Source organism: Oncorhynchus mykiss, chromosome 22 (assembly GCF_013265735.2).
Source record: "Oncorhynchus mykiss isolate Arlee chromosome 22, USDA_OmykA_1.1, whole genome shotgun sequence".
NCBI lineage: Eukaryota > Metazoa > Chordata > Actinopteri > Salmoniformes > Salmonidae > Oncorhynchus > Oncorhynchus mykiss.
The window spans coordinates 43,272,164-43,492,085 of NC_048586.1; the positions used below are offsets into that span (position 1 = coordinate 43,272,164).

At 42.9% G+C, this 219,922-nt stretch overlaps 1 protein-coding gene across 1 annotated transcript; it reads left to right on the forward strand.

Annotated features, from left to right (window-relative positions):
* The first annotated feature begins 74,639 nt into the window (after positions 1-74,639).
* LOC110501906 (heparan-sulfate 6-O-sulfotransferase 3-B) lies at positions 74,640-214,600 on the forward strand. The gene is made up of 2 exons (XM_021579763.2): positions 74,640-76,002; positions 212,135-214,600. The coding sequence occupies exons 1-2, from the start codon at positions 75,464-75,466 to the stop codon at positions 212,868-212,870; spliced, it is 1,275 nt and encodes a 424-aa protein (XP_021435438.2). The 5' UTR covers positions 74,640-75,463; the 3' UTR covers positions 212,871-214,600.
* The last annotated feature ends 5,322 nt before the right edge of the window (positions 214,601-219,922 follow it).

A 219,922-nucleotide genomic window follows, 5' to 3' on the forward strand; every position in this document is an offset into this window, starting at 1 on the left:
ACATTTGATTGTGAGGAATTCTAAATCAGGTGAACAGAAGGATTTGAGTTCCTGTATGTTTCTTTCATCACACCATGTCACGTTAGCCATAAGGCATACGCCCCCGCCCCTCTTCTTACCAGAAAGATGTTTGTTTCTGTCTGCGCGATGCGTGGAGAAACCCGTTGGCTGCATCGCCTCGGATAGCGTCTCTCCAGTGACCCACGTTTCCGTGAAGCAAAGAACGTTACAGTCTCTGATGTCCCTCTGGAATGCTACCCTTGCTCGGATTTCATCAACCTTGTTGTCAAGAGACTGGACATTGGCAAGAAAAATGCTAGGGAGTGGTGCACGGTGTGTCCGTCTCCGGAGTCTGACCAGAAGACCGCCTCATTTCCCTCTTTTTCGGAGTCGTTTTTTTGGGTCGCTGCATGGGATCCACTCCGCTGTCCTGTTTGTAAAGCAGAACACAGGATCCGTGTCGCGAAAAACATATTCTTGGTCGTACTGATGGTGAGTTGACGCTGATCTTATATTCAGTAGTTCTTCTCGACTGTATGTAATGAAACCTAAGATGACCTGGGGTACTAATGTAAGAAATAACACGTAAAAAAACAAAAAACTGCATAGTTTCCTAGGAACGCGAAGCGAGGCGGCCATCTCTGTCGGCGCCGGAAGTAAACCGGCAGTTAACCCACTGTTCCGTCATTGAAAATAAGAATTTGTTCTTAACTGACTTGCCTAGTTAAATAAAGGTAATAAAAAACATAAAAAAATAATGGATATTATCAAACAAATCAAGCATTTATTGTGGAACTAGGATTCCTGGGAGTGCATTCTGATGAAGATCATCAAAGGTAAGGGAATATTTATAATGTGATTTCTGTATTCTGTTGACTCCAACATGGCGGAAAATGTCATTTATTTTCTGAGAGTTGTTTCAGATTATTGCATGGTTGCTTTTTCCGTAAAGTTTTTTAAAAATCTGACACAGCGGTTGTATTAACTGGCTAAGACCTCTGGGATAGTAATTGATTAACTGGCTAAGACCTCTGGGATAGTAATTGATTAACTGGCTAAGACCTCTGGGATAGTAATTGATTAACTGGCTAAGACCTCTGGGATAGTCATTGATTAACTGGCTAAGACCTCTGGGATAGTCATTGATTAACTGGCTAAGACCTCTGGGATAGTCATTGATTAACTGGCTAAGACCTCTGGGATAGTCATTGATTAGCTGGCTAAGACCTCTGGGATAGCAATTGATTAACTGGCTAAGACCTCTGGGATAGTCATTGATTAACTGGCTAAGACCTCTGGGATAGTCATTGATTAACTGGCTAAGACCTCTGGGATGTATTGACTAACTGGATCTATTCTGGACATGGCATGTGAACAGAGTATTGCAGAAGACTGGATACCCCAGAAGCCGCCATAGAAGAGAAGTGCAGGCTGCATTGTATTCATGGAAATCAAGACTGTTCTCAGGGCAGCAAGATACTATAGCTAGATACACGTTGGGGATCATTTTAGCTGACCCTAACCCCAACCCTTTTCATAACCTTGACCTAATTCTCTTAACCATGTTAATTCACCAAACTTGCCACGTTAATTCTCCTTACCTAGTGGTTAAAGCATTGGACTAGTAACCGAAAGGTTGCAATATCAAATCCCCAAGCTGACAAGATAAAACATCTGTCGTTCTGCCCTTGAACAAGGCAGTTAATCCACTGTTCCTAGGCCATCATTGAAAATAATAATTTATTCTTAACTGAATTGCCTAGTCAAATAAAATATTTTTAAAAAGTCACTTCTGCTGGTCAAAACTGGCAGATCTGCCATGAGAACAGTCTTGGTTTCCACTAATGTGATGCAGTTGAAAGTGCTGCATGCAGATTGTATTCAATATCCATACCAGGGGCAAAATCTAACTTAAATGTGATCTGATAGTGTGTAGTATAAAAACACTGAAATCATTACCATGTGTAAGCACTGTAAAAACACTGTTAAAATAATAGGTAGTAGGACAGACCAGGCATGTGTTTATCAAACCAGGCACTGTCCAAACTCATTGGATCATGCAGGGCACATTTGGTGGGAACAAATCAGGGCCTGTGCTTGGGGCAATGATGTCAGTCAAACTGTGTCGTCCTCTGTAACAGACTGCTGATGAGGGGAGTGTGTCTCTCTTTGTGGTAGGCTATCTCATGAATTGATGTGATGTATTTAGGTGAGCGGACACCTGGGGGGGATTGATTCATTACCGCTCCCATACCCTATAGTTCTGTATCTCTTTGTGACTAATTTGTTTACGGTTATAGCAGAAAAGCCACATCCCTGATTGGCAGGTGAGTGACAACCCTGATTAGAACCACCTGCTGCTCATCTGTAGTTACTTACAAATATTGTTTTGAATTAAAAGAAAATTGTACCCACACAGTGAAGACGGCTGTAAAGCCAAAACATCTGTGTACGCTATCCCTGATGCAGTAAAAACAAATTAAAACATTGAATAATGAAGTAAGCTTCGTGCGACATCCTTTTGAGTGCAAACCCATTACCACCTCTGAGTGTGTCTCTCCTCCCACACTCCATCAACAGAGAGAGCCCACAGGCTCCAGTGCATAGAATTTAACAGGGGAGAGAAAGTCTATATCTGTCTGCCCTCTCTCACACACAATACTGTAGAAACCTGTATTTTTCTCTCCCGGTCCAACAATAGTCTGCCCAACTTGTCTGTATCTCTCACAAAATAGAAGTCTTCCTATTCTCTCACACACACACACACACACACACACACACACACACACACACACACACACACACACACACACACACACACACACACACACACACACAAAAGCCTGTCTTGCAGCCCTCTACATCTCACACAAGGCTAGAGCTTGCCTCTCTCGCTCTTGCTCTCTAACGCTAAGCTTTCTCCCTCACTTCTATCTGTCCTTGTCTCATTATCATACTAGAACCACCCTCAGTTCTACTGTCTCATCATTATCATACAAGAGCCAGCACATTGCTACTGTTTCATCATTATCATACAAGAGCCAGCCTCACAGTGCTAAGTCTGTCATTATGAAGGGCTGGAGGGTTGAGGGCTGGAGGTGCGAAAGGCGAGGGGTGGACTCAAATATGATGCCAGATAATTCCATCTGCAGCGCTCCACTCCAGCAGGACCCATGATAATCAATCAAATATATTTATAAAGCCCTTTGGACATCAGCATATTTGTTTCACAAAGTGCTTTTACAGAACTACAGCCTAAATCTCCAAAGAGCAAACAATGCAGATATAGGAGCACAGTGGCTAGGAAAATCACCCAATAACTAGAAAGCCAGGAACCTAGGAAGAAACCTAGAGGAACCAGGCTCTGTGGGGTGGCCAGTCCTCTTATGCATGTGCCGGTGGAGATTATAAGAGTACATGGCCATATGGCGAGGAGTTCCCCCATTCAGCTGAAAAGGTGGCGCGGGGAATTCAGAAATATTCTTTAGAAATATTTAACTTTCACACATTAACAAGTCCAATACAGCAAATGAAAGATAAACATCTTGTTAATCTACCCATCATGTCCGATTTGTTTAATGTTTTACAGCGAAAACAACATATATTCATGTTAGACCACCACCAAATAAAAAATAAAAACACAGCCATTTTTCCCAGCTAAAGATAGAGTCACAAAAGCAGAATTAGAGATAAAATGAATCACTAACATTTTGATAATCTTAATAATCAGATGACACTCATATGACATATATAATCTTCATCAGATGACACTCATATCACATGTTACATAATACATTTATGTTTTGTTCAATAATATGCATATTTATTTCCACAAATCTCGGTTTACATTGACGCCATGTTCAGAAATGCCTCCAAAATATCCGGAGGAATTACAGAGAGCCAGATAACAGAAATACTCATCATAAACTTTGACTAAAGATACATGTTCTACATATAATTAAAGATACACTGGTTCTTAATGCAACCGCTGTGTCAGATTTTTTTTAAACGTTACAAAAAAAGCCTACCATGCAATAATCTGAGACGACGCTCAGACGTAAATATATTTCTCCGCCATGTTGGAGTCAACAGAAATACGAAATTACATCATAAATATTCCCTTACCTTTGATGATCTTTCATCAGAATGCAGTGCAAGGAGTCCTAGTTCCACAATAAATCATTGTTTTGTTCCATAATGTCCAATACTAGTGTCCAATTAGCTGTATTTGCTAGCACTTTCAGCTCACGTGCCCAAAAGCTGACGCTGGTCCAGGAGAACTCGGACGAAAACTTCAAAAAGATATATTGCAGGTCGAATAAACTGGTCAAACTAAGTAGAGAATCAATCTTCAGGATGTTATTTTCATATATATCCAATAATGTTCCAACCGGAGCATACGTTTTCATCTGCAGCCAAATGGAACGATGGTGATATCAACAGACAAATGCGCAACCAGGAAATGGCATTCTGTCGGGACAGTGACTCATTCCCCTCCAAATTCGGTCAAGTTTACACCAGAGGCTCCATTCCACGTTCTACTGATTTAGGACATCTAGTGGAAGGCGTAGGAAGAGCTAACAGATCCATTTCTTATTTGGAAGTAAAGAGGCAATGACTAAAAATTAGACCCGCATTCAGAATTTCACTTCCTGTTTGGAAGATTGCCTGCCCTATGAGTTCTGTTATACTCACAGACATAATTCAAACAGTTTTAGAAACTTCAGAGTGTTGTCTATATAATAGTAATACTAATATGCATATATTAGCAATCTAGGACAGAGGACGATGCAGTTCACTATGGGCACGCAATTCATCCAAAGTGAAAATACTGCCCCCTATCTCCAACAAGTTTAGTCCAGGTTGTTCTTCAAGATGTTCAAACGTTCAAAGATGACCAGCAGGTTCAAATAATAATCACCATGGTTATAGAGGATGCAACAGGTCAGCACCTCAGGAGTAAATGTTAGTTGGCATTTCTTGGCCGAGCATTCAGAGGGTGAGACAGCAGGAGAGAGAAAGGGAGAGTGCCTCAGTGGTCAGAGTGCCTCAGTGGTCAGTTGACAGAGCATGGAGCTTATAATGCCGGGGTAGTGGATTTGATACCTGGGACCACCCATTCGTAAAATGTATGCATGACTAAGTTGCTTTGGACAAAAGTGTCTGCTAAATATATAGTGCTCTATGTTTGTCTTGCGTTAAGGAAGTGCTAGTGTCAAACACATGTTAGTTTGCAATTTCATCAATGAAACACTGGCATTTCCCAGCCCTAGCGCCAGGTTTGGCAATTTACCTGTGTTAAATCAGCTCTTTGCGCTCAGATGGGCGGGGTGGAAATATTTGAAGTGTTTCCTTAGAAACATGATCCAAAGTGCTAATTTCAGGCAGCGCTGAGAAGGATATTTAATACCAACCAAAAGCTGGTTTTATCGGTAACGCAGTTGTTTATGTCATGAGTTTTGACAGCTGAAACGCACCCTATCCATCGGTGAGGCACACTGCCCATATGCACATGGAACAAGAGTAGCCTAATGCGCTTTTGGTGCATGTAATAACCAAGCATAGCCTCCTCTCCTCTCAGTTGAGGCAATTTCTTGTCTGCCTATTGCAAAGAAGTCAACACTGTTATTTTTTCTTCTTTTGTTTAGAATTTGATTAGAATGGTTTGTTTTCTTTTTAGGCCTTATCAATAATCAATGTAATCTTACTGATTGACAATGTTTTTTAACTTAGAACCTCATGGACTGCAAATGGGTTCAAGTGCACCAATAATTGCGATAGTGAAAATAGCAAAAATATTTCTGACACACCCTTTAACCTATAGTGCTATCACCTACGCTTAGATGTTCCATTGCATTAGGTTTGTTAAAATAGAGGCTTGAGCCTTAGAAGTACTATTGCGTTAGGTTTGTTAAAATAGAGGCCTGAGCAACTCCAGAGCTGAACTTTAACTCTCTGCATTTCACTTTCTTCTACATCCACTATATCATCACTCTACTGTGTGTGTGGGCAGTTCTATGGCTAGCAGAATTCTCTACGTCAAAGCATATTTTTGTCATGAGAAAATATATTGTTCAATAAATAAAGCCTTTATACCAGGGACTTGAACTGCATGTGACATGAATATTAAGAAAATATATAAACAACTATTTTTTTAAAGCACATTAGAAACTGAGACTTGAAAGCAACCGATATTTACAAGACACTAGTATGTTAATCAGTATGATAAACTGACAGGTTAAGTGGGTGCAGCAACACATGTCCTACTTTTTCTCAAAAGTACTCCAAACACTTCTCACAGCAAGCATTCTGTGAGGAGACCCATCACACAAGTAGGGTGTGTCAGTAACAACGGTCATCGAAATTGTAATGTTTTTTTTTTTTTTTTAAACAATTTTTTATTAATGCAACAGTTGGACAATGGCTCAAGATACTCCAGACATTTCGAAATTTTAGATTTCCTCTGTTATTGACTGAATTTTAGCACGTAAAATATTTTACTGGCACGGACTAATAATGAATGGTGTTCAGGGATTTAGGTGGGAATTCAGGCATTCAATTTATTGTTAAATTCAACTTTTTTGTTGTTAGAATGTAGTCATATATACATTTTGTTATTGTATGAGGTATTCTTTAAAACATTTTTTTTGTCAAAATAAAGAAAATGGTGTGCCTAATTTGCATAAATCCACTGGGTGTATTTACATATATTAAAATATTAACATAAAGGGGTGGGACATGGCGACAACCACCAAACACTCTGTCTACCCTACCTGCACTCACCTGCACTGTCTAGACTGCCTCATTAATTACAGTTGTTGTCACGTTGTCTTGCATAATTTAACAAGTGTGTCAAAAGCAGGATACCCTCGGATTAAAAATCCACAGCTTGGCTCTAGATTATACCTGTCTAAACATACTTTACATTGTTTGCGAGATCAGCCATAACATACCTATAATCTGAGTGTTCATTTTTGGACGTTGCTATCATTTCAGCGCATCTAATTTGTAAAATTGTCAACCTTATTAAATCATTACTATTTTAATTAATGAACACGCATCAAATAAGAGTTGTCATTCTTCTCTTTCTTGTGATGTGCCGATACCGTGAATTAAATCCCTGGCGAAGCTTTAGTGTTCTTATAGAGTCAACGGAACCACCATGTATTCCACTGAGTCAATTTTCATTGAAAAGGTTTTGTTACTAGCTACCTTTTGAATTTGGATCACAGAACGTGAGACCGCTGTATCGGTCTAGGGATCCTGGCAACCAAAAGTCTGAAGAGCTGCTTTGCTCAAGCAGCTAGCCTAGCTGCTAACTAGCTATCAAGCTAGCAAAGTTTCCTGAAAGCTTGAACACAGCCCGCGACACAGTTAGCCCTTGTGGCTGGGACCACGGATTGTCCTGGGCTGTCTAAATCCATGCTGTTTGTTGCTGTTTCCATCTGCCCTCTGCGACCTGCCTTATTTGGAACTGCGTTCAAACCACATTCGGTGGGAGTAACATAGAGGACAGTGTTTCTCTAGGCTCTCATTGTAAATAAGAATTTGTTTTTTAACTGACTTGCCTAATTCAATAAAGGTTAAATAAAAAATAAAAAAATCCCATGTGAAGATCTTTTAAATGAACAAAAAGGGTTCTACGAGCAGTTGCTGAAACAAAAGGAAAATAGCTTCAAGAGCTTTGTACAAATACTGAAGGACTCAAAGAACAAAATAATGGACGATCTGAACAGCGAGGCCCAAGACCTTAAGAACAGTTTGCAGTTCTCCCAGGGAGAGGTGGATGTCCTGAACGAGACTTGCAGCAAGATGACAACAAACTGTAAGTCCACACGAGATGACATCATCACTGTATATGACTCATTATTAACTTAGACTGGGTAAACAGATTCATCCAGGAGGAATAATGCCGTTGTGGATGGCATTACCAGTGTCTTCACAATAGAACTGGGCCGTGTCTGAGGAGAAAGAGTGAATCAAGAGTGAATCAACAACTTTCTTAACGAGGACTAGAAAGCATTTATCCAAGCCATGCAAGCTGCCAGAGAACATTGCTTACATGTGCTACGACATGTTTATTGTCCACCCTCCCTCAGCCCCACATCTCTCTCTCTCGCGCACACGCACACGCGCGCACACACACACACACATGTGACTGACTATTAACCAAACAAGGTCATGCTTTGTGTGTTTTTTGTCTTCTTCATATTATGTCTGTCTCTGATAGGCTACACAAGAAAGGGTTAAAATTAGACCATATTGATATATGTAGCCTTACATATGAGGTTTATCAAATCAATAACTTGCTAAAATCAGATAACATTAATAGTTATACACCGTAGTCTAATTATAATAACTAATGTAAGCTCCTATTTTATGTAGTTGAGCTGGTTTTCCCTGTGTTATAGGCTGAACCTTTTTTTGTTTATTGGCCATCTCTGAAACTCACTAAGATATTTCCTTTGATGATACAGCCTTAACATCATTAACTACAGTAAAGCCTATTCTTTTGGGGTGCTGCTATGGGTCACCAAGTGCTAACATTCATTATCTGGATAATATGTGTGTAAAGCTTGGTAATGTGTGTGACATTTAACAGAGAGATCTATTTTCTGGTTGACTGGTTTTCATCAAGCTGTCCACTCAAGAGGTCCGCTGTCCACTGCTCACTGTAACCAGTGCCTGTAATCTGGTTCAGGTTATTAATCAACCTACAGTGCCTTGCGAAAGTATTCGGCCCCCTTGAACTTTGCGACCTTTTGCCACATTTCAGGCTTCAAACATAAAGATATAAAACTGTATTTTTTTGTGAAGAATCAACAACAAGTGGGACACAATCATGAAGTGGAACGACATTTATTGGATATTTCAAACTTTTTTAACAAATCAAAAACTGAAAAATTGGGCGTGCAAAATTATTCAGCCCCCTTAAGTTAATACTTTGTAGCGCCACCTTTTGCTGCGATTGGGGTATGTCTCTATCAGTTTTGCACATCGGGAGACTGACATTTTTTGCAAAAAAAAAATCTTGCAAAACAGCTCGAGCTCAGTGAGGTTGGATGGAGAGCATTTGTGAACAGCAGTTTTCAGTTCTTTCTACAGATTCTCGAATTGGATTCAGGTCTGGACTTTGACTTGGCCATTCTAACACATGGATATGTTTATTTTTGAACCATTCCATTGTAGATTTTGCTTTATGTTTTGGATCATTGTCTTGTTGGAAGACAAATCTCCGTCCCAGTCTCAGGTCTTTTGCAGACTCCATCAGGTTTTCTTCCAGAATTGTCCTGTATTTGGCTCCATCCATCTTCCCATCAATTTTAACCATCTTCCCTGTCCCTGCTGAAGAAAAGCAGGCCCAAACCATGATGCTGCCACCACCATGTTTGACAGTGGGGATGGTGTGTTCAGCTGTGTTGCTTTTACGCCAAACATAACGTTTTGCATTGTTGCCAAAAAGATCAATTTTGGTTTCATCTGACCAGAGCACATTCTTCCACATGTTTGGTGTGTCTCCCAGGTGGCTTGTGGCAAGCTTTAAACGACACTTTTTATGGATATCTTTAAGAAATGGCTTTCTTCTTGCCACTCTTCCATAAAGGCCAGATTGTGCAATATACGACTGATTGTTGTCCTATGGACAGAGTCTCCCACCTCAGCTGTAGATCTCTGCAGTTCATCCAGAGTGATCATGGGCCTCTTGGCTGCATCTCTGATCAGTCTTCTCCTTGTATGAGCTGAAAGTTTAGAGGGACGGCCAGGTCTTGGTAGATTTGCAGTGGTCTGATACTCCTTCCATTTCAATATTATCGCTTGCACAGTGCTCCTTTGGGATGTTTAAAGCTTGGGAAATCTTTTTGTATCCAAATCCGGCTATAAAACTTCTTCACAACAGTATCTCGGACCTGCCTGGTGTGTTCCTTTTTCTTCATGATGCTCTCTGCGCTTTTAACGGACCTCTGAGACTATCACAGTGCAGGTGCATTTATACGGAGACTTGATTACACACAGGTGGATTGTATTTATCATCATTAGTCATTTAGGTCAACATTGGATCATTCAGAGATCCTCACTGAACTTCTGGAGAGAGTTTGCTGCACTGAAAGTAAAGGGGCTGAATAATTTTGCACGCCCAATTTTTCAGTTTTGATTTGTTAAAAAAGTTAGAAATATCCAATAAATGTCGTTCCACTTCATGATTGTGTCCCACTTGTTGTTGATTCTTCACAAAAAAATACAGTTTTATATCTTTATGTTTGAAGCCTGAAATGTGGCAAAAGGTCGCAAAGTTCAAGGGGGCCGAATACTTTCGCAAGGCACTGTACCAGGGTGTTTACAAAGAGCACAGGAACTACAGTGCACTAGGAAAGTATTCAGACCCTCTTCTATTTTTCAACATTTTGTTACGTTACAGACTTATTCTAAAATGTATTAAATATTTTTTCCCCTCACCAATCTACACACAATACATTTGAATTTACCTCAGGTGGACTCCAATCAAGTTGTAGACACATCTCATGGATGATCAATAGAAACACGATGCACTTGAGCTCAATTTCAAGTCTCATAGCAAATGGTCTGAATACTTATGTAAATAAGTTATTTCGTGTTTTTATTGTTAATACATTTTCTAAAATGCCTAAAAACCTGCTTTTGCTTTGTCATTATAGGGTATTGTGTGTAGATTACTTATGATTTGTGTTTATTTTATACATTTTAGAATGAGGCTGTGACGTAACAAAATGTTGAAATAATCAAGGGGTCTGAATCATTTCTGAATGCACTCTATATCATCCATGTATATTGATCTCATTTTAACCAATGCTGTGGAACTCTGCTTCCAAAGCTGTATTCCCATTGGATGTCCTGACCACAATATAGCGGCCATATCTAGAAAAGTCAAAGTTCCAAAGGCTAGATCTAAAATAGTGTATACGAGATCATTCAAAATGTTTTGTACTGATTCCTATGTTGAAGATACAAAAAGTATTTGTTGGTCTGATGTGTGTAATGAGGAGCATCCAGACGCTGCACCTGATGCAGTTATTGATAAGCATGCACCTATTTAGAAACAGACTTTTAGAACTGTTAAGGCCCTGTGGATCGATGAGGAATTGAAAAGCTGTATGGTGGGAAGAGAAAAAAGGAGTGGTGAATAATTATGGCTGCACCATCTGATTTGCAAACTTACTGTCAACTGAGAAAGTATAAACTACACAAAAAGAATAAGAAATTGTACTATGAAACCAAGACGAAGGACAATGTATAATACAGAAAGACTAGTTTAACTCCATCTTTCATTGAATCACATGGCTAATCTATCACAAAAACCTTTTGGTTTTGCCAATTATGTTAATCACTATTTTATTGGGAAAGTAAGGGAAAGTAAGCAAACTGTGACTCATCATATTCATGCATGAAATACCTAATAATGAAAGAAAAGCATTGTCATTTTGAATTCTGTAAAGTTAGTGTGGTTGAGGTGTAAAAATGATTGTTGTCCCTCAATAATGAGAAACCACCTGGTATTGACAACTTGGAAAGCTCCTGAGGATGGTAGTGGACAATGTTGCCACTCTTATTTGTCATATTTTGTATCTGAGTCTGGAGAAAAAAAATTGTTCTCAGCATGAGCAGATAAAATGCTATTTCTCTGTAAACAAATTAACAACAGACTTTCAGGGCACTCAACAAGTACTGCATTGACACAAATTACTGATGATTTGGTTGAAGGAAAATGCTAAGAAGAATTGTAGATTAAGAGTCATCTATCTAATAGAACACAGATGGTTTTCTTTAATGATGTAACGCCCAACGCAGGAAATGAGAAGCAGGTACAGGGAGTGAACCATTTAATATAGACAGACACACAACGGAACAGGAACAGCGTCTGGACATAAACACGACAAACAATTGTATTTATTTATTTTTTATTTTACCTTTATTTAACCAGGTAGGCAAGTTGAGAACAAGTTCTCATTTACAATTGCGACCTGGCCAAGATAAAGCAAAGCAGTTCGACAGATACAACGACACAGAGTTACACATGGAGTAAAACAAACATACAGTCAATAATACAGTATACACAAGTCTATATACAATGTGAGCAAATGAGGTGAGAAGGGAGGTAAAGGCAAAAAAAGGCCATGGTGGCAAGGTAAATACAATATAGCAAGTAAAACACTGGAATGGTAGTTTTGCAATGGAAGAATGTGCAAAGTAGAAATAAAAATAATGGGGTGCAAAGGAGCAAAATAAATAAATAAATTAAATACAGTTGGGAAAGAGGTAGTTGTTTGGGCTAAATTATAGGTGGGCTATGTACAGGTGCAGTAATCTGTGAGCTGCTCTGACAGTTGGTGCTTAAAGCTAGTGAGGGAGATAAGTGTTTCCAGTTTCAGAGATTTTTGTAGTTCGTTCCAGTCATTGGCAGCAGAGAACTGGAAAGAGAGGCGGCCAAAGAAAGAATTGGTTTTGGGGGTGACTAGAGAGATATACCTGCTGGAGCGTGTGCTATACGACTATACAATACGACTACAGGGAACAACACAGAGGAGCAGGCATATACGCAGGGGCAATCAACAATCGCTGGCCATGGCAGAACACTGACATTCCTGTCTTGCAGGAAATCACGCACAGAACGGGCAGTATGGCTGGTGGCTTTGTCATGCTGTAGGGTCATGTCAGAATGAGCCTGCAGGAAGAGTACCACATGAGGGAGGAGGATATCTTCCCAGTTACGCACAGCGTTGAGATTACATGCAATGACAACAACCTCAGTCCGATGATGCTGTGACACATGACGGACCTTCCACCTCCAAATTGATCCCACTCCATTTTATTTTTATTTAACCTTTATTGAACTATTTAACTATTTAATGACGGCCTAGGAACAGTGGGTACCTTGTCAGCTCGGGGGTTTGTACCTTGTACCTTGTCAGCTCTGGTGTTTGAACTTGCAACCTTCCGGTTACTAGTCCAACGCTCTAACCTCTAGGCTACTCTGTCGCACCATAGTACAGGCCTCAGTGTAACACTCATTCCTTCGACGATAAACGCAAGTCTAACTCGTCAGTAAAAGTTTTTTTTTGCCAGTTCTGTCTGGTCCAGTGACGGTGGGTTTGTGCCCATAGGCGACGTTGTTGCCAGTGATGTCTGGTGAGGACCTGCCTTACAACAGGCCTATAAGCCCTCAGTCTAGCCTCTCTCAGCCTATTGCAGACAGTCTGAGCACTGATGGAGGGATTGTGCGTTCCTGGTGTAACTTGCGCAGTTGTTGTTGCCATCCTGTACCTGTCTCGCAGGTGTGATGTTCGGATGTACCGATCCTGTGCAGGTGTTGTTACACGTGGTCTGCCACTGCGAGGACGATCAGCTGTCAGTCCTGTCTCCCTGTAGCGCTGTCTTAGGCGTTTCACAGTATGGACATTGCAATGTATTTCCCTGGCCACATCTGCAGTCCTCATGCCTACTTGCAGCATGCCTAAGGCACGTTCACGCAGATGAGCAGGGACCCTGGGCATTTTTGTTTTGGTGTTTTTCTGAGTCAGTAGAAAGTCCTCTTTAGTGTCCTAAGTTTTCATAACTGTGACCTTAATTGCCTAGCGTCTGTAAGCTGTTAGTGCCTTAAAAAACGTTCCACAGGTGCATGTTCATTAATTGTTTATGGTTCATTGAACAAGCATGGGAAACAGTGTTAATGAAGATCTGTAAAGTTATTTGTATTTTTACGAATTATCTTTGAAAGACAGGGTCCTGAAAAAGGGCTGTTTCTTTTTTTACTGAGTTTATATGCAGGGGCAATCAACAAAGTGAGGGAGTCCAGGTCAGTCCAATGAGCGCAGCTGCTCGTAATGATGGCAACAGGTGTGTATGATGACGGGTAGCCTGGTGCCCTCGAACATGTAAAGTGTGGTGTACTGCAGGGCAGCTCTTTTTCCCCTCTACTCTTTTCTATTTTTACAAAGCCTGTGTGTCTATGTATGCTGATTTTTTAACCCTGTACGCTTCAGCAGCCACAGCCTCCTTGCTAGCACACACTTTTTCAGTTCGGCCCACACATTTTCTATAGGATTGAGGTCAGGGCTTTGTGATGGCCACTCCAATACCTTGACTTTGTTGTCCTTGAGCCATTTTGCCACAGCTTTGGAAGTATGCTTGGGGTCATTGTCCATTTGGAAGACCCATTTGCGAGCAAGCTTTAACTGATGTCTTGAGATGTTGCTTATATCCACATCATTTTCCTACCTCATGATGCCATCTATTTTGTGAAGTGCACCAGTCCCTCCTGCAGCAAAGCACCCCCACAACATGATGCTGCCACCCCTGTGCTTCACAGTTTGTATGGTGTTCTTCAGCTTGCAAGCCTCCCCCCTTTTTCCTCCAAACATAAAGATGGTAATTATAGCTAAACAGTTATATTTTTGTTACATCAGACCAGAGGACATTTCTCCAAAAAGTATGATATTTGTCCCCATGTGCAGTTGCAAACCATAGTCTGGCTTTTTTATGGAGGATTTTGGAGCAGTGGCTTCCTCCTTGCTGAGCAGCCTTTCAGGTTATGTCGATATAGGACTCGTTTTACTGTAGATATAGATACGTTTGTACCTGTTTCCTCCAGCATCCTCACAAGGTCCTTTGCTGTGGTTTTGTGATTGATTTGCACTTTTCGCACCAAAGTACGTTCATCTCTGGAGAGAACGCATCTCCTTTCTGAGCAGTATGACAGCTGTGTGGTCCCATGGTTTTTATACTTGCGTACTATTGTTTGTACAGAAGAACGAGGTACATTTAGGCCTTTGGAAATTGCTCGCAAGGATGAACCAGACTTGTGGAGGTTTACAATTTTTTTTCTGAGGTCTTGGCTGATTTCTTTTGATTTTCCCACGATGTCAAGCAAAGAGGCACTGAGTTTGAAGGTAGGCCTTGAAATACATCCACAGGTACACCTCCAATTGACTCAAATGATGTCAATTAGCCTATCAAAAGCTTCTAAAGCCATGACATATTTTTCTGGAATTTTCCAAGCTGTTGAAAGGCACAGTCAACTTAGTGAATGTAAACCTCTGACCCACTGGAATTCTGATACAGTGAATGATGTGAAATAATCTGTCTGTAAACAATTGTTGGAAAAACTAATTGTGTCATGCACAAAGTAGATGTCCTACCCGACTTGCTAAAACTGTAGTTTGTTAACAAGAAATGTGTGTAGTGGTTGAAAAACTAGTTTTAATGACTCCAACCTAAGTGTATGTGAACTTCCAACTTCAACTGTATTTTGTGTGTATGTATTGATATGTAGGCTGTGTATGCTGTTTTTAAGTGTATGTAGTTATGTCCTTGCACTGTTCTTGTTTATTATTGTTCTATATTATGTAATGTTCATGTTTTTTGTGGACCCCTGGAAGAGAGCTGCTGCTTTTGCAAAAGCTAATGGGGATCCTAACAGCTCCCTGACAGGTCATCACAAACATTTCCACAGTCGAAACGTTAACATAACAATTTGACAGGAACAAGCAAGACTACGAAAGAGTCTCAGGAGCAAAATGAAAGCAATCATTCAAGCAAGATTTAAGTGAAAAGTGGATTTTGTATCTCTCAAACACAGGAAATAGATGGCTGAAGAAGACGGATCCTCATGAAAGAAAGCCTGCTCATTAAAACACTTCATATTTCTCTTATGAATAAAACGTGGGTTTGTCTTAGGAACCTTAGTATTTCTAACAGCAACAACAGCACAATGGTCACTTAAATCATTACAAAAAACACCAACCGCAGAATATTTATGTGGAACATTTGTCAATATCAAATCAATCAGTGTAGATTTATCTGGGCATTTAAGATTTGGGCGAGTGGGTGAGTTAATCAACTGGGACAGATTCATAGAATTACAAAACATTTTTAAATCATCAGACACCGGCTTTAACCAACACCAGTTGAGATCACCAATCAAGATCATTTCACTGTAAAGAAGTTTAGACATAAGGTGCGTCAAAGAAGAAAATGCATCACCGAGAACAGAGGGGGGTCTATAACAGCCAATCACAGTTATAGAGAGACCCTTTGAAACCTCAATATTCAAAGCAAGAAATTCCAACTGTTTACAAATAGTTTCAGACTTTGCCACACTTAAAGGGAATTTAGTTTTTACATATATAGCCTCACCCCCGCTTTTCTTAACCCGATAAGTGCGATAAACATTGTAACCACTTATATAAATATCCTTATCAAAAACAGACTTGCTGAGTCATGTTTCAGAAAATCACAAAAAATATTTTTTTTTACATCAGCATCAGTTGATTTAGCCCAAATCCTAACCCCATCAATTTTTGACAACAAGCTGCGTACATTTAAATGAAACATACCAAAACCAGATCTTGATTAAAAATCAGAGGGGGTTCGGAGACATTGCATATCATTGCCAGGGTTAGGTTACACGTTACCTGATATCAACAAAAGAAGAATAACTAGGCACCTCGGTTTAATAACCTTGCACAGCTTCTCTTTTTTAAGAGACCAACTGCAAGCAAATTCTACAAGTGAGTTTCCAGACAATACAAAACAGTAATTTAAAACCATTAGAGACTTTAGTAGTGACACAAATTCGTACTGTTCACATCATGCCACAAATACATCGGCACTTGGACGAGTGGACCGAGTGAAAAATAGCGAGTTCCTTGCAGACAAAATGTATAATGGACAGGAGAGCACATTGTCAGATGTATTCACCCAGATGTACTCACCTACGGTTTTAAAGTCATCATTGGCCTCATGGTGAAATCCCAGAGCAGTTTCCTTCCTCTCCAGCAACTGAGTTAGGAAGGACAACTGTATCTTTGTAGTGACTGCGTGTATTGATACACCATCTAAGGTGTAATTAATAACTTTACCATGCTCAAAGGGATATTCAATGTCAACTTTTTTTCTCCCATATACCATCGTTGTGACACATTGGAAAACTTACCTGGTCTTTGTGGTGGAATCTGTGTTTGAAATGCACTGCTTGACTGAGGGATCTTACAGATAATTGTATGTGTGGGGTACAAAGATGAGGTTCGGTAGTCATTAAAAAATTGTGTTAAACACTGTTAAAGCACACAGAGGGATTCCATGCAACTTATTATGTAACTTGTTTAGTAAATGTTTACTCCAGAAAGTATGTAGGCTTGCCATAACAAAGAGGATGAATACTTATTGACTCAGAACATTTCAGCTTTTCATGTTTTATTAATTTGAAAACAATTCTAAAAAACATAATTCCACTTTGACAATATGGTGTATTGTGTGTAGGCCAGTGACACAACATCTCAGTTGAATCCATTTTATATTCAGGCTGTAACACAACAACATGTGGTAAAAGACAAGGGGTGTGTATACTTTCTGAAGGCACTGTATGTGGGTAGAGTATACATACCCTGACATTGATGATTTTCTGAAGGCACTGTATGTGGGTAGAGTATACATACCCTGACATTGATGATTTTGCTATGGAAGCTGTTCAGCACAACTTTAAAGTCACCATAAACTTTAGGAGAATCAGTCTTGTCAACAATTATGGTGAAATAGTTCTAATTCAGTAGTTATAACATAGTATTCTCTAAATAGCTTCTCCCATTTACCTTCCCTCTGTAGAGTTGTACATATTGTAGTATCCATACACGTGTACCACCAGCTAACGTGTACTAGTGACTGAAGAAGCCTGCAGCCCATCCCAGTCCCAGCCAAAACCATCAATCCAGAGGGAAGAAAAAAAGAAGGACAACAACAAAGGTTATGCTCATGAAGGAAACATGATGAGAGAAAAGCATTGGAGACTGCCGACAAGGCACACATACAGACACAACAGAATAATGCGAACAGGCCATTCTGGGAACTCTGCCAGGGTCATGCTCAGACCATATTAATTCCTCCCTCTCATCCTTCAGTATCCCCTTCATTCCATTTTATTAGTTGTTACTTTCCAATCGTGCTTTCTGTGTTATCTATTGGCACATGTTTTAAAAGGAAAGCCCTGTGGTATTGATTATGTGGCCACTGGCCTTGGCTTTGATTGTTTAAGACGGCCCACTGCTCTATCCTTAACCCTTGTCCAGTGGAGAGTGTACAGGGTCTAAAGGTTGGAACATCACTGAACCAACCCACAACCATATGACCAATAGGCTGTCATGTCTCTGCAAGCCATGATGACTTCCACGCTTACTAAAGGCAGAGAATTAACCTTATCACTATGATAAATGTCTGCCCTCATTGGGCACAAAGTGCATTTTCACCCGTCGTAGAGTGCTGTACGGATTGCACTGGTCCACTGTCGCCTCTGCCTCAGTCGAGACCATTAGTGGTCTGTGGTAGGAAAAGGACCAGAGATCAATTTGTACCCCTGCTACAAGGAGAGCTGGGCATCACATTCATCGCTGTCAGGGCCAGTCCGTGCCCTGCCCTTACAATTCGCTACAGGAGAGAGCAGGCATTGAGACTAGAAGGGAAACGGCACTCCCACTCAGCTCCTTTCTCCTTTCGATACTGGGGTGCTAAGGAGCAAAAAAATAATAATAACAGTATGGGGATGAGGTAGTTAGATGGGCAATTTACAGATGGACTATGTACAGCACAGGTGCAGTGATCTGTGAGCTGCCCTGACAGCTGGTGCTTAAAGTTAGTGAGGGAGATATGAGTCTCCAGCTTCATTGATTTTTGCAATTCGTTCCAGTCATTGGCAGCAGAGAATTGGAAGGAAAGGCGGCCAAATGAGGAATTGGCTTTGGGGGTGACCAGTGAAATATACCTGCTGGAGCGCTTGCTACAGGTGGGTGCTGCTATGGTGACCAGTGAGCTGAGATAAGGCGGGGCTTTACCTAGCAAAGACTTATATGTGACCTGGAGCCAGTGGGTTTGGCGACGAATATGAAGCGAGGGCCAGCCAACGAGAGCATACATGTCGCAGTGGTGGGTAGTACATAGGGCTTTGGTGACAAAACGGATGGCACTGTGTTGGCACTGGCACTGCGTTGGAGGCTATTTTGTAAATGACATCACCGATATCAAGGATCGGTAGGATGGTCCGTTTTACGAGGGTATGTTTGGCAGCATGAGTGCAGGATGCTTTGTTGCAAAATAGGAAGCCGATTCTAGATTTACGTTTGGATTGGAAATGCTTAATGTGAGTCTGGAAAGAGAGTTTACAGTCTAACCAGACACCTAGGTATTTGTAGATGTCCACATATTTGTAAGTCAGAACCGTCCAGAGTAGTGATGCTGGACTAGCGGGTGCAGGCAGCGATTGGTTGAAGAGCATGCATTTAGTTTTACTTGCATTTAAGAGCAGTTGGAGGCAATGGAAGGGGAGTTGTATGGCATTGAAGCTCGACTCCAGGTTAGTTAACACAGTGTCCAAAGAAGGGTCAGAACTATACAGAATGGTATTGTCTGCATAGAGGTGGATCAGAGAATCACCAGCAGCAATAGCGACATCATTAATGTATACAGAGAAAATAGTCGGCCCGAGAATTGAACCCTGTGGTACCCCCATAGAGACTGCCAGAGGTCCGGACAACAGGCCCTCCGTTTTGACACGCTGAACTATCAGAGAAGTAGTTGGTGAACCAGGCGAGGCAGCCATTTGACAAACCAAGGATGTTGAGTCTGCCGATAAGAATGTGGTGAATGAAAGCCTTGGCCAGGTCTATGAATACAGCTGCACATTATTGTCTCTTATCGATGGAGGTTATGATATAATTTAGGACCATGAGCATGGCTGAGGTTCACCCATGACCAGCTCAGAAACCAGATTGCATAGCGGAGAAGGTACGGTGGGATTCGAAATGGTAGATGATCTATTTGTTAACTTGGCTTTCGAAGACCTTAGAAAGGCAGGGTAGGATAGATATAGGTCTGTAGCAGTTTGGGTCTAGTGTCTCCCCCGTTGAAGAGGGGGATGACCGCGGCAGCTTTCCAAACTTTGGGGATCTCAGATGATGCAAAAGAGAGGTTGAACAGGCTAGTAATAGGGCTTACAACAATTTTGGCTGATCATTTTAGAAAGAGAGGGTGCAGAATGTCTCGTCCTGCGGATTTGTAGAAGTCCAGATTTTGCAGCTCTTCCAGAACATCAGCTTTCTGGATTTGGGTGAAGGAGAAATGGGGAGGCTTGAGCAAGTTGTTGTGGTGAGTGCAGATCTTTGTGGAAAGGTGGAAAGCATGGACAGCCGTAGAAAAATGCTTATTTAAATTCTCAATTATCGTGGAAAGCCTTAGCTTTCCTAACTGGATGTGTATATTGGTTCCTAACTTCCCTGAAAAGTTGCATATCGCGGGGGCTATTCTATTCTAATGCGGTACGCCACAGGATGTTTTTGTGCTGGTCAAGGGCAGTCAGGTCTGGAGTGAACCACAGGCTATACATGTATCTGTTCCTGGTTCAAAATGTTTTGAATGGGGCATGCATTTTTAAGATTGTGAGGAAAGCACTTTTAAAGAATAACCAGGTATCTTCTACTGACGGAATGAGGTCAATATCCTTCCAGGATACCCGGGCCAGGTCGATAATAATAATGACGCTGCCAAGGTGAAAAATGACATCACCTTTTAGCTTACCTGGAGGACTGGGTAATCCATGTTGTTGTCGGATATAAATGCAGGGCTGGAGGCTTCCTAAATCATCCCTGTGTGAAGATGGCTGAGCAGGCAATAGCTGAGCTGGGAGACCCACTGAGCTGAACAGATCCATGGACGGAATCAGGGAATTGCCCCATCTGATTGGACTCAGTATTGTCAGTGGGTCATATAGATGGGATAAAGATTCCCCAGGATTTCCATGCACAGTACTGAGAGTTGTGTCTTGAGTGTCATCGACTTCAGAACAAATAATAGGCATGTATATCATGGGATACTAAATAAACACCCACACGGTCAGGAATATATTGTGCTGCTGATTTCGCCAGGTTTAGAGAAGATGGCATGTCTGAATCTCTCTCTCTCTCTCTCTCTCTCTCTCTCTCTCTCTCCAGCACAACTCCCTGCACTCATCAGCAGCTCCCTGCGTTACCATAGCAATGTGCTTGGTACTGTACCTCCAGCGAGCAGTTACCGAGGTAAAACACCTCTGATGTTAACGGATAATTACTGGCAGGCACTGCATGCTTTCACAGAAAATACAAACTTTTATCTTGAACAGAGTGAAATCAATACATGATATGATGAGCAAAAACTGTGATGGAAGCCTGGGAGATTCAAAGGAAAATGTACGCTCAATCAGTTGGAAAATCAAGTAAAATATTGACTCTATAGACTGAGTTTACTCTCACGCTAGAATTTGATAGATATCCTTTGACTTCCCCTTCCGTAGCTTCAAGATCCAGGCTCAAGGATTGGCTTTCAACTGAAAGTATCCATATTGACAGCACGGGTTCAAGTAACATAGAGAGAGTAATCAGAGATATATTTTCTATACCAGAGGCATAGATGTACAAAGTTCTGAAAACTGCTCTATCGACTTCAGAACAAATAATAGGCATAGCACTCAATATAATACCATTCAAATTCTTATTTGAGCCATTTTGAAGCCAAATAATTTGAGACAGATGCATCACAAATGAATAGCCTTTATTAGCTATAGACAGACAAATCATACAATTTTGAATTTTCTATGGAAGGGAGTCATTCTATAGACACAGCTGAGGATACTACTTCTATGGTATTAGTCAGCCAGAGTCTATGGTATTAGTCATCTAGAGTCTATGGTATTAGTCATCTAGAGTCTATGGTATTAGTCATCTAGAGTCTATGGTATTAGTCATCTAGAGTCTATGGTATTCATCATCTAGAGTCTATGGTATTAGTCATCTAGAGTCTATGGTATTCGTCATCTAGAGTCTATGGTATTCGTCATCTAGAGTCTATGGTATTCGTCATCTAGAGTCTATGGTATTCGTCATCTAGAGTCATCTAGAGTCTATGGTATTCGTCATCTAGAGTCTATGGTATTAGTCATCTAGAGTCTATGGTATTAGTCATCTAGAGTCTATGGTATTCGTCATCTAGAGTCTATGGTAGTAGTCATCTAGGGTCTATGGTATTAGTCATCTAGAGTCTATGGTATTAGTCATCTAGAGTCTATGGTATTAGTCATCTAGAGTCTATAGTATTCGTCAGCTTGTCCTCTATGGTATTAGTCATCTAGAGTCTATGGTATTCGTCAGCTTGTCTTCTATGGTATTTGTCAGCCAGTCTTCTCTGAAGTTATTGGGCTTGTTTGAGTGGTAAGGCTGAAGCAACCGACTGCAGGGAAAGCGAAAGGGGGTATCTAGTCAGTTGCACAACTGAGTGCATTTAACCGAAATGTGTCTTCCTCATTTAACCTAACCCTTCTGAATCAGAGATGTGTGGGGTGCTGTCTAAATCGACATCCACATTATCAGAGCCCGGGGCGCAGTTGTTGTTGGGGTTTAACTGCCTTGCTCAAGGGCAGAACGGCAGATTTTTGCACCTTTCTGCTTTGGGGATTCGAACCAGCAACCTTTCGGTTACTGGCCCAATGCTCTTAATCACTAGGCTAGAGACGAAAGTCGAGGAGTGAAGTCAGGGGAGGCGCGTCTGCCACAGCTGAAAGTCAGACACTGATGTGGTTTTCCAACAGCAAGGCTAAGTGCAACATGGCAGTGTTGCCATTGTTTGTAAAGGTTTTTATTTGTAATGTCAAAATAAACATGTTTTCAGTCCCCATATCACACACTGACAAACTGTAAATACACACTCAGTGTGAAGTGTATTAGGTACAGCTCCTCATTTACGAAAATGGTTCGCTCCTACAGAGAGTGAGTCATGTGGCCATGACATGCTATATAAAGCAGGCAGACAGGCGTCGAGGCATTCAGTTACTGTTTGATTGATTGCTAGAATGGGCAAAACGAGTGACCTAAGCCACTTTGAGCGTGGTATGATCATCTGTGCCAGGCGCGCCAGCTCTAGTGTCTCAGAAAAGGCCGGCCTCTTGGGCTTTTCATGCACGACAGTGTCTAGGGTTTACGAGAATAGTGTGACAAACAAAAACCATCCAGTCGGCGACAGTCCTGTGGGAGAAAACAGCTCGTTGATGAAACGTTGAAGGACAAGAAAGGCAAGAATCGTGCAAGCTACCAGGTGGGCCTGTTAGCCAAATAACGTCATTTGTACAAATCCACCGTATACACATGAATCCTGGCAAAGTAGCGTTCTGTTTCAGTTATGTCTTTGGCCCTGTTCGCGTGGGTCAATCAAAAACAGTCTAATGAATGACAAATAGTGCCGCCCATAATTCAGGCAAGTTTCAACTGGTGAGGAGCAACTGCAGAAAATTGAAGTCAACTGCAGTCGAAACTGCATGACCTTAGATAACATGGCTGTTGTAAACTTCCTGCAGTCGACATGTAGGCGCAAGTGAGACTATTTTTTTATCTCCATAAGGCAACACACTTTGAAAGGCCGTGTTCGAGAGAATAAAAACCGCAATGTATCATGGGTAAATTGAGTCGTGTGTTTATGATTGCAAGGGGATTCAAAAAAGGCAGTCCGCAGTCGCCTGCAGTCATTTTGATGCTCTCGAACATAGCCATTGTCTGCTAATCTTTATGCGAATAGCTTTGATTCAATCTGCCCTCTCACACAGTGGAGTCGTAAATAGTGAAGATAACATGGCAGACGATCAATACAACTAAAATATTTTCTGCATATTTAAAACTGCCATCCCAGAGACTGATCCTCACATTTCCTCCCAAGAAGATTTTTCAAAAGTGGATTTAAATTCTCAGCAGTTTAACTTGCCACAGAGCTGCTGAGGAGAGTTAGAGCTCAGACTCACACCAATAGCGTTTGCTGGCCGAGAGTACTTAGCACCTCTGAACATAATTTGCGAACCGAGTGTTTGTTTGTTTGTGTTCTCTCTCTCTCTCTCTCTCTCTCTCTCTCTCTCTCTCTCTCTCCCATATTCTCCTGAAGCCACAAATAAGGTTAATGCCCCTCAATTGCGGCAATTTGATCGAGAGAATACATTAAAATCTCTCTATTGCCACCATACCTCTATGCACTACCAAATATGTTTTTAAACAATTTGCCTTAAGAACCAGGGGAAGCCCAGAGCAATAAGGTGATGTAATTAAGCAGAGAGCATCTGTGATGCAATCTTAGAGAGTTCCTGGGTGGTCAGACACACCCACACTACAGCACAAGGACAGGAAGTTTAATTAGGATCAGAGGAGGAGGCTTACCTCTTGAGGGGCATCTCGGACAGACAGCTTGGCCCAGCAGTTCATAAACACCTGCAGTTTCACATTGACCACGTGACTAAGCACCTGCAAGAGGAGGGAAGGGAAGGGGGGGGAGACACAGCGGGGGAAACCCAGTTACCAAACAGCTAAATATACCACACTCAGCCGGTTCAGGTACACCCCGGCAGGGTGAACCTATACACTAAGTTCTACAGACAAGCTCAAAGTCTGTGATCTGTCACTACTCAGCTACTGATTACTGCCTTGAAAACCTGTTTGAAACAACATTGATCAATGAGTTTACAAGCTATATTCACCCACTCACAAAGACAACCAAAAATGTTCAATGATTTATCACTATTTATTTATTTATTTTATTTCACCTTTATTTAACCAGGTAGGCAAGTTGAGAACAAGTTCTCATTTACAATTGCGACCTGGCCAAGATAAAGCAAAGCAGTTCGACACATAAAACGACACAGAGTTACACATGGAGTAAAACAAACATACAGTCAATAATACAGTATAAACAAGTCTATATACGATGTGAGCAAATGAGGTGAGATAAGGGAGGTAAAGGCAAAAAGGCCATGGTGGCAAAGTAGATACAATATATCAAGTAAAACACTGGAATGGTAGATTTGCAATGGGAGAATGTGCAAAGTAGAAATAAAAATAATGGGGGTGCAAAGGAGCAAAATAAATAAATAAATAAAATACAGTAGGGAAAGAGGTAGTTGTTTGGGCTAATTTATAAGTGGGCTATGTACAGGTGCAGTAATCTGTGAGCTGCTCTGACAGTTGGTGCTTAAAGCTAGTGAGGGAGATAAGTGTTTCCAGTTTCAGAGATTTTTGTAGTTCGTTCCAGTCATTGGCAGCAGAGAACTGGAAGGAGAGGCGGCCAAAGAAAGAATTGGTTTTGGGGGTGACTAGAGAGATATACCTGCTGGAGCGTGTGCTACAGGTGGGAGATGCAATGGTGACCAGCGAGCTGAGATAAGGGGGGACTTTACCTAGCAGGGTCTTGTAGATGACATGGAGCCAGTGGGTTTGGCGACGAGTATGAAGCGAGGGCCAGCCAACGAGAGCGTACAGGTCGCAATGGTGGGTAGTATATGGGGCTTTGGTGACAAAACGGATTGCACTGTGATAGACTGCATCCAATTTGTTGAGTAGGGTATTGGAGGCTATTTTGTAAATGACATCGCCAAAGTAGAGGATTGGTAGGATGGTCAGTTTTACAAGGGTATGTTTGGCAGCATGAGTGAAGGATGCTTTGTTGCGAAATAGGAAGCCAATTCTAGATTTAACTTTGGATTGGAGATGTTTGATATGGGTCTGGAAGGAGAGTTTACAGTCTAACCAGACACCTAAGTATTTGTAGTTGTCCACGTATTCTAAGTCGGAGCCGTCCAGAGTAGTAATGTTGGACAGGCGGGTAGGTACAGGTAGCGATCGGTTGAAGAGCATGCATTTAGTTTTACTTGTATTTAGGAGCAATTGGAGGCCACGGAAGGAGAGGTGTATGGCATTGAAGCTTGCCTGGAGGGTTGTTAACACAGTATCCAAAGAAGGGCCAGAAGTATACAGAATGGTGTCGTCTGCATAGAGGTGGATCAGAGACTCACCAGCAGCAAGAGCGACCTCATTGATGTATACAGAGAAGAGAGTCGGTCCAAGAACTGAACCCTGTGGCACCCCCATAGAGACTGCCAGAGGTCCGGACAGCAGACCCTCCGATTTGACACGCTGAACTCTATCAGAGAAGTAGTTGGTGAACCAGGCGAGGCAATCATTTGAGAAACCAAGGCTGTCGAGTCTGCCGATGAGGATGTGGTGATTGACAGAGTCGAAAGCCTTGGCCAGATCAATGAATACGGCTGCACAGTAATGTTTCTTATCGATGGCGGTTAAGATATAATTTAGGACCTTGAGCGTGGCTGAGGTGCACCCATGACCAGCTCTGAAACCAGATTGCATAGCAGAGAAGGTATGGTGAGATTCGAAATGGTCGGTAATCTGTTTGTTGACTTGGCTTTCAAAGACCTTAGAAAGGCATGGTAGGATAGATATAGGTCTGTAGCAGTTTAGGTCAAGAGTGTCACCCCCTTTGAAGAGGGGGATGACCGCAGCTGCTTTCCAATCTTTGGGAATCTCAGACGACACGAAAGAGAGGTTGAACAGGCTAGTAATAGGGGTGGCAACAATTTTGGCAGATAATTTTATAAAGAAAGGTTCCAGATTGTCTAGCCCGGCTGATTTGTAGGGGTCCAGATTTTGCAGCTCATTTCATCACTATGATTTCAACCATCTAAAAAGCACAAAAAAAATACAATGGTTGAAATTACAATGGTACAAATTAAAAACAATGTCTGATTTTTGGTTTAGTTGTCACCCAAATGTACAGTATATCACTGCGCTTATAACCATTTAAAAGCAAAGCTAAATTCAAATGGGAATACAGCGTCAGATATTTAGTCTATTTCTATAATAGATTATAGTGTTATCACTGTGCTTCATCTAATAGAAGACCCAAATGACCTGGATTGTAGTTGAAATTACATTAAAAGTACAAGGTGCAATGGATCACTGCCATTCGAGATTCTACATAGATTATTATAGCAATTGTGAAGACCTCTACAGACCTGTGATGACCTACTGTATGCATGCTGTCTTACACTAGCTTCAACCAATTTGTCAACTTGTCGACAAGTTAATAGGCTATTTATTGTAACTCAAAAGTGATGTTAAATTGTGTTTGGTTGTCAACGCAACCAAATATCAATATTTGAAGGAGATGTATATTCTGACTGGATAGTTCCAGCTGTGCCACTGATTTAATCATTGCCACTGACTTTAATTCCAGTTTGTCTACATATGAATTATTGATATGTTGGATTCACATCTCCATCTCCACCAAAAATCAAAGGTTGCCCATTGCACTTGTACCCATATCCGAGTTGAAAATGGCAGATTTGGACACTGATAAGCGCCTAAATTGGAGTGGCTGTAAAATGCAGTGGCTGTACAGTGGCTGTACAGGCCACTGCCTAAAACGCATTGGCTGTACAGTGCTGCACATGACGTGTCTGAGCTCAGGCTCTGCTCTTCACAGCTCTGTGTGGGTTTTGACTGACAGCCGTTCTGAACTTGAGCACCACACGCGACACTAAGTATAGTTGAAGATTCTTCTTTGAGTCAAAGAAAAGTTCATTGAACTTACTTAATATCTGTGCACACTTTGGAGAGGTGGGTGGGCACTTTGGAGAGGTGTGTGGCAATGTTGGAGAGGTGGGTGGGCAATGTTCGAGAGGTGTGTGGGCACTTTGGAGAGGTGTGTGGGCACTTTGGAGAGGTGTGTGGCAACGTTGGAGAGGTGGGTGGGCAATGTTGGAGAGGTGTGTGGGCACTTTGGATAGGTGTGTGGGCACTTTGGAGAGGTGTGTGGGCACTTTGGAGAGGTGTGTGGGCACTTTGGAGAGGTGGGTGGCCACTTTGAAACAACAGTTAGACCTCTCACTCAAACCCTTGTCATTTTTGTTTTATCTTCCACCTACCCCAAATTTTCAATTTTCAGTCCAATACTAATACTTTTCCCATAACCTTTGAATTGCTACCATGGTTAATCATATGCTTTCAATTTTTCTTCTGTACAAACATTTCAGTTTAGCCCTATCAATATAGGCCAATTCCCACGAGTGTAAAGGCTTAAAGAAGAGGACCAAATCAAAACAACCTTAAAGGCACTTTAAATTAAGTTTGATTTGATTTAGTCATATTCTTTTACTTTGATTTTTGTTTGAGATGGAGACGTGAATCCAACAGTGAATCCAACATTCAACAATTATTAATTTGTAACAAACTGGAATTAAAGCCAGACTAAGTCAGTGGCACAGAAGATACACGTCCTTCAGATGTTAATATTCTGTTGCGTTGACATCAAACACAATTCAAGATCACGAAATGTCAATGCATTAGAAATCAACCAGAGATTGAAACTCTAGGCCTATTATTGTATTGACTATTTTTAGTTGAATTCTGGGTTGAATTGAAACAATAGCTGTTGACGACTTTGCAAACTCTATATAGGGCTAAATAGCATCATTAATGATATATGATTGATAGAGAGTATGGTCACATTTAATTTGCTCTGTTAAACTTACCCTTTGGAATGACTTCGAAAGCAACAGTGAATCTATTAAGTGGAGATTTCTCAACAATCATTCTCATGATACCACATTGGTAATGGTCAGTGACAAATATGGTTTAAATATCACCCTCAAAACAACAGTTTTTTCAAATCCAATGTATTTTCCACGTAGATTCCACATCATAATACGTTGATAAATTACATTGAAACAATGTTGATTCAATCAGTTTGTGCCCAATGGGAGTGTGAGTCTGGCTGACTACAGCTGGTTCTCTCCTAGTCCCAGACGTGCCTGGCTGCCTGTGAACACCACCCCATCACTAAACTGCAACACACTCTCCCGGTCTCCCCGACACAATCTCCCAGTCTCCCCGACACACTCTCCCAGTCTCCCCGACACACTCTCCCAGTCTCCCCAACACATTCTCCCAGTCTCCCCGACACCCTATCCTAGTCTCCCCAACACACTATCCCAGTCTCCCCAACACACTATCCCAATCTCCCCAACACACTATTCCAGTCTCCCCAACACACTCTATATCATATTGGCTGGCTAGATGGCTGGCTGTGTGGGTGGCTGGCTGGCTGGTTGGTTGGCTTGCTGTTCAGGCAGTGATAGATAGAATTCACAACAGTCATGTAACCGGGTTGGTTAAACAGCCCAGCTAGCCCACAGATGCAGCAGGCAAGCAGGCAGGCAGGCAGACAGGCAGGATGGCAGGCAGCTAATGTACAGAGAGCAGCAAGTGGGATTGTGTCAGTGAGTCATCATCAGTAGCATACTGAATACTCAGGCAGCTCCAAATAGCACCATACCTTCCTTTTCCCTGAGGAACTTAGAGCTTTACATCACACACTGTGCAGAAGAAATAACTGGTTAATATCAAGATGGGTATTTACACTGAACAAAAATATAAACACAACATGTAAAGTGCTGGTCCCATGTTTCATGAGCTGAAATAAAAGATACCAGAAAGATTCCATATGCACAAAAAGCGTATTTCTCTCAAATGTTTACATCCCTGTTAGTGAGCATTTCTCCTTTACCAAGATAATCCATCCACCTGACAGGCGTGGTATATTACGAAGCTGATTAAACAGCATGATCATTACACATGTGCGCCTTGTGCTGGGTACAATAAAAAAAAACTCTAAAAAAGTGCAGTTTTGTCACATAACACAATGCCACATGCAGCTGGCATGCTGACTGCAGGAATGTCCACCAGAGCTATTGCCAGATAATTGAGTGCTCATTTTTCTACCATAAGCCACCTCCAATGTCGTTTTAGAGAATTTGGCAGTACGTCCAACCAGCCTCGCAACCACAGACCACGTGTAACCACGCCAGCACAGGACCTCCACATCCGGCTTCTTCACCTGCGGGATCGTCAAAAAAAGAATTTCTGCACAAACTGTCAGAAACCCTCAGGGAAGCTCATCTGCATGCTCATAGTCCTCACCAGGTCGGCGTCGTAACTGACTTCAGTGGGCAAATGCTCACCTTCCATGGCCACTGGCATGCTGGAGAAGTGTGCTCTTCATGGATGAATCCCGGTTTCAGCTATACCGGGCAAATGGTAGACAGTGTGTATAGCTCCATATGGGTGAGCAGCTTGCTGATGTCAACGTTGTGAACAGTGTGCCCTGTGGTGGCGGTGGGGTTATGGTATGGGTAGGCATAAGCTACGGACAATGAACACAATTGCATTTTATCGATGGCAACTTGAATGCAGAGAGATACCGTGACGAGATCCTGAGGCCCATTGTCGTGCCATTCATCTGCCGCCATCATCTCATGTTTCAGAATGATAATGCACCCGTTGAGCATGTTTGGATTGATCTGGTTCGACAGTGTGTTCCAGTTCCTGCCAATACCCATTAACTTCGCACAGCCATTGAAGAGGAGTGGAACAACATTCCACAATCAACAGCCAGATCAACTATATGTCAAGGAGACGTGTCAAGCTGGTTATACGGTCACAACAGATACTGACTGGTTTTCTGATCCAGGCCCCTACCTTTTTTTAAAGGTATCAGTGACCAACAGATGCAGATCTGTATTCCCAGTCATGTGAAGCCCATAGACTTCAAATGACTGATTTCTTTGTACGAACTGTAACTTAATAAAATCTTTGAAATTATTGCATGTTGCATTTATATTTTTGTTTAAAGTAACATGAAACAGGCCTTGAAGCGTAAAGAGTTAACTCTGAATCTATACAAACACACAGTACAGGTCAAAAGTTTGGACACATCTACTCATTCAAGGGTTTTTCTTTATTTTTTACTATTTTCTACATTGTAGAATAATAGTAAAGATATCAAAACTATGAAACGACACATCTGGTTTGCGCTTAGCGGGACTATAATTTGTTTTTCAACAGGACAATGACCCTATTTGACCAAGAAGGAGATTGTTGGAGTGCCACACCAGATGACCTGGCCTCCACAATCACCCGACCTCGACCAAATTGAGATGGTTTGGGATGTAGTAACCAATAAAGTGTTAAAACAAATCATGAAATATTTTAGATTTTAGATTCTTCAAAGTAGCACTTTGACTTGATTCTCTCAACCAGCTTCACCTGAAATGCTTTCCCCACATCCTTTAAGGAGTTCCCACATATGCTGAACACTTGTTGGCTGCGTTTCCTTCACTCTGCGGTCCAACTCATCCCAAACCATCTCAATTTGGTCGAGGTCGGTGATTGTGGAGGCCAGGTCATCTGGTGTGGCACTCCAACAATCTCCTTCTTGGTCAAATAGGGTCATTGTCCTGTTGAAAAACAAATGATAGTCCCACTAAGCGCAAACCAGATGGGTTGGCGTATTGCTGCAGAGTGCTGTGGTAGCCATACTGGTTAAGTGTTCCTTGAATTCTAAATAAATCACTGACAGTGTCACCAGCAAAGTACCCCCACACCATCACACCTTCTCCTTCATGCTTGTTGGTGTGAACAACAGAGATCATCCGTTCACCTACTCTGCGTCTCTAAAGAACACGGCGGTTAGAACCAAAAATCGCAAATTTGGACTTATCAGACCAAAGAACAGATTTCCACCAGTCTAATGTCCATTGCTCGTGCTTCTTGGCCCAAGCATGTATCTTCTTCCAATCGAAGTTCTTTAGTAATGGTTTCTTTGCAGCAATTTGACCATGAAGGTTTGATTTAAGCAGTCTCCTTTGAAGAGTTGATGTTTAGATGTGTCTGTTACTTGAACTCTGTGAAGCATTTATTTGGGCTTCAATTTCTAAGTCTGGTAACTCTAATGAACTTATCATCTGCAGCAGAGGTAACTCTAGGTCTTCCTTTCCTGTGGCGGTCCTCACTTCTGGCACCGACAGAGATGGCCGCATCGCTTCGGGTTCCTAGGAAACTATGCAGTATTTTGTTTTTTTTATGTGTTATTTCTTACATTGTTACCCCATCTTAGGTTTTTATTACATATAGTCGGGAGGAACTATTGGATATAAGAGCAACATCAACTCACCAACATTACGACCAGGAATAGAACTCTCCCGAAGTGGATCCTCTGTTTTGCCCACCACCCAGGAAAATGGATCGGATCCCAGCTGGCGACCCAAAACAACGACGCCGTAGAAGGGGCAGAATGATGCATTGTCCCGAGCATACTACTCGCCAATGTCCAGTCTCTTGACAACAAGGTAGACGAAATCCGTGCAAGGGTAGCCTTCCAGAGAGACATCAGAGACTGTAACGTTCTTTGTTTCACGGAAACATGACTCACTTGAGACACGCTATCGGAGTCAGTACAGCCAGCTGGTTTCTTCACGCATCGCGCCGACAGAAACAAGCATCTTTCTGGTAAGAAGAAGGGCGGGGGTGTATGCCTTATGATTAACGAGACGTGGTGTGATCATAACAACATACAGGAACTCAAGTCCTTCTGTTCACCTGACTTAGAATGCCGACCGCATTATCTACCTAGAGAAATCTCTTCGATAATAATCACAGCTGCATATATCCCCCCCAAGCAGACACATCAATGGCCATGAACAAACTTAATTTGACACTATGTAAACTGGAAACCGCATCTCCTGTAGCTGGGGATTTTAACAAGGCTAATCTGAAAACAAGGCTCCCTAAATTCTATCAGCATATCGATTGCGCTACCAAAACCATAGATCATTATTATTACTACCAAAACCTGCAGGCTCTCCTTCACTGCAGCCGACGTGAGCAAAACATTTAAACGTGTCAACCCTCGCAAAGCTGCAGGCCCAGACGGAATCCCCAGCCACGTCCTCAGAGCATGCGCAGACCAGCTGGCTGGTGTGTTTATGGACATATTCAATCAATCCTTATCCTAAGTCTGCTGTTCCCACATGCTTCAAGAGGGCCACCATTGTTCCTGTTCCCAAGAAAGCTAAGGTAACTGAGATAAATTACTACCGCCCCGTAGCACTCACTTCCGTCATCATGAAGTGCTTTGAGAGACTAGTCAAGGACCGTATCACCTCCACCCTACCTGACACCCTAGACCCACTCCAATTTGCTTACCGCCCTAATAGGTCCAAAGACGACACAATCGCAATCACATTGCACACTGCCCTAACCCATTTGGACAAGAGGAATACCTATGTGAGAATGCTGTTCATGGACCACAGCTCACCATTTAACACCATAGGACCCTCCAAACTCGTCATCAAGCTCGTGACCCTGGGTCCTGTGCAACTGGGTCCTGGGTACTGTGCGTTCTGAGCCCTTTCCTGTACTCCCTGTTCACCCACGACTGCGTGGCCATGCACGCCTCCAACTCAATCATCAAGTTTGCGGACGACACTACAGTGGTAGGCTTGATTACCAACAACGATGAGACGGCCTACAGGGAGGAGGTGAGGGCCCTCGGAGTGTGGTGTCAGGAAAATAACCTCACACTCAACATCAACAAAACAAAGGAGATGATTGTGGACTTCAGGAAACAGCAGAAGAACCCCCCCTCTATCCACATTGACGGGACTGTAGTGGAGAGGCTAGTACGTTTTAAGTTCCTCGGCGTACACAACGGTCAGCGTTGTGAGGAAGGCGCAGCAGCGCCTCTTCAACCTCAGGAGGCTGAAGAAATTCTGCTAACCATGTGTATGTGACAAATAAAATATGATTTGATGAGAGCCATTTTCATCATAGCGATTGATGGTTTTTGCGACTGCACTTTGAGGAAACTTTTAATGTTTTTGAAATGTTCCTTATTGACTGACCTTAATGTCTCAAAGTAATGATAGACTCATTTCTCTTTGCTATTTTGAGCTGTTCTTGCCATAATATGGACTTAGGGCTATCTGTATAATAGGGCTATCTGTATACCAACACATCTTTGCCTTTCCAAACCTACCACAACACAACTGATTGGCTCAAACGCAATAAGGAAATAAGTTCCAAGGTACACCTGTTAATTGAAATGCATTCCAGGTCCTCATGAAGCTGATTGAGAGAATGCCAAGAGTTTGCAAAGCTGTAATCAAGGCAAAGGGTGGCTACTTTGAAGAATCAAATATAAAATATATTTTGATTTGTTTAACCCTTTTTTGGTCACTACATGATTCCATATGTATTATTTCACATTTTTGATGTCTTCACTATTATTCCACAATGTTGAAAATAGTCAAATTAATTTAAAAAAACTGGAATGAGTAGGTGTGTCCAAACGATTGACTGGTACTGCACATCCAGAAAGTCACATTCACGAATAATGAAATTCAAAAGAAGCATTAAAAAAGTACCTTTCAGCCAATATACAATTAAGAACATTGAGATTGTAGAGAATGAAAAATAATAACATCAGTTATCGGTTTGAAAACATTTTCTCTTCAGCCTGCAGTTACACACTTGCTGTAATGTGTGTGCTGGGAGTCGGGAATTAAGTTCAGGGAGTGAATAATTTAATAAATAAATGAAAACATAACACAAAACAAGCAACACGAACAACGCACAGCCATGAAACTGAAACAGAAACAATGACGCCTGGGGAAGGAACCAGAGAGAGTAACATATATAGAGAAGGTAATCAGAGAAGTGATAGAGTCCAGGTGAGTCTAATGACGCACAGGTGCACGTAACGATGGTGACAGGTGTGCTCCATAACAAGCAGCCTGGTGACCTAGAGGCCGGAGAGGGAGCACACGTGACACTTGCTTTTGTCTCAGGTCTTTAATAGCCTTTCTGCAAATGAAACTACACACAGAATGTCCTTGACGTAGTCACAATAAAATATGGGATGATAGACAGTGATGACATCTTCTGGGTGGGTCAGGGGGTCCACGATGGGCCACGTGGTCTTCTCCAGGAGTGTGATGGAGCACACTGGAGAGGAGAAAGAAGGAGCAGAGTCAGCACAGCAGCGTCAGCACAGCAGCGTCAGCACAGCAGCGTCAGCACAGCAGCGTCAGCACAGCAGCGTCAGTGTAACAGTATAGCTTCCGTCCCTCTCCTTGCCCCTACCTGGGCTCGAACCAGGGACCCTCTGCACACATCGACAACAGCCACCTTCGAAGCATCGTTACCCATCGCTCCTTGCAGATCAAGGGGAACAACTACTTCAAGGTCTCAGAGCGAGTGACGTCACCGTTTGAAACGCTATTAGCGCGCACCCTGCTAACTAGCTAGCCATTTCACACTGGTTACATCAGCACATCAGAGTCAGCACATCAGAGTCAGCACATCAGAGTCAGCACATCAGAGTCAGCACAGCAGAGTCAGCACATCAGAGTCAGCACATCAGAGTCAGCACATCAGAGTCAGCACAGCAGAGTCAGCACAGCAGAGTCAGCACATCAGAGTCAGCACATCAGTCAGCACATCAGAGTCAGCACATCAGAGTCAGCACATCAGAGTCAGCACATCAGAGTCAGCACATCAGAGTCAGCACAGCAGAGTCAGCACATCAGAGTCAGCACATCAGAGTCAGCACAGCAGAGTCAGCACATCAGAGTCAGCACATCAGAGTCAGCACATCAGAGTCAGCACATCAGAGTCAGCACATCAGAGTCAGCACAGCAGAGTCAGCACATCAGAGTCAGCACATCAGAGTCAGCACATCAGAGTCATCAGAGTCAGCACATCAGAGTCAGCACATCAGAGTCAGCACAGCAGTCAGCACATCAGAGTCAGCACATCAGAGTCAGCACAGCAGTCAGCACATCAGAGTCAGCACATCAGAGTCAGCACAGCAGTCAGCACATCAGAGTCAGCACATCAGAGTCAGCACATCAGAGTCATCAGAGTCAGCACATCAGAGTCAGCACAGCAGAGTCAGCACATCAGAGTCAGCACATCAGTCAGCACATCAGAGTCAGCACATCAGAGTCAGCACATCAGAGTCAGCACAGCAGAGACAGCACATCAGAGTCAGCACAGCAGCGTCAGCACAGCAGAGTCAGCACAGCAGCGTCAGCACATCAGAGTCAGCACATCAGAGTCAGCACATCAGAGTCAGCACATCAGAGTCATCAGAGTCAGCACATCAGAGTCAGCACAGCAGAGTCAGCACATCAGAGTCAGCACAGCAGAGTCAGCACATCAGAGTCAGCACATCAGTCAGCATATCAGAGTCAGCACATCAGAGTCAGCACATCAGAGTCAGCACAGCAGAGTCAGCACATCAGAGTCAGCACATCAGAGTCAGCACATCAGAGTCAGCACAGCAGAGTCAGCACATCAGAGTCAGCACATCAGAGTCAGCACATCAGTCAGCACATCAGAGTCAGCACATCAGAGTCAGCACATCAGAGTCAGCACAGCAGAGACAGCACATCAGAGTCAGCACAGCAGAGTCAGCACATCAGAGTCAGCACATCAGTCAGCACATCAGAGTCAGCACATCAGAGTCAGCACATCAGAGTCAGCACAGCAGAGACAGCACATCAGAGTCAGCACAGCAGAGTCAGCACATCAGAGTCAGCACAGCAGCGTCAGCACAGCAGCGTCAGCACAGCAGCGTCAGCACAGCAGAGTCAGCACAGCAGAGACAGCACAGCAGTCAGCACAGCAGCGTCAGCACAGCAGTCAGCACAGCAGCGTCAGCACAGCAGCGTCAGCACATCAGAGTCAGCACAGCAGAGTCAGCATAGCAGAGTCAGCACAGCAGAGTCAGCACATCATAGTCAGCACATCAGAGTCAGCACATCAGAGTCAGCACATCAGAGTCAGCACAGCAGAGACAGCACAGCAGTCAGCACAGCAGCGTCAGCACATCAGAGTCAGCACAGCAGAGTCAGCATAGCAGAGTCAGCACATCAGAGTCAGCACAGCAGAGTCAGCATAGCAGAGTCAGCACAGCAGAGTCAGCACATCATAGTCAGCACATCAGAGTCAGCACAGCAGAGTCAGCATAGCAGAGTCAGCACAGCAGAGTCAGCACATCATAGTCAGCACATCAGAGTCAGCACATCAGAGTCAGCACATCAGAGTCAGCACAGCAGAGTCAGCACATCAGAGTCAGCACATCAGTCAGGACATCAGAGTCAGCACAGCAGCGTCAGCACAGCAGCGTCAGCCCATCAGAGTCAGCACAGCAGCGTCAGCACAGCGGCGTCAGCACAGCAGAGTCAGCACAGCAGGGTCAGCACAGCATCGTCAGCACAGCACAGTCAGAACAGCATAGTCAGCACAGCACAGTCAGCACAGCACAGTCAGCACAGCACAGTCAGCACAGCACAGTCAGCACAGCACAGTCAGCACAGCACAGTCAGCACAGCAGCGTCAGCACAGCACAGTCAGCACAGCAGCGTCAGCACAGCAGCGTCAGCACAGTCAGCACAGCAGCGTCAGCACAGCAGCGTCAGCACAGTCAGCACAGCAGAGTCAGCACAGCAGAGTCAGCACAGCAGTGTCAGCACAGTCAGCACAGTCAGCACAGCAGCATCGGCACAGCACAGTCAGCACAACAGCGTCAGCACAGCAGCACAGCACAGTCAGCACAGCATAGTCAGCTCAGCAGCGTCAGAAAGACACAAGGGTTATTACATCACTTATTCATTATGCTTATTAAGGTGGTCAGAATTAGGTCCCAAATGACACCCTATTACCTTTTTAGTGCACTTTTGACAAGGGTCCATATGAGGAATAGGGTGCACTGTGTTGGTATAGGGTGCCATTTGGAACACAGACAAAGACATCTACCCTCGGTTATGACCTCAATCTGTTTTCGTGGGGGGGGGGGACGTGTCCAATGAATAAGATGGCTAGAGACAGATCCAGGAAGGAGATCACAAAACAATTTCCAAAAAAGCAGTAGTTTCTAAAGTCTTTATAGAGAGATTGTAGTTTAGAAGATAATCATACTGTGAGACTAGAAGATACGACAAGCGCTTTAGAAAATTATGATGAGTATTTTCTCTTGATAACATCTTATGGCTTTCATGGTAAAATGATACTTTGTGCAGATGGTGAAGCAGGGGGCACTGATACAGACAGTGAGTCCAAACAGAGAAAAAGAGAGAGAGAGCGATGTTAACAAACGTACTGATTTCCCTTCATTCCCATCTGCTTGATTCTAGTTTTGATTGTCCTCGGCTGTGGTGGTGAGTGTAATCTCTGTAACAAATCGAAATCCTCCACGTTGAATTACTCCTCCTTCTCAAATGGTGCCAGGCAATGTTCCCTTTAAACTGCGCGCATGAGAGGGCACGCAGCTCCCCAGGACTGCCAGGCAGAATAAATAGCAGCTTGCGCAGAGAAGCACGAGATTGAACTTCAGTCAACTTTATAGAGTTTTCCCCTGTGCTATCAACGTTTCTCTTTACTGTGGGAATTGTGATCGAATCAACGCAACATTAGCCACTTTCAATGCAACACACTGAAACAAAACGGACTACGCAATAATTAATATGCACAACTAACTATACAACAGATTGTTGTAGGCAAAATGCATCAGAATAGGATTCTATTGCATTGACAGGCAAGATTCAGGTACATACTCTAAATAGACCAGTGCGGCATAACCAGAGCTGCAGTAGGCCTCTATGTAAATAGAATGTGCCATTTACTTTGAACTGGACTGTTTTTACAGCATGAGCAGTTGTGAGTAGATGCGCTTGTTTTGAGATCAAAGCGAGAGCTGCATGTAGTGCCATGTGCACATTTTGTCCATATCCTTTGCTAGTTAGTGAGTTATTAGCCCAGTTATAGATAATTTGTACTCAGCAACGGGGGAGTGATTGCTTCCTTCAAGAGCACAAAACATTTCTAGACATCTTTGAAAAGTGAGTAACATAAAGAGCTTTTTTGTCTTATTAAAGGGGCAGTGTTGTATTTTGTGACAGGCTTGAATAAGTAGCCAATAGGCAGAGAGTAGCACAATTTGTCTGATTCTCTAAAATATGGTATGGGAATAATGATGCATTTTATTTTGGAAAGTTGTTTCTTGCATCAAACAACGCAACAAAATGTTAATTCACCTTGTCTGAAGGATAAACAGGTTAATGTCAAGCCCTGCATGTTTTGTTTTCAAAACTCTCATGGAATGTAGGCCTGCCCTACATTGAAAACCACACATTGGCTGTAATTTTAGGCTGAACGATAGAACAGCTATTTCGATGTTCAAATGTTATTGGATGCACATTATCCATTGTTTTTGATGGTAGGCCACTCTGGTAGGCCTACATTATGATCAAGTAGTCACAGTAGCCTACTTGACCACCTTGAAAACGAACTTAAGAGTGGGTACAGCCTCAGTGTTCACAGTAAACGCACAAAGAATTTTCACAACTTTCAAGTTTGCACACAGCAGACATAAAATTTGCTCAGTGATGAAAAAAATGAGGGAACATTTGGTCCCTGGATCTAGCAAGGAAAGAAGACCATTTAATTCAATGTTATGAGAGGAATGGTATACTGCTGCTCTGTATCAAAGTCCAACATGTAATGTCTAGAAACAGATACATCAGATCACATTGTTTGACTTGGACATTGTTAAAGAATGCATTTTATTAGTTTATTATTACATTTGAACGTTTTTATTGCTCTATGTGTGGCACCTCACTTTTCCAGCCTACAGTATAGAACTAAAGCAAAGGGAGATGGGTGTTTCATCTCTTCCACCTACAGTTGAAGTCGGAAGTTTACATACACCTTTGCCAAATACATTTAAACTCAGTTTTTCACAATTCCTGACATTTAATCCTAGTAAAAATGTTCTGTTTTAGGTCAGTTAGGATCACCACTTTATTGTAAGAATGTGAAATGTCAGAATAACAGTAGAGAGAATGATTTATTTCAGCTTTAATTTTTTTCATCACATCCCCAGTGGGTCAGAAGTTTACATACACTCAATTAGTATTTTGTAGCATTTCCTTTAAATTGTTTAACTCGGGTCAAATGTTTCAGGTAGCCTTCCACAATCTTCCCACACTAAGTTGGGTGAATATTGGCACATTCCTCCTGACAGAGCTGGAGTAACTGGGTCAGGTTTGTAGGCCTCCTTGCTCACACACACTTTTTCAGTTCTGGAAGTATGCTTAGGGTCATTGTCCATTTTGAGGCCCCATTTGCCTCCAAACTTTAACTTCCTGACTGACGCTTCGATATATCCACATAATTTTCCTCCCTCATGATACCATCTATTTGGTGAAGTGCAACAGTCCCTCCTGAAGCAAAGCACCCTCACAACATGATGCTGCCAACCCCGTGCTTCACGGTTGGGATGGTGTTCTTCGGCTTGTAAGTCTCCCCATCTTTCCTCCAAACATAATGATGGTCATTATGGCCAAACAGTTCTATTTTTGACCAGAGGACATTTCTCCAAAAAGTACGATCTTTGTCTCCATGTGCAGTTGCAAACCATAGTCTGGCTTTTTTATGGCGGTTTTGGAGCAGTGGCTTCTTCCTTGCTGCTGAGTGGCCTTTCAGGTTATGTCCATAAAGGACTCGTTTTACTGTGGATATAGATACTTTTGAGCCTGTTTCCTCCAGCATCTTCACAAGGTCCTTTGCTGTTATTCTGGGATTGATTTGCACTTTTAGCACCAAAGTATGTTCATCTCTAGGAGACAGAACGCGTCTCCTTCCTGAGCGGTATGACAGCTGCGTGGACCCATGGTGTTTACACTTGTGTACCATTGTTTGTACAGATGGACATGGTATCTTCAGGCGTTTGGAAATTGCTCCCAGGGATGAAACAGACTTGTAGAGGCCTTCAATCCATTTTCTGAAGTCTTGGCTGGTTTCTTTTGATTTTCCCCATGGCGTCAAGCAAAAAGGCACTGAGTTTGAAGGTACACCTCCAATTGATTCAAATTATGTTAACTAGCCTATCAGAAGCCTCTAAAGCCATGACATAATTTTCATTTTCTAAGCTGTTTAAATGCACAGTCAACTTAGTGTATGTAAACTTCTGGCCCACTGGAATTGTGATAAAGTGAATTATAAGTGAAATAACAATTTTTGGAAAAATGACTTGTGTCATGCACAAAGTAGATGTCCTAAACGACTTGCCAAAACTATAGTTTGTTAATCTCAGTGCTCGGATCCCGCTAGCGGGATCAAAATCGACAACATCCGGTGAAGCTTGAGCACACCAAATTAGACTTACAAAATTGTAATATTAAACATTCATGAACATGAATGTCTTACATAATTCAAAAAAAACTCTTGTTAATCCAACCACTTTGTCAGATTTCAATTCGGCTTTACGGTGAAAGCATACCATGCGATTGTCTGAGGACAGCGCTCCACATCAAAATACTTTTTCAACCTCCACTGGCTTCACAAAAATCACAAATGGTGCTAAAATAAATCACTTACCTTTGAAGATCTTCCTCTGTTTGCAATCCCAATGAATGTTCGTTTTGTTCGATAAAGTCCTTCTTTATATCCAAAATAGTCAGTTTAGTTGGGGCCATTGATTTCAGTAATCCACTCCCTTAATCTGCATACAAAGGAATCCAAAAACCTACCGTTAAACTTTGTCCAAACAAGTAAAACAATGTTTCTAAACAATCCTCAGGTACCCTAATATGTAAATAAATTATAATATTTCAGAAGGAAACGCTGCGCTGTTCAATAGAAAATAAAAATAATGAAGAGCGCGCCCTCATTCACACGCGCCAAAAGCCTACCTTTCCTGATGAAAACACCTTGGATAAACTACAACTACTTGTTCGTTTTTCAAGAAACAAGCCTGAAACCCTGTCTAAAGACTGTTGACATCTAGTGGAAGCCATAGGAACTGCAATCTGGAAGCTATTTTTGTATATCCCATAGGCTTGCATTGGAAAGGCCTGTGACCTTAACCTCTTAGAGCTCTAGGGGCGCTATTTCATTTTTGGATAAAAAACGTTCCCGTTTTAAGCGCGATATTTTGTCACGAAAAGATGCTCGACTATGCATATTCTTGACAGTTTTGGAAAGAAAACACTCTGAAGTTTCAGAATCTGCAAAGATTTTGTCTGTAAGTGCCCCAGAACTCATTCTACAGGCGAAACCAAGATGATGCATCACCCAGGAATTAGCAGAATTTCTGAAGCTCTGTTTTCCATTCTCTCCTTATATGGCTGTGATTGCGCAAGGAATGAGCCTACACTTTCTGTCGTTCGCCCAAGGTCTTAGCAGCATTGTGACGTATTTGTAGGCATATCATTGGAAGATTGGCCATAAGAGACTACATTTTCCGGAGGTCCGCCCGGTGTCCTTTGTCTAAATTTGTGCGTAATCTTCAGGTGCGGTCATTTTCTCCTGGGATTCAGGAGAGAAAGCATGTGTCCAAGAACGATGTATCAATGAAGAGATATGTGAAAAACACCTTGAGGCTTGATTCTAAAAAACGTTTGCCATGTTTTCAGTCGATATTATGGAGTTAATTTGGAAAAAAGTTTGCGTTTTGAGGACTGAATTTATGGATTTTTTTTGGTAGCCAAATGTGATGTATAAAACGGAGCTATTTCTAATACACAAGGAATCTTTTTGGAAAAACTGAGCATCTGCTATCTAACTGAGAGTATCCTCATTGAAAACATCAGAAGTTCTTCAAAGGTAAATGATTTTATTTGAAGGCTTTTATGTTTTTGTTAATGTTGCGCGCTGGATGCTAACGCTAATGCTAACGCTAAATGCTAACGCGAAATGCTAACTCTAGCTAGCTACTTTTACACAAATGATTGTTTTCCTATGGTTGAGAAGCATATTTTGAAAATCTGAGATGACAGTGTTGTTTACAAAAGGCTAAGCTTGAGAGATGGCATATTTATTTCATTTCATTTGCGATTTTCATAAATAGTTAACGTTGTGTTATGCTAATGAGCTTGCTGATAGATTTACACAATCCTGGATACAGGGTTTTTTTCATAGCTAAACGTGACGCAGAAAACGGAGCGATTTGTCCTAAACAAATAATCTTTCAGGAAAAACTGAACATTTGCTATCTGAGAGTCTCCTCATTGAAAACATCTGAAGTTCTTCAAAGGTAAATGATTTTTTTGAATGCTTTTCTGTTTTTTTGTGTAAATGTTGCCAGCTGAATGCTAATGCTAAATGCTACGTTAGCCATCAATACTGTTACACAAATGCTTGTTTTGCAATGGTTGAGAAGCATATTTTGAAAATCTGAGATGACAGTGTTGTTAACAAAAGGCTAAGCTTGAGAGATGGCATATTTATTTCATTTCATTTGCGATTTTCATGAATAGTTAACGTTGCGTTATGGTAATGAGCTTGAGTCTGTATTCACGAACCCGGATCCGGGATGGGGAGATCAGAAAGGTTAAAAAAAAACTTTTCTGGATGGATTTTCCTCGGGTTTTCAACTGCCATATCAACTGCCATATCAGTGCTGTTATACTCACAGACATTATTTTAACAGTTTTAGAAACTTCAGAGTGTTTTCTATCCAATGCTACAATCCTACATCCTAGCTTCTGGGCCTGAGTAACAGGCAGTTTACTTTGGGCACGTCAGTCATCCAGAAATTCAGGATACTGCCCTCTAGCCTTAAGAAGTATTAACAAGACATTAGTGGAGTGGTTGAAAAATGAGTTTTAATGACTCCAACCTAAGTGTTTGTAAACTTCAGACTGCAACTGTATATGGTCACTCTACATTCCAGAGCTGCTGCCTATACATTTTTCCTTTCTATTTTAAGAGAAGAGAGAGCACCCCCTACCCTGCAGGACTGACTGCAGAGGAATGTAAAATTATATTAATTGTTACTGCCATCTCAGGGCCTGGCCCCTTCATCCTCTGCTGCTGAGACATCAGTCCTCAGCTCTGCACTATGATAAAACACACACACACACACACACACACACACACACACACACACACACACACACACACACACACAGCAGACCTCTGTGAAACAGACGTCATGCTGACTGGACATTCTAGAGGAGTTCAGTGAAACACCAGAGAGAGAATACTCCCCTGCTACAGCAGCTTACTGTGGGATACCCCACTCATCTCATCTCCCACTGACAACACTGACAGAGCTTACCTCACCAAAACATCAATGTTCTATACTACCCCTCCAGATTGACAGTAATCCATGGTTCATATAATAATTTTTTATGTTGATTTAGTATGACTCAGTAAGTATTGCTGATCAGATACATTCCCTGGTGTATTCATGTCATTGCAGTGGACAGTAGACTGTCACTACAGCACTGGTAAAACACGTGTTACAGGGTCAGCCATAGTAGTACAGCGCCCTTGGAACAAATAAGTTTTAAGTACCTTGCTTAAGGGCACAACGTCAGATTTTTCACCTCATCAGATCAGCAATTTGAACCAGCTACCTTTTGGTTACTGGCCCAATGCTCTTACCACTACGCAGAGCAAGGACTGTAGTGTCCTGTTCACTCACCCTGCCGTTGCTGACCCACAGTCCTTTTTCCAGCATTCAGCTTCAGGACATCTCTGCAGAACACCATTGTGTTGAATTTCTTCTCAAATGCGTCCACATCCGTGCCCTGCAGTGGAGAGGGAGAAACAACACACACACTGTTAGAGGAGGACCAGGTGATATATGATCTGATAGGCCTCAAGGACATTGCTCCCATTGAAGTCCGCTCGGAACAAAGTCTGAATCAGATTGACATAAAGTATGATGCATGCCTGACTAGAAATCACTTTGTTATCAACAAATCATTGGAGTCCTGCATCACGGCAATCACTGCTACGCTTTTAAACATAAATACTGTATTTCATAGTCAGAGCGGACCGAGCTATCAGCAATGCGAATGCCGGGGGAATGAAATCTGAAGAGATTAATCAATGTGTAATTAATCTAATGCAATTTTAATTAAACATGAGCAATTTTGGCAATAACAAACCAGCAACCATAGAAAGAGTTTAAGTTTGCAGAGTCAGATTATTAGTTTCTCAAACAATGTTTTTAGCCCCCAAGGAGAACAGGTGAAATAACAAAGAGGTCAGGCCCAACTCTGTCAGCAAGTCTGTCTTGCAGCCAGTAATAACCTCATATCCCCAGCCCTCTGGATCCCAAACCCTAACCCATAAAGCCTCAACATAGAGACAGAGTAAAGCTGGGATGATAAACCAAACATTTCTTACATTGACTTCGTCTTACCGAAGCATTTTGACTATGTTGGTAATTTTTGGTGATTTTGTTACACAACATTCCTGTAGATTGTTCTAGAACCATTATTCGATCAACAGTAATAGCCTATGTATTATGTTTGAGTTTGAGTTTATTTTATTTTTACAGGGACAGTGCACATTAATCAACGTTTCAGTAAAAGTGCCGGTTTTAGCCAGCCGGCTAATTTTCAACCGCAGTCCCTGGGCAGGTTATTAAAAACAATTACAATTTAGTCAATAGCAACATAGGACAAGCAAGACGTAGCATACAGCCATAGCAACATAGAACAAAAAGCAGGAAGACAAAATTCAGAAAAGCAACAAAGTGTTTCCACACCTCACAAGCTACAGACAACAGATAACATGGAAAGCGGCAACACACAGCTAGGGACCATGTTAACAAATCTGATTGACCTTTAGCCATGTCTTCAAGTATTTTGTGAAAGTGTGATATGTGGTGCAGTTATGTGTGTCTGTTGGCAGTGTATTCCAGACAGGGGAAGCTCTCACAGAGAAAACAGATTTACTAAAGGTGCTTTTCCTTAAGGGAACTATACAGTCACCTCTCATGGCAGACCTTGCGGATCTGCTGCCATATGTTTGAGTTTTCTGTTTAACAAAAATACTGAGTGGAGTGGGAGCCAGGCCATTTAGGATCTTGAATACAAGACATGCGTTGGTGTATTGCACAAGATTTTCCCAACTCAGGAGCTTGTGCTTTCTGAGGATGTAACAGTGATGATGGCTATTGGGCTTCCTATCAAGCACTTTGAGAGCCTGTTTGTAGACAGACTGAATAGGTCTTAATGTTGTACAGCAAGCTTTGGGACCAACTAGTCAAGCAGTATGTTAAGTGGGGGAGTATCATAGATTTGAAGTACAGTTTTGCTACCTCTGTATTCAAACAATTTCATATAAATCGGAAATTAGCTAGGTTCAATTTGGTTATTTGAATTACCTTTTTCACATGCTTTTTAAAAGAGAGGTTGGAATCAAGTATGATGCCAAGGTACTTAAAATAAGATACCACCTGGAGCTTCTCCCCTGACACATAGACATCTGGCACAGTAGCATCTGTTGCCTGCTTTGTGGAGAACATGCAAACTGATTTTTTCACATTGAGATGCAAACACGAGTCACTGAGCCACTTTGTAACCTGGACCATTACAGTAGTGAGTTCTTGTGCAGCTTGTTGTTTGCTCTTTGCATGCACATATATCACTGTATCATCTGCATACATTTGAACTTCAGACCCAGTACAGACAGAAGGCAGATCATTAATGTACAGGCTGAACAGGAGGGGCCCCAGTATTGACCCTTGGGGCATGCCCACATCATAGCTAAGAGTGGACGACAGCTCATTGCTCATTCTGACACACTGAGTTCTGCCTTCAAGGTATGATTTAATCCATCTCAAGGCATCAGGAGAAAAGTTGAACTTGGACAATTTTGTGATGATAATCTCATGGTTAACAGTATCAAAAGCCTTCCTTAGGTCCAGAAACACAGCCCCAACAACGCCCCCTTTGTCCATCTTGGTCTTCACATTTTCCAGAAGAAAGCAGTTGGCCGTATCTGTGGAGTGTTTCGCTCTGAAGCCAAACTGCATGGAGTGTAATGTGAAGGGGCTGTTGTTGAGGTGGGCAATCAGTTGTTCTACTACACACTTTTCAACAACCTTTGACAACACAGGTAGTATACTAATGGGCCTGAAGTTACTCATGTCAGCAGGGTCACCTGATTTAAAGATAGCCTTTATTATGGCCGACTTCCATACCCTTGGAAACACCCCGAGACCAATAGATGTGTTGGTGACCTTAGTAATGGAGCCAATGGGTGACTCTCTGTAGTTTTTAAGAAAGGTAGAGTCCAGCCCAAACACATCTTTGGCTTTAGAGTTCTTTAGTGAGCTAATCACCTTGTTCACCTTTGACTCAGAAACCTCCCTTATGATGAAGACAGGTTGAACATAATTTACTAGCACTGAGCCCAAGAAACCAGAGAGGTTCTGTGTCAGTACCCGGACAGAGTCAATAAAGTAGGAATTGAATTGAAGGCTATTGTTATTTCGACTGCATCCAGTGTTAGATTGTTATTCACCATGATTTCTAGTCTTTTTGCAGTGTTACTATGGTCTTTCCCTGTTAACTTTTTTAGATTCTCCCATATCAGTTTAGAATTTCCCTTTGCTTTAACAATTATGTTAATAAAAAGTTTGCCTTGGCCTGTCTGATTTCTTTCATCACCTTATTTCTCAACATGGTAAACCTACTTCTGTCATGTTCTAATTTGGATCTAAGGGCTATTTTTTAGAGCATAATCTCGTTCTTTCATTAATTTCCAGATTTCTCCATTTAGCCAAGGAAGAGTGCTCTTTTGGCCAGGTTTGGATTTGATTTTCTTTAGGAAATGTTCTTTCCTGCTATGAAAGTATATGCCTGTCCCTGTTTTGCTGTCGGTTGTTGACTCTCACTGTGTGCACTGAGGAGGGAGAGATGCATTCTGAGAAGCAAAAGCATATGAACATTGCTCAAAGTGCTATTGCGGGAAAAATACAGTTTTCAAAGTGTTTCCATATATTCCACGTTGGTTCAACACTAACTTAATTGAAATGATGTGGAAACAACGTTGATTCAACCAGTGTGTGGCCAGTGGGACTACTGTTGTTCTAGTTACAGAGAGGAGGGTCACAGCTTTCTGTGAAAATATCATGAATGTTTCACCTCTTACAGGGATATTTGGGGATTTTGTTATTTAGGGTAATTTCCTACCTATCCAAAGTCAGAAGAACTCATAGGTGCAGATTGAAGGAAATTGAAGGTATCATATCGTTAGCTTAGCCCCAATTGCTGGAAATCTATGGGTATCTACCAGCCAGCTCCTCTCAAAATCAGGGAAATAGACATTATATACTCCTTCCTGCTCCAATGCATGGGAGGTCAGGACTTTGCACTCTAAGTATTCTTTACAAATATGGAACTATAATATTTGGATTATAGTTGTTTGAAAAAAAACTTGCATTTCATTCATCCACTGTGACGGTGGATGCAAGGATAGGCTGTGCGTGAATGTCAACTCAGCTGGCCAGTTTTTTCACAAGTTTGGTAGATATCAAGTAAGGAAAGTGTGAGAAGAATAGGAGAGGGGTAAGGCTTGTTTGAAAAATTAGGCTACATCCAGAAGAGGTGCGATGATGAGAAAGCGTAAGAATGTCACTGAACTTAGACCTTCGTCTCCCAAGTACACACTTTCAACTCCTGAGTACACACCTTCCTCTCCTGAATACAAACCAAGTAATCTTACCCTTAGGTCTTCGTGCTCTCTTGATAATCTTGAGGATCTCGAAATGGAGTCGGTTGGCAGTGGTGAGTGATCTGAAATTGAGCCAGACCAGGAAGAAGTGGGCCTACCTGCGTCAAAAGTTGCAGTAGAGACTTCCAATGTTTTCCCTTTGAATCCGAGAGAGACGATTTTGGACCGGTGAGCATGAGATTTTTGGAAAGATTGGAATCCTGCTTTTTTGGCCGACCCATACTTTGTGTCAAGCTGGGTAAAGGGCAAACTGGGAATGGTTACATCTGTTACATTTTCGAGAAGTGGAATTGTTTGGATCCTCTGCCCAGAGGAAACGGATGATTTGCTCTCCGGGAACAAGGCACATGTCAAAGGAGGGATCAGTAGGGTAGCATTGAGTGTAGAGGTGGATCAAATGAAACATTAAATTCCTGGTGTTTATGATGCCTGCCGTTTGGTGAGATGTAGACCCGGTGGCAATGGCGAAACTGAGAATTCCCTGTCTGTCTTGTTGAGCTTTAACACAGAGTTTATACCTGATAAGGTCAGGTTAGGTTGTATTTGTTATTCTGTGAGGGCCTATGTTCTGATTCCGCTGTGGTGCTTTAAGTGCCAAGGATTTGGACATGTTGCGGCAGTAGAAGTGAGATCCCATGATGTGAGAAATGTGCAGGAGGGCATAGTCAGAGGGAGTCTACAGTTGGGAAAGAGAAAGCACTGTGTCAACTGTGGGGGGTGGCCATGCAACTGGGGATCCGACGTGCCCTGTGAGAGAGGGACAGGTTGAGATTGCCAGAGTTCGAATGGGGCAGAAAGGTCCCTATCTTGAGGCAGTAAAGACAGTAGAGGATAAGGGTGAGTGATTCGACTGGGAGCCCCTCAGTGAGTAGCCCTGAAGAGAGAGATCCAGAGAGGATGAGTTTTAGTAAGGGTGGATTTCTTTGTGTTTATAGCCATGGTGATAGTCACGCAAGTATAAAGGATTCAGAGACAGGCGCATGAATACATCATCTGGCTTTTTAATACACCCAAAACAAACACATATACAAAACACTGGGATGTACCCAAACAAAAGAGCGAGGGTAAACCTTGTAGAACGACATGGGACGAGACCCGTAAAACACTATGCCCAAAACACGAAGCACAGGCTGAGACAACATATAGGTACTCACACGACCTTAGAACACTAATCCACAGCCCAATGGGGAAACAAAGGCCACATTTATACAAACACAATCAGTGAGGAATGGGAACCAGATGTGCATAATGACACAGTTCAGTGCAGCCTAGAAGGCCAGTGACGTCGACCTCCGGAACTGGTGAAGAGAATAGGCAGCAGTAGCGGGGGTATCCGTGACAGTGATCAACTGCACTGATGGAGCGGAAATCAAAGAAGATAGATGTGGTAGATGTAAATATTTTGCAGTGAGATTCTAGTGCAGAAGATCTACAGGAAGTTTGGAAATAAGGGGTTCCATCCTCCCAGGCCGACGGCCTGGTGTAGGATCCTTTAGAACCAAAGTAGTGGTGCGGCGGGGGTGGGTTTTTGGGGATGCTGTATAGATGCGAGGTTAGATGGTGGTGCAATTGAAGAGTTTCTAATCCCACTTTTCCAGTTTGTGATCAAAATATGCCATCCACACTCAACACAGTGTCTCGTCTGCCGGAAAGCCACACAAGGAAATAGAAGTGAGAAGAGTACATGAATGACTAACCCCACAGAAGAAGAAGAGTATATATACAGTGGGGCAGAAAAGTATTTAGTCAGCCACCAATTGTGTAAGTTCTCCCACTTAAAAAGATGAGAGAGGCCTGTAATTTTCATCATAGGTACACTTCAACCATGACAGACAAAATGAGGAAAAAAATGGAGAAAATCACATTGTAGGATTTTTTATGAATTTATTTGCAAATTATGGTGGAAAATAAGTATTTGGTCAATAACAAAAGTTTCTCAATACTTTGTTATATACCCTTTGACAGAGGTCAAACGTTTTCTGTAAGTCTTCACAAGGTTTTCACACACTGTTGCTGGTATTTTGTCCCATTCCTCCATGGAGATCTCCTCGAGAGCAGTGATGTTTTGGGGCTGTTGCTGGGCAACATGGACTTTCAACTCCCTCCAAAGATTTTCTATGGGGTTGAGATCTGGAGACTGGCTTGGCCACTCCAGGACCTTGAAATGCTTCTTACGAAACCACTCCTTCATTGCCCGTGCGGTGTGTTTGGGATCATTGTCATGCTGAAAGACCCAGCCACGTTTCATCTTCAATGCCATTGCTGATGGAAGGAGGTTTTCACTCAAAATCTCATGATACATGGCCCCATTCATTCTTTCCTTTACACGGATCAGTCGTCCTGGTCCCTTTGCAGAAAAACAGCCCCAAAGCATGAAGTTTCCACCCCCATGCTTCACAGTAGGTATGGTGTTCTTTGGATGCAACTCAGCATTCTTTGTCCTCCAAACACGACGAGTTGAGTTTTTACCAAAAAGTTATATTTTGGTTTCATCTGACCATATGACATTCTCCCAATCTTCTTCTGGATCATCCAAATGCTCTCTAGCAAACTCCAGACGGGCCTGGATATGTACTGACTTAAGCAGGGGGATACGTCTGGCCCTGCAGGATTTGAGTCCTTGGCGGCGTAGTGTGTTACTGATGGTAGGCTTTGTTACTTTGGTCCCAGCTCTCTGCAGGTCATTCACTAGGTCCCCCCGTGTGGTTCTGGGATTTTTGCTCACCGTTTGAGTTTGGAGTGTGACTGTTTGAGGTTGTGGACAGGTGTATTTTATACTGATAACAAGTTCAAACAGGTGCCATTAATACAGGTAACGAGTGGAGGACAGAGGAGCCTCTTAAAGAAGAAGTTACAGGTCTGTGAGAGCCAGAAATCTTGCTTGTTTGTAGGTGACCAAATCGTTATTTTCCACCATAATTTGCAAATAAATTCAGAAAGAATCCTACTATGTGATTTTCTGGATTTGTCTGTCATAGTTGAAGTCTACCTATGATGAAAATTACAGGCCTCATCTTTTTAAGTGGGAGAACTTACACAATTGGTGGCTGACTAACTACTTTTCTGCCCCACTGTATATATACTCTTCTTCTTCTGTGGAGTTAGTCATTCATGTACTCTTCTCACTTCTATTTCCTTGTGTGGCTTTCCGGCAGACGAGACACTGAGTTGAGTGTGGATGGCATATTTTGATCACAAACGAAATACTTTTTTGCCCCACTATATATATATATATATATATATATATATATATATATATATATATATATATATATATATATATATATATATATATATATAAAAGAGTATATTGCTTGTCCAAAGCAATATTTTTAGAACATCTGTGAAGATTGTTGACATTGCTGGAAGTATTTTCAAGCTATTAGCCAGCTAGCCCCCTGAACAAGGCAGTTAACCCACTGTTCCTAGGCCATCATTGAAAATAAGAATTTGTTCTTAACCTTTCTAGCGCAGACATTCCACTGAAAAGGCAGCGCGCGAAATTCAAAAATATTTTTCTTAAATATGTAACTTTCACACATTAACAAGTCCAATACAGCAAATGAAAGATAAACATCTTGTAAATCTACATATCATGTCCGATTTAAAAAAATGCTTTACAGCGAAAGCACAACATATGATTATGTTAGGTCATAGCCAAGTCGAAAAACACACAGACATTTTTCCAGCCAAAGAGAGCAGTCACAAAAAGCAGAAATATAGATAAAATGAATCACTAACCTTTGATGATCTTCATCAGATAACACTCATAGGACATCATGTTACAGAATACATGTATGTTGTGTTTGATAATGTGCATATTTATATCCAAAAATCTCAGTTTATATTGGCGCCTTACGTTCAGTATATGTTTTGATTACAAAACATCCGGTGATTTTGCCGAAATACTCATAATAAACATTGATACAAGAAACAAGTGTTACTCACAGAATTAAAGATACACTTCTCCTTAATGCAACCGCTGTCAGATTTAAAAAAAAAAACTTAACATAATCTGAGAACGGTGCTCAGAGCCCAAAAAAGCCAGAGGAATATCCGCAATTTTGGAGTCAACAAAGTTAGAAACAACACCATAAGTATTCACTTACCTTTGATGATCTTCTTTAGAATTCCAGGTCGACAATAAATGACTGATTTGTTCCATAAAGTTCGTAATTTATGTTCAAATAGCCACTTGTTGTTAGCGTGTTCTGCCCAGTAATCCATCTTCATGAGGCGCAGGCACATCAGACAGAAACTCGAAAAGTTCCATTACTGTCCTTTAGAAACATGTCAAACGATGTATGGAATCAATCTTTATGATGTTGTTAACATAAAACATCAATAATGTTCCAACCAGAGAATTCCTTTCTCTTCAGAAAAGCACTGGAACTAGATGTAACTCTGTCGAGAGCGCACGTCATGAGACCAAGGCACTCTGCCAGACCACTGACTCAAAGAGGTCTTATGAGCCCCTCCTTTATAGTACAATCCTCATTCAAGTTTCTAAAGACGGTTGACATCTAGTGGAAGCCGTAGGAAGTGCAACTTTATCCATATCTCAATGTATATTCGGTAGGCCAAGCTATGAACAACGACAAACCTCAGATGTCCCACTTCCTGGTTGGATTTTTCTCAGGTTTTCACCTGCCATATGAGTTCTGTTATACTCACATACATCATTCAAACAGTTTTAGAAACTTCCGAGTGTTTTCTATCCAAAAATAATAGTAATATGCATATATTAGCGTCTGGGACAGAGTAGGAGGCAGTTCACTCTGGGCACGCTATTCATCCAAAAGTGAAAATGCTGACCCCTATCCCAAAAAGGTTTTAACTGACTTGCCTAGTTAAATAAAGGTAAAATGAAAAATAAATACAAATAAAAAGTGTAGTGAGACATCGACAGACTACCATCACAAACTTCCATTGAATGATGCAGACCGATTGAAATAATTGGCTAGTTCCATGAACATACCAAACATTAGGAACACCTTCCTAATATTACATTGGCTGGATGTCCTTTGGTTGGTGGACCAAATCTTGATACACACAGAAAACTGTACACTCAGTGTAAATATCACCACCAAGGACCTCAGAAAGTTAGTAGTTTGCTCTGAACATGTTTTACCAGGGGACTATTATGAGAGGATGGAACAGACAAGCCAAGATGAAATGTGTCCTGAGGGATTCAGCATTCTACGCATGCCAGAACAAAGTGGAATGGGGGTAAGTGTGCTGATGATCTAACATTATCTGACTGATTGAATTGTAGCTAGCTGTTAACTCTGTTTATTGTCTCTGCATAATCACTTTAACTCTACCTACATGTACATATTACCTCAATTACCTCGACTAACCTGTGCCCCCCCACATTGACTCTGTACCAGTACCTCTTGTATATAGCCTCCACATTGATTCTGTACCAGTACCTCCTGTATATAGCCTCGCCACTGTCATTTTACTGCTGCTCTTTAATTATTTGTCCTTTCAAATTGAGTAGTGACATTATTTTTGTATTTATTCATCTTGAATCAAATACTTCCAACTATTTATTCAATTTCCACATCCTTCTTCAAGTGTGTTCTCCTTTGTTTATTTCAGATGAAAACCAACATTTCCTGTTTGCTTGTCCTTTACTTCTCATTCAGGTTGAGATAAGATACGTGCCCGCTGTGGACAGTCCACAAGGAACGGACTCCATGTCTACTATAGTATCACATTCAGAACCAGAATAGAGGACAAGCCTCAACCGGTTGCCGGTAAGTACTCAATGTTCTGGTTTACAGTTTAGCACTTGTTTTGTCATATTGGAATGGTAATGAAATCATTGGCCTATCCAGACAGAGCTATTCTAAAAAAAAAGGACAGGGAAATGGCCCATCTTAGATAGTTTGGTCAACATTTTTTGTCATGGGATGGTATTGCAATCATTGGCCTGTCAAGACAGATCTGTTCTAACCAAAGGACAGGTAGCCTAATTTCCCTTCCAGGATAGTTTGTTTGACTTGGGGAAAGTGTGTGGGGGGGGTGTTCTTTGGGGGATGGTGCTCCCTTTCAAGTGTGAACAGAGGCACCCTTTTACTCATGTGGCGCCTGACTATATCCACTACACCAGGGATGGGTAACTCTGGTCCTCAGGGGCTGGAGTGATGTCACACTTTCCCCCCATCTCTAGCAAACACAGCTGATTAAACTAATTGCATTCTAAACTGAACATGATTAGTTAATTATTGGAGTCAGGTGTATTGGCTGGGGCCAAAGTGTCACACCAATCAGCCCCTGAGAACTGGAGTTGCTCATCCCTGCACTAAACTAAGTAATGTACACTACTGTACATTAATCTGACCAACTGCATCCAGCCTGAGTGCAATGTAGCAAACAAATAAGTGTCCCATATGTTCATTCAAAATATATGGCAATGTCATAACAATAAAAACAGTGTATATATCAGCCCACCACTCAATGATTAAGGAATAACCTGTTGGAGTGCGTCCTAAAAAATATATATATATTTTTTTATTTATCTGTTATTTTACCAGGTATGTTGACTAAGAACACGTTCTCATTTGCCGCAACGACCTGGGGAATAATTACAGGATGAATGAGCCAATTGTAAACTTGGGTTTATTAGGTGACCGTGATGGTTTGAGGGCCAGATTTGGAATTTTGCCAGGACACCGGGGTTAACACCACTACTCTTACGATAATTGCCATGGGATCTTTAATGACCTCAGCGAGTCAGGACACCCGTTTAACGTCCTATCTGAAAGACGGCACCCTACACAGAGCAGTGTCCCCAATCACTGCCCTGGGGCATTGGGACACACCATGTGAGGATATGACAGAGCAGAGTGACATGGTGTATAGAGAGAAGGGGAGAGGGCCTAAAATTGAGCCTTGGTGACACCAGTAGTGAGAGTACGTGGTGCAGACACAGATCCTCTACCACATCACCTGCTAAGAACGGCCTGCCAGGTAGGATGCAATCCAATTGCGTGCAGAGCCTGAGACGCAGAGCCCTGAGAGGGTGGTGAGGATGCTTCATGGTGTTGAAGGCCGCAGATAGATCTAGAGATGAGAACAGAGAGTCAGCTCTGGCAGTGCGGAGAGCCTCCGTGACACAGAGAAGAGCAGTCTTGGTTGAGTGGCCCGTCTTGAAGCCTGACTGGCTAGGGTCAAGAATATTATTCTGAGAGAGATACAGAGAGAGTTGGTCAGAGACAGCACACTCAAGTGTTTTGGAAAGAGTAGAAAGAAGGGATACTGGTGTGTCATTTTTTATTTCAGAGGAATCAAGTGTTGGTTTCTTGAGGAGGGGAGCGACTCGGGACATTTTGAAGTAAGAGGGGACGCAGCCAGTGGTCAGGGATGAGTTGATGAAGGAAGTGAGGTGTGGGAGAAAGTCTCCAGAGATGGTCTGGAGAAGGGAGGAGGGGATGGGGTCGAGCGGGCAGGTTGTCGGGTGGCCGGACCTCCCTCGTTGAGGGAAGAAAGAGGTCAAGGTGTAGGGTAGTTCTGTGTGAGTGAGACCAGTGGACTCAATAGGGTGAGTGAATTTCGAGCGGATGTCATCAACCTTCGTTTCAAAGTGGTTGACAAAGTCATCTGCAGAGAGGGAGAATGGGGGGGGTGAAGAGGGAGGAGAGAAGGGTCAAAGAGGCAGAATCAGGAGACTGGAGGGAGAAGGATTTAGCAGAAGGGAGTGATGGGATAGAAATGGAGAGAGTAGCAGCGGAGAGCGAAGATTGTGACAGTACATGACCATCTGGGTAGGGGCTGAGTTGCTAAGGCTGGAGGAGAGGGAAGAAACTAAGTAGTGATCAGAGACCTGGAGAAGGATTGCAGTGAAATTTGGTCCCTGTTTTTCCTGATTCGACCATTCTGCTTGCCCTGACCCTGAGCATACCTGCCATTCTGTACCTTTCGGACTCTGCTCTTGATTACTGACCTCTGCCTGCCCTGACCCGGAGCCTACCTGCCGTTCTGTACCTTTCGGACTCTGCTCTTGATTACTGACCTCTGCCTGCCCTTGACCTGTCGTTTTCCTGCCCCCTGTTTTGTAATAAACTTTTGTTACTTCGAACTGTCTGCATCTGGGTCTTATCCTGAGGTCTGATATAGACTTCCAGTCACTGTGCTAACACTAGTTAGCATTGGCTCAATAAACAACCTCTAACGTCCTCCATACTGGACACAGAGACGTACAAATGGAATCCACAAGTTCATCTGACTCTGGGGAAGTAGATAAAGGGCCTCAATGCAAAAATCCCAGTATCCCTTTAACACAGTGTTGGGGTTAAGTGGGTTAAAATATTCCTAGAAGTCACAGAGGATGATTAGAGGGCCATGTCAACATACTGAAATGTGGAACTTTAGCAAGTCTATATTCATGTTAAAAATCAGATTTATTAAATGTTATATACTGTATATTAACCCTCATACTACCAACTGGGGTATATTTTTCATAAATTCTATTCAATTCTTCATGCCTTTGTCAATTAACTTGTTCTTAATAAATCAAAATTGTTTAGTGTTTCTGTATCAATACGGACTTTAAAAAAATTAAAGTCCTTTGGCATCATTTTGACCCCAGCCTAATTCTGCCTATAGTAATTTGATAGTTAGGATTTTTATTTGAATCTAGTTCAGATTGGTCTGCCATGTACTGTAGCACTCATGTCTATAACATGAGCTGGTCATTATGTTTAGGTAATCCTTTCTAACGCGGCTTTTTTGAAAGATATCATGTAGTAGAAGGTGCAAAGGTGTTGCTCTCCACTTTCTGGAGGACTGAGTTTTAAAATCAGTGGAATGCATGGTGGAATATGAGTATGACAGCTAAGGAGATGGAGAAAATGCTGGCGTTTGATTGCAGATACGCAGATGGAGTTGAAAACAGAAAACACCTGTCTCCGGATTACATCTTCAAATTAAGGCAACCATGGCATCTGTGACAGAGGGAGAAGCGTCCATCCATGTACTGTATAATTAAACATATTTAAATTGTTGCCAGATACAGAGTTGCAGTCACCAACAATCTATAACATAAAAACAGCCTCTGCTAGGGTGAGTAAAATGATCAGAGTGAGCTGTTCCCTTATTTGTAAGTAAGTAAGTAGCTAGCCATGGTTAGCCAGTTAGCTTGGGTGCTTGATTGCTATTGTTAGGGTCAGAACGCTCGGATCAACCCTACTCCTCGGACAGAGCGTCCAGTGTGTGCTCCGAGCGCCCCGAGAGCGAAACGCTGTGAATTTATGAACTGACAGTCTGACAACACTCTGAGTTTACAAAATGTAATAAACAAAAAAAAATTGCTACGTCATTATGGGGTATTGTGTGTAGATTGATGAGGGGAAAAAAATGTTTCATCCATTTTAGAATAAGGCTGTAACGTAACAAAAGGGGGTTAAATACTTTCTGAAAGCACTGTATCTTTAAGCATGTTCAAGTTAATTATTATGCTGTGGATGATGTATTAAACCACCGAGACACATCAAAGATGCAGACGTCCTTCTGAACTGAGCTGCAGGACAAGAAGGAAACTGCTTAGGGATGTCACCATGAGGCCATTGGTGATTTTAAAATAGCTACAGAGTTCAATGGCTGTGGTGGGAGAAAACTAAGGGTGGACCTTTAACATTGTAGTGACTCCACAATAATGACCTACATGATAGAGTGAAAAGAAGAAAAATATACAGAAGGCAAATCCAACACAACAAATCACTGAGTAACTGCCTTCTTATTTTCAATCATGGTTGTGGCTGCATCATGTTATGGGTATGCTTGACATCGGCAAAGACTAGGAAGTTTTTCAGGATGAAAAGAAATGTGATGGAGCTAAGCACAGGCAAAATCCTAGAGGAAGACCTGCTTCAGTCTATTTTACACCAGACACTGGGAGAGGTATTCACCTTTCAGCAGGACAATAACCTACAACACAAAGCCAAATCTACACTGGACTTGCTTACCAAAAAGACAGTGAATTATCCTAAGTGGTCAAGTTGTGGCAAGACTTGTATCTATGGCAAGACCTGGAAATTGCTGTCTAGCCATGATCCCTAACACTTTGACCTAGCTTGAATATTTTTTTTTAAAGAATAATGAGCAAATATTGCATAATACAGGTGTGCAAAGCTCTTATGAGACTTACCCAAGATTCACAGCTGTAATCGCTGCCAAAGGTGTTTCTAAACATGTATTGACTCAGGGGGGTGAATACTTACAGTATCGAATCAAGGTATATTAGTGTTTCATTTTCATGAATCGCCCCAAAATTAAAGATATTCCACTTTGACATTAAACAGTACTTTGTGTAGATCGTTAAAAAAAAGACAATTAAAACATGTTAATCCCACCTTGTAACACAATAGCATTTGAAGAAATCCAAGGGGCGTATAGACTTTCTATAGGCACTGTAAATATGACAAAATTCATATTTACTTCAAAATTCTAAAAACTAAATGATACTACAAACAAATGATAGAGAATCAGCTCTTTAGTGGTAATGTGGAATGCACTTTGGAAAAAAGCTGCACATAATTTAAGGGAAAGTGTATACATGCATTTTAGTTTTACAGAATATTAAATAACATTTAGTCTTTTTTATTATTCAAATAACATTATTTACATGTTTAATTATGTTGTGAGACGAATTAAGTTGATTGTTGCTCTTTCCAAAAGTGTTTTCCGAGGGTCAAAATGACCCAGCTGTTAATCCATTTATGTAAAATATGTTGGTAGTGTGCAGGTTAAAGGGCACTTCTTTTAATACAAGAGGCTTTTCAAAATGCTATTTTTAGACCACTATTTCTATTTAAAATATCAAAGGGACGCAAAAGGCACTAATTCCACTGGAACGACGCAACTATACAGAGGTTGTTGTGGATGTCGTTGAAATGACTGTGACATGAGATTTGTTTTGAGTGTATGGGTGTCCACTCACTTTATAACATGCGTGTCTCATTGATGTCTCAGTAGATTAGGTCATAATAACTGTACCTCCGTAATATGTCTCAATAGCTTGCAATGGCCAGACCTTCACAACTCTGTTAATGGTCTTTCTCTTCTTATCTGCAGTAGTGAGTGAGGTATAACCTCTGGCTGTGTTTTAGAAAACCCACAATGGAATATTTACGTGGGTATTTATCAGAGAACAACAACTGCAGCCTTTGTTTGATTGTTTCAGGCTGAGAATAAATGTGTCCCATGCAAGTTTGACATTTTAATTCCAGAAAAGTTTCTTCATAACTACTTTGTTCAACTACAGTTGAAGTCAGAAGTTTACATACGCTTTAGCCAAATACATTTAAACTCAGTTTTTCACAATTCCTGACATTTAATACTAGTAAAAAAATCCCTGTTTTAGGTCAGTTAGGATCACCACTTTATTTTAAGAATGCGAAATGTCAGCATTGCCTTTAAATTGCTTAACTTGGGTCAAATGTATCGGGTAGCCTTACACAAGCTTCCCACAATAAGTTGGGTGAATTGTGGCCCATTCCTCCTGAAAGAGCTGGTGTAACTGAGTCAGGTTTGTAGGCTTCCTTGCTCGCACATGCTTTTTCAGTTCTGCCCACAAATATCTATAGGATTGAGGTCAGGGCTTTGTGATGACCACTCCAATACCTTCACTTTGTTGTCCTTAAGCCATTTTGCCACAACTATGGAAGAATTCCTGAGCGGTATGACGGCTGTGTGGTCCCATGGTGTTTATACTTGTGTACTATTGTTTGTACAATGTGATACCTTCAGGTGTTTGGAAATTGCTCCCATGGATGAACCAGACTCATTGAGGTCTTAAAAAAAAAAAATTCTGAGGTCTTGGCTGATTTCTTTTGATTTTCCCATGATATCAAGCAAAGAGGCACTGAGTTTGAAGGTAGGCCTTGAAATACATCCACAGGTACACCTCCAATTGACTCAAATTATGTCAATTAGCCTATCAGAAGCTTCTAAAGCCATGACATCATTTTATGGAATTTTCCAAGCTGTTTAAATGCACAGTCAACTTAGTGTATGTAAGCTTTTGACCCACTGGGATTGTGATACAGTGAGTTATAATTTAAATAATCTGTCTGTAAACAATTGTTGGAAAAATGACTTGTGTCATGCACAAAGTAGATGTCCTAACCGACTTGCAAAAACTATAGTTTGTTAACAAGACATTTCTGGAGTGGTTGAAAACGAGTCTATGCAAATTTCTGACTTCAACTGTACATAGGAAACTATATTTGCATTGGTGTGGGGCAAGCCACTGCAGTGTAATTAATTTGAATTCCTGAATCAAATTGACATGACCGGTCGGTAATACTGAGCAAAAACTTTGGATTCTATTTTTTAGAATAAATTATTATTTATGCATAGCGTAACTCATTGCTCAAAACTTTTCCAGTGAAAAAACTTTCCTTTTTGTGTGCATTGTTGTGGATAAGGGGAAGGAGGAGATGTGCAGTAGAGTACAGCAGCAGAATCTCACCACGTTTCAATGCATTCAAGAGCAGTCTTCTCCCTGAGGCCTTTTCAAAATCTCCAATGATCCATGCTGTCACTCCATTAATTTCATCTTCATCTGGAGAGAAACATCCATTACTGTAGGGGGGTAAGTTGAGGTTTACATTCAGCATCACTCCGGCAAGGGAAATATAGTATTATATATAGTACAATGATGTCGCTCTTGCTGCGGGCGATTCCCTGTTCCACCTCTATGCAGATGACACCATTCTGTATACTTCTGGCCCTTCCTTGGACACTGTGCTAACTAACCTCCAAACGAGCTTCAATGCCATACAACACTCATTCTGTGGCCTCCAACTGCTCTTAAACGCTAGTAAAACCAAATGCATATTTTTCAACCTTTCGCTGCCCTCACCCGCCCGCCCGACTAGCATCACTACTGTGGACAGTTCTGACCTAGAATATGTGGACAACTATAAATACCTAGGTGTATACCACCCTCCACTGCGACCTGTATGCTCTAGTCGGCTGGCCCTCGCTACATATTCGTCGCCAGACCCACTGGCTCCAGGTTATCTATAAGTCTATGCTAGGTAAAGCTCTGCCTTATCTCAGTTCACTGGTCACGATAACAACACTCACCGGTAGCACATGTTCCAGCAGGTATATCTCACTGATCATCCCCAAAGCCAACTCCTCATTTGGCCGCCTTTCCTTCCAGTTCTCTGCTGCCAGTGACTGGAACGAGTTGCATAAATCGCTGAAGCTGGAGACTTTTATTTCCCTCACCAACTTAAAACATCAACTATTTGAGCAGCTAACCGATCGCTGCAGCTGTACATAGTCCATCTGTAAATAGCCCACCCAATCTACCTACCTCATCCCCATACTGTTTTTATTTTATTTACTTTGCTGCTCTTCTGCACACCAGTATCTCTACTTGCACATCATCATCTGCTCATTTATCACTCCAGTGTTAATCTGCTAAATTGTAATTATTCGCTCCTATGGCCTATTTATTGCCTCCCTCCTTATGCCTTTTGCACACAATGTATATAGACTTTCTTTTTTCTACTGTGTCATTGACTTGTTTATTGTGTTATTGACTTGTTTATTGTTTACTCCATGTGTAACTCTGTGTTGTTGTCTGTGTCACACTGCTTTGCTTTATCTTGGCCGGGTTGCAGTTGCAAATGAGAAGTTGTTCTCAACTAGCCTACCTGTTTAAATAAAGGTGAAATAAAATAAAATAAAAAAGACTGTATTTATTTATTTATTTTGCTCCATTGCACCCCAGTATCTCTATTTGCACATTCATCTTCTGCACATCTATCACTCCAGTGTTTAATTGGTCTATCGTAATTGCCTCGCCACTGTGGCTTATTTCATTGCCTTACCTCCCTTATCTTACCTCATTTGTACACACTTTATATATATACTTTTTTTCTACTGTATGTTACATGCTAGGAATATGGGACCAAATACTACACTTCTGACTACTTTAATAAACATATAAGTGATTTTGTCCCAATACTTTTGGTCCCCTAAAATGGGGGGACTATGTACAAACAGTGCAGTAATTTCAAAACAGTTCACCTGATATGGATGACAATACTCTCAAATGAAAGCTGACAGTCTGCACTTTAATGTCATTAGTCATTGTATCATTTAAAATAACCAAAAATAGTTTTGTAGCTCACTGAGTGTACAAAACATTAGGAACACCTTCCTAATATCGAGATGAACCCCCTTTAGCCCTCAGAATGGCCTCAATTAATTGGGGGAATGGACTCTACAAGGAGTCAAGTGTCCACCAGCGATGCTGACCCATGTTGACTCCAATGCTTCCCATAGTTGTGTCAAGTTGGCTGGGTGGTGGATCATTCTTGATACACACAGGAAACTGTTAAACGTGAAAAACCCAGCAGTTCTTGACACAAACTGTTGCACCTGGCACCTACTACCATACCCTGTTCAAAGGCACTTAAAAAATGTGTCTTGCCCATTCACCCTCTTAATGGCACACATACACAATCCATCTCTCAATTGTCTCAAGACTTAAAAATCCTAAAAAACCTGTCTTCTCCCCTTCATTTACACTGATTTGAAGTGGATTTATCAATTGACATCAATAAGGGATCATCGCTTTCACCTGGATTCACCTGGTCAGTCTATGTCATGGAAGGAGACAGGGGTTCTTAATGTTTTGTATACTCAGTATATATTCCGTACTTTGCTCGTTCTGACATTATTTTATTTATGTATTTTTGGATTACGTGTGTATTGTTTTACATTTCTGGATATTACTGCACTGTAGCTCAAAACACAGGCATTTCTGTGCACTCAACCAATTATCTTTGATTTGATGAGCTCTTCCTAAATTTTTGGTAAAATTATACATTTAGTTTATGTTTCATAGTAACATTGTTTTTGTATTAAACCGTTATTTAACTAGGCAAGTCAGTTAAGGACAAGTACCCCAGCCAAACCACTTGGGAGTCCAGTTAAGGTGACTCAACTAACCCCAGTCTTCTCTATAATGAAATTTTTTAAATATGTTGACATTTCTGACAGCAGAAAAACATCCATTGTCAAATTACCCTGAATCACTTCAAATACTCAACTACACAGTGACTCAGCCAGTCTTGCCATCAAATGAAAAGCAGCAAGAGATGAAAGTATTTCTGACAAGGGGGATCTCATCTAAAAGCTCCAGTTTGCCTTATAAGGGAATATTGTTAATCCCTTAAAAGGGTCTTGACACAGATCACCTACTAACAGTGGAAACTGGCAGTGAGAAGGGAAATTAAATCTGTCTCAAGTTTTGAGAACGAGAGAGAGAAATGAACTCAGACGACTTCCCTAAAGGGCAATTTTACACATCCCTGGACCCATACTAAGTTGTCAATATTATATCCATGTGTAAAGAGTGAAGATCCACCTGGCGAGATGAGATGTTTAAGGAACAAACTCTCCTCAGTTGTTCCCTGTCTCGTTTGAACTGATCCGCTTGGTTGGAACAAAATTGTCTACATGTTCAAGTATACTCAACCATAAAACATTACAGCATGTACACTCAGGGGGAAAAAAATAACAAATAAAACAAATTGTGAACGAAATGATTTCTTGTCACTCAACATTTTTGGTGAAAAAAATCAGTCTTGTGTATGAGAACATGGTGGTGTCCTCCCACTCATCAAAAATAATCCATCGTGTTAACAAAAGTTGTGTAAGAAGTATTAAAAGGACTGTATTGTAAACATACACATCAACAAAGGATATCAATTTGTTTGTGATACCTGGAGAAGCTGTGAGGTCCAGATATGTTCTGTCTATGCTGAGAATGAGAGGGTTGATGCGTGGTACCACGTTGGCCTGGTCCATCAGACATGTCACCATATCTGCCCTTTGAGACAGCTGGACCTGATCAGGTGAGTAAACCATATTCAGTCCATCCAGAGCCAGTTCTGGCATATTCAATAACAAAGAAAATATATTTCCACAAATAGATGAAGAATTATTGCTCTTCTTCCACAAATGGACAATAATTGGACACACATTGACATAGTATCCTTGTTCTTCTGCAAGAGTCATTAAATAAATAATTCCTACAATTCTCCCAACAGTCCAAGCTACTTTTCTTGTACAACACTGCACCGGTCTGCTCCCCCCAACACAGACCATATGTTTGATACCATTCCATTGACTCCATTCCAGACATTATTATGATCCATCCTTCCCTCAGCAGCCTCCACTGGTTTCATGAGTTATGTACATGTAGGCATCATGAACCAACCTTTAGAGGCATGTAATCAAATGTATTTTCAAACAACTGCATAATATCATATTGTTTACATTTGAATGTATACAGTGGCTTGCAAAAGTATTCACCCCCTTTGGCATTTTTCCTATTTTATTGTCTTAAAACCTAGAATTAAAATACAGTTTTTGGGGGTTTGTATAATTTGATGTACACAACATGCCTACCACATTGAAAATGCAAAATATTTTTTATTGTGAAACAGACAAACAAGACAGAAAATATTTTTTAAAACTTGAGCGTGCATAAATATTCACCCCCCCAATGCCAATATTTTGTAGAGCCACCTTATGAAGCAATTCTATTGCGGCATGTCTCTTGGCACATCTAGCCACTGGGATTTTTGCCCATTCTTCAAGGCAAAACTGCTCCAGCTCCTTCAAGTTGGTGGGCTACTGCTGGTGTACAGCAATCTATAAGTCATACCACAGATTCTCAATTGGATTGAGGCCTGGGCTTTGACTAGGCCATTCCAAGACATTTAAATGTTTCCCGTTAAACCACTCGAGTGTTGCTTTATCAATATGCTTAGGGTCATTGTCCTGCTGGAAGGTGAACCTCTGTCCCAGCTTCAATGACTGGAAGACAAATAGGTTTTCCTCAATACATTTCCCTGTATTTAGCACCATCCATCATGCCTTCAATTCTGACCAGTTTCCCAGTCCCTGCCAATGAAAAACATCTCCACAGCATGATGCTGCCACCACCATGCTTCACAGTGGGGATGGTGTTCTCAGGGTGATGGGAGGTGTTGGGTTTGCACCAGACATAGCGTTTTCCTTGATGGCAAAAAAAGCTACATTTGTCTCATCTGACCAGAGTACCTTCTTCCATATTTTTGGGGAGTCTCCCACATGCCTTTTGGCAAACACCAAACATGCTTGCTTAATAAGTTTCTTAAGCAATGGCTTTTTTCTGGACACTCTTCCGTAAAGCCCAGACCTGTGGAGTGTACGGCTTAAAATGGTCCAATGGACAGATACTTGAATCTCCGCTGTGGAGCTTTGCAACTCCTTCTGGGTTATATTTGGTCTCTTTGTTGCCTCTCTGATTAATGCCATCCTTGCCTGGTCCATGAGATTCGGTGGGCTGCCCTCTCTTGGCTTGTTTATTGTGGTGCCATATTCTTTCAATTTTTTTAATTATGGATTTAATGGTGCTCCGTGGAATGTTCAAAGTTTCAGATATTTTTTTATAACCCAACCCTGATCTGTACATCTCCACAACTTTGTCCCCAACCTGTTTTGAGACCTCCTTGGTCTTCATGGTGTCGCTTGCTTGGTGGTGCCCCTTGCTTAGTGGTGTTGCAGACTCTGGGGCCTTGAGATCATGTGACACATAGATTACACACAGGTGGACTTTATTTAACTAATTATGTGACTTCTGAAGGTAATTGGTTGCACCAGATCTTATTTAGGGGCATCATAGTAAAGGGGGTGAATACATATGCAATCACCACTTTTTCAGTTTTGAATTAGATTTAATAGATTTAGTAATTTTTTTCATTTCACTTCCCCAATTTGGACTATTTTGTGTATGTCCATTACATGAAATCAAAATACAAATCTATTTAAATTACAGGTTGTAATGCAACAAAATAGGAAAAACGCCAAGGGGGATGAATACTTTTGCAAGACACTGTATGCACCAGTGAAACATACTGTACATATCTTTATTTTGTCATCAGAATCAGAATCCTCCCCAAGAATCCTTGCAACTATGGTTTTTGGGAATTTCTTCTTGAGACATGCAGACACCGTATCGACAGATACTGTATCTCTGCACTTTGTTGTACTCTACATCTGCAAGTGCACAAAAAGGTTCAGTGAGACTTAACCATCAATCTCCTTTACATCACAGGCACTGTGGTTAACTTCCAGCCCTGCCTAGAGAGGCTGATGCCTCAGGCAAACCCTCACTCTTCTAGTCCAATATTGGCTGAGACAGCTACCATTATACAAGTGATTAACATCAAAGGTTGCATGAAGTTGCAAAAGATTGTGCTTAAATAATTCCACAATAAAGTGCTCGCTGGAAATGTCAGAGATGTAAATGCATAAGATACTCACAGAGACCATAGACATGACAGCCTGTGAATCACACTTGTCAGCGATGTAATTCAGATTCCGGAAAAATGCAACTCCATCATCCGTAATGCCATCGACTTTCACTACTGAGGACAAACACACATCCGATTCATAAATAAGCAGAAAAATACATTGTTTCAGTTTGTAGAAAAAGTATGATTCACCTTCTGGTGGAGTTGACAGGTGTGAAGATAAACGTGTAGTTCTCTGCAGCCTATAAATTAGCTGAGAGGAATATTGTGTTTGCAGAAGAGCTCTGACATTTTCACCAGCTCAATACTCCCTTCCCGAACTGGGTCCAGAAACAGCACCTGAACACAACAAAAAGGAAGTCCTATTGACTACTCTGCTAGAACAAAAAAAGTGCAAATTCACCTGACCTGGCCGCTATGCATTATACAAGACGTCCTCTAAAAACCAGAACCAACTGTTACAGTGGCTTTGTGTCACAAGCACTCCCAGCTGTCCTCTCCTCTGCTCTGCTCTGCTCTCCTCCAGGGACTCACCAGATCTGGTGGATGACTCCAGGGAACGTACCCCTGAATACTTGTGGGGCAGCTGCGGCACATAGTTAATCCTCTGAGAAAGACAATGCAAGAGGAAAGCAGGTTTAGGTTGTGAGAATGTTTCATTTGTTTTGTCTTAAACTGAGTAAAAGTGTCCTTAGGCTGACTTCAGAGTAATCAGTACAGTGAAAGCATTGGTAGAACAGCTGCATTTAATTAGAATGCAGTACTAAATACAAAAAAAAAGCAACACTCACATCAGCCAGAAATGGGGTGGCAGGTAGCCTAGCGCTTAGCACAATGGGGTGGCAGGTAGCCTAGCGCTAAGCGCAATGGGGTGGCAGGTACCTTGCGGTTTGAGAGTTAGGGTGGCAGGTAGCCTAGCGCTTAGCGCAATGGGGTGGCAAATACCTTGCGGTTTGAGAATTAGGGTGGCAGGTAGCCTAACAGTTACAGTAACAGTTAGAATGTTAGGGTGGCAGGTAGCCTAACAGTTAGAGTAACAGTTAGAATGTTAGGGTGGCAGGTAGCCTAACAGTTACAGTAACAGTTAGAATGTTCAGGTGGCAGGTAGCCTAACAGCTACAGTAACAGTTAGAATGTCAGGGTGGCAGGTAGCCTAACAGTTACAGTAACAGTTAGAATGTTCAGGTGGCAGGTAGCCTAACAGTTACAGTAACAGTTAGAATGTTCAGGTGGCAGGTAGCCTAACAGTTACAGTAACAGTTAGAATGTTCAGGTGGCAGGTATCATAACAGTTACAGTAACAGTTAGAATGTTAGGGTGGCAGGTAGCCTAACAGTTACAGTAACAGTTAGAATGTTAGGGTGGCAGGTATCCTAGCAGTTACAGTAACAGTTAGAATGTTAGGGTGGCAGGTAGCCTAACAGTTACAGTAACAGTTAGAATGTTAGGGTGGCAGGTAGCCTAACAGTTACAGTAACAGTTAGAATGTTAGGGTGGCAGGTATCCTAGCAGTTACAGTAACAGTTAGAATGTTAGGGTGGCAGGTAGCCTAACAGTTACAGTAACAGTTAGAATGTTAGGGTGGCAGGTAGCCCAACAGTTACAGTAACAGTTAGAATGTTCAGGTGGCAGGTAGCCTAGCAGTTACAGTAACAGTTAGAATGTTAGGGTGGCAGGTAGCCTAACAGTTAGAGCAATGGGGTGGCAGATAGCCTTGCGCTTAGAGCAGGGCTGCCCAACCCTCTTCCTGGAGATCTACTGTCCTGAGGGTTTTCAGTCCAACCCTAATTTAGCATATCTGATTCAGCTAGTTAAGGTCTTGTTGAGCATCTAATAAGTAGAATCAGGTGTGTTACATTAGGGTTGGACTGAAAACCACAGGACGGTAAGATCTCCAGGAGGAGGGTTAGTAACCGAAAGGTCACACGTTTGAATCCCGAGCCAACAAGTTGAAAAGTCTGTTGATGTGCCCTTGAGCAAGGCACTTAACCCTAATTGCTCCAGAGTTGCCGTTAATTGTTTTTATTTTTTTTATTTAGCCTTTATTTAACTAGGCAAGTCAGTTAAAAACAGTTATTATTTACAATGACGGCCCAGGAACAGTGGGTTAGCTGCCTTGTTCAGGGGCAGAACTAGCCCCTGAACAAACTCTAGCAAACTTTCGGTTACTGGCCCAATGCTCTAGCCACTAGGCTACCTGCCGCCCCAATAACGGAAGACCCTAGCTGTGACCCCACTCTCCAGGGTGTCTCAGGGGGAGTTGGGATATGCATTTCTTCCCCCCCGATTTAAACATGCATATTAAATATAAGCACCTACCAAATTATTATGAAATATCGGCAACCTTAATATCTTACATATCAGCAACCTACAGTTCAGCTTGTGAAAACTATTAAATACATTCAATGCTGCTGCACTTCATTCCATATTCCCCAAGGAGCAGATGATATGGTGCTGCGTTGGCTCCATCGGAGTGAATAGTGCATGTGAGGTTAACTACATGTATACAGTAGACTCCATTGTTAGGAAATAGAGAAGCAGACGCCCACTGTAGCTAAATAATCCATTACAAGCCAAACTGGCACTTTCAGCACTCTCGACTTCAGAAGGCTGAGAAACCTCCCTGAGAAGTCATGGAGCCAAACTGGCACTTTCAGCACTCCCGACTTCAGAAGGCTGAGAAACCTCCCTGAGAAGTCATAGAGCCAAACTGGCACTTTCAGCACTCCCGACTTCAGAAGGCTGAGAAACCTCCCTGAGAAGTCATGGAGCCAAACTGGCACTTTCAGCACTCCCGACTTCAGAAGGCTGAGAAACCTCCCTGAGAAGTCATAGAGCCAAACTGGCACTTTCAGCACTCCCGACTTCAGAAGGCTGAGAAACCTCCCTGAGAAGTCATAGAGCCACACTGGCATACTACTGTAACACTCCTTCCTGTCTATCTCTGCCCAGAGCAGACAAGGCAGAGGTAAACATGTGACAGACAGACTGCAAGCCTGGCTATAAAAACACAAACTACAGTATATTTAAATATATCATACCATTTGTTGTTATTTTTTTCAATGTAATTTACATAATAATATGGCAAAAGGGCCTCATATTAAATTAAAGCTGGGTGATATGGCCAAAATATCATATCACAATATTTGTCCTTTTTTTGACAGTTTAACTGTATCTGATATTTGTGAATAATACCATTTCTACAAATGCTTCATGACCCTAGGGTGGCCAGACATACATTCTACATGGTTTTAATGTTGTTGTTTACCTTTATTTAACTAGGAAAGTCAGTGAAGAACAACTTCTTAGTTACAATGACAGCCTACTGGGGAACAGTGGGTTAACTGCCTTGTTCAGGGGAACAGTGGGTTAACTGCCTTGTTCAGGGGAACAGTGGATTAACTGTCTTGTTCAGGGGAACAGTGGGTTAACTGCCTTGTTCAGGGGAACAGTGGGTTAACTGCCTTGTTCAGGGGAACAGTGGGTTAACTGTCTTGTTCAGGGGAACAGTGGGTTAACTGTCTTGTTCAGGGGAACAGTGGGTTAACTGCCTTGTTCAGGGGAACAGTGGGTTAACTGCCTTGTTCAGGGGAACAGTGGGTTAACTGCCTTGTTCAGGGGAACAGTGGGTTAACTGCCTTGTTCAGGAGAACAGTGGGTTAACTGCCTTGTTCAGGGGAACAGTGGGTTAACTGCCTTCTTTTTACCTTGTCAGCTCAGGGATTCGATCCAGCAACCTGTGTGGTTGCTGGCCTAATGCTCAAAGTATCTGTAACAGCGTGGGCAGTGCCATTGAGGCTATCTCTTAAAGTAGTCAGTTTAATTTTTCTTCATTGGCAGATTGCTCCGAACTCATAGGAATCCTCACTCAGTTGACAACTTTAAAATGGGGGAAGTCCTCAGTGGCCATGTCCATGCTAATATGGGTTATATCCATGAGGTAGGCCTGATTACCAACAACGATGAGACAGCCTACAGGGAAGAGGTGAGGGCCCTGGCAGAGTGCTGTCAAGAAAATAACCTCTCCCTCAACGTCAACAAAATTCAGAGAACAACTCACTAGTGTTAGTCAGCCGCTGGAACAGAGAACAAATCACTGGTGTTAGTCAGCCTCTGCAACAGAGAACAACTCACTGGTGTTAGTCAGCCGCTGGAACAGAGAACAACTCACTGCTGTTAGTCGAATACTATCCAAAACCTAGTATGCACTGAGAATACAAAACATTAAGGACACCTGCTCTTTCTATGAAATAAACGGACAAGTTTAATCCAGGTGAAATCTATGATCCCTTATTGATTTGTTTAATACACCTCAATTAGTGTAGTTGAAGGGGAGGAGACAGATTAAAGAAGGATTTTTAAGCCTTGAGACAATTGAGACATGGATTGTGCATGCGTGCCTTGCAGAGGGTGAATGGGCAAGACAAAATATTTAGGTGCCTTTGAACAGGGTATGGTAGTAGGTGCCAGGTGCACCGGTTTGCGTCAAGAACTGCAACGCTGCTGGGTTTTCACGCAGTTCACCCAACGTGTATCAAGAATGGTCCACCCCCCAAACGACATTCAGCCAACTTGACACAACTGTGGGAAGCATTTGAGTTATCATGGGCCAGCATCCCTGTGAAACTCTTTCGACACCTTGTAGAGTCCATTCACCGATTTAATTGAGGCTGTTCTTAGTGCAAAAGGGGATGATAAGTGCACATTTTTAGGGACTAACTGTCAGGGATCTATGGGAAGAGTAAAACATGTACAGTCACCATCAGCTTTTTCTCCCCCATACCTGGAGTTTCCAGGACAAAATGGACAAGTTCCTTAGGATGTCCACATTATATAATGAGTAAGCTAGTATCAAATATTAAGTTAACCTAGTAACTTAGTTACTTATTTCTTCACAATGCCGAGTAACTTCCCAGTCTTATTTTTGCTAGTTTAACATCAGAGTAACTTTATAATGATGTGGGTTAGACAGAAGCAGTCTAGGCGTAGTCTACTTTTGGCGATAAAACCCGTTTTTAATCTCTAAAATCTGTGGGGCCCTCAGACGGTAGTATATCTACAGCTGACTCTGTGAACATGAGCCACACCGCTGATTCAGCACTAGTGGGTTGTTGCTCATAACCGCTGTCTAAAACAAGTTACATCCTAGGATTGGATTTAAGTCTATAAACTGGGAGTACTTCGCATTTCATTTCAACAGGAATATTTATTCCTGTAGAATGTGCGAGGGGTTTGAAATAGAAAGAGTGTGAGGCGGTGTAAAGGTTTACCTTGGCTCCGCTGGAGAAATTCTGACTTAGGTATGTTACAGAGAATCAATCTTTGGTACAGACAATGGTGCAAGCAGCTGCCTGGAAGCTTAGATCTACACAATGAAACATTATTCATTTTCAGCAAAAGTTACAATTATTTTAAATTGAGCCAATTGATTATTTTTCTTGGGAATGTACATCACCTTGGCATGCCTATAGTGCTTGTTGAAAATGTTCCATGCATAAACACAAATAATCATACAGATTAAATAAAATATTATATAATATAATTATATACAATAAATAATATATTATTTGTTTGATTCAGAAGTACCCTGTGAAACTCTGTGTACTGCAAAGTCTGTACACATATCATTATCTCAATGTCAAAAATTTTCAAATAGAATATACCATGCTGTGTTGAACTGATTGGGTTATTGAGAGCTTCTTTCCCTTTTCATTTCCATTCATACAATCAAAGCCATAACACATGGGTGGTTGGAGCAACGTGACCAAGCCCGGTCCATTGATCATGTGCTTGGCAATATCTCTATTGTACATAATAACATGATTGATTGCTTTAGTAAGCTCTTTATAGTATAGTGCTATGATTTCCATTTTATTCCCATTAATCAAACTGTTACCACAGCAATCCTCACAGTCATGGATAAATAAGCCCTTTGCTAATGGGTAGGGCCATGAGTTTTTACTTTACCTTTATTTAACTAGGCAAGTCAGTTAAGAACAAATTCTTATTTTCAATGACGGCCTATGACGGCCTAGGAACAGTGGGTCAACTGCCTGTTCAGGGGCAGAACGACAGATTTGTCAGCTTGGGGGTTTGAACTTGCAACCTTCCAGTCACTAGTCCAACGCTCTAACCACTAGGCTACCCTGCCGTCTAGTTCTAGCTAGTCAGGTCATGTGGTCAGGAAAAACTTGTAGCATAAATAATGGTTGTTCCAGTACCACTTTGAAGATCCCACACTTTGAGAGGGGCCATGTCGTTGGTGCTCTCCAACAGATGCTTGCGGAGAGCCCCTAGCTGCTCCTCCAAATCTGGGTGTGATTTCCTGGGATGGAAGAAGGGAGAAGGTGATTATATTGTTCCAATCTCATTATATAAATACATTGACTTACATATACATTGACTTACGTCAATTTCCCGACGAGAAAGCCGTGGACTTCATCAATGTCATCCTGTTCACTGTTCCTTTCTGTATTGAAAAGTAATAGAGTTGCCATTAACGTTCTTCAATTAGCATCTGTTGAATGTATTTTAATACAGAATAGACATGCACAAACACACTGTTTACTTGTGTGTCATTCACAGCTTTGTATTCAGTGCTTTTTATGGCCTATTCAACACCATATCCAGACGAAAGCATATTTTGAGACTCTGGCTCCTGTAGTGGAAATAAAAAACAACGGAAATATAATCTTTACCATAAAAAACATTTGTTTTTTTGAACCAATGATCCTGATGTGTCTGGAATACCGACACCGAATAAGTGGGAAGAAAAACATTTACTTCAAGGCCTATAGGAAATCATATTTTTTCTTTGTGAGTGGACCAACCCTTTTCATTTCCATGACCCTTTGATTCTTAACATTTTCTCCACATCTCAGAGACTCTCTGAATGTGGTTTGGTGAACTCTGTGGTACATCTCTGAAAAGAACACATTAGTGGTGTTCCTCACAGTGTCAGACCATCCGTTAGTCAGGCCTCAGCTAACTTCCTCTGCTTTTTCCGTGTTCTTCTGCTGAACACTGGCAGCTAATGCAATCCATGTGCAGTACAGTCCCTGATGACTTTGTCCTCTTGTGGGTGTTAAAGCCGGCCTTCTTGCCACCCCTCCCATTCCATCTTCCCACAGGAGCTCAAGGTTGGGACCAGTGACCACGCACCGTAAAGCACGAGCTTGCTGTCCATTGTCACTTCTAAGCCTTAATACCAACAACATCCGTCTGATATTGGTTTGAAATCAGATGTTCACGTGTACAACAGCACAGCCAACCATTATGAGGTTAAGCAGTTGCTGTGTGTGAAGTAGGCCTATTTAAAAATCATTTTGACTTGGAACTAGGCTGAATTTGGTTAATATTAAGTCCCCTATAGTTAGCCCACATAATGTGATTCCTGAAACAAAATAAGTAGACTGCAATATACATATAGTTTATTTGGATAGAGAGATTCTAAAACATAGGCTGTAACACAGCAAATAACACGATTCACCAACAATGTCCTGTAGGCTATAGGCTATTTTTTCCACAAAGTGTTCTTCGTGGGAATGAATCATCCTCACTACCGATTGTCAGAACCATGAGTCAACAACTTATAGAAGACTCCATGCATCAACAATTTGCAGTAGATTGCATGCGTCAACAATTTAGAAAAGCCTTTTGTATTGTTACGCGATACCTGGGATCTGTCCATGGTGCTTGAAGTCGAAAGTGATGATGGTTCATTCCCACGAATGGTGATCCTAAAAAAATATATATATATATTTCACGTCTATATTTATTTTTTCATGAATGTATTAATATCGTGCAAACTGTGTTTCAATAGCTTTTGGCTCTCATGCAACCATATGTCAATGCATGAAACCGGCTGCATGAAGTTTGTAGCCTACAGTATTTGGATTGGACTGGATACATTTTCCCACCTTCGATTGGCTGTCGTTTTTATTTTATTATTCTAACCATTGACTTTCGTAGAACATTTTCAACGTGCTTTTGGTTAAATGTTCTTAGTATAAAATCTACTATTTGCTAATTGCCCAGCACTAAACTCACATTCCGTTCTCAATTGCTCATACGAACATCGACTTTCGGTTGTCCAGTCACTTGTGTGTGCTGACTGATCCGTAAGAGCTGAATGCGGGCTATCTGTTCTACGACTACGAGATAAGATTATGAGCCCTTTCTCCTATGCTAGCCTATAGCCAAGGTAGCCTACAATATGTGTCCACATAAATCAATAGATAGGATATGACAACGAAGAGTGCGTAACATGATCACGGAGTCTTGGATACAGCATCTTCAAGTAGTGCCTACAATATTTGAAACAAACTAAACCGCGCGATGTATGAGGACGTTTCAGGACCCATCCCATTGTAGTCGGAGCTGCAGTCACTTGCCTCATAAGGATAACGTCTGACGTTTCTCCAGTAACCTCCAGCCTACATGCATGTTTGTGGTGCTGAATTTAAACAGACGGGATTGTTTCGCGAGACGTAAATTGTCATTTTGTGGGATCAGAATGAAACATTTTGAATGGCTCGTTTCCACTTAAAATTCAAGTACGAGGGACGTTAGTATGCAGCACCGTCTGTGAAGTTCGGACAACCAACAAGGGATATGTAACCGAAATATGACATGTTTTTTGTTTGTTGCAAACCTGCCTTGTTTTAAATGATCTGCGTTGATGAATATGAATGCCGTATCCTTAAAACATTAAGGTAGGCTACATGCTTAGACCAGAATACGCTTTTTGATAGGTCTTGCCCATCAACATGTGGCACTTTGAAGGTCCGTAGACATTATTATGATGAATCAAGAAGCAACTACTGAAAGGATAATGTGTAATAATTCACACTAATATGAAAACACCTTATTGTTATAATGGATGAGAAATCCAATAAGCTGATCTTAGTTCCTATTTTAGCTGTTCTTTTTGTAATGATAGGCTATCAATATATCTGTCCAGCTGGCAGCAATTCTTGCCACTTTAATACTGGTGAAAAATTGAGAGGGGCCAGTCTACTTTCTACCCAATATCGGACAAACGAAGACTTTTACACAGAACTGGAGGATGACAGCCCACCGAAATTGCCGTCAAAATTCAACTTTACTGAACGAGACCTTCAGCGGCACGTGGATTTCAATATCAAAGGAGACGATGTGATAGTGTTTTTACACATTCAAAAGACTGGCGGAACCACGTTTGGAAGGCACTTAGTTAGGAATATTCGTTTGGAGCAGCCATGCGACTGTAAGTCAGGGCAGAAGAAATGTACATGCCACCGACCAGGCAAAGACGAGTCCTGGCTGTTCTCTCGGTTCTCTACGGGCTGGAGCTGTGGTTTGCATGCCGACTGGACAGAGCTCACCAACTGTGTACCTGTCATAATGGACAAGAAGAAAGCTCAAAAGAACAAAAGGTACTGTATAACATTCTATGTGATCTCTGTGTGTGTGTGTGTGTATACACATTTTTACTATACTCGAGAAATACCTTTACATTGACAATCACACTTTCAGTAGCATTGCCTTCGAGAGAAAAAGTGCTTCTACTTCTGCAGTTGCAGCAGAGCGTACTTACAGTTAAACAGTGAACTTCGAGACTATGAGCTGTAATGCAAAACAGATATTTTAAGTTACCTGAAACAACACTGAGTTGTTGGTGATGCTTTACAGGTCTCAGGGATAGAGACATCCAAATCAAATCCAAATGATACTTTATTGGTCACATACACATGGTTAGCAGATGATAATGCGAGTGTAGCGAAATTATGTCATTCTAGGTCCCACAGTGCAGCAATATCTAACAAATAATCTAACAATTTCCCAACTACCTAATACACACAAATCTAAAGGTATGGAATAAGAATATGTACATATAAATATATGGATGAGCGATGGCCGAGCAGCATAGGCAAGATGCGATAGATCAGTGGTCACCAACCTTTTCTGAGTCTAGATCACTTTTGCAGTCGAAAAGCAAGCTGAGATCTACTGTTCAATTTTTTTTTTTTTTTTTTACATTAACCTCACACAAACAGTTTTGTAGGAATAAGGTTTGGGCGGTAGGTTTAATACATTGTCACAGCATATTGGCTATATGAATGGCCTGACAATATTGTTAATCAGACCATGTTATATTTCAAAACTCGAGCTTTGATAACAAACTAGATCAGTTGGTTTAGCACTTGTGAGGCACTGTGGAGCATGAATTGAAATGATTAGCTTTTTTCTTTTACTGGACTGATACTACCTGCATCTAATGGTCAACGAGGTCAAATCATGATGTCAGTGATCTTCTGGTCGAAAAGTTGGTGCGACCGCTGCAATAGATGGTATAAGATACAGTATATACAGTATATACATATGAGATGAGTAATGTAAGATATGTAAACATGATTAAAGTGGCATTATTTAAAGTGACTAGTGATCCATGTATTAAAGTGGCCAATGATGTGAGTCTATGTAGGCAGCAGCCTCTCTGAGTTGGTGATTGCTTATTAACAGTCTGATGGCATTGAGATGGAAGCTGTTTTTCCAGTCTCTCGGTCTCAGCTTTGGTGCACCTGTACTGACCTCACCTACTGAATAGTAGTGGGGTGAACAGGAATTGGCTCGGCTGGTTGTTGTCCTTGATGATCTTTTTGGCCTTCTGTGACATCGGGTGCTGTAGGTGGCCTGGAGGGCAGGTAGTTTGTCCCCGGTGATGCGTTGTGCAGACCGCACCACCCTCTGGAGCGCCGCTGTGGCGCCTTCTTCACCACACTGTCGGTGTGGGTGGACCATTTCAGTTTGTCTGTGATGTGTACGCAGATTAAGTGACATTTTTCCACCTTCTCCACTATGTCCCGTCGATGTGGATAGGGGGGTGCTCTGTTGTTTCCTAAAGTTCACCATCATGTCCTTTGTTTTGTTGACATTGAGTGAGAGGTTGTTTTTCTGACATCACACTCTGAGTGCCCTCACCTCCTTCCTGTAGGCTGTCGTTGTTTGGGAATCAAGCCCACTACTATTGTGTCGTCTGCAAACTTGATGATTGAGTTGGAGGCGTGCATGGCCACGCAGTCATCGGTGAGTACAGGAGTGGGCTGAGCCTGCACCCTTGTGGGCCCCAGTGTTGAGGATCAGCGAAGTGGAGATGTTGTTTCCTACCTTCACCACCTGGGGGTGGCCCATCAGAAAGTCCAGGACCCAATTGCACAGGGCGGGGTTGAGACCCAGGGCCTCAAGCTTAATGTTGAGCTTGGAGGGTACTATGGTGTTGAATGCTGAGCTGTAGTCAATTAATAGCATTCTCACATAGGTATTCTAGATGGCGCCGACAGAGATAGTCGCCTCGCTTCAAGTCCTTTGGAAACAATGCAATATTTATTTTATTTTTTATGCATTATTGCTTACATTGTTACCCCAGGAAATCTTAAGTCTTATTACATTCAGCCAGTAAGAACTATTGGATATAAGAGCGACTTCAACTTACTAACATTACGACCAGGAATACGACTTTCCCGAAGCGGATCCTCTGTTTGGACCACCACCCAGGACAATGGACCTAATCCCAGAAGCCGACCCAAAACAACAGAGCTGCAGAAGAGGCAGACGGAGCGGCCTCCTGGTCAGGCTCCGTAGACATGCACATCGCCCACCGCTCCCGAGAATACTACTCGCCAATGTCCAGTCTCTTGACAACAAGGTAGATTAAATTCGAGCCTTCCAGAGAGACATCAGAGATTGAAACATTCTCTGTTTCACAGAATCATGGCTCTCTTGGGATATGTTGTCGGACTTCGTTTTCCACCGTTCTTCTCCATGCATCGTGCCGACAAGAGATAAACACCTCTCTGGGAAGAGGAAGGGAGGGGTGTATGCTTCATGATTAATCACTCATGGTGTAATCATAACAAAATACAGGAACTCAAGTCCTTCTGCTCACCCGACCCAGAATTCCTTACAATCAAATGCTGGCCATATTACCTCCCAAGAGAATTCTCGTAAGTTATCGTCACAGCTGTGTGCATTCCCCCTAAGCAGACACCAAGACAGCCCTCAAGGAACTTCACTGGACTCTATATTAACTGGAAACCATATATCATGAGGCTGCATTTATTGTAGCTGGGAATTTTAACAAAGCAAATTTCAGAACAAGGCTACCTAAATTCTATCAGCATATTGATTGCACAACGTGCGGTGGTAATACACTCGATCACTGCTACTCTAACTTCTGCAATGCATACAAAGCCCTCCCCACCCTCCAAATCCGACCACAACGCTATCTTGCTCCTACTATCTTAAAGGCAGAAACTCAAACAGGATGTACCAGTGACGAGAACCATTCAACACTAGTCTGACCAATCGGAATCCACGCGTCAAGATTTTTTCTATCATGCGGACTGGGATATGTTCCGGTTAGCCTCAGAGAACAACATCGATCTGTACGCTGATTCGGTGAGTAAGTTTATGAAGAAGTGCTTTGGAGATGTTGTACCCGCTGTGACTATTAGAACCTACCCTAACCAGAAATCATGGATGGCTGGCAGCATTCGCTGAAAACTGAAAGTGCGAACCATCGCTTTTAACCATGGAAAGAGGTCTGAGAATATGGCTGAATATAAACAGTGCAGTTTTTCCCTCCGCAAGGCAATCAAACAAGCGAAATGCCAGTACAGGGACAAAGAGTCACAATTCAACGGCTCAGACACGAGACATATTTGGCAGGGTCTACAGAAAATAACAGACTAAAAAGAAAACCAGCCAGTTCATGGACACCTACGTCACGCTTCTAGACAAACTAAACACCTTCTTTGGCCACTTTGAGGATAATACAGTGCCACCTTCGCAGTCCGCTAACAAGGACCCCCCCGTGTATTTGACCAAGACCATTTGATTTGATTCCTCTTGTCCAGATGGGATAGGGCAGTGTGCAGTGTGATGGCGATGGTGGACCAGTTAACCGGGAGATTTTAAATGCAGCTAGTGGCAACTCTCTGCACAGAGAGATAGTGCTGCAGAAGACAGTGGATGGATGTGATAGAAACCTAAAATATCATAAAAGTTTGGTTACAGTGATGAGTTGTGTCAGGCGGAGTGGAATGTGTAAGTCTATAAGGTGTTACCAATTAAATGGGCATCTCTGCAATAACAATTAACTGAACCATAAAATGTTGCCACTGCTAGGAATTGGCGATGCTTGCTATATGCCCAGAAGTGTTAAGTAAGTGCTTTCTGTTTGATCTGCTTGTCACTTTCCCTTGAACTCGCCTGGAAACATCACAGGGTACAAGGTAAGGAAGGGTGGGAAAAGTCACATGAAGTTCATCCGTCTTTAGTGTGAAGAGGATTCTCTCTCCTTCACCACTATGAAAAGATAGTATGGACATTGATGTAGAACATAAGGGATGTTGGCCAGTCACAAGGTTCAGAGCTTCCCTGGAGGATTCTGAACGCAGCTCTGTTTCCTCAGAAACATTTCCACCACTATCGACCTCTTGAGCTGTAGTGAACACACACAAACTGCCGTTTACACTTCTGGCTTGTCTTCAGCCAAGCCTTTCAAATCGACATCTACAGTGTAGCCTATTCATTTCGCAATTCGTGTTCAAACATGATGTGGTCAGTGTATACACAATAGAGAAACTCTTCGATTTTATATATATATATTTTTTTTCAGGGGGTGGATTACAGGAGGGTTATTCAAGAGGACTGTCTGAAAGGCATGCCAGTTCATAGTGTGGGTTGTGTGAGTTTTACCCTTTTGTCTGGTATCTGTTTCTGTGCAAACGCTCTCTATAATCTTCAAGTCAACCATGTAATCTCTAATCTAATCCATTATAGCTTCCTTTTAAGAATTGTGCCTCCACTGCTCACTGTCTGTGGCATGAATGGTAATGTGTCCTCCAGACCTGATGTTGATTTTCTTAAACAGTTCAGGGAAAATCTCACTTTAGAATTTCGTATTATTTTAACTCATTCCCAAATAATGTTGTTGACTAATCCTAAACTCGTATTTGTGGCCTAAGCATAAATTGGAGAAAAAAAAACACTTAAAAAACCCCAACCTCAAAAACTTGTATCTCAAACAAACCGTTTAAAAAATACTTGCTATTTCCTCACACATTACCAGTCAAATGTTTTAGAACACCTACTCGTTCTATGGTTTTTCTTAATTTTTTACTATTTTCTCGATTGTAGATTAATAGTGAAGGCATCAAAACTATTAAATAACACATATGGAGCCCTGTAGTAACCAAAAAAGTGTTAAACAAATCGAAATATGTGTTATATTTGACATTCTTCAAAGTAGCCACGCTTTGTCTTGATGACAGCTTTGCACACTCTTGGCATTCTCTCAACCAGCTTCATGAGGAATGCTTTTCCAACAGTCTTGAAGGAGTTCCCACATATGCTGGGCACTTGTTGGCTGCTTTTCCTTCACTCTGTGGTCCAACTCATCCCAAACCATCTCAATTGGGTTGCGGTTGGGTGATTGTGGGGGCCAAGTCATCTGATGCAGCACTCCATCACTCTCCTTCTTAGTTAAATAGCCCTTACAGAACTTGGAGGTGTGTTTTGGTCATTGTCCTGTTAAAAACAATTGATAGGCCCACTGAGCGCAAACCAGATGGGATGGCATATCGCTGTAGAATGCTGTGGTAGCCATGCTGGTTAAGTAAGTGTGGCTTGAATTCTAAATAAATCCCAGACGATGTCACTAGCAAAGCACCCCCTCACCATCACACTTCCTCCTCCATGCTTAACGGTGGGAACCACACATGCAGAGATGCAAATGCGTTCACCTACTCTGCGTCTCACAAAGACATGGAGGTTGGAACCAAAAATCTCAAATTTGGACCCATCAGACCAAAGAACAGATTTCCACCGGTCTAATGTCCATTGCTCGTGTTTTTTGGCCCAAATAAGTCTCTTCTTCTTATTGGTGTCCTTTAGTAGTGGTTTCTTTGAAGCAATTCGACCATGAAGGCCTGATTCACGCAGTCGCCTCTGAACAGTTGATGTTTAGATGTGTCTATTACTTGAACTCTGTGAAGCATTTATTTGGACTGCAATTTCTGATGCTGGTAACTCTAATGAACTTATTCTCTGCAGCAGAGGTAACTCTGGGTCTTCCTTTCCTTTGGCGATCCTCATGAAAGCCAGTTGCATCGTGACGCTTAATGGTTTTTGCGACTGGACTTGAAGAAAGTTTCAAAGTTCAAAGTTCTTGGCATTTTCCGCATTGACTGACCTTCATGTCTTAAAGTAATGATGACTGATGTTTCTCTTTCCTTATTTGAGCTGTTCTTGCCATAATATGGGATTGGTCTTTTATCAAATAGGGCTATCTTCTGTATACCACCTCTACCTTGTCACATCACAACTGATTATCTCAAACGCATTCACCTCTCTGGGATATGTGGGACGCTAGCGTCCCACCTGGCCAAAAGCCAGGGAAAATGCAGAGAGCCAAATTCAAATAAATTACTATAAAAATAGAACTTTCATTAAATCACACATGCCAAATTAGAGCTACACTTGTTGTGAATCCAGCCAACATGTCAGAATTCAAAAAGGCTTTTCGGCGAAAGCAAACGATGCTATTATCTGAGGATAGCCCCATAGTAAACAGAGAGAGAAAGCATATTTCAACCCTGCAGGCGCGACACAAAACGCATAAATAAAAATATAATTCATGCCTTACCTTTGACGAGTTACTTGTGTTGGCACTCCAATATGCCCCATAAACATCACAAATGGTCCTTTTGTTCGATTAATTCCGTCAATATATATCCAAAACGTCCATTTATTTGGCGCGTTTGATCCAGAAAAAAGCTGGTTCCAACTTGCTCATTTTGTGACTACAAAATATCTCAAAAGTTACCTGTAAACTTTGCCAAAACATTTCAAACTACTTTTGTAATACAACTTTCGGTATTTTTTGATGTAAATAATCAATAAAATTGAAGGCGGGATGATCTGTGTTCAATACAGGAAGAAAACAAACTGAAGCATGCTTTCTGGTCACGCACCTCTATCTAACAGTACACTTCAAGTGACCCTCGTTCAAGATGGCCTTACTTCTTCATTACACAAAGGAATAACCTCAACCAATTTCTAAAGACTGTTGACATCCAGTGGAAGCGATAGAAATCTGGATTCCCAATGAAAACACATTGAAAAGAGAGTGACCTCAAAAAAGAAATCTGAATGGTTTGTCCTCGAGGTTTCGCCTGCTAATAAGTTCTGTTATACTCACAGACATGATTCAAACAGTTTTAGAAACTTCAGAGTGTTTTCCATCCACATCTACTAATAATATGCATATCTTATCTTCTGGGGATGAGTAGCAGACAGTTGAATTTGGGCATGCATTTCATCCGGACGTGAATATACTGCCCCCTTTCACCAAGAAGTTAAGAAGGAAAGAAATTCCAAAAATGTACTTTTAACCAGGCACACCTGTTAATTGAATTGCATTCCAGGTGACTACCTCATGAACCTGGTTGAGAGAATGCCAACCGTGTACAAAGCTGTCCTCAAGACAAAGGGTGGCTACTTTAAAGAATCTCAAATATAAAGTATATTTTGAATTGTTTAACACTTTTGATTTCATATGTGTTATTTCATAGTTATGATGTCTTCCCTATTATTCTGCAATGTAGAAAATAGCAAAATAAAGAAAAACCCTTGAATGAGTTGGTGTGTCCAAGCTTTTGATTGCTACTGTATATATACACATACAAAGGTATCTGGACACCGCTTTCAATTAGTGAATTCAGCTTTTTCAGCCACACACGTAGGAAGTGGTACTCGTTAAGCAAGCAACCGTTGACATCCGTTGACAACGTGACATCCGTTATACATATTTGTCCACTTTAGAATCTTATGGATTGGCTACAGTGTTTTGAATAACTATTGAATTGTACAGGAAGACCATAACAATATGTACCGAATCATTCTCCAAAGCATTGAAACACCTTCTGCTGTCTTCCTGAGATTGACCTCTCCGGTCCTCTGTCATCGGATGACCTTCTGCAGGAGGCAGGCCTTTGTCTGCTAGACACAGAATGCACTCAGTCTTAATTACCAGGGCTGCTCATCTGATCTGAGGTGTGAAGATTAAAAGTACCAACACATATGGCCCCGGAGCCTCAACAATAACATGGGAAGAAGGAAACCCAACTAAAGCCTTTTCATGCACCAAACAAATACTCAGAATTTGGGTTGCAAAGGGTCGGAAACATTCCAGTAAATTTCCATGGGAAAGTTAATTTAGCTTAAATTCCTCAAAAAAGTTATAAGCTAACAGTAAACCTTTTTTTGTGGGATACACAAAAGGTAATTCTACTGTAAGTCTTGTGGCGTGTTTTGGTTAAACTATCCCCAATTCAATGGAATTTCAACCCTCTGCATTCACAGTGCATTCTTCCATCACATGTGCAGTGCACACTTCCATCACATCAGCTGATTTTCAAGATCTTGCACACTAATGAGATGCTATTGAGCCCACACTACTACCCTATCTGAGCCAAGGACTACATGCTTTCTGGTAAGTTTTTTTTAAATTTATTTTTATTTCACCTTTATTTAACCAGGTAGGCTAGTTGAGAACAAGTTCTCATTTGCAACTGCGACCTGGCCAAGATAAAGCATAGCAGTATGAGCAGACAACACAGAGTTACACATGGAGTAAACAATTAACAAGTCAATAACACAGTAGAAAACAAAGGGGGAGTCTATATACAATGTGTGCAAAAGGCATGAGGTAGGCGAATAATTACAATTTTGCAGATTAACACTGGAGTGATAAATGATCAGATGGTCATGTACAGGTAGAGATATTGGTGTGCAAAAGAGCAGAAAAGTAAATAAATAAAAACAGTATGGGGATGAGGTAGGTGAAAATGGGTGGGCTATTTACCAATAGACTATGTACAGCTGCAGCGATCGGTTAGCTGCTCAGATAGCTGATGTTTGAAGTTGGTGAGGGAAGTTGGTTTTGATTCAATACTGGGTAGTGTTAATTTATTTTATATGACATACATCATTTTTTGTTAACTAGTAAATAGTAGCCTACAGCGAAGTGTGTTTAAATAATTTTGAATTGTTAACAATTTCTGCTAGTTAGTTATGGCTACCATGTGGGTTTTAGCTTGTTTGAGCCTGCTAACTGTTTAATTAAAAAAAAAAATATATATATATATATATATATATATATATATTATAAATGAATTTGTTAAATCTAACTGCTTAACTATTTATCTTCACAAGAAATTGTATTTATTTATTTATTACTCATTTTTTTCTAATCTTTACAGGAAAATGCCACAGGCACTATCTGATGTGTGGAGACATTTCACAGCAGCTAATGTAGAAGGAAAAGCTGTGTACATTTGCAAATACTGTGTCAAATCAAATGTGAAGAAGGCAACAAAGTTGCAGAATCATCTGGCCAAGTGCATAAAGTTCCCTCGGCGCTCACAACAAGCAACCTCTGACAAAAGTCTGTCTACTTCTATATTTGAGGTGAAATTGATGAATCAGATACCTTATCAATAGCAACAGCTCATGGTCCTCCTGGAATCAGAAGTTTTTTTTGACTCAACGGAGGAACGTAGTCAGAGAAATGCTGATGAATGTCTTGCTTGAGCTGTGTATGCAACTGGTTCACCTTGCTCACAGGCAATGTGTATTGGAAGAGATTTCCCTGCATGCACACCTCCAACCAGACATGCTTTATCTACTCATTTGCTGGATGCAGAGTTCAACAAAGTTCAAGTGAATGTCAAGCAAATCATAGAGAAAGCAGATTGTATTGCAATCATTTCTGATGGATGGTTGAATGTTCGTGGGCAAGGAATAAATAACTACATCATTGGGATGGAGATGCAATATGTCAGTCGTGCCACCTGATGTAAGGGACTTTGTGGATCAGAGGCTCTTTCCCATGTTGCCTCTATCATCCTCCAAATCCCACCAACATCAGCCGCCTCAGAGCGCAACTGGTCCTTGTTTGGGAACACACACACCAAAGCACGGAACAGGCTGACCAATACAAGGGTTGAAAAATTGGTGGCTATCCGGGCAAATTGTAGGCTTTTTGAGATTGACAACGAGCCATCCTCAACAATGTTGGAAAGTGACAGTGAAGATGCGACCTCAGTCTGATGTTCAAGAGGTGGACATTGAGGAGGTCCAGGGAGAAGACATGGAAGCCTGAGAGGAAGACAACCATAGCTTTAGTTTGTAGACTATCATTTTACAGATGTATGTTGAAAATGTTTTTGGGAGATGCGATGGATCATTGGGGATCATTCAATCTTCCCTTTCTTTTGTTGTTCAGTGAAATCATCCCATGTGAAGAGTCAACTCATTTATTTAAAGTTAAATTTGTAACTAAATAGTTTTAAAAACGATTCTATTGGAAGGTTTTAATCATTTGCAATTATGTCTACTTATGATAAGATCATGTTTATGTTTCTGTCTCCAATATGATTTGGTAAATATATCCAATGCAAAAAACATCTAAATGGTATTAATATTCATTTGCATATATTTCCGTTAATTCCCATATATTCCCTTTAATTCCCACGGAAAGTTTCCACCTCTGAATATTCCCCGAAATGTGCAACCCTACTCAGAATCATATTTTTCAAGGAACTTGAAGAGACTTCACATCATTACATTATCGCTCTCCGAACAGTGCCAGATGGTGTTCTATTCAGCTGGAATGGAGCATGGTGTGATTTTCACACACCACCCCTGAAAGCTGAGAGTGTGTGAGCGCAAGGTGCTCCAGTCACCTTAGTTACTAACCAGAGAGTGAGTGAGAGTGGGAGAGTGAGAGCGAAACAGAGAGTGAGAGAAAGTGAGAGTGAGGGAGAGAAACAGAGAGAAACAGAGTGAGAGAGAGAAACAGAGAGAGAGAGAGAGAGAGAGAAACAGAGAGTGAGGGAGAAAGAGAGTGAGAGAAACAGAGAAAAAGAGAGAGTGAGAGAGAGAAACAAAGAAAAATGGAGTGAGAGAGAAAGAGTGTGAGAGAGATTGACAGAGAAACAGAGAGAGAAACAGAAAGAAACAAAAGAGAGAGAGAGAGATAAACAGAGAGAGAAACAGCGAGAAACAGAGAAAGAGAGATTGAAAAACAGAGAGAGAGAAACAGCGAGAGAAACAGCAAGAAACAGAGAGAGAAACAGCGAGAAACAGAGAAAGAGAGATTGAAAAACAGAGAGAGAGAGAAACAGCGAGAGAAACAGCGAGAAACAGAGAGAGAAACAGCGAGAAACAGAGAAAGAGAGAGATAAACAGAGAGAGAAACAGCGAGAAACAGAGAAAGAGAGATTGAAAAACAGAGAGAGAGAGAAACAGAAAGAAACAAAGAGAGAGAAACAGCGAGAAACAGAGAGAGAAAGTGAGAAACAGAGAAAGAGAGAGAGAGAAACAGAGAAAGAGAGAAACAGAAAGAAACAAAGAGAGAGAAACAGCGAAAAACAGAGAGAGAAAGTGAGAAACAGAGAAAGAGAGATAGAGAAACAGAGAGAGAGAGAAACAGAAAGAAACAAAGAGAGAGAAACAGCGAAAAACAGAGAGAGAAAGTGAGAAACAGAGAAAGAGAGAGAGAGAAACAGAGAAAGAGAGATTGAAAAACAGAGAGAGAGAGAAACAAAAGGGTGACTGTTTCTTCCACTGCTACTGATTACCCAGCAGTCTCTCTGTCCTTGCTTAGATTATTGACAACATTGCTGCAAACTTTGGCGAAATGGCAAATCAAAGCCCCGCTCTGCCAGATGACTTTGTCATGCAAAGTAACAAGGTTCATGCAGTCTCATTGATTTACCAAATGAATACAAAGTTAATTATGGTCTTTAATGATTGTTTTCATCTCATTTGATGGAATGACATTCAATGTTTGACTTTGTCAGCATCTTCATTGGCTTGTTGCAGCCTGCAGTTGTTACACACAACTATAAATGTCAGCAAGAACCATTCATTTTAAAATGAAAAACTCTGTTTAGCAGTCGTCTTGACATTTAACAAATCACTGGTTATAGCTTTGGAAAAATAAGTAGATTGACTTTCTATATCCCCATCTTAAATCTGCTTAAGATTAAATTATTACAGTGTTGGTACATTTGATATTAGCTACAGAGCTTCTTCTCATCTGTTCTCTTTTCAAAGTTTTCACATGTGATTGAGCTTAAATTTCACATGTATAACATTTAGAGTTCACATTTGCACCTCGTATACTGTATATAGCATCTTTTCACCTCATGTGGAATTGCAAGTTCACATTTGAAAGACATTAACATGTGAAAATCATATTTGCAGTTTCACATCTAAAACAATTCCACATAAATCCACGTGTAAATCTCACTTTCCCATGTGGAATTGCAAGTTCACATGATTGGTTAAAATGGTGTTATTCTCCTCACATGAAAATAAATTGCTGTAGGAAGGTTTCCACATGTCTAATTGCAATGGCTGTAATGCCATTCTGTAAAATTAAAAGTTTTTTTAGCCTAGCTGAGTATAATAATTCAAGTGTGTTAAAAATAAAAATGTCTTATTTCTGTGCCATCCACTCCACTATTACTGTAGTCGTCCATGGTGTTGCATTGATACACATGTATTACTTAACACTACCACTAGGCGAGGCATTCGGAATGTTACAGCTGCAGGCGCATGCCTCTCTTCTCCGCACGTTGGTCCGTGACTGTTGGAAGTAGTCTGGTGAAAAGAACAGAGAAGCTAGCTCTCAGTGTTTCCTTTTTTTTAAATCCTGTTTTACGGTTTATACGCGTGGTTACGTATTCAAAAGATAACATGTTTAAGTAAAACTGGGTTGAGTTTTCTGGTCATTTTGAGTGAGTGAAAAAACAAGTGAGATTGTCCCAGAGTAGCCAAGTAGCTAGCTAGCTCAGTTTTGTACGCAAGTCAATGAGAAAATGTATAACGGGAAATAAACGTGTGCGCCTGTGTGGGTATGAACAGTGTGTGTTAGTACAGTTGAGCTCCATGGTGCGTACAGCATGGTGATAAATGCGCCTGCATTTCCCCTCAACAATTTAGAAAATAATAGATTCACAACCTCACCATTTCCAGGACAATCAGAGTAATGAGCAACCTGCAGCATCAGTAATGGTCTGTTATTATTCACATGGCACAGCGATGACATGCTTCTGCCCCACTCCTGGCTGAATAATACACCACATCATATTTTATTAATTGTAGCCAATGCAGAGAGGCCTGCAATTACTGATTACACCTTACCACTTAGATCAGATCACCCAGCCATGTCTGCCTGCCCCCACCTGTCCCAGGTATCACTGAGCCATGTCTGGCAGCCTGTCCCTGGTATCACCCAGTCAAGTCTGCCTGCCTCCCCCTGTCCCCGGTATCACCCAGTCATGTCTGCCTGCCTCCCCTTGTCCCCGGTATCACCCAGTCATGTCTACATGCCTCCCCCTGTCCCCGGTATCACCCAGTCATGTCTGCCTGTCTCCCCCTGTCCCCAGTATCACCCAGTCATGTCTGCCTGTCTCCCCCTGTCCCCGGTATCACCCAGTCATGTCTGCCTGTCTCCCCCTGTCCCCGGTATCACCCAGTCATGTCTGCCTGCCTCCACTTGTCCCCCAGTGCCTGGGCCTTAGCTAGTTAGTCTTAGACATCTCCCAGCATTTTGACATGTGGGTGGGGATGGACTGTCAGGATGAAGTCGTGTTGTAGCGATACAGTAGGTTGTGTTTTTTAAAATACTACACAGTACTGTGACCTAACTTCCTGCCCAAACGGTGGTCGTTGGCCAGTGTGTTACTAATGCTCTGTCACTGAGGTAGAGCTAACCCAAATGTACTGTCGTCTCTCGTGCACATGATCAAAGCCAGGAAAACATGGTTTGTCATTAACATATTGGCAGATTAGTAAAGGCAAGAAAACATGGTTGACCATTAACATATTGGTGGATTAGTAAAGGCAAGAAAACATTGTTTGTCATTAACATATTGGTGGATTAGTAATGGTTGAGGAGTCAATAGGAAGATTTATGTAAATAAATAATTACTGTCGTAGAAGTTCAAAATGGATACATTCCCATCATTAGAAATACATTACTCTACACATTTAGAAAACACTCTTATCCAATATATGTCTTACAGGAGACATTAGGGTTAAGTGCTTTGCACAAAGAAAACCTTCTCAGATTTTGTTCAACTAGTAGGCTCAGAACGGATACCTTGCAGTTACTGGCCCAACGCTCTTCACCACTAGGCTACATGCAACCATCTACGCATGACCTAATCATCTCAGTGAAGGTGTTTTTTCTCGCAGAGATCTCCTGCTCAGTGAAACAAGAGCAACTGAAAAGGCCCCAACGATGGTCTGTCCAAACACATTACAGGAGGAGCAGCAGGCTATGGGGCCAGAAGCCCAGGGACCACAGATAAACCTGCAGAAGTAAAGTTTTACAGATTTACGGCCCTGGTCGCATCAGCAGGCATGCGATGCGAGCGTTCCCGATTATGGGATGTTTATTATGTGTGGAGCTGAGTGTGCCCTTGTGGGCCTGGTCCTCTCGGGTGTGGAGATTGCTTTTCATGTGTCATTAATCCAAGCCGTCATTGCTGGCAGGGCAGAGCTGTAATCCAGTAGGTTCCAGTGGTGGGTTTACCATTAGGCAGAAGAGACCATTGTCTCAGGCCACACATCATCAAGGGCTGGGCATAATTTAACAAAATAATAATAGTAAAATAATCATAAAATAAATATAAAAAGGTGCTTTCAGAGAAAATGTTAAGGCATTTATTTTGTAACAAACAGCTGCTGCTGACATGACACCTTCGTCGTCGAGGTGGCTTCTCCACATTTTGTTGTGTTGCACACAATACCCTATAATGACAAAGTGAAAATATATTTTTTTTTTACATTTCTGCAAATGTATTGAAAATTAAATACAGAAATACCTCATTTACATAAGTACATAAGTGTAATATTGGCTGCCGTTTTATGGCCCTCTAACCAGTTGTGCTATTGTGTGTGTTTTTTTGCATTATTTGTAAATTATTTTGAACATGATGTTTCTGCCACCTTGTCTTATAACCGAAAATAGCTTCTAGATTTCAGGACAGCAATTACACACCCCGTACTGGAGAAATACTTTTTCTTTAATGAGTCGGACGCAAAGGATTTACTTCAGACACCAGACAAGGCCCACATCCCTGTCATTCACAGGAGAAAGAGACGGAGGTAACGGGGATGAAGGTCTGGATCCGACGGCGAGTGGGTAATCTCCTTTTACCATTAGCCAACGTACAATTAATGGATAATAAAATAGACTGTGGTCACGTATATCCTACCAACGGGACATAAAAACTGTAATATCTCTTGTGTTTCACCGAGTCGTGGCGACATGAATTATATACAGCAGGCAGATTTTAGTTTTTTTCTCCGGCAGGATAGAACATCGGCCTCATTAAGACAAGGGTGGCGGTCTATGTATATTTGTAAACAACAGCTGGTAGACGATATCTAAGGTTTTGCTAACCTGAGGTAGAGTATATTCTGATAAGCTGTAGACGACACTTTTTACCAAGAGAATTTTCATCTAAATTCTTCGTAGCTGGCAATTTACCACCACAACCCGATGCTGGCACTAAGACCGCACTCAATGAGCTGTATACGGCCATAAACAAACAGGAAAACGCTCTCCGTAGCCTATGTGAATAAGACCTTTTAACCTTTTTGGGATAGGGGGCAGCATTTTCACTTTTGGATGAATAGCGTGCCCAGAGTGACCTGCCTCCTTCTCTGTCCCAGATGCTAATATATGCATATTATTTTTAGTATTGGATAGAAAACACTCTGAAGTTTCTAAAACTGTTTGAATGATGGCTATAAGTATAACAGAACTCATATGGCAGGCGAAAACCTGAGAAAAATCCAACCAGGAAGTGGGACATCTGAGGTTTGTAGTTTTTCAAAGCTTGGCCTACCGAATACAGATTGAGATATGGATGAGGTTGCACGTCCTATGGCTTCCACTAGATGTCAACCATCTTTTGAAACTTGAATAAGGATTCTACTATAAAGGAGGGGCTCATGAGACCTCTGTGTCAGTGGTCTGGCAAAGAGCCATGGTCTCATGACGCGTGCTCCCGACAGAGTTACGTTGCGTTCCAGTGCTTTTTCTGATGACAAAGTAATTCTCCGGTTGGAACATTATTGATGTTTTATGTTAAAAACATCCTAAGGATTGATTCCATACATCGTTTGACATGTTTCTAAAGGACTGTAACGGAACTTTTCGAGTTTTTGTCTGGATAAAGTGTCTGCACCTCATGAAGATGGATTACTGGGCTGACCATGCTTACAACAAGTGGCTATTTGGACATAAATGATGGAACTTTATGGAAGAAATCAGTCATTTATTGTCGAACTGGGATTCCTTGGAGTGCCTTCTTTTTGAAATCTGACACAGCGGTTGCATGAAGGAGAAGTCTATCTTTAATTCTGTGAAAAACAATATCTTTTATCAATGTTTCTTATGATTATTTCTGCAAAATCACCGGCTGTGTGTTTTTTAGCCTTGGCGGTGATCTAACATAATCATATGTTGTGCTTTAGCTGTAAAGCATTTTTGAAATCGGACACGATGGGTAGATTAACAAGATGTTTAACTTTCATTTGCTGTATTGGACTTGTTAATGTGTGAAAGTTACATATTTAAAAACAATATTTTTGAATTTCGCGCACTGCCTTTTCAGTGGAATGTTGTTGAGGGGTTCCGCTAGAAAGGTTAACATGTCAACATTCACAAGGCAGCAGGGCCAGACGGATTGCCAGGATCTCCCTCACCAACTTTAAACATCTGCTATCTGAGCAACTAACCGATCGCTGCAGCTGTAGCCCACCCAATTTACCTACCTCATCCCCATACTGTTTTTATTTATTTACTTTTCTGCTCTTTTGCACACCAGTATATCTTCCTGCACATGACCATCTGATCATTTATCACTCCAGTGTTAATCTGGTAAATTGAAATTATTTGCCTTCCTCGTCATGCCTTTTGCACACAATGTATATAGATTCTTTTTTTTCTACTGTGTTATTGACTTGTTTATTGTTTACTCCATGTGTAACTCTGTGTTGTCTGTTCACGCTGCTATGCTTTATCTTGGCCAGGTCGCAGTTGTAAATGAGAACTTGTTCTCAACTAGCCTACCTGGTTAAATAAAGGTGAAATAAAATAAGTAAATGTGTACTCCGAGCATGCACTGACCAAATGGCACGTGTCTTCACTGACATGTTCAGCCTGTCCCTGACTGAGTCTGTAATACCAACATGTTTCAAGTAGACCACCATTGTCCCTGTGCCCAAGAACACTAAGGTAACCTGCCTAAATTACTTCTGACCTGTAGCACTCACATATGTATCCATGAAGTGCTTTGAAAGGGTGGTCATGGCTCACATCAGCACCATTATCCCAGAAACCCTAGACCCACTCCAGTTTGCATATCTCCCCCAACAGATCCACAGAAAATACAATCTCTATTGCACTCAACACTGCCCTTTCCCATCTGGACAAAAGGAACACCTATGTGAGAATGCTATTCATTGACTACAGCTCAGCGTTCAACATCATAGTGCCCTGAAAGCACATCACTGAGCTAAGGACCCTGGAACTAAACACATCCCTCTGCAACTGGATCCTGGACTTCCTGACTATCCGCCGCCCCCAGGTGGTAAGGGTAGGTAAAAACACATCCGCCACGCTGATCCTCAACACAGAGGCGCCTCAGGGCTGCTTACTCAGTCCCCTCCTTTACTCCCTGTTCACTCATGACTGCATGGCAAGGCACGACTCCAACACCATCATTAAGTTTGCAGATGACACAACAGTGGTAGGACTGATCACCGACAACGATGAGACAGCCTATAGGGAGGAGGTCAGAGACCTGGCCGTGTGGTGCCAGGACAACATCTCCCTCAACGTGATCAAGACAAAGGAGATGATTGTGGACTACAGGAAAAGGAGGACGGAGCACACCCCCATTCTCGTTGATGGGACTGTAGTGGAGCAGGTCGAGAGCTTCAAGTTCCTTGGTGTCCACATCACCAACAAACTATCATGTTCCACACACACTAAGACAGTCTTGAAAAGGGCACGACAAAACCTATAGCTCCTCAGGATACTGAAAAGATTTGGAATGGGTCCTCAGATACTCAAAAGGTTCTACAGCTGCACCATCGAGAGCATCCTGACAGTTTGCATCACTGCCTGATATGGCAACTGCTCAGCCTCCGACTGCAAGGCATTACAGAGGGTAGTCCATACTGCCCAGTACATCACTGGGGCAAAGCTTCCTGCCATCCAGTACCTCTATACCAGGTGGTGTCAGAGGAAGGCCTTAAAATTGTCAAAGACTCCAGCCACCCTAGTCATAGACTGTCCCCTCTGCCGCACGGCAAGCGGTACCGGAGCACTAAGTCTAGGTCAAAATGGCTTCTTAACAGCTTCTACCCCCCAAGCCATAAGACTCCTGAACAGCTAATCAAATAGCAACCCAGACTATTTGATTTGCCCCCCCTCCCCCCACTCTTTTAAACTGCTGCTACTCTCTGTTCATTTTCTATCTAGAAAAATGTCCTGAGCCTGATAAACTACAAAATTTCCTACGAGGCATTGAACTTCCTGAGTTGACGAGCTCAGCAGTGACAGAACTAGATAGACCCATGTCAGAAGTTCTCAAAAACGCTAAAATAATGAAAGTCTCGGTTCTGATGGGCATATTACTGAATTGTTTAAAACCTTCCCGGACCATGTCACTCCAATATTAGTGTACATCCCTTGGATGTACACAGAGAGCTAACATTAATATTAGTGGAAGTGTTTTCAAATGTATTAGAAACCAGAGATCTATCTCACTGTATACTTGGAGAGAATCTCTGATCAGTGTTTTAAAGAAGGCAAAGATGCTACTGATTGTAATTTATTTTGACTTATCTCTTTGCACTGAAACAGTTACCAACTGCTCACTTCCATCTTGGCAAAGCGACTAGGATAAGTCATAACATATATTATAAACCCTGATCAAACGGGGTTCGTTGCTGGTCATCAACTGTCAGATAATATAAAAAGATGCCGAAATGTTACATCATCTGCCCAGACTCAGGGTGGGGAAAATGTGGCTCTGTCTCTGGATGCACAGAAGGCTTTTGATCAGGTATCTTATCTGTTTCAAGTGCTGCATGAATTTGGATTTGGTCCCAAGGTCATTAGATGAGTCCAAATCCTTTATTTGACTCCCCACCCTAGAGTCAGAGTAAATGGACATTTATCTGCAGCTTTCATCATTTAAAGAGGGGTCCGACAAGGATCCCCACTGAGCGCGCCCCTTTTTGACATTAGTAGTGAACCTCTTGCCCAGACGGTTAGATCCAGTACGAATATCAAAGAAATTGAAAAATATTTTTTAGAAATATGTAACTTTCACACATTAACAAGTCCAATACAGCAAATGAAAGATAAACGTCTTGTTAATCTACCCATCGTGTCCGATTTCAAAAAGGCTTTACAACGAAAGCACAACAGATGATTATTTTAGGTCAGAGCCAAGTCACAAAAACACACACAACCATTTTTCCAGCCAAAGATAGGAGTCTCAAAAAGCAGAAATATAGATAAAATTAATCACTAACCTTTGATGATCTTCATCAGATGACACTCATAGGACATCATGTTACACAATACTTGTATGTTTTGTTCGATAATGTGCATATTTATATCCAAAAATCTCAGTTTACATTGGCGTGTTACGTGCAGTAATGTTTTGCTTCCAAAACATCCGGTGGTTTTGCAGAAAGCCACATCAATTCCCAGAAATACTCATAATAATCATTGATAAAAGATACAAGTGTTATTCACAGAATTAAAGATAGACTTCTCCTTAATGCAACCGCCGTGTCAGATTTATAAAAAACTTTACGTAAAAAGCATCATCTGAGTATGGCGCTCAGAGCCCAATCCAGCCAAAGAAATATCCGCCATGTTGGGTAGTCAACAGAAGTCAGAAATAACATTATAAATATTAACTTACCTTTGATGATCTTCATCAGAATGCACTCCCAGGAATCCCAGTTCGAAAGTAAATGTTTGATTTGTTACATAAAGTCCATAATTTATGTCCAAACAGCAACATCAATAATGTTCCAACTGGAGAATTCCATTGTCTGTAGAAAAGCCATTGAGTGGCTTAGCCAGAGCTGTTTAATCAGCTTATTGATATGCCTCACCTGTCAGGTGGATTGATTATCTTGGCAAAGGAGAAGTACTCACTAACAGGGATGTAAACAAATTTGTGAAAAAACGAAATAAGCTTTTTGTGCATATGGAACATTTCTGTGTCTTTTACTTCAGCTCATGAAACATGGGACCAACACTTTACATGTTGCGTTTATATTTTTGTTCAGTATAATTAATTCAGACATTATGGGGTGTTGTTTGTCGGGCAGTGACCTAAAAAAAATATATTTAATCCATTTTAATTCAGGTTGTAACATAACAGAATGTGGAAAAAGTCAAGGTGTGTGAATACTTTCTGAAGGCACTGTAAGTGTAGGCCATGTATCTGATGCTGTCTGGCCTAAAAATAATATGGCATGTCAGCTTGTCCTCTCCCTGGGGCCTCCAATGTACGAAGTCCGCCCCTGGTTGATTTGATAGTTAAGTGTTACCTAGAGAGGGGTTGGTTACAGCAGTTGGTAAAGCAGTTGTTCACTGTCTTGTCAAAGCAAATAAAGGGAGGCAACCAAGCGTGTGATTGAATATGATTTCAGAGTAGATACATTATCGGTTCTATCAGTGTTGCAACTTGAAAACACGTTTAAAGATGATATTGTCAAGTAGTTCCAGTGTGCTCATTGTTCACATGAAATCCTATGGACTCTTCTCATATGTGTGGTGGTCATAGAAACAGGGCACTTATGCACTTATGCTTATTTGTTTGTGAGTAATGTCTCTGTGGGCCTTTAACATGTCTGTGTTATGATTCTGATAATCTCTGTTAGGATGTATAGGCTGAAACAAAGCAGATTTTCAGTACTTCAAAATCTATTATTACTTTGATGAAGATTTCCATAAGCACAGTGACGTTTTTAAAAAAAAAGCAGAAACAAGACAGAAATGTGTAGCTTGGTTTGTGACGCATTAAAAGGGTACACCAAGTTGCCTTCACGTTTTGTTGTTGTTGTTGTTGTTGTCTTGTGTGCTTTGATTAAATAGCAGAGAGCACTGATTTGAGATTACAGGCTCTGGCCCAGTACTATTAGCATTTTGGTAAATGAAAAGCTCTGCATGTTTATGGGACAGTTCTGCATATTTGATGCTATTTCCTATGAAACTGTTTAATATGAGCTCATAGTGTACCTCTAAAAGCCACTCTGAGTAATGAAAGGAGTGCAGCTTGCCAGAACAGCCAGACAGGCAAACAGCTCGTCTGCTCTGACGTTGCTGTCAAATACTTGCTGGTCCGGCAAATATGAATCTCCCAACATATGATTCAGCTCTTTTTCTCTGTTAATTATTATTATTATTTTTCTTATTTACCCTTTATATAACTAGGCAACTCAGTTTAGAACAAATTATTATTTTCAATGACAGCCTAAGAACAGTGTGTTAACTGCCTTGTTCAGGGGCAGAACAACAGATTTTTACCTTGTCAGCTCGGGGATTCGTTCTAACAACCTTTCAGTTACTGGCCCAATGCTCTAACCACTAGGCTACCTGCCGCTAATTAAGGGGGACTCCTGGACTGGACGAGAGGCTGGCCAGGACCTCTCTGCTTACTGAAGCCTCAACCCTACTGGAGATGGCTTGTAGAGTGTTCATGTCTCCCTGTTTCACTGTAGTCAGATAATGCCTTCTGCATTTATCCATGTACCAAATACACTGTTGCATTTTAATATTTTGTAGCCTTATTTTGATGATGATTGACATTTTCAGTGCTCCAGTTTTAAGACTTTCCTAACGCTCTCTGTTATTTCCTCTCATTGAGACCTCCTCTTGTAAATCCTGCAGTGCTTTTGAGGTGTGATGAGATGTAATAATTACAATAGGCCCGAACACCTAGTGGGATGATTCTCTACTTCACAGGGCATATTGTGTCTGAACACAATATAGACACTATCCACACTGTTTCTCTTGTATTTGATCAAAAGGAGATCATTGCCAGACGGGGAGAGGATGGAGGATGTGGCTGCATACTGGACAAACAGCTAAATACAGTCATCAATGTGATGTCAGTGAGTCACTGCACACATAGTGGAGTGACTCAGAGACAAGGTGCCCTGCATGTCCCCCAGAGTGAGTCAGAAACAAGGTGCCCTACATGTCCCCCAGAGTGACTCAGAGACAAGGTGCCCTGCATGTCCCCCAGAGTGACTCAGAGACAAGGTGCCCTGCATGTCCCCCAGAGTGACTCAGAGACAAGGTGCCCTGCATGTCCCCCAGAGTGACTCAGAGACAAGGTGCCCTGCATGTCCCCCAGAGTGACTCAGAGACAAGGTGCCCTGCATGACCCCCAGAGGACTTCCTGCCTGTGTGGTGGCTGAGCTCAACATTACTAACTGTAATGGCGAAAAACTGGAGATTGTGATTCTTCATTGTACACTAATGAAAATATCTTGATCTGCAGTTTCTCACAACAAAGTGCTTGGAGAATTTAGGGAAAACTGACATTAACAGCTGGAATGCTGTTGCTTAGCTTTCTTTTTCTGTCATCTTCCACACCTCAGTCTTTCTCTTACGTGTTTGTATCTCCCATTAAAAGTTTTAGTGTCACAAGCTTGCTCAATAAACTCAGTTAGTTTAGATTGTGTTAACCTCAACATAAATATAATATATTTGAAAAGCATGCAGATAACCACAGTACTGGGATAGGTAAAACCTTTAAAAGTCTAAGCCATTGGGGGGAGGTTCAACTAAACTAAAAAAAGGCCGTTACTACTATAGCCCATAGAAACACATTGAATAAAACATTCTTAAATAGCAACAAAAAACAGTTTGTACTGTATCTGGGAGATACAAGGAAGCTCAGGAAATATTTGTGTTGTTTTTTATACATATTTAACCCCAAAACTAACTCCATACTTCCATAGATGTTTTAACCGGTACCGGGTACCTTCAGATGAGTTCAGTACCGGGTACCTTCAGATGAGTCCGGTACCGGGTACCTTCAGATGAGTTCAGTACCGGGTACCTTCAGATGAGTTCAGTACCGGGTACCTTCAGATGAGTCCGGTACCTTCAGATGAGTTCAGTACCGGGTACCTTCAGATGAGTTCGGTACCTTCAGATGAGTTCAGTACCGGATACCTTCAGATGAGTCCGGTACCTTCAGATGAGTTCAGTACCGGGTACCTTCAGATGAGTTCAGTACCGGGTACCTTCAGATGAGTCCGGTACCTTCAGATGAGTTCAGTACCGGGTACCTTCAGATGAGTTCGGTACCTTCAGATGAGTTCAGTACCGGATACCTTCAGATGAGTCCGGTACCGGGTACCTTCAGATGAGTCCGGTACCGGGTACCTTCAGATGAGTTCAGTACCGGGTTCCTTCAGATGAGTTCAGTACCGGGTACCTTCAGATGAGTTCAGTACCGGGTACCTTCAGATGAGTTCAGTACCAGGTACCTTCAGATGAGTCCGGTACCTTCAGATGAGTTCAGTACCGGGTACCTTCAGATGAGTTCGGTACCTTCAGATGAGTTCAGTACCGGATACCTTCAGATGAGTCCGGTACCTTCAGATGAGTTCAGTACCGGGTACCTTCAGATGAGTTCAGTACCGGGTACCTTCAGATGAGTCCGGTACCTTCAGATGAGTTCAGTACCGGGTACCTTCAGATGAGTTCGGTACCTTCAGATGAGTTCAGTACCGGATACCTTCAGATGAGTCCGGTACCGGGTACCTTCAGATGAGTCCGGTACCGGGTACCTTCAGATGAGTTCAGTACCGGGTTCCTTCAGATGAGTTCAGTACCGGGTACCTTCAGATGAGTTCAGTACCGGGTACCTTCAGATGAGTCCGGTACCGGGTACCTTCAGATGAGTCCGGTACCGGGTACCTTCAGATGAGTTCAGTACCGGGTTCCTTCAGATGAGTTCAGTACCGGGTACCTTCAGATGAGTTCAGTACCGGGTACCTTCAGATGAGTCCGGTACCGGGTACCTTCAGATGAGTCCGGTACCTTCAGATGAGTTCAGTACCGGGTACCTTCAGATGAGTCCAGTACCGGGTACCTTCAGATGAGTTCAGTACCGGGTACCTTCAGATGAGTTCAGTACCGGGTACCTTCAGATGAGTTCAGTACCGGGTACCTTCAGATGAGTTCAGTACCGGGTACCTTCAGATGAGTTCAGTACCGGGTACCTTCAGATGAGTTCAGTACCGGGTACCTTCAGATGAGTTCAGTACCGGGTACCTTCAGATGAGTTCAGTACCGGGTACCTTCAGATGAGTCCGGTCCCTTCAGATGAGTTCAGTACCGGGTACCTTCAGATGAGTCCGGTACCTTCAGATGAGTTCAGTACCGGGTTCCTTCAGATGAGTCCGGTACCTTCAGATGAGTTCAGTACCGGGTTCCTTCAGATGAGTCCGGTACCTTCAGATGAGTTCAGTACCGGGTACCTTCAGATGTGTTCAGTACCGGGTACCTTCAGATGAGTCCGGTACCTTCAGATGAGTTCAGTACCGGGTTCCTTCAGATGAGTCCGGTACCTTAAGATGAGTTCAGTACCGGGTTCCTTCAGATGAGTCCGGTACCTTCAGATGAGTTCGGTACCGGGTACCTTCAGATGAGTCCGGTACCTTCAGATGAGTTCAGTACCGGGTTCCTTCAGATGAGTCCGGTACCTTCAGATGAGTTCGGTACCGGGTACCTTCAGATGAGTCCGGTACCAGGTACCTACAGATGAGTCCGGTACCTTCAGATGAGTCCGGTACCGGGTACCTTCAGATGAGTCCGGTACCAGGTACCTTCAGATGAGTTCGGTACCTTCAGAGTAGTTCAGTACCGGGTTCCTTCAGATGAGTCCGGTACCGGGTACCTTTAGATGAGTCCGGTACCAGGTACCTTCAGATGAGTTCGGTACCTTCAGATGAGTTCAGTACCGGGTTCCTTCAGATGAGTCCGGTACCGGGTACCTTTAGATGAGTCCGGTACCAGGTACCTTCAGATGAGTTCGGTGCCTTCAGATGAGTTCAGTACCGGGTACCTTCAGATGAGTCTGGTACCTTCAGAGGAGTTCAGTACCGGGTTCCTTCAGATGAGTCCGGTACCGGGTACCTTTAGATGAGTCCAGTACCGGGTACCTTCAGATGAGTCCGGTACCGGGTACCTTCAGATGAGTTCGGTACCTTCAGATGAGTTCAGTACTGGGTACCTTCAGATGAGTTCAGTACCGGGTACCTTCAGATGAGTTTGTTACCGGGTACCTTCAGATGAGTTCGGTACCGGGTACCTTCAGACGAGTCCTGTGGGGCTTGTGGGAGAGTCTCATCTATTCCATATAATGGTCATATTAGTTAGTAGGCCAAACGCTACAAACGTTTTCGTGAGAAGACCAAATTTTTTTTTGTCTCCTGGTCTGACAAACAGCGCTGTAGCTCTGCCTCTTCCACTTTCCACCGCAGATGCAGAATGGCATCATAGGCAGATGATGGATTGAGACCCAGCCAATGCAGCAACAACAACAACAACAAAAAAATCTGTCAGGAGTTTTATTTTTAATGTGTTCTGTAGATTGGCGCACGTCAATAGACTCTTAAGGATTTAATGGTGGAATCTTCCATTGCTGTCTACCGTGCAATTTTTTCTGTAGGATTATTCTGTACATAGGTAGCCATGTATGTGTTCAGTTTGAGTCATGTTTGAATCATGTAGAGGTGTTATTGTATGATTGCATACGTATTAGCATACTTATTATCTCACCAAACACAGTCTTAAAGACAAAGCAAACTAGATTGATTTCGCTGTTGATGTCTTCAGCCAGGGACCGACTTTCCTCTCTGCAGCCGCGTGTTGTTCCTGCTTCGTTATTTAAGTGACAGATTGACAGATCAAACAGCGACAGGGAAAATGCCAGCTCAGATACTTTGCTGTGTTATTTTTCAATTGATACCTGTAAGGCCTGATGAAAGGTTTCTGCCAGGGAAAGTCTGATTTATCAGAACAACCTGGAGAAAGGTCATCTGTCCTTATTTGGGGCGTGCTGCTGACAGATATGTTATGCTGCAGGGAGGGCAGGGGAGGAGAGGGGAGGGGAGGGGAGAGGGGCGGCCAGGGAGGAGAGGGGAGGGCCGGGGAGGGGAGGGCCTGGGGAGGAGAGAGGGGGGGCCAGGGTTGGAGAGAGGAGGGCCGGGGAGGGGGGGGCCTGGGGAGGAAAGAGGGGGGGCCAGGGTTGGAGAGAGGAGGGCCGGGGAGGGGGGGGCCTGGGGAGCGCCAGGGTTGGAGAGGGGAGGGCCGGGGAGGGGCGGGCCTGGGGAGCGCCAGGATTGGAGAGGGGAGGGCCGGGGAGGAGAGGTTAGGTGAGGGGAGGAGAGGGGATGGCCAGGGAGGAGAGGGTAGGGCTGGGGTTGGAGAGGGGAGGAGGGGGAGGGGAGGGCCGGGGAGAAGAGGAGAGGGGAGGGCCGGGGTTGGAGGGGGAGGCCCGGGGTTGGAGAGTGGAGATGAGGGGAGGGCCAGGGAGGAGAGGGGAGGGCCAGGGAGTAGACAGGGAGGAGAGGGGAGTAGAGGGGAGGTGAGGGCCGGGGAGGAGAGGAGAGGGGAAGAGAGGGGAGGCTTGTGGGGTAGGTGCTCATCTTTACTGCAGGCCCAGACCCAGGGCAGGGCTCAGCTCTGCTGCCAGGGGACTGGTTCATCCCTGTGATGTCACTGTGCCAGCCTACAGAGCACCAATCGCTGTGCTGGGTACGGATTTCAGGAACCTCTATTCCACTGCGGGGTCGATCTCTGGGGAGTGATGCTCAAGGATGTTGACAGTGATTGACAAATATGTGGAGACACTGTCAGGGCCCCTTGCAGAGGCTTTTGACAGTGCTTTTAGTGGCTCTGACTACAATCTCAAATTCTACTTTATTATGCACAGACCACCCCTCTACGACCAGATGTAATTCACAATGTTCTCTCCTCAAATTCTCCATGGCATTTTGGAAACATCCCTTTCCGTCTCTTCGTCATGAACAAGACTGGCTGCGAGAGAGGCTAGAATGATCTCACTGAACAGATTGCAGCCCAGATTGCTTCTTAGACTGCTATGTTTATAAATAGATGCTTGTCTGTGTTCCTGGTTTCATTTTCAAGATCATTTCTAATATTTGATTAACAATAGTGCACTGTATCTAATGATATGCACATATTTTTACATCCTTTTAGTTTTAGTGAAGACTCCATAGTTTTTTAACCACTCTACTTTTCGGAAAAAGTTAACACCTATTTTGATACATATGCGTTTGAGGATATAACTCTGATGCTTTCAGTTGAAATGTTTTCTCTCCAGACATTTCTCGCCTATCTTCAGAATGTCTCTTCTGTTTACAACTGGCAGTATAAGAGAGCAGAATTTGGTACTGTATACATATCATTTTGCATGTCCTAAGCTCTTCTGACTAAAGTGTAATGGCCCTATATTGCAGTATAATTGTCCTATATTGCAGTAGAATTGCCCAATATTGCAGTATTCCCCTATATTGCAGTATAATGGCCCTACATTGCAGTATGTTGGCCCTATATTGCAGTATAATGGCCCAGTACTGCAGTATTCCCCTATATTGCAGTATAATGGCCCTATATTGCAGTATAATTGTCCTATATTGCAGTATAATTGTAACGATATGCGCTGAGAGTTGGGAAGCAAGTTCAGGGAGTGAGTGTTTTAATAAATAAACAGAACATAATACAAAACAAGAACCTCGAACAACGCACAGACATGAAACAGAAACAATGACGCCTGGGGAAGGAACCAAAGGGAGTGACATATATAGGGAAGGAACCAAAGGGAGTGACATATATAGGGAAGGAACCAAAGGGAGTGACATATATAGGGAAGGAACCAAAGGGAGTGACATATTTAGGGAAGGAACCAAAGGGAGTGACATATTTAGAGAAGGAACCAAAGGGAGTGACATATATAGGGAAGGAACCAAAGGGAGTGACATATTTAGAGAAGGAACCCAAGGGAGTGACATATACAGGGAAGGAACCAAAGGGAGTGACATATATAGGGAAGGAACCAAAGGGAGTGACATATTTAGAGAAGGAACCCAAGGGAGTGACATATACAGGGAAGGAACCAAAGGGAGTGACATATATAGGGAAGGAACCAAAGGGAGTGACATATATAGGGAAGGAACCAAAGGGAGGGACATATATAGGGCAGGTAATCAGTGAAGTGAGTCCGGGTGAGTCTGAACTTGCCTACCTGGTTAAATAAAGGTGAAATAAAAAAATAAAAAATGCGCAGGTACGCGTAACGATGGTGACAGGTGTGCGCCATAACGAGCAGCCTGGTTACCTAGAGGTCCGTTAGGGAGTACACGTGACAATAATGACCCTATATTGCAGTATAATGGCCCTATAATACAGTATAATGGCCCTAAATTGCAGTATAAATCGTCTCCCAGTCCACTGTATAATAATTATGGACTGGAAATCCATCCAAACAACAGGAATGACAATAGAGAATAGAGTAACTTCTTGTGGTATCACAGAGTGGTGGTGTGGAACAAATAGCATTGTACTCCAATGTTAGCTGGGACACAGAACATAAACTTTGTCATAGGAAATGAATCCAATGTCCCTCGATGTAAGCCAGTCCTCCTGATGCGCCAGCGCGAGGACCACTAGCTACAGCTCCAAATCCAGGGATCACTCTTCACTGGAAACACACTGGTTGAATCAAAGTTGTTTCCATGTCATTTCAGAGAAATGACATTGAACCAAGGTGGAATAGAAGTTGAATGGTAATCTGTGTCCAGTGGGTCTGCTGTCATCAATCTGGGTTCTGCAGTGAATCATATACTTTTCCGCCGAGCGATTTGTGTGTTATTACATTTTCAAGCCCAGTTCCCTGTGCAGTGTCTGTAAATTCAGGGAGGATTTTGTTTGCTCTCTCTTTGCGGGCAGTAAAAGGAACTGGCCCTATTACTTCATGTATTGAAAGTGCTTGTAATGCCAAGCGTGCTTTTGAATCGTAATCAGGAACAGTCGAACGTCATTACATATCCGGGTTTGAGTGGTCCCACTTCTTCTCAGTCTGAATGATCTCCAACGGGCGATCTCATCCCTTCTGTCAAGACAGAACGGCTCACTCTGTTGTCATGCCAACAAGTTAAATATCCTATGGCACATTATGAAGATTGAGTTCCAAACAGCCAGTGAGTGCATGGCATCGGAGCAGTGTCACGTCGGCCTTGTCACTTTGCCACCGCGGCCACAGAGGCCAAGAGTCCTGAGACCCCCTTCTACCTCTGGCTGACACATTCTACAGTAATTGTGCACCCATTGAGGGCATTGTTTAATTTCTCATCCATGGGTCTGGACCTGTGTGGAGGAGTTGTAGGGAGGGCTGGGCTCCAGCCCCAGGAGCACAATGCAGGGTGCCAACATGACTAATGGGCCTCACCTGGACCCGCTATCGACTGCATAGAAATTATGCCAAAGCCATAATCTGCCCTCCAAGAATTGGTTTCATGGAAATGTGATGTAAAAAAATACAATTCTGGTGCAGCGAGGTAGAAGGTGCTGTTAAGTATCATCCAGAACGTCAAACATGTAAAATTACCAGTATTCTGACCCTGCCCGCTGTAGCCCTTCTCTCTTCAGTCTAAGGTCAATTTTCATGATGTTATTTTGGAATAGACTACCGTTTGAACTGATTGATTCTTTCTTTTTTTTTTACATGTCTTTTTATGACAAATGATTTGTTTGTTAGCTTGTTAGCTATTTCCGAGTGTATCTCAGCTTCCCAGTTAACTCACCCGTCCCTCTTAGTTTTAAGAAATCAAAGACTGAGCAGAACACACCTCCATAACTGTAATTTCTTGGGGTTCCAGTCCAGCAATATTCTGTAGGGAAGACCTTGACTGAAGTCTGCAAATGGCATTCCTAATCAGAAAATCCTTATAATAGCAAAAGCCATGTGTACACAGCCAGACTATAACAAAAGGACACGATACGTACACACTTCACCATGCTGTCAGGGTCAAAACATGATTGCATTGTGTGCTATGCGCTTCCTCTTTGAGCCTCACTGTTAACATTTCTGTGGCAATTCTCGTTTGTTTTTCTCCTGCAAGTACAAACACGGCCTCAAGTTAAATTAGCAAGCGCTGTCCAGTGGAAACAGCCAAGATATGACTGTGCCAACCAGGCTGTGCCAGTTTGATATGTAAACAGGAAATGACTGTCCCAGGCAGGCTGTGCCAGGTTGATATGTAAACAGGATATGACTGTCCCAGGCAGGCTGTGCCAGTTTGATATGTAAACAGAATATGACTGTCCCAGGCAGGCTGTGCCAGTTTGATATGTAAACAGGATATGACTGTCCCAGGCAGGCTGTGCCAGTTTGATATGTAAACAGGATATGACTGTCCCAGGCAGGCTGTGCCAGATTCACATCTGTTTCTGGACACCACAGGATCATTCTAATGGCCAGAGAGGATTTCACTTTCAGTGCCACTGTTGGTCTAACAAGCACATTACATTAATGTGCTATTATAACACTAAGTGCTGTGTAATGGCATTGTAATGGCAGTGTACTACACTAGATATTATGATTAATTGACTTTGTCCCTCTGTGAAGATAAAATACTGTGTTTAGTCTGTCCTCGCTTCAGTTAGTAGGTCTGTGTTTATGTGCGTGTGTGTGCTCAACTATAAGTGTAGTTAGGATTGGGTTGAAAAAGCCACAGCAGTAAATGGGATATTTGTTATACCTGAGGGACAATCTTTAAGCAACACCAATATCCTAAAGCTGAAAGTCGGAGATGGAGCTGAACGCTCTAAGTCTTCTCCAACGATACAATGTAGATGATTGATTTAGGTGCAGTGGACAGGGAAGGAGGGAAAGGAGGGAGAGGTTTTGGGCTGTGTTCGTTAATCATGCTACATTACCACACAGAAAACATTTATCACACCAGACCATAGGCTTCAGTCTAAAGGAAATGTTGGACCCAATCTCACAGCTCACACACAATCCTTCAGGGCCACAAAAAGGAAGGCTGGAGATCCAACCACATCCATTTATTGGATATGATGGGGAGTGCTCCCCAGAGTAGAAGAGAGCCCCTGGAAATCAGTTCATTCAGTTCTTCAGTCTTGTATATCATATTTTGAGTTTAACGTTTTTGATAGTCCCACTAAGCGCAAACCAGATGGGATGGCATATCACTGCAGAATGCTGGGGTAGCCATGCTGGTTAAGTGTGCCTTGAATTCTAAATAAATCCCGACAGTGTCACCAGCAAAGCACCCCCACACCACCTCCTCCATGCTTCACGGTGGGAACCATCCGTTCACCTACTCTGCTTCTCACAAAGATATAGCGGTTGGAACCAAAAATCATACATTTGGACTCATCAGACCAAAGGAAAGATTTCCACCGGTTTAATGTCCATTGCTCGTGCTTCTTCGTCCAAGTACTTCTCTTCTTATTATTGTTGTCATTTAGTAGTGGTTTCTTTGCAGTAACTCGACCATGAAGGCCTGATTCACGCAGTCTCCTCTGAACAGTTGATGTTGAGATGTGTCTGTTACTTGAACTCTGTAAAGCATTTATTTGGGCTGCAATTTCTGAGTCTGGTAATTCTAATGAACTTATAATTCGCAGCAGAGGTAACTCTGGGTCTTCCTTTCCTGTGGCGGTCTTCATGGGAGCCAGTTTCATCATAGCGCTTGATGGTTATTGTGACTGCACTTGAAGAAACTTGAAGAAACAAATTGACTGACCTTCATATCTTAAAGTAATGATGGACTGTCATTTCTCTTTGCCTATTAGAGCTGTTCTTGCCATAATATGGTCTTGGTATTTTACCAAATAGGGCTATTGTCACGTCGGTAACAATGATTCGGGAGACAGGCACAGAAATGCGTAATAGTTTTTTTTATTCAGCCCAAATTAATGTGTGCCGTGTAAAGGCAAGGGGACGAAGACCAAACAAACACGTAACAAAAACACAGGGTTGACACTCAAACAAAAGAGCGAGGAGTACCTTGAATAAATAACGCACACCGGACGAGACATGTAATCACCTGTGCAATCCACAAGGGCACAAAAGCCCAAACCACACAGCACAGGTACTCACACGCACCAGCGGACATAGTAACAATAATCGACCCCACCATGGTGAACAAAGGGCACATATATACAAATACAATCAGTTGAAATAGGGGCCAGGTGTGCGCAATTAAAGCTCCAGAGGGATCCGTGACACGTCCGTCCTATTTTACCTAATAGGGCTATCTTCTGTATACCCCCCCCAACCCCCCCACCTTGTAACACAACACAACTGATTGGCTCAAATGCATTAAGGAAGAAAGGAATTCCACAAATTAACTTTAAAAAAAAAAGCACAACTGTAAATTGAAATGCATTCCAGGTGACTACCTCATGAAGCTGGTTGAGAGATTGCCAAGAGTGTGCAAAGCTGTCATCAAGGCAAAGGGTGGCTACTATGAAGAATCTCAAATCTCAAATATATTTATTTTTGTTTAACACTTTTTTTTTTATTACTGCATGATTCCAAATCCCTGGAATAAGTAGGTGTGTCCAAAGTGTTGACCTGTACTGTATATTTAGGAGGTTTTGTGTTTGCAACATGCTTTCTGGAACTGGAAAGTGTTTTTTTTTTACCTGTATTTTTTGGTGTTCTTTCAAAGAATCATATACCATTGAGATGCAACGTTTTTCCTCTGTCTCCTCTAAAGTTTCACTCTACAGCAACTTTTAATGAGTTGTGTTGTGACAGGTATGAGCTAATTACCAAAGTGTCATTTTAGATCACCAGGGGGTATAATGGCCTCATAGTGCTACATGACATTGTTTTAGTGGAGCAGGGGAGCCCCCTCAGTGCTCCACGCCCCTCAGTCCCAAACATGGGCTGTGGTAATGGTTCTTGTCAGTGGGGGGATGCTTTCACTCCCTGAAATAATGGGCCTGGAGCTCAGTGGGGCCTTCCCATTGTCCTGCCGAGGAAGCTGAGCTAAAAGCCACTTAATACAGCTCAGCCAGTCATGTGAGAGGTGTTAAGCTTTTAATTGGGAGATACACACATCTTCATGCTCTTGTTTACTTTAGTGTGGGCTTGTGTGGGTTTTGAAAAATGCCAGCACTTCATCTTTGGTGGTATTGATCAAATGTCACATTGGATTGGGTGGTGGGCATACAGTTTCCTCTTGGATGAGTAGAAGGGGCCTTATGTTCTCTTCTGCGTCATACATTTATTTACTGTACATTAAGAAGAGTAAACATGTGGTGGAAATAAGGTCCAAAATGGTTGGCTTCACATTTTTTTTTTTAACTGGACGCTCTTACCCAGAGCAATCAGGGTTACGTGCCTTGCTCAAGGGCACATCAACAGAGTTTTCACACAGGGATTCGAACCAGCAACCTTTCGGTTACTGGCCCCAACACTGCTAATGTAAGGGGTGTGTACTGGCAGCAGAGAGGTGAAAAGCTGTGTTACAACGGCGCAGTTAAATAATAAAAATCACCGTAAACAAAAGAATCAATACAATGGGTTCAAAACCCGTCGCACACCAGACATAACGTGCACAAGCACTTACAATAAACAATTCCAGACAAGGACATGTGGGGAACAGAGGGTTAAATACACAACATGTAATGATGGGATTTAAACCAGGTGTGTGGGAAGACAAGACAAAACAAATGGAAAATTAAAAGTGGATCGATGACGGCTAGAAGACCGGCGACGCTGACCGCCGAAGCACCGCCCGAACAAGGAGAGGAACCAACTTCGGCGGAAGTCGTGACAGCTAGCCTACCTGCTGCCCCTAAATTTCCCAGAAACACAGAGTGGTTCATTGTGTCTAATTGGTTGATGCATTAGGGGAGGGTAATGCAGTAAGTCTCATTATCAAGGTTATTATTTTCATAAGCATAATACATATGTGGTTGTATGTATGTTGTTAATTGTCAGCATGATAATTTTCCATACTTTTTCACAAATGCTATGATGGTGATAGCTTTAAAAAGATAATGTATATTTTAAATAACTGTATGGTTGAGACTTACTGCATGGCTGAGACTTACTGCATGGTTGAGACTTACTGCATGGCTGAGACTTACTGCATGGTTGAGACTTACTGTATGGTTGAGTAACTGCATGGTTGAGACTTACTGTATGGTTGAGTAACTGCATGGTTGAGTAACTGCATGGTTGAGACTTACTGTATGGTTGAGACTTACATCATGGTTGAGACTTACTGCATGGTTGAGACTTACTGCATGGTTGATACTTACTGTATGGTTGAGACTTACTGCATGGTTGAGACTTACTGTATGGTTAAGACTTACTGTATGGTTGAGACTTACTGTATGGTTGAGACTTACTGCATGGTTGACACTTACTGTATGGTTGAGACTTACTGCATGGTTGACACTTACTGCATGGTTGAGACTTACTGTATGGTTGAGACTTACTGCATGGCTGAGACTTACTGCATGGTTGAGACTTACTGCATGGCTGAGACTTACTGCATGGTTGAGACTTACTGTATGGTTGAGTAACTGCATGGTTGAGACTTACTGTATGGTTGAGTAACTGCATGGTTGAGACTTACTGTATGGTTGAGACTTACATCATGGTTGAGACTTACTGCATGGTTGAGACTTACTGCATGGTTGATACTTACTGTATGGTTGAGACTTACTGCATGGTTGAGACTTACTGTATGGTTAAGACTTACTGTATGGTTGAGACTTACTGTATGGTTGAGACTTACTGCATGGTTGACACTTACTGTATGGTTGAGACTTACTGCATGGTTGACACTTACTGCATGGTTGAGACTTACTGCATGGTTGAGACTTACTGCATGGTTGAGACTTACTGCATGGTTGAGACTTACTGCATGGTTGAGACTTACTGCATGGTTGAGACTTACAGCATGGCTGAGACTTACAGCATAGCTGAGACTTACTGTATGGTTGAGACTTACTGTATGGTTGAGTAACTGCATTGTTGAGACTTACTGCATGGTTGAGACTTACTGCATGGTTGAGACTTACTGTGTGCTTGAGACTTACTGTATGGTTGAGTAACTGCATAGTTGAGACTTACTGTATGGTTGAGACTTACTGCATGGTTGAAACTTACTGTATGGTTGAGACTTACTGCATGGTTGAGACTTACTGCATGGTTGAGACTTACTGCATGGTTGAGAGTTACTGCATGGTTGAGACTTACTGCATGGTTGAGACTTACTGCATGGTTGAGACTTACTGCATGGTTGAGACTTACTGCATGGTTGAGACTTACTGCATGGTTGAGACTTATTGCATGGTTGAGAATTACTGCATGGTTGAGAGTTACTGTATCGTAGCTCCATGCCAAGATCCTAAGAATGTGAAGAATATTTAAAGAGACGTCAAGCCTATCGACAACATATGGACGTGTATGAAGCCCATCTGCCCTGGGCTGTCAGCGCAAAACAGGTTGAGTCCATTGGGATTCTTGGCCCAGTATAAAGCACTCTGACATTTATATTGAAACGCACAATGTCGGAGTTTTAGACAGTGTGTCTGGTCTCTCTCCCTCTCTAGTCCCCCTGTATATGTTTTATAATTGTTTAAAAGCACAGGTGTTGCACTACAAGCTCCCTTAGGTCCTTAGCACTGATGCTTGATAAGGTAACAAACAGGTGCTTGTTTATACGGGGCATTGATGAATGTGCTATGTTTTTCATGTTAGGAAGACGCACAACATCGAGGGAAGGGTAACTACCGCATGTTTTAATTGAACTGACACACTTGCAATCACGGCAAAAAAACTGTTCTCGCCGTCTGATGAGAGAAGATCAAAGTCAAACCCATCCTAACAGTTTGATGTAGTTCCCCTACGTCTCTGAATGGGTGTGTGCCTGGAAATGGGGGAGGCAAAGAAAATATTTCTGGAGTTTAACGTCACTCCACATTCGGAGGCTTCCTGTTCAGTCGGGAGTGAGGTGCTGTGACATTCCCCTCTGACTCAGAGAGTGGCAGGGTCCTCCTGAAACGTGTATGCATGGGAACAAATGGAAATGAGTGTGAGAGGTGTCCTGCATTGATGTGCGGTGGAGGGGAAGACAGTGACATTTAACTGTGTGAGGAGAAGACCAGAACTCCTCCGCCCATCTTGAGTGCACAGCTCAACAGCAACAGAGGCCTCCTCCACGTACATTCTACAAGTCTCTGTCTGGTCATTATAGAGGAGAGAGAGGACCGAAGAGAGACAGAGGACCGAGGAGAGAGAGAGGAGAGAAAGGCCCAAGAAGAGAGAGAGGACCGAGGAGAGAGAGAGAGGACCGAGGAGAGAGAGGGAGGACCAAGGAGAGAGAGGGAGGACCGAGGAGAAAGAGGACCTAGAAGAGAGGACAGAGGAGAGAGGCCCGTGGGGAGAGAGAGAACCGAGGAGCGAAAGAGAGAGAGAGGACCGAGGAGAGAGAGAGGACCCAAGGAGAGAGAGAGGAGCGAGGACTGAGGAGAGAGAGAGGACCCAAGGAGAGAGAGAGAGAGGACCGAGGAGAGGGAGAGGACCCAAGGAGAGAGAGAGAGAGAGAGGGGTCCTCTCTCTCTTCAGTCCTAAGGAGAGAGAGAGTACAGAGGAGAGAGAGAGGACCCAAGGAGAGAGAGAGAGAGGACAGAAGAGAGAGAGGGAGGACCAAGGAAAGAGAGAGAGAGAGGACCGAGGAGAGAAAGAGGTCCAAGGAGAGCGAGACTAGCGAGGAGAGATAGAGGTCCAAGGGGAGAGAGAGGACCGAGGAGAGAGAGAGGTCCAAGGGGAGAGAGAGGACCGAGGAGAGAGAGAGGTCCAAGGGGAGAGAGAGGACCGAGAAGAGGGTAAAGGAGCTACCCCAGCCTTGTCCTGCCGAAGTCGGAGGAGACAAACAGGAAAATCAATAGTCGCACTCAGGACAGCTCACTACAACTACCTCCCTCAGCACCACTGTCTGTCACAGAAAGTCCCTCAAGCAGGACGAGAACTGCTGACGAATTTCCACTGAGAACACCCTCACAGAGAGATAGAGCGAGGAAGACGAAAACAGCGGGAGTTCAGAGCAGAGAAAGAGAGTGAGAAAGTGATGTTCGGAATTAAAGAGCGAGAGATTTGACTAGGAAGAGAGATGTCTACAGAGAGACACAGTAAGAGGTGTCCACAGAAAGGTGTGTAGAGATAGAGGGGGTTGAGATATAGTGGCGGGATAGTGAAAGAGGTGGGGTAGAGATAGAGGTGGGGTAGAGATAGAGGTGTGGTAGAGATATAGAGGCAGTAGAGAGAGAGGGGGTAGAGATATAGAGGGGGTAGTGAAAGAGGTGGGGTAGCGATATAGAGAGGGTAGTGAAAGAGGTGGGGTAGAGATAGAGGAAGTAGAGATAGAGAGGGAATAGAGATATACAGGGGGTAGAGATATAGGGGGGTAGAGAGAGGGAAGTAGAGATGGAGAGGAGCGGAGGGACAGAGAGGGGGTAGAGATAGAGAGGAGAGAAGAGTTAGAGAGGAGAGTAGAGATAGAGAGGAGAGTAGAGAGGAGAGTAGAGAGAGAGAGGGGAGTAGAGATCGAGAGGAGAGAGAGAGGAGAGTAGAGATAGAGAGGAGAGTAGAGAGAGAGGAGAGTAGAGCTAGAGAGGCGAGTAGAGCTAGAGAGGAGAGTAGAGATAGAGAGGAGAGTAGAGATAGAGAGGGGTGTAGAGACAGAGAGGGGAGTAAAGAGGAGAGTAGACAGAGAGGAGAGATGGAGATAGAGAGGGGAGTAGAGATAGAAAGGAGAGAAGAGCTAGAGAGGGGAGTAGAGAGTAGAGATGGAGAGGAGAGATAGAGAGGAGAGTAGAGTAGAGATAGAGAGGAGAGTGGAGATAGAGAGGGGAGTAGAGATCGAGAGGAGAGATAGAGAGGAGAGTAGAGAGAGAGGAGAGTAGAGATAGAGAGGGGTGTAGAGACAGAGAGGGGAGTAAAGAGGAGAGTAGACAGAGAGGAGAGATAGAGATAGAGAGGAGAGTAGAGCTAGAGAGGAGAGTAGAGATAGAGAGGAGAGCTAGAGATGAAAGTAGAGATAGAGAGGAGAGTAGAGATGGAGAGGAGATATAGAGGAGAGTAGAGCTAGAGAGGAGAGTAGAGCTAGAGAGGAGAGTAGAGATAGAGATTGGATTAGAGACAGAGAGGGGTGTAGAGATAGAGATTGGATTAGAGACAGAGAGTGTAGAGACAGAGAGGGGAGGAGAGATGAGAGTAGACAGAGAGGAGAGTAGAGACAGAGAGGGGAGTAGATAGGAGAGTAGACATAGAGAGGAGAGTAGAGATAGAGAAGAGAGGAGAGGAGAGTAGAGATAGAGAGGAGAGTAGAGCTAGAGAGGAGAGTAGAGATAGAGAGGAGAGTAGATAGAGAGGGGAGTAGAGATTGAGAAGAGAGATAGAGAGGAGAGTAGAGATAGAGAGGAGAGTAGATAGAGAGGAGAGTAGAACTAGAGAGGAGAGTAGAGATAGAGAGTGGAGTAGAGACAGAGAGGGGTGTAGAGACAGAGAGGGGAGTAGAGAGGAGAGTAGACATAGAGAGGAGAGTAGAGATAGAGAGGATAGTAGAGCTAGAGAGGAGAGTAGAGAGAGAGGAGAGTAGAGCTAGAGAGGAGAGTAGAGATAGAGAGGAGAGTAGAGATAGGATTAGAGACAGAGAGGGTGTAGAGACAGAGAGGGGAGGAGAGAGGAGAGTAGACAGAGAGGAGAGTGGAGATAGAGGGGAGAGTAGAGTAGAGATAGAGAGGAGAGTGGAGATAGAGAGGGGAGTAGAGATTGAGAGGAGAGTAGAGATAGAGAGGAGAGTAGAGAGAGAGGGGAGTAGAGCTAGAGAGGCGAGTAGAGCTAGAGAGGAGAGTAGAGATAGAGAGGAGAGTAGAGATAGAGAGGGGTGTAGAGACAGAGAGGGGAGTAAAGAGGAGAGTAGACAGAGAGGAGAGGTAGAGATAGAGAGGAGAGTAGAGCTAGAGAGGAGAGTAGAGATGGAGAGGAGATATAGAGGAGAGGAGAGCTAGAGAGGAGAGTAGAGATAGAGATTGGATTAGAGACAGAGAGGGGTGTAGAGATAGAGATTGGATTAGAGACAGAGAGGGTGTAGAGACAGAGAGGGGAGGAGAGAGGAGAGTAGACAGAGAGGAGAGTAGAGATAGAGAGGAGAGTAGAGACAGAGAGGGGAGTAGATAGGAGAGTAGACAGAGAGGAGAGTAGAGACAGAGAGGGGAGTAGATAGGAGAGTAGACAGAGAGGAGAGTAGAGATAGAGAAGAGAGGAGAGGAGAGCTAGAGAGGAGAGTAGAGATAGAGAGGAGAGTAGAGCTAGAGAGGAGAGTAGAGCTAGAGAGGAGAGTAGAGATAGAGAGGAGAGTAGATAGAGAGGAGAGTAGAGCTAGAGAGGAGAGTAGAGATAGAGAGTGGAGTAGAGACAGAGAGGGGCGTAGAGACAGAGAGGGGCGCAGAGACAGAGAGGGGAGTAGAGAGGAGAGTAGACATAGAGAGGAGAGTAGAGATAGAGAGGATAGTAGAGCTAGAGAGGAGAGTAGAGAGAGAGGAGAGTAGAGCTAGAGAGGAGAGTAGAGATAGAGAGGAGAGTAGATATAGGATTAGAGACAGAGAGGGTGTAGAGACAGAGAGGGGAGGAGAGAGGAGAGTAGACAGAGAGGAGAGTGGAGATAGAGAGGAGAGTAGAGACAGAGAGGGGAGTAGAGAGGAGAGTAGACATAGAGAGGAGAGTAGAGATAGAGAGGGGTGTAGAGACAGAGAGGGGAGTAAAGAGGAGAGTAGACAGAGAGGAGAGATGGAGATAGAGAGGGGAGTAGAGATAGAGAGGAGAGAAGAGCTAGAGAGGGGAGTAGAGATAAAGAGGAGAGTAGAGATAAAGCGGGGAGTAGAGATAGAGAGTAGAGCAGAGATAGAGAGGAGAGAAGAGCTAGAGAGGGGAGTAGAGAGTAGAGATGGAGAGGAGAGATAGAGAGGAGAGTAGAGTAGAGAGAGAGGAGAGTAGAGCTAGAGAGGCAAGTAGAGCTAGAGAGGAGAGTAGAGATAGAGAGGAGAGTAGAGATAGAGAGGGGTGTAGAGACAGAGAGGGGAGTAAAGAGGAGAGTAGACAGAGAGGAGAGATAGAGATAGAGAGGGGAGTAGTGATAGAGAGGAGAGTAGAGCTAGAGAGGAGAGTAGAGATAGAGAGGAGAGCTAGAGATGAAAGTAGAGATAGAGAGGAGAGTAGAGATGGAGAGGAGATATAGAGGAGAGTAGAGCTAGAGAGGAGAGTAGAGCTAGAGAGGAGAGTAGAGATAGAGATTGGATTAGAGACAGAGAGGGGTGTAGAGATAGAGATTGGATTAGAGACAGAGAGTGTAGAGACAGAGAGGGGAGGAGAGATGAGAGTAGACAGAGAGGAGAGTAGAGACAGAGAGGGGAGTAGATAGGAGAGTAGACATAGAGAGGAGAGTAGAGATAGAGAAGAGAGGAGAGGAGAGCTAGAGAGGAGAGTAGAGCTAGTGAGGAGAGTAGAGATAGAGAGGAGAGTAGATAGAGAGGGGAGTAGAGATCGAGAAGAGAGATAGAGAGGAGAGTAGAGATAGAGAGGAGAGTAGATAGAGAGGAGAGTAGAACTAGAGAGGAGAGTAGAGATAGAGAGTGGAGTAGAGACAGCGAGGGGTGTAGAGACAGAGAGGGGAGTAGAGAGGAGAGTAGACATAGAGAGGAGAGTAGAGATAGAGAGGATAGTAGAGCTAGAGAGGAGAGTAGAGAGAGAGGAGAGTAGAGCTAGAGAGGAGAGTAGATATAGAGAGGAGAGTAGAGATAGGATTAGAGACAGAGAGGGTGTAGAGACAGAGAGGGGAGGAGAGAGGAGAGTAGACAGAGAGGAGAGTGGAGATAGAGAGGAGAGTAGAGTAGAGATAGAGAGGAGAGTGGAGATAGAGAGGGGAGTAGAGATTGAGAGGAGAGATAGAGAGGAGAGTAGAGATAGAGAGGAGAGTAGAGAGAGAGGAGAGTAGAGCTAGAGAGGCGAGTAGAGCTAGAGAGGAGAGTAGAGATAGAGAGGAGAGTAGAGATAGAGAGGGGTGTAGAGACAGAGAGGGGAGTAAAGAGGAGAGTAGAGTAGAGCTAGAGAGGAGAGTAGAGATGGAGAGGAGAGATAGAGAAGAGAGGAGAGGAGAGCTAGAGAGGAGAGTAGAGCTAGTGAGGAGAGTAGAGATAGAGAGGAGAGTAGATAGAGAGGGGAGTAGAGATCGAGAAGAGAGATAGAGAGGAGAGTAGAGATAGAGAGGAGAGTAGATAGAGAGGAGAGTAGAACTAGAGAGGAGAGTAGAGATAGAGAGTGGAGTAGAGACAGCGAGGGGTGTAGAGACAGAGAGGGGAGTAGAGAGGAGAGTAGACATAGAGAGGAGAGTAGAGATAGAGAGGATAGTAGAGCTAGAGAGGAGAGTAGAGAGAGAGGAGAGTAGAGCTAGAGAGGAGAGTAGATATAGAGAGGAGAGTAGAGATAGGATTAGAGACAGAGAGGGTGTAGAGACAGAGAGGGGAGGAGAGAGGAGAGTAGACAGAGAGGAGAGTGGAGATAGAGAGGAGAGTAGAGTAGAGATAGAGAGGAGAGTGGAGATAGAGAGGGGAGTAGAGATTGAGAGGAGAGATAGAGAGGAGAGTAGAGATAGAGAGGAGAGTAGAGAGAGAGGAGAGTAGAGCTAGAGAGGCGAGTAGAGCTAGAGAGGAGAGTAGAGATAGAGAGGAGAGTAGAGATAGAGAGGGGTGTAGAGACAGAGAGGGGAGTAAAGAGGAGAGTAGAGTAGAGCTAGAGAGGAGAGTAGAGATGGAGAGGAGATATAGAGGAGAGGAGAGCTAGAGAGGAGAGTAGAGATAGAGATTGGATTAGAGACAGAGAGGGGTGTAGAGATAGAGATTGGATTAGAGACAGAGAGGGTGTAGAGACAGAGAGGGGAGGAGAGAGGAGAGTAGACAGAGAGGAGAGTAGAGATAGAGAGGAGAGTAGAGACAGAGAGGGGAGTAGATAGGAGAGTAGACAGAGAGGAGAGTAGAGACAGAGAGGGGAGTAGATAGGAGAGTAGACAGAGAGGAGAGTAGAGATAGAGAAGAGAGGAGAGGAGAGCTAGAGAGGAGAGTAGAGATAGAGAGGAGAGTAGAGCTAGAGAGGAGAGTAGAGATAGAGAGGAGAGTAGATAGAGAGGAGAGTTGAGATAGAGAGTGGAGTAGAGACAGAGAGTGGAGTAGAGACAGAGAGGGGCGTAGAGACAGAGAGGGGTGTAGAGACAGAGAGGGGAGTAGAGAGGAGAGTAGACATAGAGAGGAGAGTAGAGATAGAGAGGATAGTAGAGCTAGAGAGAAGAGTAGAGAGAGAGGAGAGTAGAGCTAGAGAGGAGAGTAGAGATAGAGAGGAGAGTAGATATAGGATTAGAGACAGAGAGGGTGTAGAGACAGAAAGGGGAGGAGAGAGGAGAGTAGACAGAGAGGAGAGTGGAGATAGAGAGGAGAGTAGAGACAGAGAGGGGAGTAGAGAGGAGAGTAGACAGAGAGGAGAGTAGAGATAGAGAGGAGAGTAGAGATAGAGAGGAGAGTAGAGAGAGAGGAGAGTAGAGCTAGAGAGGAGAGTAGAGCTAGAGAGGAGAGTAGAGATAGAGAGGAGAGTAGAGATAGAGAGGAGAGTAGAGATAGAGAGGGGTGTAGAGACAGAGAGGGGAGTAAAGAGGAGAGTAGACAGAGAGGAGAGATAGAGAGGGGAGTAGAGATAGAGAGGAGAGTAGAGCTAGAGAGGATTGTAGAGATAGAGAGGAAAGTAGAGAGAGAGTAGAGATGGAGAGGAGAGATAGAGGAGAGTAGAGCTAGAGAGGAGAGTAGAGATAGAGATTGGATTAGAGACAGAGAGGGGTGTAGAGATAGAGATTGGATTAGAGACAGAGAGGGTAGGAGAGATGAGAGTAGACAGAGAGGAGAGTAGAGACCGAGAGGGGAGTAGATAGGAGAGTAGACATAGAGAGGAGAGGAGAGATAGAGAGGAGAGTAGAGATAGAGAAGAGAGGAGAGTAGAGCTAGAGAGGAGAGTAGAGATAGAGAGTGGAGTAGAGACAGAGAGGGGTGTAGAGACAGAGAGGGGAGTAGAGAGGAGAGTAGACATAGAGAGGAGAGTAGAGATAGAGATGATAGTAGAGCTAGAGAGGAGAGTAGAGGAGAGTAGAGCTAGAGAGGAGAGTAGAGATAGAGAGTGGAGTAGAAACAGAGGGGATTAGAGAGGAGAGTAGAGATAGAGATTGGATTAGAGACAGAGAGGGGTGTAGAGATAGAGATTGGATTAGAGACAGAGAGGGTGTAGAGACAGAGAGGGGAGGAGAGAGGATAGTAGACAGAGGAGAGTAGAGATAGAGAGGAGAGTAGAGACAGAGAGGGGAGTAGAGAGGAGAGTAGAGATAGAGAAGAGAGGAGAGGAGAGCTAGAGAGGAGAGTAGAGATATAGAGGAGAGCTAGAGAGGAGAGTAGAGATAGAGAGTGGAGTAGAGACAGATAGGGGTGTAGAGACAGAGAGGGGAGTAGAGAGGAGAGTAGACATAGAGAGGATAGTAGAGCTAGAGAGGAGAGTAGAGAGAGAGGAGAGTAGAGCTAGAGAGGAGATTAGAGATAGAGAGGAGAGTAGAGATAGAGAGTGGAGTAGAGACAGAGAGTGGAGTAGAGATCGAGAGGGGTGTAGAGACAGAGGGGATTAGAGAGGAGAGTAGAGATAGAGGGGAGAGTAGAGATAGAGAGGGGAGTAGAGATAGAGAGGGGAGTATAGATAGAGAGGAGAATAGAGATGGACAGGAGAGTAGAGATAGAGAGTGGAGTAGAGACAGAGAGGGGTGTAGAGACAGAGAGGGGAGTAGAGAGGAGAGTAGACATAGAGAGGAGAGTAGAGACAGAGAGGGGAGTAGAGATAGAGAGGAGAGTATAGATAGAGAGGAGAGTAGAGATGGACAGGAGAGATAGAGATAGAGAGGAGAGTAGAGCTAGAGAGGAGAGTAGAAATATAGAGGGGTGTAGAGACAGAAAGGGGAGTAGAGAGAGAGAGGATAGATAGAGAGGGTAGTAGAGATAGAGAGGAGAGTAGCGATAGAGAGGGGTGTAGAGACAGAGGGGATTAGAGAGAGGAGTAGAGATAGAGGGGAGTAGAGATAGAGAGGAGAGTAGAGCTAGAGAGGAGAGTAGAGCTAGAGAGGAGAGTAGATCTAGAGAGGAGTGTAGAGACAGAGAGGGGTGTAGAGACAGAAAGGGTGTAGAGACAGAGAGGGGTGTAGAGACAGAGAGGGGAGCAGAGAGAGAGAGGATAGATAGAGAGGAGAGGAGGGATAGAGAGGAGAGTAGAGCTAGAGAGGAGAGCAGAGAGAGAGACGATAGATAGAGAGGAGAGTAGAGATAGAGAGGAGAGTAGAGCTAGAGAAAAGAGTAGAGCTAGAGAGGGGAGTAGAGATAGAGAGGAGAGTAGAGACAGAGAGGGGAGTAGAGCTAGAGAGGAGAGTAGAGGTAGAGAGGAGAGTAGAGATGGATAGGAGAAATAGAGGAGAGTAGAGATAGAGAGGAGAGTAGAGATAGAGAGGAGAGTAGAGATAGAGAGGAGAGTAGAGATAGAGAGGGGAGTAGAGAGGAGATGGGAGTAGAGACAGAGAGGGGAGTAGAGACAGAGAGGGGAGTAGAGAGGAGATGGGAGTAGAGAGGAGATGGGAGTAGAGAGGAGAGGGGAGTAGAGATAGAGAGGAGAGTAGAGAGGAGAGTAGACATAGATAGGGGAGTAGAGAGGAGAGTAGACAGAGAGGGGAGTATAGATAGAGAGGGGAGTAGAGACAGAGAGGGGAGTAGAGACAGAGAGGGGAGTAGAGACAGAGAGGGGAGTAGAGATAGAGAGGTGAGTAGAGAGGAGAGGGGCGTAGAGAGGAGAGGGGAGTAGAGATAGAGAGGAGAGTAGAGATAGAGAGGAGAGTAGAGACAGGGGGGAGTAGAGATAGAGAGGAGAGTAGAGACAGAGAGGGGAGTAGAGAGGAGAGTAGACATAGATAGGGGAGTAGAGATAGAGAGGATAGATAGAGAGGAGAGTAGAGATAAAGAGGAGAGTAGAGATAGAGAGGGGAGTAGAGACAGAGAGGGGAGTAGAGACAGAGAGGGGAGTAGAGACAGAGGGTTTTAGAGACAGATAGGGGAGTAGAGATAGAGAGGTGTGTAGAGATAGAGAGGGGAGTAGAGAGAGAGGAGAGTAGATAAAGAGAGTAGAGACAGGGGGAGTGGAGATAGAGAGGGGAGTAGAAGATAGAGAGGGGAGTAGAGATAGAGAGGAGAGTAGAGACAGAGAGGGGAGTAGAAATAGAGAGGGGAGTAGAGATAGAGAGGAGAGTAGACACAGAGAGGGGAGTAGAGATAGAGAGGAGAGTAGAGATAGAGAGGAGAGTAGATATAGGATTAGAGACAGAGAGGGTGTAGAGACAGAAAGGGGAGGAGAGAGGAGAGTAGACAGAGAGGAGAGTGGAGATAGAGAGGAGAGTAGAGACAGAGAGGGGAGTAGAGAGGAGAGTAGACAGAGAGGAGAGTAGAGATAGAGAGGAGAGTAGAGAGAGAGGAGAGTAGAGCTAGAGAGGAGAGTAGAGCTAGAGAGGAGAGTAGAGATAGAGAGGAGAGTAGAGATAGAGAGGAGAGTAGAGATAGAGAGGGGTGTAGAGACAGAGAGGGGAGTAAAGAGGAGAGTAGACAGAGAGGAGAGATAGAGAGGGGAGTAGAGATAGAGAGGAGAGTAGAGCTAGAGAGGATTGTAGAGATAGAGAGGAAAGTAGAGAGAGAGGAGAGTAGAGATGGAGAGGAGAGATAGAGGAGAGTAGAGCTAGAGAGGAGAGTAGAGATAGAGATTGGATTAGAGACAGAGAGGGGTGTAGAGATAGAGATTGGATTAGAGACAGAGAGGGTAGGAGAGATGAGAGTAGACAGAGAGGAGAGTAGCGACCGAGAGGGGAGTAGATAGGAGAGTAGACATAGAGAGGAAAGGAGAGATAGAGAGGAGAGTAGAGATAGAGAAGAGAGGAGAGGAGAGCTAGAGAGGAGAGTAGAGATAGAGAGTGGAGTAGAGACAGAATGGGGTGTAGAGACAGAGAGGGGAGTAGAGAGGAGAGTAGACATAGAGAGGAGAGTAGAGATAGAGAGGATAGTAGAGCTAGAGAGGAGAGTAGAGGAGAGTAGAGCTAGAGAGGAGAGTAGAGATAGAGAGTGGAGTAGAAACAGAGGGGATTAGAGAGGAGAGTAGAGATAGAGATTGGATTAGAGACAGAGAGGGGTGTAGAGATAGAGATTGGATTAGAGACAGAGAGGGTGTAGAGACAGAGAGGGGAGGAGAGAGGAGAGTAGACAGAGGAGAGTAGAGACAGAGAGGGGAGTAGAGAGGAGAGTAGAGATAGAGAAGAGAGGAGAGGAGAGCTAGAGAGGAGAGTAGAGATATAGAGGAGAGCTAGAGAGGAGAGTAGAGATAGAGAGTGGAGTAGAGACAGATAGGGGTGTAGAGACAGAGAGGGGAGTAGAGAGGAGAGTAGACATAGAGAGGAGAGTAGAGATAGAGAGGATAGTAGAGCTAGAGAGGAGAGTAGAGAGAGAGGAGAGTAGAGCTAGAGAGGAGATTAGAGATAGAGAGGAGAGTAGAGATAGAGAGTGGAGTAGAGACAGAGAGTGGAGTAGAGATCGAGAGGGGTGTAGAGACAGAGGGGATTAGAGAGGAGAGTAGAGATAGAGGGGAGAGTAGAGATAGAGAGGGGAGTAGAGATAGAGAGGGGAGTATAGATAGAGAGTAGAATAGAGATGGACAGGAGAGTAGAGATAGAGAGTGGAGTAGAGACAGAGAGGGGTGTAGAGACAGAGAGGGGAGTAGAGAGGAGAGTAGACATAGAGAGGAGAGTAGAGACAGAGAGGGGAGTAGAGATAGAGAGGAGAGTATAGATAGAGAGGAGAGTGGAGATGGACAGGAGAGATAGAGATAGAGAGGAGAGTAGAGCTAGAGAGGAGAGTAGAAATATAGAGGGGTGTAGAGACAGAAAGGGGAGTAGAGAGAGAGAGGATAGATAGAGAGGGTAGTAGAGATAGAGAGGAGAGTAGCGATAGAGAGGGGTGTAGAGACAGAGGGGATTAGAGAGGGGAGTAGAGATAGAGAGGAGAGTAGAGCTAGAGAGGAGAGTAGAGCTAGAGAGGAGAGTAGAGCTAGAGAGGAGTGTAGAGACAGAGAGGGGTGTAGAGACAGAAAGGGTGTAGAGACAGAGAGGGGTGTAGAGACAGAGAGGGGAGCAGAGAGAGAGAGGATAGATAGAGAGGAGAGGAGGGATAGAGAGGAGAGTAGAGCTAGAGAGGAGAGCAGAGAGAGAGACGATAGATAGAGAGGAGAGTAGAGATAGAGAGGAGAGTAGAGCTAGAGAAAAGAGTAGAGCTAGAGAGGGGAGTAGAGATAGAGAGGAGAGTAGAGACAGAGAGGGGAGTAGAGCTAGAGAGGAGAGTAGAGGTAGAGAGGAGAGTAGAGATGGATAGGAGAAATAGAGGAGAGTAGAGATAGAGAGGAGAGTAGAGATAGAGAGGAGAGTAGAGATAGAGAGGAGAGTAGAGATAGAGAGGGGAGTAGAGAGGAGATGGGAGTAGAGACAGAGAGGGGAGTAGAGACAGAGAGGGGAGTAGAGAGGAGATGGGAGTAGAGAGGAGAGGGGAGTAGAGATAGAGAGGAGAGTAGAGAGGAGAGTAGACATAGATAGGGGAGTAGAGAGGAGAGTAGACAGAGAGGGGAGTATAGATAGAGAGGGGAGTAGAGACAGAGAGGGGAGTAGAGACAGAGAGGGGAGTAGAGACAGAGAGGGGAGTAGAGATAGAGAGGTGAGTAGAGAGGAGAGGGGCGTAGAGAGGAGAGGGGAGTAGAGATAGAGAGGAGAGTAGAGATAGAGAGGAGAGTAGAGACAGGGGGGAGTAGAGATAGAGAGGAGAGTAGAGACAGAGAGGGGAGTAGAGAGGAGAGTAGACATAGATAGGGGAGTAGAGATAGAGAGGATAGATAGAGAGGAGAGTAGAGATAAAGAGGAGAGTAGAGATAGAGAGGGGAGTAGAGACAGAGAGGGGAGTAGAGACAGAGAGGGGAGTAGAGACAGAGAGGGGAGTAGAGACAGAGGGTTTTAGAGACAGATAGGGGAGTAGAGATAGAGAGGAGTGTAGAGATAGAGAGGGGAGTAGAGACAGAGAGGAGAGTAGAGAAAGAGAGTAGAGACAGGGGGGAGTGGAGATAGAGAGGGGAGTAGAAGATAGAGAGGGGAGTAGAGATAGAGAGGAGAGTAGAGACAGAGAGGGGAGTAGAGATAGAGAGGGGAGTAGAGATAGAGAGGAGAGTAGACACAGAGAGGGGAGTAGAGAGGAGAGTAGAGATAGAGAGGAGAGTAGAGATAGAGAGGAGAGTAGAGATAGAGAGGGGAGTAGAGAGGAGAGTAGAGATAGAGAGGAGAGTAGAGACAGAGAGGGGAGTAGAGATAGAGAAGAGAGTAGAGATAGAGAGGGGAGTAGAGAGGGGAGTAGAGACAGAGAGGAGTGTAGAGATAGAGAGGAGAGTAGCGACAGAGAGGAGAGTAGAGACAGAGGGGAGTAGAGATAGATAGGAGAGTAGAGACAGAGATGATTAGAGAGGGGAGTAGAGATAGAGAGGGGAGTAGAGATAGAGAGGAGAGTAGATATAGAGAGTGGAGTAGAGACAGAGAGGCGTGTAGAGACAGAGAGGGGTGTAGAGACAGAGAGGGGTGTAGAGACAGAGAGGGGAGTAGAGAGGAGAGGTGACATAGATAGGGGAGCAGAGATATAGAGGGGAGTAGAGATAGAGAGTAGAGTAGATATAGAGAGGAGAGTAGAGCTAGAGAGGAGAGTAGAGATAAAGAGGAGAGTAGAGATAGAGAGGAGAGTAGAGATAGAGAGAGAGAGGATAGATAGAGACGAGAGTAGAGCTAGAGAGGAGAGTAGAGATAGAGAGGGGTGTAGAGACAGAGGGGATTAGAGAGGGGAGTAGAGATAGAGAGGGGAGTAGAGCTAGAGAGGCGAGTAGAGCTAGAGAGGAGAGTAGAGATGGATAGGAGAAATAGAGGAGAGTAGAGATAGAGAGGAGAGTAGAGATAGAGAGGAGAGTAGAGATAGAGAGGAGAGTAGAGACAGAGAGGGGAGTAGAGAGGAGAGTAGAGATAGAAAGGGGAGTTGAGACAGAGAGGGGTGTCTGTCACAATGGTCAGCGCTACAGTCAGAATATAATGCATGCCAATAACAGTGTTACACTAGCATATGTGTTATACTGGTCTTTGAGGCCTTCCATTCTTTAGGTTGTAAATGTATATAACAGTTAATAGCTGTAAGATTTTAATAATTGTGTTTTTTGAAGGGCATACATTAGCTCATTCAATACAGACATGGTTTAACTATAAACGTTCTGCTTCTACTGCTTCTCTGACATCTTCAATATTCCAACGGTTATAGCGTCGACATTCCCTCGGTTATAGCGTCGACATTCCCTCGGTTATAGCGTCGACATTCCCTCGGTTATAGCGTCGACATTCCCTCGGTTATAGCGTCGACATTCCCTCGGTTATAGCGTCGACATTCCCTCGGTTATAGCGTCAACATTCCCTCGGTTATAGCGTCAACATTCCCTCTGTAAAAGCTGTGTAACCATTGAGATAAAGGAGGAGGTACAGACAGTCAGAATCAAGTTCTTCCCGCAGTATATTTCCACAGTGTGAAGATGGAGGGGGAGCTCCCTCAGTGAAGGCTGCCAATGGTAATGAAGCCACCACTTTAAATAGGCTAGTCATTCATGATTAAGTGACGTGTCATGCACAAAAGTAATTGCCTTAATTAGCTACTGAACAGGTTTCAGGGTTAATGGGACAACAGGTTGGCAGTGAATGTAATTTACTGTTGGAACTTAATGATATCACTCTCATCTTCCCCTTATTCCTCGAAAATGTTTAATTAACAGTAGAAAAGAAACAGATCCGCTTGTTTGTTCATACATAATCAATTTCATGGCTGTCTGAACTATCCCTGACAGTGTTTTTTGTTGGGTGAGCAAGGTCCTCAGTCAGCCTCCAGAGGGAAGAGCAGACAGACAGACTAGTCTGCTGAGTTTGCCTCCTTCCAGGGTAGGGAATGCACTTCACGTTGTACCTTTGGGAAAACCTGGCATCCCTCATCTCATGTCCTGCCTGCTAGTTTACCTCACTAAGTTACTTGTGAAGAGTTGCAGCCAATCCAGTGTGTGTTCCTGTTAGACTGTGTCAGGTAGCCTAGTGGTTAGTGCTTTGGACTAGTAACTGAAAGGTTGCAAGTTCAAATCCCCGAGTTGACAAGGTAAAAAATCTGTTAAATCCACTAGGCTGTCATTGAAAATAAGAATTTGTTCTTAACTGACATGCCTAGTTAAATAAAGGTTAAAAAAATAAGCCTATGTCAGTCATTTGAGAGCAGGTCCCAGGAAGACTAGATCAATAGGCTTTGAAACATCAGGTGAGTTTAAAATGTCAAGCAATAATATTGCCATTAAAACCACAACCAACAGGGTCACCATGGTTTTATATTGAACTCCAAATCGCACAAACTTTTTTGTTAACTTCATTTTCTCACTTTGCCAGGGGCATGACTAGAGTAGAGACACTTTGCCAGGGGCATGACTAGAGTAGAGACACTTTGCCTGGGGCATGACTAGAGTAGAGACACTTTGCCTGGGGCATGACTAGAGTAGAGACACTTTGCCTGGGGCATGACTAGAGTAGAGACACTTTGCCTGGGGCATGACTAGAGTAGAGACACTTTGCCTGGGGCATGACTAGAGTAGATACACTTTGCCTGGGGCATGACTAGAGTAGAGACACTTTGCCTGGGGCATGACTAGAGTAGAGACACTTTGCCTGGGGCATGACTAGAGTAGAGACACTTTGCCTGGGGCATGACTAGAGTAGAGACACTTTGCCTGGGGCATGACTAGAGTAGAGACACTTTGCCTGGGGCATGACTAGAGTAGAGACACTTTGCCTGGGGCATGACTAGAGTAGAGACACTTTGCCTGGGGCATGACTAGAGTAGAGACACTTTGCCTGGGGCATGACTAGAGTAGAGACACTTTGCCTGGGGCATGACTAGAGTAGAGACACTTTGCCTGGGGCATGACTAGAGTAGAGACACTTTGCCTAGGGCATGACTAGAGTAGAGACACTTTGCCTGGGGCATGACTAGAGTAGAGACACTTTGCCTGGGGCATGACTAGAGTAGAGACACTTTGCCTGGGGCATGACTAGAGTAGAGACACTGATTGGAATAGTTAACACCTACGAGAAAGGTGTTTGGAAAATGAATGGGGACCATTGGTCTGACCATCTGTATCAGTTTGATCCAACTTACTTCATTATGTTCTGGAGACACAGAAACACAGCTGGGGGTATTTGATCTGCTCATTTTGGATGCATGTGTTTTGTTCTATGGTTCTGTACTTTATACGCCCAACAGACCATTTTTTCCCTATGCAGAAATATACTGTGACTTGGGCTTTCATGGTTACGCCACATCAGGTTTGGTTTTCAATAGCGGTTGTTGTGGCCATCTTAGCATATTGATGTCATCCCTCCCACACCGCCTCGAGATCGCCCTTGTGTGCTGGAGTATCATTCAAAAAGTGTTTGCTGGGATGGTTGAATCTAGGACACCGTATTTTGACAATCTCTGATATATACAGCGCAGTGCTTTTTTTCACTTTGACATTACAGTGCCTTGCGAAAGTATTCGGCCCACCTTGAACTTTGACATTATATGTTGTGTAGATCGTTGAGAAAAAAAAAGACATTCCATTGAATCCATTTTAGTCCCACTTTGTAAAACAACAACATTTAGAAAAGGTCAAGGTTTGTGAATACTTTTTGAAGATGATGAAACACTAATATACAGTATCTTGATTCAACCCCCTGAGTCAATACATGTTAGACTCACCGTTGGCAGGTATTACAGCTGTGAGTCTTTCTGGGTAAGTCTCTAAGAGCTGTGAGTCCTTCTGGGTAAGTTTTTAAGAGCAGTGAGTCTTTCTGGGTAAGTTTCTAATAGCTGTGAGTTTTTCTGGGTAAGTCTCTAAGAGCTGCGAGTCTTTCTGGGTGAGTCTCTAAGAGCTGCAAGTCTTTCTGGGTAAGTCTCTAAGAGCTGCAAGTCTTTCTGGGTAAGTCTCTGAGTTAGGAAGAACACCTATGTCTTTGTAGTGACTGGGTGTAGTGATACACCATCCAAAGTGTAATTAATAACTTTACCATGCACAAAGGGATATTCAATGTCTGCTTTTCTTTAGCCATGTTAGTTAAAAAAAAATATGTTTTTTCATGTTTTGAGGTTGGGCTTTTTAGGGAAAAAATAGAAGAATTATTGGAACCATTTCCTTGTTTGACCGCTAGGTTTTGTGGTTATATGATTCATATTGTGGTGCTCTTACTGAGGGAATTACTGAGGGAATGTTGAAGCTATGACTGAGGAAATGTTGAAGCTATGACAGGGAATGTTGAAGCTATTACTGAGGGAATGCTGATGCTATTCCTGAGGTAATTTTGATGCTATTACTGAGGTAATGTTGATGCTATGTTATAGGCTTTGGTTTTTCCCATTTATCTTTTGAGGTTAGACTTTTAGCACAACCTTTATTTTCTATGGTAGAGTAGGTCAGGGCGTGACTAGGGGGGTTAGTCTAGTTTATATTTTCTATGTGGGGTTCTAGGTTGTTTTTTCTATGTTGGGGTTTTGGTATGATTCCCAATTAGAGGCAGCTGGTAATCATTGTCTCTAATTGGGGATCATACTTAAGTTGCATTTTTCCACCTGTGGGTTATGGGATATTATTTATGTTTAGTTGCCTGTTAGCACTGCATTGTCGTCACGTTTCGTTGATTCTTTATTGTTTTTGTTTTTTTCTAAGTTTCACTGTCTAATAAATATGTGGAACTGTACGAACAGTTGGTCCGACCATTATTACAAACATCGTGACAGAATATCCCATCAAAACAGGACCAAGCAGCGTACCCAGGAGGAGAAGAGGGGGAGCACACGGAGTGGGGGGCACACGGAGTGTTCGGCGACACTGAGGGGTGAGTCAGAGACCGAGGAATATTGGGACAGATTGAGCGAAGAGTGGTTGGCGAAAGTTGAGGAGAGTGATGAGAGACAGATGTTGGTTTGGCTGGAGAGGCAAGACAGTCGTCCTGAGGAGCGTGTTAGCCGTCCGATGCCACCTGTGCCAGCTCTCCGCACTCGCTTTGAGGAGAGTGTCATCGTTCCGGTACAATGTGTGCCGGTTCTACGCACCATGTCTCCAGTGCGCCTACACAGCTCGGTACGTCCTGTGCCAGCTCCCCGCACTTGCCATGCGAAGATTGTCATCTGTCCAGGACACGTTGTGCCAGCTTTACGCTCCAGATCTCCAGTACGCCTTCACAGCCCAGTACATCCTGTGCCTGCTCCTCGCACTTGCGGTGCGAGGTGTGTCATCGAACAGGTACCATTGATGCCGGCTATAAGCACCAGGTCTCCAGTACGTCTCCACAGCCCGGTACGTCCTGTGCCTGCTCCTCACTCTCCCTCAAGTGCGTCTTCCCAGTCAGGTACGTCCTGTGCCTCCTCCCCGCACACGCCCTGAAGTGCGTGTCACTAGTCCGGTGCCACCTGTACCGGCCCCACGCATCAGGCCTCCAGTGCGCCTCCCCAGTCGAGTACGTCCTGTGCCTGCTCCTCGCGCTCGCCCTGAGGTGCGTGTCACCAGCCCGGTACCACCAGTGCCAGCCCCACACACCAGGCTTCCTGCGACGATCCCCAGTCCAGAGCCTCCGGCGACGTTTCACAGTAGCTTGTTGGCACCGCCCTCAGGGACGACCTGGAGGGCGAGTTGCATGGTGATCCGGATGGAGACGGTGGAAATCTCGCAGCATGGAAGGATCCAACACGTCCTCCACCAGAACCCAGCATCTCTCCACTGGACCATACCCCTCCCAGTCCACGAGGTACTGAAGAACCCTCGCACGACTTCTCGAATCCAATATGGAACGAATGGAGTACGCCGGGGCCCCCTTGATGTCCAGAGGGGGTGGAGGAACCTCCCGCACCTCAGACTCCTGGAGTGGGCCAGCCATCACAGGCCTGAGGAGAGACACATGAAACAAGGGGTTAATGCGGTAATCGTGGGGAAGCTGTAACCTGTAACATATCTCATTCTCTCTCCTCAGGACTTTAAATGGCCCCTCAAACCGTGGACCCAGCTACCAACAGTGCAGGCGGAGGGGCAGGTTTCGGGTTGAGAGCAAGACCCGGTCCCCCGCAGCCTCACTGGGGTGACAGTATACGCCAACTTTCTGACGCAGTACGGCGCGCTGAAGGTGGACATGGGCGGCGTCTCATGTTTCTTCCGCACGTCGGAACCAGTCGTCCACCGCAGGAGCCTCGGTCTGACTCTGATGCCACAGAGCCAGAACCCGGCTGATACCCCAATACAGACTGAAAGGGAGATGGGTTGGTGGAGGATTGGCGGAGCGAGTTCTGTGTCATCTCTGCCCAGGGCACGAACGCCTCCCACTCCCCCGGCCGGTCCTGGCAATAACACTTCAGAACCCTACTCACATCCTGGTTAACTCTCTCCACCTGCCCATTACTGTCGGGGTAAAAACCCGAGGCAAGGCTGACTAAGATCCCCAGATGTTCCATGAACGCCTTCCAGATCCTTTATGTGAACTGGGGACCCTGATCAGACACTATAAATCAAGCACCCCGTAGTGCCGGAAGACGTGTGTTAACAGGTTCTCCGCAGTTTGTAGGGACGTAGGGAGACCGGGCAAATGGAGGAGACGACAGGACTTATAAAAACGATCCACAATGACCAGGATCGTGGTGTTACCCTGTCAGGGTGGAAGATCTGTTAGGAAATCCACCGACGGGTGCGACCATGGCCGTTTTGGAACGTATAAGGGTTGTAACTTACCTCTGGGTAAGTGTCTAGGAGCCTTGCACAGGGCGCACACCGAGCAGGAGGAAACATAAACCCTCAAGTCCTTAGCTAAAGTGGGCCACCAGTACTTCCCACTAAGACAGCGCACAGTCCAACCGATCCCAGGATGACCAGAGGAGGGTGACATGTGGGCCCAATAGATCAGCCGGTCGCGGACAGCAGACGGAACGCACAGACGCCCATCTGGACACTGAGGGAAGGCGGGCTCTGTATGTGACGCCAGCTCAATGTCCGCCTCAAGCTCCCACACTACCGGCGCCACCAAACAAGAGGCGGGGAGTATGGGAGTGGGATCCATGGGCTGCTCCTCTGTGTCATACAGCCGGGACAATGCGTCTGCCTTAACGTTCTGGGAGCCTGGTCTATAATAAAGGGTAAACACAAAACGGGTGAAAAACATGGCCCACCTTGCCTGGCGAGGGTTCGGTCTCCTCGCCGCCAGGATTCCAGATTGCGGTGGGCAGTCTTGATGAGAAAATGGTGTCTAGCCCCCTCAAGACAGTGTCTCCACGCCTTCAGGGCCTTGACAACAGCCAAGAACTCCCGGTCCCCCCATGTCATAGTTTCGCTCCGCCGGGCTGAGCTTCTTCGAGAAGAAGGCACAAGCAGTGAAGTAATGGGAGCCGCTACCTGACTAAATCCCTGGATAAACCTCCGGTAGTAGTTGGCAAACCCTAAGAATCGCTGCACCTCCTTAAATTCAGATGGTAACACAACAAAATCTGGAAGTTAAGGGGTTTGAATACTTTCTGAAGACACTGTACCTGCAGAGATTATATCCAGAAGGAGCAGTGAAAGGGGAACGTATCTGCTGAACTGCAAAAATAATACTTTTGGAAGAGCTGAATGAATTCGCAAAAACCTGTCTTTATCACTCAGAGGAAAATGTTAAAAGAATGGAGGAAGATAGAGGAGGAGTGTGATAGTGCCATTAGACTGTCTCCCTTCTGGGGTTTTATGTTCTAGAACTTCCCCTTTAAGCAACTTCAGCTGTGCCGTGCCATTTGCCCAGCCACATAATTGATTCATGTTAATTACATTACATGATGTATGTGGTACTCCCCCACTGGCGTATCAATCATATTACCAATACAAACAACACGGTTGTTTATCCAACACTCGACTCAGACCACTTACAGTATTTGCCTCAGTATTCTTCACACATTCACTATCAACTTCCTGGGATGTTTTTGCGTCTGTTGGAACACAATTTCTTATTCAAATACTTCAAGTACTTTAACTGAAAGAACAATGCCTCAACCTGACAGAGAGAGGAGGAGGAGAGTAAGGAAAGCAGTCGGTGCATGTGCTTGCGTGCGTTCGGTGTAGGTGTGTGCATGTGTTTGTTTGTGTTCCTCTGTCAATCCCAAAGTGTCTGTTTTTTTACTGATAAGGACTTTGATGAAGTTTGAATAACAACGATAAAAACAGCAGCAGTAGCAGCCAACTGCTCAGATTCACTTTTTCTCCCTCTAGTCTTCTGATCAGGGTGTCAGCTCTGCCAATCCCTTCATTCATTAAACACGTCTTTCGACTCAGATTGTCAATGAAACTTTTTAGTGTCTGTGCAGTGATGCAGACAGTCAAAGCGTTTCTCATCTGTCAGACTGAGACTGAGTGAGGTTGTAGGGGATTTGTTGTAGCACCGAGGTGTCTGTTCAATTGTGCTGTTCTGTAGGAAATCATTTACAACCATTCCATGCCCTGAACTGAGGCTAATGCACGCCAGGGTAGGACATGACACTCAATTAGTATGAATAGGACATGACAGTTAATTATTATGGGTAGGACATGACACTCAATTAGTATGGGTGGGGCATGACTAGAGGTCGACCGATTCATCGGAATGGCCGATTAATTAGGGCCGATTTCATGTTTTCAGAACAATCAGAAATCTGTATTTTTGGACACCGATTTGGCCGATTTTTTTATTTACACCTTTATTTAACTAGGCAAGTCAGTTATTAAGAACACATTCTTATTTTCAATGACGGCCTCGGAACGGTGGGCTAATTGCCTTGTTCAGGAGCAGGTCGGCAGATTTTTACCTTGTCAGCTCGGGGATTCAATCTTGCAACCTTACAGTTAACTAGTCCAACGCTCTAACCACCTGCCTCTCATTGCACTCCACGAGGAGCCTGCCTGTTACGCGAATGCAGTAAGTCAAGGTAAGTTGCTAGCTAGCATTAAACTAATCTTATACAAAACAATCAATCAATCATAATCACTAGTTAACTACACATGGTTGATGATATTACTAGTTTATCTAGCGTGTCCTGCGTTGCATATAATCGATGCAGTGCCTATTCGCGAAAAAGGACTGTCATTGCTCCAACTGGTACCTAACCATAAACATCAATGCCTTTCTTAAAATCAATACACAAGTATATATTTTTAAACCTGCATATTTAGTTAATATTGCCTGCTAACATGAATTTATTTTATCTAGGTAAAAAAGCAGTTTGGGCCGCCTGGCTCGTTGCGAACTGTGTGAAGACTATTACTTCCTAACAAAGACAGTCAACTTCGCCAAACGGGGGATGATTTAACAAAAGCCCATTTGCGAAAAAAGCACAATCGTTGCACGACTGTACCTAACCATAAACACCAATGCCTTTCTTAAAATCAATACACAGAAGTATATATTTTAAACCTGCATATTTAGCTAAAAGAAATCCAGGTTACCAGGCAATATTAACCAGGTGAAATTGTGTCACTTCTCTTGCGTTCATTGCACGCATAGTCAGGGTATATGCAACAGTTTGGGCCGCCGGGCTCGTTGCGAACTAATTTGCCAGAATTTTACGTAATTATGACATAACATTGAAGGTTGTGCAATGTAACAGCCATATTTAGACTGATGGATGCCACCCGTTAGATAAAATACGGAACGGTTCCGTATTTCACTGAAATAATTAACGTTTTGTTTTCAAAATGATAGTTTCCGGATTCGACCATACTAATGACCAAAGGCTTGTATTTCTGTGTGTTATTATGTTATAATTAAGTTAATGGTTTGATATTTGATAGAGGAGTCTGACTGAGCAGTGGTAGGCAGCAGCAGGCTCATAAGCATTCATTCAAACAGCACTTTTGTGCGCTTGCCAGCAGCTCTTCGCTGTGCTTCAAGCATTGAGCTGTTTATTACTTCAAGCCTATCAACTCCAGAGATTAGGCTGGTGTAACCAATGTAAAATCACAAGCTAGTTAACAGGGTGCGCGCTAATAGCATTTCAAACGTCACTAGCTCTGAGACTTGGAGTAGTTCTTTTTGTGGAGCAATGGGTAACGATGCTTCTAGGGTGGCTGTTGTCGATGTGTTCCTGGTTCGAGCCAAGGTAGGGGCGAGGAGAGGGGCGGAAGCTATACTGTTACACTGGCAATACTAAAGTGCCTATAAGAACATCCAATAGTCAAAGGTATGTGACATACAAACGGTATAGAGAGAAATAGTCCTATAAATACTATATTAACTACAACCTAATACCTCTTAGGTTGAATATTTAAGTCTCATGTTAAAAGGATCCACCAGCTTTCATATATTCTCATGTTCTGAGCAAGGAACTTAAATGTTAGCATTTTTACATGGCACATATTGCACTTTTATTTTCTTCTTCGACACTTTGTTTTTGCATTATTTAAACCAAATTGAACTAGTTTCAAATCAAATCAAATGTATTTATATAGCCCTTCGTACATCAGCTGATATCTCAAAGTGCTGTGCAGAAACCCAGCCTAAAACCCCAAACAGCAAGCAATGCAGGTGTAGAAGCACCGTCACTATTTATTTGAGGCTAAATTGATGTTATTGATGTATTAAATTAACTTAAAATAAGTGTTCATTCAGTATTGTTGTAATTGTCATTATTTCAAATATATATATAATTTTTTTTAAATCGGCTGATTAATCTCAAAACAGGTGTAACCAATCAGACCAAACTAACAGAAACAAAAAAGGGAATCGATGGCAGGTAGTAGGCCGGCGGCGCTCGGTGGTCGTCGTCCTACTAGCTGCCATCGATTCCCTTTTTTGTTTCTGTTAGTTTGGTCTGATTGGTGACACCTGTTTTGAGTTTAGTTTTGTTTGTGGGCTATTTAAGGGCACTAGGCCCGCCGGCTATTGTGCGGGCTTGTTTTCTGTTCATGGTGTTGGACTATTTGTGGATTCTATTTTTCCGGACAGTTTAGTCCTGTTTGTTTGGACTTGTTATTTCATGCGCCCTTGTGTTTGGCATGTCCGTTTTCACTGTCTTTGGAATAAAGATCCACGTTCTGAACTAAACCTGCTCTCTGCTCCCTGACTCCTCCACCCACTACTCCTAGAAGCTTTAACAATCAGCTTTTTTTGGTCCTCTAATAATTGGTATCGACGTCGATGCAATCTCAATCACACTACACACTGCCCTAACCCATCTGGACAAGAGGAATACCTATGTGAGAATGCTGTTCATCGACTACAGCTCAGCATTTAACACCATAGTGCCCTCCGAACTCGTCATCAAGCTCGAGACCCTGGGTCTCGACCCTGCCCTGTGCAACTGGGTACTGGACTACCTGACAGGCCGCCCCCAGGTGGTGAGGGTAGGTAACAACATCTCCACCCCACTGATCCTCAACACCGGGGCCCCACAAGTGTGGGTTCTGAGCCCTCTCCTGTACTCCCTGTTCACCCACGACTGCGTGGCCATTCACGCCTCTAACTCAATCATCAAGTTTGCGGACGACACTACAGTGGTAGGCTTGATTACCAACAACGACGAGACGGCCTACAGGGAGGAGGTGAGGGCCCTCGGAGTGTGGTGTCAGGAAAATAACCTCACAACAAAACTAAGGAGATGATTGTGGACTTCAGGAAACAGCAGAGGGAACACCCCCCTATCCACATCGATGGGACAGTAGTGGAGAGGGTAGTAAGTTTTAAGTTCCTCGGCGTACACATCACAGACAAACTGAATTGGTCCACCCACACAGACAGCATCGTGAAGAAGGCGCAGCAGCGCCTCTTAAACCTCAGGAGGCTGAAGAAATTTGGCTTGTCACCAAAAGCACTCACAAACTTCTACAGATGCACAATCGAGAGCATCCTGTCGGGCTGTATCACCGCCTGGTACGGCAACTGCTCCGCCCACAACCGTAAGGCTCTCCAGAGGGTAGTGAGGTCTGCGCAATGCATCACCGGGGGCAAACTACCTGCCCTCCAGGACACCTACACCACCCAATGTCACAGGAAGGCCATAAAGATCATCAAGGACAACAACCACCCGAGCCACTGCCTGTTCACCCCGCTATCATCCAGAAGGCGAGGTCAGTACAGGTGCATCAAAGCTGGGACCGAGAGACCGAAAAACAGCTTCTATCTCAAGGCCATCAGAATGTTAAACAGCCACCACTAACATTGAGTGGCTGCTGCCAACACACTGACTCAACTCCAGCCACTTTAATAATGGGAATTGATGGAAATTGATGGAAAATATATCACTAGCCACTTTAAACAATGCTACTTAATATAATGTTTACATACCCTACATTATTCATCTCATATGCATACGTATATACTGCATCTTTATGTAATACATGTATCACTAGCCACTTTAAACTATGCCACTTTGTTTACATACCCTACATTACTCATCTCATATGTATATACTGTACTCGATACCATCTACTGCATCTTGCCTATGCCGCTCTGTGCCATCACTCATTCATATATCTTTATGTACATATTCTTTATCCCTTTACACTTGTGTGTATGAGGTAGTAGTTTTGGAATTGTTAGTTAGATTACTCGTTGGTTATTACTGCATTGTCGGAACTAGAAGCACAAGCATTTCGCTACACCCGCATTAACATCTGCTAACCATGTGTATGTGACAAATACATTTGATTTGATAATCGGTCGACCTCAAGACATGACACTCAATTAGTATGGGTAGGACTTGACACTCAATTAGTATGGACAGGACATGACACTCAATTAGTATGGGTAGGACATGACAGTTAATTAGCATGGGTAGGACTTGACAGTTAATTAGTATGGGTAGGACTTGACACTCAATTAGTATGTGTAGGTCATGACACTCAATTAGTATGGTAAGGTCATGACTATCAATTAGCATGGGTAGGGGCTAACACTCAATTTGCATTTTCTCTTTTCGCACAGAGTGAAGGATCTCTACAAATCAAAGCTGCACACAAACACAGATCTCAAATGACTGCACTTACACAGTTATTCTACCACAATCCACCGTGTTTAAAGACATTGAACTGCTTGCACGCCTGTTTCCAGTAGTTTGAGTTACATTGCTGAGAATGTCTGTGTAGCCCATCCTGGAAGGGGAGCTGAATCAGCTGATTTGGTTGGGACTGAACCTGTGCAAGGCGCTGTGGTGCTGTCAGCACGAGGGCCAGGCTCTTTGTGGCCAGCCTGCTACAGGAGAAGGCCTGAAATCCAGCAGGAAAACATGGAGGAGATCAATCACTGATTTTATCAGGTGAAGAGTGGGACCACGGGTGCTCCTTCACTCAAACTCTTAGCGGATCAGAGGAGCTGTCCAGCCTGGTTCCCTTAGAGATGCCCTGGTCTAAATGCCCCAGAGCAGCAGATGGACAAAGACAGACAGACAGATGGACAAAGACAGACAGATGGACAAAGACAGACAGATGGGCAAAGACAGACAGACAGATGGGCAAAGACAGACAGACAGACAGACAGACAGACAGACAGAGAAACAGACAGACATATGGAGGGACAGACGGCCAGACAGACATATGGAGGGACAGACAGCCAGCCAGACAGACAGACAGACATATGGAGGGACAGACGGCCAGACAGACAGACAGACAGACACGCTGCTGTAGCAATGAAACGATGAAACGCTTTACCACTACTGCCATCTGTCTGATAATGATGGTCAGATAAGCTGGGTTGTATTTCTCCACAATCTCGACGGACACACATCGTACGCATTACAGGGGGAGAGAGGGAGAGGATATGACGCAGGTTATAGGAAACACACTTAGAGCTGACAAGAGGTTCACCCTGACCCTGTCAATGTTGCTGACATACAGCTTCACTAACAAGCATCTGAAGTCTGCTCTGAAAGAAACAACACACAATAATGTTTTACTGTATACTGTACTGTCTGAAGTCAGCTGTAGATTCAGACCTCTTTACTTTCATGATCCGTCATTCAGCTTGATGAAGTTGAATGTGTGATTTATTGACAAGTAAATGTCTAATTGTGGGAGTTGGACCCAGATCTATGATAGCCTACAGCATGACGTGTTGGCGGGGAGGCAGTATGAGCTGCGTCCATCTGTGTGTCCATCTGGTATGATGGGCGGGCATGACAAAGCTAACAACGCCCGGTTATCCAGGAGGCTTCACTATGGATAACCAAGATGATAGACATAACATGACCTGACATGACATAGCACAACTTGACATAGAGTAACATTATGCCATATTAGTCCAATAACCCTGAAAGGGCCTGAATGTCACTTTACACTAGCACCAAATAACTTCTTCCTGACATCCACTAGCTCTAAGGAGAAACGTGGTGTGTTATCTGGGTTTGTTTTTAGTAAGGTATTGCTGTCTGCAGGCGATATGCTTGGATGATTAGCTCCAGTACTGTAACCTCAATCTCTATACCATATCTCCGAGGCAGAAATTCCACAATTGACTGAATGCTGGGGGGAAAGGCTTAGCAGTTTGTGAGGTATGATATTTCCTATGGTTGTTTAAGATAAGCTCACACATTATATCCATGAAGAACAGGGGTTATCTTACCCCTCTGGTATTGATCATGTATGGTTTTTAAAAAAACCCAGCATATTACATTTTGTGTGTAATAAGCTCAATGTTAAAAAAATATATATGTTTTTCCCGTCCTGAGATGAACAACATGCATATTGTAAAGCAGGATATCTCTCTGCCATCGTCGATAACAATAAGAGCTGTCAATTAGGGTTGTTCCTGGGAGGCCTGGGGAAAAGTCACAATGGCAGTTTCTTATTTTCACCGAAATGTCCCTCACATGGTCCGGAGCACAAGTTGAAACCCAATTTTTGTCACAGTAAGGGGAAAGAACAGGGAAATTTGAGCTTAATCCGTGGGAGGGAAAAGTTCCTCCGTGATGATGTCATGCCTGTCAGGAAGTGTGGGCTGTTAGCAGTGGGATATATTGGTGTAATGAGGTAACAGAGAGCAGGAGCAGAGTGAAAGTGTCCTACCACCTCAAACAGCCAATGCCACTAGGATGGCAGAGACACTGTGAAACTGTGGAGATGGAATTCAACCGGACAGCAGATGCACAAGCAGTTGTGTTGGTTATGCATTGTGTGTGTGTGCGATTTGAGCATATCAAATTTAATTTTATAGGTTACATACACATGGTTAGCAGATTAAATGCTTGTAATCCATGGATGTCTCTTCACAGTAGTTATGTTTAAATGCATGTCCACTGTGTGTGTTATACAGAACATGGCATGGATGTGTTTTGCTGGGAGGATTCATGTGTGAGCAGTGCTGTGGTCTGTGCTCATGGCTCTGCGGGAGGGTGAAGATCAACCAAGTCTCCAGAATGGTGCAGCATTATCTCTGCCTCACAGGACAACAGTGAGCAGGCAGGCATGGAATCAGACAGCGGCTTCTGCTCCACTGCCCTGCCATCCACACTACTGTAACATCCATCCACGCTCTGCTTAGCTCCATCACTCCCCATCTCAGAGATCACCCTTTAAGTATACATTTGTTATCACTTTTTAAGCCTGGCACCCATCTAGTGATTCTGATTGATGCATAGTGATGTGCCAAGCCTTTTGGGGAATCTTGAAGACAAAGTGGTTGTTTCTGGTTATGGTAGTGTTGGGGGAGCAGTGAACTACATGTAGTTCAACTAGTAATTTAACTACATTTTGCAGTAGCTTGGTGGTAGTTGAACTACATTCTAATCTTAGTGTTTTCGGTAGTTAATAACTTGTTAGCCATGTAGCAGTGTAGCTAACTACTGGAACTACACGCTACTGTTTTACCATGTAGCAGTGTAGCTAACTACTACAATTACACACTACTGTTTTACCATGTAGCAGTTTAGCTAACTACTACAATTACACACTACTGTTTTACCATGTAGCGGTGTAGCTAACTACTAGAATTACACACTACTGTTTTACCATGTAGTTAACTACTAGAATTACACACTACTGTTTTACCATGTAGCGGTGTAGCTAACTACTAGAATTACACACTACTGTTTTCCCATGTAGCGGTGTAGCTAACTACTAGAATTACACACTACTGTTTTACCATGTAGCTAACTACTAGAATTACACACTACTGTTTTACCATGTAGAGGTGTAGTTAACTACTAGAATTACACACTGCTGTTTTACCATGTAGCAGTGTAGCTAACTACTGGAACTACACACTACTGTTTTACCATGTAGCAGTGTAGCTAACTACTAGAATTATACACTACTGTTTTACCATGTAGCGGTGTAACTAACTACTAGAATTACACTACTGTTTTACCGTGTAGCGGTGTAGCTAACTACTAGAATTACACTACTGTTTTACCATGTAGCAGTGTAGCTAACTACTGGAACTACACACTACTGTTTTACCATGTAGCAGTGTAGCTAACTACTAGAATTATACACTACTGTTTTACCATGTAGCGGTGTAGCTAACTACTAGAATTACACACTACTGTTTTACCATGTAGCAGTGTAGCTGTAAAGATCATTGTTGGAAGGATTGGACCAAGGTGCAGCGTGGAAGGCGTTCATCATGTTTATTAATGTGAACCAGCAACAAAACAATAAAGAGTAACAGAACGACTGTGCAGCTTTGTAGTGCAAAAAGGCTACAATACAAAAACAAGATCCCACACACAACAGGTGGAAAAAAGGCTGCCCAAATATGATCCCCAATCAGAGACAACGATAGACAGCTGCCTCTGATTGGGAACCATACTAGGCGAACCTAGAAACGAAAAACTAGAATGCCAACCCTAGTCACACCCTGACCCAACCAAATAGAGAGGAAAAGGATCTCTAAGGTCAGGGTGTGACAGATGCTAACTACTGGAATTACAGACAACTTTTTTTTGCTACTTTAAAGAATCTCAATTATAAAATATATTTTGATTTGTTTATCACATTTTTTTGTTTACTACATGATTCCATATGTGTTTTTTCATAGTTTTGATGTCTTCCCTATTTTTCTACAATGTAGAATAATAGTTAGAAATAAAATACACAAAAACCCTGGAATGAGTAGGTGTGTCCAAACGTTTGATTGGTACAGTATACATTTTTTTCTCATTCAAAATGGACCATTATGATGGAAGCCTGGAGGCTGTTCTAGACGTGAAGAATATTTAAATTTCTCTAGGGATAGCCTAATATTGTCTTTCAGTTCAAAGGACATCCAAATAACATCAACAAGAACAATCAATTAATTAACTGACGTATTTGGCAGTTTATCAATTCAGTTGCGCAATATCATCCAATTTATCAATTGATTGGCACAACATCTTCTTTCAAAACAGAAGTCGGCACTGTGAAAGTTTATACATGGACAAGACATATCATTCATCTGTAGGCTACATTTGTTTTAAGCTTCATTTTTATAATAATTTATTACAAGGTAGTTTGGATATAGTGAACTACTTTTTCAAAGTAACTTTGTTAAGTAAACTATATTTTTCTTAAGTGTAGTTAAGTAATTGTTAGCTTGGTAAACAATATTTTCAGAGTAGCTTTTCAAACATAGGATAATGGATACACTAAGGGCCAGCTGCGCGAAGTTAATTTAAATCTATGAGAGAAATAGGCCTGTCCCCAACACCTCTCAAAAAGAGTCTCTTCAATAAATGATCGTCTGGCTGTTGAAATCCTTTGTGTATTTGCATGGTGCTGCACTGAGTAATATTTTGGAGAGAGAGAGAGAGAGAGAGAGCTTTGGAGGAGTTTTAATGTCAAGGTAAATCAGATATTCTCCATCAGATAAGAGAAAGAATGGATGGGCTATTGCCCACATGATGTTTACAGGTTGGGGAGAGTGATGATCAAAGAGCGTAAAAAAAACATTTTTTTAACCATGATGCCTTTTTGCTCTCAAATCAAATCAAAATATATTTGTCACACGCTTTGTAAACAACATGTGTAGACTAACAGTGAAATGCTTGCTTGCCGGTCCTTTTTCAACAATTCAGAGGTAGCGCAAAGAAATGTAATAGAAATATTGACAGAAGTAATATTGACCTAAGTAATAAATACACAGTGAATATCAAATAACAATGACGAGTAACATGTCTACCAGTACTAGGTTGTAACATGGCTATATACAGGGAGGTAATAACATGGACATAGACCGGGAGTACCAGGTAATAACATGGCTATATACAGGGAGTACCAGGTAATAACATAGCTATATACAGGGCGTACCAGGTTGTAACATGGCTACCAGTACTAGGTTGTAACATGGCTATATACAGGGAGTACCAGGTAATAACATGGCTATATACAGGGCGTACCAGGTAGTAACAAGGCTACCAGTACTAGGTTGTAACATGGCTATATACAGGGAGTATCAGGTAATAACATGGCTACCAGTACTAGGTTGTAACATGGCTATATACAGGGAGTACCAGGTAATAACATGGCTACCAGTACTAGGTTGTAACATGGCTATATACAGGGAGTACCAGGTAATAACATGGCTATATACAGGGATTACCAGGTAATAACATGGCTATATACAGGGAGTACCAGGTAATAACATGGCTATATACAGGGGGTACCATGTAATAACATGGCTATATACAGGGCGTACGAGGTAGTAACATGGCTACCAGTACTAGGTTGTAACATGGCTATATACAGGGAGTACCAGGTAATAACATGGCTATATACAAGGAGTACCAGGTAATAACATTGCTATATACAGGGAGTACCAGTACTAGGTTGTAACATGGCTATATACAGGGAGTACCAGGTAATAACATGGCTATATACAGGGCGTACCAGGTAGTAACATGGCTACCAGTACTAGTTTGTAACATGGCTATATACAGGGAGTACCAGGTAATAACATGGCTATATACAGGGAGTACCAGGTAATAACATGGATATATACAGGAAGTACCAGGTAATAACAATGATATATACAGGGAGTACCAGGTAATAACATAGCTACCAGTACTAGGTTATAACATGGCTATATACAGGGCGTACCAGGTAGTAACATGGCTACCAGTACTAGGTTGTAACATGGCTATATACAGGGGGTACCAGGTAATAACATGGCTATATAAAAGGAGTAATGGGTAATAACATGGCTACCGGTACTAGGTTGTAACATGGCTATATACAGGGAGTACCAGGTAATAACATGGCTATATACAGGGCGTACCAGGTAATAACATGGCTACCAGTACTAGGTTATAACATGGCTATATACAGTGAGTAACATGTAATAACATGGCTATATACAGAGAGTTTTGGGTAATAGCATGGCTATATACAGGGAGTACCAGATTGTAACATGGCTATATACAGGGAGTACCAGGTAATAACATGGCTATATAAAAGGAGTAATGGGTAATAACATGGCTATATACAGGAAGTACCAGGTAATAACATGGCTATATACAGGAAGTACCAGGTAATAACATGGCTATATACAGGAAGTACCAGGTAATAACATGGCTATATACAGGAAGTACCAGGTAATAACATGGCTATATACAGGGAGTACCAGGTAATAGCAAGTATATATACAGGGAGTACCAGAGTTTGTGGAAATGGTTGAACCTTCCAGAAAGACAACCATCTCTTCAGCACTCCACCAATCAGGCCTTTATGATAGAGTGGCCAGACAGAAGCCACTCCTCAGTAAAAAGCACAAGACACTGACACGTCCCACTACCAAAGATTGTGGGCTCTCCTCTCCATGGCCGATGTGAGTAAAACATTTAAATGTGTTAACCCTCGCAAGGCTGCCGGCTTAGACAGCATCCCTAGCCACGTCCTCAGAGCATGCGCAGACCAGCTAGCTGGTGTGTTTACGGACATATTCAACCAATCCCTATCCCAGTCTGCTGTCCCCACATGCTTCGAGAGGGCCACCATTGTTCGTGATCCCAAAAAGGCTAAGGTAACTGAACTAAATGATTATTGCCCCGTAGCACTCACTTCCGTCATCATGAAGTGCTTTGAGAGACTAGTCAAGGATCATATCATCTCCACCCTATCTGATAACCTAGACCCACTCCAATTTGCTTACCACCCAAATAGGTCCACAGACAATGTAATTGCCAACACACTGTACACTGCCCTATCCCATCTGGATAAGAGGAATACCTACGTAAGAATGCTGTTCATTGACTACAGCTCAGGATTCAACACCATTACCCTCCAAACTCATCATTAAGCTTGAGACCCTGGGTCCGCCCTGTGCAACTGGGTCCTGGACTTTCTGATGGCTGCCACCATGTGGTGAATGTAGGAAACATCTCCACCCTACTGATCCTCATCACTGACTCCCTGTTCACTGATGACTGAGTGAGCATGCACGCCTCCAAATCAATCATTAATTTTGCAGACGACACTACAGTGGTAGGCTTGATTATCAACAACGACCAGACAGCCTACAAGAAGGAGATGAGAGCCCTCGAAGTGTGGTGTCAGGAAAATAACCTCTCTCTCAATGTCAACAAAACAAAGGAGATGATCGTGGACTTCAGGAAACAACAGAGGGAGCACCCCTCCATCCACAACGACAGGACAATAGTGGAGATGGGGGAAAGTTTTAAATTCCTCTGCGTACACATCATGGACAAACTGAAATGGTCCACCCACACAGACAGCGTGGTGAAGAAGGTGCAACAGCGCCTCTTCAACCTCAGGAGGCTGAAGAAATTTGGCTTGCCACCTAAAACCCTCACAAACCTTTACAGATGCACAATCGAGAGCATCCTGTCGGGCTGTATCACCGCCTGGTACAGCAACTACACCGCCCTCAACCACGAGTCTCTCCAGAGGGTAGTGCGGTCTGCACCACGCATCATCGTGGGAAAACTACCTGCCCTCCAGGACACCGACACCACCCGATGTCACAGGAAGGCCAAAAATATAATCAAGGACAACAACCACCCGAGCCAATGCCTATCATCCAGAAGGCGAGGTCAGTACAGGTGCATCAAAGCTGAGACCGAGAGACTGAAAAACAGCTTCTATCTCAAGGCCATCAGACTACTAAACAGCCATCACAAACATCGAGAAGCTGCTACCAACATACAGACTCAAATCACTGGCCACTTTAATGAATGGATTTAATAAAGGTATCACTAGTCACTTCAAATAATGCCACTTTAATAATGTCCTTCATTACTCATCTCATATGTTTATTCTGTATTTTATACCACCTATTGCATCTTGCCTATGCCACAAGGCCATCGCGCATCCATATATTTATATGTAAATATTCTTATTCCAGCCCCTTACACTGTGTGCATAAGGTAGTTGTTGTGCATTTGTTAGATTACTTGTTAGATATTACTGCACTGTCGGAACTAGAAGCACAAGCATTTCGCTACACTCACATTAACATCTGCTAACCATGTGTAAGTGACCAATAAAATTTGATTTAATTTGATATTAAACGGAGGTTCTCTGGTCTGACGAAAGCAAGATTGAACTCCTTGGCCTGAATGCCAAGCGTCACGTCTTGAGGAATGCTGGCACCATCCCTAAGGTGAAGCATAGTTGTGGCAGCATCATGCTGTGGGTATTTTTCTTCAGTGGCAGGAACTGGGAGACTAGCCAGGATCGAGGGAAAGATGAACAGAGAGATCCTTGATGAACCTGCTCCAGAGACCTCAGACTGAAGCAAAAGTTCGCCTTCCAACAGGACACCAACCCTAAGCACACAGCCAAGACAACGCAAGAGTGGCTTCGAGACAAGTCTCTGAATGTCCTTCAGTGGCCCAGCCAGAGCCCGGACTTGAACCCGATTGAATGTCTCTTGAGAGACCTGAAAATAGCTGTACAGCGATGCTCCCCATCCAACCTGACAGAGTTTGAGAGGATATGCAGAGAAGAATGGGAGAAACGAAAAAAATATTTAACCTTTTTTTTAACTGGCAAGTCAGTTAAGAACACATTCTTATTTACAATGATGGCCTACTCCGGCCAAACATGGAAGATGCTGGGCCAATTGTGCGCCACCTTATGGGACTCCCAATCACGGTCGGATGCGATACAGCCGGATGTGATACAAATACACGTATGCCAAGCTTGTAGCGTCATACCCAAAAAGACTTGAGGCTGTAATCACTGCCAAAGGTACTTCAACATAGTAGTTAGTAAAGGGTCTGAATACTTTTATTTATTTTATTTATATTTTATTCCCCAAAAATTTTTTTGCTTAGTCATTATGGGGTATAGTGTATAGATTGATGAGGGGAAAAATTGATCAGCAATTTTTAGTCTTTTTTAGTAGTCTTTTGGCTCGGGGGTAGAAGATTGAATTGTTAAAAAAGTTTGAAATATCCAATAAATGTTGTTGATTCTTCACAAAAAATACAGTTTTATATCTTTATGTTTGAAGCCTGAAATGAGGCAAAAGGTCGCAAAGTTCAAGGGGGCCGAATACTTTCGCAAGGCACTGTACCACTTGTCATGCGGTAGCAGTGAGAACAGACTATGGCTTGGTTGGCTGGAGTCTTTGACAATTTTTTGGGCCCTCTTACTACACGCCATTTATAGAGGCCTTGGATGTTAGGAAGCTCTTGCGGTCGGGTGCCTTGCAGTTGCAATACCAAGCGGTGATGCAGCCAGTCAAGAGGCTCTCAATGGTGCAGCTGTACAACTTTTTGATGTTGTTTTCTGTTTTGCTCTGCAATCTCTACATGTGTCACAGAATTTTACTGAAGGTAACCGGTACCGGTTTTAGAAAATAAATGGCAGTATATAAGGTAGTTTTGTGCCTACCCAAAAAAAGAGCTTAAGTGTGTGTAATAAAAACTTTACAAATTTCCTGAGCTTTCTTGTTACGCTCGTCTAAATGATCAGACCAAGTTGTAGCGTGGTAGGTGTACATTTGATCTTTATTAAAAACGAACTTGTTACGGAACTCCTAAAAACAGCAAAAGGAAAACTAACATAACGTTCGGTAGGCTACACAGAGCTGTACAAAAACAACATCCCACAAAACTAAGGTGGCAAAACAGGCTGCCTAAGTATGATTCCCAATCAGAGACAACAATAGACAGCTGTCCCTGATTGAGAACCATACCCTGACCAACCAAACATAGAGAATAAAAAGATCTCTACGGTCAGGGCGTGACATTTCTTATATCTCCTAGATATTGGACAGACGCTTCAATACCTTGTTTCTTATGATACACTTTTTTTACTGTTTTTTTTAAACTATTTTATGAATGCTTTTCTCTGGGCTATAGTTTAAAGGCCAGATTTAATATTTTCTATATGTTTTTTGTACATTAAGGTGTCCTACTCTGGCAACAAGGCAGTTGGTTACCTCTGGCAACAAGGCAGTTGCTTTATCTCTGGCAACAAGGCAGCTGGTTTCCTCTGGCAACAAGGCAGCTGGTTTCCTCTGGCAACAAGGCAGCTGGTTTCCTCTGGCAACAAGGCAGCTGGTTTCCTCTGGCAACAAGGCAGCTGGTTTCCTCTGGTAACAAAGCAGTTGGTTACCTCTGGCAACAGTGTGTATTGTTGTGCAGCAGAGCTTTAGAGGTGAATCCTGTGAAATCCTCCAAACAGAGGGCTCTCCAGACCCAATCACAACAGCCCCGTTTCAGCTGTGGAGGGAGTTCATGGCCGTATAGCAAATCAGAGATTAATATTTGATATGGCTACTGAAATACCGAGATACGCAATTCAGTTTGTGACAGAAAAGAATGAGAGTGATAATTCAGCTGCAGACCCAATAATCCCCTGAAATAACAAGCTTATGGGGCTAAACCCTCTATAATTTTATCTTCCGTACAGTGGGATTATATTTACATCAAAGCAGGACTGCTGATTCGCGGCTAACAAATCAATAGACAGAAGAGCAGCATTCATGCTTAGTACGTGGCAAAGTGGAGCAGGGGGAGAGCTGGGGTTTGGAGCTTGAGTAGAGCCTGGAGATAGTGTCTGGATGGGAGATATCCGACCTGCTAAGGCGCTACTCCCTTTGTGCTCTGCTCTGTGGATTACAGCTGCTGGGTGGATTTTGCACCAAAATTATGTTTTATTCCTGATGGGAATTATTCTCCTAGGCAAAATGTACTGTGTTTCTTTGGTTCATTAGTTGTCATGCTGTGAAGGTTTAGATTGGGGCTCGAAGGGAATTAGTGTACTTACTACATATGTTTTGTGAATTATCAGATGAGGATTTCTGTGTTTCTACATTTTCTGCAATGCATTTTTTCGCGGTTGTTGATTGTTGTTAGTAAAAATGGATGAATACATTGCTTACCATTTGAATCATTTTAAGCAGTCAAAGGTGACATAATGGATTTTCTTGTAGCCAAACCATTCCATACATTGGGCTCCCGAGTGGAGCAGCGGTCTAAGGCACTGAATCTCAGTGCAAGAGGCGTCTCTACAGACACACTGTTTTTTTTTATTTTACCTTTATGTAACTAGGCAAGTCAGTTAAGAACAAATTCTTATTTTCAATGACGGCCTAGGAACAGTGGGTTAACTGCCTTGTTCAGGGGCAGAACGACAGATTTGTACCTTGTCAGCTCGGAGGTTTGAACTTGCAACCTTCCGGTTACTAGTCCAACACTCTAACCACTAGGCTACCCTGCCGTTTGTATCCAGGGTATCACAAAAGGCTGTGATTGGGAGTCCTATAGAGCGGCGCACAATTGGCCCAGCTTCATACGGGTTTGGCCGGTGTAGGCAGTCATTGTAAATAAGAATTTATTCAAAACTGACTTGTCTAGTTCAATAAAGATTAAATAAATACAATATGAATTGATTGGCACACTGCACTCAACAGTCAAACCACAAGGCAAGGGTGAAAATAAATGCAACACATGCTGTTTGAAATGTCACTGTCCGTTTTGGTGACAGGGGCACTTTGCCAGAGTTCCCATTCAGAGATCTGTTTCTGCAAGGCCAAGCAGCATAGCCTCTCTGAGGTAATCAGCCTGTGAGGGATGCAACCCTGCCTGTCCCAAGGACATAGCTTTCCTTTCCTCTGCTCTCCTAATCTCCTCCCACTGACTGCCACTATTTTCCCTTTCCAAACGAAGCCATCTTCTTATTCCTCCTCTGAATATTCTCTGTTGCCTTAGGAACATGGGGGAATGGGGCCGCTTGGTTCGCTCTGTGTTTTTATCTGAACGCTACGTAATTTCATATGAGGGACTGTCTCAATGTAGGAATTGCAGAGGGAAGCAGCTCTGAGGAAATCAGTGATGCATTACAGTAGCAGTACATTTAATCTTCTGCTATCACCCTCCCTAGGTGCCACAGAGTATGTACGGAATGCATAGCAGGTCTTTCAAAGGGCTTTGGCGATTTTTAAAAGAGTGCAGAATATGATATCCAAAGAATTTTAATCAGTCCCTTGTATCAGCTATGTGTGAACACTGGTCTCTCTCTTTCCAGGAAAGACAGGGGAATAGAGGGAGTGGGACACACACAGGAAGTGTTTTTGTGAATTATTTGTCTCACTTTGCATCAGCCTGTAGACCACTGGTTTAATAAGGCTGAGCGGTGAGGGCTCAGAGCTCTGCACAGGCAGAGACACGCGAAGACGAGTCGAGTGGAGATTGATTAGGGTAACGCGTCTACACGACCGAGCCTAGTCATCCCTGAACTGGGCCTGGCAGGGACCTCAAGTGCTCCACTAGATTAGGACGGTGCACAGCAGAAGTAATACATGGCTGAGGAACACCGATTCCTGATGGCAGGCTGGGCTGTGGGGAGAGAAGAGATGAGCTCGGTAATAGGTCAAAGCTATTACTGGGGCATCATCCTATAAGCACCATCCCTGTGGGCTCAACCTGTACAAGAATAGAAATGGAATATATCAACTTATCATATCCATCACTGAATAATATAGCCTTTATAGAAAGGAACACAATAGGTTGATTGTATTGAAATTAGTTTATAATAGCCTCAATCAATAGTTATTGATTTAAAGATGACCCCAGAGGGCAATTCCGCCCCGATTTTTGACGTAATTCCTGTCCTAGAGCGGAATTGCTTGTTTAGTTCCACCTCCGAAGAATGACACAGGCTCCTATTACATATTCATGAATTGGGGGTGTGAACGTCCACATGGAGTGGAGAGAAACATCAACAAATAGAGAGGGCAGTCAGTGTTGCTATCTAGCATGCTAACCTTATCTAGCTAGCTAGCATGCTAACCTTATCTAGCTAGCATGCTATCTTGATAACATTAACTAGCTAGCTAATGTTATCTGTTGGTGCTGTTTTTTTAACTACACAGTTTTCAAAAGATTAGCCAGCTGGCAATGGCTGGTTCTGGAGCTGGATTTGTCATAAGCATTTAGGGAAAACTTATGGATAGGGGAAACCAGTATCTTTGACTTCGCCGTCTATTGTTTTCTCCAAAATGTTGGCATAATGCTTTCATAAATTGAAGCTTTGGAAATACAGATAACTATTATGCAGTTTGTGCTAAACATGCGGTTTTCTATATTGTAATGAACAAGGTACAGCCTTTGGTAGGCTGCTGGTAGGCTACTCGGCTGCAGTACAGCAAAGCCAAGTCAAAGCAAACTGGCTCTAACCAGAATAGAAAGAAGATTGGGAGGCCCCAGTGCACAACTGAGCAAGAAGACAAGCACATTAGAGTGTCTAGTTTGAGAAACAGACGCCTCAGAAGGTACTCAACTGGCAGCTTCATTAAATAGTACCCGCAAAACACCAGTCTCAACGTCAGTAGTGAAGAGGCAACTCCGGGATGCTGGCTTTCTAGGCAGGGTTCCTCTGTCCAGTGTCTGTGTTCTTTTGCGCATCATAATCTTTTATTTTTATTGGCCAGTCTGAGACATGGCTCTTTCTTTGCAACTCTACTCCTCTTTCTATTCTGGTTAGAGCCAGTTTGCGCTGTTCTGTGAAGGGAGTAGTACACAGTGTTGTACAAGATCGGAGCGGCAGGGTAGCCTAGTGGTTAGAGTGTTGGACTAGTAACCGAAAGGTTGCAAGTTTAAATCCCCGAGCTGACAAGGTACAAATCTGTCCTTCTGCCCCTGAACAGGCAGTTAACCCTCTGTTCCTAGGCTGTCATTGAAAATAAGAATTTGTTCTTAACTGACTTGCCTAGCTAAATATTGGAGAGAAAAAAAGATCTTCAATTTCTCACATGGCTCTAACCTTCCTTTCTCAGAACAAGAATAGACTGACGAGTTTCAGAAGAAAGTCCTTTGTTTCTGGCCATTTTGAGCCTGTAATCGAACCCACACATGCTGATGCTCCAGATACTCAACTAGTTTAAAGAAGGACCGTTTTATTGCTTCTTTAATTAGCACAACACTTTTCAGCTGTGCTAACATAATTGCAAAAGGGTTTTCTAATGATCAACTAGCCTTTTAAAATGATAAGCTTGGATTAGCTACACAACGTGCCATTGGAACACAGGAGTGATGGTTGCTGATAATGGGCCTCTGAACATATGTAGATATTCCATAAAAAATCAGCCGTTTCCAGCTACAATAGTCATTTACAACATTAACAATGTCTACACTGTATTTCTGATCAATTTGATGTTATTTTAAATGGGAAAAAATGTGCTTTTCTTTCAAAAACAAGGACATTTCTAAGTGACCCCAAACTTTTGAACAGTTGTGTGTACACAGACTTGCTAAAAAAAATAGTGAAAAATAATAAATTATCCAGTGGATTGACCCTATCTTGCACTCACAAGAGTATATACAGTATTCACATTATATAGACTCATTCACACACATTACACTGACACGCTCACAAAAAACCCATACACACACCATCATCATTTGCTGCTACTACTATGTTCTTATTATTATCTATATTGATGCCTAGTCACTTTACCCTGCCTTCATGTACATATCTACCTCAAATACCTTATTATCTATCCTGATGTCTAGTCACTTTACCCTGCCTTCATGTACATATCTACCTCAAATACCTTATTTTCTATGCTGATGCCTAGTCACTTTACCCTGCCTTCATGTACATATCTACCTCAAATACCTTATTATTATCTATCCTGATGCCTAGTCACTTTACCCTGCCTTCATGTACATATCTACCTCAAATACCTTATTATCTATCCTGATGTCTAGTCACTTTACCCTGCCTTCATGTACATATCTACCTCAAATACCTTATTGTCTATGCTGATGCCTAGTCACTTTACCCTGCCTTCATGTACATATCTACCTCAAGTACCTTATTAGTATCTATCCTGATGCCTAGTCACTTTACCCTGCCTTCATGTACATATCTACCTCAAATGACATTTATCTGGTACTGGTAAATCTAAATGTGTCATATGCGCGAATACAACGGGTGTAGTCTTTACGGTGAAATGCTTTCTTGAGAGGCCTTCCCAACGATGCAGAGAAAAAAATAACAAATGCATAAAAAAAAAATGTAACACAAGAATGCACAAATTGAAGATACATACAGAACAGTAAGTACCAGTACCAGATCAATGTGGGGCTATATACAGGGAGTACCAGTACCAGATCAATATGGAGCTATATACAGGGAGTACCAGTACCAGATCAATATGGAGCTATATACAGGGAGTACCAGTACCAGATCAATATGGAGCTATATACAGGGAGTACCAGATCAATGTGGGGCTATATACAGGGAGTACCAGTACCAGATCAATGTGGGGCTATATACAGGGAGTACCAGTACCAGATCAATGTGGGGCTATATACAGGGAGTACCAGTACCAGATCAATATGGAGCTATATACAGGGAGTACCAGTACCAGATCAATATGGGGCTATATACAGGGAGTACCAGTACCAGATCAATGTGGGGCTATATACAGGGAGTACCAGTACCAGATCAATATGGAGCTATATACAGGGAGTACCAGTACCAGATCAATATGGAGCTATATACAGGGAGTACCAGTACCAGATCAATATGGAGCTATATACAGGGAGTACCAGTACCAGATCAATATGGAGCTATATACAGGGAGTACCAGTACCAGATCAATATGGAGCTATATACAGGGAGTACCAGTACCAGATCAATGTGGAGCTATATACAGGGAGTACCAGTACCAGATCAATATGGAGCTATATACAGGGAGTACCAGTACCAGATCAATATGGAGCTATATACAGGGAGTACCAGTACCAGATCAATGTGGAGCTATATACAGGGAGTACCAGTACCAGATCAATGTGGAGCTATATACAGGGAGTACCAGTACCAGATCAATGTGGGGCTATATACAGGGAGTACCAGTACCAGATCAATATGGAGCTATATACAGGGAGTACCAGATCAATATGGAGCTATATACAGGGAGTACCAGTACCAGATCAATATGGAGCTATATACAGGGAGTACCAGTACTAGATCAATATGAAGCTATATACAGGGAGTACCAGTACCAGATCAATATGGAGCTATATACAGGGAGTACCAGTACCAGATCAATGTAGAGCTATATACAGGGAGTACCAGTACCAGATCAATGTAGAGCTATAACTACAGGGAGTACCAGTACCAGATCAATATGGAGCTATATACAGGGAGTACCAGTACCAGATCAATATGGGGCTATATACAGGGAGTACCAGTACCAGATCAATGTGGGGCTATATACAGGGAGTACCAGTACCAGATCAATATGGAGCTATATACAGGGAGTACCAGTACCAGATCAATATGGAGCTATATACAGGGAGTACCAGTACCAGATCAATATGGAGCTATATACAGGGAGTACCAGTACCAGATCAATATGGAGCTATATACAGGGAGTACCAGTACCAGATCAATATGGAGCTATATACAGGGAGTACCAGTACCAGATCAATGTGGAGCTATATACAGGGAGTACCAGTACCAGATCAATATGGAGCTATATACAGGGAGTACCAGTACCAGATCAATATGGAGCTATATACAGGGAGTACCAGTACCAGATCAATGTGGAGCTATATACAGGGAGTACCAGTACCAGATCAATGTGGGGCTATATACAGGGAGTACCAGTACCAGATCAATATGGAGCTATATACAGGGAGTACCAGATCAATATGGAGCTATATACAGGGAGTACCAGTACCAGATCAATATGGAGCTATATACAGGGAGTACCAGTACCAGATCAATATGAAGCTATATACAGGGAGTACCAGTACCAGATCAATATGGAGCTATATACAGGGAGTACCAGTACCAGATCAATGTAGAGCTATATACAGGGAGTACCAGTACCAGATCAATGTAGAGCTATAACTACAGGGAGTACCAGTACCAGATCAATGTATTGGAGGTATACGCAGTCCTGTAGCTTAGCATCCGCTTCACCGGACCCCTTCCACATTGAGTCACTGGTACTTCCTGTTTGAGTTTTTGTTTGTAAACAGGAGGATAAAGTTATGGTCAGATTTGAAAAAGAAAAGGTGAAGGAGAGCCTTGTATGCATTTCTGTGTGTAGAGTAAAGATGATCTAGAGTTTTTTCGCCTCTAGTTGCACAGGTGACATGCTGGTATTAAATGAAGTTAACAGATTCCAATTTCCCTGCATGAAAAATCCCCGGCCACGAGAAGAGCTGCCTGGGGATGTGCATGTTCTTGTTTGCTTATGGCCCTATAGAGCTCGTCAATTGTGGTCTTAGTGCCAGCATCAATTTGTGCTTGTAAATAGAGAGTCGGGGGACAACAGCTATTGACAACTGTAGCCTAACCATAACCCTTTTCCTAAACTTAACCTCATTATCCTAACTCGCTACTTTAATTCACCTAACCTGCCGTGTTAGTTCTCCTAACCTGCCTTGTTAATTATTCTAACCTGCCACGTTACTGATACTAACCTGCCACGTTACTGATCCTAACCTGCCACGTTACTGATCCTAACCTGCCACGTTAGTGATCCTAACCTGCGACGTTAATTATCCTAACCTGCCACGTTAATGATCCTAACCTGCCACGTTAATGATCCTAACCTGCCACGTTAGTGATCCTAACCTGCCACGTTAGTGATCCTAACCTGCCACGTTAGTGATCCTAACCTGCCACGTTACTGATCCTAACCTGCCACGTTACTGATCCTAACCTGCCACGTTACTGATCCTAACCTGCCACATTAATGATCCTAACCTGCCACGTTAGTGATCCTAATCTGCTACTTTAATTATCCTAACCAGCCACATCAATTATTTTAATGATCCTGACCTGCTATGTTAATGGTCCTAACCTGCCTTGTTAAGGATCGTAACCTGCTACTTTATTTATTCAAATATTTCCTTGTTATTTATCCAAACCTGCCACGTTACTGATCCTAACCTGCCACGTTACTGATCCTAACCTGCCACGTTACTGATCCTAACCTGCCACGTTACTGATCCTAACCTGCCACGTTACTGATCCTGAACCTGCCACGTTATTTATGCTAACCTGCCACATTGATGATCCTAACCTGCCACGTTAATGATCCTAACCTGCCACTTCATTTATTCAAATATTTCCTTGTTATTGATCCTCACCTGCCACATTATTTATACTAACCTGCCACGTTATTTATCCTAACCTTCATCTTATTTATCCTGCCATTCTTGTTCCAAGATGGCATGGCAGTCAGACGTCCTTTGTCCTCATCTTGTCGTGTCCCGTGTATATACAGTGCCTTGCGAAAGTATTCGGCCCCCTTGAACGTTGCGACCTTTTGCACGCCCAATTTTTCAGTTTTTGATTTGTTAAAAAAGTTTGAAATATCCAATAAATGTCGTTCCACTTCATGATTGTGTCCCACTTGTTGTTGATTCTTCACAAAAAATACAGTTTTATATCTATGTTTGAAGCCTGACATGTGGCAAAAGGTCGCAAAGTTCAAGGGGGGTGAATACTTTCGCAAGGCACTGTATATATTTACATCTTTCTTCGCATATCTTTTTTTTTTCTTCAAAAACTCAACTTCATAACATAACCCGCCTCACCAATTTATAAAAAAATATATATATTATTTACCTCAAATCTAAAATCCACAATAGAAGCTAGCCAGAAGCTAGCCAGCAGCTAGCCAGCAGCTAGCCAGAAGCTAATCAGAAGCTAGCCAGAAGCTAGTTTACTGGCTAACGTTAGTATTCAGCTAACCACGGTTTGTGGTCATCAGCTATCCTTTAGCTCAAAAAGCTATCGCCAGTTTTGTACAACGCAACTCAGACCAGAGCATACCAGACCTATTTTTCTCTCCATATCCCCGGATTTCAACCACAAGCTCTGGACATTTACACCTGGATCTTGCAGCTAGCTAGCTGCTATCCATGTGACTATTGGCTTACATCGATCCCGGAGCAAACATCAATTATTCTGGAGCCAACCAGCTGAAGAGTTCCATCAGCCACTTCTGGGCTACAATCACCTATCCGGACCCGTTTTGCTGCTGATGCGGAGCCCCACCAGGCCTTTACGATTGGACTACCGACCTTATCTGCCCGAGGGAGTTATCCAACTGGCCCCTATACGTCACGACGTTACCTGATATCCCATCTGCGGCCCGCTAATCGTTAGCTGTCTTATCGGCTGCTATCTGAATAGGTCTATCGGACAATTTTTTCTTGGGTCACTATAACTGTATCTAATTTGCCATTTGGATTGATTCCCTCTACCACACGGAACCCCACTAATCTACCGACGGAAACGCACGAGGTGGCTATAAACAGACCTACATCCTATGCTAGCTTGCTACCGATGGCCCGGCTAGCTGTCTGAATCGCCGTTACCCCAACACACCTCACTACTCACTGGACCCTCATGATCACTCAGTATCCTGGAAGGATATTGATCTCATCCCGTCAGTAGAGGATGCCTGGTTATTTAAAAAAAAAAAGCCTTCCTCACCATCTTAAATAAGCATGCCCCATTCAAGAAATGTAGAACCAGGAACAGATATAGCCCTTGGGTTCTCTCCAGACCTGACTGCCCTTAACCAACACAAAACATCCTATGGCGTTCTGCATTAGCATTGAACAGCCCCCGTGATATGCAACTTTTCAGGGAAGCTAGAAACCAATATACACAGAAAGTTAGAAAAGCCAAGGCTAGCTTTTTCAAGCAGAAATTTGCTTTCTGCTACACAAACTCAAAAAAGTTCTGGGACACTGTAAAGTTCATGGTGAATAAGAACACCTCCTCCGAAGCTGGCCACTGCACTGAGGATAGGAAACACTGTCACCACCGATAAATCCACTATAATTAAGAATTTCAAGAAGCATTTTTCTACGCCTGGCCATGCTTTCCACCTAGCTACCCCGGTCAACAGCACTGCACCCTCCACAGCAACTCGCCCAAGCTTTCCCCATTTCTCCTTCTCCCAAATCGAGTCAGCTGATGTTCTGAAAGAGCTGCAAAATCTGGATCCTTACAAATCACCCGGGCTAGACAATCTGGACCCTTTCTTTCTAAAATTATCTGCCAAAATTGTTGCAACCCCTATTACTAGCTTGTTCAACCACTCTTTCTAGTCGTCTGAGATTCCCATAGATTGGAAAGCAGCTGCGGTCATCCCCCTCTTCAAAGGGGTGGACACTCTTGACCCTAACTGCTACAGACCTATATCTATCATACCCTGACTTTCTAAGGTCTTCGAAAGCCAAGTCAACAAACAGATTACCGACCATTTCTAATCCCACCATACCTTCTCTGCTATGCAATCTGGTTTCAGAGCTGGTCATGGGTGCACCTCAGCCACGCTCAAGGTCCTAAACAATATCTTAACTGCCATTGATAAGAAACAATACTGTGCAACCGTATTCATTGACCTGGCCAAGGCTTTCGACTCTGTCAATCACCACATCCTCATCGGCAGACTCGATAGCCTTGGTTTCTCAAATGATTGCCTCGCCTGGTTCACCAACTACTTCTCTGATAGAGTTCAGTGTGTCAAATCGGAGGGCCTGTTGTCCATCCGTTTTGTCACCAAAGCCCCATATACTACCCACCACTGCGACCTGTACGCTCTCATTGGCTGGCCCTCGCTTCATACTTGTCACCAAACCCACTGGCTCCAGGTCATCTACAAGACCCTGTTAGGTAAAGTCCCCCCTTATCTCAGCTCGCTGGTCACCATAGCAGCACGCACCTGCAGCACGCGCTCCAGCAGGTGTATCTCTCTGGTCACCCCCAAAAACAATTCTTCCTTTGGCCGCCACTCCTTCCAGTTCTCTGCTGCTAATAACTGGAACGAACTACAAAAATCTCTGAAACTGGAAACACTTATCTCCCTCACTAGCTTTAAGCACCAGCTGTCAGAGCTGCTCACAGATTACTGCACCTGTACATAGCCCATCTATAATTTAGCCCTAACAACTACCTCTCCCCCTACTTTATGTATTTATTTATTTTGCAGACCCATTATTTCTCTCTCTACTTTGCACATTCTTCCACTGCAAATCTACCATTCCAGTGTTTTACTTGCTATATTGTATTTACTTCGCCATCATGGCCTTTTTTTTGCCTTTACCTCCATTATCTCACCTTATTTGCTCACATTGTATATAGACTTATTTTTCTATTGTATTATTGACTGTATGTTTGTTTTACTCCATGTGTAACTCTGTGTTGTTGTATGTGTCGAACTGCTTTTCTTTATCGTGGCCAGGTCGCAATTGTAAATGAGAACTTGTTCTCTACTTGCCTACCTGGTTAAATTGTCACGTCCTGGCCATAGAGAGGCTTTTTATTCTCTATTTTGGATAGGCCAGGGTGTGACTAGGGTGAGCATGTATGTCCTTTTTTCTATGTTTTGTATTTCTATGTCTTGGCCTGGTATGGTTCTAAATCAGGGACAGCTGTCGATCGTTGTCTCTGATTGAGAACCATACTTAGGTACCCTTTTTCCCCATAGTGTTTTGTGGGAAGTTAACTTTGTAGTGGTTCAGGGCACATAGCCCAAAGCTTCACGGTTGGTTTTTTGTTCTTCGTTTTGTCGGCGTCATTTTTAAATAAAGTTCAAATGTACGCTTACCATGCTGCACCTCGGTCCAGTCCTTCAGGCAGACATGACATAAATAAAGGTGAAATAAATAAAGGTGAAATAACCTTCCACGTTATTTATCCTAACCTGCCACGTGAATGATCCTAACCTGCCACGTTGTTTATCCTAACCTGTCACGTGAATGATCCTAACCTGTCACGTTATTGATCCTAATTTGCCATTTTATTCATCCTCACCTGCCACGTTAGTTATACTAATCTGCCACGTGAACGATGCTAACCTGCCACGTGAATGATCCTAACCTGCCACGTTATTTATCCTAACCTGCCACGTGAATGATCCTAACCTGCCACGTGAATGATCCTAACCTGTCACGTTATTCATCCTCACCTGCCACGTTAGTTATACTAATCTGCCACGTGAACGATGCTAACCTGCCACGTTATTTATCCTAACCTTTCACGTTAGTTAACCTAACCTGCCATGTAAACAAACCATCTGTGGCATAAACCACAGGTTTCTTTATCCTGACTCTGAGACTGATTATCTGAGGTGAAATAGTGGCGTGTATTAGAGGTCGACCGATTATGATTTTTCAACACCTATACCGATACCGATTATTGGAAGACCAAAAAAAGGCTGATACCGATTAATCGGACTATTTAAAACAAATAATAATGACCATTACAATACTGAATGAACACTTATTTTAACTTAATATAATACATCAATAAAATCTATTTAGCCTCAAATAAATGATGAAACATGTTCAATTTGGTGTTGGAGAAGAATAAATAAATAAATACATATATATATATATATATATATATATATATATATATATATATATATATATATATATATATATATATATATATATAAATTATGGTGGAAAATAAGTATTTAAGCAATTGGGTGTTAAAAAGTACAGTTTGGCAGTTTGTTTCGGAGGATGCATGACTCGACCTTCGCTTCTCCCGAGCCCATTTGGGAGGTGAAGCGATGAGAACATTTTTAAGAAAAAGCAGCTTTTCTGTGTTGAAATGGTGTGGGCGTACCCCAACAACAGAATGTTTGCTCATTACAGATATCCATGTGAGTAAACCACTGATTGGCCAGCTCAGCCAATGAGCCAACATTGTGTTTGAAGATTTTTTTATCCAATTTATGCTTAGGCCACAAATATGAGTGTAAGACAAGTCAACGACATTATTTGGATAAGAGTTAACGGAATATTAGCTTTTAAAAGTGAGATTTTCCCTGCAGAGTTATTTTTATGTACAATTAGCAGTGACTTCAAAATGAAGTGTGCCCAATCCCCTCTCAGGCCTCTCAACCCACAGTGTTGATTCTGGGATTGTCAAGGACAGAGATCGATATCTGTTCTCCCTTGTGGACTGGTGCTGCCGCTGTGGCAGTGCCCTCCGCCACCCCCTTGCCCTCTGTGCCCTCCGTTGATCACTACTCCTGTTACAGTACTACCTGGCCAATGGGTGATTTAGCAAACCTTGCCTTTGCCTTGGTTACAGTGGACCTAAAGTCATCCGAAAGCAGGGGAGAGAAACCTCATCGATCCACATCCATTCCCTACAGAAAGCAGTGCTCACTGTATTTATCATTAGCTTGAATAAGTAACCAGCTACAGGGGCTGATATTGTATTCCCTTACAGTCCTCCCCCTCCACTCAATAATAATTCAATTATTGAATGCCAGTCAAACAGAGAACACTGAGACACACACACACACACAATACCAGACATTGCAACGTAATTGCCGAAGGAGTTTTCTGCTCATTTGAAAAATGATGGGCTATAGCTTCAGGGTAAATGATGACAATTAATGTCAGTTAAGCATGCTATAAAGGGGCATTTAAGCATTAGTCAAATGTTTGGAATAAAGATTCCTTTTTACTAACCCCTCCTCCCACAACCTTTTGATATCATCTGCATTTATTCGTGCAAATGCTCAATTTTAAATCACCACACTTACATATTCATCATCAAAATCATTTTATTGAAATGAATAGGCCTATTCAGTATAGGCATTTCATATGAACCCAGATTGTCACAGAATGAGAGAAATTTAAACAACCAACCTCATTTGTACCTACAGAAATAATCACAGGCTGGTGCTCAGTAACTGGACAGAGCAATGTGCTTACTGTGGGTGACTCTACTCTAGTAGAGTCTCTGATGTATTTGGCATTGTAAAGGCATTTTCCTGGAGTTGACTATTAATAACGTCCGCGACCTTGATTATAATGAATGAAAAGTGTCTTGGGAAGGAATGATTTCAGGGTCTTCATTTCTCCATCGTAGCAGCTTGTCCAAGCTGTGATTTGAGGGGACAGACAGATAAAGTATTTAGGTTTCTGTTGCAACTGCTGAAAATCCATTGCGTTCCATTTACAATGCAGACAAAGGTGACTCGGTTAATTTGACCATGAAAGACCATCTTTAGATGCCAGTCGAAAGTAAATGTCCAAAGGCAACAGAGCATTGGTTATGAGAACTGACAAATAATTGAATTATCCAAGCTCACATTTAAAGGTCATTGTGTTTCTACTGCACTGCAATAGAAAAGGAGAAAAGGATTATTTGAGTGAATACCAGTTTAGGAATTTTTAAATAAAAGTCCGTTCCTTCACTGTAAATATAGAAAGTCTCAAAACCCAATGATTGTGTAATGAAACCATGAAAAGTAGTTCACCTAAACTGGTGTTTGAATGTAATCCCGATGTTAGTGTTTCAATACACAGCATTGGTTTTAAAACATACACTAAGTACTCTGAAACAACCAAAGTGGTTCTTCGACCTGATCATTGGTGATTTTAAGAGTGTTCTTCCTCATACAATCAATGGTTTAGAAATGCAAATGGTTTATAGCCTAAATATTGATTGAGGATTAGGGCCAATGGAGAATATTTTTTTGTGGAGTTCCACCTTTATTCTTTCAATGCTTTATTTAGTCAGATTAGAAGCAGGACGGGCAGTAAAATTATAGATTTCTATGGGAATATACCCACTCAGCCGGATGTGGAGGTCCTGGCGTGGTTATACGTGGTCTGCGTTTGTGAAGCCGGTTGGACGTACTGCCAAATTCTCTAAAAGGACATTGGAGGTGGCTTATGGTAGGGGATTTTACAGTACCAGTCAAAAGTTTGGACACACCTACTCATTCCAGGATGTTTATTTATTTTTACTGTGTTCTACATTGTAGAATAATAGTGAAGACATCAACTGCGAAGTATCACATATGGAATCATGTAGTAACCAAAAAGGTGTTAAACAAATAAATATATTTTATATTTGAGATCCTTCAAAGTAGCCACCCTTTGCCTAGATGACAGCTTTGCACACACTTGGAATTCTCTCAACCAGCTTCATGACGTAGGCACGTAGAATGCATTTCAATTAACAGGTGTGCCTTGTTAAAAGTTAATTTGTGGAATTTATTTTCCTCTTAATTCATTTGCGCCAATCAATTGTGTTGTGACAAGGTAGGGGTGGTATACAGACGATAGCTCTATTTGGCAAAAGACCAAGTCCATATTATGGCAAGTACAGCTCAATTAAGCAAAGAGAAAAGTCCAGAAAAGTTCAAGAACTTTTAATGTTTCTTCAAGTACAGTCACAAAAGAGCTTTGATGAAACTGGCTCTCATGAGAAACATCACAGGAAAGGAAGACCCAGAGTTACCTCTGCTGCAGAGGATACGTCCATTATTCAAATTGCAGCCCAAATAACTGCTTCATAGAGTAGAAGTAACAGACATCAACATCAACTGTTCAGAGGACACTGCGTGAATCAGGCCTTCATTGTCGAATTGCTGCAAAGAAACCACTACTGAAGGACACCAATAATAAGAAGAGACTTGCTTGGGCAAAGAAACATGAGCAATGGACATTAGATCTGTCCTTTGGAGTCCGAATTTGAGATTTTCGCTTCCAACCAGTGTGTCTTTGTGAGACACAGAATAGGAATGTGGATGACCTCCACATGTGTGGTTCCCACCGGGAAGCATGTAGGAGGTGGTGTGGGGGTGCTTTGCTGGTCACACTGTCTGATTTATTTAGAATTCAAGATACACTTAACCAGCATGGCTACCACAGCATTCTGCAGTGATACGCCATCCCATCTGGTTTGGGCTTAGTGGGCCATTCATTTGTTTTTCAACAGGACAATTACCCAACACACCTCCAGGCTGTGTAAGGGTTATTTGACCAAGAAGGAGAGTAATGGAGTGCTGCATAAGATGACCTGGCCTCCATAAATCACCCGACCTCAACCCAATTGAGATGGTTTGTGATGAGTTGGACTGCAGAGTGAAGGAAAAGCAGCCAACAATTGCTCAGCATATGTGGGAACTCCTACAAGACTGTTGGAAAAGCATTATAGGTGAAGCCGGTTGAGAGAATGCCAAGCTGTCATCAAGGCAAAGGGTGGCTACTTTGAAGAAACTAATACTGTATATATTTAGATTTGTTTAACACTTTTTTGGTTACTACATGATTCCATATGTGTTTTTTCATAGTTTTGATGTCTTCACTATTATTCAACAATGTAGAAAATAGTCAAATGTAGACCTCCACAAGTCTGGTTCATCCTTGGGAGCAATTTCCCAACGCCTGAAGGTACCACGTTCAACCACACAGCCACACTGTAAGAAATTATTCTGGGGTGTACTGAAATAAAAAAAATCAACAACCAATTTATAGGGTATAAAAGTCAAGTGAACATGTGTAAATGTATAAGTTTAATTGGATATTTATTTCATTCAAGTTCGCAAACATTAGCTGGGACCTACTGTCACGCAAGTAGATATGGTTGTCCTTGTTCAACAGAGCTATTGGACTCAACAATGTTTGTATCTGCCAGGACATTGCAGGATATCTAGGTTGACAAATTTCCCCAGGCTTTGTAAAGACCACAGCCTGACGGGAGTCATACTTTGTTGTTCCCACCCTTGAAGGCAGGCTGCTCAAAACGGTGGCGGTACTAGTTTACAGTTTCACTGTCTATCCGAGACTGATAAAAAGATTAGCTACAATGGCTGCTTCTGACGATACCTCTTTTCAAGAAGAGCTGGACGACAAAACATGTTTAGATGTTCTTCTACAAAGGAACATACAGCCCTATTTATTTGAGTTGGAATACACTGAAGAGGAGTTGAGACGGCAAGAAAAATAATTGAGACCAGCAAGCAGCGGCAGCCTAGACCAGCTGGACCAGGACTCGGGAGGGTAAATTACAAATGAGTAAATCATTTTGCTGTCGGTAGCTAGCTACCAATATAATATATATTTTAACCGAGGCAGTGTTGTTCAGTATAGTACAATCTGGTGATCAATTCGGCCATAACAGGGATTGCTAGAATGACTACAAGCCAAGCTAGCCAAGTTTAGCTAGCTAGCTAGCTGTGCTGTTTGCTATACATAAAATGTACTGTAGTCTAACGTTATAGCTAACTAGCTAACGTGTGTCTGTGAGATGTCTCACATTCCACACCGTGCTTCTACTGAAGGAATACAGACAGTAACTTTACACAACGACTGCCCAATAAGGTGTAATGGCGTTTTCGTCTTTCTCACAAACATTACCGCTTGGATACAAAGAAGTTAATGAATCTCAAGATGAGATATGAATGGTCCGAAACACACCATATGCAAGTATTCTCTTTGTAGAACTGTATTATTTACTATAGGCGTTAGTAATATATTTCTAATGTATCTATGTCATATAGTAAATTACAGTAGCTGTTCCTGCATACTCACCTTGGTCTCCATAGCAAATAAACTTAGAATGGAGCCTCCCGAGTGGAGCAGCGGTCTAAGGCACTTCATCGCAGTGCTAGAGGCATCACTACAGACCTTGGTCTGATCCCGGGCTGTGTCACAACCGGCCATGATCGGGAGACCATAGGGCGGCGCATACTTGGCCCAGCGTCGTCCGGGTTAGAAGAGGGTTTGGCCTGGGGGGCTCATTACATTCTAGCAACTCCTTGTGGCAGGCCGGGCGCCTGTAGGCTGACCTCGTTGGCCAGTTGAACGGTGTTTCCTCCGACATATTGGTGCGAATGGCATTCGGAAAAGTATTCAGACCCCTAAATTCTTCCACATTTTGTTACGTTACAGCCTTATTCTAAAATGTATTTTTTCCCCTTATCAATCTACACACAACACCCCATAATGACATAGCAAAAATGGGTTTTTAAAATGTGAAAAATTAAATTTACGTAAGTATTCAGACCCTTTACTCAGGACTTTGTTTTACGTGCCTTTGTCAGTGATTACAGCCTCAAGTATTCTAGGGTATGATACTACAAGCTTGGCACACCTGTATTTGGGGAGTTTCTCACATTCTTCTCTGCAGATCCCTTCAAGCTCTGTCAGGTTGGATAGAGAGCATCGCTGCACAGCTATTTTGTACTTTGCTCCGTTCATCTTTCCCTCGATCCTGACTAGTCTTCTAGTCCCTGCCACTGATAAACATCCCCACAGCATGATGCTGCCGCCACCACGCTTCACCGTAGGGATGGTGACAGGTTTCCTCCAGATGTGCCATTTGGCATTCAGGCCAAAAAGTTCAATCTTGGTTTCATCAGAAAAGATAATCTTGTTTCTCATTGTAAGAGTCCTTTAGGTGCCTTTTGGCAAACTCAAAGCGGGATGTCATGTGCTTTTTAATGAGGAGTTGCTTCCGTCTGGCCACTCTACCATAAAGGTCTGATTGGTGGAGTGCTGTGGAGATGGTTGTCCTTCCGGAAGGTTCTCCCATCTCCACAGAGGAATTCTGGAGCTCTGTCAGTGTGACCATCGGGTTCTTGGTTACCTCCCTGACTTTGGCCCTTCCAGATTGCTCAATTTGGTCGGGCGGCCAGCTCTCGGAAGAGTCTTGGTGGTTCCAAACTTCTTCCATTTAAGCATGATGGAAGCTACTGTGTTCTTGGGGACCTTCAATGCTGCAGACATTTTATGGTACCCTTCCCCAGATCTGTGCCTCGACACAATCCTGTCTCAGTGCTCAACAGACAATTCCTTCGACCTCATGGCTTGGTTTTTTCTCTGACATGCACTATCAACTGTGGGACCTTATATAGACAGGTGTGTGCCTTTCCAAAACATGTTCAATCTATTTAAATTACCACAAGTGGACTCCAAGTTGTAGAAACATCTCAAAGATTATCAGTGGAAACAGGATACACCTGAGCTCAATTTCGAGTCTCATAGCAAAGGATCTGAATACTTATGTAAAGGTATTTTTAATAAATGTGCAAAAATAAAAAAAACTGTTTTCATTTAGTCATTATGGGGTATTGTGTGTAGATTGATGAGGGAAACAAATATTTAATCCATATTAGAATAAGACTGATATATAACAAAATGTGGAAAAAGTCTACATATTTTTCAAGTGCACTGTATATAAATCACCATTATGTATAGCAGTTAAGACTATCTAGAATACTACGCATTCTGTATTATACTACCACATCAGTCTAACTGAATATGGATGTTGCGTTGGTTGAATGTTCCAGGCAAGTTCCAGAATGTTCTTTAGCTAGTGAACCTCTTCTTGCGTTGGGTAATGGCAGCTGATTTAGCAAGCTGTGGTGATGTTGGCAGGGATGTTGGGTTTGAGGGTCTGTGACTCTGGCTCCTTGTTGACAACCATCTGGTCCTTTCTGCAATCCACAGCCAGGTTGACAAACCACTCGTACACTTTCTTCACCATTCACTCCTTCCACCTATTGCAGAAGATTTGTCTGTGCTGCAAGTCTCCTGGAAAGACATGAAGACTGCTTTTGAGGATGTGTAACCATCAATAAACCATGTTTGTGATTGCGAGTGATTTCCATTTTTCTAACGGTTTTCAATTGTTATTTTTCACTGCTCATCCCTCTCTGTCCTGTGCAACAATTTATCAAAACCGGCCAAAAGTTCCCAACCAGGGGTACCAGGACCACTGGAGGTACTTGAGAAGACTCATGAGACCTTAAGCGCAGTGGCAATTTTAGAGGGGGGAGAGAGAGGGGGTGGGATGCATGCCAGCAAAGCCACTACACAACACAACACTAAACAATACATTAATTGCACTATAACGGTGACAAACGGTGCCCACGAACTGTTAGTGCCAACATAAAGCTGTCCCAACACTGTCCCAACACCTTACCGCTGCTACACCTGGCTATCAGCAGAGCCTTGTCTGCCAGCGAAACATTCAGCCTCATTCGCTGCCTATTAAAAAAAACATAGCTGATATGGCTGACTTGCTTAAACAAATGTGGTTTCTAATGACAATTGAGATGTACAAACTGTGGCATAAGGGGACGACAAGCGGATAAGAGGCAATCCGTAATTTCGATTAAGACATTAATGAGCGAGCGACGACAGATGTAGTCAATATAATTATTTGTTCTGCACTTTTGAAATGTACAGCTACAGAATTCATAACATGGGCCGTTCTTACAGTGTACAACCTGTACACTAAGTCAAAACCGTAAGATAAATAAAGGGGGCTTATAAGCAGACAATGAAAACTTTAATATTAGATGATTACATTTCTCTAAAACAGGTTATATGCTACATGTGCACCCACCAAGTCAGAACAGCAGTAGGTGAAATTAAGAGGTGAAAATAGATCACATTTTTAGGGTGAGGTACATTGAACGCTGTTTGGGTCTTTGCATGTCAAAAAATATATATATAATACTATTTGACGCGTTAAATAATCTTTTCATTTGACACGTCAAAGAACACAATTATGTTATAGAATGATGTGAGTGCTGAATTTGCACGTGCAAGCCAAGCGCCACCACTACTATCAGTAACACTGTCAAAGTTGTACAAAAAAAAAATTCTGGAAACAAGCACACACCGGCCACGAACGATGTGTTTACAATAGAGCGTTGGTGAAAATAGACCAAATAATTAGGGTCAGGCACATGGGCTACTAACAGCTCACTACACAACAAACACTTAGTATTACTTTCTTAGCTACAGTATACATATATCCCTTGCATATTACATCATTTATGTAGCAGCATAAATGTTACAAGACATTTTTGGACTCACATGGGCTGTGCTCACTTAAACAGGAAAGGTGGCGCAGCCATCTTTTGTGGGCAAATTTTGTCATCAAACTTTGTCATCAAAGTCTGGCATTCTCGGCCTCCCGGGTGGTGCAGTGGTTAAGGGCGCTGTACTGCAGCGCCAGCTGTGCCACCCGAGACTCTGGGTTCGCGCCCAGTCTCTGTCGTAACCGGCCGCGACCGGGAGGTCCGTGGGGCAACGCACAATTGGCCTAGCGTCGTCCGGGTTAGGGAGGGTTTGGCCGGTAGGGAAATCCTTGTCTCATCGCGCACCAGTGACTCCCGTGGCGGGCCGGGCGCAGTGCGCGTTAACCAAGGTTCCCAGATGCACGGTGTTTCCTCCGACACATTGGTGCGGCTGGCTTCCGGGTTGGATGGCGCTGTGTTAAGAAGCAGTGCGGCTTGGTTGGGTTGTGTATCGGAGGACGCATGACTTTCAACCTTCGTCTTTCCCGAGCCCGTACGGAAGTTGTAGCGATGAGACAAGATAGTAGCAACTAAAAAAACAATTGGATACCACGAAATTGGAGAGAAAAAGGGGTAAAATGTAAAAAATAATAATTAAAGTCTGGCTTTCTCTGGATTTGTGTTGGGAACTTGGGGGGGGGGGGGGAGAGAACACACAGCCACTCCACTGAATAGCAGACTAGTAATTCCTCTTCATTATTTCTCTTCATATTACAAAGATTAAAAAGGATTTTCCAGTAGATTGTCGACTTGATTCATGATGATGACTGCTAGCTAAGATCAGTCCAATCAAAGCTACTGTATATATGACGTGATTTGACGTGATTTTATCTGTGGCCGATGACCTTGAGCCTTCTTGGAAGGGCTCTTCTAATGTAATTCTATGGCAGGACCCAAAGGGTTTAAATGTTAGATGACTACCCTTACTAAGGACATAGACTTGGCCTGTTAGGATGTGTCCCTGTGAGTGACAGAACACTGAGCCAATAGGAGCAATGCTCCTATTTTCTGCTGGCTTGCCCCACCACCACAGAAAGCACAGAGCTGTTTTTTTGGCTATTATTGTTTGCAAGTGAGTACACAACTCTAGTCTAGGCTGTAAACTACAGTGACATGTCATTTGAATAACCGCTCAAAAGCCTGGCATTTTGAATGCATAATCATTTTTTAAATAACTGCATCTAGCCTGCCTGATTAGGCAACCATTTGGGTCAGTTATGTGGATTTTTCTCAGCGGTTTTGCGTACAAGGTCCAGGCACATTAGCTGTAATATGGTGTATTGTATCAGAATGTATTGCCTAACAGAAACATGCTAATGCAGAGGTTTCTAGTGGTGCGCATATGAATTATGATAATGTGTGAGCATGGATGAAGTTGTATCCATAGTACTTGGCTTCCATGTTTTTAAAGCGTTCGAAAAGGAGGGAGCCCTTGGTCTAGTGGTCAGGCACCACATGTCGCCACCTCACTGAAGACGGTGTTAAATTCCCCCCTTCAATCTGTTTCTCCCACCTATCTGTATCCCCTCTGTCATTTCATAAGGGGAGGAGTTGCAATCTAATGCAGAGATAGCCTGCAAAGTTCTGTGATACTTTCCAGGTCTATACCCAAACAGTTCGAACTTCTAATTTAAAAAATCTCTCCAGAAATGTCTCTCACTGTTGCCACCCGTTACCGACCCCCCTCCGCTCCCAGCTGTGCCCTGGACACCATATGTGAATTGATCACTCCCCATCTAGCTTCAGAGTTAGTTCTGTTAGGGGACCTAAACTGGGATAAGCTTAACACCCCGGCAGTCCTACAATCTAAGCTAGATGCCCTCAATCTAACACAAATCATGAAGGAACCCACCAGGTACAACCCTAAATCTGTAAACATGGGCACCCTCATAGACCTTATCCTGACCAACTTGCCCTCCAAATACACCTCTGCTGTTTTCAATCAGGATCTCAGCGATCACTGCCTCATTGCCTGTATCCACGATCAAACGACCACCCCTCATCACTGTCAAACGCTCCCTTAAACACTTCTGCGAGCAGGCCTTTCTAATCGACCTTAGCCCAGGTATGCTGGAAAGATAGACCTCATCCCGTCAGTCGAGGATGCCTGGTCATTCTTTATAAGTAATTTCCTCTTAGATAAGCATGCTCCTTTCAAAAAATGCAGAACTAAGAACAGATATAGCCCTTGATTCACTGCAGACCTTACTGCCCTTGACCAGCACAAAAACATCCTGTGGCGGACTGCAATACACCGAATAGTCCCCGCAATATGCAACTGTTCAGGGAAGTCAGGAACCAATACACGCAGTCAGTCAGGAAAGCAAAGGCTAGCTTTTTCAAGCAGAAATTTGAATCCTGTAGCTCTAACTCCAAAAGGTTTTGGGACACTGTAAAGTCCATGGAGAACAACAGCACCTCCTCCCAGCTGTCCACTGCACTGAGGCTAGGTAACACGGTCACCACTGATGAATCCATGATAATCAAAAATGTAAATGAGCATTTATCTACAGCTGGCCATGCCTCCCTCCTGGATACTCCAACTCCGTCCAATAGCTCCGCCCACCCCCCCTGCCCCCCCCCCGTCCCCCGCAGCTACTCGCCCGAGCCTCGCCAGCTTCTCCTTCACCCAAATCCAGATAGCAGATGTTCTGAAAGAGCTACAAAACCTGGACCCTTACAAATCAGCTAGGCTAGATAATCTGGACATAATAATCTCTAAAACTTTCCACCGCCATTGTTGTAAACTAAAATGATCTGCCGAAATTGTTGCAACCCCTGTTACCAGCCTGTTCAACCTCTCTTTTGTATCCTCCGAGATCCCTAAAGATTGGAAAGCTGCCGCGGTCATCCCCCTCTTCAAAGGGGGTGACACTCTAGACCCAAACTGCTATAGACCTATACATATCCTGCCCTGCCTCTCTAAAGTCTTTGAAAGCCAAGTTAATAAACAGATCACTGACCATTTTGAATCCCACCGTACCTTCTCCGCTTTGCAATCCGGTTCCCTAGCCGGTCACGGGTGCACCTCAGCCACGCTCAAGGTACTAAACGATATCATAACCGCCGTCGATAAAAGACAGTACTGTGCAGCAGTCTTCATCGACCTGGCCAAGGCTTTCAACTCTGTCAATCACCGTATTCTTATCGACAGACTCAATAGCCTTGGTTTCTCTAATGACTGCCTCACCTGGTTCACCAACTACTTTGCAGACAGAGTTCAGTGTGTCAAATTGGAGGGCATGTTGTCCGGACCTCTGGCAGTCTCTGTGGGGGTACCACAGGGTTAAATTCTCGGGCCGACTCTTTTCTCTGTATACATCAATGATGTTGCTCTTGCTGCGGGCGATTCCCTGATCCACCTCTACGCAGACGACACCATTCTGTATATTTCTGGCCCTTCCTTGGACACTGTGCTAACTAACCTCCAAACAAGCTTCAATGCCATACAACACTCCTTCCTTGGCCTCCAACTGCTCTTAAACACTAGTAAAACCAAATGCATGCTCTTCAACCGTTCGCTGCCCGCACCCACCCGCCCGACTAACATAACCACCCTGGACGGTTCTGACCTAGAATATGTGGACAACTATAAATACCTAGGTGTCTGGCTAGACTGTAAACTCTCCTTCCAGACTCATAGTAAACATCTCCAATCCAAAATCAAATTTACAATCGGCTTTCTATTTCGCAACAAAGCCTCATTCACTCACGCCGCCAAACTCACCCTAGTAAAACTGACTATCCTGCCGATCCTCGACTTCGGCGATGTCATCTACAAAATCACTTCCAATACTCTACTCAGCAAACTGGATGCAGTCTATCACAGTGCCATCCGTTTTGTTACCAAAGCACCTTATACCACCCACCACTGCGACCTGTATGCTCTAGTCGGCTGGCCCTCGCTACATATTCATCACCAGACCCACTGGCTCCAGGTCATCTATAATTCTATGCTAGGTAAAGCTCTGCCTTATCTCAGTTCACTGGTCGATAACAACACCCACCGGTAGCACACGTTCCAGCAGGTATATCTCACTGATTATCCCCAAAGCCAACACCTCATTTGGCCGCCTTTCCTTCCAGTTCTCTGCTAGAAGTGACTGGAACGAATTGCAAAAATCGCTGAAACTGGAAACTTTTATTTCCCTCACCAACTTTAAACATCAGCTATCTGAGCAGCTAACTGATCGCTGCAGCTGTACATAGTTCATCTGTAAATAACCCACCCAATCTACCTACCTCATCCCCATCCAGTTTTTATTTACTTTTCTGCTCTTTTGCACACCAGTATCTCTACTTGCACATCATCATCTGCTCATTTATCACTCCAGTGTTAATCTGCTTAATTGTCATTCTTTGCTACTATGGCCTATTTATTGCCTACCTCCTCATGCCTTTTGCACACACTGTATATAGACGTTCTTTTTTTTCTACTGTGTCATTGACTTGTTTTATTGTGTTATTGGCGTGTTTATTGTTTATTCCATGTGTAACTGTGTTGTTGTCTGTGTCACACTGCTTTGCTTTATCTTGGCCAGGTTGCAGTTGTAAATGAGAACTTGTTCTCAACTAGCCTACCTGGTTAAATAAAGGTGAAATAAAAAAATTATAATTAAAGTACTGTCTCAATAAATACCCCCAACATGTCTTTAACCTGTCTCCTCCCCTTCATCTACACTGCTTGAAGTGAATTTAACAAGTGACATCAATAAGGGATCATAGCTTTCACCTGGTCAGCATATGTCATGAGGTGTAATGGATGATGATGAATGGATATCAAAACCGTCAGGCAAATGACGTTCAATGAGGACAGCACCCATTTCCACATTCATGATTGTCAATGGAAGTGACAGGTGCAGAATCCTAAATTCTAGCAGTTCAACATCCAGTTAATGACAAAAATGGCAAATGATTAAGTATGTAAAATGTCAAACATTTAGACACCAGGCAAAGGGATCTAATTCTGCACTAGACAGGATTCAAAACCTTAGAATGGTGTTCAGAAGCTTTAGAGAAACGACACCAAAAGAGAAAGTGTCTAATTTTGCACTAAACAGGACTCGAAACACCATTATAGTGTTTTCAACCTATTATGTTAGTGCTCTCAGACCCTGTGATGTAACAACACAACATGTAATGTTTCAAAACATTTAGGATGATGTGTTTAAATACTGCAGCAAAGTTAAGGTTTCCTCTCCTTCAAGTTGGTGGCAGCTCAGTTGGCACTAGTTTTAGTGTTACAAAGCACTTCATTTTAACAGTGTACAAGCTAAATGTAAGGCTATGATGTTAGTCTATATCAAATCACATCAGCTAATATATGAATTAATTAATTAAAGCCTTATTAGGTAACTCTACTGCTCCATGTTTTTCTCCATTAATGTTGTTCATGAGACTGACATAACCGTTTGGGGCAACCCGGGACAGGAGTTAACTCAACGTTGATTTTCACAAATAAACTGGTAAAAAATAATAATCAATGCGGCCCTTCGTTGAATGCCCAATGCTCAGTCTCCACCTGAATATGGTTAAATGGTGATTTTGAGTGTCACCATAGCTACCATGGCATAATTTATTAGTGTAAATCTCCTGGTTAAAGGACAGCAACGGTGCTTTTCACGTTCAAGACCTTTCCACCAGTGTCCTGCCCCAACATATGCATGAACAAGATATTAGAATTTTTTGTTGTACTTTTAACTGTTTTTTCTCCCTCATTTTGTGATATCCAATTTGCTAGTTATGATCTTGTCTCATCTCTGCAACTCCCCAACGGGGTGGGCGAGGTGAACGTCGAGACATGCATCCTCCTAAACATGACCGGCACTTGTTCTTAACACACTGCTTAACCCAGAAGCCTTGAAAACCTTCAATCAGCTCTGCTTTTAGAAATGCACCAGTGACATATTAATTAATAAAACCTTCGGCTCAATAATATAAACCATCAACATAACACCTAGGGGGAATATTCCATTGTCATGATTTATAGATTCAGATAGTCTTACTCTGCTCAAGCTGATCAAAACAACAACATGGTCAATTGAAAGCTGTATCCATATTCACTGTGTTTACTCTTTACTGTATATTATTTAAGTCAGAATCAGTGATGTGTCTTCAGTTTAACTAAACCGGTCGGTCTAGAAGTTGTCGATTTAACTCTGTGGGTCTGGCACCATTGTAGTAAAATTAAGCAGTGTCAAATCAAATGTTATTAGTCACATGGGTCGAATACAACAAATGTAGACCTTACAGTGAAATGCTCACTCACAAGCCCCTAACCAACAATGCAGTTTAAAAAATAGGAATAAGAAATAAAAGTAACAATAGCGAGACTATATACAGGGGGTACCGGAACAGAGGTACCGGTACAGAGGGGCACCTGTTAGTCGAGGTAATTGAGGTAATATGTACATGTAAGTAGAGTTATTAAAGTGACTATGCATAGATAATAACAGAGAGTAGCATTGGCGTAAAAGACGGGAGGGATGACAATGCAAATAGTCTGGGTAGCCATTTTATTAGATGTTCAGGAGTCTTATGGCTTGGTGGTGGAAGCTGTTTAGAAGCCTCTTGGACCTAGATTTAGCGCTCCGGTACCACTTGCCGTGCGGTAGCAGAGAGAACAGTTTATGACTCGGGAGGCTGGAGTCTTTGAACATTTTTCGGCCTTCCTCTGACACCGCCTGGTATAGAGGTCCTGGATTGCAGGGAGCTTGGCCCCAGTGATATACTGGGCATTATCCTCTGTAGTGCCTTGCGGTCGGAGGCCGACCAGTTTCCATACCAGGCAGTGATGCAACCAGTGGCCGACCAGTTTCCATACCAGGCAGTGATGCAACCAGGCAGGATGCTCTCTGTTGCAGCTGAAGAACCTTTTGAGGATCTGAGGATCCATGCCAAATCTTTTCAGTCTCCTGAGGGGGGATAGGTTTTGTCGTGCCCTCTTCATCTTGTTCATCTCTTCGTCTTGTTGTGCTTGGGCCATGTTAGTTTGTTGGTGATGTGGACACCAAGGAACTTGAAGCTCTCAACCTGCTCCATTACAGCCCCGTCCATGAGAATGGGGGCGAGCTCGGTACTCCTTTTCCTGTAGTCCAAAATCATCTCCTTTGTCTTGATCACGTTGAGGGAGAGGTTGTTGTCCTGGCACCACATGGCCAGGTCTCTGACCTCCTCCCTATAGACTGTCTCGTCATCGTCGGTGATCAAGCCTACCGCTGTAGTGTCATCAGCAAAGTTAATGATGGCGTTGGAGTCGTGCCTGGCCATGCAGTCATGAGTGAACAGGGAGTACAGGAAGGGATTGTGCACGCACCCCTGAGGGGCCCCTGTGTTGAGGATCAGCGTGGCGCATGTGCTGTTACCTACCCTTACCGCCTGTGAGTGGCCCATCAGGAAGTCCAGGATCCAGTTGCAGAGGGAGGTGTTTAGTCTCAGGGTCATTAGCTTATTGATGAACTTTGAGGGGACTATGGTGTTGAACGCTGAGCTGTAGTCAATGAATAGAATTCTCACATAGGTGTTCATTTTGTCCAGGTGGGAAAGGGCAGTGTGGAGTGCAATAGAGATTGCATCATCTGTGGATCTGGCAGGGCGGTATGCAAATTTGAGTGGGTCGTCATTTTGGCAGGTTACCTTAGTGTTCTTGGGCACAGGGACTATAGTGGTTTGCTTAAAACATAACAAGCATTACAGACTCGGACAGGGAGAGGTTGAAAATGTCAGTGAAGACACTTGCCAGTTGGCCTGCACATGCTCGCAGTACACGTCCTGGTAATCCGTCTAGCCCTGTGGCCTTGTGAATGTCGACCAGTTTAAAGGTCTTACTCACATCAGCTGCAGAGAGCGTGATCACACAGTCGTCCAGAACAGCTGGTGTTCTCATGCATATTTCAGTGTTATTTGCCTCAAAGCAAGCATAGAGGTAGTTTAGCTCGTCTGGTAGGCTTGTGTCACTGGGCAGCTCTCGGCTGTGCTTCCCTTTGTAGACTGTAATGGTTTGCAAGCCCTGCCACATCCGACGAGTGTCGGAGCCGGTGTAGTACGATTCGATGTTAGTCCTGTATTGACACTTTGCCAGTTTGATGGTTCATTGGAGGCATCGGAGGCATAGCAGGATTTCTTATAAGCCTCCGGGTTAGAGTCCTGCTCCTTGAAAGTGGAAAATCTAGCCTTTAGCTCAGTGTGGATGTTGCCTGTAATCCATGGTTTCTGGTTGGGATATGTAGTTATGGTCACTGTGGGGATGACGTCATCGATGCACTTATTGATGAAGCCAGTGACTGATGTGGTGTACTCCTCAATGACATAGGAAGAACCCCAGAACATATTCCAGTCTGTGCAAGCAAAACAGTCCTGTAGCTTAGCTTCTGCTTCATCTGACAACTTTTTTATCGACCAAGTAAGTGGTGCTTCCTGCTTTAATATTTGCTTGTAAGCAGGAATCAGGAGGATAGAATTATGGTCAGATTTGCCAAATGGAGGGCAAGGGAGAGCTTTGTACGTGTCTCTGTGTGTGGAGTAAAGGTGGTCTCGAGATGTTTCCCCTCTGGTTGCACATTTAACATGCTGGTAGAAATGAGGTCAAACAGATTTAAGTTTCCCTGCATTAACGTCCCCGGCCACTAGGAGGGCCGCCTCTGGATGAGCGTTTTCCTGTTTACTTATGGCGGAATACTGCTCATTGAGTGCGATCTTAGTGCCAGCATGGGTCTGTGGTGGTATGTAGACGGTGTGGTCTACAGCTTATCATGAGATACTCTACCTCAGGTGAGCAAAACCTCGAGACTTCCTTAGATATCGTGCACCAGCTGTTATTTACAAAAATACATAGTCCGCCGCCCCTTGTCCTGCCGATACAGCAGATAACCAGACAGCTGTATGTCGTCGTTCAGCCACGACTCCGTGAAGCATAAGATATTACAGTTTGTTTTTATTTTATTATTCAATTATTTTTTTTTATGTCCCGTTGGTAGTTTTATCTTCCTCGTAAGTCGTCAATTTTATTTTCTAATGACGTTAGCTTGTAGAATGGAAGGCAAAGGTTTTTTTTCCCGATCGCCTACGAATTCTCATAAGGTAGCCCAGTCTCCGTCCTTTGTTCTCCGCCATCTCTTAATGCAAATGACGGTGATTTGTGCCCGTTTCTTCCCAGGAAAGCAGTATGTCGTTCACGTCAGGCTCGTTGGACTCGTAAAAGGAAAGCCAGTTTGTGGTGAGTAATCGCTGTTCTGATGTCCAGAAGTTATTTTCGGTCAAAAATGTTCCCACCAAACATACTTGTTGTGGATAACAATCAGTGCATGATGACGTAGTGCACACAAAATGCACACAAAAACTTTTCATGTATCGATTCAAAATCTAAAGTTCAATGTGTTTCCATCGGATTTTCAACTCTACCTATAGTTTTGTCACAAAAACTGTTGCGTTAAATACCAAATGTGTCTTGGCATGTGTGCTCTAGCCAACAGCTCGCAGGATCAAACCCTCAATATTTATTGGAAAGGAGCATCAATATCACAGTACACTTGCATCACCTTGTGAAGTTCAACCTAAGTTATTTAATCTATAGCCTAATAAACTGAAGGGTTGGGTTTATGGTTAAGGAAAAATGGGTTTTGGGTGGGAATCAATTGTTTGGACCTCACAAGTATAGTAAAACAAACGTGTGTGTGTATCAATGGTCATAGCAATCTGCAGCCTGGCGGCTGTGGAGGAGTGACAGTGAGAGGTAGAGCGGTGAGGCAGTCTGCTACAGTTGGCTTCAGGCTGATGTCTGCAGCAAAGAGAGTGCAGGCGGTGAGCCTGCCCGGCCCCCTGTCTGACACTACCTACCTAGCTAGTGTCTTCCAGACAAGATCAGCCCTTGACTCCTTTTGCTTTTCATTAATGTACAGAATAAATGCTGTGTCCCAAGCAGCTTTCTAGCACCACATAATAATAATAAAGATGTATCCATGGTCATAATGATGTATCCATGGTGATAATTATGTATCCATGGTGATAATGATATGTTTCTATTTAGTCAATTTAATATTATTTAGATATTGTGGACAGAGCTATGCTCTGGTAATAATGTATTTGAGGCCAAGTATATTGGAGCCCCCAAAACCCTACTCTGCTCAATCTGAGAAATAAACTTACTGAATATTTAATTAAGTAACAGGCCAACGCACGCATCCCCCTCACCAGTCACACACACCCACCACACTCACAGGTATCCCCCCCACCACACACATCGCTATCTCATCAGGAAGTCTGTTACAGATGTGAATAATTCATCCAGTTCTATTCCAGGTCCAGATGTCTGTTGTTTGATTAACCTCCTGATCTGAGGAGTGAGGAGGAATTCCTGCTCCCTGGCTTTTAACAGTGAGACGCCTGCAACATCTACCCCCCAGCCCCCTAAAACTGCTACCCCCAGGCACCACTAACAGACTCTGCCTTGGCTCAGACAGGAAATGAAAGGGCATCTGGACAAGAAGGACTTCAGAAGAAATAGAGAAAAAAATCTCAAAAATCCACCCAGAGAGAGAGAGAGTGAGATCCTTTCCTCAGAGAAGCCAATCAGGCATCTGACAGTGCAGACAGCAAGCCTCTCTCCCCCTGTATCTCTTTCTCTCTCTGTATCTCTTGCTCCCTCACAGTAATCACTGTGGTAGGGCACTGGCCTCTGAGTAGTCAGCCAGGGAGAGCAGCTTAATGTCAGTCTACAAGCTCTTACACAAGCTCACAGATAATGACGCTACAAAGCTGAGAGACAGTTTTACCTACTGTACAGTAGCAATGCCCTCAGCTTCAGCAAAAACATTACTTTTACTTTTACACAGCATAAGACATGTCCACATATTTCTTTAGAGCTAAGACTCAATGATATGTAGCATTTAGATCCATGTGAATGTGATGAAATAATAGGAAGAATATCCTATTTTACTATATTTGGGAAGAAGATCAACAGATCACTGCAGTATTTATTACCATTCCAGTAGGGATTTGCCAGAGCACATGGTTGCTGTAGCAGAGTGGCGTCAGGGATGATTTCACAACTAGTATGATTACTGCAGATTATTAAATAATGCATAATTGCCACATCAACCTTCCAGGAGAGCCTGGTCTGCAAGACATCCCAGTTTACAGCCATACATCACTGATGCTAATCAAACATAACTGATCTGATGCCAAAGCAATCTCATACTGGCTGTTACTTGTCATTATGACATGCAGAAGGAAAACCATTTCCAAACTTCAAAGACCTTAAAATCTATTTAGCATCAGCAACAGAGGACAGAGGGCCGCGAAGAGGACAGAGTTTTAGTTTTAGTTTCCTGGGGTTTGAACGGTAGGGTGTGCGTGATGGCTTCACAGCCTAGCGCGGAGGAGACGCTGTCGTTACGGCATGGATTCAGGTGTGTTCCTGAGAATGTTAAGGTGGAGGAGGTTCTGCTCGCGGTCGGTGAACAGGTAGGAGCTGAATTTATACATTCTGCATCCAGAATGAACAAAGCTGTGGTTGTATTCATGAAAATAATTAATATTATTGTGGAATATTTGTAAGGGATGTGTTGGTGCTGATTTCTCCTCTTTCGACTACCACTAGGGTGGTAGTTGCCAATTTGCCTCCATTAATTCCGGATGATCAAATCCATAAAGAGCTGAATTGGTTTGGTACGTTTGCTAGCGGTTTTGCATGTACTGGCGGCAGGTTTTCAGGCAGATGCCGTTAAGCATGTTGTTTCGTTCCGGAGGCAAGTGTTAATGTTTCTGAATAACAATGAGCAACAGTGAAATTAAAGTGAGGCATTTGGTGGGGCTCTACGCAGGTTTTGACAGCACAGATAGTCTGTGATGCTTTGAGTGCGGGGATTTGGGGCATAAGATCTTGCCTAGTTAACAAAAGGTTCAATAAAATTAAAAAAATAAAGGCCGTAGACAAAGTTAGGGTACAAGAGCCAGTGGGGAAAATTGAGGTCAACGTGCAGGGGGCCATGAGACGCAGGCAGCAGAGGCTGGGTCTAGTCAGGCTTTAGATCAGGCCTGGACAACTCCAGTCCTCGGGGGGCCTGACTGGTGTCACACTTTTTCCCCAGCCCCAGCTAACACACCTGACTCCAATAATCTACTAATCACGATCTTCAGTTAAAAATGCAATTTGTTTAATTCAGGTGTATTTGCTAGGGATGGGGGAAAAGGGTGATACCAATCAGGCCCCCGAGGACTGGAATTGCCCAGGCCTGCTAGAGATGGTGGTGTAGATGAGGCTGGGTCTAGTCATGCTATATATGGTGGTGTAGATTAGGCTGGGTCTAGTCATGCTATATATGGTGGTGTAGCTGAGGCTGGGTTTAGTCATGTCATGGATGGTGGTGTAGATGAGGCTGAGTCTAGTCGTGTTGTAGATGAGGCTGGGCCTACTCATGTTATGGATGGTGGTGTAGCTGAGACTGGGTCTAGTCATGCCATGGATGGTGACGTAGATGAGGCTGGGTCTAGTCAGGTTATGGATGGTGACGTAGATGAGGCTGGGTCTAGTCAGGTTATGGATGGTGACGTAGATGAGGCTGGGTCTAGTCAGATTATGCTAGTGGATGAGGAGAGTATGGTGGAGAAGAGGAAGCGACTGGGGGGGGGGTGGATGATGGTGTCATGTGGATGAGGAAAAAGGGGGGAGAAGAAAAGAGGTGGGAGGGGCTGGTGTGGTCAAAGGCACTAAGGAACCTTTGCCTGGTGCTGGGGGGGTGCGGGGGGGCTGACTAGCGAGAAAGGGCAGGTGGTCAGGATGAGAGATGGAGATGAGGAGGGGGAAGGTGAGTCTGAGGAAGATGAGGAGGCTTTCTTTTCAGACTCCTCATCAATGGGTCCAGAGCTGATAGCCAGTCAGGCAGAGGGGTCAAAGGACACAGTGAGGGAACTGTCAAGGATCCTGAATGAGACTAAAGGAAAAAAGGTTAATCTTCAAGCTTATTTTTGTGATTCAGGAAAGTTTGTAAGATCAGTACAGCACACTATGAAAAAGGGCATGGTGTCCTCTCATCCAGGAAACGTTCTAGGTTGAGGAAGTGGGTCACAACCGTGCGTAAGGGTCTACCTTCAGATGCTGTCTAGATTTTTTTCTGGCACTGGTGCTTTTTGAGCTTTGCTATTGGTCTCTTTCTTTGCTGGCTTTTCTTATGGAGACTCTTTGGGTAACCTCGCTTAATATAAATAGCGCCAGAGATGCAGGAAAGAGGAGTGTGTTGGGTGAATATGTGTAACAAAAAAAAAATACAGGTGTTGTTTCTGCAGGAGACGCATGGTGATCTGGTGAATGAAGCGGCTTTGGTGGGGGCTTTGGTGGAAAGGGGCAAGTGTGCTGAGCCATGGAACAAATGTGTATTTCAGGGGTGGCAGTTATTTTTGCACCGGGTCTGGCCGTTAAAATTTGCTCCTCAAAGGAGATGTAGCCTGCTTGTAGTAATCAGAAATTAACAACAGATGTTTTGTCCTTAGATATGTGTTTACGCCTAACACAGGGAGAGAGAGCGTCTGTTTGAGTGTCTTAGAACTCTCACAGGTAGCGCCTGAGGAGACGCTGGTGGTTGGCGGGGACTGGTACTGTACGATGGACAACAACAACAGTAAAAAGACAGTGAAAAAATAACAGTAGCGAGGCTACATACAGCCACCGGTTAGTCGGGCAGATTGAGGTAGTATGTACATGAATGTATAGTTAGTGACCATGCATATATGATAAACAGTGAGTAGCAACAGCCTAAAAAAAGCAGTTGGGAGGGGCATACAATGCAAATAGTCCGGGTAGCAATTTGATTACCTGTTCAGAACTCTTATGGCTTGGGGGTAAAAACTGTTGAGATGCCCTTTTTGTCCTAGACTTGGCAATCCGGTACCGCTTGCCATGCGGTAGTAAAGAGAACAGTCTATGACTGGGATGGCTGGGGTCTTTGACAATTTTTAGGGCCTTCCTCTGACACCACCTGGTGTAGAGGTCCTGGATGGCAGGCAGCTTAGCCCCAGTGATGTACTGGGCCATACGCACTACCCTCTGTAGTGCCTTGTGGTCGGAGGCCGAGCTATTGCCGAACCAGGCAGTGATGCAACCATGCTCTCGATGTTGCAGCTCTAGAACCTTTTGAGGATGTGAGGACCCATGCCAAATCTTTTTAGTTTCCTGAGGGGTTGCATCATCTTGTGTGTTTGGACCATTCCAGTTTGTTGGTGATGTGGACACCAAGGAACTTGAAGCTCTCAACTTGCTACACTACAGCCCTGTCGATGATAATGGGGGCGTGCTCGGTCCTCCTTTCCCATAATCCACAATCATCTCCTTAGTCTTGGATACGTTGAGGGATATGTTGTTATTCTGGCACCACCCGGCCAGGTCTATGATCTCCTCCCTATAGGCTGTCTCGTTGTTGTCGGTGAACAGGCCTACCACTGTTGTGTCGTCTGCAAACTTAATGATGGTGTTGGAGTCGTGCCTGGCCATGTAGTCGTGGGTGGACAAGGAGTACAGGAGGTGATGTCCCCTGGCTGTGCACCGGGGTCGTCCCCTGGCTTTGCACCGGGGGTCAATGGACTCACAGTGGAGTTTTCTAAAACATTCTGGGGAATTATTGGACTGGACTTCTTTTGCGTAATGCGTGAGTACGTCGGGGTAAGAGAGTTGCCGATGAGCTTGCGGCTCTGACTCTCGTACCTAAAAGGGACTTGTGCGAACTTAAGAACTGGAGGCCTATGGCATTGCTCTCTGCGAACTATAGATATTTGCTAAGGTCCTCGCTAACAGACTAAAGTCGCATGTGGACCCAATAGTACATAAGAACCAGACATATTGTGTACCGGGACGCTCAATCACAGAAACTTGTTGGACTTGTCGAGAGTTTCTAATGTGAACTTTGGACTGGTATCTCTAGACCAAGAGAAGGCTTTTGATAGAGTGGACCATGAGTATCTGTTTAATATGATGTCTGTGTTTGAGTTTGGGGAAAGTTTTTTGGCTTGTGTGAAGATGTTGTATGCTGAGGCATCATGTATGGTCAAGCTGGGAGGGGGGCTCAGTAGGCCAGTCTGGGTGAGTCGGGGCATTAGACAAGGATGCCCTCTTTCGGGGCAGTTATATACACTAGCCATTGAGCCTTTTTTGGGCAGGAGTCTGCAGAGTGTGCTGGACAGGTTTGGGTGTGTTGACAGGCATAGCAGTGTCGGCATATGCTGATGGCATTTGATGACACTGGAACTAACTGCAAAAATCACTGAAGCTGGAGACTCATATCTCCCTCACTAGCTTTAAGCACCAGCTGTCAGAGCAGCTCACAGATCACTGCGCCTGTACATAGCCAATCTGTAAATAGCCCATCCAACTACCTCATCACCATATTGTTATTTTTTGTTTTATTTTGCTCCTTTGCACCCCAGTATCACTGCGTGCACACTCATCTTCTGCACATCTATCACCCCAGTGTTTAATTTGCCATACTGTAATAATTTACGCCACTATGGCCTATTTATTGCCTCACCCCCCTTATCCTACCTCATTTGCACACACTGTATATAGACTTTCTCTATTGTATTATTGACTGTATGTTTATTTATTCCATGTGTATCTCTGTGTTGTTGTTTGTGTCGCACTGCTTTGCTTTATCTTGGCCAAGTCGCAGTAGCCTACCTGGTTAAATAAAGGTGAAATAAAAATAAAAATTGAAGGAAGAGTGTCCCCTCAAGTATTAGATAGCACAACAGTAGCCTTGAGCTCCAGGCCAGTGTTATTTTCAGAATGCTGTGTTGAGTGTTGGCCTTGCGAGACTAGTAGAATAACATTGTGTGACTAATTATTTGTGTTGGATTGAGATTCTTACTTGATGGATGTCAGATTCTCTCAGTCTGAAAAGTGAGCGAGTTACCACCTTGACATACCAATCCTAAAGTGTATCTGGGAATGGATATTTTGTGACAGAGGTTCTGTATTTAACCACCTTTAGTGGAGGAATGTCTCATAAAAAATAATTCCTTTATAAATAGGGTGACTAGGGCTTCCTGAGTGGAGCAGTGGTCTAAGGCACTGTATCGGAATTGTTGGCTGTGCCACTAGAGATCCTTGTTCGAGTCCAGGGTCTGTTGCACCCGGCCGCGACCGGGAGACCCATGGAGCAGCGCACTATTGGCCAAGTGTCGTAGGGGAGGGTTTGGCCGGCAGGAATGTCCTTGTCCCATTGCGCTCTAGAGACTCCTGTGGCGGGCTGGGGGCATGTATGCTGACACGGTGGCCAGGTGTATGGTGTTTCCTCTGACACATTGGTGTGGCTGGCTTCTGGATTAAGCGGGCATTGGCTGTGGTCCAAACACTTAAAAGACACACCCTATCCCCTCAGCCCTCAAGGTAAGTGGACACTTCTGATGATGTGTTATGATGTCTGACGAGTATACACTTGCAGGGTGAGGGATGAAGGAATGATTTTTAAATGGTCGGTGGTCCCTTTGGCCAGAAATTCATCACTCGTTCATACCGTGATGATTGTGTTTTCAGCCACCAGTGACTTGTGGGTGCTTTATAAGCGCTACAGTCAATTTTGAGTGCATGTCTATATATTAAATATACACTGCTCAAAAAAATAAAGGGAACACTAAAATAACACATCCTAGATCTGAATGAATGAAATAGAGGTCTGGATTTGGAGTCACACTCAAATTAAAGTGGAAAACCACACTACAGGCTGATCCAACTTTGATGTAATGTCCTTAAAACAAGTCAAAATGAGGCTCAGTAGTGTGTGTGGCCTCCACATGCCTGTATGACCTCCCTACAACGCCTGGGCATGCTCCTGATGAGGTGGCAGATGGTCTCCTGAGGGATCTCCTCCCAGACCTGGACTAAAGCATCCGCCAACTCCTAGACAGTCTGTAGTGCATGGTGGATGGAGCGAGACATGATGTCCCAGATGTGCTCAATTTGATTCAGGTTTGGGGAACGGGCGGGCCAGTCCATAGCATCAATGCCTTCCTCTTGCAGGAACTGCTGACACACTCCAGCCACATGAGGTCTAGCATTGTCTTGCATTAGGAGGAACCCAGGGCCAACCGCACCAGCATATGGTCTCACAAGTGGTCTGAGGATCTCATCTCGGTACCTAATGGCAGTCAGGCTACCTCTGGCGAGCACATGGAGGGCTGTGCGGCCCCCCCAAAGAAATGCCACTGCTCTGGACACTACGCTGACAGACACAGCAAACCTTCTTGCCACAGCTCGCATTGATGTGCCATCCTGGATGAGCTGCACTACCTGAGCCACTTGTGTGGGTTGTAGACTCCGTCTCATGCTACCACTAGAGTGAAAGCACCGCCAGCATTCAAAAGTGACCAAAACATCAGCCAGGAAGCATAGGAACTGAGAAGTGGTCTGTGGTCCCCACCTGCAGGACCACTCCTTTATTGGGGGTGTCTTGCTAATTGCCTATAATTTCCACCTGTTGTCTATTCCATTTGCACAACATCATGTGACATTTATTGTCAGTCAGTGTTGCTTCCTAAGTGGACAGTTTGATTTCACAGAAGTGTGATTGACTTAGAGTTACATCGTGTTGTTTAAGTGTTCCCTTTATTTTTTTGAGCAGTGTATAATCATTAATATGCGCATACTGTATGATAGCTAACAAATTAATGAGCTAACTAACGTTAGCCTGCCTAGCTGGAACTTCTAAAGAAAGAAAATGTTTTATTTCTACAATTTCCAAAAGATAAACAAACAAAAACATATTTACTTTTTACGTAGTAGCAAAATGTCTAACTCATTTGCATTCGTTTTTACTTACACATACGTATGTTGACTTCTCCATTGATGTTGTTTTTAAGTTTTGGCAGACTTTTCTAAGCGGATGTACAATCGTTGCAAATTGAATTATGGGGAGTTTCAGGCCAGGAGTGAACATAATTGCAAAGCCGACTAAAAACGAGGGCTGAGGGGCTTGTGTTGCAAACTTCCCTTGCTTGGCTAATCATTTGGACCACCCTCCAAGATGGCGACGGGGATTCCCCCAAGGGCATAAGGCGAGGGTAAGTGGACGAGGGTGTGTCTTTTAAGTGTTTGGACCGCAGCCATTGTGTCAAGAAGCAGTGCGGCTTGATTGGGTTGAGTTTCGGAGGACGCATGGCTCTCGACCTTCGCCTCTCCCGAGTCCGTACGAGAGTTGCAGCGATGAGACAAGACTAACTACCAATTGGATACCACGAAATTAGTGAGGAAAAAGGGGTAAAAGTTTAAAATATAATAAATTGTGACTAGGATCTGCTTATTATTATTATTATTATATCCGTTATTAATCATTCTTTACCATCACATTAAATAAGGATTTACTGAGTAATACTGAATCCAGCTACTGCCACTTCCTCATGAATACATCATACACCACATTCATGGTACTTGAATTAGGTGTGATGGTGATGGTGAATGATGGTGGAAGGAATATGATGTTGATGAAGATGATGATGGGAAGGGAGATGATCTGTGGGTGTGGAGGTTTGTTCACAGAGCGGTTAGGAGGATTATACGTCTCCCAGAGTCACATGACTATCACTGTGATGTAAAGTGATGGGTGCCATGTTAAACCGCCGTCCGCCTAGTGTACATACATCTCTTCTGGCGTTATTATTTATTCAGAGATTGTATGACGTGTGTGAAGGAAAGTCTCAAGTCTCCTCCTCCTTCCCTAGCCTCTTGGATAAAGAGAGAGATGAGAAATAGTGTGAAAGAGAGAGAAGAAAGAGTGTTAGTTACGAATGAGGCTCAGGACATAATTAGACAGGAGGTTTTTCATGGTAATTGACTGTCAAATTAGAATATTTAATTGGCCTCAAATTACAGGAGATGAATCAGAATGACTGGGAGTAGAACTACGAGTTTCTCTCGCAGTCGACTGACTACTCACAGCGTGTTTCACCGCAAAACTTTGTTTTTACTCTGTATAACTTACAATACACATACTTGTATTTACATGTTTCAGAGAATAGCAATTCTCTACCTGTGAGCTAAATGAATAATGAGACCCTTGCATTTATTTCTATAGCACTAGAAAGTAGTTTTAAAGATAAGGAAATTCCCTGTTGCACCTAGTATCTCCGAGCTCCGACTTACAGTGTAGCCTTGGTCTGTGCTGGTAAACAAACGGGGTAGAGGAGACGCCGCTGTCCGTGTGCTTAAATGAGACGTTAGATCTCGTTACAGATAGACAGTCATTCAGATTAGACTGGAGATGAATAAAAAGGCTATTCCCTAAGATGCCGCCTCAGTTGGTTCTCCTATTAACAACGTTGGAACTGAACTCTAAAAGCATGTATTCTCCTCTACTCAACAGCCTATGTTAGTTAGAAAAATGTTTAACATGTAGGAACCTATTGATCTAACATGATTTTATGTCATCTGTAGTATTGTGCTTTTAGGGCAAATTCTCTTCCATTACAAAATTGAAAATGCATGTATTTTCAACAACGACAAAAAATCTTATTCTCTTGTAGAGAACAACCACCTAAGACTGCCCTTTGAAATCTTGTCTCTGTCACTAGACACTCACTGTGTTCAGACAGTAAATGTCTTTGCTTACTGTTGTCACCATCCAATAAGTGGATTGTCATGTCTCAGAGCAGGCAGGCAGACAGGCAGACAGGCAGACAGACAGGCAGGCAGGCAGGCTGCCTGCGGAACTGCTTTGGAAAATCCTTAGTATTTCAATGGACATAATATTCTTACAGCCGGAAAAAGTCCAATAGACTCTTGTAATTGCCATGATTTTAATTGTAATTGCCATGATTTTAATTGTAATTGCCATGATTTTATGACAGGTGATAATTGAGGGATGTCATATTTTTTCTCTCTCCCTTTTGATTCCATACCATAATCAATGCCCTAATACCTGCCATTGAACCCTTTTACTTTCAATGTGTCTAGTTCTTTCTAATGTATTTACAGTAGTTGAGTTCTATAGAGATAACATCTGCTGTACACTGAAATTCCCACCAGGATGGAAGGGGATGGAGTCTGTCTTTCTCAGCTTAAGGGCAGTTTTTCTCCTTGTTGATATCTGGCAGTACAAGCACTTTCAGTTTGCGAACCATGTCAAGTCTCATAAATGAAAGGCCCTGTCGTTCTTCTCCTCCTCTCTTCCCAGGTGACACACTGTCCCCATTCCGTCACCATCAGAAAGCTGAACAAGACGCAGATAAACTCAGAAGACGCTCCATTATGGGCTGCCAGGGGGAGCACAAACACCATTAGGGAGTGATATCGGTTACAAATAATGTATGTCTCCAGTCCCGTGTTCATCTAGTCTGAAGGAGAGAGGAGGAAGGGTAGTGCAGAGAGACATGCACCAATGAGTCGCCTCCTCACTCCCACACACCAAACGGCATCTGAGATGCACAGAGCATCAAGGACATTTCAGGAAAATGTTTTTTTCTTCCATTCATCTGAATCTTTAGATCTATATTTTACTGTTCAGTCTTTTGAAAAATGTTGGTTAATGCCTTAATATAACAACAAACATTGTTAAGTTTCTTTAAGCAGATACTGTAGAACACAATACAACTAACTGTGCTGTCTGCGTATCTACAGTAGAGTATCTACATCATGTGTTTGTGAATGCAGAGAGGCTGATGGCTACCGACCGTTCTGTGCTGTTTCGTAGACCGTCTAGATCAGTACAGAGATGGTTATCTTAGTAATGACTTAATATCAGCAGTCATACAAAGTGACATTGATAACACCAGCGGTACGGTTATTGAGACATACCGCCGGTTAGGTCACACTGGAACTGTAATACAAGAAGCTCTCTGTGTCCTCACCACTGAATCGGCAGGCAGTATTCAGGTCTTATATCTGGCCACAGATGTGGTGTGGCCAAACCTCTGTATTCATGATTTGTTTCGTCATTACATGTATGACTGTAGAAGCCCAGCATCCACTGAAGGAACACACACCGTACCGTGTAGCTCAATCAGCAATTTCTCTGTATTGCTAAGATGGGATCCTAGCATCTCATGTCTCCGTAATGTTAAGATGGGATCCTAGCATCTCATGTGTCCATAATGCTAAGATGGGGATCCTAGCATCTCATGTCTCCGTAATGCTAAGATGGGATCCTAGCGTCTCATGTCTCCGTAATGTTAAGATGGGATCCTAGCATCTCATGTCTCCGTAATGCTAAGATGGGATCCTAGCGTCTCATGTCTCCGTAATGTTAAGATGGGATCCTAGCGTCTCATGTCTCCGTAATGCTAAGATGGGATCCTAGAATCTCATGTCTCCGTAATGCTAAGATGGGATCCTAGCATCTCATGTCTCCGTAATGTTAAGATGGGATCCTAGCATCTCATGTCTCCGTAATGTTAAGATGGGATCCTAGCATCTCATGTCTCCGTAATGTTAAGATGGGATCCTAGCATCTCATGTCTCCGTAATGTAACCGTAATGTTAAGATGGGATCCTAGCATCTCATGTCTCCCCACTTTCCCAAGATGGCATAGCAGTTCAGACGTATTTTTGTCCTCGTCCTGTCGTGTATATAAATATATAGATAGATATATTTACAACTTTTTTTTCACATACATTTTTAATGTTTTTAATCACCAATTTATATTTATATAAAAAAGTATTATTTACCTCAGATATGTAATCCTCCGAGAGGCTAGCCAGAAATTAGCCAGAAGCTAGCCGGGAGCTAGCCAGAAGCTGGTCCAGAAGCTACTCTGAAGCTGGTTCAGAAGCTAGTTAGCTTATTTACTGGCTAATCGTTAGTACTCAGCTAACCACGGTTTGTGGTCATCGGCTGTCCTTTGGCTCGAGAATCTATCGCCAGTTTTGTACGGAGCGGTGCAGCGCAGCGGAACGGAACATACCGGATTTCGGCCGCTGGCTCTGGACATCCATACCTGGATCTCACAGCTAGCTAGCTGCTATCCGTGTGACTATCGGCTTTCGTCGATTCCGGAGCTAACATCAATTGTTCCGGGGCTAGCCAGCTGAAGAGTTCCATCAATCACTCCTGGGCTGCAGTCACCTATCCGGACCCGTTTTGCTGCCTACGCGGAGCCCCACCGGGCCTTCACAGTTGGACTGCCGACGTTGTCTACCCGAGGGAATTGTCCGGCTGGCTCCTCCGGCGCAACGTTGCCTGGGCGCCCATCTGCGGCCTGCTAGCCGTTGGCTATCTTATCGGCTGCTATCTGAATAGACAATCGGACAATTTTTATTTTATTTGTATTTATTTATTTTTCTTCTTGGGCCTCTATAACTATAGCTATTGTTTTTATTTTTGTTGTTGTTGTGTGATTTGGATTAATCCCCTCTACCACACGGAAACCCACTAATCTACTGACGGAACGCAAGAGTTGGCTAATAACAGACCTCCATTCTATGCTAGCTTGCTCCTATGCTAGCTTGCTACCGATTTAGCTGTCTAAATCGCCGTGACCCCCAACCAACCTCTCCACTCACTGGACCCTTTTGATCACTCGACTGAGCATGCCTCTCCTTAATGTCAATATGCCTTGTCCATTGCTGTTCTGGTTAGTGTTTATTGGCTTATTTCACTGTAGAGCCTCTAGTCCTGCTCATTATACCTTATCCAACCTATTAGTTCCACCACCCACACATGCAATGACATCTCCTGGTTTCAATGATGTTTCTAGAGACAATATCTCTCTCTTCATCACTCAATACCTAGGTTTACCTCCACTGTATTCACATCCTACCTTACCTTTGTCTGTACATTATACCTTGATGCTATTTTATCGCCCCCAGAAACCTCCTTTTACTCTCTGTTCCAGACGTTCTAAACGACCAATTCTTATTGCTTTTAGCCGCACCCTTATTCTACTCCTACTCTGTTCCTCTGGCGATGTAGAGGTGAATCCAGGCCCTGCAGTGCCTAGCTCCACTCCTATTCCCCAGGCGCTCTCTTTTGACGACTTCTGTAACCGTAATAGCCTTGGTTTCATGCATGTTAACATTAGAAGCCTCCTCCCTAAGTTTGTTCTATTCACTGCTTTAGCACACTCTGCCAACCCGGATGTTCTAGCTGTGTCTGAATCCTGGCTTAGGAAGACCACCAAAAATTCAGACATTTTAATTCCAAACTACAACATTTTCAGACAAGATAGAACTGCCAAAGGGGGCGGTGTTGCAATCTACTTCAAAGATAGCCTGCAAAGTTCTGTCCTACTATCCAGGTCTGTACCCAAACAATTTGAACTTCTACTTTTAAAAATCCACCTCTCTAAAAACAAGTCTCTCACCGTTGCCGCCTGCTATAGACCACCCTCTGCCCCCAGCTGTGCTCTGGACACCATATGTGAACTGATTGCCCCCCATCTATCTTCAGAGCTTGTGCTGCTAGGCGACCTAAACTGGAACATGCTTAACACCCCAGCCATCCTACAATCTAAACTTGATGCCCTCAACCTCACACAAATTATCAATGAACCTACCAGGTACCTCCCCAAAGCCTTAAACACGGGCACCCTCATAGATACTGTATCATCCTAACCAACTTGCCCTCTAAATGCACCTCTGCTGTTTTCAACCAAGATCTCAGCGATCACTGCCTCATTGCCTGCATCCGTAATGGGTCAGCGGTCAAACGACCTCCACTCATCACTGTAAAACGCTCCCTGAAACACTTCAGCGAGCAGGCCTTTCTAATCGACCTGGCCGGGGTATCCTGGAAGGATATTGATCTCATCCCGTCAGTAGAGGATGCCTGGATATTTTTTTTAAATGCCTTCCTAACCATCTTAAATAAACATGCCACATTCAAGAAATTTAGAACCAGGAACAGATATAGCCCTTGGTTCTCCCCAGACCTGACTGCCCTTAACCAACACAAAAACATCCTATGGCGTTCTGTATTAGCATCGAACAGCCCCCGTGATATGCAGCTGTTCAGGGAAGCTAGAAACCATTATACACAGGCAGTTAGAAAAGCCAAGGCTAGCTTTTTCAAGCAGAAATTTGCTTCCTGCAACACTAACTCAAAAAAGTTCTGGGACACTGTAAAGTCCATGGAGAATAAGAACACCTCCTCCCAGCTGCCCACTGCACTGAAGATAGGAAACACTGTCACCACAGATAAATCCACCATAATTGAGAATTTCAACAAGCATTTTTCTACGGCTGGCCATGCTTTCCACCTGGCTACTCCTACCCCGGTCAACAGTACTGCACCCCCCACAACAACTCGCCCAAGCCTTCCCCATTTCTCCTTCTCCCAAATCTGCTCAGCTGATGTTCTGAATGAGCTGCAAAATCTGGACCCCTACAAATCAGCCGGGCTAGACAATCTGGACCCTTTCTTTCTAAAATTATCTGCCAAAATTGTTGCCACCCCTATTACTAGCCTGTTCAACCTCTCTTTCGTGTCGTCTGAGATTCCCAAAGATTGGAAAGCAGCTGTGGTCATCCCCCTCTTCAAAGGGGGTGACACTCTTGACCCAAACTGCTACAGACCTATATCTATCCTACCATGCCTTTCTAAGGTCTTCGAAAGCCAAGTCAACAAACAGATTACCGACCATTTCTAATCTCACCATACCTTCTCTGCTATGCAATCTGGTTTCAGAGCTGGTCATGGGTGCACCTCAGCCACGCTCAAGGTCCTAAATGATATCTTAACCGCCATCGATAAGAAACATTACTGTGCAGCCGTATTCATTGATCTGGCCAAGGCTTTCGACTCTGTCAATCACCACATCCTCATCGGCAGACTCGACAGCCTTGGTTTCTCAAATGATTGCCTCGCCTGGTTCACCAACTACTTCTCTGATAGAGTTCAGCGTGTCAAATGGAGGGTCTGCTATCCGGACCTCTGGCAGTCTCTATGGGGGTGCCACAGGGTTCAATTCTTGGACCGACTCTCTTCTCTGTATACAGCAATGAGGTCGCTCTTGCTGCTGGTGAGTCTCTGATCCACCTCTACGCAGACGACACCATTCTGTATAATTCTGGCCCTTCTTTGGACACTGTGTTAACAACCCTCCAGGCAAGCTTCAATGCCATACAACTCTCCTTCCGTGGCCTCCAATTGCTCTTAAATACAAGTAAAACTAAATGCATGCTCTTCAACCGATCGCTACCTGTACCTACCCGCCTGTCCAACATTACTACTCTAGACGGCTCTGACTTAGAATACGTGGACAACTACAAATACTTAGGTGTCTGGTTAGACTGTAAACTCTCCTTCCAGACCCATATCAAACATCTCCAATCCAAAGTTAAATCTAGAATTGGCTTCCTATTTCGCAACAAAGCATCCTTCACTCATGCTGCCAAACATACCCTTGTAAAACTGACCATCCTACCAATCCTCGACTTTGGCGATGTCATTTACAAAATAGCCTCCAATACCCTACTCAACAAATTGGATGCAGTCTATCACAGTGCAATCCGTTTTGTCACCAAAGCCCCATATACTACCCACCATTGCGACCTGTACGCTCTCGTTGGCTGGCCCTCGCTTCATACTCGTCGCCAAACCCACTGGCTCCATGTCATCTACAAGACCCTGCTAGGTAAAGTCCCCCCTTATCTCAGCTCGCTGGTCACCATTGCATCTCCCACCTGTAGCACACGCTCCAGCAGGTATATCTCTCTAGTCACCCCCAAAACCAATTCTTTCTTTGGCCGCCTCTCCTTCCAGTTCTCTGCTGCCAATGACTGGAACGAACTACAAAAATCTCTGAAACTGGAAACACTTATCTCCCTCACTAGCTTTAAGCACCAACTGTCAGAACAGCTCACAGATTACTGCACCTGTAGATAGCCCACCTATAATTTAGCCCAAACAACTACCTCTTTCCTTACTGTATTTTATTTATTTATTTATTTTGCTCCTTTGCACCCCATTATTTTTATTTCTACTTTGCACATTCTCACATTGCAAATCTACCATTCCAGTGTTTTACTTGCTATATTGTATTTACTTTACCACCATGGCCTTTTTGCCTTTACCTCCCTTATCTCACCTCATTTGCTCACATCGTATATAGACTTGTTTATACTGTATTATTGACTGTATGTTTGTTTTACTCCATGTGTAACTCTGTGTCGTTGTATGTGTCAAACTGCTTTGCTTTATCTTGGCCAGGTCGCAATTGTAAATGAGAACTTGTTCTCAACTTGCCTACCTGGTTAAATAAAGGTGAAATAAAAATAAATAAATAAATAAAAATGCTAAGATGGGATCCTAGCATCTCATGTCTCCGTAATGCTAAGATGGGATCCTAGCATCTCATGTCTCCGTAATGTTAAGATGGGATCCTAGCATCTCATGTCTCCGTAATGTTAAGATGGGATCCTAGCATCTCATGTCTCCGTAATGTTAAGATAGGATCCTAGCATCTCATGTCTCCGTAATGTTAAGATGGGATCATAGCATCTCATGTCTCCGTAATGTTAAGGTGGGATCCTAGAATCTCATGTCTCCGTAATGCTAAGATGGGATCCTAGCATCTCATGTCTCCGTAATGCTAAGATGGGATCCTAGCATCTCATGTCTCCGTAATGCTAAGATGGGATCCTAGCATCTCATGTCTCCGTAATGCTAAGATGGGATCCTAGCATCTCATGTCTCCGTAATGCTAAGATGGGATCCTAGCATCTCATGTCTCCGTAATGCTAAGATGGGATCCTAGCATCTCATGTCTCCGTAATGTTAAGATGGGATCCTAGCATCTCATGTCTCCGTAATGTTAAGATGGGATCCTAGCATCTCATGTCTCCGTAATGTTAAGATGGGATCCTAGCATCTCATGTCTCCGTAATGTTAAGATGGGATCCTAGCATCTCATGTCTCCGTAATGTTAAGATGGGATCCCTGTAGCAATAGCTTTATTGGCCATGTTTGTGATGTTTAAGATGTAGGGTGAAACTGGGGGGTGGGGTGGGGGGAGGGGGGGGGAGGGGGTTGTGGTGGATTAGATAGTGAACCACACTATGCCACACTGCTGTATTAAATCCCATGCTCACTGGGGTCACTTCCTGTGGCCGTGGTGGAAAAAAAACATATTGGTAGAAAGTGCCAGGGAGAATGACGGAAATCAATTTACCACAATGAGTCAATAAAGACCATGCTCTTGTAAGCAGTGTAAATACAGTGGAGGAACTGTAGAAATAACAGTATATGAGATTTAATTCAGCATCCATCTGGCTGTCTCAGAATTTGATAGTCAAATAATTGGATGATTGCACGCTCCTATATTTGGTCATTTCCTTCTCAATTGAACTGAAAAGACAACGCTGCTGAGTTGATAATAGCACTTCCAGTTTTATAAATGTAATGATTTTAAGATTGAATCTGAAAAGCTCTGAAGGCTTTGCCTTTTAGTTGTAAGATAACATTAGGTTCAAGGGGTATTTATGTATATTTAATAGAGGACATAAATTGCCTTCATACGCATGTGGTTTTCTCCCCAAATGAAAACCCTGCAGACTACCGGTTTATGAAGGTCAAGCAGACTTCTAAATCTCCCCTGCCGCTTTATGGGCCATAGGCTATAGCATTAGGATACTCACGGATGACCATGTGAAAGACATCTGCAAAAGATTGGACATTTAATGCAGAAAGAGTCACATGACTATTGACAAATAGGAGGCCTCTCACAGTTATAGGCCTACTGTTAATCAAAATCTGAAATGAAATACAAACTGTGTCAATGGTAGTATCCTCTGTGAGAGCAAGTCAGACATTCGGGAAAGCATCTGTTACACAGGATAGTTGTCTGTGTTGATTTGATCACTCTTTGTTTTTTTATCAAGGTTTGAATCTGCTGCAAAGTCAGTACGGGAGAAAGAATATCTGTGTTTGTTGTTTTTTCCCCCAGAGTAGTAGAAAACGAGGATTCACGTCATTTATTAAGGACATAAGAACTGGAGACAGCTGGGTCTCACTTTGCTTGCATCATACAGCAGCAACATGGATCAGTTTGTATGGTTCTGTTAGTTCTGAGGAATGATGAGACATGATTCTTCACTATACCACCAGAGCCATACGTATGGCTGTGATACGCCCTACATCCTCTAGACCATATACATACAATATGTTCTATGTCTATTTCCATGCACTAACTACATTCTAAGAGGCTAAGGTTGTGTATACAGGTTAGACCTCTTGTATTGGTCGAAAATGACAAACTCATCTAGACCAGTGGTTCTCTACTGGTTTTGCCTAGGGGATCCTAATGGAACGAGGTTGTCTCAGTCGCTATCCAAATTCGAATTGCAATTTTTGTTTCCAAAATGCAATCTGGAGAACTAGGTTTAATGCTATATTGATAATACAAGTACCAATTTTATGCCAAGGGAACAACAGTCCTACATTTTTCATTGTCAATAATTACATTTTGCCCATATTCTTGATGAAGAATGTTAAGCTCACTAGTTTGAGACCACAAAATCAACCAAATCCGCTAAATAGCGCTGCTTATAACGCTATTGAATATACTGTGATTGAATAAAATGTTTTACATTATTTAAAAATATAGGTTAATTATCTTTTCTAAACACTTTCCACCTGGTTTTAGTTGTTTAAGTATTTTTTATTTGCGACCGATTCAAACGTGTTGTGAAATGATGATTGTCAGGAAATTGTCAGGAAATGAATGTTTCAAGTGAAGAAAAGACAAGTTTGAAATGAATGAGATGCTGCCTGGCTGCTGTAAACTCTAATTAGTAGACCATGTCTCCTATCTCAGTTAACCCAGAACTAGAATCTCACGTAATTGGTCAGCTGCTCGACTAAGTTCTGGGTCCATACGTGTTAAGAGAAGAGATGAAATTATGCTACAATGAGGAGTGGAACCAGAACTAGGAGCTCCACCCTCTCTCTTTGCAAGTTACAGGCAGAGTGTCCCCTCCCCTTCCACAATTCTAAAGATGCTAACACCTGCAAAATTGTGATTTGTCCAAATTACCAGTGACAAAAAAACCCACTCGTTATCCCACACATCCCATTCCTTCCCGACATATTATACTGTTCCAGTTCTGTCTAATGTCTTCAATAACCAGGAGAGGAACATGTGGTATTTATACTGTAATAACGCCAGATTAAAAGTACAGGGGATAGTTTCTGCTTCTTGATTGTAGCTTAGGGAAGCTTTAGGGCGGCAGGTAGCCTAGTGGTTAGAGCATTTGGCCAGTAACCGAAAGGTTTCTGGATCGAAACCCCAAGCTGACAAGGTAAAAATCTGTCCTTCTGCCCCTGAACAAGGCAGTTAACACACTGTTCCCCGGTAGGCTGTCATTGTAAATAAGAACTCGTTCTTAACTGACTTGCCTAGTTAAATAAAGGTTAAAATAAAAAATAGTTGTGTTAATGTTGTCATGTCTTTTCGTCAATGGAATAGCCTAAGTAAATGCAAATACATTGATATACATTTGTAAAAAAACAGGGATAGAAAAATGACATTGTAGTCAGCCCACACACAGCAAAAGGTTTGGAATGCAGAGGTCTGTATAGTGATACTATAGTGATACTGTTGTCGTGCCATTTGCCAACATGCTTTACCTACTTAAACTAGAGAAATAGCAAACTCTGACAACATTCACCGTTGGCAATACCGCAGGCTGAAACTGAGAAAATGATAAAGATTGCTGCTAATGGTGTAGAACTCATCTCTGTCAAGGTTATATATTACTTTTTCAGGGGAGTGGAAATTTAAATGTTCTCCAAACCCAGTGATGCAATTGCATTGTTTGCTCTGGCTTCAGTTCAGTGCTATTGTTTGTGTTTGTGTGTGTGTGTGATAATGCCACCGGTACTTAATATTCTACTATGTGACAGTGAAAGATCAGAAGAAACATGTCTGTCATCCTGACTGCTGTACATACTGTAGCCGTTGAAAATATAATGATGTGTTGTCATTGATTCCGATGAAAATGTCACCTAAGCAAATTCAGGTCTGCCTTTTGTGCTGTGTAGGATGAAATGTAATGATCAAATGGTGTAGGAACTTTATTATGTACACTGGTATTAAGATCACGGTCAACAGAAATGCAAAATATGACAGTGCTATTGAAGGTCACCAATAATCGGAGGCTAAGTCCAATTTTAGAGTCAGAAAATTATAATCATATCCCTTGTTAGTTGAACAGCAGTGGATTTATTTGAGGTGGGAACTATAGCCTGAAACGCAGCAGGAGGCAGTTTTTATAGTTGTTATGCCAGGTTGCAGTTGTAAATGAGAACTTGTTCTCAACTGGCCTACCTGGATAAATAAAGGTGAAGTAAATCAAAATAGTGACCTACCCTAGGTTACTGGGTTACTGTGCTACTGGTTACAGGGCCACTGGTTACTGGGCTACAGGGCTACTGGTTACTGGGCTACTGGGCTACAGGTTACTGGGTTACTGGTTACTGGGCTACTGGGCTACTGGTTACAGGGCTACTGGGTTACTGGGCTACAGGGTTACTAGGCTACAGGGTTACTGGGCTACAGGGTTACTGGGCTACAGGGTTACTGGGCTACAGGGTTACTGGGCTACAGGGCTAGAGGGCTACAGGGCTAGAGGGCTACAGGGCTAGAGGGCTACTGGTTACTGGGCTACAGGACTACTGGTTACTGGGCTACAGGGCTACTGGTTACTGGGTTACAGGACTACTGGTTACAGGGTTACTGGGCTACTGGTTACTGGGCTACTGGTTACTGGGCTACAGGGCTACTGGTTACTGGGTTACAGGACTACTGGTTACAGGGCTACAGGGCTACTGGTTACAGGCCTACTGGTTACAGGGCTACTGGTTACTGGGTTACAGGACTACTGGTTACTGGGTTACAGGGCTACTGGTTACAGGGCTACTAGTTACTGGTTACTGGGCTACAGGGCTACTGGTTACTGGGCTACTGGTTACAGGGCTACAGGGTTACAGGGCTACAGGGTTACAGTGCTACTGGTTACTGGGCTACAGGGCTACTGGTTAGTGGGCTACTGGTTAGTGGGCTACTGGTTACTGGTTACAGTAGTAGTGAAATTATTAATTGGCATCAGGCCAGGCAAATCCTCAAGGAGGTGCTTCAAGCAGGGCACCACTTTTATCTTTATTTCGCTCTAGCTGAGACCACAAGCCAGTGTGTCCTACTCCATGCAGCTACACTGGCGAGGAAGCTTTTCTCACTCCTGCTGAGAAGCAGATTTCTCCCACAGGAGTCCTCTTCCGCGTTAATGAGACAAAAACGATGGTGGAAACAAGAGGACATTATTTGCCCTCAATAGAATCTGCCATCTGATGCTCCTACTATATTCATTGCCCTGCTTGTTCTATGTATAGTATTTAACAAGCAGTTGAGTGTGTACAGTAGTCTATGTTGATGTGGCTCAGTTGGTAGAGCGTGGCACTTGCAATGCCAGAGTTGTGGGTTTGATTCCCACGGGGGACCAAGGACAAAATAAAGTATGCACTCAGTTGCTCTGGATAAAAGTGTCTGCTAAATCATTCAAATGTAAAATGAGCACAGTGTGATTGGAATGCAGTTTTGTTTGCAGGCTGAGGATGATGAGTTCTCTTGAGGCTGGGCAAAGCAGTAGTTTAGCCCAGGGCTGCACCAGCGGCACACCCCTATCTATCCCTATAATGTCCTGCTGTTGACTGGCTAAGGTGGGTTTGGTCTTTCAAAATAAAAAAAATGCATATGCAGAACATACCTCATCCCTACTGTAAAATATGGTGGTTGGTCTCTGATGTTATGGGGCTATTTTTCTTTCACTGGTCCTGGGGCCATTTGTTAAAGGTCCAATACAGCTGTTTTTATCGTGGCTGGATAACGATTAAGTACCTAACTGTGATAGTTTTCAATTAAAATGGTCTTAAAGGAACCAAAATAGCTTATTAGCAAAGAGCAATTGCTATAGTAAGAATTTTGCTAGGACTTGGGGGGCGGGGGGAAACTGAAAACAAGCTGTTATTGGCAGAGGGGTTTGGAACTCTTTTTGTTATTGGTCTATTGGCTAATTTATCGCCTGGTGATGTCACTAGACAGGCCAAACTCCATCCCACCAAAACAGTCTGTAACTTCAGACGGTATTTTCATTCTTTCACTAAAAGGGCATTATCATAATTTTCACAATATTATTCCAACCTTATAATGTGGAAATATTCTCTAAGAGTACAAAACATTAAGAAGACCTGCTCTTTCCATGTCATAAACTGATCATGTGAATCCAGATAAAAGCTATGCTCCCTCATTGATGTCACTCGTTGTATCCACTTCAATCAGTGTAGATGAAGGGGAAGAGACAGGTTAAAGAAGGATTTTTAATCATTGAGGGCTGCATTCCCGCGGGATTTCCTATTGTATTAAAAACACATTATTTTTGCATTATTCACACACTCAGAATTCACTGCTTCAACAGTAGCTTACCTCTCCTAGTTTGGTGTGCGAGTTCATGTGCGCCTAATATGTGTGGTCTCATTGAAATGGAGTAGGCTGCCTACATGGGCAGAGAATCACAGTTAACTGAAATATGATTAGACTGTAGTTTAAAGTGTCTGTCAATAAATATTGATAATGAAAAGAAGTAGAGGACGTTCAACCAACGTGAGTCGACGTGCAATCAAAACATGTAATCATGAATGAAAAGGGAAAGGCACAACCCGCACATAGGTTAGGTAACTATGGTGACCATAGGTTAGGTTACTATGGTGACCATAGGTTAGGTTACTATGGTGACCATAGGTTAGGTTACTATGGTGAACACATATGTTAGGCTACTATGGTGAACATATAGGTTAGGTTACTATGGTGACCATAGGTTAGGTTACTATGGTGAACATATAGGTTAGGTTACTATGGTGACCATAGGTTAGGTTACTATGGTGAACACATATGTTAGGCTACTATGGTGAACATATAGGTTAGGTTACTATGGTGACCATAGGTTAGGTTACTATGGTGACCATAGGTTAGGTTACTATGGTGACCATAGGTTAGGTTACTATGGTGACCATAGGTTAGGTTACTATGGTGAACACATATGTTAGGCTACTATGGTGAACATATAGGTTAGGTTACTATGGTGACCATAGGTTAGGTTACTATGGTGAACATATAGGTTAGGTTACTATGGTGACCATAGGTTAGGTTACTATGGTGAACACATATGTTAGGCTACTATGGTGAACATATAGGTTAGGTTACTATGGTGACCATAGGTTAGGTTACTATGGTGACCATAGGTTAGGTTACTATGGTGACCATAGGTTAGGTTACTATGGTGACCATAGGTTAGGTTACTATGGTGAACACATATGTTAGGCTACTATGGTGAACATATAGGTTAGGTTACTATGGTGACCATAGGTTAGGTTACTATGGTGAACATATAGGTTAGGTTACTATGGTGACCATAGGTTAGGTTACTATGGTGAACACATATGTTAGGCTACTATGGTGAACATATAGGTTAGGTTACTATGGTGACCATAGGTTAGGTTACTATGGTGACCATAGGTTAGGTTACTATGGTGACCATAGGTTAGGTTACTATGGTGAACACATATGTTAGGCTACTATGGTGAATAAACTATAAACTATCAAAATAAAGAAAGTATCACACTCCATATATAAAATTCCAGCAATTTAATGGGTATTTACCAACGTTTCGGCATTACTGTGTCAGAGTGTCCATAGCTTAGGTTACTATGGTAACCACATAGGTTAGGTTACTATGGTGAACACATAGGTTAGGCTACTATGTTGAACACATAGGTTAGGCTACTATGGTGAACATATGGGTTAGGCTACTATGGTGAACATATGGGTTAGGCTACTATGGTGAACACATAGGTTAGGCTACTATGGTGAACATATGGGTTAGGCTACTATGGTGAACACATAGGTTAGGCTACTATGGTGAACACATAGGTTAGGCTACTATGGTGAACATATGGGTTAGGCTACTATGGTGAACATATGGGTTAGGCTACTATGGTGAACATATGGGTTAGGCTACTATGGTGAACATATGGGTTAGGCTACTATGGTGAACACATAGGTTAGGCTACTATGGTGAACACATAGGTTAGGCTACTATGGTGAACATATGGGTTAGGCTACTATGGTGAACATATGGGTTAGGCTACTATGGTGAACATATGGGTTAGGCTACTATGGTGAACATATGGGTTAGGCTACTATGGTGAACACATAGGTTAGGTCACTATGGTGAACATATGGGTTAGGCTACTATGGTGAACATATGGGTTAGGCTACTATGGTGAGACAGCGTTGCACCTTTTCATTCTCAATAATACTGGATTTCCCATTTATTTTTCTCTGCCTGCAAATTGTCCTGCTAAAAGGTAGACTATATCCTATAGGACTATGCAAAACGTAGCAAGTGTCAATGGCATCAATCTTGCTGCTTCCAGTTCAGTAGCCAAACCTGCGAGACCAGGTACTCATGTGGCCTTAATTAAACAGAGTAAGCTATAGCCTATGTATGGGCATTTCTTTCCAAGGAAATGTATTTCCTGAATCTGATTAGGCTATAATTTACTACATTGCCTAGAAGTTAATAATGATCACCCATATTTCTCGTCTGAAAATCATCCCACTCCTAAAAAGTAGCCTAAAAAAATAGCTTGTGACAGCGCAAGTCTCGCCAACTCTGCTCTTTTCAAACTACAACTAGGATATTTAAGCAATAAGGCACGAGGGTATGTGTTATATGGCCAAGTACCTGGACATTTTAGCCAAAAACCTGGTTGCCTCTGCAAGGAGGCTGAAACTTGGCCGCAAGTGGATCTTCCAGCAAGACAACAACTCCAAGCACACATCAAAATCCACAAAGAAATGGTTAATTGACCACAAAATCTAAATTTTCCAGACTTAAAACCCATTGAAAACCTGTGGTTTGAATTAGAGGGTTATCAAGGATCTGGAAGGATTCTGTATGCAGGAATGGTCTAAGATTCCTCCCAATGTGTTCTCCAATCTTATAAAACATTTTAGAAAACGTTTCAGTGTTGTTATCCTCGCAGGGTGAGGGTGATGGAGCATTGAAAACAGGGGATCCAATGATATTTTACCTCTTATCGTTTTAAAATATGTTGTATTACTTGTTAAGCAAAATATCTTTCTCTGAGCAATTGTATTGGTATAAAATAATACGTTTTAGCATACAATATAGATCAGTATTTGTAAATAGTATTGTTTGCTCATCTTTATCAGAGGATCCAATCATTCCGGACCCCACTGTATATGACACACAAAGTAGTGTGTTTCTGTGGAGTTTCAATACAACTTGGTAATATGAATAATGAAGCATAGAGTAATTAATCGTCCCTCTACTGGCAGTATGAGAGAACTAATACACCGTCCTAAACCGTCAGCACAGTTCTTTATTAGGAATTGATTTCTCCTTGCTTTGGATACTCCGATCTCGGGCAAGGCAGGCATATAGCAGACTAAACTTCTTTGTCCCGATGAAATCAAACTGTCTGCTGGAATTTTGGTTATTATTTTTAGTAAATCCCATGAGGTTGGTGGCACCTTAATTGGAGAGGACGGGCTGGTGGTGTTGGCTGGAGTGGAATGGGATAAAATACAAATCCATTTGCTCTGTTCCAGCCCTTATTGTGAGCCGTCCTCCCCTCAGCAGCCTCCACTGTAGTCAACAATGCATAGAGATAATTTATTTCAGAAAAATTGTATATTTTTAAACAACCAGATTCAACAAGAAAGCTTCACAGTTGTTCATATATATAAATATATATATGGGAACGTGATGAAATAAATAAAAGCTGAAATAAGTCATTCTCTCTACTATAATTCTGACATTTCACATTCTTAAAATAAAGTGGTGATCCTAACTGACCTAAGACAGGGAATTTTTACTAAGATTAAATGTCAGGAAATGTAAAAACTGAGTTTACATTTTTTTGGCTATGGTGTATGTAAACTTCGGACTTCAAGTGTGTGTGTGTGTGTGTATATATATATATATATATATATATATATATATATATATATATATATATATGAATATGAGAGAGCGGTAGTAGAGCGAAAGAGGTGGTGGGAGAGATAGACGACTGGAATCAGAAGCGTGATTAATCCGACAACCTTTAGAGGAAAGGTTGGGAATCCTGAGGGAGGACATGGAGGACAAGCAGAGTGGAGAGTGCTGATGTCTGTAGGACATGGACATGGAGGAGCAGCAGAGTGGAGAGCGGAGGAAAGGCCAGGAGTCAAGTGAGGTATACATCTACAGGAAGAACCTCTCCTCAGGTAAAACACTTGTTGTTGGACAGTCTTCATGGATATTTGACATCAAAGGACTTGGAATGTTCATCATCACCGCTACCTGTAACACAGTGTTTGCTCTGTGGATAATGTCACTGATCGGTTTGAGTAAAATCAGGTTCATTAAGACTATTCTTGACAGGACGAAAGAACAATGGCACCTGGTTCCTCTTTAGGTTTCTTCCTAGGTTCTGGCCTTTCTATGGAGTTTTTCTACATCTGCATTGCTTGCTGTTTGTGGTTTTAGGCTGTGTTTTTGAACAGCACTTTGTGACATCGGCTGATGTAAAAAGGGCTTCATAAATACATTTGATTGATTGATTGACTTGCATAATAAGTCAAGTTTACACAGGCACTCACAAGAATTGTCTGTCCCAAAAGCATGACTTGAAATGCATATTAAAACCTGATTTTTCTATGTTTTATATATATTTCCACACTGAGTTTGGAATAATATTATGAAATAGTGAAAATGATAATGCCCTATTAGGATAAGAGCTGTTTGAAAAGACCACCTGAAATTTGAACCTGTTTTGGTGGGATGGTTTGGCCTGCCTGGTGACATCACCAGTTAATAGACCAATAAGCAAGAGCGTTCCAAACCTCTCTGCCAATAACAGCTAGTTTTCAGTTTCCCCTCCCCACAGACCATTCCCAGACAGTCCTAGCAAAATTCACTCTTGAGAAATTACTCTTTGCAAAGAAGATTTTTTTTGTTGTCTTTTTGACAATTTTAGTTGAAAACAATCACAGTAATGTACTTAATTGTGACCCGGAAAGGATTTTATATTGCGATAAAAAAATTGGCTGCATTTGACCTTAAAGCTCAGTTGAGTTTAAGCTTTATTTTGTCGTATATATTTCTCTCTGATACATCTCTTTCATAAGCGGAGACTGCCTTTGAACGAAAGGTATCAGCACAGAGAGCTGTTTGACCCTTGTAATTCTGCTGGGCAGACTGTGAACTTCTGAGGCTTCCGAAAAAGCAGAGTCTGAGCAACAAGCTTCACACAGAGAGAGGGAGCAGTAGGTTTGAGGCTTCGCCAGGTCCAAGATGAAACGCAGCGCGCTTGTCTGAAATGGCCTCGAGCGCAGGCCACTGGAGTTCGTTGCATATTCATTTCTATTACATGATGCGGCACAGAAAAGGGTGTCGAGCAAGTCTAATCAGCCACACAACATGGAGTTAGAGTCAGCACACACTTCACGTTCCCTGTCTATTTCCAGCAGACTGTAGTGGGCTAGCAAACAAAGTGATCAAAGCTTTTCTTAAGGGGTTGTAAACCATACATGGTGCAATAAAACAAGTGAACAGATTGGGTGAGAACCTCAAGGGATATTTCCCTTGGGATATTTCCCTTGGGATCTGAGGTCATTTCTTATAAAACAACACTCAGGAGATCTCCTTCACACCAGATTAGTCAGAGTCAGTGCTGCAGTTTCTGGAGAAGGCCTGCCTTGCTTACTTACAGAATCACAATGGGACACATACTGTAGTAACAGAGTAGCAACATTCTGCACAGGTGATGTTAGCAGACAGATGTGTAATTGAATAGATTTTCCACTGTTTTCAGGCAGTCTACCTTCAGGCATCTGCAACAATGTTATGCACACACACTTCACTTATTTCAGTTGGTTGATGTGTGAAGCCAGTTTCCCCAGTGACCCCCACCACAGTAAAGACCATGTGATGGGGCTAAATGTACTGTATACTGTCATTTTTTAGTAGCATGCGATCATGGAGGGGCAGTGGCCTAGAATCATGTCATTAAGGTTAATTACTGGCAATTAAAAGCCAGTTGGCTATTGAGCTGACACTGCCTTGGATGCATAGTAGTTTACCATCTGCTCAGATGGTTCCCTGTGTGGAGAAGTGGAGAATTTATACAGCCTGATTTTGGGGAAGGAATCCTACAAGAGAGAAATACTGTGTTTGTAAGTCCTCAGCTGTAAAGCAGCTACTATAAAACAGGTCCTGTAAAACAGCTACTATAAAACAGGTCCTGTAAAACAACTACTATAAAACAGGTCCTGTAAAACAGCTACTATAAAACAGGTACTGTAAAGCAGCTACTATAAAACAGCTACTGTAAAGCAGCTACTATAAAACAGCTACTGTAAAGCAGCTACTATAAAACAGGTACTATAAAACAGGTACTGTAAAGCAGCTACTATAAAACAGCTACTGTAAAACAGCTACTGTAAAACAGCTACTGTAAAACAGCTATTATAAAACAGGTACTGTAAAGCAGCTACTATAAAACAGCTACTATAAAACAGCTACTGTAAAACAGCTACTGTAAAACAGCTACTATAAAACAGCTACTGTAAAACAGCTACTATAAAACAGGTACTATAAAACAGCTACTGTAAAGCAGCTACTGTAAAACAGCTACTGTAAAACAGCTACTACAAAACAGGTACTGTAAAGCAGCTACTATAAAACAGCTACTGTAAAGCAGCTACTGTAAAACAGCTACTGTAAAGCAGCTACTGTAAAACAGCTACTGTAAAGCAGCTACTGTATGCCAAGCAGTGAATAACATTCTAACTTCACAAGTCGTCTATTGCAACTGCAATTTTTTTTATTTATTTAGCATATTCTGTTGATAAATATTAAAGTTCAAGTTATACTAGACAGATAAATTGACAATTTAAATCAGATATTCATCAGATATTTCAAAAGCATATTCGTATTGTCCAACAAGCTTTCTCCACTGTTAAGGGGCGGCACGTAGCCTAGTGGTCAGAGCATTGGGCCAGTAACTGAAAGGGTGCAAGATCGAATCACTGAGCTGACAAGGTAAAAAAATCTGTTGTTCTGCCCCTGAACAAGGCACTGTTCCTAGGCTGTCATTGTAAATAACAATGTGCTCTTAACTGACTTGCCTAGTTAAATAAAGGTAATACATGAAATACTCTTGTTCTGAACACAGGTCATGTGGTTTGGTAAGAAGAACGCCCCTCTCCCCACAGGTGTGATTACTACCTCTGAGGGTTTAGAGCTTGAGGTAGTCACCTCATACCAGTACTTGGGAGTATGGCTAGATGGTACACTGTCCTTCTCTCAGCACATATCAAAGCTGCAGGCTAAAGTTAAATCTAGACTTGGTTTCCTCTATCGTAGTTGCTGTTCTTTCACCCCAGCTGCCAAACTCACCCTGATTCAGATGACCATCCAACCCATGCTAGATTACGGAAACATAATTTATAAATCGGTAGGTAAGTGGCTAGATGTTCTTTACCATTCGGCCATCAGATTTACCACCAATGCTCCTTGTAGGACACATCACTGCACTCTATACTCCTCTGTAAACTGGTCATCTCTGTGTACCCTTCGCAAACGCTGCTGGTTGATGCTCATTTATTAAACCCTCTTAGGCCTCACTAGCCCATATCTGAGATATCTACAGCAGCCCTCATCCTCCACATACAACACCCATTCTGCCAGTCACATTCTGTTAAAGGTCCCCAATGCACACACATGCCTGGGTCACTCATCTTTTCAGTTAGCTACTGGAACAAGCTGCAACAAACATTCAAACGGGTCAGTTTTATCTCAATCTCTACATTATAAAACTCAATCATGGACACTCTTATTGACAGTTGTGGCTTTTTTGTGGGATGTATTGTTGTCTCTACCTTCTTTCCCTTTGTGCTGTTGTCTGTGCCCAATAATGCTTGTACCATGTGTTGTGCTGCTACCTTGTTGTGTTGCTACCATGTTGTTGTCATGTTGTGCTGCTACCATGTTGTGCTGCTACCATGCTGTGTTGTCATGTGTTGCTGCTTTGCTATGTTGCTGTCTTAGGTCTTTCTTTATGTAGTGTTGTGCTGTTGCTTGTCGTGATGTGTGTTTTGTCCTGTATTCATATTTTTACTCCCAGCCCCCATCCCTGCAGGAGGCCTTTTGCCTTTTGGTAGGCCATCATTGTGAATAAGAATTTGTTCTTAACTGACTTGCCTAGTTAAATAAAGGTTCAAATTTTAAAAAAAATAGTGTATAGTTCCAACAAAAGTTGAAACATTCATTTAATCTGAAGCAGCATCGCTTCCTCTCAGCCTTCCTTGGATCCATGTGTTCTTCTACACTTCTTCCATGTTAATGACCCGTTAAGTATTCGCTCCAGTGACTCGTGCTGCTGCCTTTCAGATGGACATTCCGGAGCTGACTGAGATGCAATATGCTTCACATCCATTATTGATCCATGATTAACTGGGGTTCAGCAGGCCTCCAAACTTAAACACTTTGGTTAGGAACGTCAGAGAGATGTCTCTCTGCCTCCTGGTGACATTACGTCAACATATTAACAAACTCCAAATTATTCCATCTGAAGATTCGAGATAGCAAGTGCCAATTCAATGTGTGATTGCAGACGATGGCTATAGAAAGTGATTAGGACGGAGGAAGGGAGAAGGGTGGAAGGCAGGTAGCTCGCTGGGCCGACTCACCTTCCCTGTCTGAAGATCATCTATGGCATGCAGGGGCAGTCTCCTCTCTCTGAGGCGGTGATGTAGACGCGTTGATGCTGATGTTCTGTGACACTGATGGTGCACACGGATGACCTTTGAGCGTGTCGGCGTGCTCAGGCAACACTTGCTCCATGTGTTTATGTCCCTGAGACAGGCTAATGAGGATGTGCGTGTCCGTGTGTCTGTCTGCACTCTGCTGCGTCTGAACGGCCAACTCCTGTAGGAAGAGAAGAGCCAGGGTACAGCTGCTGCCAGCGGGGCTCTACTGCTTGACACACAGTGCCATCTCACCATGTGGTGGGAGAGAGACAGGGTGCTCTCTGCTCCCATGCATACTGATGCCATGGCACATCACAGGGGAGTTATTGGAATGTAAGGGTATACAGTACTTTCTGAAACCTTTTCCCCACAGTAATTGATTTAGTGAAAATCGGAGTAATCGATAATGCGTAACGAACAAACACACCTTTTCAAGACTACATGTTTAGTGTAATTTAATAATAATAATATCTTACTAATGTGAACATGCTATGTGTTGCCGAGAATGAGACAGTTGTAAAAAAAAAACAATTATATTTGGCTTATATTCAGTGGATATTGTTGCCATGACTGTCATGACTGTCCATTTGGCAGGACAGTGTGTAGTCTTCAAGTGAAGTTATCTAGATTGTAGAAATGCAGTGTTACTGCTTGCAGACTATGACTATGGTCATGACAGTATTGTAATCTCAGCACTCTTATTTTTCCAGAGCAGGGGCTGATTTAACAGTATTGACAGGGGGCCAGAAATAGGGCTGATTTAACAATACTGACAGGGGGCCAGAAATAGGGCTGATTTAACAGTATTGACAGGGGCCAGAGATAGGGCTGATTTAACAGTATTGACAGGGGCCAGAGATAGGGCTAATTTAACAGTATTGACAGGGGCCAGACATAGGGCTAATTTAACAGTATTGACAGGGGGCCAGAGATAGGGCTAATTTAACAGTATTGACAGGGGCCAGAGATAGGGCTAATTTAACAGTATTGACCGAGACCTGAAATAGGGCTAATTTAACAGTACTGAAATACAATGTGTAGTTGTTAGAGCAGAATATAAGGAACAGGGCATCTCAGAATACAGAAGACTAGAGAGTGTTTTAAAGTCTGCATTGGTTAAAATCTTGCGGGATGAGTGTGTGTTTCAGTGCGTGCGTGGCTCCGTGTGAATGTATCTGTTTAACTGTGTGTGTGTTTATGGTGTACCTGAAAAGCTGAGCAGCTTTGGAGTCAGTGTGGTCCCCTGGGTCACATCCCACTTTATCCAGCCAGTCTGTTCTTCTGGGTCACATCCCACTTTATCCAGCCAGTCTGTTCTTCTGGGTCACATCCCACTTTATCCAGCCAGTCTGTTCTCCTGGGTCACATCCGAATGCGGCAATGTAATATTCACTGGCACTTAGAGGTCACCTCTGCCTTGACTAACATTCCTGGAGTTTGCGAGCAGTGTTGTCATGCCCATATAGGCCACAGGGGCACAAGCCCCATCAGATTTGTCCTGTTTATGAAAATGAATATATTTATAAAAAATATATATATAATTGTTTTGTTTTTCTCTCTGTAACACTAATAGCCACCTAGAAATGTTATGGAGTTGGCTTTAGCTAGCCCAGATAGGTTCCCAAACTCTTAACACCTACCAAGAAGCCATTTCAGGCTATCAATCAATTTCAAGTAGCTAGCTTGTCTAGCTATCTTGGTAGAATTTAGAAAAGCAAGCAATTACTAAATGTACTGTATAAGACTCACATTCCTTTCAGTCTTTGACCCACAGTTTAGCAAAAGCAGAGAAGCATATTTAGTTTCTTTAGAAAAAAAAAATATATATATATATATATACACACACACACACCTCTGTTCAGGAGGAAACAGACAGCTGAGGCACGCTTAGATATGCAGATAAATAAACCTTTTTTTTTTTACATAGAATTAAGCATAATGGTTATGGCTCTAGATTGCTAGAAAATGCTGTTTCCGGGGTTTTTAAAAAAATGCTACATTCTCCACCCCTAACCCTTCCTCATGTACTTCGTGCCATTTCAGAGTTTTGGGCTGCATTGCAGCCCTGTTTGGGAGTCTGATGTTTTTCCTTTGAAGTTGTCAAAAAGCCTTGTGGTAATTTGTATAAATGGACAGCTCTCTTTGCAAAGTATAGTGCCGAAAACATTTTGAATCCTCTTATGTGTGTTCGGCCATTTGGAGCTGGCCAGTATTGTGGAACTGTACTGTCTATCATTCCTACTACCTACATATTTTTGGAGTAAGATTCAGGTTTTGTTCTCCATAGCTTTTAGACAGTGTTTTCACTTTGTACTACGTTGCTTACTGGTCTCGATTTTCCAGCACATTCTCGGATTTTACTGTAGCCTTCACAGTGTTCTTATCCTATGAATGTCCTTTAAGTTGGCACTACAGGAATCTGTTGAATTTAAATAAAGATTCTACATTTTTCTTCTGTAGCGATGTGCGCTGAAAGTCAGGACGCAAGTTCAGGGAGTGAGTGTTAAAAAAAAATTTTTAGCACAACAAAAAAACAAACCAAGAAACACGACTAACGCACAGACTTAACACTGGAACCGAAACAATGACGCCTTGGGAAGAAACCAAAGGGAGTGACATATATAGGGAAGGTAATAAGGGAAGTAATGGAGTCCAGGTGAGTCTATGATGCGCAGTTGCACGTAACGATGGTGACAGGTGTGCGATACAACGTGCAGCCTGGTGACCTAGCGGCCAGAGATGGAGCACACGTGACATCTTCCATGTTCCGTGGCTGTAGTAGGCTTACATGGACTGAGGAGATCTCTGCAGGAGAGGCAATGATGTGTCTAAAAAAAAACGGTATCTTTCATTTAACAGCTCTCCTCTCCACCAAAGTGCTACTGGAGTTTCTCCTCTAAAACGTGTAGCTCAGTTTGGTAGTTAACTGATGGGTAAAAGCACTTGATTAGAACTGCAAAATACACCTGTCACAAACACCTCCTCCTCATTCAAAAAAAACAGGATGAATCTGCTATGTTTTATATACATACTTGACCATCTAGGTTTGTGCTTCTGATGACTTGACATGCTCATGAGTACTATAATATTATCAAAGTATGAACACATTCCTCAGATGACTTCTAAAACATGACTGTTTATTTTGTCTGCAGGAACTTCTACTACATAACCATGCTGCGTGGGCCTGTGTGATGTTTATGTGTTCACAGGTCTCTGACTGTTTCTTTTTGTCTGCAGGAACTTCTACTACATAACCATGCTGCGTGACCCCGTCTCCCGCTACCTGAGCGAATGGAAGCACGTGCAGCGCGGCGCCACCTGGAAGACCTCCCTGCACATGTGTGACGGGCGCTCGCCCACACAGGACGAACTGCCCACCTGCTACAGCGGGGACGACTGGTTGGGCGTCACCCTGACCGAGTTCATGGACTGCCCGTCTAACCTGGCCAACAACCGGCAGGTGCGCATGCTGGCCGACCTCAGCCTGGTAGGCTGCTACAACCTGTTATCCATGAACGAGAGCGAGCGCAACCACATCCTGCTGGGCAGCGCCATGAACAACCTGAAGAACATGGCCTTCTACGGCCTGACCGAGTTCCAGCGCAAGACGCAGTACCTGTTTGAGCGGACGTTCAGCCTGCGCTTCATCGCCGCCTTCACGCAGATCAACAGCACGCGCGCCGCCAACGTGGACCTGAGCGAGGCTGTGCGCCGCCGCATCGAGGAGCTAAACTACCTGGACGTGCAGCTGTACGAGTACGCCAAGGACCTGTTCCTCCAGCGCTTCCAATACACCCGCCAGCGGCAGCACCAGGAGGAGCGCTTGAAGAGGCGCGAGGAGCGCCGTTGGCTGCGGGAGCAGAGGGAGCAGAGCAGGGACTCTCTCCCCAAACGACAGGTGGGCGGGGGAGGGGGCGGAGACGAGCTGGCCACCACCACTGAAGACTACACCAGCCAGGTGGCTCGCTGGTGAGGTCCCACACCTGACCACCCAGAGATAGGCACAGAACAGTCAGTCTCACATGGTTCTCTCTCTCTGTCTCTCTGTCTCTCTCTCTCTCATTCTCTCCCTCTCCCGCTCTCTCTCTATCTCCTCTCTTTCTCTCTCTCTCCCCCCTCTCTCTGTTTCTGTCTACTATCTCTACATATCTCTCTTTCTCAGTTTCAGCTCTGCTAAAGTTTCCTGGTTTGTTTTGGTGCTCCTGCACTTTCCTGCCTATCAGTCATAGTTAGCTATAATCATGCAGGTTGTGATAACTCTTAAAGAGAACACAATCAAAAGGCGCTGCTTATAATTACTTTTTTAATTGCAATGTAGTGAGAGTTTACATGCACACTAATAATACGACCTTAAAAAGATTATGGTAGACTCTGCAATATTCATCTAAACACCTTACTCTGTGATCATTTTCGGCCCTCGTGCTCACGACGTCACACTCTGTGGTTATCCATGGTGGTGGAGCCCACCATGGATCAGCTAATCTGATGTGTTCTGTTATGAGCATTCCAACTATCCAATGACAATATTTTCATTAAAATATGAATTTACTTCTGATTTGATAGTTCTGTCTCGTCACTGAGCACAGTTTTGGTCCATTAACCTTTAACCTGTGAGTGGAATTGTTTATGTTGTTTACGTTAGTTTGTATCCAGTTCGTTGATTTACTGTAATGTAATACTAATCCAAATTAGGCCTGCGCTTGGTCTAAAAAGCCTGCTAAATTAATAATCTCTATTGAAAGTGCTTTTTTGACCAAGAATACGCAGCATCTGGTTCCGGGAAAACTAGTCCTTTGCGTTTTAAGTAATTGTTTGAGCTAATAAATTATTATAATGGTGTGTGTGTATATACCTCAGTGTGGGTGTGGGTGTGTGTGCGCTCATGTATGTGTGTGTTTTTGTCATCATTGTATATTGGTCACAATGCCATTGAGCCAACACACCCACTATGTTAATACATTACCTCATAATTTTCAAATCAACATTATGGATACAATACCATGAGTGTTTTTTCACTTTTCTTTCAAAAGGATGGAATGTGTTGTGAAAAAATCGCCCTGACAAAGACAATATCTTATTTTCATGTAGTTGTTATCTGCTCAAACTTACAGTAAGTAGTGTGATGTATATATTGATGCAAAGTCTGAAATGAATATTTCAAAACCTATGATCTCTGTGTAAATGAAAATGATGAAAGTGGACCTAAAAAGGTCATGTCACACTAGATATTGTACTGCCATTCCCTGATCCCTGTGATAGGCCATGTTGTGATTGAGTGATTTGAATAAACTTCAACTGTCATTCAACTTAAGTGCACATCTTTTGAAAAACAGATAATCTTACATTTATGTATTGCAAAAGAGGTTTTGTCTTAAAGGAAAAGGCTTCTATACCATCACTCTGGGTGGTGGTGTTTTAAGGTTAACTTTCTAAATGTGTGAATCTGTATGTTCCTGGTCAAATGATTGTGTTTGAAAAGGGCGGTCTCGATTCCATTTGACCTGTCATACTTCATCGACATTTTTCTTGTCAGGTCTACAAAGCTGGGTGAATACTACTTCAGATATTAGAAATAAATGCCTTGATCAACCATGGCCAACTTCTGACTGGAATCACTTGTATAAAACCAGATTCATTAGAAATGTTATTGAAGGACATTTAACCGCATGCATACATGAGATCTCAATATTTAAATGTAATTCCAGTTACCCACTGGCTCCATGTCATCTACAAGACCCTGCTAGGTAAAGTCCCCCCTTATCTCAGCTCGCTGGTCACCATAGCATCTCCCACCTGTAGCACACACTCCAGCAGGTATATCTCTCTAGTCACCCCCAAAACCAATTCTTTCTTTGGCCGCCTCTCTTTCCAGTTCTCTGCTGCCAATGACTGGAACGAACTACAAAAATCTCTGAAACTGGAAACACTTATCTCCCTCACTAGCTTTAAGCACCAACTGTCAGAGCAGCTCACAGATTACTGCACCTGTACATAGCCCACATATAATTTAGCCCTATCAACTACCTCTTTCCCAACTGTATTTAATTTATTTATTTATTTTGCTCCTTTGCACCCCATTATTTTTATTTCTACTTTGCACATTCTTCCATTGCAAAACTACCATTCCAGTGTTTTACTTGCTATATTGTATTTACCTTGCCACCAAGGCCTTTTTTTGCCTTTACCTCCCTTCTCACCTCATTTGCTCACATTGTATATAGACTTGTTTATACTTTATTATTGACTGTATGTTTGTTTTACTCCATGTGTAACTCTGTGTCGTTGTATCTGTCGAACTGCTTTGCTTTATCTTGGCCAGGTCGCAATTGTAAATGAGAACTTGTTCTCAACTTGCCTACCTGGTTAAATAAAGGTAAAATAAAAATAAATAAATAAAATAAAACAAGCACTAGGTATCGGCCATGTTAGTAAACAGCCCAAATAAACACTGTCCCAGTAATGTGACCAGGCATCCAACATACTGTACCTCTTCTTCATCAGTAGGCTATGCACTGTCAATATGCATATATAACCGTGTTTACATGAATTAATAGCATTGGTTGTGTTAGCAAAATGTTGGCCTTTATTATTTCCATCAATATTTTGATATTCATGGATCATAATGAAGTATCTTTTTAGTTGATGTACTTCATGTCATACACAGTCATACTGGGTCTGTCTCTGTCTCCATAATTTCAATAAGAGGTCCGACCTGGGTTCAAATTAAATGTGAATTTAATTATTTGTTCTTTAAATACTTACTTTCTGTGTATTTGAGAATTTTCTAATAATGTGGCCAAAGTCAACTACTTCAATTGGAATTTTTTTTTTTTTTTTTTTTTTTTTTTTTTTCCCCCAAAAAAAATCCTATAAATAGCGTACTATTTGAAAATATTTTTTTCCAAATACTTTATTTCCAAATACTCCTGGGTTCAAATGCATACCAATACTTTCCAAGTGCATTTACAAAACAAATATCAGAATACTTACTTTGAAATGTATGTGAAAGTAATTTAAATAATGAAAATTATATTTGAACCCAGGTCTAATACATGTAAGTATTGTAAAACACCAAAATTAGACAAACAGGAGAGGACCATTGAGAAGAACACTAAATATTTAGTGTCCTTTTCCTCCTGCTATAGTAAGATTATCGCTAAGGGACAAGGGAAAATAATTCAGAATGTTCTGGTCCAGAAATGGTAGTCAATATACATTATATGATCTAGACAATCACCAGTCTCTTCCACTTGCTGTTATCCAGCAGTAACAAGGTAAGGATATATTGGTGGGGGGGGGGGCTACCTGCCGCCCTTAAACACACTACAATGCGTTTATTTTAAGGTTCTAATCAAGACAGGAGGAACTGACTTTCCACAACACAACTGGACAGACAGACTCCTCTGTCTTCCTCTAGCCCTTCCTGACCTTGATGTTTAGGAGAGGAAATGACTCCTCCCCACAAACAGGGAAAGTAAACAGAACATGTCCTGTATTCGTCTCCGTGCTCCTTCTCTGTGGACCCAATCTTACTGCATTCATTTGAGCAAATTCAGATGACTGGATTGTTATTGTGTACAGACTGGCAATGTGAAATAACTTGATTTATTACGATGTTGGCTGTTGTGAACAAACGGGTTCCACCTGCACAAATGGATCCTTGTACAATCAGGTCATTTTGTAATCTAAAATTCATTGACATACATACAGTTGAAGTCAGAAGTTTACATACACGTAGGTTGCAGTCATTAAAACTCATTTTTCAACCACTCCACAATTTTTTTGTTAACAAACTATAGTTTTGGCAAGTCGGTTAGGACATCTACTTTGTGCATGACACAAGTCATTTTTCCAACAATTATTTACAGACAGTTTATTTCACTTATAATTCACTGTATCACAATTACAGTGGGTCAGAAGTTTACATACACTAAGTTGAATGCATTTAAACAGCTTGGAAAATTCCAGAAAAGGATAATTTGAGTCAATTGGAGGTGTACCTGTGGATGTATTTCAAGGCCTACCTTCAAACTCAGTGCCTCTTTGCTTGACATCATGGGAAAATCAAAAGAAATCAGCCAAGACTTCAGACATTTTTTTTGTAGACCTCCACAAGTCTGGTTCATCCTTGGGAGCAATTTCAAAATGCCTAAAGGTACCATGTTCATCTGTACAAACAATAGTATGCAAGTATACACACCATGGGACCACGCAGCTATCATACTGCTCAGGAAAGAGACGCGTTCTGTCTCCTAGAGATGAACGTACTTTGGTGCGAAAAGTGCAAATCAATCCCAGAACAACAGCAAAGGACCTTGTGGAGATGCTGGAGGAAATAGTTGCAAAAGTATCTATATCCACAGTGAAATGAGTCCTATATGGACACAACCTGAAAGGCCGCTCAGCAAGGAAGAAGCCACTGCTCCAAAACCGCCATAAAAAAGCCAGACTACGGTTTGCAACTGCACATGGTGACAAATATCGTACACATGGGGACAAATATCGTACTTTTTGGAGAAATTTTCTCTGGTCTGATGAAACAAAAATAGAACTGTTTGGCCATAATGACCATCGTTATGTTTGGAGGAAAAAGGGGGAGGCTTGTAAGCCGACGAACACCATCCCAACCGTGAAGCACGGGGGTGGCAACATCATGTTGTGGGGGTGCTTTGCTGCAGGAGGGACTGGTGCACTTCACAAAATAGATGGGATCATGAGGTAGGAAAATGATGTGGATATATTGAAGCAACATCTCAAGACATTAGTCAGGAAGTTAAAGCTTGGTTGCAAATGGGTCTTCCAAATGGACAATGACCCCAAGCATACTTCCAAAGTAGTGGCAAAATGGCTTAAGGACAACAAAGTCAAGGTATTGGAGTGGCGATCGCAATGTCCTGACCTCAATCCTATAGAAAATTTGTGGGCAGAACTGAAAAAGCGTGTGCGTGCATGGAGGCCTACAAACCTGACTCCGTTACACCAGTTCTGTCAGGAGGAATGGGACAAAATTCACTCAACTTATTGTAGGAAGCTTGTGGAAGGCTACCCTAAACAGGCAATGCTACCAAATACTAATTGAGTGTATGTAAACTTCTGACCCACTGCGAATGTGATGAAAGAACTTAAAGCTAAAATAAATCATCCTCTCTACTTTTATTCTGATATTTCACATTCTTAAAATAAAGTTGTGATCCTATCTGACCTAAGAAGGGACATTTTTACTAGGATATTTAATCCTAGTAAAAATGTCCCTTCTTAGGTCAGACAGGATCTCAACTTTATTTTAAGAAATTGTGAAAAACTGAGTTTAAATGTATTTGGCAAAGGTGTTTGTAAACTTCTCACTTCAACTGTATATTTCTTCCCAAATGCACTGATTAATTATTCACTTGTGTAACAATAATGACGGACTTTGGGCCGTGCTGTTGACTTCCTTCTCCAACCCTGAGTTTACTTCCTTGAGAGGATGTTCCCCTGATGATTTACACTACTCGGGTAGTCACGTGTCTACTGGCTCCATGATGTACACACAGTGGGGTCACTGTATTACTTAGAAAATTCTCCCTCCATACCATTTCTACTGACATCTGTCCTCCTCAAGCTCCATGGATCGTAGGCCCAATAGATTATGTCTTCAGCACGTCATTTACACCCAGAAGCCCCAATTGTATTATACTCTCAAGTTTAACAGCAAGAAGTGTGTAATGACTTGAAAGAGACACGACTAGACTACTTTCTGCTTTCTGGGCTTTTCTACTGATCTTCCCCCCCAGGTGTACACTAGCCATATGAGAGGAATGGGTTGACAGCTTTTCTATGTGAATCACAAGGGCAATCACCCTGCATCAAAGTCTGATATACTTATTGAATCTATGGCTCTATAGCATGTTCATAGGTGACAGTGTTTAATCCTGAGTTCGATATTTTGAGGCAATATTTTTGTCCAATATTTACTGACACAGTGATTACATTTTATGGATTTAATTTCAGCTTACCAACAGTATAACAACATGTTAACCTCATTGTGTTGCATGGTTTTGCAGCTTGTATGGTTATAATGCCATTTGAAACACTATTGCCAGGACTGCCCCCAGAAAAGCTATGCGAAACCCAGAATTTCCTAACTGAATCCAGTCTACTCAAAATATGATCAACCGGCTGTAATTTATCTATCACTGCAGTCAAAAGAACCAGTTTCATGGCAATAACATGTTGACAATATGAGTAATGTTTAGAATCACAGTCAGCCTGGAAAGGCAGCATGACCAATATTCTATTGAGATTTTCACTTTGTTATAGAGAAACAACAGCATACAACAAATACAAAATGACAGGAGCCAATGAATACTAATGAACTCACTACCCATGAGAAAAATTAAATAGAAAAGAAAAAGGATGACAAGCAAACAAAAACCAACGGAAAAATGGAATGCATTAAAATAAAATCACTGGCTAATCACGTCACACTGGCAGAGAGAACAGGAGAAATACATCAACCAAGATTCTAGAACACATTGGAAGAGTTTGGCTTATGGCTGAAATGTAACACTCCATTTTCACTGAGGTATCCCGAACCACTGTTATGATCAAGATATTGTCAAAGTAATATTTCGCCACATGGTTGATAAGTCGTAAAATAATATTTATTGTATGGTGCTAAAGTACCCAGTTGGAAGAACCATACATTTACTTAGGGTAAATCAGAGGCTTTCCATTCTCTAACCAGACATTTTCTTCCAAGCATAAGGGCTGTATGTACCCAGTCTTTATGGGAAGCAGGGAGACAGTACAAAGCTAATAATACATTTTATGTTTTCATGAATAGGAAAAATTATTGCAGGACAATATAAAGGGAACCAGAGAGCCATCACTCTCCCTGCATCTCCAACACTCTGCACTAGAACGGCTGCATCTGATAAAGTTACTCAAAGGCAGTTCAAACCATAAGTTAGTGAAGAGACAATTGCTATGTTGTCAACATCCAAAAGCAGACTTCTATGTGTTTTGGAATGAAATAAGACAACC

Excerpts from the sequence above, each read along its gene's own strand:
- LOC110501906 (XM_021579763.2), top strand. The coding sequence starts at position 75,464 with ATGGATGAGAAATCCAATAAGCTGATCTTAGTTCCTATTTTAGCTGTT. Across the intron at positions 76,003-212,134 it reads AAAGCTCAAAAGAACAAAAG|GAACTTCTACTACATAACCA; the intron begins GTACTGTATAAC and ends TTTTGTCTGCAG.